The 243,793-nt window shown below is 38.7% G+C and overlaps 3 protein-coding genes and 1 non-coding gene across 19 annotated transcripts; 2 read left to right on the plus strand and 2 right to left on the minus strand.

Moving 5' to 3' along the window:
- The first annotated feature begins 129,447 nt into the window (after positions 1-129,447).
- On the plus strand, positions 129,448-167,221 carry COL1A2 (collagen type I alpha 2 chain). The gene is made up of 52 exons (XM_014875634.2): positions 129,448-129,643; positions 131,865-131,875; positions 132,507-132,524; positions 133,211-133,246; positions 134,882-134,965; positions 136,243-136,299; positions 138,406-138,450; positions 138,546-138,599; positions 138,887-138,940; positions 139,316-139,369; positions 139,890-139,943; positions 140,209-140,262; positions 141,933-141,977; positions 142,182-142,235; positions 142,342-142,386; positions 144,424-144,477; positions 145,845-145,943; positions 146,028-146,072; positions 146,181-146,279; positions 146,873-146,926; positions 147,026-147,133; positions 147,966-148,019; positions 148,122-148,220; positions 149,076-149,129; positions 149,505-149,603; positions 150,371-150,424; positions 151,056-151,109; positions 151,236-151,289; positions 151,389-151,442; positions 152,219-152,263; positions 154,307-154,405; positions 155,058-155,165; positions 155,970-156,023; positions 156,597-156,650; positions 157,202-157,255; positions 157,364-157,417; positions 157,518-157,625; positions 158,592-158,645; positions 158,739-158,792; positions 159,458-159,619; positions 160,343-160,450; positions 160,901-161,008; positions 161,877-161,930; positions 162,038-162,145; positions 162,401-162,454; positions 162,786-162,893; positions 163,537-163,590; positions 163,722-163,829; positions 164,232-164,478; positions 164,888-165,081; positions 165,985-166,227; positions 166,806-167,221. The coding sequence occupies exons 1-52, from the start codon at positions 129,574-129,576 to the stop codon at positions 166,950-166,952; spliced, it is 4,095 nt and encodes a 1,364-aa protein (XP_014731120.2). The 5' UTR covers positions 129,448-129,573; the 3' UTR covers positions 166,953-167,221.
- A 7,057-nt stretch (positions 167,222-174,278) lies between these two features.
- On the minus strand, positions 174,279-174,352 carry TRNAN-GUU (transfer RNA asparagine (anticodon GUU)). Its single transcript has one exon. It is a non-coding gene; the product is annotated as a tRNA-Asn (tRNA).
- A 5,545-nt stretch (positions 174,353-179,897) lies between these two features.
- CASD1 (CAS1 domain sialic acid O acetyltransferase 1) lies at positions 179,898-208,426 on the plus strand. Of its 2 annotated transcripts, none has more exons than XM_088161745.1 (18): positions 179,898-180,050; positions 185,143-185,239; positions 185,933-186,053; positions 187,610-187,654; positions 189,846-189,908; positions 191,067-191,111; positions 193,810-193,933; positions 195,632-195,846; positions 196,804-197,229; positions 197,637-197,726; positions 198,274-198,393; positions 199,272-199,428; positions 200,954-201,033; positions 201,925-202,026; positions 203,270-203,410; positions 203,947-204,024; positions 205,030-205,122; positions 206,125-208,426. In XM_088161745.1, exons 1-18 carry the CDS (start codon positions 179,918-179,920, stop codon positions 206,389-206,391), a joined length of 2,397 nt encoding a protein of 798 aa, XP_088017871.1. In that variant the 5' UTR covers positions 179,898-179,917; the 3' UTR covers positions 206,392-208,426. The 2 variants fall into 2 exon arrangements, with proteins under 2 accessions (XP_088017871.1, XP_088017874.1); XM_088161748.1 differs by lacking the exon at positions 179,898-180,050 and adding an exon at positions 180,811-180,850.
- Positions 208,427-209,328: 902 nt separating this feature from the next.
- Positions 209,329-242,081, minus strand: SGCE (sarcoglycan epsilon). Of its 15 annotated transcripts, none has more exons than XM_088161757.1 (13): positions 241,897-242,020; positions 233,725-233,829; positions 229,823-229,945; positions 227,098-227,255; positions 224,330-224,402; positions 223,312-223,513; positions 221,474-221,636; positions 218,052-218,263; positions 217,273-217,299; positions 216,383-216,571; positions 214,708-214,751; positions 213,847-213,881; positions 209,329-210,812 (listed from the first exon to the last, which is right to left on the minus strand). In XM_088161757.1, exons 1-13 carry the CDS (start codon positions 242,003-242,005, stop codon positions 210,780-210,782), a joined length of 1,473 nt encoding a protein of 490 aa, XP_088017883.1. In that variant the 5' UTR covers positions 242,006-242,020; the 3' UTR covers positions 209,329-210,779. The 15 variants fall into 15 exon arrangements, with proteins under 15 accessions (XP_088017883.1, XP_088017906.1, XP_088017903.1 ...); XM_088161755.1 differs by lacking the exon at positions 209,329-210,812 and adding an exon at positions 212,095-212,157 and having other exon boundaries at positions 223,312-223,510; XM_088161751.1 differs by lacking the exon at positions 209,329-210,812 and adding an exon at positions 212,095-212,157.
- Positions 242,082-243,793: the final 1,712 nt, after the last annotated feature.

Below are 243,793 nucleotides of genomic sequence, written 5' to 3' on the forward strand. Positions count from 1 at the left end.
TTCAGTCTGGAGAAGGGAAGGCTGCAGGGTGAACTTATTGCAGCTTTTTGGTTCTTAAAGGGGGCTTATAAGGAAGTGGGGAGAAACATTTCAGCAGGGCCTGTTGTGAAAGGACAAGGAGTAATGATTTTAAGCTAAAAATGAGTAGAGTTAGACTAGATATAAAAAAATACTTTTTTACGATAGGGGGTAATGAAACACTGGAATGAGTTTCCCAGAGAGGGGGTGGATGCCTCATCCTTGAAAACATTCAGTGTTGGATGAGGCTCTGATCAAACAGATGTAGTTGAAGGTGTCCCAGCACATTTCAAGGGTGTTGGACTAGATAATATTTAAAGGTACATTTCAAACTGAACTTTTTTATGGTTCTGTGAAATGACAGTGAACCACATCTATTTCTACAACAAAAATATGATTACAGATTTGTCATCTTCTCCAAAAATTCTCACAGCTGTAATTAATTTCACTTTTGAAGGAGCTGTCTGCAGTTCCCATTTGCGTTCTCAGAAGCCTTACTGCTTTCGTGATTTCAGCCCACCACATGCAAGCAGCTATCACCATGGTGCAGTGATTGTGCACCCAACTTGTTCCTGTGGAGCAGCAGAGAGTAACATGATAATTATCCTGAATCACAAAATAGCTGCCTTCCTATCTCTGTATTTAATGACATAGCATTAACTGTAGTCTCTTGTCACCCTTAAAAAGACAAATAGTAGAAGTACCTGTGTTTAATAGATAATATTGACACTTCCCACAGCTTCATTAGTACTGACAAATTGTCTATGTGGCATAACAGTGTAGAGGTACCTAATGTGGTTCTAAATGAGATGTCTTAAATACTACAAGAAACATGATGTTCAGTGCAATATTTGAGTAACATGCATAGCTAAGTTCACTTCAGTACTTGTAGTAGTCAAGCCGACAGCTTTTTTTAGGGGAGGCCATGCAGTTCAGTGCAACAGGCAGGTAAGCCTTTACTGCAGACAGAAAATGAATATTCAACAAGAATCAGTCACATATGAATGTGATGTTGTAACAACAGGCCTTTTTAGCAGACACTGTATAAAGAACTGAAAAATTCCTTAGGGAAACTGCTTAAAAAACTCCGGTATGATGTCCAACAATTAAAAGGTGCCTAAGATGGCATATGTCACATCAGTAGCATAAACCTGGTGAATTATCAGTGGTGGTGCTGCTCTGCCTGGTACAGACTTTGCCAAATGTGAACCTGGGTTCAAGGATATAGGATGGTTACAATAAGGCAGGCTGAATCCATAAGGAACTACAGTCACAAGTGTGGCCAGATCCTTCCCCAGGTGTCACATTGTATGAATTTGGAATAAAAATAAAGACTTTAAATTTAGTTTTTCATTTGTGGAATTACAATTCCTTTGTATTCCATAGCTTTCTGCTATTCCGTTTCTCCTATTTTTTTCCAATATTGATAGCTTCTGTGCTTAAAGCTAAAATGAATGAATATTAAACATTCGTTTCTCCTTGAATTTTGCCTTTTGTCACATCCCACTCGTGGAGCCACAGCACATTACAGTTTACATGAAGAAAAGAAATATCTTCCCATGCCACATCTGCTTGTCACTACCAGGTCACCTGTGGGTTCATTTCTCTGGTAATGTAGTTAGATGCTGTAAAACAGCTTTGTTAAAGAGCAGTAGTTTATTAATCTTTTCACATTTTGAAAAGTTTGCTGTTCTTTACTCTCTCTGCTAATCCAATCCCTCTCATTGAGTCAGTACCACCTGCAAATGTGTTTGTGTGCTGCCTTTATTTCATTCTCATTTATCACTGAACACCCACCATCCTCAGCATTCGGTTCAGCCAACACAAATCATGTCATATCCTTTGGCACTTATTGGGGTTTCTGTAGCAAAGTAATATTTTTGGAAGAATACAAAAGACTCAAATTATAAAGTATTTCTGTGGTATATCTGTGTTGATACAAGGCGAATGAAGACTCAGTCCAGAAAAGCCCAGTAGTCACTTAACCTGAAAAATACCTCTGCCTTCTCTCTATATTTAAAATAACTATTTTTAGCTATACTGATATGTAAACACAGAAAAAAAAAGGTCATTTTAAGCAAAGGAAAAGAATTGAATACCTCTTCCAAGATGCCTGATATGAATGACATTAAGTTTCAGAACAGCAGCACAAAAATTTGAAAAAGTATGTTGCAAAGGAGATAGCTTGAGAAATTTCTTGCCATCACAGTGCTATACTGCTTTAATAGTCTAATGAAAAGAGATCTCTCAGCAGCTTAGCTGCAGTCCCGAGAGAGGCCTGCTGTGATATGTAGCTGCCTTGTAAACCTCATGCTAAGTGAGCCAGGAAATGTCCTGGCCCTTAAATAATGATATGACAAGATACAGGGAATTAAACAGATACAAGGCAGCCAGGCTGAGATTTCTGCATTTTCACCTGGGATCTTGGAGCAAGAAGGGAAACTTTAAACGGAATGGCAAAAATGCTGGCTGAAGTTTAAGTGATTCATCTCAAAAACAACAGAAAACAGACTTTGGGTCTGTTTTTTTAAATTTAGGTAACAAAATTTCCAGACTGTACATATTCATCTAGTTATTCCAAAATGTTTCTACTAAGAGAGAAGCTGGGGACACAGTGAACATTATGAAAATACAATATGTATACTTTGAAATCAGGCTTATTCTAAGTGCTTGTTTTTCACACACATGGAGCTTTTCCCTTTCTGCCTAGACCTATAGATGGAAAGAGCCTATTTCAAAGTGGCAAATACTGTTCAAAAGACTGGTGAAAAATGTAGGATTCAGTCCTGGAATCAGATATTTGGCATCTGAATGAGGCTCTTCAGTTCTTTCATAGCCAGACTCATACAAAATCACTATACTGTAAATTTCTAAGGGACTGTAGTCTTAGCACATGAATCCTAATGAAACTGTCTTATTAGGGTAGACAAATCAATGTGTAGGGAGAACTTGAATTTATGTTTAAGAAAGAGCCCATTCTAATTATTCAGCTTCAGTGAAAATGTGCATTGACATTTAGAAGAGTAAGTGATTTTTAATCAACATCATATTTACCAATGGTGACAATAGCTTTTGGGATTATCTTCATTATGTTCAAGCTCATAACTTTTATGTGTAGACACAAGAGTCTCAGGTTTCTGTATTACACAGATATGGGTATGAAAAACTGTGCTGAAACTTTGAAATTCTTTTAGATTTCTAGTGCTGTAAATTAGACAATTCAGGAAAGAAAGAAATGAAAGCCTTAAGCCACTAAATTTTTGCACAGTATATGGTTTGGCCATTGATCAAAGCAGCAGAGGTAAAAGGAGGATCTGAAGAATGCTGGTGGGTGTGTAAATAACTGATGGCTACTTTTATGCGCTCTCTCTGAACATCATTAGCAATATAAAAAATACAAAATAATAATATAAATAATAATAAATAATATAAATAATAATATAAAATATTAAAAAATCCTTCTAGACTGAATAGCTGATGAGGTCTGGATGGAGCACATACAAAAACCAAAACCTTCAAACCTATAAACATGCATGCTGGAAACATGCATCCAAAATAAAATAGAAGCTTAAATGGCTTGTGGCATATATACAAACCAATATCTTGGTTATGTGATACAAGCACAGAATATATACATTCATTTCAGATACTGCATGGCTGGTTTTGACAGTGAATGTTTGAGAAAATCACAGCTCAATATCCATATATTTAATAGAAATTTCAATACCACAATAAATACCATAACTTTGTATTATTCATCTAGATCTAAACAGTGATTTAGAACTTCTTATAAAAACAAATACACACAAAAATGCTTACATAATCGACTGAAATCTCATAAGAACAGAGAAAGTTGTAGCTGTATTAATATTGTATATTCATTAAGTGGAAGAACAAAACTGACAGCCCTAGAGAGATATAAATTTGCAATTTATCACTCTTTCAGAATTAAATGTGAAAATTAAAGCAATTAAACTATAAGCCACTGTAGCAGTATGTTCTGCCTGGAATGAGGGTGAAAACACTCGAATAACACTCCATTTGCAAAGCTGTCAGTGGTGAATGGAGCAAGGGCTGCCTTGCTGCCTCTGGTGCTGAATTATGCTGTAACCAGCCTGATTCAATTCCAAAGTTCAGCACCCTGACAGTGAGGGGAAGATGTGGCAGAAGTGGTGAAGTACCTGATAAAGGAACCAAGAGTTGGTATTGATAATTGATAATTATGATTGATTATGATAATGATTGATATGGATAATTCATCTAGAAATGCTGAGCTAACACAGCAGGCCCAGAGAGACCCGACTGATGGTCAATCACTTTACACTATAAAAATGCCTTCTCACTTTTTAATGGTGGGGTTTTCTAATATGCCTCTTCTGGGAATATGTGTGGAGATTTTTCCTTTGAGTGGGGATGCTCCTCAAAGTTACTCCTTAAGGCTGAGTGAAAGAGATTTTCTGATGGTTGTGGCTATTGGTGAGCAGCATCAATCTCTACTTAATAATTGCGTTTTCTAGCTTTCATATAATTATATCAACATAACTTCAAAAATAGTGACTATGCTACTAGTTTTAGCCACTTATGCCGTGTAGCAAATAATTCTGGTTATGATATTTTCGTCTACCATAGTCATTACCATAATAAATAATTTATTTTTATATAAATATACCTAGTTTGTCATCCTTAATCCTGAAGGACAAAGTTTTATAAAGGAAAAATTACACCTATACAATCCTATATACTCCTCTAGACATAAAATGTTGAAAAAGTTTGAGTCTAATGCTGAATTCAGCCACACTTAGACTCCTGTCAGAGAAGGAGTTTGGAATGCAGCTCGGAGGGCTTCTCTAATAAACATTGTCTGAAGCTCCTATTCCTGCCCATGACAGCCACCCAGACCCATTTCAAGGCTAAAAGTTTATACCCTGTAGAAATAAAAACAAACTGGCTTGCTGAGAGTGCAAAAAAATTTTACTTCACAGTTTCTCAGTTTTTTTTGTCACATAGACTACAGCCTAAAGTTCTCTATAACATCTTTCTCCATGTGACTAGGTAGAGGCCTTTTCTTTGTCCATCCCTGTTAAATCTACACTAGCTCTACATAAGGCTAAATAACATTAAGAGAAGACTAAGACATTTCTTAAAGCTAGATATAAAGAGGCGTCATTTCCCTTTGTTCTTCCTTTCTTCCTCATACATCCTTATATCCCATCAGATTGCTCCCTATTGCCCCAGATGTTTGTCAAAGGAATTCAGTCAGCCTTTGCTTTGTTTTCCAGTCTGCCTTTGGCACTCATCCCTTACAGACTCCAGGCTCTGGAGGCTCCTCTTTTCCCTGAGAGTCTGTGTATCCAAAGCCATAAAGGGCAGGAGCAGCAAGGAGGGCTCAGTTTCACAACTGCTGTGCTCAGGTTGCTCAGGAAAATGAAGAGTCTGATCTGCTGTGGAAGTTGAAAGTAAGAAAAGATATGTACCAACCTAGTCATTTTTCAAGGCAAGTACATCAGCTTAAAAGTGAAAACAAAAATTGAAATAACAAAAAGAGGAAGGGAAATCTAGGGTGATATTCACTCTGATGTTTCTCTTCCATTTTCAATTTCTATTTAGTTGCACTGGCCAAACCTAAAACTGAAACACAAGTTACTTAGATAAAAGTTATTATAATCTCAGTCACCTAGAAATGAATTAAAATTTGCATTGGTACTAATAGATACTAATTCACATAAATGGAAAATTAACTTTGTGACCTTCTGTTTTTCTGGGTTTTTTTTCTTCTTCTTTATATCTCTGTAGAGGGCAAATAGAACATAAAAATATGGAAAAATGTTTATGAAATTCTTTACACTTTCATAGCTTGCTCCATTACACTTTGCTTGAAAAGAATATACGGTGCTCTTTTCTGGCCCAAGAAAATAAAACTGCCAATTATCATTTATTTCATCTTAGAAACTGTTTACCTGACCAATACAGCAATATGTAGCAAAATATAACCTACCCAACAACCAAACGACTTCTATATTTAGAAATAGAAAATTAACAAGTAAATTTTATATTGAAGGGATAAGGTAAGAGGTGACATCAATATAATCACAAGTTTTTAAAGGATTTTCCTAAAACTCAGGAGTTTTTCTGCCTACTTTTGTTCTGCATACTTCCCTGCCAATATAAATAGCAAAAGTAGACATAAAGGTCAGTCAATATACTGGGGAAGCATCAGTGATCTTTCCTTCTACAGTTTGCTATTGCTTGACAAATTGCAAGTGCTGAAAGAAAGAACATGAGCCATTATAAATAACATAGTGCATTCCAGGACATCATTTTCATAAACTTTTTGTGTCAGATTAATAGAAAGACTGAAAAACCCAGCCTATATTTCCTATTGGAATATTGTGTTTTAAGCAGCCTTTGGATTAAAATAACACAGAGGTGGTTTTGACTAAAACACATTATAATGAGATTTTTCTCCATATGACATATGTGGCATATGGAAGCCACATCTGTGAGTCTGAAGATCTACCCATCCTCCACTGAATTCTATTTAATAACTATTCCCATTTACATCAGTGGATTTTGTCTCTATTTATTCCTTGCAGACCTTGTTTCATTATCGTGAGCTTATATTTTTTCAATATTTACATTTTCTATGGTTCTTTTTCCATTCCACCTTCTGCTTTTGAAATTGTATGTACCATCACTTCCTTGGCTCTGCTAGAAACCCTTCTCTTGACACATCCTATTATCATGTTTGTTTTTTTCATAGATATCATATTTATGAATGTTGACTATCTTTCGATAAACTCATATAATTTGAGCTTTTTGTTTTTGCTGTTCTCAGCTAATAAGCTTCTCCCACTCAGAGCAAAAAATTTTTACTCTTCATGGCATTGCAGGCAACATTGTTATATTTATAATTTCTATTATTTTTGCACTCTGAGTCATCTATTTCTTGCAGAAAGATCTGCATTCACAGTATCTTGCACCTTCTGTCATCAGACAGTTTTGTTCCCTTATTTCTAATGGGGCCAGGGTCATTAATAAAAACAATAAATGTGCTGGGTCACTATAAGGTTCTGTCTCCTAAGGATGCTCTGGGAGAGCTCTTTTTTTTACCAGGCTTGGTTTTTTTCCTGCTATGCTTTCAGCCTTTATTCCTTGAGGAATGCCAACAGCTGCTTCCTCCAGCCCACCAGTTGCACTTGCCTTGTGAACGGAGCCAGCCAGAAGATCTCAGTCTTGGCTGGGCTGCTCTTGCAGAGCTAGGTATCACAGAGACAACACACAGACTCTCATTAGGCTCCCACATGTTTCACATTTTTAGTTCGAGTGAAAGAAACAGTGTTTGTTCCTAGCACACCTTTTTATTTGCCATTTCTTACTTTTGATATTATGTGATACAGGCGTTTTTTTCTTTCTGACAGTCACAAGCACTGGCTTCATATAAAGATTGACCTTTACTTCATTACTGACAATAAGCAAGCTCTGAATGTGTATTTGTTTAACTCATAGATATCCACAGGGACTTTGCACAAAAATAGACTGTGGCTCCGGAAATTACACAGGTAGAAATGAAAAATGTAACTCAAAGTGTTTTGATTTCCCTTGCTAATCACCAGAGGGAGGAACCCCTCTTATATCTTCTGGATAGAAAATCAAAGACAATTCTTCACTTTGTATGTGAGAAGGTCATAAAAGCTGATTAACCCAGCCTGAAAGCTCTAAAATATTCAGGAAAAAAATTAAGACTGAGTAGTAGACTTCACAAAGCACTTCAAAATGGAAAATATAATTATATTTTCATACATGCCAGTTTTGACAAAACTAATTTCTGGTTGAGAAAAAAGAAAAGCCCAGACCTCTGGAAATGTTCTGGGTTTTATCATTCCCGAATGGCATACCTTGATCTTTCTATTTGCAAACTGCTTTTAAAAGTGTTTTTAAAAACATGTCTATTGTAAAATACTGACTATTTATTTTGACAGCTTTTAGAGCTTATCTCAGTTTAGAGAAAATTGGTTTACAACCAAGTCCAATTTCTATTGTCACTGATAGGTCTTGTTTATCTATAAATACATACCAAATCTCTCTTGTGTGTGGGAGGAACTTATAAAGTTTGTTGGTTTTTTTACTCATACCATCAGATGCTTCTGCTGATCATTCCACCCAAAAGCCAATTTCTGAAGCACTTCTGAGGTCTGGACATCAAGGCTGCCTTAGGCAGTCATACAAGGCTGAGGCTGGAGTGAATTTTGGCTGCTACTGAGCTTTGGAGCCCATGATTTCCCACTGGTTTTTCATCTGCTGCCGGAGGAACCAGCTCTTCAAATCTCCTGCTATAGCTGTATCCACAAGCACTCCTAACCTACTCCCACAAGAAGCTGGAACGGGAGAATTGGAGACTTGAAGTAAGGACAGAAAGATCTGGATTTATGACAAAACTGAGGACATTTTAGCACACACTTGCTCTTGTAATGCAGTTATGTAAAGACAATGCCTGAACCGTGAATATAAACCAGCAATATATAAAAGCATAACTTCATCTGCTCCTCTGTATGAAGCTTCAGAGTTGTTGGTGGAAAGCACGAAATCACTGCCTGATGCCACTCTGACGAGTGAAAATTGTGTGCAGTCACACTTGGGGGAATTAAATTAAAAAATTGACTTGCCACAACCTTCTACACAGCTAGTAGAAAATAGGCTGTTAGCAGAAAGGACAAGCTGGAGATTATAAAGCCAGTCAAAAGGAAAAATGGTTTAAATGGAACTGAAATTGTAGAGGCATCAGAGTATCAGCATTCATAAAAAGCAAATGCACCTTTCTAAGACTGGTGCTTCCATAGGGAGACACTTTTATAATAAAGTCATGCTGAATTTAATGTTGGTCTATTTTACTGCAGTACTAGGAACACACATCCTTTTGCTTACTCTGAATTAAAACATATATTTTGTCTCAGTAATGCTTAAGAGGTCCAAATTATTTAACAAAGAGATGAAGATCTGAAACACAAATTGTTTTCTGTTATCAGAAAGGGAAATTAGGGACTTGCAGTCTTGCTTGCTTTAATTTTTCTTGAGGTCAAAACCTGTATCTAAAAATATACATTCATTGAAGCACAGTTTTGGAGTGAGGCATGAACTCCTTGTTGGATTTCAATAGCCTACAGCATGTAGGAAATCAGATTAGATAATCGAAAAGGCCTTTTGAGCTGAGGAAGTTTAAAACTGCCAGCACTGCTGTACAGTGCCACCTAATGACACAAAGTGGTTCTCATGAGATCCATTCTCAAGGCTGGCATAGCACTGGGAAGGTCTGCGAGACACAGCAATCAATGCTTTATGGATTCTACAGGTATCTCTAAAATGTTTATGTCCACTGAAATGTATAAAACCACGGATTTTTACTCAACTATTATTCAGAACTGCAAGAAAACCGTAAGTGCAAAAGGAAAGCTTCAGTATCTACTAAGAACACTCTAAGCTATCAGTGCTTTACTGACCTGCTGCGTACTTGCAAAGCTATATAAGATCTTTGGTAGCAAAGAAAACAGAAAATCCTCTTTAAGGCATAGAGCATGTTTTCGCTTATGGAAACAAAGGCTTAGAATATAATAGTAGCAAGGATACTGTGTTTGCAGGGGAAAAAAGGCAGATGTTTGGTCACATTTCTCTGGAATACTAAAATTAGCTGTATTCAGAGACAGATGCTCTCCATAAAAATGTGTCAGCCCTGTGGAATTCCCTTATTAACTTTGCTGGGAAATGTGTCTCATTGTCTAAGAGACTACCTCCAGGCTGTAGCAGGTAATCAGGATATTTTTCAGATATTTTTATTTGGTGTGGCTCGTCATCAATTATCAGTACTACCATCACCTAAGGAAACTGATTGACTTGAAAACTTTTTGGAGATAATTTAGTTCCCTACCTTGTTTCCTCTGAGTTCTATAATTTTGTTGACCACAAGAGAATACTTTTATATACAAATTAGTCTTCCTCCAAGGTGTATGCTGTACTGAAATCTGTGCTGAACTGTGAATACATCCCTTAGAAAAATGTCTGGGAGTCGTTTCAAGGTTTTTGCAGTGTTCAGTCGTTTAAACCTGTTTCTTCTTACAAAGACCATGTCTAAGGAGCAGCTACTGTGACTGCTCTTGCATTGACTGGCTTCTGACACTACACTATTCTTTTGTACTTTTCATTTTCTGATTCGTGTGTGCTTCTTGATATGGACTCCTTGCATGGCCAGGGTTGTGTCCTGGTGTTCTTGCTAGACTCAGGGAGACAGATCCTCCTGTACATGACAACCATTGACTCTTGAACTGGCTTCCAAAAACCAGGTGTATCTGCAGGATCCAGCAGCAGGATACAGCAGCAGCAGTTGCCCTGAGGTCAGAATTGCTCTGTTATTGTGCAGATTTGTACTGGGGCCACTTCCAGAGCAGCTCACTCAGCAGTGGTTGGTCTAATTCCAGCATGACCTGGGGGTCCCCTGTGTTTCAATCCATGCAGACAGTGATACCTGTGTAAGCATTTTGTAGTCATTAGATACCACCTTGTAAACCTTTGAGAGCAAAATCTCGTCGCCAGCTAATCATCTGATTAAACAGAACTGTTAGACTGTCAAGTTACAAGTACTTAGAGGATAAGCTGGAAATCAAGAGGTTAAATGTGTTTGTCAGAAACACAGTCAAAACAATTTCTTTCTTTACAGGGTAAATAACGCAGCTGGAATTGTGTCAGTAGCAGACTTTTATGCATTTGGACCTAAAAGGAGCTACTGGCAATGCAGCAAAGGGATCTGAATCGAACAATCATAAAAACAGATACACAGAGAACAGTTTGTAGCAGAGTTTGATGTTGAACTGGAAGGCTGCCTCAAGTGAGGCTCCACCAAATTCCCAACTGGAGTCACAACTGGTTGATGTTTTCATCAGCAGCTTGGATAATGAAATGAAAAACATGGTTTAAAGAGATTCATCTGGCATTAAGTTCTAAATAGGGCTTGGAGAACAGGCTCAAAATTCACATGACATGGCTCAAAAGCAGTTAAATGAAATTCAGTGAGGATATATGTGAAGTACTGTGCTGAAAAAAATAATACTAATGAAAATCAGCAACTGTTAGAACCAGTTCCATGGATCTATCCTGGTTCTCTGAAGTCAGAAAAAATTTGCCCAAGCAGATATACAGGTTGACTATATGTTGGCCACGTTGAAACAGGCTGATGCTTGAATTATTTGACACATATGTATATAACATCTTTTTCCCTCTAGAAGGAAACAACAATAAAATGCTTATTCTCTGTGAAGAATGTGGCCATGTTTTTTGACAGTTCAGTATTTTGTTAGATCAGTTTTGACAGAAACTTTGTGAAAATCACACAAGCCAACCACCTCATTTGGTGATTTTTTTTTCTTTTTGCTATAATTAGAATAGAATAAAATAATTAAGGTTGGAAAAGATCTCCTAGACCCTTGAGTTCAGCCTTTGATCAAACACCACCATGCCAACTAAACCATAGCACAAAGTAATTTCTTGAACTCTTCCAGGGATGGTGACCCCACCACTTCCCTGGAGAGCCCATTTCAATGCTTCAAAAGCCTTTCCATTAAGAAATTCTTCCTGCTGTCCAATCTGAACCTTCCCTTCATTCCCTTTAGGCCATATCCTCTTGCCCCATCAAGAATTGCCTAGGGAAAGAGACTGACCCCTCCAGCTCCCTAGATGTCCCCATTTGACTCATTCTCTAGACCCTTCACCAGCTTTACCAGTATCTGGACATGTCTGGCACATCAATGTCCTTCTTGAAGTGAGGGTCCAAAACTGGACACAGGACTCAAGATGCAGCCTGATCATAGTTGGCTGCAGGGGATGATCAGTTCTCTAGTCCTGCTGGCCACACTATTTTTGATACAGGACCAGGTGGCCTTCTTGGTCACCTGGGCTCACTGCTGACTTGTGTTCAGCCACTGTCAGCCAGCACCTCCAGGTCCTTTTCTGCTGGGCCTTCTTCCAGATGCTCTGGCCCCAGCCTGCAGTGCTCCATGGGGTTGTTGTGACCCAAGAGCATCTTGCCTTGTTGAACCTCATCCCATTGATCCAGATCCTTCTGCAGAGCCTCCCTACCCTCCAACAGATCAACACTCCCACCCAGCTTGGTGTCATCTGCAAACTGACCGAGGGTGCTCTCAATCCCTTTGTCCAGATTATCAATGAGGATATTCAGTAGGATAGGCCCCAGTACTGGGCCATGGGGAATCCCATTAGTGATCCACCACCAAATGCATGTAACTCCATTCACCACCAGCCTCTGGGTCTGGACTTCCAGACAGTTTTTAACCCAGAGTGTACCTGCCCAAGCCATGGGCTGCCAGTTTCTCCAGGAGAATGCTGTGTGAGACTGTATAGGAAGCTTTACTGAATTACAGGTAGGTTACATCCACAGGGAATTCTTATTCTCATTATCACACTGATAATTGCTGCAAAGAAAAGAAAAGGAAGAAAAATAATTTTTAAAAATTAATTATTCACAGTCTTCTTTCTGTGATTTTTTTCTATTGCCGTTCTTTGACTTTCTGGTCTCATGGAAAGTGATTATATGAATTCCAAAGTTCATTACTCAACAGATTTGATCATTAATAATTCTTAGCTTCTTAACTTTCTCAGTTATTTCTTGCAGTGGTTAGTGAGCCGAAATTGTTACTTCTTATATATCAAGTGTTGCCCGTGACCAGCATTTCCACAGGCACAGCTCCTACTGGGAGCACTAGGATTGCACAAGTTCAGCTATTTACAAGTAGAACTGAAGGTTTCAGAACCTGCATTGATTTCACCTTCTGAGGATCACAACGTGGATACTTCTGGCTGAACTAGAAAACACACGAAAATTTGGTTTATCTGACCTAATTTGGGTATGTACTCTGGGGTGAAGAGCACTGCATACTTTACTCCAGTGAGACCAGTTTGGTCTGTATTGATTTAAGGGATTTCAAGATGGTTAGTTCAGACGTAGATACTCAGAGCTGGGCAGAGATGAATCTTACCCAAGCAGACCTGGATTATCTGTGAAAGAATCAGAACTCAACTGGAATTATCAGGTTCAACCAGTAAAATGTTTAGTCATAAATGGAGAAAAATTTTAAAGACTTAGTATCATTAAATATGGTTCATCTTACACATAAACTTACATAACTATAAAGATATTATTACAGCCACTGCATCATTTTGGTAGGCAATATCTAAATTGATGGTTTCATACATTCTGTGCTGGGTGGAATTGTTAGGAAACGTTGGCCTTTATTGTCTTTATTGTGATTATATGCAATACATAAGTATAGTGCAACTTCAAAATTTTAACACTTGCTACAGTTCATTCACAGGGCTATTTGAAATAGTATGCCCTGAGGTAGTGATTAAGTTTAACATAACAATCATTGTACATGAAAGGTCCATTTATTTTCAAGCATTCTTTTTTCAACAATGAGTTCTCTTTTCCAGGTCTTCATTAAGATGATAGTCACTATACTGCAATGGCTCACAATAATTTCATACATTTTGTTAGACATGTTAATGACCTGCTAGAATGAAATTGAATGAAAGGGATAAGTAGCTGGAAATAGAAAGATTTAGATATAGAAGCCACTTTTTCTTAGTGGAAAGAACATTATTTCTGTGCTCAGGTAATTACTGTATTGCTCCTATAAGTAGCCCTTTCCTAAAATACATATCAAATGCAAATACTTGCCTCCCTGTTCTAATTGATGAGCTTTGGATGCATTGACGAAAAGTGCACGACCTTTCTAATGTTTACTCTAGCCAAAAAATCTCGAGACATCACCTTGATTTACAAACAGTGAAACTTCAAAAAGCCCTTTCTATGACTAAACCTTAAGATTTACAAGACACAGTAGCTCCCAAAGCTCCAATGCTCTCTGTATGGAAAGTGATATGAAGGAAATATTTAATCTGATTTCACAAAAACTTTTAAACCACAGTAGTTTTTAATGAACCCGGATTCAGTGATCCTATTAAGGAGGCCCACCATATTTTATATTAATCAGTCCTCAATTCGTTTGGTAAACTGTTATATATGATCTTGATTTTAATTCTGATGTAGCCAAATTATTCTGCTGTATAAGCTAAATAATAGTTCAGTTGATAAACTAAAATCTGGTGTGTTTTCCTTACCTTCCCCTCCTTCTATGCTTGCTTTTGAATAGAGAAAGCTTATACAACCTCTCTATATACTCATTTTGCTTTGAACAGCAGCCAGTCATCATAAAGATTGACACTGTTTCAAGAAACTGTCTGTGGGTATTAATTTGCAAATAATTTGTAAGACAAGTGGAAAGGCCAAATAAACTTAATTTTCTTTGGCATACTGTGTTTTTTTTCCACTGGCATATAAATGTTTCTAATCATCAGTTAAAATTGTTCATGCTTTTCATTCCTCTGTAATTACCATTTTCAAAATTAGATGTTAATAAATAAGATGCAGTAGAAGGTTATTGAAACTTTTTTGGTGCATCAGAGGACATAAACTCAAGCAGAGGGAAGTCTAGTGGGGCTGTGTCATTTTGTGGGGTAGAAGTGGCAAGTGTAATTTCTTTTAGCAACTTTTTAGGTAGAAGATCATTCTGAGAGGAATAAAAGCATTGTCCTTCACATAAACAAGCTATTGTTTGAATCAAACCATCCAACATAATTTCTATAAACACAATGCAATAGAGTGGCATCTAATTTAACCAACTAATACAACTAAATTGTGTTCATCTTGGAAATTGCATGGCTGCAGCGTAGCTTACTAATTCAAGTTTAATTACTTTAATTAATAAATTTAAATTTGGAAACATTCAAAGTGAGTGCTGAATCCTTTGAGAGTTCTGTCAGTTTACTTCATGAATCTTAATTATTCAAAGCTCTTTGAGACAAAACTTTAGTTATTTGCAATTGCCTTTTGCAAGTTCTGGGAGCTATGGAAATGTCCACTGTAATTACATTCACATCAGCTGAAGAGTGTGGAATAGAAGGGTATGACAGAGCTACCTTTGCCCTGGAAATGGGACTGAGCTCAGCAGACAGGATTTGTACTCTTGCTTGTAACTATTTGGAGCAGGGCCAGCTATTATCCCACTCCACTCTGGGGTCTGATCAGCATCATTACCAGCACCATGAAATAAATACTGAAATACTGAAACCAATTGCAAAGAGAGATTTTTAATGGGACAACAGGACGTCTAAAATAATATCAATAATATCAGTTCTGTTACATACTTACTAATCAGGCTTTACAAAGAAAAAATAATTAAAATTATCTTTCTAGGAGTCTTATCTTTTGTGTTTCCTTTGGGTAAAGACAGGATGCAACATCAAGTATCAAATATTTCTGCAATTTTTTTTCTCCCCCTAGAAGAAGGTATAAAATGTTCATTATATGTTTGGAAATATAGGAAATGGATTAGCTAAAAAGAAAAGAATTGTGTACATCTTCATATACACTAAATAGTTCTGGACACTGCACTCCTTCCAAAGTTCAAAAAGAGTGAAAAAACAGCTGTAGAATTTCTACAACTGCAAAGTGGACGGCGAGTGTAAACATCACTAGATAAGTTTGTCTGCACAGTTTGAGACTGTGAGGAAGACACCAGAAATGTTATTTCTGTTGTTTTTCTGACATAGACAGGGATGATTTTGCAGAAAGTATATTTCTTGGAGATTTTCCCTCAGCATAAAGAAAATAATGCAGTCTGATTAATCAATTATTTTTTAACTGTGAGTTGTCAGGCTTTTTTAGTCCAATATTATAAGTCTGTTTCATATCCTACTTCCTTTCTAATTGCAAATTAGGGAATGAGTTGTTGATTCAAAGTTTGTTGGTGTACAAAGTTTGTTCTTCACATAGCCATGTGCTTAGAGTACACATGGGTAAAATGGAACCTTATACAGCAACACATGGTCACAGCTGTCCTTGCTCACTTTATCATGAAAGCCACTTGCATTATACAGTTTAAATTACAGCAGTTAAAACAGTTTCTAACTTTCCTGCCACAGACCAGGAGAAGATGGCATCTATCTTATGATGTGAAGTGGCTGATATTCTTACTGTGATGTTATGATCTTCCTGCATGTTTAGACACTGTCTGCTCACCCTCAGGAGGTTGTGGTTATCAAAATGGAGAAAAGCCTGCAGTAATGCATCTCACCAGCAACAACCTCATAAACAATGCACAGAATAAACAGGCAGAAGCCTCACTGAAAAAGACCCCGCTCTGACATCAGATCACAAAGCAAAAACAATAGGGGAAAGGCACAGGTATAAAATGATACAGGTACCAGCATTGTAACCTGCCTAGACTTAAAAATTGTCCCCAAAAATTAAAATGGAGCCAATCTTAGCTATAAGAGCAATTGAAGTCTGCATTATTCCTGACTGCACACAATCTTGTTACCCATCTAGAAAAAACTATTAGGTTGTTTTACCGGTTTTGGACTTGCCTTTTGTCTGACTGGGCTCAGAAAATTTTAGAGAGATAGGAATCGTTGGACCAGACACCTGAATAGTGCCCCAAAAAGCTCAAGTGTCTGGAAAACAGCAGCAAAAGTGGATAAGTCAAAAATCAAATGACTTCTGCATTTCCATTCTGCACCATGGAAAGCACAACAGACACTAGCTAAAGGTGGCTGGTGTTTATTGCCATCTAGTGAAAGAGCTGGCCAGCACCACAACCCTTCCACTTGTGTTGCCAGGTGCATCATCAGGAACATAGAAGTCTGCCCAAACATCGACATTTCCAACGCTGAGTGTGCAGCACATCTCAAAAGCTTACTGACATCCATTCTGGCATTCATTCCTATGCCACTACAGCTTCGAAATGGATAAATATATTTTTGTCTGGCTAATGGGGAAAACCCTTACTTGCTGTGAGGTACCATTAACTTGAAGAGAAATCCTGATTCACTGAGCCATAACAGAAAAAAACACCTTGACTCAGTGGGAAATTCAAGCCTGGTGCTTTTCAGAACATTTTCTATGTGGATTGTATCTAATAATATGAAATATTTTCTGAATTTGGAGGGTTTTTGGAAGTTTTTTTAATTCAGATTTTTGTGATATTTAGCAATCAAGCAAATTTCGACCAAAAACACTGAAAAGGGGAGAATATTTAACAAAAAGAAATAAAGATAAGAAAACAAGACAATGAGGTCTACAGTCAAAGTCCAGATGTTTTTCTGCATATTATGCTTTCCTATACATTATTACTGTGATTCAAATTAATCTGCTACTAAAAAACAGAAAAACAAGGGCAATGATTAAATGTAGAGCATAAGGATTTGTTTAATTGACAAGAAAGGCTTTTCCCAGTAGAGTGATGGTGTAGTTAAACATGTATGTAGTTATAACTGCAGGTGTTTCCATGGCATTTCTTCCACTCCTATCTGCTCCTTCCCAATTCCAGACATTATGAGATTCTCATAGAAACACATATTTCTTTCTGAGAACCACATTATTTTCTTCTCTATGTCAGCAGAAAAATAAGAAAGATTTAGCTAAATTTCCATATAATGCACCAAACAAAAAGGATTATTAGTTTAGTCCTGTTCTTCTGTCTGGTCATTATAAATTCCAGGCAAGGATCTTATGCAAATATCTAAGGCATAAAAGATCTGGAATTAATAGACACTTGAAAGCATAGTGGAGACTTGGATTCGTCTTGATATCCTTTTTCTTTCCAAAATCGAGCAAAAATTTGATATTTCTATGTGAAATGAAAAATAATTCCCTTAACATCACGTCTTCTTTTATAGGGTCAGTAATTTCTGGGCTATGCAAGACAACAAAACGTGCATTTATTAGCCCTTTGAACTGTTTTCATATAACATGGGAAGGATCTAAACTCCAGGAGTTCAAAGGCATTAAGTTTGGAAACAAGAACATAAACCATTTAAGATGTATATCCTGAGCCAGAACACAGCTGAAGATCTCTGGCACTTGGATTACTGCTCCAAAAGCATCTCCCAGCCCCTTCTGCAGAGGAGTCACAAAGACAGGGCCAAACATGTTTTAACAAGGACAATCACCAGCTGGGATTCAAAGAGATGGAGTTAGGCCAAGCTGGAGTGGAATGGTTGTAATAGCAAATATAGAGTAGCCACCATGTAGAGCAGCCAGCTGCCTACCAAGGTCTGGCATGATAAAGGAACCCACTTCTATTGCCCTTGGCTCATATTATTATTGCCTATGGCCATAGTAGTGGTAGTCACTGCTTCTCTTCACTGACAGATGAAGATAACCCTGTGTGACTGGTCTCCTAATTGGAATAATAATTATCCAAAGGTAGGCAGGATAAATTTAGGACAAGTTATGTGCTTTTATTATTTCCTTCCATTTTCCCCCTTCGTTTTTTGCTTTTTCCTAGGTATTTTTTTATGAGTTGAAGGGAGAGATTTAAAGGTAAAAATAATGACGAGTCCTCGTAAAATGTTGAAGAACCCTCCTGTAAATAAAGGACAACCCAGATAAATACTCAAAAATTTTTGGTAGAATTTTAACACAGGACAACTAGAGCATCCAAAGGAGGGCAAAGGGGATAGCAAAGGGTCTGAAGGAGAAGCCCTATGAGGAGCAATTGAGGTCACTTGGTCTTTTCAGACTGGAGGAGACTGAAGGGAGACCTCATTCCAACAACTTCCTCCTGAAGGGGAGGCACAAACATTGATCTCTTTGCTCTGGTGACCAGGGACAGGATCACAGAGAACTTGTGTCACACCTGAGGTTGTGTCAGGGTGGTTTAGGTTGGATATTAGAAAAGATTCTTCACTCAGAGGGTGGCTGGGCACTGGAACAGACTGCCCAGGGAAGTGTTCACAGCGCCAAGCCTGACAGAGTTCCAGAAGCATTTGGACAACACTGCCAGGCACTTGGTGTGATTATTGTGGATGGTCCTGTGCAGGGACAGGAGGTGGCTCAGTGATCCCTGTGGGTCCCTTACAACTAATCTTATTCTGTGATCCTGTGATGCTGTAATTAAATTCAGAATCTTTGACAAAAAGATGGTGGAAGTGGTTTGGGGAGGAGATTATTTATCCAGTGTCTAAAAGATGAGAGGCCAGATGGGCCTCCAAGACAGTCTCCAAGTCTCCAAGACAGGAATGGAAAGCAGAGCATCACTGCAGGAAGTCAAAGAGGTAAATGAGAAATAGATGGTTTATTTGAAAACCAAAAAATAATTGCAAGATGTTGGTGTTTGGGGAAAAAAAAGGTGCTGGCCTTAAGTTTTGAGTAGGGAAAAATTCTTTGGGTAAGGACTACACTTCTGAAAATCTCTAAATGCTCTTCCTAGAAAAAGAAAGAAAAAGTTATCTGTAAGAAGCTTTCCATGTACGTATTGAAACAGATACTAGAAAACCTGACAGGTCTTAATTATAATGTTTATTAAAAAAGCTGAGGCCATAAAAGGTGTACGAGCAGTTTCCCATAGTTGCAGAAGGTGTCAGAGCCTCAAAGCAATTTTTTTTTTCTTTTTGAGTGAACTTCTACTCAAACTGCATTTTGATACAGAGCTTAAGGACTTCCTAACATTGCTGATGGCAGGAGTCAGGGGAAGCACCTAACCCTTCTAAACTAAATACAAAAGAAATATTTGCACAAGCTCTTCTTGAGGAGGTGTAATTGATCTCCAGACAGGTTTATTTTTTATAAAGCATAGGCACCTTTTACTGACAGGTATCATTCTCATTCATTAATGCAGCAGTTCAGATGAAGAACCTGAATAAGCTATCAGCTGCCATGGAAGAACTGTAAATAAGACCAAGGTCAGGAACTGTATTAATGAAAAATAAAGGACTTCTTTTGAGTGTGGCAGCAGTCCTTTTGAACCTACTTGCAATGTGACAGTTTGTGTACAAAATAACAGGCACTATGCTGAAAGCACAGTGATCACCACACCACTCTGGTTTTGAGGAATGTTGCAAAATTGTGGAGCAGAACAATACTACTAACAGGAAATTATTTTGTTTCTCTACCTGTGTGTACCAACCCATGTGTTGGAATGCACTGCTCTAGTATGTGTGTGGCTATTTATGGAACCTGTTTAAGTACTCATTTTGGTGATATTTAATTTTCCTGAAACTGAAGTAATCACACAGTAAATGAGGTGGACATATTGTTGCAAACAGATATCAGAGGACACAACTCTATGCTACTTCCTACTCAGCTGTTATAACTCATCACCGAAAGAAATTATTATGCTGCAGCTTGACCACCTCTTTCTTTTTTATGTCCTAGTGGCAGACTGGACTGTTATCAAATCTCTCCAGTTCAATCAAACTTCATCAGTTGCCATTTCTTGATCTTTAACATGAAATATTTTAGTAAATATTATCTTGCTTAAATTTATGTTTTATTACATGCTTTATGACTTGATCGGTCATTCTTGATTATAAAAATGTAGAATTTTTTGAAACAGTTGCATGAGGAAGAAAGACCTTGAGAAGCACTAATAGTATTAAAACATCCCAGTCCTTACCAAGTAATACTAAAATGGAAGAAAAAAGGCTGGAAAAGGACAATAAAATTCTCCCAAAAATATCTTGAATCTGAAGAAATAATATCAGAAAGGAAACTGACTGTAGTTATATCACTGAAAACACAGGGTCCTGAAAATCACATTTGACAAACTTCTTATGCCCCAATGCTTCCTATGCATATAAATCCATTTTTATGAGTCAATAATTAATGGTTAGATAGTAAAGGTTTTAATAATGCAAAAATCCAAGAAGAATAATTGCATTTTTTATTCATAGTGAAAGAGGAGTGTGAGTCATAGAAATAATCTCTGGATGTCTATAATCCAGCCTCCTACTTGAAGAGAAACTAATGAAAACTAGCTCAAGACAGCTGTGGGGTTTTGTACTTAATTTAATAATAATAATAATTTGTTCTGCCTCCCCTTAATTTTTCCAGTACCATAGCAGAAAATATCATGGCAAAGATAAGATGAGTTGAAGCTCTACAAGACACAATAGACATGAACTGCATGGAAATGGATTTGTTCATTTGGTCAAGTGCCTCAGACACATGTACAGCTCTCTCCAAAGAAGCAAATCTGTACCTATTTCAATGCAAAATATCCAAATAGAGCATTTGATTTGTAATGAATAATAATTAATTATCTTCCATCTTTCACTGATGTAGATCAAGAATAACCATGCTATAAAATTAATGTCATTAAATGTAGAATTGCTCAGAGTACATCTAATTGTATTCTTTTTTGAAGAGCACATATTTTGAGGTAGATGCTCTTCTGGACAAACTTCTGAGGCTAAGAAGAAAAGTACCAGCATTTATTTGATTAGTATTATCCAGTCTCTCATATTCTTATGGCTTAGTGAAGCTAGAACTACTGGCTTCACTATTCAAATTGTTTTAGACTTGTTTTTATGGAACCATGTCTGAATTTTTTTTCCTGAAAAAAGCTTTCTGGTTCTGCTACGAGCCCATTCAAAATCAGATCATATATCTGTGTCTTCCTCTGCATATCCTGGCATCTTATGTCGAGGAAAGAGCTTTTGCCTTGTTTTCCTGTTGCAAAATTCACATACAAATGTGCATTTCTTCTAAAATAGAACATCTTAACATCCCTGCTGCATCCCTGTGTCTTAGTCTCTATTTTAAACAAAACTTTGATTCATCATTAATTTAAATAATGGTGTGAAGACACATTATACTGATTGAATCTTATTGAATTCTACTCCTGCTATATATATATCATTAGAAAACTTCAGCTTCCCTAAACTCAATGATTTCATGCTTGTGCACTCTGGAAAACAACTTCCTTGAACAAATCGCCAAGAGTTTTTAAATTTATATCCAGTGCAGAGATGTACAGTCATTTTATTATTTTTCTTTCAAAATTGCTAAAATGCAAAGAAGTAAAATGTAGGCTGGCATAATCCTGAAATAAAAAACCCTCCTAGCTATATTGTAAAGAGAACTGTCAGCTTCATAAAGCATATGAAATAAATACTAGAAGATGGAAGTAAATATTTTTGAGTAACTGGATCAGGAAAAATATGGTCCCTTTCATTACCATAAAGAAAAGAGGTAATTCTCACATTAAGTTGATGTTAACCCACTCCCATGACAGTTTGTGTTTCTGCTGACTTTTATTAGACATTAAATGCCAACTATTTCTTAAATTCTGTCACATTTTAGAAGCTCTACTATCTTCACACTAATTTTACTCCCTCTTCAAATTAATAAGATTTCCAGGAAACTCTAGACTCAAGAGTGACACTTGGAGCAGAAGAGTCGAAAGTTAAGTATTAACTATTTGTCATGAATATTTAATCTAAGTGCTTTTTAAACAATTTTTAATGAGTGAATTCATTAAAGTGTAGTATGCATGGGGTGACATTTTACTGATCCAAGGCCACATTTAACTACTGCTTTCTTTTTTTATTTATTTCCTGATAATAAAAGGATGGAAAACCAGCATATTTCCTGTATTCTATAGCTTCCCAGGGTCAGTAGAAGGAAGCTCAGAATAATACATGTGCATGCTGCTTAGCAAAATTTTGACTTGTTTTCTTCTTTTTTACCACTTAGAACAAAACCACCACCAAGTTATTAATGCTATTTACAGGGGTACCTTTCAGGTTATGCTTCTGAAGACTGGTTATGCCTGAATATGAATATGCTGGAAGAACTAACGAAGAACTTATGCAAATAGTGGATAAGCGTCAATTAAAGCAGAATAAAAAAAGAAAAATAAAATTTTATTCAGTGTTCTCATGGTGTGGTAGCAAAAAACTTGATTATGTAAACTGTAAAGCAGTTTCAAAAATTCCTTAATTTTAAATGTTTTCTTAATTATCTCTTAGTTAGAAGGTGTATGCATGTTTTTTGGTCAGTTTTGTATTTTGAAATTCTGTCTCTTTTTTCCAATAGTCCAAAGTGGAAACATAAAAGAATTGAGACGATAGAGATGCTTTTAATGTCAACTTTCCTAAGAAAGTTTTTTATTCGAGGAAATGTGATTCAAAAGAAAGTGGGGTTTTGTGTTGCCCATTTGGGTTTGGGGGTTTTTGCTTTTGGATTTTTTCCATGGGCGAGGGAAATACTTTCAGCCAAGAAACAGTTATGAAACGATCTGATTAAATGAAATAATGTTTCTTGCAAGTCCATGACTTTTTCTTTGTAAATAAAAGTCAGGATAGGTCCATTTGCTGTGCAAATACTTCATTGGCTTTGAGTTAATGTTCTTGCTCAGAGGTATTTAGCAGGCATAGCTCTGCTGTGTGGGACACCTGGAGGATTGGAGTTTGCCCCTCAGGCCCTCTGTTACCAGCCATGATGGAAGGTGCAGATTATTGGAGGCACTGAACAGTAGGATTGTATTGCATGTCTGCACAGTCATGCTGGTTTGGTGTTCCAGTTTCTCTCACACCAAGGGATTCTAACAATTTTGCATCAGAGGATGGCTGTTAACTCTCCAAATTTCCTCATTAACCTGTATGAACCCTCTTCAGCCCTTTTGACTGAAGTCACTACAATGCAAAGATGATCTCACAATTTGCCATTTACTTCTACTGTGATCTACCAGTAAGCCATGAAGTAGAATATGCAAATATCTGCCTACACAGGATTTAGGCAACAGGGTTAACTCTCAGTCTGCATTTGTCAAATTGATTGAATACTCAAAAAAACCCATCTACACCTATTTATTGAAACCAAAATGCAAATTTACTTTCCCACTTAGAACTCTTTGTTCTTGTTTTCAAAAAGTGGATATCTATTTGCATAAATGTTTCCTAAAGGAGTCATGAATATTCATGTGTGCATATGCCTCTATCTTGAAAGTTCCTGGGAGGCTGAGGGAGGAGGAAAAATTATTCAACCTGAGACAAAATAAAATCGTGTTGGTCTGGTCATGAGTCAGAAACTCACCAGACACAAACAGCCAAAATGGTGGTGGGAGCTGAAGTTTCTTCTGTGTCATTCCTTATCTTCAGAAAAGTAAAGCTTATTTGTAATCCTAAACAAAGAAAACAGCAAATCTAAAGCAGTAACCTCCCACTTCCAACAATTTTCTTGCTCCTTTCTTTATTAGCGGTATAGAAAAGTACTGAAGACTCATAGCAGGCTTTTTTTTTTTAGCCATGCTTTCTCACACAGCTTTCAGCATGGCTTCTCCAGAAACCAAAGGAATATCCCTTTATATATATATATCTCCCCAAAATATATTTTGGGGAACATCCAAAGGGGATCCACCACCTGTGTCGGGTCTATTCACATGCTCAGGCCAGGACAGTCATGGGGAGTGAGCAAGTCTTACTCTAGAAAACATCTGTGTGATCAAACACATCTGAAACACATAACTTCTTGGATTGCTGCACAGCTGAGCTAATAATAGAATCCTACAATGGCCTGGGTCAGAAGGGACCCTTGAGACCATCCAGTTCCAATTCCCCTGCCATGGGCAGGGACATCTTCATCTAGGCCAAACTGCTCAGAGTCCCACCCAACCTAGCTTTGAACACTTCCAGGGATGGGGCACCCACAACTTCTCTGAGAAACACCTTTCAGTGCCTCACCACCCTACAGTAAAGAATTTATTCCTAATGTCTAATCTAAACCTACACTCTTTCAATTTGAACAAATTCTCCCTTGTCCAGTCACAAAATGCTCTTGAAATCTGTAAAGTAGTTGAGTTTCAGTCCACTCATCTAACTCAGTTTCCTTTGCCAGTTTATTTCCCACTGGCTTTGTGAGAATGTTAGAAAACATTTTAAAAGTTATAAATAAAAAAGGGCTGATTTACCAACAGAATACTTACATATTCCAAACTTTTCCCAGTAAACATATTAGAATTGGAAATAAGCAACTTCTGAAAGTGTCTATTTTCTTTCCTTGCTGTGAATTAAAACAAAAAAACAAAAAAATCAAAAACATAAAAAAGTAAATTTGCATTTCATCTTCTTTTTTAAAATGAAGCTATGTGCCATTACATGAACCTTCCCTAAATTCTCACAAGGAAAATTTAAAATCTATTTCTATAGAAAACATTTCTCTAGGGAGAGTTTTGTACACTTTGAAGTTTATTAATCATGCATACCATGGTGGGGAAAGGAAAAAGGGGATACAAGAATTTTACTTGTCTTAGCTGTGCTTGGCTTTCATATATTCACAAATTGAGCCTCAAACTGAAAAGAAAAGAAGGAAATTGATAATAAATTTTTTGTTTTACTTCTTCCCACACAAACAGCTTTAAAGGAAAGGTTTCTGTCAACAATACCTGTAAGTTAATATGTTCCTAAACTTCACTGATCATAAGAGTTAGTCTGCTACCAGCATTCACTCTTTGCATACAAGAGCCATCATATTTCAGAATATACAGCTTCACAGTCCCCTTCCATTGCTTTTGGTATTTTTTTCTTCTTAGTTTTCACCATGATTGACTTGGATACACATGATTTAGAACTTATCTTAATTTACCCTAAATCATTACTCTTTTCATTTTCCAGCCTGATCAAAAAGAACCCATTTTTTCTTTTTTTAGCATATTTGTCTTAATTGATAGCCAGAGTGCTGCTATAGTCCCATAGATTTTAAGAGAGAAGAAAGAGATTATCAAGAAGGACTGTAGGTAATGTTGGCATATCACCTTTCAGTTTATAAATAAAATTGGTTAATAACAACTCGGTTTCCTTCTTTTTATGTAAAAGGTAAAAGAGTACTTGTCTTGTTTCTCTGTATTTTGCACAGTGCATAGGAAATTTCTCTATGACTTCAAAGACTTCTGGAATCTGGAAATACTTGAGGAGAAGACAAAAGAACTAAGTAGGGTTTGGCTAGGTAGGAATGCTCTCTTGAACTGCACATCTGAGATGTCTGTGCCTTTCATTAGCCAATAAACTGGATAAAGCATTTACTAGGATTGAAAGAGGCACAACTAAGCATGAGGGACTGAACATCCTCTATCCCCTGGTATTTAGAACAGAGCAGTGTGGGGTCTTAAAGCTAACACTAAACTCTTACACAGCTTTTTGCTTTTGCTCAGCCTCATATCCCTTGCAAATGGGTTTTGGAGAAGTATCTCATTTTTATGTAGCATTTTGATCCCAGCTTGTGATTAGAGGTTTAGAAAATGCAGCTGCAGCAGAGAGAAGCTTGCTAAAATGGCCCAAATTCACTACAGATCAGCAGAATTTACAAACCTAGCAGAGAATTCCCCATTTCTTCTGTGGAATGCTGGAGGAGAAGCCCATGGCAGGATCCTGGGAGGCATATTTACAGACTATTTTTATAAGGCTGCTAAGTCTCACAGCTGTTTGTTGTTCTGTTTTGGTTTTTTTCACATGCATGTATATTTGTTCCTTTAAGTGTACACACCTGGGCTCCACGCAGGCTCGGGGCTCCCTGGGCTGACGGCCCCCGTGAGCCTCCCCACCACTGGTCCAGGGCTCTCCCCAGGTCACAGAACTGGGCTGCCTTGAGGACCTGAGCACAGGGGATATATTCAATGCCACAACAGCACATTGCCAAAAACTTCCTTACAACAAGCTCCCTCCAGGCTCCAAGGAACAATTTCATAACTAATATGAAAGAGGGCTGAAAAGTCTCAGGGCAGCAAGAGCCAGCCAGCAAAGGCAGAGCCAGACAGGTCCATGGCTCTCCCCTGTACAGAAAAACTTCATCGACATTGAAAATACATTTTAAAACTGAATTAAAGCTGATAAAAACACAACTCAGGGCACTACTTTTAGAGGTGTTCCACCCTGGTCACACTGAAGTTATAAGACCGTGGTGACAGTAACGCCTCTGTATGAATAACTCAAGAAGAGCTTCCTCACAGGAACGTTTGGTTAAGTATTTGCAATGTACCATGGTCCCTACCGTAGGGGACAGTTATGGCATTGATTTGTGTGAATTATCACTGAATGTAGTAAAAACCCCACCAAATTACTTGTCTTACAGATTCCTGTTGTGCCTTGGGGAGAGTGTAGGCAGTTACATACAAATTAAAGTGGGGCTCTCTATGCATCAAAGAAGATTTATAATTTCAGAGGCTTTAAAAGGTGCTCATGGGTTAAAAGTGTGTAGGTATGCAATGAAACCTGTTTGTGCAGCAGTACAGACTAATAGCCAGAAACCCGTCACTGTCTGAAGGGAGAGAACTCACATAAGGGACGTGGACTTATTTACATTTCCACAACCTTCATCCTGAATTTTTTCAGGATCCTACAAAACTTCTGTTGGCCCTTATCATTCCAAGGGACAGGATTTGTGCCCACACACACACAGAGGAAACAACAGTCTGTTTTCTTCATACTCCACAATCCTGCCAGAGCACCTGGTAAATGAAAAGCCAGTGAAAGAAATAGTGGTTCCTTGCTCTGGCTGAAAGGTACCCTGCTATCTCCTTCTGTTTCATGGCAGCATGTTTCCAGTAAAGATGTGCTGCCAGAATTGACTTAGGTATGTGATTCCTAGTGTCTTTCCTCTGCTAGTTCTTGCAGTGAAGGTGAACATTTAAAAATAACAGAATCTGAAGATGAGACCTTTACTGGAGATTTGCTTTATGGTTGGTAAAGAAAAGGTTGGAAAAAGAGTAAACACCTTAACTCCAGGTAGAGCACCAAACCGAGAAAAGAGATGCTAAGGATTTTGTCTCTGCTTTAGGTTATTTTTGAATTTTCTCCAGAGATTTTTAAAGCTGAAATCAGTGGGTTTGTAGGTTTTACAATTTTGTACATCTGAAAGTTCACAAGGACCATTTTGCCATCAGAAGTCAGGTCACTGATAATATCTAGGGAATAGTAGACTGATCAATGTGTTATTATAAAGATTGCAGTCCCCAAGTAAACAGGAACAATAAGCAAATGAAGCAGTCCATTATATGTGCTTACGTTGCAGCATTTGGAAAATTCTTCTCCCTTTCCAAGTAAAAAGTTAAGCAGAGATATGCATTCATTACCATACATGTAAACCACCCACTTCTTGCTCTCAGAGATATTTTGGAACTTAGTTAAATATTTTTGTCCTTGTTTTTGCAGGCTGCTCAAGTATAAACTACTGCTTTAAAAAATATCATTAATCAGCAACATAGATACCATAGACACAACGTGTGGTCTTGGATAACAGTTTTCAATTTTTTTGTCTTTGAACCTGGGCAAATACTTATCTCCTCACAAGAATGCTATTTGCCAAAAATTTACTTTTTTCTAGTTGTTGATGTGATGTTAGGCTTGTTTTCAGACATAATTACTCGATATGCTATTGCTATATGAAAAGTGTCTTTAAATCATTTGCATCCAGGCATAACACTTTAAAAGGGGGCAAAATTCTTTAGAAATTTAATTTTAAAATTTCAGCAACGGGGGAGAGCTTTCCCTTATAAAAATCTATAAGAGATGGTATATAAGATGTCTATAAGGGATGGTAGTGCTTTTGCTAAGAATGTTACTTTGGTTAGGAACAAAAGCTGTTGCATCTATATTGGGTAAAGATTAAATGGGAAAAGATGTGCACAAACCCAGGCTCCTAGTTGAACAACCAGTGCAAAACATACTAAAGGAAAAAAACAAGAGCAAAACCAAGCAGTACATATGTCGCAGTGATTTAAAACAAAGCTAAAAGGGCAGTAACATTGTTTCAACAGGAATTTATGAAGGTGGAAAGACTCCCCTGACAGGACAAGCATGAAAATACTGCCAGATGTTTTTGGCTGTAAGAGAGCAGATAGATGAGCAAAGGGAAGAACTTAGGGTGGAGCTACTCCTGGTTTGGTCAAGGCTCTTCTCAGTATAATCAGCAGCCTAATTTCATCATTCTTACTTTAAAACAGCCTTTCTAAGTCTTTTGACAGAAAAGTGATATCCTTCCATGTTGTTCTTCCCTCCATGGATTTAGTTCTTTTTCCTTGTAGGACAGATTTTAGGTCCATTAAAACCTGAAGAGCTTTTCCCTTGGGCACATCTCTTAGAGCAATTTTATAGATGTTTTTATTGATGCATATTACTTAGCACATTATAAATATAAAAAACATTGAGTAGTACTCCATTCAGTGCAGTGCTTTCCCCAATTACATATTCTTTGGATGCAATGAGATATTGATCAAAGCTGGACTGAGCAATCAGTTGTTGCTGTTATTTCTTTTGGTGATGGTTAACTTGACAAAATCTAGAAGATTTCATTTTCTTTAGACAGTTTTTTTACCATTTCATACTTAGACTCTAGCTTGATGTAGGATTTACAGGCAGTTTTGCTGTGTATTGAGTGAAACCAAAGTCTTTCTCATGGTATCTGCAGTGAACTGTTCATGGTTAAGAGTTAAGAATTTTTTTAAACTTAAAATCCTAGACTCAGATAGTAGCTTGTTAGACAACAATATCAAATGCTTGGTAATGGAAGAATTTCAACCACGAGGACTGTATCCTTTATGATACAATTGCTGATTCAGGAGACCCATGCACACTGCAGATCCATTATGTTCTCTTCATAATCCAAATGCAGAAAAGCATTTCCTAATGTAAATTCCTGAAACTTTTTGAGAAAAATAATTGGTACTGGAAATCTCGCATGAACTACCCCTATATCATAAAGATGAGGTAAAAAATTTGCACAGAAACTTCAAGAAAATTGTATCCCTGATATTTGTTACACAGTTGCTCATATTCAGTACTTGTCTGTGACCGAAATGTTTAAATTTAGACTTTACAGGTAATATATTAAAGAAGTTATTAGCATTGGTGTATTTTAATTGCCTAGAAATATTTGCCAAAGCAAATACAGTTATTTTGCATGTACTGTTGTGCTTGCTGCACAAAAGCAGCATCTCAGCATTGCTTCAACATTTCTTCAAAACTCTAATTAGAGTAATTTCCTGCAGGCTCCTCAGCATGCTGAGCTTTCCTTGTACCAAATTAGGCACAGAGGTTTTTAGGATGCATAAATTGGAAATCGATGGAAGCTCCTGACCTAATTACTTTCTAAGATATGGACCTGAGAGTTTTCGGGGGGGTTCATGACAGGATGTTCATTCTCCATTCTCTCTGGGTGGATGCCAGTTTTAGAGGCAACACTTCCTTCTACAAACTGTATTTGTTTCAGAGTGGCAATCATTTACCCTTTTTTCCCTCTTATCCGACTTTCCACCATTACCTTGTCTATCTCTCTCACCATTTTTCTAACATTTTTTGCTGTGCTATTAAAGTATTTCCAACCTCAAAACGTTATACCTCAATAGGCCAGAGATAAGCTTTGAAAAATGTGTAAAGCAAATACATTGAATTATTTATAAAGTATCACCTAGTTCTTATATATTTTTTACCTTGACATAAGTTATTTTCTATATGAAATACGTGTTTTGGGTGGGATACGTAATTCTCCTATTTAATGATTGTTGTTGTGTCATGAAAACTCTCCCAAGACTGTTTGATCTGCAGAGAACATTGAGCTAAGCCAACATCCACTTTCCTCCTACAGTCCAGGCAAACAGGCATTTGGGAAATGAAAGGTGAGTGGGGAGCACTGCAGGCACACTACACAGGGATTGCAGGAGTACCACCCATGTGGCAGCATGCCATGGCCTGTCCCAAATTCTGTATCAACTCGCCTTGGACCTTGACAGAAGCTCTTGCTAAAATCCTGGAGACAAAAGAGGAGTGGGGTAATAGTAGGGCACAGAGAAGAGATGGAGGCTGAGCAGGCTGCAAAGTCTTGATGCTTATATGAGAGAAAGAATGAGGGAATGCAAGGTTAGAACATTACAAACTGAAACCTTAACCTCCAATAAACACAAGTCATGATGTGTGCATCTCTTCTGCTATTCCTTGTACTCACTTCCCAAGTTCCAAGTGTCGTCCTCTTTGTCAAGCATTTCCCAGAAGTTTACCTAAACTGAGGTCCCTATATTCCTTTTTCTATCCTTCCTGTCCAAAAATTATGAAGCAAATACTAACAATGAGTCAATACCAAAACAGAGGAGGAAAGAGAGGAACAGATGAAAGGTTATCTCACGGCACTTGTTTTCTGTAAAAGATTTCTCTATCAAAAGTAAGTAGAGTTTTGTGAAGAGGGATTTAATTGTTCTCTAGAGAGCATTTAAAGACTTGGAGTGCTTTTACTCCAGGATTGCTCAATGAATCCAATAAATCCCAATTCATCATGCTAATAAAATGAACTATGTAAAATAAAGAGGCTTTTAAATATAACAAAACCATTATATCATATCATATTAATAAAGTCCTCAGGTTTATTTATCCTGAACAGTTTATCCAATTTTCCATCGATTGACTCTTAAAGCTCATTTGCCTTGAGAACCTTAAGAGTGGTTTCATGCTTACTGCCTGTGGCCTTGCACAGTACAAACTGGCATTTGCTGCTGTGGAGATAAAATAGTCCTGCTGCCTGACATACTGCCAGTTTGAACAGAGACTAAGAACTGTTTGGTCATGATTGATTCTCAGAAGCTGTTGAAGCATCTTATTTCAGCAATTCTAAACCAAATTAATAACGTAAAATTGAATAGTGCAGCAGAGATTGAAATAAATTGAAAACTGTTCCTAGAGTTTTGACCTCACATAAGATATTGATTACTCTCATTGTGTGCATTAAATCTCCTGTAGAAGATACCAAGTGCAATGTTTATAAAAATAATAAATTTATTCACTCTTTTTGCTTGGTGATCAATGAAATAAAATGCTTTGCTGAATTATTTTCCTTCATAGTGAATAAATACAAAAATATTTTCTTGGGAGAGCCAAGATGAAAGTGACACTTGTGAAAAGTTTCCTCATCTAAGTGGGCTTTCACTGTGTGTGTCTCTGTGTGTAACCACAATATGATAGTTCCTCTGGCTACATCCTGTTAACATTACTGAGAGCTTACTTGAAGAAAAATCAATGTATTTGTCTCTTGGTGTTTTGCCATGGACATGTAATCACTAATCAAGCAGAAACTACCTGCCTCCTTTCAGTGATGTGGTTGTCTGGTCTCTAGTCTAGGGGGCAAAGAAATACAAATCTTTGATAAATCATAACAATATTGAATGAAGCAATTTGTTAATATTTGAGTAGTTTACTTTTTTTTAATGTAGGCAAATGCCGTCTGAACGGACTGTTTCATCTGACTTTAAATTTACTATAACATTTCCAGTTCATATCCAAAACAGAATTTTCCATTAATTTGCATAAATACCTATTTTGCTTCTTTTAATGTAATTACAAATGAGCTTTATAATATTAAATTCCAGCAGAGCCATCTGAAATTATAAAATTCAAATTTATTCAGTCTCTTGGTAACAATAATGGTGAGGTGCTTGATTTGAATACGGTCAGTAGTGTAATTTATGTGTAAATAGATTTTACATTTTACAGTGCATTGAGTATAGTAAACAGAAAGGGTTCATAAAGAGCATAAAGAGAAGACCAAATGATTGTATTACTGTAAAGTCTTGTTCCAACTAGGAATAAGGTGAATTAGTTCTCCCCTATTCAGAATGATCATGTTTTCTTTCATATCTAGTATCTTCAAACCTTTCAAACACTTGTAGTATTAAGTAGACAGTTATTTAGGACTGTCTGGCACTCTTGAAGCAACAGGAAATCAGAAAGAGAAGAAGGAAGGAGCAGTGCACTCACTCACTGCTGCTGCATCCTCACCGAGTGCAGACTGGGCTGGTGAGGAGCTCCTCTGACAGCTGTGCTCAGTGCTAGCTGCTCAAGAGCAAGAGCAAGAAAAGAAAATCCACACCAAAGTTTTGAGACCTCCTGGGAGAACTGTCAAAAGTCAGTGTCACAGCCCACCCCACTCACTGATTTGGGAGGTGATGGGAATGAGAGAACTCCAGAGTAAAAAAGGATCTGAGGTCTCACTGTGCAGGACCTAATCTCAAGATACATCCCCACAGGTTAATGAGGACAAGGGATCGTTTATCTCTCCTTTTACACAGTCTATTTAGTGCACTGGAGGGCAGGAAATCTGCACAGCTACATTAGGGAAAAAATGTGGGGAAAAAAATCAGAAAGTCATTCATTTCTTGGGCAAATTTTTCCTTTCAGGATTTTCTTAGGGTTTGGTGATAAGTTTAGTCCTTACCATCATCAGGAAGCCCACTGGTTATTTGGTGTGGGTGCTATGGCTCCATGCTCAGGAGCTACAGAACACTGCTGGAAAGGAATGGATTGAAGGAGCAGGGAGAATACAGAGCCCTCCTGCCACTTGCCTGATGGGAAGAAAGAATGAAATCCAGGTAAGGAATACCCACCCTTTCCAGTTCTACCAGTTGACCTAAAAATGGAGGGATGACTGAGTGATTACAAACTTACTAATTTCTCAACCTGGTCTGTCCAGAAAATACTTTTACTAATGAATGCTTTAAAAAACTCCTCTTTACCTCATATATCCAGGCGATTTATTATGAGTTTTTGTTTAACTGCAGTCTTGGATATAAGTTGAACATAAAAATTCTGAAGCATATATAGATTTCAGAAGACTCCAGTAGAAGAAAACTTTTTCTAAATAATCAAGTGGTTCATTAGTGCTTCCAAGGGGACCTTTGTACGTAAAGATACAACAGAATCTAGATAAGATTTTTCCTTTTTACAATGAGTGCATTAGGAGGCCACCCTGCAGGAAAGATATGGAGTTCCCAAAGGCCTTGGCAGCACCATTGGAGAAGTGGGGTTGTGAGGCTGGCTGCTTCCTGCAATTTTCTTCCAGTTCCTTATACTAAATATGTTTTAAATATAAAGTTTATTTCCCCTCTTTGTTTAATTTGGGATTTTTTTGTTTGGTTGGGTTTTTTGTTCATTTTGTTTTGTTTTCTTCACACACAGCTTTTGTGCTTAGACAGCAAACACCGTGAGGTTATTTAAATGCAAAGTCACTGCCAGTTCTTGATCTTCTCTTGTAACAGTTCTTTTGATGCTGCATGTATATATTTAAACATTAGAAACTCAAGAAAAAAAACCACACACATGGCTGTAGAAATATGGTACAGAGAGGATGAAATGATGTCACTGAGGAATGGTATATTGAGGATACCTACAAACAATTTATAGGAAGTGAGACAAAAAAAAAGTTTACAAAAAATAACATATTTACAAGAGAATGTTTACAATAATATATCCCAGTTATTGTTCACCACTGGCATAATTATGAAGATGTGGTAGAGCAGACTCACATGCCAATTAGCATGTAAGATCAGTCTAGAGAAGATTCACACCTATCACAGCACCTCACAAACTGCTAGAAGTTCATGAGTGCTCTAAACTCAGCAAAATGATTGAGGTTAATAGTGGTCTGTGATCACTACACTGTGTGCATCTTTATTGCATTTTTAAAGTGGATATAAGGTACAAATTTAAAGTGAAAAAGGAATATGAATTTGGTATGGTGAAAAAAAGAAAGTATGACTGTAAAGGTAGATGGTTGTAAAAATCTCACTAAGTTACAATATCTGAACCAGATATTTAATAAGCTACTTCTTATTTACCTGGAGTTCATAACTGAAATCCTGCTGGTTTTTTGCATGCTAACAATATTCCATTCCATTGCAGAGAAAAGACAGAAGGCAAAAGACATTGCACTTCATTATTGTAATTGACTGCTCCTTCCCATTATCACCCTCCTTCATTTTCTAGATAGAAACAATGGATGAGTTACATAATGGAGAAATTTAGCAAGTATCAGATTAAAGATCAAATTAGCAATTATTTCCTGACATTTATAAAGCAGGCAACAGCTCCCAAGACATCTGAATTAGATCAATAGGGTACTATTAAATTGAATGAACAGTTTAGTACATACTTATTAGCAAATGCAGAATGGCTAACTGAATGGATGATTGTAGCTGTTAATGTACAGCCATTTCAGAATATAAAATATTTTTTAAATTATGTCTTAATGGGCCTTGGTAGAAACAGTGATTAACTTCATAAAAATTATAAATATGGACATGGCTAGTCTGCAGTTAAGTATTTGCAGTCAACTTGTCTACAGGCTTTTCTGCAAGCTTTGGTATCAGAGAATAATTTGTATGCTAATTTACAATTTCATTTGCTCCTTTGCCACTTCCTAATATCAAGGTAGTCTTCACTAATTCATAAAGAATTAAATTACTCTTATCCCGAAAAATTACTAATGTCTCAAATCCATCATGAAGAAGAGGCTGGCTAGCTCATCACCAAGAAAATTAGGGGGAATATGTAACAGATTAAGTAGTTGTGCAAACAGAAATATCAATATTTTTGATTTTTTGTCAAATTAATAATTTGATTTGACATTTTGAACTTTATACTTTATAATTTACCATGTAAGATGGTTCCCATGCGCAATATTTACTTCTACTGATCAGAACATATGCTAAATACATGAAATATTATTTGTTTTAAAAATGAAAGTTAATTTAAAAAAATTTACTGTAGATGAATATGTGCTGCACGTGTTTGCACACTGTAAAATCTAATACCATTTGTGCTTTTAAATCTAATCTAATGCTTGTTTACCAAGGGCAGATCAAAACTCAGAGCACTAATATCTACACCAAACTTTAATTCTTTCAGCCCAGGGAGGGATGAATGGTTTAACACATGAATATTTTTTCATTTAAAACTGAATTTTATTGCCTCACACACGACTTTCCTCTCTTTTTAATTTTTTTGCTATATTTTAGTGTATATATATATATATACATAATCAGACTCGCACAAATTGTTAAGAATCTTTTTTAGAAAGAGATTTTCTTTAAGCCTAGAAAAACAAGGCTGCTTCATTCTGCTCATTAATCATAGAATCATGGAATCATTTAGGTTGGGGAAAGACCTTTGAAAGATCATTGGGTTCAATTGTTAATCCAGCATGCTGAGTCAATCTGCCAATGCAGATAAAAGAATAGTGTTGGCACATCCATTTTATTCTCAGTCACTCAGTGGGACTTCTTTGTGCTCAACACCTCTGTAGCAGTGCCTCTTATGCACCAAAAATAATAGACACCAGGCAGTTTTAAAATGCAAAGCTATGTCCTATGGTATTATCCGGCCTCTAAAGGAAATATGCTTATTTTCCACTCTGATTTTTTGCTACCTGTTGGAGAAATGGGAGTGCCAGCTTTAAAACCTGGCAGCTTCTGATGTTTTGGGGCAAGGAGACAGCACTGTGCCCTTTGCCAAGCTGGGGATGTCTCTCTGCAGGGGTGAGTAATGTTCCTGTTACTGATGCAGCAGGGCTAGAGGAGCTCAGCCTGCCAGGATTCAGCAACAAACTGTCCTTGCAGAAATGTCAGTGAGAAAACCATGCGGGGAAGGGAAGCCACAGCAACTTCACCCACCCACATGCTAATGCCACCCCATGTGGTGTGTGCTTTTGTCACCCTACATGAAGAGGCTGCCCAGACACTTCCCCTCACCCCAGCCAATGTAGAACATCCATAGGGAGCTCCAGACAACTATTTCCATTTTCTCACATACCTGTTCTGCAGACTTGGTAAAACTATCCAGGAACATCTTAGAATCAGCTGGGATGCTCAGTTTGTGAAGATGCTACAAATGAGTGGATTGATAAATCTCTTTGTGCTGCATATGATTGCGTGTTATTAAGGGAAATACCTTCTTCTTTAATTCAGAATAAATAATCGTAGCTGGAATCTGTAATTAGTCTAATTCAAACAGGTGTTATGTGTAACAAAACTGTTGAAGTAAAAATATCAGACAGGACTGAAGGCTCCTGAGCTCTGAAGAGGTAAGAGACCATGATAGAGGAAGACAATCAAATATGGTTCAGGAAGAGCCTTACTTGACACTTGAGTAGGTTTTCAGCCTTTGAGGGTGCTGGTCAGTGACTGGGAGTGAATCATTTCCTTCTATCTTCGGTACTCTGAGGCAGATTTAGGCAAATTTCTGTGGTTTTCTTTTGATGACATATAATTTCCAAAAATGATGCAGAATTGAATTATTAAATTATATTTAGTACTATTGTAAGAGTTTCAGATGACTTATTTCTGACCAAATTGACTCCATGTATACTCAAATTTATTGACAGAATATTCACTGACTTTAGGAGCAGCAAAAATGGAGAGAGTTCTTTGTTTATATGTATAGGATGAAGGCAAAAATTGTGAAAACCCTTAAAATTACTTCTGCTGGTGGCTCTTCATGTGTGATATGCATGACATCACTAAAGAGCTCCCACATGCAATATTCAGTTTTAATTGCCATTCAGTGAAACTCATATATGGATCATGTAAGGATAATTTTAAAAGGCAGGAGGAATAGATCTTTAACTATTACTGCTCTTATATTAATGACTTAACAATTTTTTACTACCTGTGTTGTGGAGGCTGATGCTTTTGGAGAACATGGCTCATGACATTTAAAATAAAGTGCCAGCTCTCACAAATTCAAGGCAGGCACTGTGCTAATTACCAGTGTATTGCATAAACACTCGTGTTGCTTTCTGGGTGATGATATTTTATCAGATTTCTTTATATGGCATGTCAGTGAATATTATTTCTTCAGAGGACCCATGTGATATACATAACCCGATTTTTTTCTTTGCAATTAAAGCAAAATTATGCTCAGGGCATGGTTCATTGTCACTAGATGTGCAAAATTAAATCTTTCAAAATATTTTTCCCCTTTCATTCAATACAAGTCACCAAGCAACATATTACAATGAAGACTGGAAAAGAGGTCACAATAGTTAGAAAGTTATTTTAGAAAGTTTTTATACTTAGAAAGTACAACTTTAAAAGGCATGTCACTTCCATGTGTGACTAGTAATCCCACAGCAACATTCCTTCAGTTTAAATCTAATTGTATACTATAAAATCTCTATGTAATATAGCAATCAATATGCTATGTTCACACTGAGAGAAAACATAGGTATTTTTCTATAGAAAATAAGTAAATACCATCACCTTTGAAGTCAAGGATATTTTTATAAGTTCGTGAGTAACAGAAATGGGAATTCTGCTGGGGAGTCTTGTAAGAGTGTGCCAGGCTTTGCACCACTAATTAGTGATTTGTCTCAGTCTCGTCTGCTTCTGTTCACAGCCAGGATTATTAGAAAGGCAATTGAGGCTGATTCTCGTGTTCAGACTTGGATGTTTATTATATCTTATCAAAATTTACAGAAAGCATAGCAGCACTTCTAGCTCCCTGCTGGATATAGGAAAAATGGCTCTAAGCTGAGCCTGTTTCAAGGCCTTTTAAAGCTAAACAGGCCAATAAAAGTTTAACACCTTTATTATTTATACTTTTGATCCAATAATAGATTCCCACGACCCTTAGAGTGACTTTAGACTGACCAATCCAAAGGTTACTACCTAAGTTCAGTGAAGAAGAAGGAAGAGAAGAAGATGAACAAGAAGAAAAGACACCACCCAAAATTCTCCATCTTGTCCCCTAACTACCACTATACTGTAAAAACTTCAAATTTAAAACTCATCACCCAGTGAAAATACACACATCTAACCCACTACACATTTATGATTTCTAACACATTATTTGTATTTAAAAGTCTTCTCCAAGGTTTTAGGTCCAGTGCAGTGTTTTCCAGGGGGTCTGTGCCTGGAAGCACAGACAGCTCAGAAACTCTGGTTTCCTGAGATCCAACAAGTCTTACATCTCATAGAAAAAAGTAGCTGTAAAAATATGAATTCTAAATAAAATAAGTGAATATTTGATAACTAAAATGTGTCCTTGTTCTCTTTTCTTCATTTAATCATTTAATTTCAAACTTATTCTTAGGGTAATTCATGAATTCAAGGAAGTTAGATAAAATTCTGAAAAACTCAGAAATCTTCAAGAGCGAAAGATAAGGTTATACAAAAATGGGAAACTTGGAATATCTCGGGTTTTTTCAGACAAATTAGTTATCATGTTCTAAAGTATTGTTACTCTGGGTCAAGACTATTGGCTAGCTTCAATAATAACCATGCTAATTGCCTCCTGGCAACTATTTCAAATATGCCCAGTAGTGTTTTGACAAATCCTTTTCTTCTTTGGCACCTGGCTTTGTTCTTTGAGATTTTTTCCCTAATGTTACTCCTCTGACTTTGTGAGAATTGTGTGTTTTCCATAAAGACAGCATGAGCCAGTCCTTTATATCTAAATTTAATTTACTTACTGACAGTGTTTTATTACACCTGAGGTATGGAATAATCAGTAAAGTTTCATGCACCATCATACAGGGAAAAAAAACCGCTGAATACAGCAGGTAAGGCTTATCTTTTTGAAACATTCCTGTCAAAGTGTTCTAAATTATCTAGAGACCAATGTGCCACCGGTATCCACCAATCACAAAAGATAAAAATATCTTTATAGAGCCTTTGTCACGCATCCTTCCCTCTGAATCATACAGAGAGCAATGGGAACATTGCCCAGTGCCCAGAGCAACATTTTGCTTTTATGCTCTGATATTTACCACAGCGAATCCTTCTGGCATTTTCTTTCCTTACCAAAGAAGGTGCCAAATATTTTGCTAGGAAGAAGTCTTGTGTTCTTAAAACTTACAGAAAAAAGACTGACTTTTAGTCTTAGGCCAGCTTGTGCTGAGTCACATCAGAACTAAACCTTGCTTTGAGTTCTACAAGCAACCTGGGCATTGGTGATTTGGGATTTGGTCTGAGACACCCAGTGCTGGCTCATGACTGCCTGCAGGGTGTAGGGGTGTCACAGCAAAGCTGCCCAGGTGCCATGGAGTGTACAGGGTGCCCTGCACCCTATTCATGTGCTCAAATGTGCTCAGATCTTTGGGGAAAACAGTGTCTCTAAAGCATGACAGCAATGACACTTCAGGAATTACACTGCCAGTTGGTGCTGCAGCCATACAGTTCATGCATGATTGAATGACAAAGAGTCCACAGTGAAGGTGAACAAGAGGCTAACTGCTTTTCCATCATCTTTCTGATTGGGATAGTAACAGGAAGTGTATCTTTATAGTTGCCCACAAGATTACCAGATTCCCTAGGATTTCAACTACAACTTTCCTTATCCAGCACTAAAAAGCCAGTCATAAGATAGAACTGGGTGCTGAAAATTGCCTGATGTTTTTTCCATAATTCTGTTGTACATAATGATATCATTAATACCTACATTTAGTCTTTTCACAGTTATGCCCTGATACAGACATAAGAACACTGTTTTCATTGCTGTTTTACTGCAGTTAAGGGAAAAAGCACTTTCTGCTCTTCCTAATGCAAATTAAATGCCCATTCTGGACATTATGTCAACTACATATCAAGTGTTTGCTGGCAGAACTAAAAAAGATCAAACTGTGTAAGAAAACCAAATTTGATCCATCAGATTTAAGGGACGTAGTGAATATTCAGACAAGACTTGGGGAGCAAACAGTACCTGATCCTCCATCCAAGCATGCCTAAGACAAACAGATCCTATATCCAGGAGCAAAAATTCACCCTTGACAGTGGAGGCAAGAGAAATTGGTGTAACAGCTATTCATGGAGAACTTTGAGACAAGGGTTTGTAGGAAGAAGAAGAATTGGACAGTGATGGTGCCTGAAACAACAGAAAAGGAGACTAAAATTAGAAATACTGAAGACAACTGGATGCTGCAGGAGGCCTCATAAATTGGTAGACTCTGATGTAAGTGGTGCCTACAGTAAAGCCCTGTCTACCAGCAGGTGGAGATGAAGCTGGAGATCATGGAAGAGCTCAGCCAGACTCAGCTTTTGGAGTCATGGAAGAGAGGAAATGGTGCAAGCACAACTCAAAGTTTCTGATCCCCAAAAAAGTTTTCTGAACAGTAATATGAGAGCTGATCTCTAGAAATGTGTAATGATTTTAAAAATATGTTGATATCAATAGTTGAAAATCAGCATAAAATATATTTCATTGTGCAGCAGAAATAGTATTTGAAGAAATATTAAAGAAAAATAGCTTTTTTTATTTTATGAATTACATCACTTCTGTATAAAGTCTTACCTGGTTAAGACAACCCAGTGCCATGAAAACATATTAAAGACAGTCAGCCACGTTTAGAGAATTCAAATCTTTCTCTTAAAGTTCCAGTCCTTTTACCTTTATCCATTTTAGATGGTGCTTTTGGAGTAAGTAATTACAGATATTCTTGGAAATGCTTACAGAGTAAGATTCTCCCAAAGGTGAGTAAATGCACTTTTCAATTAAAATATAAGAGTATCTTGAGAATAAAACTCCTACTCTTTAGAAGGACATTAATTAAGTTTGCATTATCTTAACATGTTAAAAAAATGGCCTGGAAATGGTCACAGTAGTTTTTAGTAGTTTCCTGGGATCTGAGCATTGCAATTTTCCATTCAATGTTCAGTATTTTCATTTGGAAGAATACTATGAAATGTCTGCATGTGCCATCTGAAGGTCATGTCTTTCCACTGCTAATAACCTGTAGCATTTCTGCCATCTTCTTATTAGGAGACTTTATTATTACAAAGTAATGAATAAAGTTTCCAGGGAGGAGGCAGAAATATTTATATAATCCCATTTCCACTACAATAAATTGGCAATTTGTTGTCATATATGATCATTAATGAGGAAAATAAACAAATAAATATATAATCCCCCAAAAGAAATTGTCATGATTTAGCCTTGGTAATTACTGCAAAATAAGGAGACTCTCAGGAAAACAAAGAAAGTAATGCAGAAATTGTTTTGTGAAGACATGAAAGAGCTTATGTGACTGGATGAAGCATGTGGATTCAGGGAGACATTAAACAGGAGAATACACAGTGCAGAAAATGTTGCCATTTATTGATAAATAATTATGGTTTTGGCTGCTTGACAGAATACTGGAAGGAAATCTGCCAGAAACATTCAAAGCTGGAAGTGCTTATGTAACATAGACGTATATAAAGAAAAATATTACCTTCATCAATCTCTCAAATATGTGATAAACCTTTGGACACATTTCTGAATTATTTTCAGCACTGGTATCTTAGTTCAGACACCCAATCCAGAAAAAATCTAATTTCTTGTGATTTCATCTGACAAAGCTTCTTCATTTTCCCATACTGTGATGTCACAACTGGCACCTGCCACTGGAACAAGGATGTAACTTGCATTTTTTGGAAGATGGAGAGGTGCAGATTTAGCTGATTTCAGCACAAGTTACAAATGATCTGCAAGCCATTCTCAGGAAACATACTTCTGTCTGGCAAAATGGAGAAAACAGTAAACTTTATTCTATCTTTATCTATTTCGATTGTAAACTCTTCATACCAAGGGATGCCATTTGGTATTGACGTGCAGAAAAACCATCACTTCCCTAATGGCTTTCAGGTACTGTTATGGTTTAAGCCCAGCTGGCAACTCAGCCCCCCAGAGCTGCTTGCACTCTCCCCCAGGTCAGATGGGGTACAGAATCAGAATGGTGAAAGTGGGCAAACTCCTGGTTGGGGCAAAGACATTTTAATAGGTAAAGCAAAAGCTGGGCAGGCAAACAAAGCAAGAAAAAGAATTAATACACTACTTCCCATGATCAGGCAGAGGATCAGCTATGTCCATGACATCAGGGCTCCAGCATGCATAGCAGTGGCCTTTAGAACACAAATCCCATTACTCCAAACATTCCCCTCCTTCTTCCACAGCTTCATATGCAGAGAATGATGCCATTTGGTCCAGGATATCTCCTGGGTCAACTTGGGTCAATTGTCCTGGCTGTTCTCTCCCCCAGCTCCCCCTGCACCCCTGTCCCACTTGCTGGAGTGGCAGTGTGAGAAGCAGAGCAGACCTTGACAATGTGCAAGTGCTGCTCAGCAATAGCTAAAACATTGCTGGGTTATCAGCACAGTTTCCAGCACAAATAAAAAACAGCCACACACCAAGTGGTAGACAAAATTAACTGTATCCCTGCCAAAACCAGCCCAGGTACAAGGGCAGGACATAAGCTATCAGCCATAGGGCTGCCTTGCTTGTCATTGGCTCCTACTTAGCAGTGCTGCAGCTCCCACCCTCAATTTTTTTAGGAGTTTGCCACTTCCTAGCAGACTAGAAAGGACGAGTGAGGAAAGAGTCCATTTGTATCACCAGCCTGTGGCACAGATGATGCTGGGTTCTCTTCTAAAATAATGAATATTTATCTGTCAATTAAAGTCAACCAAAGGTCTGCAGTGTTGCACACATGGGCTGTTTCATTTCTCAGCTAAGCTGAACCCTGGCAAGACCACATCCCAGAGCAGCAGCCTGCACCATGTCTTGTGGTTTTCCTGCTTACTGAACAGAGAAATTGAGACAGAAAAGGCTTTAGCCCTGTTTTGAATTCAAAGAAAGAGAATTAGCAAAGGTTAGGAGAAGTGGTTGCCTGCAAAAGCCACAAGAGCATTCATCAAAACGAGGCATCATTCTTATTCTGTTCTTAATGCTCTAATGATTAATTTATGGATATAACTCTTATTTCCCAGGACTGCCCTCTCTCTCTCTCTCTCTCCCCATTAGAATTTAGTCTTGTGTCCAAAGAAATTATTTTTCTCTGGAAAAAAAATTGCCTCTATATAGGATAGGAAATACTATTGAGACTTCTTTTTTAAATAAAAATGTATGAACTCTAATAATACAACTTGCCACTATTTGGAACTCCATAGAATCAGCATTTTGGGGAAATTTTTTGATAAACATGGCATATACACGTTAAATCAAACTTTTTACTGGCCAAACCATTAACAGATTAGCTTGTGTGAAGTTGCAGTTTTTGTAGCGAACTGGCTGAAGTTTGAGCTGATTTGGCCACTTCAGAGAACAAAAGTTGAGTGAGGAACCCTATTCCTGACTGAGGTGGTGCAGAGAAAAGGCCTTGGGCCTTTTCAGGTGGGAAAATGTGGCCCCAGGAGAATATTTTTTTTTAAATCTACCAGTTGAGAGAATCTGTTACTTATAAAAGATAAGCCATTCCCTCCTCAGAAATACTGTGGCAGCTTCACAGATGAATTTTCTCAGAGGGGTGCTCCCAACCCTATCTTTGCTTTGGAAGAGGAGCCATCCATAACTTCCCATCAGTTCATTGTTACAAAGCTCTGATTTTAGAAGTCAAGGGCTGGCATTTCCAGTGTTCATTATGTGCACCTTACTGCTGTAAGTTTGTGGCACTGATGTTAACATTCCCTTTTTTTTTTCACTGATTCTTTCCTGCAAAAGCCACAGGACTTTAGATTGGGATGCTGTTCTTTGGGATTTCTGCCGAAGGACACTGTGTGGATCTGACAAGTCTTTCAGCCACCCAAACCAGAAGATTCAGAACGTTGGTAAGATTTCACTTACCCTTTCAAAACTGCTGACAATTTTTCATATTGCTCTTTCAATATTTTCAAAGGTTCAGAGTGGGCTTGGAGAAATCTTACAAGAATCTGTCTCATGAAAGTGCTGTATAAACGGAAGAAATTTTGATAAGCACATGAAAAAAATTGAAATGAGATAAAGTATGAATGGTCTTGGGTACAACAACACTAAGTCAAGAAGAAAGTAGTAATTGGGGCTAAAGAAGAGGAGAGTAAAATTCTTTCAGGCCAGAAAAGGGAAAAACTGAGCAAAAGTCAACTTTATAGTTGACCCAGCAGAGTGAGAAGAGTAAAATAGAAGGGATTAAACAGAGGGATTCAGCTGAGCTCCTCCCTGTGGGTGGAAATGGACAGGCTTACTGAAAACGTTGCATAAAACGTTTTTCTTTGGGAGAAAGGAGATAGCCTGAGAATAATCAAATACCTATTTCTAACAATTAACATTTATTTCCCAGCTCTCCAGCTGAACTGTGACTTGACCAGTTCCTCCACTAGGATACCATTCAAAATTTAGTGGATGAATTAAATTCTGTTCAGTTTCTGTATTTCTACTTGTCTCACTTATAGGCTGACTATAGGAAAGCTCTCATTTTTGAATACACTCTTTATTCTATTGCCATGTGATCTGAAAAGATAAAATGGCTCATCAGTCATCTCATAGTCAGTGACTCTAGCTAAGCAAATATTTAAAACATTATTGTTAATACAGGTTGTTCTTTAATTAATCTGAGTTTAACCACCAAATAGATCTAAATAACTATGACAAGCAAAATAAAACTAGAATTCTATGAAGGAAGGCAAATGAGAGTGATCAATTAATGCCTTGTCTTTTTTGAACTGCTCTATAGATAATGCTTATATAGGTTGAGATATGGACAAGTAAGATGCCATGAGATCACTGCATCACCTGAGGCCTTCTGAATCAGGCCATGTAAATGGGGTATTTTCACCCCAGCCTACCAGGAAACATGCCTAAAAGTAAGGTCTGGCTAATTATGGCTCTTTTCATCTAAGCACGTAATAACAGCACAGTGTGACATGAATAATGTGCAGCTTATTGTCAGAAGTGATGGTTTTTCTGTGTGATGTTAGTACTCATCTAAAATAAAAATAAAAGACAATACAAAAACAAAAAAGGAGGAGAACAATTGCAAAACAGTTGTTGAATACAAATACATTCTTAGTCACCTCAACAGTAAAATAGGTTTTAACATGTTCCCAGGTCTGAAAATTGAGTGTTTTTCAAGGGGGAGGGTTTACACCCAACAACCTGGATGGAAAGACTGATCTGTGTTTTGATCTGACCTCCATAACTTGATAAGGATGTTGTGTTATAGCAGAAGTGGCAGTAGCCTCATGGCTTTCTTTAGTGTTTTTCTAAAGAAATGTAGTTAATTTTCGTTGGTGGCTCCCTCCCCAGAAGTTTAGGTACACCTTGAGCCAATCAATATCTTTGCTGAGGGAAATGAAGGTTCCAGTTGCAGATAGCAAAGCAGAAAAATAAAAAGCATCGATATAGTGTAAGTCAGGATGTTACCAGTTGTGCATCTGGTCAAACACATAAACTACACTGGAAAACACATAGTAACAAACAAACATCCTCTGCTGAAAAAGTTTAATTTATTTTAAGAGTTTGGTCCTACTGTTCTACCATTCTACTCTTCCTTGTTGTGAGGTATAATAAAAAAGTTCTCCATCGTGGGAGCAATTTGACATTGGAAAAGGTTACCCAGAGAAGTTGTAAAATGTCCCTGTAAAATGTAAAATACTTGGATTGACAGGGCCCTGGATAACCTAATCTAAGGGCTCCAGGTAAACTTAAAATGAGCTTTTGGAACAGCAAGCAGAGGGTGTGGTAGGGTGTTGCCAATGAGGCTGGTTAAGGCCATTAAGGCCTTTTGGTGGCCTTAGGGCTCTGACACATTCTGTAATGTGTGACATTCCTAATAAAAATCTACCTTTTCAACTGTGAATAACATATCCTAAAGATGCTGTTCTTAAACTTGTCATTGGCTTTGCATTTAGATTGAAAACTAGAAAAAAATTACGCAGACATGTATGAAAACAAAGTTTTGTTTTGTTGTGGGTTTTTTTTGAGATTGAGTTATGACTATGTTCTCCAGCCAAGCCCCATGCAGTAGTGCCAGTGAATCCTTTATATAGCAAAAAGATTACCTAGATTCTGCCTTGACTCAGCCCTCATAACTTTATATGTTTAGTCATGATACTTAAACATAACACTTGCACCTCTATAATTGACAGAGAGAAAAATGCATTTTTAAAGTCCATCCAAGCTTTGGATGTCCCAAAGTAAGTTTTGAACACATCCAGGCCACGTGTTCTGTGTGGATTTCTTCATGTTTTGTGTATGACCCTTAGCTGTCTTTTTGTCAGGTATTAGCTTTCAAACACAGAAATTCAAGCAGTTGTATCAATCAATATATCTGATACAGAAGTCAGGGTGGAGACCAGCTGTGCCATCATTCTCCTGCTCTCCAGCTGATTTTTGAATTAGAGGGCCACAGGCTAAAGTAGTAATGTTCTTATTATGTCACCAGTAGCAGTAGGATTGCCACTAGAGAGCAATCTCTTCTTGGCATTTGTTAGCATTTTACGATTTGCAAACCTTAAGAGAACATCTGGTTACTAATTTACTTTTGTGTACTTCCATAGCCATGTAACAACTTCTAAAGTTGTGCTAACACAGTTGTGTTAGCTTGTTGAGTTGTGTAAACTTCTAAAGTGCGCTAGTGACGCTTGGGAATGAATATTGCCTGAGGGAAGATGAGTTTAGAATGGAATCATAGAAGAGTTTGGGTTGGAAGGGCCCTTTAGAGGTCACCGAGTTCAACCCCTCTGCAATGAGCAGGAGCATTTTAGGCTAGGCCAGGTTGCCCTGATCCCAAACAATCTGATTTGTTTCCAGTGTCTAGTAGAAGAGCAGGAAAAAGTCATACCAAAATCAGCCCTGAATGTGGCAGAAACCATCTTCAGGTAGAATAATCCTGACCATTCTTACATAAAGTACCTCCAAACAAGCTGGATTGACTCAGTGTCTGTTCCATGGTCAAATATGGCCAGGCAAAGGGCTTCAATTTAAGGCTTTTCAGCTTAAATGCAAGTTGCTTTAGAAGGTAAACCCTAACTTTTGTCCCCTGACTTACACACAGTGTGAATATTACTTACAATAACTCATGTGTGATTCTTAAGGTGGTCTTGTGCAAGGCCTGCAGCTGGACCTCAATGATCCTTGTGGGTCCCCTCCAGCTCAGGAGATTTCATGATTCTGTGATTCTACGATGATGAAAGAGGATGAGCGTCACTGTTTCTCAGTCTGATGGAATAAGTCTTGGCCCATGTCAGCAGATGCCAAGTACAAATATCTGGGACTGCTTTTCTGGAGACAGCCTGGGGTCTAAAGAAGATCATTTGTACAAAGATCAATGCATAAGACATCTTTGACATTTCAACTAAATCTTCAGATATCTAAATGTTAATAAATTTGTCTTGAGATAGTATTCTGAAACACATTATTCACAGTCAGTGTTGAGAAGTTTAGGAATAGAAAATTACTTGAAAGTGTCAATAAGTTGAAATAATATGCAATTCAAATTCTTTCTCAAGTCACTTAGCTTCCTTTTTGGTGTTTTGAAAACCCTCAAGCAACCTCTTGTATTCATGTGGGTGTGCATCTTGTGGGCTATAACTGCACTGATTTTTATTTGGAGTAAGCTGTTGCCTAGAAGCAATAGAGGAGGAATATTTGGTGGTTAAGCTTGAAGGTTCTTAGCTGGAGAAGACAGCCCACGTAATTCAGGGGCAAGAGGATTCCAGACCAGTCAGGTAGAAAGAGTTGAGACAAAATGCTATGTTCGTTTTATTTCATTCCAGAAAACAACACAAGCACATGTACACATTTAGTAAGCCTCAAACTTTGAAAATAATTGAAAATTTTGAACTGTGCCACAGAGGCCACCATAAAGCAGGAAAAACCCCTCAGCTTTAAGTGTAGGGAGGTATGATTTGTACCCAGCTATTGTTGCAACCAGTGGTTGTCCCTGCATCCAGTTCTGTACTGGCTGGTCAATGTGTTTTATTTCTAACTAAAGATTTATCACTGAGGTGGCAGCACGTCCCTAAGCAGCTTCTGCCCAGACTGCAAATGTCACATGCACACAGTAAAGGCCAGCTGCACTCTACAGCTCTCTCCAGATCTGCCCTACCACAAGGAGTCCTGGGGGATCTACTGTGATGTTTAGTCCAAAGGTGGTTGTCTGAAAGCAGGAAGTAATTAATTCCAGTTAGTATTAAATTCCAAAGTGATTGATGGTCTGTATTTGCTCTGTAGTCATAAATCATCACGTCGTGAAATAACGAAGCATTTCCAAACAAGCAGAAGCATTTCCAAACAAGCAGAGGATTTCTGAACAGTTATGAAGAAAAATTTAGAATCTTTGAGCCAAAATACTTTGAGGAAACAAAACCTGAGAAATATTTGGAGTGAGTTTCGCTCAATCTAAAGCTTATTTGTTTTCCATTTATCCTGAAACTTAAACTCAAATTTAAAAGTTAGTATATTTATTCTGAGTTTTATCATTGCCCAGTCAGTTTGGGTGACTAAAAGAAGAATTTATAAGGCCATCAGAGATAAAAAACTGACCCTAAAGAGAAGCCTTTTTCCCCCTTATACTAGCCTAATTATTTTTCTGTTTCAAATCTCCTCTCAGCCTAACCTTTACTTGAAAGCTGCTGTTCTTGTGAATCAGCACACTCTGCTGGTAGACCAAGAGAATGTGACTGACAAAAAAATTTCCCCAAATAATGCAGGCATACAAATAAAAGTTGTTTCTCCTGAAAAAAAGAAACAAATCACAATAATATGTAACCCACAACTCTCCAATAGAGCAGAGTTAATTCATTAATACAGTTTGATTCCTATCACTATACCAAGTAGGAGTTGGTTCACAGCCTTAACTTTGCATTGAAGGCAATAGCTGTTTCAGAAGGAATTATTTAGAGCACAGAATGTGCAGTGCTCCAGTGGGCCTAGGTCCAGTTATCATCATTTCATGCCTGAAATAAGAAAAAGGAGGATAGAACATATCTTCAGATCCTGTCCTTGAATGTAAGGGGTTGGGGACAAGAGAAAACTCCCTGAATCCATCTGTGACCATGGGGCTCTAGTTCTGCTTCTGATCTCTGCACAAGGAAGAAGCCTTTGGGAGCTGATGACCATTGCTGCTGTTTGTGCTCTATGTTCAACACGGGAGGAGATCTTGGTGCAGTGGAGCACCAACCATTGTCAACACCAGTCAGGAAGAGTTGAGTTTCCTGAATTTACATGATGAAATTGTGGATAAATATTTGTTATTATCATGATGATGTTTATTTTAAAAGTTGATAATAGTTGCACAAAGCATTATCTCTGAGATTGCCAGAGACTACTATAAAGTCTGCTTGTGTTTCCTGATTCATTTTGCTGTTTGATCAGGAAGCCCCTGAATCCAAATTCTTTTTGATTTTATTTGCTGCTAGATATTATATACTTATACCTCACTTTACTTCTGGAAAAGCTAATTCAGTGACATTAATCTATACTGTAAATAGTTTTGGAATAGGCAATAGAGAAAAAGGACAATAACTAGGAAGATGGGTTGTGCATGTGTTGGATATATTCAGAAATTATTTTCTTATACATGCTATTTTACATTTTGAAATTCATTTGCAATACTCTACTCCAAGAAAACTAAGCAATTCTATTTACTATGGATATAATAGAACAAAGACTCTTATTTGTATGTGTGTGTCCTAGCACACACCCTTTCCACTTACTTCCTCTCCTTCCCATTTTCTCCAGGCCCTTCATGACACTTCAGATTCCTCTTCTTGTTTTATTGCTGAGCTCAAAAAGTGGTGGTGCCCACTCCTGCCTGTCCCAAGTGGTGACTTGCTGCCTGACCAGGTAGTGCTCATAAGCCTGGTCACCTCATGTGGCTTTCAAGGTGTAAACAATACCTGTTTTCACAAAACCTTTAGAAACAAGATTATCCTGCTGCCACAGCTGGTTGAAAATGGCCAGCAAGTTCAAAAGATTTCACAAAAAAAAAAAAAAAAGGTACAGGAACTGATGGAAACACAAATTACTAAAACAACATCCATATTATGCAAGAGGAAATAACACAAATTCATGTCAGTAGACAAGGAATGCTTTCCTTCATTTCCATCATCAAAAGAAAGCAATATGCTTTTGATTAGAATTATTCTGTTAAGGTGTAAAAGAACTTTGGGCTATAAGAAGGAATTAGCAACTGATTTAAAAATGTAATAACTTTAATGTTGATTTTAAGTGCATGAACCAGTTTTCTAAGCAGCATCAACTTTCCATTATGCTTAGTGCACAGTCGCCATTGTAGCCATTAACATTTTCCTGCTCAATCACACTGTCTGTAACCAGCCACTAATAAGAATTAATGAGACAAATGTGCCTTGATTTAGTTTCAAGGAACCTGCAGGAGTTCTATCTCTTGGGAGAATTTCATTTATTCACCACCTGTATCCTAAATGTGTTTTCTCAATTTTGGATGACCCAGAAAATCTGCCAGTCTCTTTGCTCCATTATTCCTGTTCCTTGCATCAAACTTCGCATTCCTCAGGGGCTTTCCTGGTAAATCCTCCTTGTGTATGCAGCATATTTCTGAGAGGCAGACCCAGTCTCTTAAATCCAATGGACTCTGGAGGTCACATATGCTGTATGGGTCCTCTGGAGTGAATAATCTTCGATGTCTGCTGGAACCTGCCAAACGGCTTCAACTGCTTCCAGCAGCTGGTCCAGCCAGACAGTGAGGCGACAGTGAAGAGATGCAGAGCCAGAGGTAATTGCAGAAGTACATGTGGAGAATGAGGTATTCCAACAGAAAAGAAAGCAAGGTTACTTCAAAAGATGATTCTGCTCTCGTAATCTTTCAAATAAGGTATGGAGTCTCCATCGGTTTCATTAATTGTTAGCACCACTTTAGACTTTTTTGTTTGTTTGTTTGTTTGTTTGTTTATATAGATATCTTCTTTCATCTTACACATATCACTTTGGAGCCAAGAATAGAATGATACAACAATATTACAGATTTCTGTGCTGGTGAGAGCACCCCTTGCTTGACTGTGGCAATGATTTCTGCTGTAATTCAGCTGTTTAGGCTTCATTGTCCTAATCAGGACCAGAAAACTGTATCATCATGTTTGTAGTAAAGTGCAAAACTAACTGCAAAATGTCTGTATTGTTAACGTTACAAAGTTTTTCCACTAGATGAAATACTGAAACTGGAAATAATAAAACATTGGTTGGAAGATGGGTTACTCACCTCTACTGGGAAAAGCTGACTTTTGAGTGTTACAGCCCCCTGACTCTTCAATACAACAGAATAAATAACACTAATACTCAGAAGAGAAGAACGCAGGAAAAAACGTCATTTTCCCTGATGTACATGATAGCTCCTGGACGTGCTAATGGTATTTACAGATACATTCAGAGGCAGCTGTATTCCATGAGCTAGAAACAAATGGTCAAGGGTGTATTTAATAATTTTGTTATTTAACAAAAATTCATTATTACCATTTATCTTATATGCATAATTTACAAAGTGTCAACTATGTTTACATTTTTCTTAAGACAGAAGACATAAATAACAAAGGAAATATGGAAGCAGAAAATGAAGAAAACAAATTAGCAGTCAATGAATTGTAAAAGCCATAAGAAATACTAGAAAGTAACACAGAGATGTTAAGAAAGAAGCAACCTTGTGCTCTGATAGGGACCTCTCAGATAAAACTGATAAGATCAGGAAAGCACTTTTCCAGGACCTTTAGACAGAATTTTATTTTGTATCAAATCTTTTAGTGCTAGGAAGCAAACCATAAAACTATTCTCTGAAATTGTGAAGGGAAAGAATTTCTTCCATCCTACATCTCACTTTCGTCTTTTTTGGTGAGGACAGAAGGTAAATAAAGAGAAGCAAAATAGAATGGACTGTTGCTATTCACACTATGCTGTATAGCAAAAAAACCAAAAAAACCCAAAGGTGTCATAGAGCAATCACACCAATTCTCCAGTTAGAATTCTGCCAAATTTGTATTGATAAATGGAATTCTTATTTTTAGGTTTTTGTTGCCAAGTACTGAAATACCTCAGCAGCTGAACTAAATTTCTGCAGCAAGTGAATTAAATTTCAAATTTCGTGCTCTTAGAAGAAAGTTGAAGGCAGCTGTAAAAAAAGAAAGAAGCCTGAACTTTTATAATCCATATCAATTCATAAGTGAAGGACTTCTCTTTCCATTACAATAACTTCTAAGACTTTCATTTCAGCAACATTCTTATTTTGAAATTATTAAAATCTTCTTGCAAATATATTCTCCCTTGAAGTCAGTAATAATTTCAAACATGTGTAGCTTCATTGCTTGCATGTAAATATGAAAATATAGTAAAATACAGTGTGTACATAGCAAAGGGCAATAGCCTACGTTATGTAGGCTATGAAATGGATGTAGGAATCAAATGGATGTGATTCCTTCCTGAACAATAACCCTGAAAATAGCATCATTATAGATTTTAAAATATCCAGATGATAATTTATTGACAGCTATGCACCCTTGATGTTTGTCCTCAAAATTGCAAATCTGATCCCATCAGTCAGGGTTCATAGGAAGCTGTGGCATTTAATTTCATACATTCTCCTCTTACAGTACACCACTCCTCTTCACTTGCTAACCCCCTGTACTGCATCTTAAATTTAATTAACCACGAAGTCTTTTCTAAGGTAAGACTGAATCTTGCATCTGACAGGTTATACAGCCTCGAACATAAGCTCACATTTCCTCTCTGTGTATCTAGTGAATGATTAGCACATGCTGATGTTCATCAGCATGCTGTAAAGGGTCCCACACTGCCTTCTAATGCTAATATTCCTACATTATAATATGGTACTGTCTGTTTGCCTCTGGCTTTTAATTTCTTTAATAAAATGCTAATGTGTCATGTTTTAATATTGTGGTTGTATAATTGTCTCAGGATGTGAGTAGCAATTTCTTGACTAGGATTTTTTCATAGCAAAATGTACATTTACTGAAAACGAAATTGTTCCTGAGAATCCTGTAACCTAAAAAATTGGACAAAACATCAGAACGTAATACATTGAGTCTTTTTCAAGGGAAAATTCTCATTTTCCACTTAAAAAATGGCTTGTTTATACAGCACAGTTGATTTATACTTTAAAACCCACATTTTAAACCTATTGAAACAAGTTGCTTTAATACCAATGATTTGGCCTAAATATAGTTCTAGTTAAAAGACAAACATTTACCTCGGGGATGTCTTCAATATTTTAATTTTCTTGTTCTAGCTGATGGATGGTAAACCTCAAACACTGCTGAATTGGGAGCCCTCTTTCTCAGCCACCATGTGTCCTTATACTTCAAGTCTTCTTTGCTGTATTTAATGTCATCCTTTACCATTGCTGTGCAAAGCCTGGTGATATCTTTGGTGTGAGTGCCACCTCTGACTGTTGCCATCCTGTGCTTGGATTACAGAACACTCCTGAATTTTTGTCAACTTGACTTGATGTCTAACCACCACCACCACCCATCTTCATCTGACCTCAGCAGAGACCACAGAGATCTTTGGTTTTCCAGATGCTCTGAGTATTTTTATTTGTCTAGACAGTATCACTGAAAGGTGTAACTGAGTTCCTTTCTAAGTGAACCCCGTGTGAACATGTGCATGTGAGTCACAGACGTTAAAAGCTGTTTTTTTCTCCCTGGGTTGCAAGATGGAGCTGTAGTGTGTGTTCTTCACTTGTGTTTATCATGGAGCTGGTCTGTACTTCAGAGAGGTCCCAAACACAGAATCACAGGATCACAGGTTCAGGTTGGAAGGGACCACAGTGGCCCAACCTCTTGGCTCAAACAGGGTCATCCCAGCACACATTGCACAGGATTGTATTCAGATGGTGCTTTAACATCTCCAGTGAGGGAGACTCCACACCCTTTCTGGACAATCTGTTCCAGTGCTTGGTCACTCACAGAGTAAAGCAGTTCACCCTCATATTCAGGAGGACATTCCTGTGCATCAGTTTCTGCCCATTGCCTATTGCCCTATTGCTTGGCACCATCAAGAAGAGCCTGGTCCATCCTCTTGGCACCCTCCCTTCAGATACTGACAGACATGGATAAGGTCCTTTCTCACTCATCTCTTCCTGATACTTAACATTCCTTTCCTCATGAGAAAGATGCTCCAGTCTCTTAATCATCTTTGTAGCTCTTTGCTGGACATGCTCCACACTTCAGGCACAGCCTCACTAAGACTGAGTACAGGGGCAGGATCACCTCCTTCGTCTTGCTAATGCCCCCCAGGATCCAATTGGCCTTCTTGGCCACAAGGGCACTGCTGGCTCATGGACAGCTTGTTGTCCCAGGACACCCTGGTCCTTTTCCACAGAGCTCCTTTCCAGCAGGTCAGCCCCTAGCCTATGCTGGTGCCTTACACCGTCTGGAAAAGTTTCAGATGAGGAAGGTGAGAAGCATAACAAGAGTACTAGTTGAAACACTGAGTAATAGGCTCATAGGTCTGTCAGTGAAAAGTGCACTGATTTCAGTCTACCTCAGCAAATGCATAAAATCACTGATTGACATAACCCTTGCCCTTCCCCCAGACTTCACCATGTCCTCTACCTTATTTTGCCTTTCAGAGTCTGTCTGACTCTGTGTCCTAGTAGCCAAACCTCACTGTGACTGCTCATGTTGAACATCTAGGAGTAACCCCGAAAAACACAGAGGTAGGAATTGCAAGATTTTGTTACTAATTTAGATGCATTGATTCAAGAAAAAATAATCTGCTGGAGAATCAGAGCTGTTCTGACCCACAAGACCCACACTCTACAATGTCAGGTACCTAAGCCTTCCCAAACCTAGTACTTGTTCTATTATCTGCCATGGGTATATTAAATTTAACATTTCCAGTGTGAACTTCTTAAAGTATGACCCCTCATCCCCTGAGATAAAAATCTGTGTGCAAAATCTGCAGAAACTTAGAAGTCTGAAATTGCTTGCTGCGTCCTCAGGGCACATATGTGAATGCTAGTTGATTTGAAGAATAAAGTACAAAATTCCATTAGGATACAGCTGACTGATTCCATAGTCAAAATCTAGTGGTTTACAATGCGCTTATGTTTCTAAATCAGTGTCACTGTCAGCGAGGAATAACCATTTCAGCACTCACTATAATTTAAAGCTGTTAAGGACTTTACTTTGATGCTGTGGTTTCACTATGCCATTTTTAGGAAGCAGTGTATTTCTGATTGTTCCTTCTTCCCTTGATTGGGCAGGGCTATTTCTGCTGCACTGAGAAACCCTGGTATTTTTGCTGATGTTTGGAGCTAATGCTTAACAACACAGTTCTCACAAAAAATCATGAGAGCAAATCCCACAGCACCTGAGACCAGTCCCATCTTCACCATTGCATTGAAATTGCAAATAATTTTTCTATTTCTAGACTTGTTGCAAGCCTCTCAGTTTTCTGTGGGACTGGTGTGAGAAAATCCCATCAAGTTACCCAAAGGAGAACATAGTGGAATGCTGAACTGTAAATGGACCACCAGGAGACCCCTTTCCTTGAGACATCTCACCAGGAGACAAGTCACCTTGAGGATATGTCATGCTGTTGCCTTCTCAAGCATGAGTGGCTGATTAATAATTATTTGTGAAACTAAGCATCATCACCACCCTAGCTGTCAAGGCAATGCCTTCATCAGTAATGAGAGAAGTATTTATGGGAGCTCAAAGTTAGGCATGAAAAGATTCTTGCCTTGGTGTCCCTGCTCAGCCAGTATAGTCAATTGCTAGAAACTCCTCAGCATACCCAATACTTAACTTTAAGGGACAGTGCTAAAGACAAAAAGCCTCAAGAAAGATAAGCATACAAAGAAGTGCATTGGCTTTGTCAAAATAGAGCAAAACATGAAAGGAACAAAAAATAGCTTCAGTGTGAGTGTAAGGAACTGGCTTATTTAGGGTATCGCTGTGAAACTCAAACTCCAAGATGAAGGCAGGAGAGTAGTGTTTGAAGGGAGATTAATAAAATGAAATATGATTGCTCTAAGGCTTAGAAAGTGAATAATGCATTAGGTAATTAAATATAAAATTAATCTCATGAAACACATGAAACAAGGAAAAGCAGAAACCACTGAATAATATGAAAGTTAATAACAAAGTTCTCTGAAGTAGTTACATGAAGGGGTCAGAGAAGGTGATAAATAGTCATGGGAGCTTCCTTCCCATTTCACAGGAGCAATTCAGATTTTTCTAAAACAGTGCCCATCAGTGATGTTGGTGAGATGAACTAACAACTAATCCGTGACAAGGACAGCTGTGGTGTGGATGAGCTGGTGGTACACTGAGCTGCCTGGGCAGCAGCCAGCACGGGAGCTGCAGAGAGAGGTCACCACTGAACAAAGCCCCAGGATCCACACTGGACAAGGAACTTTCCTTCTTCTGGCACTGGGCATGGAGGCAGTTCACCTCCTGCTCAGGGGCACTTGCATGGCCAGAAAAAAGCTCTTCCTGCTTTATTTGAAGGTCCTCATTCCTGGACCCTAACTGCCTCATCAGTCACATCTGGTCACCTCTCTCTGTGAGCCCCTTCCTGAACCACACTTTCACATGATGCTGTTTAAATAGAAGGAAAACATGGATGGGATGTCAGAAAGCCAAACAGGAGTATAAGCACACACAGCAGAGGGGAAAAATGCCTGGAGGAGGCAGGAGGTGACCAGGGTGAACCTCTTTCTATCTACAATTCCAAGGTACCTAGGCAATTAGTTGACTAAAATGCCTGCCCAGAGGCTCCCACTGCACTGGTACTGTCACTCTAAAAACCAACAGAGTACTCCCAAAGTACTGCCAACTGGAAATAAAATAATAACCTCCGAAGTTCTAAAGCAATGTGTTTATGTGAGTCAGAACAACAGGTTACATTATTTGTGGTCATGATTTAATGATCATTTTTAAGCATGGCAGTGACTAGACTTTAACACCTATTTTATGAATACCGATGTTATTAACAACTGTTCATAACACCTATTTGCTCTTCATGCTCCATTAACAGTATGAATATCTCTCTTTATAGCAAACACATTAACAAAGGATCCAGCAGCTTCTAGCCCTTCTGGTTCAAATTTCCCCGACTTTCTTATACAAAAGTGTAAACTATTGATTAGGGACGGTAACAATGCCATAACAGAGTGCAGAGGGCCACAGTCTTTTGTATTCCTGACTTCACTATCACAAAGTAGTCCTGCAGGCAACTTTCAGTCTTAGGACACGTATCTGTTATATGAAAAGTACTACATTTTGTGTACAACTTATCATTGCAGATGCTGACAATGCCAGTGCACAGCTTGATTTGCTGCTTCCTTCATTACCTGTTTTGTTGCTAGGATACTTTTGCACAAGAGCCAATACACCATTCAGTTTATCCTTCAGTGCAGTTATATGGAAGAGAACCTAGGCTGATCATTACTTAAACAATGTCTCCTGTTTGGGGGTTTTTACATGGCACTGCTAGAAGCAGGAGATGTGTGCTTACAGTAACATTGGTTAGGTGTATGAACAGATGTCCCACAGTGGAAGAGGAAGAAAGGCAGGATTCACACTCAGTTTGGATTTTTTTGCACAGCAGTCTCATTCATCTGGAGAGTGAAAATGCATCTGCATTGTTCTTGGCCTCTTCATTTGGGCAGCACTATACATTTCCATTATTTGGACTACAGTTTGAGGCGTAGCTCCAGCCAGAGTGACCCCTCCAGTGTGTGACAGTGCCCCTGCTTTGAAGAGCTTATAGTTTGACACTGTTGACATTTATTGGAAAATCATGCCTTTCTTGCCTTTTACTGACCTACTGAACAGAACTGTCTGGTGATTAGGGAATACAATAAACCATTGCTAACAAGGAGGCTGCCACAATCCGTAGACTTGAGTGATCTGGATACTAACCCTCAGCTGCAGTGTAATTTCCCAGTGGCATTGCTCCTGTGCTTTCCAGCCTGAGCCACCTAAGCTAGCAGGAATACAGTCATGCTGAAGAGCCAGATACCCAAGACTCATGAGGGGGTAACAATTAGGAAGACCTCAGTTCCTCTGTGGTCACTGAGAAAGGCAATAGCTTTATTGGAGAATTCACACAAACTCATAAATACAGTTAAACAATCTGTACCTTACTATACCTCAAATATTGTCAGTGATTTTGTTCTATTCCTTCACATTTCCTGTGAAGCTAATTTAAATACTCGGTGTATGACTTGTGCTGTGAACCAATTTTCAAAAATAGCTTTCAAAAAAAGACAGATTTTCCCCCTGGGCCACATATGCAGGGATGGCCCAGAAGGCAATAAAAGCAACCTGGTGGCACAAAGTTTTACTAAGTACTGCACTCCAGGAAAGTCAAGGAGGAGGGATAATAAAAACAAGCTTTTACTGATCCAGAGATGTGCACAGGTCCTGAAGATTTTACTCTCCCAACATTTGGGTGAGCCAGATGAATTCAAAGAGGCAGGATGGTGTGATGATTTGGGGAAGGCTTCCTAACACCACCACACCTTCCTTTTCCAGCACAAATCTTCAGACAGGTCACTAGATGTGGTGAGTACTGAAGCTGCCAATCTCAGCTGTGTGGAACTGCTTATTTTGGACCAAACTTAGAGACCAGGATGTTTTCTGTCCCCATCTATCCTTTGCTATGCCAGTTCCACGTCTTCCATTTCATAGAGTTGTCTGCCATTTCATTGGAAGTCCTTAACCATGCAGCTCAGAATATCCAAGTTTTGCAGCATCTATCCTGAGGTGCTCACCTATCCACAGAGACTCTTTAATATGCTGAGGTTCATTGCAGATGCTGGTTATGGATAGATGTATCCTTTACTTTTTCTCTCTCACTTTTTAATTTCACACCATCATAACCATAACATCAATGTTCATCGTACATAAATTACATAAACTTTGAAATAGCATCATCAGCAATGTTTCTTTAATGTTCAGTGTTTCACTCCATATACCTAAAATTCTTCTGAAACAGATGTTGTTGGTTATTTTTAATGTTTTATGTCTGTGTTTAAATATTCATGTTGTACTGATTTTTGCATTTGTCAGAATTTGTATGTGTCTTCCTCTCGGGGAATGTAATATTCCGTTATCTTAATACATAAAAAGATATTACCATTATAGCAACATCTCTATAGCAACATAACTTTGCTTCATGCTTTGTAAACCAGTAGTGTTTACTACAAAACCTTGCAAAGTAAGATAATGCAAAGAAAAGGAGAAATAAAACACAAGCATTAACACAACAACCAAATGCTGAAATCCAGTATTCCAGAGCTACTAATAAGGCAAGAATATGAACACTAACCTGAAGATATTGGTTCCATTCCATATCAGCTTTTCAAAACAGCTTTTTATTATGAGTTGAATTTAGAACAAAATCAAAACAGAATTTTGATGAAAAATATATTCTGTCATTAAAAATTGAGATTTTTGTGGATATGAAAACCTGACATTACAGACCAGCTTGTGAAAGCACTTCAAGTGTTTTGCACTGACTAACCATTCCAGCTAGGTCCAGTGAAGGCTGGGCAGCAAGGGAGAATGTGCTGTACAATATATACATATACACATATACAGAGTAACATATACACATATGCAATAACAGAAGTGTTGATTGGAGAGGGGTTTTAGTTCAAATTTTGACCTGAAGCAGGACTATAGCTAACACAGGGTAAAATCACTTCTGTCAATCTTCTCACCACCATTCTTTTATGCAGCCCATACCAGAACACAAGTACTCCATCAAGGGTCTCACACCCCATTATCTCTGCAGCAAATTAACACTGTCAAGGAAAACACTTACCATTGTAGACAGTTTCAGAGGACTTCCTTTTAATGGTTCAATAAGTACATCACAGTTTTATGTTCCTCTGTGCTTTGTTTCCCTTCTCTTTGATTTTCTTCTTAGTGGCAAATTGCATTTTCAATGTTACATTTTAATAAGCTGCTTTTTACAAATGAATAACTTCAGGTTCCTCTGTGTTAGAGAAAAAGACAAAACCACAGAGATATGTGTTTGAGGTGATTCATTTCTTGAAGAAGTTTTTTCACCTGCTTAGACTGTTCACATTTTAGCTTTAAAAAAAAGGTGACTAGCTTAATGTGGATGTCAATAACAGCAATGAAGAGCATTTTAATGTTCCTTTTCTGAAAGAAACAAAATTTAGCCTATAAACACAGGCAAATTTTAAATTCTGGCTTTACAAATCTAAAGAAGCACTTTGGATGGTTAGTCAGAGAACAGAATGCAGGGGGCTGGGGCATAACTTTTCCTTAAGTTCCATGTGTTAAACATCTGAGACATGAGTGGCAACTCTACAGCCTCATAAATTGTCATCTGGATAACAAATGCTTCCAGTCCTGACCTCTGACATTACTCTGTCAGGATTCTTTATCAGGTTATCCAGGATCTGGGTTCAGTAAAACCCTTGGTCCCACAGTTGAGTGTGACAACACAGCTGTGTTGGGATGAAAGGCCATAGGTGATCTCAGATACAGTTTGAAGGGGAGCATCAGTCTTCTTTGAGCAGCAAGACTGAAAAGACAAGATAAAGCAGCAAGACCCATATCTGTTCTTTAGCTGTAGATAGGGAAATTTCTTTACATAAACCTCAAAATTGCCTTAAATCAATGTCAACACAGTAATTAATTTCCTTCACATATGAAATATATTGTTAAATATCTCACCATTATTTTCTAGTTGCTTATTAGAAGGTAAAAATTATGATTCCTGCTTTGAATCCTTCAGTTTAGCAAACCCTATTAATTTTCTCAGTTGCACACATAATTAGTGCAGCTTGGTTTCATCTTGTCCTACAGGAAGATCAAACAAATTACATTGGCATTGTAACTCTTTCAGAATGCTCTATATATACCTTACTGGAAATAAAATCAGTGTATGACTTTTGTGACTTTCCCAGTGTACGAGTAACTTCAAATCAGTGTGGTCTGGAATATTAAATACACTATGCACAGGAGACCAGGCATTATGATAACTGAACAAAGAACATTCAACACATTACATTTCTAACAAAAAACTAAATAACGGCAACTTCCAGCACAAAAAGACCTAACATATTAATTTCACTTAAATACGTCAGGAAAGGAAAATAACAACTGAGAGAGGTGTTTTACAAGGCCACTTTCCAGGGTTAGCTAGAGCACTGGTGAGGCACATGCATTGCATGGGGTCTCTTCTAGATGGAATTACTGTCCCCTGGAAAGAAAGACAGCATGTCCCCACTTCTGCTGTGATTCTTGTTAAGTATTCCTAAGGTCTTATTAAATATTCACATTTGAATATGATTGTGAGAACTGTCTTCACCTCAGATACTTCAATGTCCCTCATATTTAGTAGGGAGATCTGCAGGTGGAAACGAGCTGTGCTCCAATCACAAGTACGAAAGTCTTCAAATTATTTATTTTACTCAGAGTATCACACGAGACAAGCCCTCACATCAGAACCTCCAGAAAGAAGATTGTTTGCTTAATTAGGACCTATGTGAATGCTACAAACTGAAGGATGCAATTAACTTGTCTAACTTCTCTCTACCTGCATAATTTGTTTCTTTTATATTAAAATGTCTTATGCATTCCAGCGAGTGGCAGACAAAAGTAGAATCACAGATTTGCTTAGAATGGAAAGGACCTCTAAGATCATCAAGCAAACCTAACACTGCCAAGTCCATTAATAATCCATGTCCCTAGGTGCCACATCTACACATCTTTGAAACACTTCCAGGGATGGTGATTCCACTATTTCCCTGAGCAGCTTTTTCTGGAGCCTAACAACCCTTTCCATGAAGAAATTTTTCCTAACATCCAATCTAAATCTCCCCTCATGCAACTTGAGAATATTTCCTTTTGTACTATCACTTGTTACTTGGGACAAGAGAATCACCACTACCTTGCAAGAATCTCCTGTTCTCCACACTAGTTTCTCCAGGAGAAAGCTGTGGGAGGTGGTGTCAAAGCTTTTACTGAAGTCCAAGTAGACACATTCACTCTCATCCACTTAGGTGGCCACCTTAGCATAGAATAACAGGTTGGTCTAGCAGGACCTGGTTTTCACAAGCCATGCTGGCTGGGCCTGATCCCCTGGCTGTCCTGTATGTGCCATGTGAAGGCACTCAAGGTGATCTGCTCCATGACCTTTCCCAGAGATGAAGTCAGGCCTGCAGTTTCCTGGATCCTCCTTCTTACCTCTCTTGTAGATGGGGGTCATGGGACCTCCCCAGTTAGCAAGGATTGCTGGCAAATGATGGAAAGTGGCTCAGGGAGCACTTTTGCCAGTGCCATCAGCATCCTTGGGTGCATCCCATCCAGCTCCATAGATTTCTGTGTGAGTCTGTGTGTTGCAGCACATCTCTGACTATTTCCTCTTGGATTATGAGAGCTCCATTCTTCTACCCATGCCTGTCTTTCAGCTCAGGAAGAGTTCCAGCTAAAATTCTCTGTTCAGCTGGGCTGGACTTCTTCCCTGATGACTCAACTTTCAACACATGGGGTCAGTCTGCTCTCGTGCTTTTAGGATTTCCTTCTTGAAGAGTTTCCAGCCTTCTAAGGACTCTGCCAATCTGTCTCCCTAGCAGGCCACGGTCTTCCAAAATCCATTTCACTTCCTCTCTTCCAGAGGGGTAAGGGCTTGCAATTCTCATTGAAATCGAGAGCTCAACATGTCACAAAATCAAGCCAGTGATATCTCTGTTTCTTACAGAACTTGTCTGAGATTCATGGGAGAAAAAAAATCTGTGGCAAGAGTAGAGAAAACTCTCATCAATGAAAGTGCCCATTATCCAATTAAAATATGTATGTTGGTGGTATTTATGATATAAATAATGTTCACTGTAAAAAAACCCACACAAATATTTCAAAGAGCAGCTATGCATCATTAAACAGAATTAATGTGTTGGTATTGCTATCATGCAACATGAAGGCACCATTTGACTGCACATCTTTATGCTGTGAAATTTCTTGGGCCATAGGTCCAAATTTTCAAGATGGCTTGAGAAAAATTTAACATTTTAGTTATGAATAGAATTTATTCTGTTACGTTTTACAACAAGTGTTGTAAGATATAACTTGTGATGGGAGTTAAGAAAAGCTAGTGAAAGACAAAAACTTCAGAAGTGTTGGAGTGCAGCAGCACAACCTAGAGTCTGATAAGGTCCTGGTGCTATTGCATTGAGAAGGCTGAAAAAATCAGCAAAATAGGTTAAAAATTCAAAAAACAAAATATAAATTTTAACTTCAAAAAATGTGCGTTTCTTTTTAATATTTACTTCATAGGAGAGAGATTTTTGTCATTTAATATCACAGGTGTCAATTAATGATTATATCTGTGATTAGTTTTTTTATTGATTGTTATAGAGGTATGACATGGCAGCTATTCTGAAGTGAATTTCCAATGATATACCCAAGAAATAAAAGTAAAACCCACCAGGAAAACAGATGGAGTTTGAAATTCACCGTGGGTGTGGGATCCTGTGGTTCACTGAAATAGGTCTCAGATGGTCAGGTTTGTATAAAAAACCAAAACATACACATGCCCATGGAGAAGATAGCTCATCACCCAGAGGTACATTTCACTATGTCATGGGCAAAATGATCAACTGGAGGACATCAGGAGATATAAAAATGTGCCCTAGAATATTTTCACTCAGCTTATTCACTTCAGGATCTTCTGGGGAAATAGTATCTTCTGCAAAGAAGGAACCAAAGCAAAACTTCCTTCACCCAAGACAAGCCCTTTTGAAATGAAAAAACTTTTTGGCTCATGATTATAGAAAAATGCAGCCAATGGTGGCAGAAGAAGAATAATTTTTTCAGACACCCATGGCTAAATTTGTGGTGTCTGTGGATTTCGTTGCTTAGTACAAAACTGGTGGACTTTGTTCTTGAGATGTTTCCCAAAGCATCCTGGGCTAAAGCTGGTTTTCAGAGGACTGAATGACAAAGACAGCAGGGGAAGGGGAAGGAAGGGAAGGTTCTTGAGGCAAAATGTGAGCTTATGTAGGGAGGATCAATGCTTCCATGAAAGCATGCTTAAAATGTTCCCACATCCAAGGGCAAGCTCAGACCAAGCTGTAGGATAAAGATTAAGCACAGACCAATACACATCTGATTAAGCAATCACAGGGACAACTTTAAGATCTATAAGAAGTGGGAAAGATTGTGAACACCTGGAGTATATGCAGCTTAAATAAATTGAATCCATTATGAGTTGTACAAGAACCAAAAGATCCTAATCTGCTGACTGGAGTACCTAGAATTTTTCTTAGTGCAGTCATTTTATCTTGTCTCACGAAGTTTAAATTACCATCCTAATCCACTTGGCTACTTTTTGATGGAGCCAGTCTTTACTCTGAGGCATTCTGAAGTGTAAGTGACTCTACTTTTAGTTCTCCATGGTTCAAACAGAGCATTATGGGCAAGGTAAAGTCCTGATAAAAATTAATCTCAGCCTTAGGAAAGCAGTTAAACATAAAGCTCTCATAAAACTGTATGTGAGTTACATCCAGTCACTTTGGAGTTAAATTTCCCAAGTGATCCAGATTTGAGCTTTGTAAAAATAAGTGGAATCGTTCTGCTGACTGCATTGTATTCCCCAAAATCCTGTAAGATTTGCTTATATGCAAAACTATCTTAACCATGTATCTTAAATATCTGAGGTGTTTTAAATAGGTGCTTTGCACCTGCAAGCTAATCTAATTTAAAATTTAAGAAATAGCTATAAACAACTTCTGAATCACTAAGATAGTGACAACGAGCAACGAATTCTGAACAACCTTGTAGTTAATAATTTTGAAATTGCTTTGTTCCTCACAGCATCATTTTTAAATCCTGGGAAGAGTGCTGCCAGACAAGTGTGCCATCTTTCCATTCAAGCTATGTGAAGATGGGTCCCAACCAAAGTTCCATCATTATATATTTGCCTTTAGAAAGTCAAGTGATATCATTCAAGCAGAAATGTGAGAGAAATGTTCATAAAATATGAAAGTTAACAATACCATGGTATTATTTTGCCACTGTGGTGTTTTATATGAGTTAATTTAGTTCAACAATTAAAAGGCATATGAATTTATGAAAAATATCCTATGCTTAATGTGGCGTGAGATACACCAGACTGCAAATTCTACAGCAGGTTAACTCAGCTCTGAAAAGGAGTGAAATTCTATTGGCATAAACAACAGACTACACATAACACATTGAAAACCAAGAAGTATAAGCCATCTCCATTCCATTTCTGTGAGTACTGTGTTGAATTTTTTTTTAATTTATCACTTTCATTTATATAAGAACAGCAATAGAGTTTATTTTGTATGTTATACTTCTTGAAACAGAGTGCAAATAAAACATTTCCAAGCTGCATAACTGATATGGGGTGGGTATATAATTGTCTTGATGCTCCTGGACTCAAGATCTTCTGTTTCCATTACTCAGAACTTCAGAGTTCTTATTAAAATAAGGATTAGGGCCTAATCTCAGTCTGAAAAGGTTGTCTTGTTCTCTTTTCTTTTCTTCTCTTCTCTTCTCTTCTCTTCTCTTCTCTTCTCTTCTCTTCTCTTCTCTTCTCTTCTCTTCTCTTCTCTTCTCTTCTCTTCTCTTCTCTTCTCTTTAAAATACTTCTGCGCCTTCTTTGAAGTACTTTGATTCAGGTGTCCTGGGCCACCATGCACTGATTTCTGTGTCTGGTTGGTGGCTTGGTTTCATAAATGTGCCCTAACCATCTAATATTTTCCAATGGCACTGTTGCACTACAGGATGTGTAAAGGCATAAAAGAGTGACTACTCAATAGAGCCTTCAGTCTCCAGTGTCTCAGTTCAGACATAAAAAACCATCTAAAAGTAATTTCAAAGTTGTCAGAGCCCAGCCATTTCATGCCATAACCATTACAGAAATGTCCTTCTTGCCCCCTGCTGCTGCCAGGACCGTCTATTCCCAAAAACGTCTACCTGGTGTGTTCATGGCCCATTGGAATTAGTCAAGGGCAGAGAAGTCAGATTGTATCACTAACAATTGCAATGTGATTTTTGTTTCTCAGAGGTCACCACTGAGACAAGCCTAGTTGTTTTCATGTGACAGGAAAACACTTTTTGTTTGTCAAGTATGGGCTTTTGTTGGAGACATAATGTATGATGTGGGATTTGTCACTACTGTCCATGGGTAAAGCTGCAATAAACTAATAAAGGCCATGCACTTTGATCTAATCCAAAACTATGGGATGTGCAAACATCTTCCAAGGGTGGCAATCCATCCCCCTCTAGGTGATTTCAGTGCTTCTTCAAAAACCCCAGAATTTAAAAGTCATTACTACATCCAACTCATGTTCCCACCAAACATCCCAGTCACCCAATGGCTTGGTACTGTGTCTGTCATTATAAAGGACACTGGCCTAATCTTTAATTTCAACGCTTGAAAATACTTTAAAGACTAAAATTCTCCCTCAAAAGGCAGTGGAGTATGACAGGAAGAACTTAGTAGCTTGACTTTTGTGGAATTTTTTAGTAGAGCTTTATTGCCAGTGATGTCTTTTCTTATTATAATTCTCCTCATTACTATTTTCACACCTCTCCAAAATCAAGCTTTCAGCTGTGAATGTGTTGTGGGTGGCTGTTTAAATAATGTATTTTTTCAAAAAGTTTGATAATAAATCTTGAATCTCTATTTTCCAGGTACCAGAGAAGGACCCCCAAAAGACAGAAGAAATCCAAAAGAAAATGTGTATCTTAAAAGGATCAGCAAGAAAATCATTCAACCACCAACTCACTAATAAAACAAATCCTTTTATTATTATTCATGAAGGAGCAAAACTCCTGCTGTAAATCTGCAGACCTTCCTCTGCATCTCTTAGCATGGATCGAGAGGATATACATGCTATTTACAGGAATTAAGAATGGAAGGATCAAGTTTCACTTCATTTTTATCCCTTACTTATAATTTAAATGATTGCACATCTCAAATAGACTTGCACAGGCCTTAAATAATGTGCAAACTATCCATGCAAATAATTTGTCCAGTAAGTGCAAGTGTATTTCCAAATGAGGAATAAATTTCTTTTTGAATAACAGTTACATTGAGAGTCTTGTTAAATAGGGGAAGTGCATAAACATGGTTAAAGTGCCAACACGAGTCAGAAATATAGAGAATTAGGATACCAAACCATGACTTGGAATAGAGACTGAGTGAAAATCTAACCTGGGATTAAGATCCATATTTTGTAACAAGTCTTCAGCCTATGTCAGCCATTCCTGCTTTCCTGCAGGTTTAGTCATTTGTGCCTGAACTTGCTCACGGCCATGGCTTGGCAGAGAATCGGTGAGATGACTTCTGGGAACAAATACTATTCCACAAGGGAATAACTTGTTCAGAAATCAGACACAGGACAAAAAGGAAGCAATCTTTGCCCTTTAAGTCAAGGATAGATACAAATGCTTTGATTTAGTTGTTAGTGTGTTCTGCTGAAAGTTTCTCAATGATGATTTAATAAAGAGAAAAATAGAGACTTCATGATGCTGATGAACACATAAAGAAGATAATATGCACAAAGGTGTTTTTTGTAAACTCTTAGAGAAGCATCTCTCATGTTACATGTTGACATTAGTGGATATCACTCAGATACAAACTAGACATGCAGTACAGACTTTCCATCCAGCTCATGAAGGGTAGCTCATGATCAATAGGTGAGAGAGCAAATAAAAAGGATGGTTTGTCTGGTACAATTCTGATAAAAAGCAGAAAATTCCTCTCTCAAAGTAGAAGGTAACCGAGGTGAGAATGACCATTACATGACAAAGTTCATGATCATTAGGGCAGAAGGAATGAAAGAAAAGACTAAATTACAGATTTCAGAAAAGCAAACACCATTAAACTCCAAGGATTGATTTATAACACCTTCTCTCAGTGCTAAAAGAAAAATTTAGACGAGAACAAGAATAATAAGTAATTATTACTAAAGGCAGGTGTTAATTTCCCAGTTGTGGAGAGGCATAGGAAGTATAGTATAAAATCATTCTGACAAAAAACTTAACAGTCATGGAGTTCAGTTATAAGGCAAAAACAAAAAGAAAGGCTGAGCTACAAGGCATTGATACAGAATTATAGCACAACTACTTGGAAAGGCAAGGAATAGAATGAGCTGCAATTAACACAAACCATGCCAAAAAAAAAGTTAAAGGGAAGAATAAGATAACGATTTTCACTAAGATACTCTTCATTAAAAAGAGCACTATCAAGTGAGGTACCATAATTTATATGTGGTAGGAAAGAACTACCTCATCTTTAAGTATATAATATACTTGATTCATCTGGTTCTGATGACTTCATTGCACGATACTTAAAAATGGTTGGATAATTCTCTGCACTGCTAACAATTATTTTTAGTTATTCAAGGAGAAATGTGGTATTCATCAGCATAAAACTTAAAGCTTATCTTAAAAAATTTAAAAAGAAAGGGCCAGAGAATCAAAAATCCTGGTATCAAAACTTCAGTTAACCTGAAAAAAAATGCCAGTGGTGATCCAACAAACTGTTTGTAAATCTCTAGGGGAAAAACAAAAAAACAACAACAACAAAAAATCTCCCCAAAACTAACCAAAATCCAAACAAAGAAGCAAACCAGGAAAAAAAATTGCACTCAGCATTAATTAATCCACCATCAGACTAGGTAAGAATAACCTAGATTACACTTATTGGAGGGTGAGTGGGAAGTCATCCCCTGAAAGTGACTGTGAGTGATTAACTGTAAGAAGGGAAGGCTTCATTGGGTGAAGTCCTGCAGAGGTCTCAGCTGCATTCAGCTGCATTCTCAGCTGCATTATTCATTTAATATCATCACTAGTGCTCAGGATCTGAAGACATGACTGTTTTGAGAATTGCACCAGTCATTATGAAGATTTGAGTTAATCATATCCTTGAAATTTGGAGATAAAACTCTGGCAAGTCATGGTGCAGGGACAGCAAAGTACTTCATTTGATCCAGAAAAATTAATTGGACGAGAAATAAATTTTTGTCTGTTACACAGAAAAAGAGAAGGGAGATTTTTTAGAAGTGGAAAGCCGAATAAAAATTTTAAATATTGAGGAAATACAAAGATGACCCTAAAATGAAACATATAATTTGAGCCAGCAAAGAACTAAAGTCATTACCTCTGCTCTGCTCAGAGCTGGTTAGGTCTCCTTTGAAGAGCTGAGTTCAGTCTGAGGCACTGTAGTTCAAGAAAGATGTGGACCAACTGGACAAAATTCACAGGAGCATAGTGAAAGAGTAAAGGAAAGATTTGGTCTCAAAATCCATAGTGACAGGACATTGAGCAAGAAAGATTGAGTTTTTTAACTCAAAATTAACTCAAAACTTTTAACTTTTTAACTCAAAATTTTAACTCAAAAAATTAATCCTGTACTAATTCTATCGAAACCCTGGAAGAAATTCCTTGAAGAAGTAGGGAAATCTTGCTTTTATATCTTCTTCTCTCATCATTCATGTGTTTTTTTCTCAAACACTTGCCAAGAGTGACATAGATACAGCTGAAGTACCAGACAACCCTTTGAGATGCCTCCAAGCCCTTTGTTTCCATGTTTCTAGGTTCTCATCCCTGGACACTTTCCTATAATGCACCTGTTAGAAAGCTGAAAATGTTGTATTATTTTCACTACTTTCTTCCTCTTTCTCACTGTGTGAGTGTGGTCAGCTTAAAAAAAAAAATCCACCGCTGAAATATTTCAAGCTGTATTTCATATGAATTCTTTTCTTTAGCACTACAGACACCATGTGGTGCTGCTGATAACTACACAAACTCTCATAGCACTTTGCTGCTAGGAATACATTTTGGCAACATTAAAACTGGTGAAGCTGTGCAGGTATACTTTATGCACATCTCTGCATGTCAGGAAAGGGAATTCTTCCAGCAACCATGTAAGACTGGAAAGAGATTCAAAGGTAGGAATCATCATGATTCCCAGGAGAGTTAAGTACTGTTTGGGGTTACTCTGAGTTTCATTAGTTACCTGGCCAGAGGCTCAGTCAGTCCTTTCTTTTACAAGATGCACTTCTCTCTGACATTTAAGCTCTAAAACCAACAGAGTTTCAAATACATCATTTCCTTAAATGTTTTGCAAAGAACAAAGTCACAGAGGAAAACTATGTATATTTACAATAAAAGAGTATTCTATAGTTTTCATTAATGCAAGTCCTTATAACTCTATCATTATAACTTGATGTTGGATAACATCTAGATCTTCGACTTAAAATCTGGAAGAACTCCCTTGATTTGTGTTAAATAATTCACGTGTGGAGATAAACAAGAAAATATTCCAGTCTGTGATATCTGCTGTAATAACTTCCTTATTTAAATCCCTGTGATTTTCACTAGTCCATTACCTGTGAGATTGATGCTTTGTACTTTACTTTTCTAATATTCATCATATACAGAGGAAAACCATATTCTCATTTATCACAATTTTATATTATTAAAAGGGAAAAAAATACAAAATGCATAAGAAAAACAGGTAAACAAACATTAATAGAGGCCTTTATGTGTATGATAGCTTTTTCTTCTTGAAGATAGACAGATTGGCTGCCTTTGAAGGTACATTAAGGTACCAGCAGTCACAGCTACAAAACATTGTGTTTGTTTTTAGAAAACAGTCTTAGAATACAAACATCCCAACAGCAGCTATGCTAATAGGAAAGTTGTGCATTTTGAGGCACAGCAGTTTGGACTTCAGTTCCATTGAAGCCTGAAGAAAGAGGAAAAAAACCTCTGCTGGGAAATACTGGTCCAGTTGTTTCAAATCTGCCTTCGGAAGTCTGCTGCCTTGGAAAGTAAAGGAACAGCAGTTCTGAAGGACAAATTTCTTTGTATTTATTATCTAGTCAATCAGAGAGCCTCATCTCATCTGTGGTTACAGTCATCACAGGCTGAAGAGGGCTGCTGCCATGGCCTTCAGGGGCACAGCACAAGCATGTCCTCATTGCTCAAAAGGCAAGATTGCAGCAAAACTACACAGGCAGCAGGAGCTGTATCCAGCCTCCTTTTAGCAGAGCTTCCCTCCTCAAGACACATCCGTGCTCCTTTCTTCCTCCTTCAACACAGGCTGCAGAGATTTTCCTAAAGTGTCATAGAGGTCTGACATGAATTGAACTGTCTGAACTTCATGGTCCAGAAATGCCCCTTGTGCCTTGTTAATAAAGAATTCAAGTTATTTGGTCTGGCAGAACATGGCTACTAAAGGGCAAACAGCTCTTTTGAAATAAATTCAAGCAAATTAGAGAGCCCTGGGCATCTAACCCAGAACACCACAAGCCTGTTTTCAGCTTTCACAACTGAGCCACATGAGTTCTGCTGCCAGCAGACAAAGGAGAAGAAAGTGAGAAACCATAGAACTTTTTAGGTTGAAAAAGACCTCTAAGGTCATTGAGTCCAACAGCTTAACCCAGCACTGCCGAGTCCACCATTAGTCCATGTCCCCAGGTGCCACCTCCTCACGTCTTTTAAACACCTCCTGCAATGGTAACTCAGCCACCTCCTTGGGTGGCCTGTTCCAGGGCCTGACAACTCTTTTTGAATAAATATTTCCTAAGATACAATTTAAAACCCTCTTGGTGCAACCTAAGGCCATTTATTTTTGTCCTATCATTTGTTACTTGAGAGAAGAGACAGACTGCCACCTAATACAACCCACTTTTAGGAAATTGTAGAGAGTTCTGGGCAAATAACAGGTTTACATTGAACAAAAGTGGGATCTAGACACCAACACAGTGTGCCAGAGCACTTGAACATCTGCAGTGGGCTTTCCCTCACATCCATTGTAGACCTATTTTCCTTAAACTATGACTTTGTGCAACAGCTTTTTCCATGTGACTGAGTCTACCCCCAATAACTTCTGAACAGGTAACTAATTTCTGCAAGATCTGAAGGAATTGCTGCTATGTCAGACAGGCAGCTCCTGAAAACACCAGATAAAGCACCTGGAGGAAGAAGACTTAAATCAGTGCCTTCATGGAGGTATTTACCCCAGGAGAGCCAGTAAACACAGACTACCCTGCATGCTTTAAAGACTACTTTGCTTCTTGCCTGATAAAGGCTGAGGAGGCAGAGTTGTGGTGTTGGAAGAGGGAGGGCATGGACACAGATCAAGTGAACAGAACCCAGTCACACCTATTCATTATAATGTGATGGATGCACACTAACTCAAAACTAACAGTAGATGGCCTATCAGTACAGTTTTGCTAAGTACAGCAAAATCAAAGGTCATAAATTAAGAAATAAAGCAACTTTAAGAAGAAAGTTAAGTTGAACCAAAATACTTCACCAGAGAAATAAGTTTTAACTAATTAAATATTACTCTCCAAATAAGTTTATTTTTCATTCTAAAGAAAAGTAATTTAGAATAGGTTTGGATGGAAGAGAAAGATCATTTAAGGTCTTTAGTTCCAAACTCTCTGATATGGGCTGGGACACCTTCCACTAGACCAGGTTACTCAGAGCCCCATCCAACCTGGCCTGGAGCACTTCCAGAGATGGGACATCCACAGCTCTGGGCAGACACTTCCAGTGCCTCACCAGCCTCACAGTAGAGAATATTTTCTTAATATCTAATCTAAACCTACTCTCCTTCAGCCTAATGCCATTTCCCCTTGTCCTATCACCATGTGCCTTTCTGTACACTTCCTCTTCAGCTCTCCTGTGGAACCTTTTAGGTACTGGAAGGCTGCTTGCAGAGTGTCCCCAGAACTTTCTCTCCTCCAGGCTGAAAAGCCCCAGCTCTCAGCCTGTCTGACAGGCTCTCCAGCCCTTCTCTGGACATGCTCCAACAGACACATTCTTTTTTTGTGTTGAGAGTCCCAGAGCTGGATACAGCTCTGCAGTGGGGTCTCACCAGAGCAGAGTAGAAAGACAGAATCCTTTCCTTTGACCTGCTGGCCATTCCTCTCTTGATCAGCCCAGGATGCAGTTGGCTTTCTGGGCTGCAAGCACACACTGACAAGTCATAATTGAGTTTTTTGTCCACAGACATCCCCAGGTCTTTCTCCTCAGGGATCCAATCTCGCTCCAGTCTCCTCCAGCCTGTGTTTTGTTTGGCATTGCCTCTCTGCAGGTGCAGGACCTTGCACTTGGCTGTGTTGAACTTCATGAGACTTGCAAAGGCCCACCTCTGGAGCCCATGGAAGTCCTCTGGATGGCATCCCTTCCCTGCAGGGTGTCAGCCAAACCCCACAGCTGGGTGTGGTCAGTGAACACACTGAGGGTGCTCTCAGTCCCACTGTCCACGTCCATGTTGTCAACAAAGATGTTGAACAGTGCCAGTCCCAACAGCAGGGTGGTTGTTGTTGTGCCGGTCCCAACATGGAGATGTTGTTTTTTAACAACAACTTCGCATTTTACTGAAGTTCCTTTAATTTTCCCCCCTTTTTTCTCTGCCCTGAAAAAAAAAGAAGCTAATTTCCCAGGCTTTTTTAATAAAGAACTCTCAAATTTTCCTGTTAGCCCACACATAATTAAGAAGGTTTCATTCATTTTTGTGCTGTAATTAAAGATCATAATTTGTGGTTTGCTAAATGCATATAGTGGAGAAAATGTTTACAGTAAGAATATATCACACCTTAATTTGTTTACTGTTGAGTTTAATACAACATATTTCCTGCCCTGCTCATAATTATGGAACACAAACATTTTGACTAGGAATGAAAACTGTGTCTTAATCTCAATTAATTAGAGCATGTTTCCCAATTCATGAGCATGTGCTGGTATGGTGAAGGCTCAGAAAAGCTCAATTTCACAAAGCTAAAGAATGGACTTTGAATATTCTGGCAAGATTTTAACACTTTAGAAAAATATTAAAGTATTCCTTACACTGTTCCATATCACACAAGATAAATGTTATGCCTTGCTGTCCTATTCCAATGCAGACTCTTTTACAGCATTTCACAGATTTCTTTTCACTTTAGTCTCTTCTATTACCTGTGGGGTTTCAGGACATGTCCAGGCTTCCATTCTGTCAGAGAATCAACATGAACAGGGCTTACATCTAGTCCACAAAGATGAGGCGCAAGTATAGGCGTATAAGATAAAAAATATTGCATAAAATTTTTCTTAATTTGAACAAATATTTCGATTGATATGAAATAAAATACTTATTTAGGTTTTGGATATCTTTTTCTCAGATATTCTGCCAGTTCTTTCTTCCTTTTTTTGGCAGGCTGAACCTTTTTGCGAAACAAAATACTTTCACAAACATTTTCGATTGTGCAAAGCCTTCTTCTTTCAGTGAAAAAAATCACCTAAATTAATTGCTGTGCAGAAATCCGACTTGTGGAGAGTGTGTTCCTTTTTTCCCTCTCCCTCTTCCTCCCTCCATTGCCTCTAGATGTTATTTTAAGGAATTTCTTATCTGCAAAGTGAAATAGAGTGAGTGCCTCTATTTCCTTAAGGCACTCTGCCTCTTATTTCTCTTTTCAAGTGGGATGAAATAGCCCTGGGATTCTGGCAAGATATCATAAATCACTAAAGCCTTCTGTCCAATTTACCTTTTCAGTTCTGGACATGATCAAGTATCCAAACGTGGAAAGAGACACTTCTGCCGTTCTGCTTGGGATCAAGACACAGATGATGATTATACTCTTAGAACAGGTATTATTCCCAAACTTGCTGTCCTCTGCAAAAGTCTGACACTCTGAAGGGCCGAATTTCTCTCTGCAAAATAAGAGTGGGAGAGGGAAGGCAGTACCTGTGGTGGAGGGGAAGGGCAGCAGGATATGCTTAACCCTGGCTGGTGTGGGTGGGAATGAGGTTTGTAGCAAGCACAACCTTGACACCCTCAGCCCTTCCTCACAGCTTCAGTCCCACCCTCATTCTCTCTTTCAGGAGCCCAGCTAGAGCCCAGCCTGCAGTCATGATATGCTCCCCTCATCTCTACTCCAGCATGTTGGAAACCCTCTCTCTCCTCCATTCCTCAGCTGACCCAGGAGCATCCTGATTTTCTATTTAGCCACTCCTAAATCTCATGGCAGCCCCAAGTCTCTACACTGGTGTCCAGATCAGCTTTTCTGTCACTACATGTTCTGATCCTCATGGCCAAGAATCTCAGCTGCTGCTCTCCAAGCACTGTATGCAAAGTGGAGCTTGGGCTGTGGTGCCTTATGGTGAATGCACCACATATTAAAGCTTTGGACCTTCTAAAGCCAGATTATTTTTTCCTTTCCACCCTCAACATGTTTTCTACTTTGCTAAAATAAAAACGTCTGAAAAATAGGGATAGATTCTCTGTGAATATGTTGAAAAACACAGCTTTCATTTTATTTAGAGCAGAACACCTTAAAAGACCACTCAAAAGTACTTTTCTTATTTTCTCAATTAGAACAGCTAAACACTGGTTGTGCTGACCTATAGTATTCAAGTGGTACTAGATTTCTTTCTCTGAAATATTAGATATTTAATCCAGCAGGCTGCAGAATGTTAACAGCCGTGTTAAGCAGACACAAGGCATTGCTACTGTGGTGGTGCAGGCTGAGAACACTAGATGGTCCCTGTGATCCAGTTTTACATTTCAGAGCCTCCACAGTTTTCTCAGCAAGTACAATCATGCCATATCCTTGCAGCCAAGGGGAAAAAAAAAACAACGTTGGCCATCGGAAGTTACCACCCAGAACCACATCAAGAGCTGCAGAAGTAACCATGATGGTTTTCTCAGCCTTTATAACTGGGGAGCGACGTGGCACTCTCAGCCTCCCAAACGCAGCAGCACAGTCCTTCGGAAAGTTCCTCAAAAACAATTGGCCAGAGGTTTTCCCTGAATTTGGATACACCCTATAATACAGAGTAGCAGTTAGACTGAAAAAGACTAGATGAAAAAAGAGAATATAAAAATACAATAGAGAGGTTTTGAAAGTAATGGTATGTGGGTTTTTTTTCCCCACTCTCACATGAATAAGTTTGAGGCTGTGAAGAACAAGGTAAGGATTTAATTTAAAAAGCAGCAGTTGCCTATCTTGTGTTCAGAATTAAAGCCATGGAATGAATAAAAAAATCAGTTGAGCCTAATTGATTGTACAAATGATCTTTTGTCCATGCTTTCAAGTCAGATTTATTTGCAGAGATTCCACTCAAGGTTTAAAACACTTTTTTCCTGCTATCACTGTTTTCGGCCATGTGAGAAGTCCTAAAATACTGTTATTTTCAAAGCTATAGTCCTTGTAAAAATCAGATACGATTTCCATTCAAAGTCATTCTTGATCTCAATTGCACTATATGTTCAGGCATTTTAAGTGTCTTTCAAGGGTTAATGAGGAATAGGGATCCTAAGTCAACCCTTACTGAAATTTTCCAGATACACCAAAGCAAGTTCTGTTAAATGGGTCAACCTCAAATTTAACAGAAAAAGTCAGGCAGGAGGAGCCTGGAAAGAGGTGAAAAAGCCTGCTGCCTTGCTACTGTGAAAACAAAGGAGGCAGGCTGATGTTATTGATGAAAAAAAGGATTGGTTGTGAAAGCAAGTATCCCCCCACCTTAGCTTGCTAGGGAGTGAGAGGAGTCAGAAAATGTAAGGAATTATTTCTATCTGTGTGTGGTGTGAGTATCAAAACTCAGGGAGGATGGTGAATACTGTTGTCAGTTCCTGTAGCCTGTCCCTCTCCTATTTTCCTACCTCCCTGTCAGCCACATTCCTCCTGCTTGAAACCAACCCTGCACACCATAGACACGCTGCTGCTCCTCTTCCTGAAAGGGAGGAGGGCTGGGCACCAGCTCCAAGAGCCGTCTCCAAAATTTTGGATTTCCTCTGGCGCAGGCTGTGGCCAGCGTGGATGGATTTGACGTGAGCACCACAGGCAGGGAAAAGTCTCGCCTGGAAAGAGCTGCACCCTTCTGCCACAACATCCATAGCCTCACTGACAGTCACCACAGGGATCCCAGATGGAGCACCCACACCTCACCCTAAGGTGATGGGTACCTTGAACTGTACAAGTACCAAGAATGACTGAGATTTCCTCAAAAACAACAGGAACATCCCTTTGAACTTGGGAGAGGAGAAATTGCCTTGGTCAGCATTATGCCTGTGAGTGTGGAGAACTGGAAAATATAGGCTATATCCTGCCATCCCTTTTATGATCCATCTTCACAAATAGCTCAGTCAAAGAGTATAACCTACATCTGGGAGATCTTCTCCAGTTAGCAATTTTGGTCATATTATAGGCAGCATTTTTTGTGTTACAACCCTAAAATTGTGACCTGTTTCTTCCTTGGCCCATGTCACTCTTCCTCTGATTATTTCCTCTCCCACCTGAAAGCCTCTTCTGCATAAGACCTCTCCCTACAGCTGCTCATGCCTCCTGCCAGCTTTTTGTTCTTTTTTGTTAATGAGTTGTCTGTGACACCTTCCTTCCCTGAATTATGCCTCCATCATCTTACCCTGCTAAGGGTAATTCTTGACCCTCCAGGTGTGTTGATTTTTGTTGGGTTCTCCCACCTGCCTTGCCCTAGTTTTGATTGCCCTGGCACTGTACATCTGTGGTTTCTCATCACCATCCAGTGAGCACATCCAGCTAGGAGGCACAGCACTCTGCAATATCCTGCTTGAGAATGCTTTGGTTGGTCTGTAGTTTGTCTGCATTGTTTGTTGGGTAGGAGCTTAGGAAGGCCAGGGAGAAGACACATAAACTGCATATCTGAGGTCCAGTTCAAGAATTTCAGGTGGGGCATAGGATAATGAATCATAGTAGAAGCTCAGGTAGTACATGGCATTTCAGAAAGAACACAAGAGCTGAACCACCATTAATACTTATTATGGTTTCCAGGTCTTCACAAATTCACATCGAGTCTTAATCCTCTAAATCTACATTTGGTTCATAAGTGCATTTAGAACACAAACGCTACCACACAAATACACTTTCCCATACATGGTGCCTAAGAAAACACAGATGCTTTTATGTGTATCTATAGATAATTTTTCTCTGACAGGGAAATGGCTAGAGTATCATTAATAACAAAAAAAAAAGCATTTCTAGGCTAAATTTTAGAGGTTTTGCTCACACACAGTGGAGTATGTATAGTCTCAAGCACCTTTCCAGAGGTGTTCCCTCTTTGTCTCTCATGTACATACAAACATACATCATACACTCACAGATACACACGTGCAGACACACTTGCCATGTCCTGGTTTTAAAGGCATGTTCTTTCTGCCACCTCTCTTCATTTTGTCTGGAAATGAATGTGTGGATGTTCAACAGGAACCTTTTGAATGCTGAAATGCCTCATGGCTGTAATACTGTAACACTTGCAGAATGTTTTCCAGAGGACCTAGACAGGAGCCAGTCCACTAAACTATTCTGTTGGTCCTACCGGATGACCTGTTTCAAGATTACATGGTATTAAAACAAGTGTGTGGTATTGAGAAATAAATTTAAAAATTAATCTAAGAATCAGTTGGCAGGTCCATGTTGAAAATCAGAAAGTTTCAAGATACTTTAAAATAAATACAAATAAAATACTACTTTCTGATACGTGGCAAAGACCCAAAACTTATTTAAATAATAATATTTCTATTTTCCAGCAGTATGTCAGAAATTTCAAAATGCTTTATTTTGCATCCCCATTTTGGATTTATAGATTAAGAAAATTTAGGCACAGAAAATGTTGGTGTTCTTTTCTTGAATCTAGATGTCATCCTGTTTTTCCACTGTGACTTGCCTCAAGGCTCATAGCAATAAAAAAGTACAGGTCTTCAAAACTGTATTTGCAGAATGTAACTCTGACATCTGCAGGCTGGATCATTTCACCAGTGTTACCCCTCTGTGGGCCAATTTGGTAATTCATGTTCTTCAACCCTTGCAGGTAAAACTCGAATGGAAGTGAGCAGAATCTTCTTCTAAGGAAGAAGAGCTGTGGTCCTGAAAAATAAATAAATTTACAGTATTTCTTTGACTTCCCAAAGTTCAGAAAAATTGTTATAAAAATAAATGTAAAGAATTGAAGCAGGGCTATTACTAGAAAAGCAATAACAAGAGTCTGGGGATGTAGGTTCACTCTCAGAGTGCTATTGAAGCACAAAGAAAAGTAAAAAGTACTAGGGATAGTTTGGGGTTAATGAAAGCCATCAGGCTTTACAGGAAAGGAGATGGAAATGTCTGAATCTCCAACCAGTATTCATTCTGGCACAGTTAGGGGAACTGATTTGCTGGTATCCAATCATATCTGAGTTGATGCTCCCCTTACCACTGGTTAAGCTCATTAACTGGATGCTGTGTGAGGCCTTAGCAGAGTTTTACAGTCAGAGAGAAAGATGAAGACTCCTACAGAGATACTCTGGCTGACTTCCCAGGAGCAGCTCTGTAATGTAACTGGTCTTCCCCAATACTGGCCTCTGCATTTTTCCAGCATTTTCTCTTCCCTTCCCTTCTTTTCCACCACCTACTCTTCTCAGTTTGAGTTCTGTTATCTCTATTATGTGCTCTCTCACTCTCTTGCTTTCCTCAAGCATTTATTTAATTATAACCTTTATTTATCTGCTGCCCAGGGAATTTCATGCAGTTCTCCCTCCCCTCTCCTCATAAGAAGCTAGTGTGGGTAGGAACTTTGCAAGGACTGGATCCATTTAGTGTGGGTGTCCCACTTCCCTAGTGGAAAAGGCATCAGTAGTTTTGAAAGGGAATGCTCCCTGAGGTAGGTTACCCCAGCTGCAAAGAGAAGTGACCTGGAATAAGGATGGAGGAGCCGCTGCAGGAGGAATGTGGAGCAAGAAGTTCACATAATTCCACCAGCCATATTGGTTAGGAATATTTTAAGAAAATTAGATGGCCCTTAATCCTGAGGTACCTCCAGTTTGAGGAACAAATACTAATTATTTTAGAACAAAATTGGTGGTCCCTGAAGAAGGTACCTTGTTGGTTTTACTTTCTCATAACAGACAAAACAGCCATAACGACAAGGCTGAGTTCTCCTTATTTTCATTGCTGCAGAGATATCCAAGAGAGACAAAGAATCTAATGTTTTAAAGCATCTTTCTTTCCCTCTACCTGCTTTTGCCTTTTCTCAGAATTTCTGAGAAACTTCTGCTGTTATTTGGTAATCACGTTTTTTTTTCACAGATTCTGGTGCCATTCACCAGAGTTGTGCTGAGAGGCCCCTGATAGCATACTATCAATTCTCTCTGTGTTACTTGCCAAACCCTTACATTGTTCTTCCTTCTTGGCACCTTCTTAAATATTTCACCAAACATCCTTGAAGACAATAACCCCCATTGTGGCAAACGTTCAGCAGGCTGGAGAGCTCACACCACCCCACCAGATTTATGCCCCAATGCCCCACTGTCATCCACAGTCCACTCCCACTCATACTCTGCTTTTCCAAGTACAAGCCCCCTGGGACTCCTATGCACATTACATGCATTTCTAAACTCAGCATGCAGCACATATATTTTTTTTTGGTGATAAGACTAAGACAAAAGAACAGACAGTAACAATTAAAAGTGCTCTTAGTGCACCACAACATCTACATAAAAACTTCCACTGTGATTTGTGTATGTATTTATAATTAATCCCAGGCTGATTTCCAATCTCTCACCTTGGGTAAAGTGAACTATATCAAGCTATGTATCAAATAATCAGCAGGGTTTTTCAGCACTGGATATGATCTGAGTTTTCCAAAAATATTTTCTAAGAGATTAGGGGCTAAAGAGGAAAATGTGAAAAATGGTGCTAAGAAAATGTTCCTGCCATACAGTCAAACTGAAATTAACTGAGGCTGAAGATGTGGGAAATCACTGGAGCTTCAGTGTGATTTGCATTCATTTGAATCTTTATTCCTTAAATTCTCTTTCTTTCCCTGTTAAATGCAGAGCTGCAAGGAGAATTGCTAAATCTGAGACTGCTTTTTGAGAAGGAAGAAGAGCTCTGACAGAGGACGTGTCTTTCCATGTCCCTTGCCCTGGCTCTGCTCCACAGTGTCCACGTAGCCAGTGGCTGCACACCAAAAAAAGAAAGGGGAGGTGGGGAGAAGGAAGGATGGACTGAGGGAGGAGCCCAACCAGGCAGTTACTTAGATGCATAATTTTTCTTCACCCCATTCTAAGGACAGCAAAAACAATTCAGGAAAAGCTGCATGAAGCAGGACTAATTCCTCTCGGTCATCCTCACTTCTCTCCAGTCACGGTTCTAGCAGTGGGCCAGACACCAGCACCAGCGTGACCACAGGCTCTGCTGAGCAATCCCAGCCCCTGGGAGCAAGGCAGCCTGGAAGAAGGGGAGGAGGAGGGGTATAGATAGGTGGGAAAATAGTCCCAAATTATTTTTCCAGAGCTCTGGCTTTCCACCCCCCCCCCCCCCCCCCCCTTCTTTCTTTCTTCTTTTTGGTTTTGTCTTTTTTTTTTTCTTCTTTGTGCCTTGGAGTAATGGTGCTGGCCATACAGCTCCTGCTTCTGGATTAGCTTCTCATTCTCATTGTCTGGGATGGTGACTGACTGCAAAGAGCCCCATGATTTTTATTTTAGTAAAAGGGACAAAAGAATTACTGCATGTTGCTGTTGTGACAAACTACTTCCATAGACACACAGCCAGCCCTCTCCTGCTACATGAAACTAAAATGTTTGAAGAAACAGAGCACACACAGCTGTAGTAAAGGAGAAGCTACACAAGGAAAAATCTGGAGGAATTCCTTTCGCCCCCTGCTTCCTCAGCCATGTACTCACTTGCAAGTGACTACAGGCTTGCAGCAGAGAGGTGTTTTCATTGGGAAAGGTCCCAGCAGGCTGATTGGGTGGGCCCTTGCCCTTTGAATAAATGCCAAATCCAGCAGTCTAGGAAGAAGGAAACTTTTTTTTAAAAAATTCTGCTTCGGGCCTAAATCAGCAAAAATTGGAAGAGACACCCTGGAGGTAGAATTGTCGGGGTTCAGGTGGGAAGGCAGGTGTAACCAAGATTTCTCTCCACTCCCCTACTCATCTGAAAGCTCTTCTTACCCATTAAAGTCAGAATTGTTTTGCAAAGGTTTCTTTTGCGTTCAGCAGCACTTTTCCCAGTAGAACCTGTACAATGCAGAGTTCTCTAGAGCTCAGCAGCAGTGCAGGTGGCACCTGCTCCCTCTGCAGCCCTCCTGCCACTGCAGCTCACCCCAAAGCAGCCCTCAGACCTCTCTGCTCTGTGCCTCTTGTAGGGAATGTGAAAAGAAAATATGACTGCATAAGTAAGCAGCAGTTAGGGAGTCTTGGAAGGAGAACACTGACCACATATTCAAAATGTGGTAAATTAAAACAATTGGCAGCAAAATTATCTGTAACTAAATGATCTAATCTGATTCTAGATTAGTCTTATAGCACAGGAAATGTTCTGGACACAAATTGACCTGTTTCTGGTGCAGTCATTATTTCAACTTGGAATAGTTTATTTAGGCTGCATGGCCTTCCTGCTTCTTGCCTTGTCAATTGATTTTGGATGGACAAGAAACCACTTCATGATTCTTCAAGGCTCAAGTGTTTGCTATAGAGGATGCAGTTGTTTTTTTCTTTTTCTAACATCTTTAAAATACAGTCACCTATGGAAAAGAGGCTGTTCCATACTCATAATCAGTAGGGACTGGCACAAAGCAGATATGCACCCACATAATTATAGGTAGGGACACACATGTATTTATAGGACCATGCAAATACCTAGGACATGCTCTCACAAAAATTGTGTTTCTCGGTTGTTTGCTCTTAGCACTTTAGACAAAGGTCATTTTAACTGACAGAACATAGTTGTTGGAATATGGGCCAAAACAACAGGAATAACTGTCATAAAAATCTTCAAGTTAACTTCAAGGGTGGCATGTAAGCCATATATCCTCATAACCAGGGTCAAAGGTCTCAGTGCTTGATCCTTCCTGTTATTACCCTTGTTTTGTGGCATTGGACTAAGAAGTAGCCATTTCTTAGAAGAAGACAGGCAGAGGAGCAGGAAGCAGAGTTATCATTGTCTTTTACACTTTTCCAGATTCCCACTAATTTTAGTTTCTTTCTACCAGAGAAGCTGTAGGAGAATACACTCCTCTTAAAGTCTGTTTCAACTTGATTCAACTGCTTTAATTCCATTTCTTTTTCTTTCCATCTATTGTTATTGTTCACACAAATCCTCACATAAAGGTCACATAAAACCTTCAATCCTTAAATTATATTTAAATTATTTGAATATATATTCTCCAAATGGAGAAATAGAAAATGGAAAGACTGATGAGTTGAGCTTTTTTTTAAAAGGCTGATAAAATGAGTTGGTCTGCCCTCATTATTATTTGTGACTAATTAACTGATTTTTTTTTAATCATTAAAGGAAACTGATCTTGCTCCAGAAGTTGTGCAGCAGAGGATTTTTTATAAATCCTTGGTGTGGACTTAGTGGGTTCATATGAGGTACATACCATTTTGGCTGCTGAGGAATTAAAAAGCAGTAACTCCTTAGGGCTTCTGGTAAACCAGCCACAAGAGACTGTTATGATACAGGGAGTGCATAAAAATCAGTGGTCCCACCTTGTTGCATGAGTGAAGCAAAGTGTGTAGGAATGTGGATGGAGTGAATGAAACCAGCCCCTTACCCAAAGGAAAGCTTGGACAAGAGGAGCTCCCCACTGCTGCCTTCCCTGGGGAATCTAATTGCCACGCCTGGCACTGCGGTCCAGTGAGATCCCAGCAGCCTGGCCAGAGCCTATTTGGAATTCCCACTCTATCATTTAAAAGAGCTGTATTTGGCATGCAGAGGCTGAGGCCTGAACTCCTCTGGTGGATCCTAAATAGCTGTTGTTACTGACAGCCACGTCACGTCTCCTACCTCAGCCTGAATTTTTCAGTTTCAGAAAATTCCCTGTCATCTTCATCCCACAGATCATTGCCTTGCTTCAGCAAAGCACTTAGGAAATATTTTCCTTGTAGGTCTGTTTGCATTAGACAAAAGTCATATCTTTAAATTAGATGTTAGCTGGATTGTGCAGTTGGTTTTTCTTTAAAGGCACAGTAACTTCTGTTCTAAACAGCCTATAGTCTAAACCAGGCTAGCATGGAAGGCAGGCAAAAAGTTCTGCAGCTGCTTTCAGAAGAACTGATATGCACAATGAATGTATATACATCAGGAGATGAATGATCCTCCCAGACTAAAATTAAAGTGCTTTTAAAGCTGTGAAATTTGAAGCTATTGCATGGATTTTCAAAGTGGTCCTTTGCAAAAGGTTAAATTTTCAGTATAGCACACTCAGTTATTCTGGCAGCATTGCACTTTCTATACTTCTGCCAATAGCTGAATTTAATTACTGTTGCATTTATGGAAACACTTACCAAACTAGAAGAGCTATGCATGAATTCCATCGGTTTCATATAAAGTGAAGCAAATGCAGAGATGTTGGCCTATGGAGAGAATATGGAGAACTTTAAAACAGAGCTTTGCATTACTGCCTCTAAGTTTCATTTCTTCCTCTCTCTGGTTCAAACGAATTTTAGCGTGCATGAAAAAAAAATGCAAGGAAATTGGAGAAAAGCAAAAAACTGGGGAAAATAAACTTCTGTCTCTTGCAGTAGAGTCAAGCAGTCTCTCCCATGTTGGAGGTGGAATCAAATGGGGAGAAAAGGGTGCTGAAGTTTTCAAAAGCAGCAAGGGTGAACTGTACCCCCCTCTTACAGTGTCTCTAGCAGTAGTTTTGTGCAAGAAGTACTAAGAGCAGGCATCTTGCTCATTCATCTTTAATCCAAATACCAGCTGCATCATCTCATTTTTCCTCTCATTCAGAAGGTGAAATGGCTTGTGCAGAGCTCCACGGTCACAGTCCTACAACCTAAGACTGAGGCTCCGAAAAACTCCTTTCTGTTAAGGTCATATTTTGGTAGATTCCTTTTTCTTCTCTGCTCATCTGGTATCCATAGGCTGTCCTACAGCTGAGTGTCTGACTTTTTAATGGTCTCCAGGTTTACCCTGCACTTGACACATTCAGTGATGCAGTTACCACCAGGGAAGGGGACCAGGCAAATAAAAGCACTTTCATTTCATTTCATTTCATTTCATTTCATTTCATTTCATTTCATTTCATTTCATTTCAGTTGTTAGTGCTCTAAAGAATAGTTACTTGCTAAAGAAAAACCTAATCAAGTTGCACTTCTCTGTGGATTTAGGGTAGGACAGTTTGTACTTCCTTGACATTTAAAATGTCAGGGGAACTAAGGTAGACTGACAACACAATTAAAAATATGATTTTCATTGCTGGCTTGAGTTATACATATCATAGATTGATTATTCTAGGTACTGATCCAATAAACATGGGAAAAGTAATTTCTTAACATTGATTTTTAGCTGGATTTAAATCAACCTTCTAAGCTAGGACTTTATTCTAGAGTGCAACTGTGAAGCAGTAGATTTTTATTTCTTTTTCGCAATGCTACCATTACTTCATTCTGTAAGAACTTAAAGCTTGTGACTGAAGCAGTAGAATAAAATCACTGAGGGTTAATATCAGTAGATGTGAAAGTGCTTCATGGCAGCAAGAGCTTAACAAAGAATTCAAGAGAGTTTTTTGGCACCATTAGGAAAAGTAGTGACTGAAAATTATTTTATTTTAAATCTGAGAGCCATTACAAACAAAACAAAACAAAACAAAACAAAAAACAAAATAAAGAGAGAAACAAAAAAACCAAAAAGCCCCAAACAAAAAAGGAGGAAAGTAATAGAGAAAAGGATGTACAGGATTGAACTGCAAGTGATGATACTGCTATGGGAACATAATAACGAAATATTTTGACTGAATGATTTAGATATTAAAATATCTCTAATGTAATTCGAGTGATTGTTTAGAACATTTCAGATGATGCATAGGTGACAAGCTGGCAAGCAAGTTCTCATTTTTCAGCTCCCAGATAAGAATAAAAATTATTTCCACCTTATAATATTGAACAAAATTCTTCTGTTGTCAGAAAGGCTGCAGGTAACTCTATAGATGTTAATTTCAATCAGGCTGAATTTTAATGTGTGAAAACTTTACAAACTGTCATTATAAAAAATAATGTGGCCTCAGGTTATTATTGTCACTTTAAACAGTCTGCTGGTAACTATTGGGATGGAAAGAATTCCAAACATCCTTGATAATTTTTTCTTCTTGGTTTTTCCAGTGTTTCTACTTCCAAATTTCAAGTGAGGCTGACAGCTTTGCGATTCCTTAGACCTAAAAGTATTGTTATGAGCCATCTATGAAGTAAGGTTTATAGAAGAGTCAATATCTTTTATTAGCATATCCATGGTAAATATAGGTTGGGAAACGTTAATTTAATCAATTAGATAATTTGAGGTAAAAATAATAAGTGCTGCCTATGGAGAAAGAGGATGTTACCATGAGATGAAATATGAGTCTTTTACCTATGTATATGGAGCACTGAGAGGAAAAGGTAATTGTGTATGAATTAACAGTTAGATGTATGTGAAGGACAAGAAAAATTATAATGTGCTGTAAAATCAATATCTCTACTGGTGTTCTTGAATATGACAGACAAAACCCTCACAGACTGCATTTCCCAGTCTTCTGTTTCAAAGATATTTTTGTGAACCTTCCCTTCAGCCCCTCTCAATGATCAGAATTGATAGGTCAAAAATAGATCACCTGTGTTTTGAAAACACTCGCCCACTGGCTGGTGTACATTCCTATACCTGCTTTTCTCATTTCATACTCTTTATGTACACCACGACAGTGCTCTCTAAGGACATTTAGGGAACCAGAGAAAGTACACAATTCTCTAGGGAATTGCATTTGTTTCATCTTTGGGTTTGCCATCAAAGGCATTTTATGTGTGCCATGTTTGCATTGTTACTGTCACAGAGCCACAGATCCCCTCTCCTTTGCAGCACTCAGGCATGGTAGATGCACAGCCACAATTCCACTGCTCTTTACTGCAGTCTGACAAAGGAAGGCAGCAAACCCACACAGCAGGGTGCTCACAACCAAACTCAAAACTCGTGAATCCTGTTAGATCAGCAAGATCCAACAGTGTCCATATTTCTTTTTAAAGTGAATTAATGAGGCCATTTTGCCAGCAACAGAGAATTCCCAGCCACGTGCCAAAACTAATGTTCTTAAAATGTGTCCCACAAGGCCAGCACACCCACCTGCCCGGGGGATAGGAGAAGGTGGGATCTACACAGATCTATATCCTCAGTCTAAATGCCTTGGAGCACTTGCAAAGAACAAAGATCACTTCTACTATCACAGATCTGAAACAGAATATCTATTGCAATGGGTGCCTTCAGGAAACAGTCCCTAAACAAAATTTCTTTCTTGACACTTCTGTTGAATTATAAACCTAGTCTTAAATATAGTTTGTCCTAATTTGGCCAATACTGAAAATCAGTTGGACTTTGGAAATAGAATAATATTTACTTCTACTGTACAAAAGAAAAAGGCCTAGAACCACCTCAGCTGATGTGGCAAACTGTTGGTGTGCCTCTCTTTCTGTCCCTGTCTCTACAATTTTTGCTTAAGGAGCCTTCCTCTCTATATTCCTTCTCTGATGTTCTGGGATAAACACTTAGATTTATTTAATTTTTTACCAGCTATGACATTCACTGTACAGCTTTGCCAATGTGTAGACAATTCTGAAGCCACTGCAGATGCAGTCCTGTCATAGTTCACACTCTTATTCTGACTGATGTACTGACAACATGCTGCAGTGAAATGTCAAAATACCAGCCCCAGATGACTGTTTGGATCTTCTATTATAGCTGGAGGCTTAGTTCAGACACAAATTCCTTTGTTGTTGACACTCACCTTTAGAGAAACACACTCTACACTGGGAATTCAAAATCAGAAAACGTGCTGCATTTTATATAGGGAAACAGAGTATAGGAAGGGATCATTAGGTTCAAAGAGCCCAGTTGCCAAACATAAATTACAGTGTAGCAGATTTCTAATTCAGGAAGGTCTGCAGAACAATCACCCCACATGACCCTTCTAAGGAAAGTATTTCCTATTGAATTTTCAGGTTTTTTTGACTGCTGAAAATATCTTTCCCTATGTGAAAAGCAATATAGGTGATAAGTATATATGTGATAGTCTAAAAAAATAAATAAATTTAATTCCTTGTCTTCTTTTCTTTGATGAAAATCACTTCTTATTTACCTTGTGAGGCTTTCAAATGGCAGTTCTATCTGCAGTTTAATTCAGTTATGCCAGCTAAAGTACTGAAAGAAGACATTTTCTGAGACTTCTTTATTTGCAGCCTAGGTGGATCCATCTTCAGCAGTTTCTTCTTGTTATGTCTCATGGAGTTGCACAAAAGCTGCAGCTCTCTGCAAGTCTCTCTGTAATAACATGTTGCAGGTAATTATTGGTTTCTTGGAATGCACTACCCTCTACTTCAAGCCATAATTAAAGGAATCAAACTTTGGAGCAGTCTCTGGAAATCTGAAAATAGGAGTTTAATTTACAGATGTTAGGGTGGAATGGGAAATGAGTGAGCCAAAATCAGCATACTACAGTGCTTACTTGCAATACTCTCAACAGGGCATCCCCTTCCTTTTGGCCACCAAGATTTATCCAAGGGATCTTGTATATATATGGGCTGGTGAGAACAACAACAGATCCTCTCCAGAAAGAGCAGAGTGCATTTATTATCAAGACAGAAAGATATTTCTTGAAATTACATGAAGGTCCATTGTCAAAGGGACAATATTGCCATAGGGAAAACAGATTGTTACAGACAAAGCCTCTTCTTCACCTGTTCATCAGTGCTGCCCACACACTGCTTGCTGAAATCCACATTTTAAACGAGGATCTGGGGTTATGTTGTGTTTTAAACAAGTGGACACCTTCAGGGATGTGAAAGGGTTAAGTATAAGGCTTCTCTTGTGCTTTCTGTATCTATGCCACCGTTATGTTAAATGGCTGTTTTCAAAAAACTCTCAAAACTTTGTTAACAGACTCCTGGCTAAATCCAAGTTATAGTTCATCACGTGTACTTTTAACCCTTTTCCCAAAGTTCTTCAGATATGGTCTATGCTTATCCAAGTGCTAGGTTATATTCTATTCCAATAAAATATTGGCAACAGTTGTGTGGGATGATCTGTACAGATCTGGGAAGCTTTACTATAAGATTAGGTGTCATGACAAGATAGGCCCAGAAAATTAACAGTGCAAATAACCTGGATTGTATTAATTTCTTGGGGTTTTGTTGATTTGTTGGATTTTTTTAAGTTTTAGTATCACTGTGAAATTTTTACGAATTCTCAGCAAATAAAAGCATAACCTTCTTAACTAAAAATGGAGAGAAGTACTTATCTAGATCATTATTTACAAGTAATTTTCTGCCTTTCTTCTTTCACCTCTCTCTCACTGCTTATTAGCTCATTTCTTCTTTTGTGCCACCATCTCTCATTTGTATAGTTGGAGGACATTTTACCAGTTTTTCAGGATCTAACTGTCTGTTTCTTCCACTCCACTTCTCCCAATACTTTAAAGTCATCTTTGAGGTCTAAATTAGAAACCCTGTGACATCATGATTTGCCCAGACCTCTCTCTTGCACTTTCAAATAAAGTACTTTAAATTAAAGATTCTTCACTTTCAAATAAAGCACTTTAAGTTAAAGGTTCTTCTTCTTTTTTTCCCTCCAGTTCATCCATGATATGGAAGATCAAGTATTCATTTTTGTCCCTTCTGTTTTCCTTCCCCTTCTTTACAGGATAAAGGTTACTTTTTTGCATGACTATTTTTATCCATAAAATCTCTTATTAAGATCTAGGATGAAATATCCTCTCCTGTGCATCAATCATCTTCTCATACTCTTAGAATCTCTCCCAATTCCTTTCTGTAAAAATATTTTTGCTTAGAAATTTGTGGTTATATTTGTAATAGAAACATGCACAGAAGACAAAAGTTATATCACTTGGTCTCAACATCTTGATTTTCTTTTCCCTTATTTCCTTATTTCCTTATTTCCTGTATCCTGTGACAGGAGGGAAGATTAAGGACTGATCACTGGCTGATTCCCTAATCTGCCATTTCCTTCTGAAAAGGGATGATTTAACAGAGGAAAAGAAGAATTTGGGGTGATGGATTCCAATATCCAAGTCTTTATTTTGACCTGGGGCAAGAATCTGGGTCTTTGTTTCCCACATTACAGCTAAATGTCCAGCTCCACAGAATTATTTCAGATTGCACATCTATTTCTGCATCACTTTTTCTGTTTCTCCCTCTTATTTTTGGTCTGTACACTTTCAAGAGCATGATTCTTCAGGATTCCCCTGATTCTTCAGGATTGGAAAAGCAGTCTCCACATCCACTGTGCCTCTTTCCTGACATGAAAATCTCACCTCTGTGAAGAAGTGGGTAATCTAGAATAATTAATTTCTGAACTACTGATAGAACTGCTGGTTATATTGGCAAATGGCCATTGTTTCTTGTGGTTTCCATGTCTGCTCCCAAGGAATTGGATAACTCTGCTCAAATGGAGGCAAATGTGTAATCATTTGCTTACTTGATCACTGACACCTAATTCCAAAGGTCAGGATGATACCATCAAGGCAATACACATGGAGCTGTTTTAAAGCTGTTTTCTATTTCCTCAGAACATATTCCATTTCCTTTGGGAAAGGTCAAAGCACAGAGAATGGGGGAATAAATGAGCTCTATGCTAATAAACTTCCTGGAGCTATCATTTACATTAATTACATGTTTTCTCTGCCTCCTTTGGGTATGCTAGCAGAAAGACATTAATTTCACAGGGAATTTCACCTCTATAAGTAATAACATGATTGCTATATGAGAAGGACTAGAAATGTAAGTTGGAATAAATAAAATTTATAGTTACAGAGCAGCAAAATGGGAGATGTTCATGGTTTTCTCCTAACATCTGATATCCCCACACCCACCTCAGGCTGTAGTTCACTTACTTCAAAGTCTGGAAAACCTATCCATTGTAATTTAAGTGCTGCTAATGATTGCTGCTCTTAGAGATTTTACCAAATAACTGAAAACAGGTATTCCTAATATTTTTCTTTGGAAAACTACTCTGATCTGAATAATGATCATTAATGTCTGTTTACCTGTGATTCTCTTTGTCTTGGGAGGCTTACCTCCTTCACCCATTCCCATGCTCTACTCACCTAAGTAAGTTACTGATTTCGGTGGAGCTGGTCGTGGGAGAGAGTCCAACACTGCTTTGCAGGAAGACATCCGGAGTTGGCCCCATGTGGCCAGAGTTAATTCTCTTCCCTTTGTTTTCAGGCTTCTCCCACTGCTTTACCTCTCACATCTCTTCCCGTTTGGATTCTTTCACTTGCTTTTTGAGCTTTGTTGGAAAATTAAGAGAAATTTTACAGAAACAGGCTCTTACAAGCTCTTTTCCCAGTGCTATTGCAAGCACCAGGAAATACTGTTTATTTTTCTACTGCATTTGCACCTGGTTTCAAGCAAAACCTCTTCAGTCCCAGATGGTCAATTTTTAACACTGCTCATAGCAGGAAGCAATAGTTTGAGGGCTGACCCCTTGGTACCATCACAGTTTCTGCATAAAATTGAGAACTGCCAATCAGAAAGAAAACACTAGGAGAAGAAAATGAGACATAAGCAGCTCCATAGTTCAAATAAGAAAAGAAGTTGGGGAATGTAAAGTGGAGAGCACTGATCTTAGGCTAGATATATACATTTACATATGGAGATGTCAAGTCCAAAATAATACATAGGTTAATTCCTGTTAGCAACATTTTACTGACTTGTGTTAAGGCAGTAGGAGGCTGAAAGTTGTTCCTCTAACAGAAATGCTAGACAAAATCCCCATATAAGATTTTCCCATGCTTCCTGAGGAGACACAGGGTGAAAAGCAAATTGGTCACCTGTGTTCAGGCAACACCTCTGTGGTGCTCCAGGAACAGGGCAAAGCACAGGCTGGTGGCTTGGCTGGTGGCCACAGCTTCCTGTCCTTCTTCACTCTATGGGGATCCTGCCAGGTGAAATGGCAAGAATGGACATCTTCATATGATTTCCTATTTTCTAATATACAGTTTTAAAGTGTTGTAGGGTACATGAAAATTAATTACTCCATCAGAAGTATAAAACTATGCTATGGACTAACAGAAAAATTTGACTGTATTTTTGTTCATTTTTAATGTTCTGTAATCATTTCAAGCAGCATATGCCTTAGTGCCTACAGCATCTCATAGCTGTAATATTTATATATCCACATGTGCAATACTTCAGTTCGTGTAATCCTCATCCAGGTGTTAAAAAAGGACCTCAAAATACCTCTGTGCTCTGCTAGACACTTGTCTGACCACAGACACTTGCAGAAGGAGGGGCTGAATGTCTGACCAAGTCCACAGGACACTCCAGTGGCAGAACACAGCCATTACTGACACCGGTTAATGTATGGTCAGCTCCAGTTTTTCACTGTTTTTCATCTTTTAGATACAAGAGCATGGAAAACAATATCGTCTCTCTTTTTACAGGCAGAGTGGAGCACCATAAGCTTGCCACCACGGCCCCTCCATCAGGTGAACATTGTACAAACACAATGTACAAACAAATGTACAATGTACAAACGTGTATGAAAATACTAAATGAGAGATCTTTTCTTCATGGTCTTTTCAGGTACCAGTAACAGTGTCTAGTAATTCAGCTACTGTCTCTCTGTGATGATGAAATGGGATCAGTTGATGTTCCTGTATGATGTCACTTATCTTGAAAATTGGTTGAGAAATGTGGGTTTTCATGTTTTTGACTGCAGCTGATTCTAACCTTACAGTAGATTAAGTTCCCTGCTAGTTAAAGATGCAAAGAAAAAAAAAAAAAAAAGGACTTTAGGTAGAATAGTAAAGGATGAAGTCTTCAGTTTTTTCATCACCAGATATGGTAAGCAGAAGGAGGTCCTATGAGGGGTTTGCAGCTAGTTAGGAAAGGAGGACCCTGGCATTATTTAACTGGCTATAATCACTGCATTCAAGGCATAAATTGGCAGAAGCTATTGGGAGGAGACTGCAACAGCCTGGCCCACAGTGCTGATGTCTGCAGGAGGAAAATGGCTATCCACAGGCAAACATCTGTCAGCAGAAGAAGTTCAACAGAAGATACATCTTCATTCATAATTTGATTATTCTAATTCTCCACAAGGATTTGGGTTTAATGCCAGATTATAGCCCTGTATTTTATAATGCCAGTATAATATTCTAGCAGTTGTTTTTAATGTAAGAAAGAAGTTCGAATGTTCCACTGAAAACTGTGACAGGAAAAGTAGGCAGAGCAAAAGCAAAGCTATTTGAACTCTCCTAAATAGTGCAGAGAACTGTGTTCAGAGGCATTACAGAAGAGTTTATTGGAATTGCCTTCAGGAGGGAAATGGGGGAAAAGTTTTCTTGGTTGCATATTCATAACTCTTAAAAAGTGTTGGAGTGTGATTGGCTCTAAAGTTGTGCTCTGTTTGATTGGCTTAGAAACTGTAACGGGAGAAAAAAAAAGTAGAAATTCCATCCTGGTTTAATCACTGCCCACTCTGAGCTTCCCTAATGACTTCCAGATGCATTCTTTTTATGCTATTGTTTTGGCACTGTTTCTAGACAACTTTTGGGTCTGTTAACAAAAAAAGAAAAAAAAAAAAGGAAAAACTCTGCCCTCCCATCTCTTCTAACAGAAAACAGATTTCACTCTGGTTATATAAATGTGTGATGAGCTGAAGAATTAAAATGCCTGTTGCTTTCTCTCTTCAATCTACAGGAAAATTTCTGATATAAGGTGAAAGAAAAATATTCCTTGTAGGGAAAGAGTTGAAAGCAGATTCTATAGAATCTATTGGTATTTATGTAAATACCATGAAGTTGAATAAACTAAAAAACATTAACTCTACAAGCCTAAATCTCCCCACCACAAAATAATTTCTATGCTTCTGTCTGTCTCTGCTCTGTTGAGCTGTCTGAAGCAAATCATCTTGCCTCTTAATACCTCGGTTTCCCTCATGTGAAATGGAGACAAGGTGTTTAGCCATAGTACCAAAAATTTCTATGGTCTGCAGATGGAAATGGCATTGTAAGGTAGGGTCAAAACATCACACACACAGGGGATGACACAAGAGTCATTATGCATTTGCTAAGCTGGAGACCAAAAGAGCAGTCCCCTCTCCAGTGGTGTGTTTGATGCCCATGCAAGGCTGCCAAGTATTTGTGAAGTACACTGTTCCTCTTGGAACGAAATAACATATTAGTGCTAAGAACTTCTGTCTTTGAAAGCCAGCAAACCACTGCCTCCTTCTTAGGCACCTTACCAGCCCTACTTTTTCAGAGGATAAAACTCAGGTTGCATTATTCTCTATCTTTTAAGAGAATTTACCTAACACTGTTGTCCACATCAAAATATCCACTCCTATAAGTGCTGTGTCTTCCAGCCCTCCCATCCATGACAAGGGAAGAAGAGGTATTGCTACATCTTGTGAAGAAGACAGCCTTTTATCAGTCCTGGACTGCCTCAGGAAGTCTGGAGTTTAGATGCTGGCAGCTTCTGCACCAGCAGAAATTCATTGGCTACCAAAAACCCCATGGAGTTCCTGCAATGAGCAGGGACACCTTCAGCCTAGATCAGGTTGCTCAGAGCCACATCCCACCTGACCTTGAATGTTCCCAGGGATGGGGCATCCACCATTCCTCTGAGCAACGTGTTCCAGTGCTCCTTCACTCTCATCATAGAAAGTTTCTTCCTTCTATCCAATCTGAATATACCCTCTTTTACTTTACAACTGTTACTTCTTCCATCACTGCAGGCCCTGCTGAAAAGTCTGTCTCCATCTTTCAAACCTCCTTTAAGTACTGGAAGGCCACAATAATGTCATTCCAGAGCCTTGCCTTGTCCAGGATGGACAATCCCAACTCTCTCATCCTTTCCTTATAGGAGAGGCTCCTTCCCTCTGATCATGTTGGCCTCCTCTGGATTTGTTCCAGCAGGTCCATGTCCTTCCTGTGCTGGGACCCCAGAGCTGGGTGCTGTGTTCCAGGTGGGATCTCTCTCACCAGAGCAGAGCAGAGGGGCAAAACCTCCCTGCCCTGCTGGCCACGCTGCTTTTGGTGCAGCCCAGGACACGTTTGGCTCTCTGGGCTGTGAGTGCACAGCTGGGTCATGTCCAGCCTCTCATCCACCAGCACCCCCAGGTCCTTCGGGGCAGGGCTGCTCCACATCCCTTCATCCCCCAGCCTGTGTGGGTACTGTGCAGCACCTTGCACTTTGCCTTGCTGAACTTCATGAAGTTCACATTGGCCCACTCCACTCCTCAGAGATACTTCAAGCAGTAGCAGACTAGACGGTCTCCAAGCAGCAAGCACTTCTTGAGAATCAACCTTCTCGATTATAAATTCTTGTGTAACATTATTTTTTGTGAAAGTAAAACCGGCTGCTCCTGATAAGCTGGGAGAAGGGGAGTATTTGGGAAAGCTGTCTCTAGAAAACTTTCAAAGTGTTGGCCAGAATTAGACTGAGTTGAGGAATTTTGCAACCCAATTTTTGCTTAATTTTAAGACTTGCAGTAGAAGGTGGATCTGTCTGTTTTGAGGTACTGAGAAAGAGCCTATTTCAGTATTCAGCACATTAGCCAAGTGCAAGTCAAAGACCAGTAACTCTCAGCAGGACAACAAAATCAATGGTAACAAAAGCAATTTTGATTCATCCCTTCTTTTTCATCAGTTAATGGGTTTATATTAGACAGAGGAGATCTATGAGAGTTCTTTATTAAACAAAATATTTACTAATAAAAGCAACATTAAAATGACTTGTATTTCTCTGCCATGAGAATATCTAAAATGGTGCAGAGAACATTACAAATTTTAATCAGCAAGAAGAGAAGAACATTGCCTCCCACTGCAACTGATAGCACCAATCTGGATTTAAAATGAAATCTAGGAGATAGGCACAGATCTCTCCTGAGGAACTGGTTTAATAATTCCTTAGTCCTAGTAAAATATAGTCTTTATTATATTTAAATTATAAGACTTTGAACCTATATTTTACTGTCTCTTACAATATCTCAACATCTATGAAACAAAAACGTTCCTTTTGCCCACAGAAATATGAGGATACACCTTAGGATTCACAATGAAGACAAAGTGTGTCTATAGCAGAACACCAGACATGCCCAGAAGATTCTGTACACAGAGGTGAGCTGTCAGGTACGGGTTCTGGGCCAGGAAACCTTTTTTGAGAGCACTGTGTCACATACAAGAATGATCTGGGGGCTGGAATAGGCTCAGTACCTCACGACTGTTTGGCAGACTATGAGCTGGCATGGGGCAAAAGCAGCCCAGGAATCATTCTGACAACACAGACCATTTATAGTGCCCAAGGAGACCCCCTGTTTAATTTTACCATTACCATTAATTAATAGGGTTCCCCTTTCCTAAAACTGTAAAAATTAAGTGCAGTGACTTAATGTAGAGGGAGAGTAATTTATTTATGCAGATTTATTTTTTGCAGATGCTCTTGCAAAATTTTTCTTAAATCTTCACTCCCTATTCATTTACCCTTTCGTTGGGAAGGGCCTAATGAGAAATCTCATTCCAGAGACAAGAAAGTAACAGCCCCAGGATATAAGTTATCTTTTCACTCATAGCTGACCTGATACAGCATTGGCAACTCTGCTGGTTCAAGCAGGAAATTGAATTAACTGACTTCCAGAGATCCTAATCAACATACCTGACTCTGTCAAGTGGTACTTGCTACTGCTGGAAAGAGTTTTTCAAAATTTTTCATGTAAACTTTTTTTTAAATAAGTTTTTTCAAATCAGAAAATTTCCCTGATGATTAATCAGTTTTACTGTAATACTGGATATTTTTAAACATTTCAGTTATGGTTTTGCTCGCAAATTTTAAAAATTACTGTTGATCAACTCCTTCCCCCATGTATCATACTGTATGCTGAAAGGTTTTTGTAAAAAAGAGCAATTTTTAAAAAATAATATTAAAATCCTTTATTTTTAAGTGAAATAGGTGTTTTTAGTAAAAATGTCCATCACCAAAACTATCAGAAACAAAAAGCAGTAAGAAAAACTTTTCAAGCCATGTAAAATGGCATTTACTAAACTTCCAAAAAGCAGAAAGCTCTTCAGCATTCTTTATTAAAAAAAAAAAAAAGTAGTTATAAAACTTATTTTACAATTTTTTTTCTCATTTTTCATTGGTGATCTCGTATTTTCTAAAATCTTAATAATTTAAGGCACTTCTATACATAAACGTTAGATTCTCCTTAGTTTACATGGTCTTGAGCCCTGGTGCACCTCCTCCTCAAGATCCAGGGGGCAGTTTAACAAAGGCTATTCCTAGATTTTGCCCAGGCTTTGTGTTCAGCCTGGATATGGTCTGTCATTTGTATCTTCCTGACACGTCATGAAGTGAAACAGGCCAGCTTCTCCTAGCAGAGATTCCCCACAAGATTCTTTTTATCTTGCTGTGCACAGACTGTTTGAAGCCCTGCCTCTGTCCTCCATGTGTTCTACAGTTTATTTTTTCACTCTTTTGTTGCAGATACGTGAATCGGCTCAGATTAAATTAAAAAAATAATTCAGCATACGGGGTTTATGCTGTGGCAAGGAGGATGGAAACTTTTTTTTAGGCATAAAGGCGGAGAGCAGGGAAGTTTAGACATTTGCCATTCATTAAAACTCTCTCCGAGTGCTGCTGAGGAGAATGGAGCTCAGGCTCCGTGAGCTTTCCAAGCAGAAACACAAGCACCCCTATGCTTAGCTGCAAACTGCTTTTGCCTTTTTCTGCAAATTGTTATTTACTTCATGAGCTCAGTGAGAAACTGCATCCTGTTCAAGGTAGGGAACTGAGATCTGTCCTCCTCTTTTATGTAATTTCCTTGTGATTTTTCAGAAATACTGATACGTCTCTAGCATTTTTTTACAACCAAGTATCTTCACATTTAAAAATTGGAAGCTTCAGAGGTGATAGGGCAACTTCTAACCCACAATAGTAAAGCACAGGCAGAGAGGAGAGGAGAGGAGAGGAGAGGAGAGGAGAGGAGAGGAGAGGAGAGGAGAGGAGAGGAGAGGAGAGGAGAGGAGAGGAGAGGAGAGGAGAGGAGAGGAGAGGAGAGGAGAGGAGAGGAGAGGAGAGGAGAGGAGAGGAGAGGAGAGGAGAGGAGAGGAGAGGAGAGGAGAGGAGAGGAGAGGAGAGGAGAGGAGAGGAGAGGAGAGGAGAGGAGAGGAGAGGAGAGGAGAGGAGAGGAGAGGAGAGGAGAGGAGAGGAGAGGAGAGGAGAGGAGAGGAGAGGAGAGGAGAGGAGAGGAGAGGAGAGGAGAGGAGAGGAGAGGAGAGGAGAGAGGAAAGGGCAAAATTCACCTTTTGCATGATGAGAAGGAAAATGTTAAATTATCTGGTGTTCCAAACAAACCCATAGGATGCAGAAATACCAAGGGAAAGAATGTTGACAAAATTTATGCTTGTGGGTTAAAGATGCAAATGCTCTAACAAGAAAACTTACAGGTCAAAAAGCAAAGGATTCCCTTCCCCCCTGCTCTGCTTGAATATTTCTTCCAGGGATTTGAGAACTGCAGGATGACGTGGAAAGGGGTAATAAAACCCTTCGAGTCTCCGGGTGTTCCACAGCCTGGCCTCACTCGCAGCAGCCCTAGACACTTTAAAATTAAAAGTCCCACAGAGTGAGTCATCCTGCCTCCCAGCTCCTCTCCTTTCAGAAGGACCAGGCAAAAAAGGCTGAAAATTTCCCCTGCAAACGTCTCGATCTTGCAAGCTTTATTCAAATCATAGCAGCACTTTTTTAATGTTACTGAGGAACTGCAGTAAACAAAACTCAGATCCTGAGATCTATCAATTCTCAGTCTCAGTATATCAGGCTGTGCCACTATAAAAATTTTCTGTGAAGAGAAAAACAAGAAGAGAAAGTCTTTGTTTTTCTTCCTGACTTTTCAGTTTTCGATGTTTTTTTTTCGTTTTGTTTTGTTGGGGTTTTTTTGGGGGGGAGCGGGGGGGGGGGGTTGGTTCTTGTGCTCTGTGTCTCTTAATTTGGAATTGTTGACTCTCTTCTTGTCCTGACGGTCACAGGGGACATACAACATGCATACCATATAATTGGGAAGCAGTTCAGGAAGCTGCCACGTCTGTAGGGCTCCGGCACACAAAAGGAGGCGGAGGTAGCAGGAATACCTTCTACTTGACGAAGTTGGAAATTCTGGTGCCACATCAGCAGGAGCACAGCCCAGCACAGTGCTCTTCAGTCGCTGCAGAACTGAAATGCACCACAGAAGTGATTCAAGGCACAAAACTGCCCAAATGCCTGCTAATATCTGCCCTTCTGCCCCTCGCATCTCAGTCGGCAGGGGTTGGTACACACTTTAAAACCTCCGTTTGCAACAAAGTGCCTAATTCTGTTTAGTATACTAGGGACTTCCTACCTCTGTATCCAAAAGCCTCGTCGGTCTGCTTCTCCGTGAATCAGGGAAGAACTGAGGCACAGAGAGACTGAGGGTATACAAAGACCATGCAGTACAATTTCACATCCATGTACCTGACCTGACTCGGGAGTCAAAGCCTAACAGACAGAGAGACCCAATTGCTCCTGCCCTAAGGAACCCCGGGTCCCGGTGGCTTCTGGTTCTAGAATTAATTCAGGAATGTCTGTATGATGCTGTCACTGCCATGAAGACATAAGTGTCATTCTTAGCTTTGGTTCCATTGTGCTCACATTCTCAGTAGCCAGAATACAGGAAACTCAAGCTTTTTTGTTCTAGAAGCTGGGAGAGGGACTTTGAGCCACATGAATGAGACACTTGGGTTTGGGCCCATTGGGTAGTTTTTTGATGGAGTGGGTTCCTTTATAAACACTGAAGTATATTTGCAATTCTATAAACTATGAGGAGGTGATCCACGAAAAATCCATGACTGTATTAGCAAGACCAAAGAATGACCACCTATATGGACACTCCCTGTAGGGATAACAGCACAAGCATGAGCATCCCATTTGTCTGCTCAGCCCCTAAAAGTTGCAAAGTATGAATTAAAGAAAACTTTTGATTCTTGCGCCTTTTTACACCTATTGAACCACATATCTGAAATAAGAGTGTATGTTCACAGAGTCATGGCTCTACATATCTCAGACATGATGTGTTTGAGGACAGAAGAGCCTGCTGAAGTGTCTACTCTAAAAACCATCCTTGGAGCTATCAGAGCTGGCATCACATGCTGATTATTAAGATTTATTATCATGTGTACTTGATCTGGGATGTTAAAACACGCAGAAAAAATTAAGGACGTGTAACGACTTAACAGAGATGATAAAAAAGCTTATACTGGGTGCAAAAAGGAGAAACAAATAGCAGAATTCAGAGAAAAATGTAAGATATAAATGAAGTTTTCCCCAAAAAGTATGTTTTATCTAGACAAAAGCAAGTTGATTTAGATGTTTAAAAGTGGAAATTAATGTTTTCAAGTACCATTTTTCAAATATTTTGGAAAAGTTTGAAGGAAACCATAAATACAACTACACAGATGAGTGTTGGATCATCTAGAATATAAATACAATTATGGACTTTTCTCAGTTGGTGACTGATGTTCAGTTATCTCTTTTGCCTCTTCCAAGTGCACTTTTGAATCATGTAAACATAATCTCCTCACATGGGGGGAACAGAGGCGATTTCCCCTTTTCCAGAATGGATATGACTGAAAAATTTATACATATTTACCATACAAATTCTGTGATTGTGTGAATTGTGGAATGAAACGTGTGCACAAATCCAACTGATGTTTAGTCACTCTGTATTATATACTTACTATATACACATGCATGTTTATGTGCTGAATGCTGATATGAGCTTAGTGCACTGATACCTATTTCATGGCAAAAATCAAAGTGGCATGAGTGTCAAGGCAAGACAGCTCCTTTATATTAATACCCCACCTCTGACAGCCCTGCTGGACTTAGATGCCAGGGTAGAGGAAGTATTTACTTTTCTGGAACGACATCTGGCTCGTTAATGAACTCCACAGGTGGCTATGCTGGTGGTTTCTAGTCCCTTATGTGGTTAGGCTCTGTGTGGACAGCTTAAAAAGCCCATCATGTCAATGACTGGCTCTTTCAGCCTGAACTATTTTCGTTGGACTTAGTGATACTGTGGGATCTGTGCAACCTCAGCAAAGCCTCTCCTGAAGTAGGTGCTTAAAAACACCTACAGTTCAGACCGGAAAAAGAGATGGTAAGTTTGTTTACATAAAGTTTAGCACAGGCAAGCTACCACCTGTGCCTTTCTGAAACTGTTTATCCAATTTATAAGATTTTTGTTCTTAATAAAGAAATAAAACATATTTTATGCATAAATTAAGAGAGTGTTTTAACGCTATAAAGTCAAGCACCCTAATTCAAAAGATTGGAAGAATTTAAAGTGTGTAGAAAATATTCAGAGTCAAATAAACTGGTATTCTTTTCTCTTCAGAAATGTTTTTGGACATCTAATACAGCTCTGGACAAATTGTTTTAGACTAGCTGTAATTTTCTGTAGGAAACTGAAATTTTGATTCATTAATGCAATACTGTCTCACACCATTTTTAGTGTTCCACTCATAATAGTCCATTGTTAGCAATGTATTTCTTCACACTTCCTGATTTTCCCCACTGGAGATTTAAAAACATTTGGATGTAAAAAGAAACAAAATAATTAAAAATCTTAGCTTCTTACTTCTTTCCAACTTTATAAACAGTAAGGAAGATAGAATGCATTAATAATGCCACTTAGATAGCAGAGATCAAAGAAGCAGGGGTTTGCTCCATTTCTGGTTCAATTTAAGTCAGTCAAATTGGTCCAAAAGTTCAGCAAGGAAGCCTTTTGGTCTCCTTTCTGCTGATGCCAAGGGAAGTTACTGTGCAGCCCTACAAGGTGTTAATAGAGCAGGGTCAAACTGGAGTAGCTGTATTCACCTGTAGGCAGGGGAAACAACTGGCTTCAGTAGGAACCAGGATTTCAACCCAGAAGCTTTACCACAGGTGTGTAATGAAGTCCACAAAGTCCTCCAACTCCCCAAATTAATCCAGATGAAAATGTCACATTATCTCTGAAGTGATCTTTCAAGGACAAGGTTAAAGTGTACAACGAGTTCCACAGAAACTATTTGTACTCAGTTGTTTCTTTCTACTTCCCTACAAAATCACTGTGGATTCCTAAATTCAGCAGAACTTCTACTCAACCAATACATTAATTTATCTGCATATTTTGAACTTATTACATAGTTTATATGGAAATTGCCTGCCTGAAATTACATCAACTAGATTGAAGGCTATATGTTCCATTAAGGATAAGAATTACAAGTGCTTCTGATGGTCTGAAGAACATCTTGCAGCATGACACAAAGACAAATGCAATGATTACCTGTGCCTGCAATGAATGTCATGGAAATCAGTATAATACATGTTTAACCTATGGTAAGGGGAACATTACTGTACTCTTCTGATCTGTTATATGAAATCCTGGAAGTTCCTTGGGTGCAGGGATGATCTTTTGGAATGTTCCTTTCTTTTTCTGAGCACATTACCTTCCTTCTTCACTGGGACAGTGGTGTACCCAGACATTTGGATGCTCAGTGCTGAATCAGAAAAACTAGACTCAAGCCATGTCCCAGTACCAGCTGAAGGCAATCCTCATCTCTTCTGGGGCTGGGGTTCCTTCTGCTGGGCTGTGACACATGGAAGAAATAAGTGAAGTCTTTGAGTCTCAAGATGATGGAGAAAACCCGACTTAAAATGGTTGGAAGTGAGGAGGATCACTAGCCTCTGGATGCAGTGATGTATCACAGGATGTTTCTTCACAGCTGGGAATCTTCCCTGTCCTTTTCTCTCCCTGTCCAACAGGACTGCAAGCCCACCCTCACTTGGGTATGTAAAGGATTTATGTTGCTGCAGTAGGAAAGAAAATGAAGGGCGGGTATCTACATTTGGAATTACGGCTCTGATTAACAACTTAATTAACAAAATTAACAACCTTCAAAAAACAAACCATGAGCACAGAAACCCTCTCTTCTGAAAGGTGAGTTTCCCTTCTGAGAGATGAAAAAACAGAGGAAGTGTTTAAATCTCCCATCTTGCAAGTGTTTGCTTTAAACACCAACCTATTGGATGAAGGATATCTGTTCCTTGTGTGCACCACAGTCTGGCAGTACATGAGATGTTCACAACATTTATTTCTTTGTTTACTTGACAAACATAAGATGTAATTGTTTACATTTCCATTAATTCTAATTAATATGAACAATATTCTGTACAGGTTTCCCAAGCAGCCTTCTTTACCTGGATTTTCCTTACACTTTAATTCATGGTATGTGACTTTAATACAATTTATTAACCTAATTTTTTCAGTATGTTACATAGTATTATTAAATGCTATAATTAAAATTTCTACACCATATACACAGAATTTTAAGCCAGACATTATCCAAACAAAACTATTTTACTGTCCTTCTGGCAAAATCAAACCATTTTTCTTTGAAAGGAAAAAAAAAGTATTTTCAGCTTAACAGTAATGATGAATTCAAATATTAAAATTTCTCTGTCTTTTCATCCATATTTATACATCTGCTCCTGCTAATGGCCCTGCTGGTGCCAGGGTCACTAGTGTAGCTGAAGCTGCAGAAATGGAACTCACTCTGATTTGCCAAAGAAACAAGCCCCAGACTGGAGACCAGAGGACTCAGAGCCCTTGGACAGGGGCAGAGTGATGGCTCTTGCTCTGCTTTCTCGCAGACACAGTTTGTCCAAGGAGCTCAGAACCTGGCTAGCACTGATACCATAGTTCAGCCCTAAATTGCCAGGCTAAAATATTTTCCAGCTTGCTCTTTCTCTCTGTAGTTCAAACTAGTAATAACAACAATAAATGCAGCTTAAATACTTCCTTTATCTAAGGTAGAGAAGATAACAGCATCATGAGAACCTGGAAAAAAAAAAGTAACTTTTTAAAAAAAACAACGAAAAACAGTCTGAGAAAGCAAGCTAAACAAAGAAGGCTGATGAATGGTCATTCTTTCCATAGGGTTTTGTTTATATATTGAAGCATATCTCTCAGGCTGTGGCATCCAGTTGGCTACAGTTTGTAGGTTAATGAGAAAGGCCTTGCAGGAATTCCAGCTCTAACATGTGACTGCTGCTTTTATGGCTATGAAATAGAGGAGGGGGTCCCACGTTTATACTGACTTTTCTCAGCTGGAGGCTCTACAGTGCCATTAATCCATAAAGTGAAGCCACTTATGACTGGGGAACCAAGTATACTGCTAAGCATCATGAACTTTTATTTCTGTATGGAAGGGGACTTGCCTGGAGTGAACCCTCACCACTGCAGAGGATTCCCCATTTCAGAATCTTTAGCTTTGCTCTGAAAGTGGGGCTCCTGAGGGCTGGGAAGGGTTCAGTTGGTACAGCTGTACATTGCTATCCTCTCTGAATTGCACACCTCAGAGCTCATCATTTCAATTCTAGTAGCACACAAACACTTTGCAGGCACACTTTTGTCATCCAGACACACTGATGTCTTCACTGGTCAGCTGCAGGTTGGTATGGAAAATGAACTCACTCAAACAGCATTCTCTAACTTATTTTTCATATTGGTTTTAGAACATCTGATGACCAGGCAGAATTCCTGCTGAGAAAAAAAATAAGTAATATTTTCACAGTCAAAAAAGAAATATTTCTTGCATTTCTGATTTTATCCAATTATTTCAAAACAGTCTAGTAATTATCAGGATGATAAATAGGTGTCATAACATTCTTCTGAAGTACTTGGCTTCTTTAGGACTTTCTGTACTTCTCACTGCAGAAGAAAACTGAAGTTGAAAGCAAAAAAAGAGATGTATGTGTAATGTGAGGATACAGGTTTCATAAAAAAATTAAATACAGTGCACTTAACTAATGAGCATACAGTTTCACAACACTGAATTTCAGCAGAACTCAAAGGATGGTTTCTTTACAATGCAGAGTATCATGGGAGTCTTTAGTTTGTTTGTGTTCATTTCTAGACATCATCTGAGATGTGGTACCTCAGTAAAGGCATTCCTTTTTTCCCTAAGTAGCTTATGACCATTCTTTCTACTCACAGATACCTCCTTGCTTCCTTAGCTAACTAAAGTAAAATAATTTGAGACATTACAATATAGCAATTCTCCTGGAACTACTCGCAAGCCTCCCACTCAGGCTTGCTTTACATTTTTATATTCCACAATCAAATACAAATTAGAAATGTTTTAAAGCTTGTCTAATAACAGTTTCCACAAGGATAGGAGTGGATGACTACAAAACAGCAGACAGAGTTAGGTGCTGGCAAAGGGGTCCATCAAGAGCTGGAAATTCAGCATACATGGAATCAGGTCCAGGGTCTTTCTGGGAAGTCCTGTCACAAGCAGTAGGAGACAGGTCAGAGACAAGGCTGCATTGTGGATCAAAGGTTTTTGCAAGACACAAGTGACCTACAGGGCTCAAGTGCATCCAGGAGGCAGGGGCAGAAGCAGGGCTGAAGAGAGAACACCTACATCATAATTCAGGTAAGGGCTCATGGCCCAAGGCTGTGCTGAGAGAGGGCTCCTGAAACCACGGGTGAGGGAGGAGGCACCAGGGTGAGCTTGGTGAGATTGCCAGTCCTGACAAATGCCTTCTTCAGGCTTCTCCTCACTTCACCTGCATGGCCAATTCTCTGATACTATTTTCACCATTTTTAAGAATTAGGCCCTCCTACTATGGAAGAGCATTAGGACCTTTTTGTTGGGACCATACCAAGTCTGTCTCGTTAGCAATTGCTTTGAACAGTCCAATAAGAAAGAGAATACAGAATTATCTCAGCCTTCCCACAACATACACTGTATATGTCACCTATATATGTCAGTAGATTCTTCGGGAAATTTTTCAGAAATTTGGAGTAATTTCCTTTTTCTTGTGCTATATACATAGCGAGATGAATGCTCTTTTCTGATGCAAAACCATTCTGCAAACCACCAGTGACACCATTGTACTTCCACAAGCACAGGGAGCCAAAACAACTTCTTCACATTCCTATGATCCACACAGAGATGGGACATACGTGGCACGTTGGGCACTGTGCTGGTGCCCTGCCCAGGAAGCAAATTTCAACATAAAAGATTGGTCAGTAACTTCAGAGGATGAATGTCTTGATTGCAAGCTTAGTCCATCTGACAGCCCCTGCAGAACTGTTCTGTAAAGGCGAAGAGAAATGGAACCATGAACAAGTGGGCAGCTATGCTGCTTAAGATTTTTGTATTAAAGCTGCAGAAGCCACTGTGCACTGTGAGGACTCAGCAGGAAATGCAGCCATGGAAATTCTCAGCAGTGGGGAAACTGGGCTCTCTCTTCACCTTCATTTCAGACTGAACAAATATCACAGGGAAAAAAACTGCAAGGACTTCTGAATCTTCCTGAACATTCTACTTACTCCTGAAGTTCAAGAAGTAAATGCCACTACGCCTATTCTTATTAAAGAAAGGTTGTTTATTTGGGAAAAAAATCACAGGAAATCTGATAGAATGATCACAGAGTTAAGACAAGATAATGTACAGTCATCTAGTCTTGATTCATAAGTGAACAACAGAAGCAAACCTTCCATTAAAAACGGAATCTGAAAAAAATCATTATTTTAGCTTTGGAATAGCCTGGTTTCACAAAGCAGTGCATCACCAGAAATCTGTTTATTCCTATTGTGTTTTTGTTTGATGTTAAGACAAAGATCCTGGGGTAGGAGGCTGGTAAAGAAAATACATTCCCTTGCTACAAACTGTTAGCAGACAGGGCTTTGCTTTGCTCACTTTAAGTATTTTGCTTAGTTTGGCTCATAACTCTGTTTTTTCTGGAAACCTCTCATTTTTCTTTTGGTCTGCCTTCCAAAACCACAGTGAGCTGAAAAAGAATTCTTCCTCTGGTGCTTCTCTGCTCCAAGGAATGCTCACTTTATACATTCTTATATACCTGTATCCCGCACTTTCAGGACCGTATTTATACAAATTAAAATATGTATCCCGCCACATTTTTATTTTTTTGAAAAGAAAAGGGCAGAAGTTTCAGCCAGTATACGGGGGATGATCCAGCTGGCTTCACCAGTGGAAATGATTACTGCAGAAACATTTGCAATCACTTAGCTTTGCTCTCCCATGATCCTTAGCAGAAAAGGCTGAAAACAATTCAAAATAAATGTAGTGCAATCTAAACAGGGAAGGCAGAAATGAAAGATAATTTGCAGCAAACGAAGGAGAAGCTTTTCTCACCATTCAGGGTCCATTAGCTACAAGATTTTACAGTTATTTCAGCAATCCTGTTACAAACGCCTGGAAAATTAACACGTACGGAGCCTTTATATATTCTGCAGCTCAGCTCCAGTCACCCACATCTGTTTCTGGTTTAAATTATACCTCACTCTGGCATGGATTCAAAGAGCAGCAGTGGAAGTGAGTCTGGGTCTGAGACTTGACTGGAGTAAATGGATGCAGCTCCACTGAGAGAATTGCAGCTAAATCCATGTAGCTAATAATGTGCTACATTTCTGGAGACCTGTATTTCTAGAATTTTCTTCCCTTTCCCTTCCTCTGTGTCCAATCAACTCTTCCACACAGGAAAAAATGGGGTCCCCACCTTAGGATTCAGTTCTATAACTGTATGTGAACTTCTTTGCAATGCCAAAAAAGAGTGCTTAAATTCAATTCGGAAAAGAGTTCATGTTCCTATCAGCTTGGTAAGTTTTGCATTCAAAAGGATCATTTATGTATATTTATAAGTACAGAAGCTGGGAATACCATGTGTGGTCTGTGTGTGTGCTTGCACATCCATGCATATATGTTCATTGTATGTTTGTCTGTGTGAAAAGCCTTTCATACAAAAATAACTCAGTAAGCAGAAAATTCCTTACCAAATAATTTCCTGTACCAGAAAATGCTACATTTTTCCATTAAAGTAGGTAGTTTCTCATGCTGCAGTATGTATAAACTAACAAATGGAGAAAATCATATCTTAGATTGCTTCAGCATTTTACCTCACAAAGCTGATTCTGTAGATTCAGCAATTCCTCATACATTTTGCATGCAAGAATGATGAAATGACATTAAGGATGCACTAAGGTGTCATCATATAGTTTTGTCCTGGAAATCCTAGTTTCACATAAGCTCCTAAATAAGCACAATGGGGTATTCAACTTCTGGAAGAGAGGCAAAATTTGGGTCATATTCTGGTGTCCTACATTTCCTACTATTTGTGTGTAGTAGCACCTACACTAGCAGGTATAAGGAGCAAGGTCTCTTGCCTGGGCATGTGGGCAAGAGGCACAACAGAGCTCCTCTCCAGGTGCCTAAACTGAAACTAAGTCCTTCTTTTATGATTTGGGACAAAAAGCACTGGGTGAAGAAAAAGCATCCTGCAACTCAGCCCAGCAGCAGCTGCTCTTACACAGCAGTGGTGTAGCCTTTGGGAGAAGCTACAGCCAGGAATACAAATGAAATAACTGTAGGTCACAGAAGCTGCACACTCAGTCAAGAAATCCATAGTCATCCAGGAATATGACCCAGATTTCACTGTTTCTAACTATAGGAAAATCCTTTCTCTTCTTATATTTGTTACCTAAATGACTAGTCAAAGCAGATTGGAAACTATTCAGGAAAATAGAGCTTCCATTTTTACATTCACCATCAACTAAGCAAACAGTGAAAATCAGACCTATGGCAACCTTCTTAGGGAACTCTTCAGTAAGTTTCATTTTAAGTCCAACACAGCTTAATGGGTTTCATGATATGTCAGTTCTATTTCATTCAGGATCTTAATTTTTGTTTTTTCCTTCATTCGTGACTGGGTTTCTATATTCCTAGGAAGAATTCAAAAAGACTGAAAATTAGAACACCTAACAAGAGAAATTTTCATTCATCCTAGAAATAATGATAGATTGAAGCTATGTTTGGAGAAAATGGAAAGGAAAAGTTCTTAATAATATCATCTTTCTTTAAAGAGAAGACCTTAGTACAGTTTAGCTTTGATTAATTTTAAAACAAAGGAAGTAGCAAAGGGATAGGAAGGTGACACATCGAGTAGAAAATTTCATATATATAAAATGAAGGTGGAAAGTTTGTAAGTAGGGATTCCAGTAAGAAATCCCAGACTACAATGTAATAATTTTAGTCTGATTTTTGGAAATGCAAATTAAGTAATATGAAATAAAGATGAACATTTAAATGGTGAGCTGGTTGAAGCTGAGAACTAACATCTTGAAAGGCACAGTTTTGTAGCACAATGTTTTTGTGATTCCTTTGTGGGGCAAATTGGCTCACTAAACTACCCAAAAACAAGTACAGAAATAAAAATTAGTGGTTTTCATCTGGTTTAGGGAACACGGCTTTTTCACCAAAAGTTAGATGAGAGCTCAGCCTGGAAAAAAGGTACACAGTCAGGACCACATGGGAATGGAATCACATTTTTTGGCAGTTGTTGAGATGTCAGATCAGTTCAGACCATCAGATGCAACTGTACCATAAGTAGGAGCAGCATCAGGTCCTTCAAATAGTTTTTTCTCAAAATCCACTAAACCTACCATGCTTCATACTGTCAGTACACAGATACAGACACCACATTAAAAGGAAACATCACATAAAAAGGAGAATATATAAGTGTTACGGAAATAGTAAAGAACTCATTTCTTAGCCCTTTATTCAAACTGTTTCATCCGTCCTCATAACAGAGAAATTCTGTAAAGTCTATCTCACTAAAAGCAGTAAACCCCATACAATTTAGCCAGGTAGAACACATGGGCACCTACAGGTGAAAGTAGCAACATGCTGCATCAATTGTTTCTAGTATCATCTGTATATCAAACAAGACACTTTGGGGGAAAAAAAATCACAAAAAAAATCCTTCTCTACTTTTTTTTTAACTTAAGTGAATAAACTTTAGATCCATGTTGGTTCCATAACTACAGATTTTTAATTTGTCAGTCTGTAAAGACTTTCTGTAGTGCATTTTTAAGTTTTCTCAGAATCTTAGAGGTGTGTGGAAGCAGCTAAGTACAGAGTGAACACATAACAATGAGACATTAATGAAACAAATTTTAAATATTTACTAGAATCAGAGACTGGGTTTTTTAGTTTAATTGGATGGGGGTTTAGGGTTTTTTAGGGTTTTTTTTAGTTTTTTTTAATTCAGTCTTGCCAGTCAAAAGAATTTGCAGAGAAAAAATTTTTTGTCCTCCCTTTAAAAAAAACCTACATCTATAAGTATTTTACCATTATATGAAACACCGGCTTCTGCACATTTATGACACATCTAGTTCTATATGTGTTGATATAAAAGCTTTTAACAAACTATGGAATATAGAGAAACAATAAATTTCTGACAAATTGTTTGTGTTTAATTTGTCTTTCATAGATTAAAATATGGCTTTTCTTCAGTGCATGTCTGACACATTATAAAATATAGGTTGGCCCTTCTGAGGTATCACCACTGCCCAGGAACAGGCAGAAATAGATAGGGTTAATCTGCACATCTAGCTGCAACTCCCGTGTCAGAAAAGAACAAGTCAACTACTCAGTCCCAAGGAGACAGCCATAGGAGGTTAAATCCAGGATGTGATTTCAGTGCATTAATCCTGCTACCACATGGGAAGGAAAAAAAATCAGGCAAACTTTTTCCAACTTTTGCCTTATTAGCCCGAGTAGGAAACCCCCACTTATCATGCTATGAACTGTGAATCTTCCCCAGAACCCAACTCTCCCCAGGCCCTGGGGGAACTTGGCTTCCCAAGTCAAGCATACAGAGCTTGCCATGTGCTTTCGAGGTACTGCAGGCACAGAACCAGAGCCCTTGCAGGGGAGAGGCAGAGACTGCTTTGTGCTTAATTTAATGCAACAGTCCCCTGCCTGCTCAATGGGAGCTGTGTGGCTACTGCAAATATTTCATGTTCAAACTACGGAGGGGGAGGGCAAATGTGGCTTTTCTCCTTTTTTTGAGACCTCATAATTTTAAGCATAGATTGTGAGAGCTGAGCTGCTTGTGGAGCCCAAGAGAAGAAACGTAATGATGAAGGAATCCTCCTGCAGCAGGAGCAGCACTGCCACATGGCTAAGTGGCTGGAGCAAATCCTGCCACTGCCCTCCAGGCCCCTCCCTAAGACACAAGTAAACGTGGCTCAGCAGTAAGCTCTCCAAACCAGGGCTCCAGTTCACAGATGGAGGGATTTCCAGGAAACTGCCTAGGATTGGTAGGCTTTCTTGCAGAAGTACTTCCTTGCTTTCTTCCTCCCTCTTCTTCTTCATTCTTGCAAGCCCCTTTCTGAGCAATTGGCTGCCAAGGCACTCCAAGACTATGTTGATGGAACCAGAACAATCTTTTCTAATTTTATTTCTTTTTAGCATCTGTACCACTAGGTTCGTGGGCCTGACAGGTATTTCTGATCATGCCTTTCTTTAGAAATTAAAGCATTCTTCATTTTTCATCTTCATTCTTTCATTTTTTCATTTTTCATTTTTCATTTTCGGTTATAACTAACTAGTTATCATACATTTACTCCAGACTAATAAGCAGGCAAGAGGAAACAGCATTATTGGATATACAATGCTATTTAAAGGGGATCCTCATTCAAGCATTTTTCCAAAGTAATTTCCAACAATTCCCATCTTCATTTAACAGGTCTGGTACACACAAAGCAATTACTCTGAATCAAATGCCACTGAAGGAGAAAATGGGATATCATGTTTAAATAAGAGAGAACTTCTAGATGCCATAGCCAGAGACTACAGTTGAACCAGTCCTTCCCTGCTGCTTTTCATATATATGTCAGACTAAGAGATATATTTAGTTCTTTAATGTGTGTGTTCAAAAAACTATGAGTCCTGTGGATTTTGCTGAATGATGAAAGGTTATTATGCTGACCAAAGGGTGTGCCGTTCTCTGAGCTTTCAACTTTAGGGGCTGGGTTGATATGCTGCAAGTTAACACAAGATTCACTGCTTGTGAAATGCTGCACAGCATTGATGAGAGTTAGAGAAGCAGAAAAACCAAAAGGTTTTATTGTCATAAGTGGGTTCTAACAAAGCAGGTAACATCTCTGTGTTATTATAAGCCCCCTTCTTTTCAGGTAAGCCCAGCATACTGCTGAGAGTTTCTGCTCAGACTTCCTCTGAGATTAATAGCCTTTTATTTATGAAGGGCTGCATTTAAAAAGTGGTTTAAATACAATTAATTTGCAGTCAGTGATCTCAGTCAGTGACTATATCTTAATTTTTCATAACACCAACAGGTTTTTAGTAGCTTCTTCTCTCTCCCTCCTCTCTTCAATTTCACCCTCCCTCACTATTTCATAATAGGGGGAATACTCAGCATGAACTTTGCCTGGATACTGAAATCGAGGAGTTGCAAGCAGTTTTAGTAAGAGAAAGAAGGAGGGGGAAATGGCTGCAGCTATAAAGAGCATTTGGAGGGCTGGAAAGATCCTGTACTTCCCAACAGCTGCACTGCATCAAGGCAAACCACAAAATAGTTTTGCAGCAGCTCCCTAAAGCAAAAGTCAGACAAGGCTGGTTTGGGTGTTGGGTTTTTTTTCATGGTAGAGGACAGAAGGGAGAAAGGGACAGAAAAAAAACCCCTACCCTGTGCAAATATGCGTATGTATGCATCTGTAAATACACAGGTGACTGGCAGTAGTGCTCAGCATCATATGTTACCCATTTGCTGTGATTTACATGCTGAGTTTCTAGGGTAGAATTCATGGAGTAATCACTTGCAGTATTAATCTACTAAAAGAGACAGCAGTAGATGTAAAGGAATATATAAGGAAGCAGATAATTTTGATTCTCCAACTAGTGACACTGAAGAAACTACATTTACATTACTAGTTATTCCAGGATAAAACTCGTATAAATGTCAGAATATGTCTTCTCTTTCTCTGACTCTCCACAAAAGTATAGACCCTGCTGTAGTGAGAAAAAGATGTGTTGATTGTCTGTCATAATTGCCTGAAGTTATTCAAATACTTCTAATGAGAGGGTTAAGGAAACTAACTCGTCCCAGGACATGAAAAACTTGAGCTGAAATCATAAGAATGTCTGAGCTGAAATCCTGTCTCCCTCCCTGCCCCCACTCTTCAGGCTGCACCATTCTTAAATAAACTATTTGGTTGGAAAACATTCCTTGCATGTATTCTGACTCATGATTTCTCTGCTGCTTTGGAACCTTTAAGTGCCAGGCAACTGGACAAAAGTTTCACTCTGCCTAATCTGCTGGGGAAAAAAAGGCAACTCCTCAGTTCCTTGAGCACAGGGAGCCCAGTCCAAAGTAAGTCACCACTTTGGGTGCTGGCTGTTGCATGACATGTGAGGAGGAAGCATGGGCTCTTTCCTAGATTTCCTAATTGCACTCTTAGACGGACATGGGATGATTCATAGCTGGCTATGAAGAATTCTTGCTTTCCAGCTTTTTCATTTTTTTTAAGATTTTGGGACCAATCCATCAAAAAGTAGCTTTCAACCAGATCTGAGAGAAAGGCTGACCACTCCATACAGACAGCAACAGAAAATTTTTGATATAGCAGGGAGTTTTCTTAACATTGAAATCAAAGGCAAAACATAATTTCATTTATGTGTTTACTTACTAAACCATTACATGCAGTACAGATTTAGGTCCTCTCTCTCATAAGAGAGCAACTAACTTCCACAGGTACATAGTTCTAGATGGACACAGGTACATATCCATACAAACAGATTAGTTAAGATATGTTTACATATTACCAGTTTATGTCACTGACTATATGCATGAACTCTCATCCTGTAAACTGTAAACTAGTACAACTTATCATATCCCTTAAGGGAGTAGAGATAAAGTAATCTCATTTTCCCACATTTGTCACAGAATATTTGTCATGCTCAGACATTGATCTCAACTCAGCTGGTGACAGATCATTTGTTAGACCACCTGTAGGCAGCAATTCACGTCTTTGTGCTTATACTGTATATTAAGACTTGTGAAGACAGATAGGGCTCTGTGTTTCTTTTGTCACTTACAGTGACTACAGATATTTTATTCCAAGGGGTGCTATATGCTTCATCTGCCATCAAAGGTCACGCAGTGTGGTAAAAAAAATTTTAATATCTCATAACAGTGAAATACAAGAGCTTATAGAAAAGGAAGTGAAGAATGCTCTGTATGAGCTGGAGAAAGCCAATTCACTTTACATCCAGGACCTGCAGCTGTCAATTATCAGCTGTGCAGACCTAGTTGTGTTAAGCAGCTCATAGAGAACAACCCAAAAACAAAGTGCAAAGTGAGACCCAGTACGCTGCAGTGTTTGCATCCACTCCCCATCTCTGCCTGCTGCTGCAGCTCCACTCATGACCTGCTGCAGTATTTCCCACATAGCAAAGTGCTCCTTCTTCTCGCAGCTGCAACTCCCAGCCCATCAGAAGAGAGGAGATATTTGGTGCCAGATGAACAGCAGCTATTTCACAAAGCTCCTCACCTTCCCCCTCTCTCTTTTCCATGCTATCTGAGTGGGCCTAGCTGTTTTCCCACCACACAGAACCCAGTTAATTACACTCCCACGTGCAGTGCAGGAAGTGTATGAGAACTCAGGTCAGCTAATTATGGGACAAGTCCTGGAACACCTATTTATTTATTTATTTATTTATTTATTTATTTATTTATTATGGGGCAAATCCAGAAGTTATGGACACTTCTGAAGTGCTTCTCTTTTTGAAAGGAGGTAACACCAGCAGGACCAGACCTCAAGAAAGATTATATCACACATGCATACATACATATACACAGGCACACTTAAAAGGCAGAGGGGCTGCCTTAAGTCATGTCCTGACCTTGGCCATACCCCTTCTTGGTCCCTCTCGGCATCATTTTCCTCCACTTTGTTTTCTACCCCTGCACTGAAATGCCAGGTATGTTTACATTATACCTACCCAAGAGACTTCTGTAAATCTCTGATCAGCCTGGTCATATAGCAAAACAGTTATTAAGTGGTTCTCTGTAAACACACATGTTCGAATTAGAGCTTGAAGACAGGGGCTTCCTATTTGCTCTGGCTCTTTTACAGCCTTACTTGATGAGCAAAGCCTCTGCAAGTGACAATACAATCCTTTTCCGGCTAACTCATTAAGAAGTATATGTAAGAAATACAAAAAATAGCTGGAGCACAACCACCTTGCTGTATCAAAACTAATGTCTCAGGCCTTCAAAACCATAATCAGCCACAAATTTCTTTAGAACTAATAAAGAGCAAGACATCATCAAGACAACATCTAAATAGCACTTCAATGGCCAGACAAGCTCTGCAGATAGCTTTGTAGCAGGAAGATGGCTGAAAAGCTGAATTATATCCACTATTGAATTCAGCAAGAATTCCTTTTCCCAGCCTTGTTGTTATACCAACTCAGTCATAAAGAAGGCCTAACATTCTACTGGGTAGAAGACTAAATATTCAAGGATCCCATACAACTGTGTTGAGCAATTTAACTGGAGTGTACAGGTGATGACTGAAAGATAGCACTTGAAATATTAATTACTTGAAGAGATGTAATGCCCAGGGCTGAGTGAACAGACAACACCAAAGGTTCTGACTGTCATTAGGGCTCAGCCACAAGGTCTGCTGTGCCAAAACATTAGCATTTCTGTGTCACATGAAATTAAGGCTGGGCTGACTAAAAGAAGAATATTTTGCCCCTTTGTTGTATCTTCAAAGCCTGCACCAGCATGAAACTGTTAGCATACATCACTCCTCTGCAAAGCATGTAAATGAAGGCTCTTGTATGTATAATGCAGGGGCAGAAACAAGGAAGGACCCATGAGGTAAACTCTCAGAGGTTAGCTGCCAAATCAGTGGCTTCAGGTGATAATAAATGCCTGTCTTATGACGAATTTCAGCATGCTGCCTTTTCATATAACTTGTATGCAAACACTCCTTTTGTTGGAAATCAAGAAATTAGCTGGGAGCTAAATGACCCCTCCAAAATAATGAGATTCTAAGGTCTGTTAAACTGGCAAATAGTGTCTCTAAATGACCTGAGTCTGTTGACTGTATTAATAGCCTGGAAATTGAGTATTGGTGTATGCAGCATGTTTATCATGTAATTCATTAGTTAGATTTCTAAGTAAAATTTGATTTAACCAGTAGCCTGGAGCATAGTTGGTAGAGAAGCAAAATAAGTTAAAAATCAAGAGAAGAAAACTATGAGACTTATATTGCAGCAAGTGAATGGAAAGGTATTCTTCACTTTTATCTGCCTTATTTTTGCAAGGATGTTGAGAATGTCATTTTTAGCCGTGTGATTCTTGCACCAGTGAAATTTTCTGGTGTGCTGCAATAGATTCCACCAGGTGTGAATGTAATCATTCTTTGTTTCTGAGTCTGGAATAAGCGAGCCCCTTCTCCTGCTCTGACCTTAGCTTAGGAGCAGTTATTACTTTGGAGAAGTAAGAACTGAGAGCCTGAACTTTGTGTTAAAACTAGAACCGTTTGATTTTTAATGAACAACCTTGCAACTGTGAAATGCAGATCTGTATAAAAACAAATGACCTGGAATTCACTGATATGAAGTTTTCTTTGAAGTCATTGATACAGAACTCCTCAGAGCCTGAAATGCTTGACATCAAAGCATATATTTTCTCTTATTTTTGAGATACTGTTCCAACCTTAGGTTAAAAGAACAGAGAGCAAACTTAATTTTTAGAGACTGAAGTACAACAGCATAGGAGTGAATTTCCAACATTTTCTTCCTTACCAAATGAAACTCCTGCAAACTGTATTAAGTGTAATAACACTTCCCATTCCCTCTGTATTTTGAATTAGAGTGGGAAAATCTAGCTGCTTAAATTATCACATCACCTCTTCCATGTTAGTTACTTAGTAATATTTCCTTGTAGAACCCTGAAGCATTACCCTCAAACCAGTTGGAGAACTCTTGTTGGATGAAGTCAATCCAATGCATCAAGGCTGCAGAGACAGAGGCTTAAAGGAAAGATAATACTCAAACTTTTGTAGCCCTGATTCAATTCCACCAGCAGATCATATATCTGATATGTGATGGTCTTGTTACCTAGGTGTTACATAAATACTTTCTATAATTTAGCACCTCCGTAATAGTAGATGCAAAATATTGTTGTTCTGTGTATGATCAGCAAACACTAATCAAAACCTACTTCCTAGAATAAAATTAACATTCTTCTTTTCGCTAAATAAATTGGAGGTTTTTTCTAATTGTGAGTTGCCTCAAGAAAGGAACCTTAACATCATTCTTTAGGTTACCTAACTATTTTAAGTCAAATTTATGAATCCAGAGGAGGTCTCATAAGCCAAGCTCACCCTGAGAAAATTAATTCTTTATCATCAGGCAGAATTGTTCCATTTTCATAGAGCTTTCCTGTTGATTTAAAACAGAAGAAAGCCACTGCTTCCCTATAGTTGTTTAAGGGAATCCTATGAGTTTCATGACAAAACTCACTGATTAAACACAGTCTTCTGGGTTAATTCTGCACAAATATCAAGAATGTTATTCCTCTTGTCCCAAACTCATGCTTGTGCCTTAGAAAAGGGACTGCAACCCTGTGTATTTCTCTTCGTTTGAGCTCTTCCCTGCAATAGGGACAGCAGTTCCAGCAATTTGGAAAGAGCTGAGAAACATGAGAATCTGGAAACAAAGCAATAGGAATTCAGCTGGGCAACCCCAGTCAAAAATCATCTGGAATGTGGCAACACTGAGATGTAGGCTAATTATGGATTTAGAAGTAGCTAAAGAAAATTAAATTAACTCTGAGCAAGAAAAAAAGAGAAATCCTATTCAAATTAAGATTCACATTCTCTGCTGCAGTTTCCTTTTCCTTTAGTTGCCACTCAGACTCCTCTGATGACCAAGTATCTGTATAGTGAGGTTGGAGTTTGCATGGATGAACAAACAAATCTTGTCCTGAGCTGATGATGCAGAACATACATGAGGCTTGAACTTTGAATCATGCACCTACCTACGTTGTTAAATGCATTAATTTTTTCAAGCAATAGAGTATAGAATACTAGAATTTGCAAGGGTGAGTAAACTGACCTGTCTGTATGCACACAAAGATTGCAAATGTCTTTGGGACTTGGACGCAGCTGATGCTGCTAATGCAGAGCAAGAGTTTGAGCACCAATGAGAGCACCAAGTCTCTCAACATTTAAAATTAAGAGAGAAAAGACTAGTAATTACTATAGAAAATAATAAACTAAGGCTCATGTAAACCTTTCACATTCTGTGTTTGAATGCAAATAGCTTCAAGCAATAATTCCTAAGAGCATTTATAGACCAATTCTGGAAGACACAAACACAGTTAGCTGTAATGCCAGGAGTACACAACAGCTTTCAGAAAAGCTGAAATCTGCCTCATTTGAATGCCTTTCCGTTTAATGACAGAGATACAGAGGGAGGCACATTTCACTTGCAACAAAAAATATTCACTTCATTTCATGAAAATAGTGTTATTTAATGGCTCAGAGAGAGTTTGGCTCCAGGTGACTGCATAATGCACAATCTAAGTCTGTTAGGGTCATATGCTAAAAAGGGATGTCGTTATGTGCTCTCATAGAAGGTGATCTTCACATTTACAGTTTAGCCAAATGAAAGGCAAACACTCTTGTGTTTCAGGGGAGTGTAGGAGGCATAACCACTTATTTTTCTCTATAGCAGTTTTATAACAGAGGCACCCTCCTCTGTGGTTTGAGACCTTTCAGAGAAGCCTTCCAAAAGCCAAAGATCTTTTAAATAGCATTCACTTAATTAGCCAGTCTGGGTTTTTTCAAAGCACTTTAACCCTTTGTTGATTTGCTCCTTTTCCATTCAATTAGACCTTCTTGGTACAAATAATTTAAGAAAATATTTTTGTTTTCAGTCTGGATAATCTATGAGGTTATGGTAGCCTGTAGTCCCAGTTCTGTGATCACTGCAGGGGAAACTGAGCAGCTGCTGAATCAAACCTCCTGAGGCTATGCAGGCTGCTTAAGCTGCAGCCCTAAATTATCCTGAAAGGGCATTAACACCCTGGACTATCCACACAGCTCATGCCCTTGAGCTTCACAACACAGCATTCCCTTTAAATACACACCAGCTGTGGTCAGCTCAGAGCAGAGCAGTCTGCTCCCTCACCATGTAACCCCACTCTGCACCACTACCTGTCCTGGAGGGCAATACAGCCTATTTCCACTACAGACAACGCTAAATTCCTGAGACAAAACCTGTTGTCTTCCTGTGACCAATCCACTGAGACTGGATTCCACCACACTGTTTCAGGAGTGGGGCCTTCATCCACACAGAAATTTCACGTAGACATCCTAGTCCTTAACCACTCTTTCTGTAATTTCTAAAATGATAAAGAATGGAATAACTTTAAAATATGGTATCATTTGTAAGACAGCAGACATTTGTATATGCACTTTGTACGTACTTGCACTGAGAGCTCTTCTGTCCAGATCTTATCCATACACCCTACTGAGCATCTTGTCACAGGTAAAAAAGCAGTTTACAAATTAAAATATTCTCTACCATATCTGTTTAGCATAATCAGACTAAGCACAGACAGTTCAACTATTCTCATGTACAGCGTGCTCAGTAATATAGATTCTGTAGACATGACCCTACCTTTCTTAGTGTCCCATGAATATACGTGTCAAGATTTTTCCATTCAATTTTTCAGTAGCAGTCTAATAATCTACTTTTCCCAAGAAAGATCCAGGAGAAAAAATTAATTCTGCAAACTATATAGGAACCAAAAATTGTTTTAAATGCACAGGCTCAGTACTGATATTTTTTTTTAAATGTAACAGATTCTATTAACTTATCTGGTTTTATTCTGTGATTCTGTGATTCTTGGGGTTGTCCTTTGCAAGGAACTGGACTTCAATGATCCTTGTGGGGCACTTCCAGCTCAGGACATTCCATGATTCTGTGGCTCTATGTTTAAAGAACCCAGCTTTCTTTCAATACTGGGGGTGTTTTATTCATCAATGCTTTTGAGCCTACCAGGTCATATCAAAGTATGTCTAATGCAGTGCTTGTCTCTGATGGTGACCAATACACAACATTTAAAAACAATAAATATAAGAGGTATAAAAATTATAATATTTTATTTAAATAGTCTCACGGTCTTTAGCTTCTTATGGTGCAGGAACAAGCCTCAACTCTCACTTGTGAGTTTGCACTTTTTGGAGTTTCAAGGAGTCCAATGATTTACTAATATTTCAAGTATCCTATTAAAGTTTGACATGTGAAAATATCATGCTGTGAAAATAAGTGGAGTATGGCACTACAACAAGGGTGCTTATCATCTCACAAGACGATGGAGGAGTACACCAAGGCAAGGATGAGCAATCTTTTTCAAAGAGAGGAAAATATTGTGGAAGAGAGAATGGGGAGGTGCCTCTCTTTACCTATTAGTGGTATTTACTAACAAGCAAAGTTAATAGTAAGATGGTATTTTGTGATGAAGACTGCCAAAAATAATCCAAAAAATAGGTTTATGTCTGAAGCCCAACAGACTTCAGTAAGGAGACACTTGCGTCCTCTCTACTTGCCTGCCCACTGCATTCCCCCATGACCTTGTGGCCCACTTCAGCAGAACTGATGGATGAATCCACAAAGACATAAAGTTTCTGCAAGTTTCATTAAATTGGCAGGTTAGCTAGAAGGAAAAGACTAAAATCAGCAACTTCAAGAAGAAAAGGCTTCAGTGTGAGTCCAAAACGGTCTGGTTTGGTTTACCAGCTGGCTAATCATGACAAATATGCAGGCGTGCTTGGGGTCAGCACTGGTGTGAGCTGCTTTTTGCCCAGCTGATAGCTGCAGAAAAGGAAGCTGAGCCGAATGAGAGGGTAATCTAGGAAAAGGGAGAATCTGAAGCTTTTAAGATGTTTGCCACATCCATTCTTCTGAAGGTGTGTGAGACAGTGTCACACAGCATCCCACACTCAGAATACTCTGAGCTGGAAGGGACCACAAGGACCATGGAGTCCAGCTCTCGAGTGAAGAACCTGTGACCTTGGCTTGGCTATGAGCACCACGCTCTGACCAACCTGTTGCAAGGTCTGTGGGCTCCACCCCTCATGCAATCACCCTGGGCTTTCTACAAAACCACATGCTGTTACAACAAACAATGGCCATTGAACTGTATTAAGTGCTTTTAACGAAGCACAAACAGCTTTAAAAATGTTTGTAGGGAGAAACAACACTGTACTGCGTGCCATTCATTGATTCTACCACTTAAAAATGGGAATGTTGTGGTGTACAATTTTGGGGAACAGCAACATGATATACTATGATATATGCAACAATATGAACATGAATATGATATTATAATATATATATATATATATATATATATATATATATATATATATATATATATAAAAGCCAAGCCTTATATGAGTGATTTCAGCTGTGGGGATTTCACATTTGCCTCTGTGTGACATAAAACTAAGTTCTTGTACTCAGATGTAATAACATTTTCCCTAGTCTGCAGTAGTAGACTCGTTTATCTTTTCAGTGAACAGGAAGCAGAAAATTGTGAGAAGGACAATCCAAAACTAATCAACATATAAGATTTCCTGTGCATTCTCCTTCCAGAATGAGGGATTTTAACTTCACATGAAGCAGAACAGGGATCTGTCCACAGCTGCTGTAGGAGATATTCAGGATGACAATTGGTGAAAAGTTTTAGTCATGGAAAAACCTGGACTGACAAGGCAATGTTGTTGCTGAATACAACTTAAATCTGTATGCTGCTTCATTTTTCAAAGTAGGATTTAGATGCACTTGAAAATTACCCCTACTGCCTGTGGGAATTTAGTTGCTTCAGAAGCTAATTTCAGTGATCTGCACTGTCTGAAACAAGCCTTTACTTGCATTGCTCCTTATTTTTGACAGTCAGTGTGCATACCAAGTGGCATCCATATAATGAAGGATCAGGTTGAAGGTGCTTTCTTTTCTGAGACAGATTTCTTGACATTAAATTATGGGTTATATGCTCTTTGTTACAGCTGAAAATTACCACTTGATATGGAAAACCACAATTTATTATTATGCTAATTGAAACTCAGGACATGAAGATAACAAAAAAACTGATTCTTTTCCCACCTGCTGTAAACTATTAGAGTTGAGACTTCTTTTGATGGTTTTGGCCTGTTTTTTTTTTTAATCCTAATTGTGCAGCAAACTTTTTCAGTGGTTAATTTCAAGGCAGGATACCAATAATTTGGCAGTTTCTTCTAATATTGCCTGTCTGATTTTGATTGCAGTAGTAATTGTATCAACCAATTATTAGATCTTTGCATGATACCACCCACAACATTACATACAAAGATATCTTCACACAGACTGAATACAACCCATGATCATCTTTGCTTGCTTTCAATTATTCCACTGATCTTTACCTTTTACATTTTGCAGTGCATTCTTGACTCATGAACTTCTGAGTTCTTATTGTTCTCAAGACTGTTGAGAATGTAAAGTACTGGATCTATACTGATCCTCCACAAGTGATTTTCATTGCATTTTTGTTTTATCTCATATAGAAAATTCTGAAAGTTTCCAGGAGCCGAGGCTCTGTAGATGCCAATTCCATAAAGATGCAATGCAACCTTTTAATACTGTGATTTGATCCCCATTTCAGCAATATTCTAAATAACAGTGGTACAAGCTTGGTATACCAGACCTCATGTCCACATCACAAACTTATTTACAGTCTGTCTACACAGATCCATTAATGTGTGTTTATACAGAGAAATTATTCTCACCAACACAATGTTAATTTGCTCTAGTAGTATTTACTGAGATGGATGAGCATCTCGAAGGACCACCTGGCTTTATTTCCTCTCACCTTCTGTTTTAGTTGAGAATTTTGATTTCCTTGAGTCATAATTGTAAGGCTGACAAATAGAACAGGGGAAAGAATAATTAGATGGTTAAAGCTGAAGTCTAACAAAAAAAAAAAAGTAAAACATTCTGTGATATGGGTTAAATACTTGTGAGATATACAACTATAGTGAATATTGGCCTGGCTCTGCTATTACTGAAGTCAGTGAGAGTTTCCATTGTATTGTCATAGTGAGAACAGAATCAGAGCGGGTGTGGAAGGAAGATTATAATAGACATGCAGGCTTATGGCTTTAGTAAATAAATTAGAGGTGAAGTCCAAATGACCTTTAAAAATAAAGTTTTCAAATTAGCTTTCAGATGTTAAGTAAACTAGCATATCAATAGTTTCATTATTTTATTGGATGACTTTCAGTGTCACAGAGCAATAGATTGAGTTGATAATGACATGAAAAGAGGTCAATGTGTCCTGAATTTATTTAAACATGATAAATTGTTTTGGCTCCAGTAACAACCAATTGACCCTTCTCTCAATAGGTGAACTAGGTCTTTGTTTTGACTTCCTCAACCCCTAAATGTATAACTTTTGAGAAAAAAAAATAAGAAAAGGAAATAAAAAAAGAAAGAGGAAAAAATTATATATACTTGGAATAATTTAAACATCACCCAGAAAGCTCATTGACTGCTGCTGTAGAGGTTTCAAGAAGAATCTCAGTTTTAGTAAAGCAGCCTTGAGTCATTCTCTTGTTTGCTTTTATTGAAGTATAATTGAGGAATTTTTCAATTCAATTTGTCTACTGATCCTTCTAACAGCATTCCCAAAGGGCTGCCTATCAGTTGCTCCTTTTAGGGAATTCTTGACCATTAATCCTGCAGAGGAAAATGGATGATGACTTATTTCAGACACAAGACAGCCACTGGGGAACAGAAACTAAATGAAGCAGCAGCCACAGCTGTTCACATAGAACCTGTTTGCTTCCCATTAAAAGTCAGTTTGCTGGACTACTCCTTAAAAGCTACTATAAATTATTCTAACAGAACTGTCATAAAATATCAAAGAAGTATTAGAAGTCAATACCTATCAGCTATTTGCACGAAGTGCAATGTTCCTGCTTCCTTAACATTTACTGGCACCTCAAGGACTCCCTCTAAATTATGATCCCTGGAGCAGACAAGCCATGACTCTGAGTACCTGTGCCATGCTTTACATCTATGTGTACCTCTCGTGCTATATAGGAGCAGCAGACAGGCCACAGGAGCCTTAGAACACCCAGCCCTTCAACACTGGGTACCGAGGACTGCTGGAAGTTCCTTGTAGTATCTTGTCTCTTTGCAGGATTTTTCTGTAAGAGAATAGCACTTTTTCTTCTTTTTTTCTTTTTTATCTTTTTCTTTTTTTCTGTTCTATTTTTTTTCTGGTTTTGGGTTTTTTTTTTTAAATAAGCAGTCAAGAAGAAAGCAGCAAGCATCACACAATGAGTTGCAGTGAGGGAGATATATGGTACCACTTCCATATTTTCTCTACTGACAATGGACTAATCTCCTTGTTAATGCAAAAATACTGACTAACCAAGCTAAGGTGTGAAGTCCAGAATCATAAACAATTCCATTAAAGATAGCTGTAAGGAAGCTGATATGGTTACACAGCAAACATCAACCAAAAATTATCCAAGGATCAGCTTAGTAATGCATGAAATCATAGAGACCCTCATATATCCATATCAAGGATATATAATCTACAAAAGTAAGATTGAAGCCAGGTCATGTCATTGAACCAGCGCCAGTACTTGTCCCACTGGCAAACTACTTCTCTTAGGCACCTTTGCTGCTCACAGCTGCTGAACGGTGGGGCATGCATCCATCATCTGAACAAATGTGTGAAAGTTTGTGTTGGAACAGATGAAAAGAGATGAATAACTTATTTGTACCAACCACAAACACTGTTGCTCTCCCATTCATAGCTGGAGGAGAATTTGGATCTGAGAGCACACCAAAGGCAGTTATCCACTCTGGGGTGTGAGGTTTGGGGACAGCCTAAAAAGATGCAGATCTTTCTCCAAATTCTAGCATTCTTCTGTGTTTTCTTGTAGTATAGTGCTGGCTAGACAGTATTAAATTGTTTGGCTGGATAATTGTTTGGTCCCTCTACCCCACACTGGTGAGATCCCACCTTGACTACTGTATCCAGCTCTGGCGTCCCCAGCACAGGAAGGACATCAGCCTGCTGGAGTGAGTCCAGAGCAGGACCACCAAGTTTATTAGGGGTATGGATAACCTTTGCCATAAAGAAAGATGAAGAGATTTGGGTTTGTTCAGCCTGTCAAAGAGAAGACTTTGGGCTGACCAAATTGCAGCTTTTCAATACCTGAAGGGAGCCTACAAGAAAGATGGAGAGAGAGTATTTACGAGGGCATGTAGTAACAGGACAAGGGAAAATGGTTCCAAACTGAGAGAGAGTAGGTTTGTATTACATGCTGAGACAAAATTCTTCACTGTGAGGCTGGTGGGGCACTGGTACAGGTCCGGAGAAGTTGTGTATGCCCCGCCTTGGGAAGTGTTCAGGATCAGGGTGGCCATCCAATCTGGTCTAGTGAAAGGCATTTCCACAGCAAGGGGCTTGGAACTGGATGGTCTTTAAGGTCCCTTCCCACCCAAACCATTCTATGATTCTATGATAATGGCCCAGTGGTTGGATGATAAGTTTGCGTCTCAGTGTACATATTAAAAAGTTACAGTTTTCATAATTCTTGATCTGTATTCTGACGATTTTTCAAAATAATGAGAAATAAATCTGTGTTGACATCACCTGGAGACTCCTCTCTTTTAAAGCCTGCCCTAAGAGCAAATCTTGCAGAGGATATTTTTTTGTTATCATGAAAGTTTCAATTTAAATTGTGCCATAGGCATTACTGGCTGTAGTGACAAATAGTTCCTTTAAACAGGTATGATCCAAAGGGAAAAAGAATTCTTAGATGTTTATTTGTTTAATCTGGCTGATCAAATGAATTCTGGTATGCTAATGGCTCCAAAAGCTTTCATGTTACTTCTGTTACTTCAGAAATACTTGTACTAGTAATGATATTTGCACACTAGTAACCGTTTGCCGTAATTGTATTTTATAGAAAAGGTATTTCTGAATTCACACTATAGAACCAAATACAGAACTACTTTTTTAAAGAATTTTTTTTTCTTTCCCCCAAGTTTCTAAGATTATTTTTGCATGCTTAGGTAGAGAAGATAAGCACTGTAGCCTGTCTTCACAACAGAAACTGTGATAGTGCCTGTATGACAGATACCCTGCAGGAGGATCAGCTTAACAGGCCTTTGTCACCCTAAAATCATTTGGTGTGGCTTGAATAACTGCTGATGTTAGAGGGAGAAGAGATTCCTCTCTTTCCTTCACCTTTCCTTGAAATACGAAGACAATGGATGATGGAAAGTGAAGAAAATGGCCAAGGGCTCTGTACGTTCTGAAGGTCAGGTATGCATGTGAGACTGTTGTGGCAAACCTGTCAGCCCTAGAGAACTTCAGTTATGGATTTTTCAGCGTGGTGTATTGCTGAAAATAGACTGACATGGGAAAAGAGCCATATCAATGCATTATTCTTCTGCATCTCTTTTTTTTTTTTATCCACATGCAGCAATCCTGAAATGGCTGGAGCATACCAAGAATTCACCTCCTTTGAAGCCTGAAGAGTCTCACACCATCTCAACTGCTTTTGTGTGCTGCTGAGCTTCTGGCTCCAGGTCTCCCTCAGCCACCTGCCCTATAGGAGACATGGTGATTGAAAATCCACATCTCTGCAGGGGTTTTCTGTTCTTTCGGTGGGAGCTTGTCCTTCCTGTCTGAAACTTCATGGGTAGGATGGATGGGAATTGTGATTTAGTTTGATTTGGTCAGGATACATGTGCCTGCATCCTTGCACCTTCCACATATTTCATTAATAGAAAAGGGCTATCATTTATTGAAAATGAATGTAAAACAGGTTTATACACATGCAGTTAGAGCAGGTTTGTCTTAGAAGTCTCTAGTTACTATTATAATCAGTCTATAACTATTCTGCTAATGTATCAGAGTCAAAATAAATTAAAACTGGCTACAGAGTCAGTGATTGATTTCAAGGAACAAGTCTGAAAAAAAGCAACTGTTCACTGAAAGTGGTATCAAGGAATACTTGGACTTGAGCCACAGTGCTTCGGGTCTATAATAATGATAATTTATTTGTTATTTTAACTTGTTTGAAGCTCACTGGGCTACTTTACTTTTATGCTGGTATAAACTTTCAAGTAGTTATCTTCACTGTCCAGGTTAATTTAAAATCCTTCTTGCTCTAAACTGAAACCATTCACAAGAAAGATAATCTGAAAGAATACTCATGTACCATTTATGCCGTATACTTTTATTACAATGTTTCATCACATCATTTGTTGTGCTACCATTTTTGTGGTCAGACACACTTCGATGGATCACCTTTTCCTAATGCTGTGGATTTTCCTACCCAAACTGCAGCCTTTTCCATTCCGACACTTTTGATAGCGAGGAACTGTCCTGTCGGCAGAGGCAGCTTCAGGCAGGCTGTCCAGCCGGGAAGGGCTGGACACGCGTGGATGCGTGGCACAAGGATGCTGCTCTGGTGCTGGCAGTGTCCCCGAGACACAGCCCCTGTGGGGTCCCCGCTCGGGTGCACATCCATCACCCATCTTTCCCACGCTTTCCGTACTCGTGCCCCCGACGGCAGCTGATAAATAGGGGCTGGATACAGTCCCGGCACATCCCCTAAGACAGGCTGAGGGTGAGACGACCCTCGCGGCTGCGGGGCGGTCCGGAGGCGGTGCCGAGCGGCTGCCGGGACCCCCCCGCTCCCTCCGCCGCGGCTCTCCCGGAGGCTGTCGCGGCTCGCTGCTGTGCCTGGGCAGGATCCACCCGCGGCTGGGGGAGAGAAGGGGAGCGAGGACAGGCGCTCTCCTCGCCTTTTCCGCCCCTGAGAGGTCCCCCTCCCCACCCTGAGGCGGGGCTCCGATTTGCCTTCGCCGTCACCTCTGCTCGGGACTCCCTTCGGCGAGCGGAGGGGGCCTGGGAGGGGGCGGCTGCCCGCCTTGGAAGAGCCCCCGGGCGGGGAGGCGGGCTGGCCAAGGCGGCTGCGCTTGGCCCGGCCGGGGGCACCACGTCAGCTCCCCGCAGCCGGGGGGCCGCGATGGGCGACCCCAAGTGACTGCAGCCCCGACCCCGGTCCCGGGGCAGAGGAGCGATGGGCGGCCGGCCCTCGGGGGCACAGAGCGGGCAACTCCTCTCACACCCACCTCGGCCCCCTCCCCCGCGATGGGAGAAGCCGTCTGCCGGGCAGACGTGGCAAACAAGCCCGCCAGCTTTCCCTCGGCTGGGTGGGCGGGTGGCGGTCGCGAAGGGGAGCTGCCGGAGCTCCCATCCTCCTCCCTGCGCCCGGACAGTCCCGTTCAGCCGGCCGGGAGGCGGGCAGCGCTCGGGGCGGCGGCTGCGGGGCTCCCCGGGCTCCCCTCGCACACACACACCGCCCGAGCGGCCGCCAAGCCGGGAGGGGAGAGTGCCAGGGCTCTGCCCGCGCCTTGGACGGATGGAGATGCTTCCCTGGGGAGAGCGATCCGTCGGGATGCGAACGGGCTCCGCCGCGGCTGCGGGCGGGCTGAGGGGCTGTGCGTGGGGAAACGCCAGGGACAGGGACCGGAGTGACCGTGACAGAGGGGTCGTGCTAGAGGGTCCGGAGATGGGCAGAGCCTCGCCTTTGGTTGCAGTGGGACTGAGGAGAGAGGTTGAGCTGGGATCCAGTCCCCTCGCGGCTCCCCCGGCCGCTTCCCCGCGGGGCGGGAGGCGCCGCAGGCCCTGGACAGCTCCCGCTTTGAACGCCGTCGGGGCGCTGCCAGCCGGCTGCCCCGCCAGGCTCCCGGCCGCGCTCTCTGAACAGCGGGGCGAGAGGGGCGTGGGACGGCTGAGGGAAAAAAAAAAAAAAAAAAAAGAAAGAAAGAAAACGGCAAAAAAAAAAAACCGAGACGACGAGTCAGATTTTCCTTCCGAAAGCCTCAGTGTCCACGTCCTCAAAGCATGGAACCAATTTAGCGTCGCCGCCCCCCGGCGCTGCCGCTGCCAAGGCTGCGGGGAGGGCTGGGGACACGGGGCACGTGACGGGCTGGGCGGCGCCGGGACCCTCCTGCGGTATAAGTAGGGCGGACCGGGGCTGGCTTAGTTTAGCGTCCCGGGCAGCAGGTTTCTGCTAAGGTTGGAGTTACTCCTCGAGACTGTATGCCTGCGTCCCACAGGCGATAGCTAACCAACCGACTCGGCACCACAAGGAGTCTGCATGTCTTGCAACTAGACATGCTCAGCTTTGTGGATACACGGATTTGGTTGCTGCTCGCAGTAACTTCATACCTAGCAACAGGCCAACGTAAGTGTTTTCCGCTTGTTTGTGGCAGGGGTGGTGGCAGGGGTGGCTGTCCGGCTCTGCGCTCTCTGCTTTGTCCCGACGCCCTCCCCATGCACGGCAGTCTGCGGGGAGTTGCCTCTTCCCAAGCGATAGAGACCGGCTCATAAACTGCCACCTCCGTCCCAGATCAGACTCTATAGATTCTTTCTTTCCCTAAGAAAAAGATGGCAAGTGGCCAAACGAGATCCCTCTTTACGAGAAAGAAAAGAAAAAAAAAAGGAAAGAAAAATTTAAAAAACGGAACACCTCCCCCCCAGACGGGCTCGTAGATAGAGGAGGACACAAAGGCTCACCTCCAGCGCAGATGCTGTGAGGAGATACAGATGCAGGCTGGGAGGAGAGTGTTTGAGGCGAGCTGATGACCCCAGGCTGCACTTTTGTGAGGCGTGAGGCGCGCTTTCCGAAGCAGGGAGCCTGCGGGCAGCGGGAGAGCGGCTCCTCCATCCCTCCCTCCCTCCATCCCTCCATCCATCGCTTCCCTGGCTGCGGGGGCTCCGCGCGCAGGGCGCCCCCTGCGGGCCGCTCGGAGCCGGCGCGGCCCCGGGGAATCCGGGGAGGGGAGGAGGAGGAGGAGGAGGAGGAGGTGTGGGGCAGGGGGAGGCAGGCAGGGAAGGAGCAGTGCCCCGCTCTAGTGCGAAAAAGGAGCGCAGCTCCCCGAGGGAGTAGTGTCCTCTCATCGCGGTTAGCGAAGCGCACACACGCACACCCCGCACACTGAGATGAGAGGGAAAACACGCCCCGCCACTCGGCCAGGGGTGAAGTGGAGCCTTCCTGCAGCGCAGCGCCCTGTGAAGGGCCCCCCGAGCCCCTGGCCACCGTGGCTTTGACCCAAGGTTTGGCCGCGTTCCAGGGCGGAGGAGGAGGGAGCAGCCGTGCGCTGCCCGCTCCTGGCGTTGGGACCCCCGGGATGATGATGCCTCCCCCGGGATGATGATGGCCTTTTGGGACAATGCCCCCCCCAGGATGATGATGCCTCCCTCCCTGGGACAATGCCCCCCCGCCCCAGCCGGGATGATGGCCCCCCGAGATGATGATGCCCCATGGGATGATGATGCCCCCCGGGAAGGTGTCCCGAGTCGCCCTCGCTGGGGCGGGGGGCAGCGGCGGGGCAGTTCTGGACGGGCATTCTGGAGACATCCCTCCAACCCCGGTGATGGGAACAAAGGAGACGGAGCGGTTCGAGCGGGGATCCGCGAGCCGAGCACCCCGCGCTTCCCGCAGGGAGTTTGGGAAGGCGCCGTTGTCGCCGTCACCTGCGGGCAGTAATGGCTTTAGTTTGGTGCTGGGATAGCACAGGCTGGCTGTGTGCGCACTGCCGCGAATTCCGGTGCTTCAGCATTTCTGCCCTTTTTCTGGACTGCACGAATAATCCGAATTTAGTGTGATCATACACTGCCAAAGTGACACGTTGTGGAAAAAACATCCAACAACCTGTTAGTTAGTGGTAATGTTAAATTGGTGGCATTCAAGTGTGATGTGAGACTTTTACTGTGGTGAGTTTAAGTCAAAATAGATTTTTAATTCCTTGAAATTAAGAAACTCAGAAAATTTGTTTCTCCAGCTAATGAAAAAAGTACATACTCACACATAGCAGTGCATAACATACAGAGATAGTTATTTGCAATGTGGTGTTTAAAAGCTTCAAACTGTTCTCTGTTACACGGCTTTACAGGAAAATGTGGAAATAGAGATGTTTGGAGAGAACATTTCCCCATAAAAAAAGTGGGATTGGGCCATTTATATGAAAATTTCAGATTACTCCTACAATTTAGTATCTTCATACGTGTCACTCTGCCTGGGTTAATTAATATCTTGCATGAACATATATGTGGAAATACATAGGTGTGGTGGGTGTTCAATAGAGGTATGTTGAAACATTTATACCATCTGCCTCTTTGTATCAGCCATATTACTTGTCTTATTTTAATTAGCAAGTCCATTCTGAATTTGAAATACATGGCAATTTCACCCGTGAGTCTTTCCAGTCTAAGATAATAATCCTAACAGTAAGAAATTGCATTAGGAAAATGTTTATTGCATTAAGGAAATCAACAAAATTGCATTTCGAATTAAAAGCAGCAAATTTAATTTTGAATTGAAAGCAAGTTTAAAATTTGAAACTTGTAAAACATTTGAATCCCTGCTCTAATTATCTCTTTTTTTTCTTTCCCTCTCTTTGCAGATGTGAGTGAGGTCAGTACAATGTTTTTATCTAATATGTAACACTCCAATTAACAGGCTAGGCTTCTCTCCTTGTGGCAGTAATATTTTCTAACATCCATTCCCAAGAAGTGGTGATTAAATGCAGAAGGCACTGCCTGGAAAGGTACCCACCCCAATTCCACAAGTGGGACGGCCTTTTTAAGAGACTGCCTTCATAGGTGTAGAGACCATGAGGAGAAAGTAACGGAGCAGTGCTCTTTGGACATTGTACCTGGCAGTGTGGATTGGAGATGGCTCTGCTTTAAAGCCAGTTCTACAGTCTAAATTTCATTGCACAGTAGGATTATGAAAGAGCTCAGGTGTGACTTTTATTTTAATACATTCTAATATTTTAGGCGGTAATTGCTATAATATTGTCAGTCTTCAACACAACATTTTAATATAGCTACATGCATCTTTGCTATATTTAACCTCCTAGCCTTCAAAGTAATTTTAAATTATAGGGCATAGTTAATTGGACTGATAAAAAATAAATATATTGGACTGAGAAAAAGTATAGTTATATAAGAAAATGCATCTAAGTTTGTGCATTATTTTAGTTTAAAATACTGGCAAAAATTGTAACTCTTTTTTAAATTCTCTTCTTTATTTTTTTTTCCAGGCACCTGCAGGGCGCAAGGTAAGCATTTCTATTTTTCTTGTGTGGAAATGAAGATGATATCAGGTAGTCTTCAGCAGATTAATATTTTGTTGAATATTGGATGAAAGGAAAATTGACTATACTGCTTATTTTCAGTGTTCTCTGAAGAGAGCAGTAGCACTGAGATGAGTAGGTAGAAAAAAAAAGGAGGGAATGATGAATGCAGCATTTTAACACCAGGATAAATTCAAATATCGAATTAAAGGTGCTTTACCTGTGGGCAAAACTAAGCCTACCAAACCTAAATGGCATCAAGGTATCATTCCTATTTAAACAGAGTTCCTTTGTAAAGATTTACGTGGATTGAATAATACAGCAATATCCACACAGGTCTAAAGGGCTAAATCGATTCTATATTATTTCTGAAAGTCACCACTGTTAAATTAGAGCTAGTTATTCAGTAGAAAAAAACCCCAGTTTTGCACGTAATTCTGTGGTCTGTGCAGTGACACTTTTAATTCACCCAGCAGTGGCAGTGGCTAATCTATTTCCAGTAGATTATCGTGGACAAAAATATACTGTCTGGAGAAAATAGCTGTTAGACTTGTATGTGCAGCCTTCTTTTCCTTTTTAATGCACACTAATTATTCTTAATGTATCTGTTTCCCTGTATTTTCCTGGAAAATTTCCACAGTAACTCATTGAGTGTTATTTTCTTCTGGCAGGGCCCTAGAGGAGACAAAGGGCCACAGGGAGAAAGGGTAAGGAATTAGATTGACGTTTACTTGTGATGTTTGAACAGTAGTTGTTGGAAAACCACTAGGAAAAAACTGAGTTTAAGCATTGCTGTGAGATTTAATTATTGTACCCGTAGAAGCTTGCATGTACAATTTCATTATAAAAAGAAATCAAATTACCTATTTACCAAATTCAGCCTAATTATAGTCATTGTGCCTGAGCAGATGTGGTTGAGATCGTAGGCCAGCCTAGCTCTTCAAGTGATGATTTGAAAAATGTTTTTCCAGCTGCTCACAGTGGACATAACACATAGAAACGCAGAGGGAAAATTGGCATGTAAACATGTAATCTTTGAATAATACGGTGTATAGTAAGCCCTCTACATAAAGCCTGAATAGGCTAAGCCTGTTTTGAAGATAATTTATTATCTGTGCCTCCAAAAATGTTTTGGAAAAGCTCTTTTCTTGGCAGCTGGGCATTTCTTATCTACCTTCTGCTAGTCAAAGGGGATGTTATACTGCAGAAGGCTCTACTGTAAAAGTAACCATAAATAAGGACAGTTGAATGATTTAATTGTAAATTTCATTCATATTGCTGGTGTCTGCTTTTCTGGTTTGCTTCTGCATCGCTGCTGCTTTTTGTAAAGTGGTATTCTGAACTTCACGTACTTATCTGGGTTGTGTATAGTTATGTGTCTTTTTTCTATCATCTGAAAATGAAAATGCCATAGTACTGATGAGGGAGCTCTTGAAGATTTCTGAGATCATAGTGTGCTGAAAAATGTAATGGAAACTATTAGGAAGACTATATCGGTGTGGTCAGCTGGATATTCACTTTAGGCTGCCACTAACTAAATCTGTTTAATGAAATGAGATGCTTTCTTTGTTCTGAAGGCAACAAGCCTAATTCTGTTCCTTTAGAAATCCATTTATTATGGATTTCATTAAGTACTGAACTGAGTCAAAAACCTCAACAAATTAAACACCTTACATCAATTGTCATGATGCCAAAACTTGACCAGCTTTGTGTACTGAGGATGAAAGAATGTAAGGACAATTGTTACTGGACTGAACAGGGGTAGTTTCAACCTGTTGTAAAAGAAGTTCTGACAGTGGTAGCAGATGGACAGTATCAAAAATCTGAAGAAGAGCGCTGCTAAATTTTAATTGGATTTGCAATTATACCAGCAAATTGTCTATACTGTTTAAAAACTGGTGTTGGGCTTACTCTGGATCCATGTTAACTCATATCAGTAGGGCTGAACTTCTCTAATCCTCAGCTGGTCAAATTTTAGGCTCTCACTAACAGGATCTGCCAGGCTGTGTGGGTCCACATGGGTCACTTGGGGTTCGTAGGTTCAAAGTTTGTCACTTAAGATGAAACTTCTCAATTTGGATATTACACCTTGGTAGCATAAATCCAATGTTGCCCCCATAAATCTTCTCAAATACAAGGCTCCAGTACATATCTGATACAAGCAAAGTAACATAAAATCAGACTATGTTTATTTTCTCAAGCATTTATTTATATTATTTATTTAAATATATAGCACTATTATGGGGTGTGCTTTGGGTGCCTGGTTGTTAGTGAAGTTACCACATCAGAGGTTTCTTCAGCCACTTCCAATTTTCACCATATAATTCTCTTTTTAACTCCAGGGTCCACCAGGTCCACCAGGCAGAGATGGTGAAGATGGTCTACCAGGTCCTCCAGGGCCCCCTGGTCCTCCAGGTCTTGGCGGAGTAAGGCATCCAAACTTTCTATTACCAGAACTCATAAACTGTACTTTGGGACCAAGATGAAATTTCTATCTGCTGGAAAACATTATTATTGAATTGGAGAGTGGAAGAAATATTCTCTTGTGAGCTATAAGAAATCGATGGTCCCGGTTCCAGTGAAACCCTCCTTGGGGTGTATATATTCAATGGAAAATTTAGATTCTGTATTCAACAGGGATGTAGGAAGAAGAGCAAATCAAGCCTGTTATTTAGCATTAAACTTACACAGTGGTAAAAGGTTAGGCATCAACTAATTGAAACCAGTGCTGTTAAGTAAACGGGGAAAAGAAACTTCTATGGTTGGATTAGAGACAGCAACTGTATTGGAATAGGCAAAGAAGACGACTCCTTAAGATAAAAATCAATTAGAAGTTCTATAAAATTTTGAGTATTGTCCTTTAGAAATTTTTCTTTTTATCTCTATTCATACTACAGAACTGTAAACGGGCTGTTGTGTGCACATTTTGTGCGCCAGTGTCCATCATGTATTCTCTGCTGAATTCTGAATTTAACTCTTTGCTTGACATTAGCTTGAATAGGAAGCATGAAGACACAGACACTGTTGTATTGATCAAGTTTATTAAATTCTTCTGCATGGAAGAATACTCTTTTGACTTCAGTGTGAATAGGGATACTTTATTTTGCTCGTTGTAAATATCAAACTGCTTTCATTAATTTATTTTAATATGTTAATGAGACGAGCAAGAAAAGGTTTGATTGTGTTGTGGAGAATCTTTTTCTATTTTGCTAAAATATCAAAAATCCGTTGCAGTGTTTCTGAGGCTGCATACTTCTCAGATGTTTCTTAAACTGAAGGGCCCACCACATGTACCACCTCAGGGCTGGTACATTAATTTTACTTATGCATATTTTTTCATTGCTTTGCTCAACTTCCGTCATTGGAAATGAGGCAGAATAATTTGACAGTTTCAAGAAAGTTTTCAATTTTAAATGGGCACTGAATTTGCATTCCTAATTTTCAGTTCACACTATTGAATCACTGCTGCAGAGATATTTAGGTTTGAAAGGCCTTCCTGGTAAAATCAAGTCTTTTTGGAAACAAGTGAATAGAAATGTATTTATAATAGGGCTATATTTACTGAGTTGCATGTATGCTGCTTTAACAAACCTCATAGCAAGTATAATAAATCCAATTATATTTAGATACAGAATGTTGATTAAAAATAGTTTTTAAAGTAAAGTTTTTCGTATTTTGATGTCAAACTTTTTATTATCTACAGAACTTCGCTGCCCAATATGATCCATCTAAAGCAGCAGATTTTGGCCCAGGACCTATGGTAGGTATATGATATAGCACTTGATAACTCACATGAATAATGTGTTTAGGATTTTCCTTTAACTCTAATTCAGCTCCATTAATGAAAAAAATAGTGTTAAAATTAGTGGTTTGATCATATATTGACTCAGACTGGAAAGTGATCCTTTAATATAGGATGATAAGTGTTTTAAATAGTCTGAGGACTTGAAATACAGTCTTAGATATGTATATTTATCTTTAATATAGCACTGCTGGGACTCGTGCTTTAACTCTGTTTGTTGACTACACTTCCATGAGTCAATGAATCTCATAGTCTGATATTGGATAACACATGTACTTTAATACAGCATTACTTTACCCATATTGAGACAGGAGGTTGTGTTTTAGGAATGAGATTAATTGTAAAGCTGCTCTCTAAAGCAGATACAGACCTAGCAAGTAACTCAGCATCTTGGCTCCAGTTGGTGATGATTTTTCCTCCATGGCTGTGCAACTCTGTTGATACCCTTGGATTGCACAGGTTTTTTTAGGAAATTGGCTGCTGCATTTGGTTCTCAACATCTGAATGTTAGTACTTGGTACTGTAGGGCTGTTCTGAGGAGGACTCTTTATAGATCACTGTATGTATACTAAGTACAAATGGAATTTAAGGGATCTGTTGCCACTCCATATGAATTTCTAACCCTTCCTTACGTTAGCATATATTTTCAGTGTACATAGATAGCAGAATATGGGTTAAATTCACCACATACACTGACGTCACAGTGCATCTGATGTGTGAGCAGCAGGATGAAGGAGGACCAGGATAATTCTGGGTCAAGTGCTTGTCTCCACTTCCAAAAACTCTCTAAATTTAAATGGACTTTGGAAAATATTTTGCTATGCATTTAGCTACAAAATATAGGAATATAGTAGTTTTAATCAAGTTCTTCCCTCAGTGTCTGATGATTCATCAGAAAACATAGATAAGAATTTCTTTGAGGTGTCACCATTTCTGTGTTCCAATTTTTGTTCGTTAGGTTCATTTGAGAGAAACAGCAGTAGTATTGTGAGGAAGTTTTAAGTTTCACAAATAATATATAAAAGATCAGGAAGAGAAAAGTAATTGTAAAATATAATTTGTGAAGAAATTCACAGCGTTTATGCAGCACATATGATTCAGACTGTCTAGAAATCATTATTTTCCTTGAATTACTGCATATTTTCATATCCACAACGTTGCTTTAACTTTCATGAGTAAATGCCTGGAATTAATGGGCATTTATTCCACTTAATAAAAGGTTTTCAGTCTTATGGAAAAGCTACATAAAGCACTGAAAAGTTGACATATGATTTTAATCTTGTAATGAGAAAATCTAAAGGACTTTCCGAGAAAGCTTTAAAACCAATTTAAGACATAATTATTTCTGTTGAACCGTCTCCTAAGTCATTTGTTTGGACTATAGAAGTCGAAGTTAAAATTTCAGTTCGCAATTGTTTGCTTACTTAATAAACCTTAAGATAACTGTTAAGAGAGAGCACCAGTCTATGGAGATTTTTTTTTTAGAAGTGATTTTCTCACCCTGTGTTTTCCAGATATATGTAAATTGTAAATAATGTCAAGGAGAATATATTAGTGACTTAGTTTGTAAATGATATGAAGAGAATTTAATCAACACCAGAAAACAATGAAATATTTGAAGAGAAGTAGATAATTAATGGAAATAGATGTGTACATAATATGTATAAGAGCCTTTCAATAGTGCATTATGGTTCTCATTTTTAAACTCTGGACATTTCTGCACAGGAAGGGTAGAGGGAAGAATTAAAAAAAGAATGAACCAGTTTGCTTGCTAGCAAGCCAGAATAGATTAAGAAGATGAATCATAAGGTTCACAGCCATAGGAGTACATTTCTAATCATCCCACTGGATTCTGTGCTGGTTCCTTGCCATTAGAAGATGTTTGCACTTGGACTGCCTCTGCAAATTCATGCAGAGCTCTTAGCTTCCTCTAATTTCATTTGAACATTGCACAATGAAAACTGTGATGCTAACCAATATTTTAGGAACTCTGGAAATTGGTGCTATAGATGAGTTTGTATAATTGCGAATTTTTAAAAAGATCTTGTGATTTTTCTTCCCTAGGGTTTAATGGGACCCAGAGGCCCACCTGGAGCATCTGGACCCCCTGTGAGTACAGTCTTCTCTCTCCTACCAACATTGACGTCCTGTAAAATTACAAATTATCTTATTTGGAAACTAATAGTATCTCCCTCATTTTCTAGGGTCCTCCTGGTTTCCAAGGCCTTCCTGGTGAGCCTGGTGAACCTGGTCAAACAGTAAGTACAGATCACACACAGACACATTAGGAACAGCAAACAAAGTAGGCTTGTAGTGCTTAGGCCCATTTCTCCTGTCCATATGCAGTTCTCTGAATGTTTGAATACTCCTGCTTGATCCTGTTATAGAAACAGAGCTGAACTCTCAGATTCAAGCTCTCTCCAATTGGAATCATAAAGTGCAAAGTCAATTAAGCTCCACCTACGCCCCACCTCAGGTCAGAAAACAGTGGGAAGATGTATATGAAGACTGATGCTTTAAGTAATTCTGAATTTATTTTTAACAGGGTCCCCAGGGTCCTCGTGGTCCCCCTGGTCCTCCAGGAAAGGCTGGTGAAGACGTAAGTGATTATTAAATATTTCTCATTTCTTTTGGGGTGGTGATTCAACTCTAACAACCAGATTTTGGTTAAGCTAAGCATTCTATTTGCCATATTTTTTACATTGTTAAATAAACAAACCTCTGAAATAATTATTTTATGGTACAAGAGATGCAGTATACTGGAAATGCACAGAAAATCAGGTAGCATCTAAACCACTCTGAATACATTAACTTTTTGAATACAGGGAGAAGAAAACTTAAAAGTTAAGAATCTCCCTGTATTTATGGAAAAAGAGAAGCCTTGCCAATGTATTTTCTTTTTTTCTTAATGATTTGTGTTGTTGTTTTATAAAATAAGCTTGTCTTCTTAGTACATCTTTATTGCATTTTTTAGGGTCACCCTGGCAAACCTGGAAGACCTGGTGAGAGGGGTGTTGCTGGCCCTCAGGTGTGTAGTGATCCACTGGATACAATACAAACCAGTTCACTAATCAATGAAACCTAACAACCTTTCTGAATGTCACCACATTAACAGTATAGTAATATTCCTTATATGAATTACTACAATTTCAGCCCTTACCTGCAGGGATATCATGTAGTTATGCTTTTATTTTGTTTCCCTACCCTATTCCCACTAAAGCTAGTAATGAGTAACAGAAGTGGCATAGTGAGGAGTTACATAGGAGAAGGTAAGCAGGCACTTTGGCATAGAAAGTTAAAAAAGCTGTACTGTGACATGGTAATGCATGAAATTTCTGAGATTCAGAACTGGAAAAAATCAGGTTGATTACTGTTAGTTTTGAAACAAGTCTGGTCCTGAGAGGTTAGGATCTAGATTCTATTCCTTACTCGAATTATAATGACCCAAATCTACTTACTAATTTTACTGAAAGACTTATTCATCATTTCTTCTTTTTACTGCACTGTATAATATGAGAGACAATCTTTCATGTACTGTGTGTTTTTAGGGTGCTCGTGGTTTCCCTGGAACTCCTGGTCTGCCTGGCTTTAAGGGAATTAGGGTGAGTACATATATACTTTTCCCTGAATATTTAAGACTAACATCACTGCAGCATACTGAAAACCCTTGGAAATCTTCTGAAAGTGAAGAGTGCATGAACCTCTTCAAAGCTTTTAATATCGCCTGATATGAAAGACTAATTATTTCTGAAAAATCAGATTATATTAGGAATTAATTTTGTGTGGGAGGAAGCATAAGACTAGGAATTTGCATATAGCCATTTAAGAGAAAATATGTATCAGTATTTATTTTTCTACTCAATATAGGGACACAACGGTCTGGATGGTCAAAAGGGACAACCTGGTACTCCCGGCAACAAGGTAAAGACAAAATTTGCAAATGTAGGATGCTTTTACAGCTCTTCCTAGCAAAAGACATGTGAAGGCCCATCCCATCAGTCTTCCATGTTGCCATTAAACATTGCCCAGCTGCAGTAATCTAGAAGTCAGTGGAACCATGTAGAACAAATACATGCACCTTGTCATGAGAAAACACTCCTGGGGCTTGAGCCCTCAATCAAGTTGTAAGCAAGTTAGTGCTTTCAGTGAATAAAGGCTGCAGAATTGGGCTCTTAATGATTGACTATTCAGCAGCAGACTGATTTTGCTATCTCTGCTCTTCTCTGGATTGTATTTCTACATTTGGATAGGATTTTTTAAAGCATGCTAAAATGAAAACATCTCATGTTTCTACAAAACTTTATTTTGTGAGACACATGGTCAGTGTGTCTTGCTAAAACTTTGGAAACATGCAGTGCTTTTCTGAGTTAAGACTATTTGATCCTCACAGTCTTTTTTATTTTTATCATCTTCATATTAGCGCACATTTGAACACTAGCTTTAAAAAATCCTTAAAAATATATTCTGAAATATAGTCTAGAAACATCTTTGGTAAACTCTTTCTTTTAGTTATTTCTTCTCCCATTCCACTTCAGTGCCTAATATGAGTTTTCTTGAAAAATTCACTGTTGCATCTAACTGATTCACAAGAGATTTATATTCAGACTTGTAATATAACAATGAAAAACTCAAATACTAATTCTTCATCTTGCTTGTTTCTAAGAGCTTAGCACTACACGTTTATAGGGTTTTTAATTGTAACATAGCATTCTTCAATATCACTGCAAGTTGTTAACCTTCAGAAAAAGTTTAAATGGCCAAGTCTGTCCAGTCACTGGAGATTTAAAGCAGATAAAGCACATAAGTGAAAGATAGAACAGTTACTAGTAAGAGTGCTAGAAAACACCACCATATTAAATCAAGGTTGTTCATGACATAACAGTGCTGAAAGCACCAATGAAGGCAAAAATTTGCTCTCTTTGCAGCATTTAAGACTAGGTGCATTCAGGTATATTCAGGATACAAGTGCTCTCAGACAAACCTTATCACTGTAGACCAGCCTAGACGTGTTGTGAAGGCTGTTGAGAATACAGTACTGAAGACACAAGAGCCATGTATTAATGGCTGTTATTCAAATACTCAGTATTATTGGCCTTAAGTTAAAAATATCTGAGGCAGATCCTTATTTTAAACCATTTGAGAGGACTTTGTCAACTTATACTAAGGCAAAGGAAAGTATCCTTCTGCTTCTGCTCTAGCTGAAAAAACAGCTGCTGATTGATCTGGATTAGTACTTGACTATCCAGATCCAATCCCTTAAGTGTGTATTACAGAGTAAATGTCAGCATAAAGAAAGGGGGTAAAGAAAGCTGAGCAAGTGACACAACTTTCTCTGGCCCTCCCCTTCTAAAAGGATTCCATCTGGTTGTGTTCCAGTATGTGCAGGGACAATTGCAGTCTCTGCACCTTCAGAACCTGATGTGCTATTATTGTATAGTGTGATGCAGAAACATGGACATTGCTATGCTATGAAATGCTACAAAAGACACAGACAGTGGGATCCAATAGCTGAAAATCTCTCTGATAGTGTTAGACTATCTGTCCAAAGCATTCTTTAAGTAACTCAAGCCTCCAAACTTTCTTCTTCATAGGGAGAGCCTGGTGCCCCTGGTGAAAATGGTACCCCTGGACAACCTGTAAGTATTCACTGCTGCTGTGGGAAATTATAATCTGATAGATTTAGTTCAGCCTGCATTTTCTTTAAAGTTTGTCATTACTGACATTCCAGATACCCAGATACTGTAATGTAATAGTAATATGACTTCGAAGAGGAAAAAAATCTTTATATATCTATGTTCAATGAAAATATATAAATGAGTTAATTTAATTTTTCTTTCAAGGGTGCTCGTGGTCTCCCTGGTGAGAGAGGAAGAGTAGGTGCCCCTGGACCAGCTGTAAGTGGCTTCCCATCTGTCTGTAATCATGAATCAGCCACTTACTGTGGCTTCCTCTGATATTTAGTTCTCTTTTCAAACTATTTATCATGTTCTTTCCTCACAGGGTGCTCGTGGAAGTGATGGCAGTGCTGGCCCCACTGGACCTGCTGTAAGTTTCAGACTTGCTTTTTGACAGCCTGGTTCCATTAGGCTTTGTGTTTCTCTTCCTGTTTTTAGGGGATTTCTTGGGCTTTTAAGAAGTTGATTGTGATGTTTTTAACATAGTTCTTTGTTGCTTATCGGACCATCACAGAGAGAATTAGTGAAACATAAACCCTTTGCAGACAATATCATGAGAGCCTCAGGATTTATATTAAACACATCCATATCAAAGGAACCAAATATTCTCTTGTTTGTACTGGTGATTTCATGAGAAGGTTTTCCAGCACATCTCACTGGGAAATACCCAGTGCAGAGAATTCTCATTTCTAACAGAATAGTTCTCATCCAAAAGCTAAAGAGACTTTCTGCTTTTTAACAGATATATACCATACACATGTTACAGATGGCTATAATTATATACATCCTGTAAATTATATATGCACAACAGGACATAGCTTTGCACCTGCAGCATTGTCCTATCAGCCTACTAAGCCTAACCTTTTAAATTCACCACTGAAACCTGAGTTGTGAGCTAGTGTGAGAGGCCAGCAAGATCCAACTCTCCTGATCTGACTGGTAAATGGTAACTATTCTAATAAGAGCTAATCCAATACAGATTTGTCTGTTTAAAATGAGTTAGCATTGCCATAATTTACCCCTGACTTCAGTAAATCTCATTTATCTCAGCCATATAAATATGAGTACAAGGATGTAGTTTTGAAACTGTAAAACAAATCTGGAATACACCAGAACAACAGTAATAAGAGTTAATAGGATTTTTTTTCTTCCTACCTTCAAAAATTGAGTCTACGATGATGCTGTACTTGGTTCTGTTTTGCCAAAGTTGATTTTAATACCCCTTGTCACTTCAAACACCTGTTGTGCTTTATCAGAGTAGAATGTGAGCATGGCTGTGAATTTCTCTGAAGATTCTCCCATGTGGATTATTTAAAAAATATGTGATTGGGCAGTTAAATTGCAGACAAATAAAAATCTTACAGCTAAGATCTGATGTAGTAGAACCAAATCCTTTTAGCTGAAGACAGTTTGCATGAAGGCAGTTGAGTTGCTATAGGAAAAATGTTCTGAAGCTGGCGATTGCATAGGCTGGTATTCACAATGGGCACAGTGCTGCATTATGTCCCAGTGTCTGTCCCAAGCTGAAGTTATTTTTCACATACTTAGGTTATGATACCTTAAATATTCTGCAACGCAGTTATTAACACTCATTTTTAAAAGCTAAAACAGAAATAATGCTTTATGCTTCTTTCAACTTGAAATTAAAAAATTTAAAAAGTCATTGCAATGAAAATTCTGGAAGTTTATTCTTTCAAACATATCCTAAAGGGCATTCAGTCTTTTTTTTTTTTTGCTTATGCAAAACTAGTGACAATTCCAGTAACCTCCTTTATAATACAGTAGATTATAGAATGTCTGAAGCCAATTCCTCTGTCATACTAGCTGACATGTTCTATTGCCTTGTGAGGCAGTTTTGTTATAAATATTTTTAATTGAAAGATATTAGCTCACAAAAAAATAGATATTGATTCCCAATATCAATTATGGAGCTGGATTTTTAATTGATGATTGAAGAAAAACAATCCCTTTTTATTTGTAAGCACTAAAATTAAGGCTATGAGTCCATCAATGTATCTTCTCTTGTAATGTGGTATGTTGGAACTTTGTCCCAATGTAATTATAAATCTCACAGCAACAGTTAAACGTAGTAGAATCAGTCATCTTGCCTTGCAGATGCCTGCCTCTGCTCATCCTCTGTTCTTTCTCAGGTGTTTGGCCTCAAGGCAAGGTTTTACCAATTCTTGCTTAATTTGCACTGCAAACGTTGTTTGAGCATTGACCTGCCTCTTAACTGTTTGTAGTGAGCCAAATCTGTCAGTTTGGAACTGCAAAAGGCAACTAATATGCTGGGGTGGTAATGTGTGGAATAAATAAATGCACATTTTTTGGATCAGTTTACTTCAACAAGCAAGATGTTGCTGTTGTCTCTGAGCACCTTTACACAACTTTCCCTTTCACTTCCCAGGGCCCTATTGGTGCTGCTGGTCCTCCAGGCTTCCCAGGTGCTCCTGGTGCTAAGGTATGAACTTCTGCTTTGACTGGTACATTTGATAGTGAGGATGAAATGTATTAACCAGAGTTTCTAGGCAGCAAAAAAAAAACCCTACCCTCTATGAATTAAGAGTGCTTTCTTGTTAGTTATTCTAGAGATTCATCCTCGTCCTGATCTGTATTTGGAGAACAACAGATATGGATGCTAATTTAAAATACAGGTTTAAGGCAGTTTCAGGAAGACACATAACCCTTTTGCTGCTCCCTATGTGGTGCACTTATATACACTTTCCAAGGGTGACATGAATCATAATAAATAACATCACTTTATAGACATAGTGGAGGACAAAGAAGCTGCATTTGAGTATTGGGCTACTTCCAGTCTAAGTCACCAAAATTACAATGCAGAAATTGCATTAAAACTTTTCAGGTTTAGGGCAGTACCATTTTGCTCTTGTGGACTATAATGTAAATTTTTCACTTCATTGCTCAAATCTTACCATATTTTACCTAGGTAAGTGCCTCAATATTTTGAATGTCCAAGAAAGGATAGGTAATTTGAGGAAAGAGTATTGCATTTACAAATTTTAATTTAATTTACAAATTTTGCTGATCATTTGCCACAAAATCCGTGTCATTCTGTGTGTCAGAAAAAATATAATCACTTCTAGAAGAAAAAAAGGTAGTTCTTTTCTAGACTCTTTAATTTTAACTGCAGCAAAGATGAGAAAAAACCTGAGATCTGATTCTGGTTATCCTTTTCAAAAGGCAAGACCTTTGAAAACCATTAAGTCTTCCGTAATGCAGATATAAGCATGGTTATAGCATGTAGTTTCAAGAGAAGACTGTCTACATATCCAGGGTGAACTTTGACTGAACTTCTGAAGTGAACTTGTCATTATATTCAAGTTCTTGTAGTCAACTTAGGGAATACAACCGTCTGAAAATAAAAGCAAGAACCCTTTTTTGTCATTTACTCCATTGTGAACACTATCACATGGCACTCTGAGGCATAATTTTGCATCTATGCAAATGGCATCTGAAAGTACAAGATAATGGCCATTTAGGTCTTATGTACTATGGCATCTCAGGCAAATTCTGGAGGCACATGGATGCAAATGAGACTGGAATTCTAATTCTGTTTTTTTTTGGTCAAACTTCTGGGTAAGCATCTGTTTTTCCTGTCTTAGCCATTAACTTAAATGTAGCCTAACTACACATCCCACCTTAATTGCCTTTAAAATCCATTAAAAGCTCTCAGCTGCTTGGTTTCCTGTTCTCTGAAGTGGGAATACACAATTATGATTATCTTTGTGCCAGGCTGATACAGGATTGTTCCCCTATTGCCATAAGGTTTTGTGCACTGATAGAGGGTTCTGTCCTTCTCTCCAACAGGGTGAAATCGGACCTGCTGGTAATGTTGGTCCTACTGGTCCTGCTGGCCCAAGAGGAGAGATTGGACTTCCTGGTTCTAGTGGTCCTGTTGGCCCTCCAGTGAGTAACTTGCCAGACTTTATCTATTATCAGATGTGTGCACTTTTGATTCTGAATTAACCAGTATTGTTATCTTTTTAACAGGGCAACCCTGGTGCTAATGGTCTTCCAGGGGCTAAAGGGGCAGCTGTAAGTACAACTACACTGACATGTTTGCTCTAAAAAAAACCCCAATTCAGTTCATGCTGCAGAAAAGACAATGGGTTCACAATACCTTTTTCCCCCTCTGTTGAATAGGGTCTTCCTGGTGTTGCTGGTGCTCCTGGTCTGCCTGGTCCCCGTGGTATTCTTGGTCCTCCTGGCCCTGCTGGCCCTAGTGGTGCCAGAGGACTTGTTGTAAGTGACCTATATTGCATGTATTTGAAAACCAGACATACTGTCCACAGTTGTAAAAGATCTCCTCTGGATATGTTTTTGTTATAGTGCAGACGCTTTTTCTTGATGCACTATAATTGAACATTAAATTGAACATTAATTTCTGTGTCTCGTTACTGGCTGTAGGTGCTGAGACTGAAAATGTTCGCTTTGCACTCCCTATGAGTGCAAGGAGTAGTTGGACTCAATGATCCCTGTGGGTCCCTCCCAATGCAGAATGTTATGTGACTGTGAAGCTCTGTCCATGTTGATAGCATTGAGAGAGATGTGGCATCAGTCTCAAACTAAGCCCTCACAGGTTATCCTCAGTAGAGGAACCAGCCCTAAATGTGTCCTTGTTCAATACTGTCATTTCTAAGCATCTTTAACATGTTTGGTTTTGTGCCTTTTAAGTCCAAAATATATTCGTGCTCGTTGACGATTTTCACAATAGAGGGAGACATGCCATTAGATGATAAAAGAATTTTTTTGTTTCATGAGTAAGCTCTCTAGGTAGAAGAGAGATTTTTTGAATGATGCCTAATTCTGTCATCTCTTTTTGTTTTGGGCTCTAGGGTGAACCAGGCCCTGCTGGTGCCAAGGGAGAAAGTGGTATGAAGGGTGAGCCTGTAAGTATGGCAAAATGTGAAGGCTTTTTCAATCAAAAGCCTGATAATATCTGCAACAAGGCATCTGATACCTTCTTTTTCCCTGTTTGTCCAAAATAGGGTGCTGCTGGACCTGCTGGCCCTCCTGGCCCCAGTGGTGAGGAAGGCAAGAGAGGCAGCCCTGGTGAACCTGGCTCTGCTGGTCCCCCAGGCCCTGCTGGTCTGAGAGTAGGTTTTCTTTTCATGTTCCAGATGTAGAATCAAAAACGAAAGTGGAAATCAATCTAGAGTCTCACAGGCAAATTAAAAAATTATGAGTAATTAAATCTGCATTAGTGCTGCTAAACAGCGATAATTTTCAATTCTGAGCCTTTTAATTAGTTGGGACCAAACCCATTTTTGTTTTGCATTAATTCTTATGTACTATCTTATCCCTCAAGTATTTAGAGATTGCTTTGATTTACCCACTGTGTAATATTTAGTGAATTATCTTTTGATTACTCTTAAAAGTTTGTGATGGGATTTAGCTGCTTAAAACAGATAATGGGTTCACACATAATGGGGGAAAAGCTTTCAATTCAGTGTCTTCAAGGATGCCTAGTGAACTTTTCACTGGGTGAGAAAGCCACCCCATGGACTTCAGGAGCCATGTAGCTTCATGAAGGAAAAGAATTCACAGGAAAATTAGAAAAAAGTTAGTGCTTCCACCAGTTTTGGGGGTTTTTTTGGCAGAGATAAAGAACTTAGAGTCAGTAGCTCTCTACGAGGAATGTGGAATTGTGTGGGGCAGGTTGTGGGATCCTAGCTCCTGGCTAGAGCCACTATCAGTTACAATGAGCACTGAGAATGATACAAACAGATTAGAATTTAAAGAAATCTACAGGAAGTGAGAGAGATTTCTTTCACAATACCTGTTTACACTGAGGTGTGTGCTTAAAGCTGCACTTACCTCAAATTCAGCAGACCTGCTTGGAAGGCTGAAATCTAGTAGGCACTATGCACCTCACAGGAACAGATTTATTTCTTTCCCTTTCTTGATTTGTTTTGTGTTGACTTGCAGGGTGTACCTGGATCTCGTGGGCTCCCTGGAGCTGATGGCAGAGCTGGTGTCATGGTAAGACTTTTGTCTGGGTCACTATTTCTGAACCATCTTTTATATACAGATGTGTGATGCTTTTTGCTACCTCTGCCTAATTGTGTTTATTTGTTTTGGTAGGGACCTGCTGGTAACCGTGGTGCTAGTGGTCCTGTTGGTGCCAAGGGTCCTAGTGGTGATGCTGGCCGTCCTGGTGAGCCTGGTCTTATGGGTCCAAGAGTAAGTTCGAACTCTGTGGATTAAGTTTGAACTAGACCATAGAAAGAAAATTACTTACAATTAATGGACAAAATTATTTGGAAATCCAACTGCAAAAATTCAGCATGTGTTAAAAACAGTTAGGGCATTTCCACCAATCAACTGAAAAAAACCCATTAGGAACGATTAAGAAGCATCAAAATGTTTATTGAAATTAATTAGTTTTGTTAGGGTTGAATTTGATCACCTTGGGATGGATGTCCTCTTGTGCAGGATACTACATTGACTTCTGTAAGGGGTTTCCACCTGTGATTATTTACAGAATGTGATCATTATGATCACAATTGAGGTGTGTGTGTGTTCTCTTAATGAAGTCAAAGGAAAGTAGACCCTACTGAAATGATGTGAAATGGCTGATCTCAATTATTTTTTTTTTATTTCGCAAATTATTTCACTGAAAACAGCCATTCACTTTAAGTGGTGTTGGCTGCAGCCAGATTATATTCATCTTATCACATTTATACTCCTTTCACTTCCTACCCTACCCTGTGAAGTGAAAGTTTGCAATGCACATAAGAGTATTAGGCATCTGCAAACATTGAAACACACTATCCTCCAAAGCAGAGCCTAAAGTAGTTTCTCTGAATGAAACAGGTTCTTCCCTATACTGATTTTCAACCATCATGGGAGGACACACCACCAAATTAACAGTCAGTGTGCTTCAGGTGGCAATGTGATAGCACCTCAGTCCTGTTTAAACAGTGTACATTGATACTTGGCACCTCTGTGTGTGCATGCATGCGTGTAGAAAAAATGGAGGTTATGTGTTGAGTTAGTAGGTTTCCTTCTCAAAACATGAAACTTTTCCTTTCTCAGGGTCTCCCAGGTCAGCCTGGAAGCCCGGGCCCTGCTGGCAAGGAAGGTCCTGTTGTAAGTGCCTTTCTTTTTATTCTATTCCCCCATTGCACGGGAAAGAATGAAGTATAATTGTATAAAGCAAACATCTCAGTACTGAGCTCTAACACAGCTGTGTAAAACCAGCAAGATTTTCTATTGTATTACTCAGAAGATCCGTGTGAAGCTTTCCACACATTTCTGTGGGTCTCAGATCAGGCCTGTGTCCTGGAAGGGGAAGAATAAATACAATTCTACAAAAAGGAGAAAAAGGGAGGGATGCATGAGCATGCAATGTATCAACAATGGTGAAAAGTTAAATGACATTTGTTCCCTGTCAGTACATATTTCTCCTAAAGCTGCTCTAATTAAATTACCTCAGCCTTTTAATAGTGTGATTTCTTTTCCTAGGGTTTCCCTGGAGCAGATGGTAGAGTTGGGCCAATTGGTCCAGCTGGTAATAGAGGTGAGCCTGGCAACATTGGATTCCCTGGACCAAAAGGTCCCACTGTAAGTACAGTACAGGAACTTTCTATTACTATGAAAGTATTTCCAGACTAATCTGTAGGGTCCCAACTCTATCATTAATCCAACACATCTCCCTGTATCCTCCTGTGCTGCTCATTGGATGGCCTCTGCTTACATTCAAGAATTCTGTTTCAGATTATTTTCCAGTTATCTAAAATATGATTAAAGAAATGAAAAAGCAGTTTAATTAGCTTAGGTATATTTTTATATTGAAGTGATTAGAATAATATATATCTATTTTATGATTTCAGCATGTCCATTTTATAATTCTGTATATTCACATCTGTAAAAGTTCTGTCATTTTTGGCCATTCAACCAGTTCCAAAGTACTGTTATTTATGGAACACTATCCAAAGCTCACTCAACTTAGAAGAAAAGCTACAAGTGACTTCAGTGGAATTCTTTATGTGTCTCACAGAGGTCACAGCTAGCAATCATGTCCTGAGCTTTTGTGTTGCTGTATATACACACACATCCAAACATATATTGTATTGCATAGGATACTATGTGGAGTGCTATAAATTACGATCTCAACACATAAAGGCATCAAGTTTAGAAAAGAGAAGACATATATTTTAACCTAAGTGATCCAAAAAGACAGATGGAGCTTGTGTGTGTTTTAGTTGTGGTTAAAGAAATATTACAGTAAATCTTCTGGCAGTGAGAGTATAAGTCTCTGCTTAGTAGTTTAAACTGAATCTAATAATGAAGTGTTGGTTAACTTTTATATCTTTTTCTTTCAACTTCAGGGTGAACCTGGCAAACCTGGTGAAAAAGGCAATGTTGGTCTTGCTGGCCCACGGGTATGTGGATATATTTTCTTTATCACCTTCCAGAGAGCAAAAAAAGTAGATTTTCCAAACCTCTGTAATAGGATAGCATTGGCTTGTACAAGTATGAATAGCTGATGAAATTAAAAAGAGCCCTTGGGAATGCATTCTTTTTAGCCTCATGTCAGTGGGGACTATTACTTAATGGATAAATGAAAATTCCCCTTCTTGGGTATTGGTTGGGTAATTAATCATGGGGTGTTATCCTATGAAGAGGAAAAAATGTTCTTAGTTCTTAGAGCACAGTGTATGGTTTCTAATTCATCCTGTAAATTTCCTACTTTTTACTAATAGTTGAAACTTAGTAATTCTTCCCTTTAAGGGACTCCAAAAACAGTCTGCTGTGGGAAAAATGCTATCAATAAGGTTTCTATATTCTGTAATTCAAAAATAAGTTTTCTTTAGTATGAATGTGCTGCAATAACTAAAACAGTAATAAGAATTTAAGATTTTAAGCATTTTTAGTACCTCTGGCTGTGAAGCTCTTGCAAATAAATGGTTAAGTTTAAAATACATAGACTTTTGGTTTCAGCATATAATCATTGAGATATTACTCATATCAAATCAAAACTTTGATAATAGCTTTCTACTTGAACCTATATAGGGTGCTCCTGGTCCAGAGGGAAACAATGGTGCTCAAGGTCCTCCTGGAGTCACTGTAAGTAACAGCCTCCACACAAATCCAATTTGTGATTTACTTTTCATTAATGGGACTTCCCATTTTAGAATCCACTTCCCTGTATTTCTTCTTCCAAGTTAATCACTTGTTTTTCATTCCATCCAGGGAAACCAAGGTGGAAAGGGTGAAACAGGTCCTGCTGGTCCTCCTGGCTTCCAGGTAAGTAACTGTGTGCTCTCTTCAATCTTATCTATGGCTCCCAAAGAGTGAAGAGCTTCTGCCTCAATTATATTTGTATTCTTGTTTCTTTGCACTCAGGGTCTGCCAGGTCCCTCAGGTCCTGCTGGAGAGGCTGGTAAACCAGGCGAGAGGGTGAGTGGCAGACACAGCATTCCATGGATGGGGCAGGCATTGCATGAGGGCTGTGTTTGCAGTGGCACACGTGGTGGAGCAAGAGCCTGTTGAATCTATTTGCCAAAACAAAGCAATCAGAGTAACATGCATACTTTAATAGCCCCTTTTGCATCATACTTCATTTTTCAAAGTTTTGGCATGAGACAGAGCAAAGATAGTCCTTTGCTTTTTGGGCCTTAAGTAGCAATAAAATATGCTTCTTCCCCCAGAAGAGACAGTACATGAAATATATTTTACTTCATTTCTTTCAAAAATTTTAAGGTCCAATCTAACCTGCACTACTCCAGTTATGGTTTTGCATCTCACCTGGTTTTAGGGAATGTACAGTGGCATTTAACTGAGGTGGTTCAGTTGTAATTCATGCTCTAGCTGCTGCACAGTTAGTGTGAGATGTAGTCTGCAAATTGTGCATCCTTCTTGTCATAATCACCTTTAACATTTATAGTTACATTTGTGTCCCTGTAAAAGAGTTTACACTGCATATACCTGAAAAAAGAGCTTGCAATTTAATAACTAACTCTTCAGATGAAAAAATATAATCTAGTGGGTACCTTGAGATAGTGTACAGCTGGAAGAAAAGGGCTTGTTTCCATGTATGTAATAGACTGTCTGAAAATTTGTCCAAAACTTTTCAATATGCTGCTGCAATTTGAGAATTTCTATTTGTTGCTAAGAAACAAAGTACAATTTAAGCAAGTAAAATAAACTTTAACACTATATCTACTCTCTCCTAGGGTCTTCATGGTGAATTTGGTGTCCCTGGTCCTGCTGGCCCAAGAGTGAGTAACTCATTTGAAATCTGATACAGACTGTCTTAATAATGTGTTCAATAATAATAGTAACTATACACATTTCCATGTTCCTCAAGGCAGAAAGCTCTTCTCTGTCACAGAATAGCATATTTCAGCAGACCCCCAGAAATGAAGGATAATATTCTGTGCTCTTTGCAGGTGTCAGTGTATTTGAGTTAGCATTAACACAGTTGCCAGTGTTAGTAAACTTCTGTATAAGAAATATGAATATTACCCAAAGAATGATATCCTGTATTAACCTTACAATGAGACTGTGGATGATAAAGGGCTGATGCTGCAGTGTTACACTGAGGCCTGATGAATATGAGAGTTTTCATCTGCAGTGCCTGTGCACAGACCTTCTTAGCCTGACCATTTTAGTTTTACTATCCCTTGCTAAGCACTGTCTTTGAATAAATAGTGGGCTGAATTCAGAAACTGGAATAGTCATTAGAAGGTATTGCCTCCCACTTCCCTTTAATTCCAAACTGTCAATAAACATCCTCAAAGAGCTTTGTGTGCATGCCTTTCTGCATGGCAGGAAGATCCCATTTATGTAGAGCAAGGAGTCATTTATAAAGGGATCAATTAATTATTTGCTTTAAAATCCACCTCTGAAGAGATTGATATTTAACCTACTTCTCTTGCTTCTTTTCTTCTGACTTCCAATTGTATCCAGTGACAAATATTCCCATTCACTCTTATTTCAGTGAGTTTAAACAGCACTTTTGCTCCCTGTGTTTTAGTGCCCTGAGTCTGTATCAAAAACCATGTCTGCTCTAAACTCTCATTTTGCCAATGCATCCAAGCCAAGTTCCCTTTATCATAGTACTAGCAGTTATTTGCCTCTGCACTAGCTTGCCCTAAGCATCACATATCCAGCCCTCAGTGTATTTCATCCAGTATTCCAAATTAGGTCTTACTGATGCTTTATACATAAAACTAACACTTCCTAAATATACCCCACTGCCTGTGCCAGATCACATTTTCCTTTCACATGTCTATGTCATATTGTTGGCTATCACCTTTTCCTTTCAGTTATTTCCACCATTGAAACCTCCATTTACAGCAGAATTCACAGTTTTGGTGCCTAAATAAATGGCCTGGTACTTGCACTCTTGAATTTTATCTCTGCTCTGACAGCCATCTAGCAGGTTATTCACTTCTTCCTGTGTAGTCTGCCAATCCTCTTCCTGTTGTCAAATGCTTTCACCTTAGTGATATCTGCATATTTCTTCTCTTTCTGCCTCTCTGTAATTAACAAAACATATGAAAAAAATTAATTTATTAACATCCCTACAAAATAAATTAATCTGTTGCATCATTGGTGCTTTCTACTGGTCTGCTATTACCCCTTAAGTCAATTCTTTGACCACATTATTGTACTCATACAAATTCCAAATTCTCCAGCATAACTAAAAACTCCATTATACCTTATCAGATTATTCACTGATGTCCATCTTGATCACACAGAGGTAATTTGAGATATCTTTAGTAAAACTAGAGTTTCTATCTTTGATAGATGTATTGTGCATTTAAATCGAGTTCTGGCTACTTCCATGTGTCCAGATTTATGACTCAGAATTTATCCTTATACCTGTTATAATGTACAGGTCACATTAATAGGCTTTAGGTGTTACCTTTATCCTCCTGTTACCAGGCATTTTCCACTGTAAAAAGAACTGTTTGCCAATTACTATCCCCTTAATTTCACTAGAATCCATTATTTATCCTAAAACAGAATCTCTGTTTGACAGGAGAATGTCAGACACTGCTAACAGTAGCCAAAATCCATGTTCAAGAAGTATTAATACTTTAGTTGTCAGCTGTTGTCATGATGCAAGACTTTATTACTTCGTTTTGGTATTTTTGTGTCAAAAGCTAGAGCCAGTTCTTATGACCAATTTAGTTGCACAATTCTAATTAAAGGTTTGTTCAGATAAAAATGCATCACACTGTCGTTGCTCCTAGCCAGTGCTTTCAGGTGCAGAGCAATTCCAGGAAGCACTCAGATCAGGCTGTCTCCTGTAGGGTGAGCGTGGTCCCCCTGGCGAGAGCGGTGCTGTTGGTCCTGCTGGTCCCATTGGAAGCCGTGGTCCCTCTGGCCCACCAGGCCCCGATGGTAACAAGGTATGCCTTTTCCAGCTGCCATTGCCTTGCTGTGGAACTCCTGATGAACACAATCCAAACCCTCTCTCCAAGCGGTAAAGTTCCATTCCCAGCTAGTCCACACTAATATTAAATGGGTTTATGTTTAGTACTATAGATGATGGGAGGGGAAGTCAGTTTGAATACAGGTTGTCAACTGGATATGCTGTTATTCTGTTTGGAGATAGGATCTGAGATTCTGACCACAATTCATGCTGACTTCTGTTTATACCCACACCTACTTGTACACAGGAAGCTCTTGTGTCTAGTAAGCAATATTTTCCCCCAAATATTCGGGCAAAAGTAAGTGATCATCTAGCAAATGATGATGTTGGCTTGATGCTAAGTGAATCTGGGTCTTAGTTTTCTGGATTTCCTTGGCTAGTCTTTCTACAGAAGTTTAGTTTGGAAAATGGACCTAAAACCTCAGGAGCCCACAGAACAGAGAGAGTATTCACATCTAGCATCTTCAGTAGCTGGAAAAGTAAAACACGTACAATAGCTCAAGACAAAAATGTTACTACTCACACTGTCTACACCCTAGTAGAATGGTGGGCAGAATAGTAATGATGATTTTGTTCCAAATTGTGTGAGTGACTTCACCCTGACTTCCATGATGTGCTGTTGCTGCTAGGGTGAGCCTGGTAATGTTGGTGCTGCTGGTGCTCCTGGTCCTGCTGGCCCTGGTGGAATCCCAGGAGAGAGAGGTGCTGCTGGTGTCCCAGGAGGCAAGGGTGAAAAGGTAAGATGGACAACTGGCTTGTTACTGCATGCACAAGTTTGAGATGCCTAAATGTCATTAACTTGGAAAAACCTGCAGGTTACCCCAATGTGACTTTTATTTACTGTGAAACTGTATTACTCAATATTCAGCAAGAAGTTTTGTTGGTCTAACAGACTGACTATCTTTTCTAAGGTGCTATCCTAAAACTTTTTTTAAAACTCTATATTGACATACAGATTAATGCAGAGTACTAGGCTGTATTAAAAAAAAAAGAGAGAACAGAGTGCTGATCTGATTTCTTGACTTCAGTGATGGCCTGAAAATAACTTTTTGTTACATGAAACATGTGACATTTTATGTGTCCACCCATATGACATCATTGTTTTTAATAGCTGTTGTCTTGCTTCATATAGAAAGTATAACATGAATACCCAGAAGAATTTTTACAGGTGGATATCTCTTGACCAAAAGAAAAAAGATTTTGAGAGGGATTTATATTCATCATTTATAATATACATGGACATGGTTTTCAATTTCTAATTCCATTCAAAATTCTTGGGACCTGGGAAAAGCCAAGGTTTCCCATGACAGAAGCAGGTTTATTCTGAAAAGCATGCCAGTCCCCTTTCCAAATATTCACTTTGCTGAGTAGCTACTGACTTACAATAAGAACAAAATAATAATCAATGCTCATTTATCCAGAAAACCTAGCATGATAAGCTTTTTGTGTGATGTCTAAGTAATGCACAGATACTCAACAAACTATTTTATACAAACGATTGTGTTCACTACCAATACAATTTTTCCCAATGTGTGTTCCAGGGTGCCCCAGGTCTGAGAGGTGATACGGGTGCAACAGGAAGAGATGGTGCCCGTGTGAGTATATTCTGGTTCTACTTGACTTTACCTTGCTACACCTCAGAACTTAAATAACTGAGAAGGATGTTCAGAACTTGCTTCTGAACACTGTATTGAGTTACTGCTTGTATCTGCTCGTTTTTTATACAAATCAATGTAATTTTGTTGCCCCTTGTCCAAGAATGATTGAATTCAGGGGGAGAGAGAGAAAAAAGTGATCACTTCTCGTGCATCCAAGCAGAGAAATTACATGAACAGAGCATTGCACAGACATTGCACAGCTGTTCAGTGTGACAGTGTCCTCTTTAATTTCATGGGCTCAGCCCAGACAGCTAATTTTAAAGGCAGCCTGCAAAATTACACAAAACTATCCTTTATTTGAGATTTCAGGTGCCTTTCTTAGAATTCGTGCTTTCAGAAGGAGAATAACAAAATAATTTTTTTTTATAAAATCATGTATCCTTTATATTGAGAGCATCTGAAAGAAAGTTAGTTACACACCTTTCTCCAGGAGGAAAGTGAAAGCTTATTTAAAGTAGTTGGTCCTACTTACATTTTGTTTGAAGCAGTGTCCTGTTTCTTGGCCTATAGGGTCTCCCTGGTGCTATTGGTGCTCCTGGCCCTGCTGGTGGTGCTGGTGATCGGGTAAGTCTACTCTGAATGAAAAAATGCCTTTTTAATACAGTTCACTCACACATTAATATTAAAGATAAGTTCCATAGAAAATAATTCCATCTTTCTAGTTTGCACCAATTCTTTAAGTTTTTCAGATTCAGGAAGCAAGGGCTGTTGGGACTATTCAGTGAAGCTTGCTATAGGACCCCAAACCTTTTTCTAAAAGGGCAGGGAAGAGGATGCACATCTGCATGACAGTAGGTTATATCTGGAGAGGATTCTGATTCAGCCTTAGGCTGAATTTTTCCCAGCGGAGGTTAAACTCCACAATCCTACTCACACTGTGAGAGGAGGTTTTGATACAATGATGAATTGTAGCTTAGAATGATACTTTATGCTGTCTGAGAATCATTAGAAATTATTAATACAGCGTGAATCAAAACCAGAAGCATTTTCAGTAACATCCTCTGCACGGGAGACCCAAGGAGACTCAATATATGTATCTGTAGAACAGTAAAATTCCTGTTCTGGCTGCAGTGAGGCCATTTCCCAGTGTCAGTATGTTTTGCACTGTCTTTTAGGGTGAAGGAGGTCCTGCTGGTCCTGCTGGTCCTGCTGGTGCCCGTGGTATCCCTGTAAGTAGCAATTTCTACAATTATTCCTGTGTCAAAGACATGATGTTCAGAAAACTGCTCTTTTAAAGACCATTCCAACCAGTTGTCTTTTCTTTGTTCCCTTTCTAGGGTGAACGTGGTGAGCCTGGTCCTGTAGGTCCCAGTGGATTTGCTGGACCCCCTGTGAGTTTTATTTGCACTTTTCTCATATTGATGCCATAACCTTCCTCTATTTCCTCTGCAAGGTTTCAGTTCCTCATTTTGTCTTTTTTTCTGCCCATAGGGTGCAGCTGGTCAGCCTGGTGCTAAGGGAGAACGTGGCCCCAAAGGACCCAAGGGTGAAACTGGACCAACAGGTGCTATTGGCCCAATTGGTGCTTCTGGACCACCAGTAAGTGAATTGTCTTTGTGAAATGCATAGTTCTCAACTGTGCCATGCAAGCAATACATTAGCCTGAAAGCCTTGAATTCTGAAAAGGTAATGAAAGAAAGAAACAAAACTTCAAGCTGGGCTGTGAGAAAAGTTACCATGCTGGTTTTCACATATTATGTAAATTTTACCAATCTATTTGTGTGGGCTCAGATCGTGAGTCTGGAACTGAAATGAAGATAAAATAATAACTAATTTTTAACTTGCTCTGAAGATCAGCAAAATCACTCTATCTTGGAGCATTCAGGGGGTGATTGTGGGCAAGTTCTGAGCTGAGGGCATTGACACTTTTCTCTCAAAGTTGGGATGTGCTGTCACAGTCTGATTTTCAGACTTAGTCATCCAGAAGCATGTGTGCAAATTTGTCCATGCATCCATTTGCACACAAGCTTTTCATGTGCTGACACCTTTATAGCCCAAAGTTATATCCTGCTTCACATGCACGTTATTGGGGAGCTGGTTGAAATGATGCATAAAGTCAGACCCAGTACTTCAAATACAACAGTGTTGCAGGACAATATGGCTTGGGTTACTTATTGTATGATTTTAATAGACCAATACCAGGCTCTTGCACTATGTGGCTATATTAGTTACACAGTGCAAACAGAAGACTTGATGATTTTGCCCTGCTTTCACATTTTGACTTCCAGATTTGTTTAGATGCACGTAACATTTGCAAGGAAATTAATGTGAATCATAAATGCCTTATGCAACTTTTCTCAGGCTTTATGATACCAATTTAAAATATCAGTGAGAATTTAATACCCTATTATCAAGATAGGCAGCATGGTTTTGGGACCAGTCCTCCTCCTGCTGGTGTAAAAATCACCCTTAGCTTTCACAATAGTGAGACTGATCCCTTATTCTAAATAGGTAGCATTAATTGTCTTTGCTTGATCCATCTCTTTTTCAATCCTTCCTACTTAGGGTCCCGCTGGTGCTGCTGGTCCCGCTGGCCCTCGTGGTGATGCTGGTCCTCCTGTAAGTCTTCAGGCTTTTAGTACTGACATTGTTGCTTTTCATGAAGTTAATGTTTCCTTTAAACCTAATCTTCGTTTACAAATTTGTTTTTAGGGCATGACTGGTTTCCCTGGTGCTGCTGGACGAGTTGGTCCTCCTGGCCCTGCTGTAAGTAACTAATGAAGAATTCTAATGGGAGATAAGTCAGAAGTTGCTTTGCTTAGGGATAATCCTAACTTTTGTTTCATTGATATGAATGGTAATTGCACTGGAATAACCTCCGATCATTATAGAATTGGATGAGGAAAAAAATCTAATTGTTCAAACTCCCAGAATACAACCTATGCATTTAATTTGTGAGTTTTATAATCCATCAAGCATCCCTATGCCTCTTGAAGTACTCAACAATTTCAAAAAAATTGTGTTTATTTGCCTTTGTTCAAATCAATGGCATTGCAATTACTCATGATGGAGTGGAATACAAAGGTCGTGTCCAATCTGCAGAAGAATGTTAAGGTTATTGTTTGTCTACACTTTCTAAACTACCTGCAGTTCTAGTCCCTGTCTTGAGCAGGGCAAACTCACTATGTTTTGGAATGTGAATCTTTTTTATTTTTCAGCAAGAAATTCTCATTCTAGATTGACATTTTTTAGTTTTTTTCTACTGCTTCCAGCTCTTCACTGGTAACAAAGCAACAGGAGTTGCTGCTTTGGAGCAGCTGATGACCTGTTTATTGCAAGGGATTATTTTTTCACATATACTTACAATGAAATTTATCTATGCTATTCCCAGGTCTATATTGTAATGGTATCATATTCATACTCAATCCTAGGGCATCACTGGTCCCCCTGGTCCTCCTGGCCCAGCTGGCAAAGATGGTCCTCGAGGTCTACGTGGTGATGTTGGACCAGTTGGCCGCACTGGTGAACAAGGTATTGCTGGCCCACCTGGTTTTGCTGGTGAGAAAGGTCCATCTGGAGAGGCTGGTGCTGCTGTAAGTTACTATCACATCTCATTAAATATGTTTCTCTTCATATAAATGTTATGGCTTCTGAGATACTTTTGGTGTTTGGGAAGGGCTTTTCTACTTTATCCACAAATTTAGCAAAGCCTTTAAGTGCAAGTTCCACTGAGACACAAGAAATTGTTTATAGCCATGCTTGACAAACACACCATAAAAAGTGAACCTGATCCCTGGGTAAGGGTTTTCTTTTTCTTTTTCTCTTGCGGTGACTTGTATATTTCTCCAATTACAGAAGAAATTGATGGAAGAAATAAATCTAAGAAAAGAAAGCACATCTTCTGCTCTGAAATTGATCCTCATGGACAGAATAAAAAGGAACCTGTGATTGTGCATTTAGAACAATCTCTATTCATAGCTGCATCAGAAACTCTGATTTGTGGGGATCACAAAGTTAAAGTTGTCAGCCCACAGGTTGACTTAGAATTATGCAAATAAATTAATTACTTTTGAGTGTCTTTAAGTTTTCACATGCAGAATTACTGACTTTTTAAAAAAGTCATACATATTTGTCTTACTGAAGTAAGTGCTTGTATGAAATACCACAATTGTTACTCAACAAAAAATTATATAGAAATTTCTTCTGTGCTCTGCATAAATTGCAGCCCAGAATGAAATTTTCAGTACCATTGTCTGATGTGTATGTTACATTTATTTTTGTCTATTAATATAAATATTATTCTCTTCTTGTCATAGGGTCCTCCTGGTACCCCAGGTCCTCAGGGTATTCTTGGTGCTCCTGGTATCCTTGGTCTGCCTGGCTCTCGGGGAGAACGTGGTCTTCCAGGCATCTCTGGAGCAACAGTGAGTATATGATTAGTTAACTGATTTAAACAGATAACATGTAATAAAAAAGGAAAAACCCACACACACGAGGTCCTGTCTTGTGGGAAACTATGGAGATACAGATGATGCTGTTTCCATTGCTGTTGGAAACAGAGGATATGGACCTACCAATGGAAGGTAGGCCAGTATGGACTTAGGCCAATGCAACAAATTATGGCTTGTTGCAAACCAGAATTATCTGCAAGCCAATTTCTGAATGTCAGAAATGTCAAGAGGTCTCTAATAGTAACATTTTAGAATGAAGAAAACGTATGATATGGATAGGTACGTTTCTTGTGTCCTGATTCTTTTATCTTTCCTGAACTTATTGCACAGAAATGTTGCTCTTAGATAAATGCTAAAAGTCCTGTAAGACTGGTTTGTGTTGTATTATAATGTCACATTTTGTCACAACTGTTCCTGTATTAGGGTGAACCTGGTCCCCTGGGTGTTTCTGGTCCTCCTGGTGCCCGTGGTCCCTCTGGTCCTGTGGGTTCTCCTGGTCCAAATGGTGCTCCTGGTGAAGCTGGACGTGATGTAAGCTGTCTTTTATCCTCTTCAGGTTGCTTTTCCTTTATTCTGATCCAAATACAAACACTCAGAAAAAGTGGATGGAACCAGAGGCTGTTCTGCTAGCAAACTTTATGATGTCTTCAGAGAAAATTGTATCAGGATTTTTATAGACATGGATTCCTATGTCTGAAATACATCCTGAAGTCACTCTCAGAATCTTTTCACTTCTTACTTAAATGCCAAGAAAAATGGAGTGGGGAACATACATATCTTTCGTGAAAGTATAAAAATTGCAGCCTTATCAGGGAAGCTTATTTGATAACCTGAATACATTGTTAATACAAATCTTGCCGAGACTTTGCAGGATTTCAAAGAGAACAGAGAAAAGATCTCGAACTTCATTTCATTGGAATTTTCTGAAGGAAAACGGGTTTTTTGGGCACAGCCTACGTGCTGAAGTGAAATTAATATTTAACCTTGTGATGTACTGCAACAAAATAATTTAGTTGTGGCTATTGTTTAGGTTCTTTTGTCTCCACTGGCATTTTTCATCTAAAAAGAAAATCTCAGTTTTAAAAGAGTGCAAGCTGGTGAAGACCACTATTGTCTTAGTCTTTTCATTCAGAGAAATATTGCAAAACCCAGTAATTTTTTTCTTTACTGAACTTTTAAAACCTAAAATATTTGAAGACCATTTTAGTTTTCTGAGAACGTTAGTATATTTAAGGCATTTGAGAATGGCATATATAAGGAAGAAGTTTTTTCTCTTTTAGATTTATACTATCCTATCTCAATATCTTCTTCTCTTACTACAAGCAATTAGACTGAGACAGTTCTGTGTGAGATAAAAGGTGATGGAATTTAGCAGTATTTTTTCATGGTATTTTAACAGGGCAACCCTGGAAATGATGGTCCTCCAGGCCGTGATGGTGCTCCTGGTTTCAAGGTAACTTGTTTCTTTTTCTTTTATTTCATTGTCATGGAAGAAATATTCCAATATGTGTAAGTCAGTAATAACACAAAGTGTTTCCTGTTGCATTCCTTTGTTCCCAGGGTGAGCGTGGTGCTCCTGGTAATCCTGGTCCCAGTGGTGCTCTGGGTGCTCCTGGTCCTCATGGCCAAGTTGGTCCTTCTGGAAAGCCTGGAAACCGTGGTGATCCTGTAAGTCAATGAGATGATGATATACCTTAACTTTCTGGATTAAATTAAGGTCTTAGTCCTCTTAGACTAAGACTTGTCTATCATATATCCATGTATATGTATATGTATACATATATACATATACATATATACAAAGTACATCCCACCTCAACAATGTATAGATGATTACTTCACTTTTTCCAGAGATGTGTTGAGCATGGAACCTTCATTAGAACAATATCCAGCAGTGACATGTATTCTCTGTTCTTGTTTCAGGGCCCTGCTGGTGCTGTCGGTCCTGCTGGTGCTTTTGGTCCAAGAGGTCTTGCTGTAAGTCTGATTTTTAAATACATTCCCACATTGATGCAAGAAGAGAAAACTTTATCAATAAGGATTCATAACTGTGATCAAGGGGCCTGAAAAGTAATTCTTAAGGACCTGAAAATATTCAGTAACTTAGAATCTTAGTTAGCATTCTCTTTTGTGGGATCAATCCTGAAGCTTTTGGGATTAGCCCTCTTCCTGAGTGTGTTAAGGGGATGTCCATTATATACATTGGCATATGGCTTAATGTAGAATACTTACACTTAATTCTTGTTTTGACAGGAGTATGTTCTTGAAGCCCTCTAATTTATTCTTTGACATCTGTATCCCTTCCTAGGGCCCACAAGGTCCACGTGGTGAGAAAGGTCTACCTGGTGATAAGGGGCCTAGAGGTCTGCCTGGCTTGAAGGGACACAATGGACTGCAGGGTCTTCCTGGTCTTGCTGTAAGTAAATGATTTTCAGGGTTTTGATTATAAGGTCACACTAGCAAGTAATTACATATGTACAATACAGCATGTTAATACCACTTACTTCACTCTGCAGCATCTTTCAAATGAAAAATCATAAATAGTTTCTATAACGTTCTTAATGTTTTTTGTACAAAATGGCAAATTCTGGTATTGGCATTTGAACTGTGATTACCGTTAGTTTCCCTGAAGCTCAGTTGAATTTGGCTAAAAGAATTTTAAAATCTTCTGCCTTTTGTTTTAGTATTATTTCTTATTTTGGCCAGAAATTGAAAAACTTTTATCTCAGAAAAGCCAAAGTAATTTGTGGATTTTCTTCCCTTTTAATTTGGATATCAATTTTAGGAGTTCTGACTTTTATTTTAAAGCCTTCTCTGAAGATCAGAAGAAACAATATAAAGAATTTTATAGGTTATCCTCTTAAATATATCCTGATGACCTCTCTCCTCTCTTCCCAAAACAAGTATTTTATACCCTAACTCCACTAATAAATGTCATTAGCCCTGGATTCCCATTCTCTGAGCCCAAATATACATTACATACAGTTTCCTCTTGAATCAAGCAGACACAAACATGTTCCATTGCTCTTTTTTTGATGACTGTGTATCTTTCCCAATAGGGCCAACATGGTGATCAAGGTCCTCCTGGTAACACCGGCCCTGCTGGCCCCAGGGTATGTGAATTTCAGAATATATTCAAATAACTCCCATCCTCTTTGTGCAATATGTATGTACACTCCCATCCATGTGAATCCCTATTTGTGGCATTTTTACTGTCATTTAAACTGTTCAAATTTCCTTTTAGGGTCCACCTGGTCCTTCTGGTCCTCCTGGTAAAGATGGTCGCAATGGTCTCCCTGGACCTATTGGCCCTGCTGGTGTGCGTGGCTCTCATGGTAGCCAAGGTCCTGCTGTGAGTATAACCTTTTTTTAATTATTATTTAATACATTTATGTTATACAATAATCCTAGTAATTACATCACTTCAGAAGCCTAGCAGTTTAATAATGCATATTGTTTTATTTCTTAAAAAATATATTTAATGTTAGGGAAATGTTTGATAGACCTAAACTATAAGGTTTTATTCACTCCTTATGGCCAGAGAGCCAATGCACAAAGGAGATGTGGTAGTCTGTGCATCCTCCACTGATTCAACTCATAGCAGTCACCACAGGGCTAGTCCACGTGTGCTGCTTCCAATTAGAGCTGAGGGTGCCAGGAGTTAACCAGGACTATGCATGTGTGGAAGCATTTCATTAAAAGCATCATATCTCTAACAGAGTGCTTTTTGTCTTTTGCTTTTGAAAAACTTCAGGGTCCTCCTGGTCCTCCTGGTCCCCCTGGACCCCCTGGTCCCAATGGTGGTGGATATGAAGTTGGCTTTGATGCAGAATACTACCGGGCTGATCAGCCTTCTCTCAGACCCAAGGATTATGAAGTTGATGCCACTCTGAAAACACTGAACAACCAAATTGAGACCCTGCTGACCCCAGAAGGCTCCAAAAAGAACCCAGCTCGCACCTGTCGTGACCTCAGACTTAGCCACCCAGAATGGAGCAGCGGTATGTTAGTGCCAGATGTTTGCCCTTTGTGGCTCAGGGAGCACTTCCAGGGCATTAGCAATGAAAGGTATCCTTGGCCACTTGGCAAAAAAACTAAATAACCAATGAAGAAGTTCTTTCTGCCTCCACTGAAAATAGATACACTTATATCCTGAAAAGCTCTTTATAGATATTGTTGCACATTATTGCAATAGTTTTCCAAACTAATACAAAAATATTTAACCCTTGCTTTTAAATACAGTTTCTTTTACATAAAGATGCAAAATATCTGTATCCCACTTATCACCTTAATATTGCATCTAGCTGTGATATTTCTGGCCTGAGTTCCTATATCAGACAAGTGAATATGAACTACATGCCAAGTTTATGCTGAGTGAACCATTGTTTACATTTCTTCCCCCAACGACAGGCTTCTACTGGATTGATCCCAACCAAGGCTGCACTGCAGATGCCATTAGAGCATACTGTGATTTTACCAATGGTGAGACTTGCATCTATGCCAACCCTGACAATATTCCTGCTAAGAACTGGTATATCAACAAGAATCCCAGGGACAAGAAGCAGCACATATGGTTTGGTGAAACTATCAATGGTGGCAGCCAGGTAAGTGATGTACGGTAGGGTGATTGTTTCCTATGGCGCTGTCTGAAGAGTTCCCAATTTACTGACTCTCAGGAACTAAGCAGATAAATTAAGTTCTTAGGGGACAAATATGAAAAAGCCAACTATCTTTTATCTCAAGGGCATAGAACTCTGATTCTGGTATCAGTTTGTTAAGAGTACTTAGTATTGTTCGAATTTTTCTTGATGTCTGCAAATGATCAATTCAGACTGATTAGTGGTTACTGCTAAGGGAAGCCTGGACTAGAATATGGTACATATAAAGACAGTCCAGAAAATGTCTGAAAAAATACGAAAGCATTAACCTTTTAAATTGATGTTTGTTACATAAAATACATGCAACACTATTCCTGGAAAGATATTTATATTACACATCACACATTCTGAGTGCATGCCACCGTAACATTCAGAATTGTTGGTGTAAGTAAAAACAAGAACTGCTGCTTGCATGTTAGAAACTGTCCCAGCAAATTGCAAATACATCACTTTTGTACAGCTAAGGAGATTTAATTACATAATTCTTAAATGAAATTGAGTTGAACCAGACTGGCCGCCCTTTTGGGTTACTTAATCCCAGTTTATATCCTGGGCATGATTTTTTATGTTTTGAATATCCCTTTGGTCAGCCCAGGTCACCTGTCCCAGCTATGCTCCCACCCAGTTTCTTTTACCTACTTCCTCACTGGTAGAGCATGAGACACCAAAAAAAAAAAAAAAGTCCATTCTTATTCCAAATTCAAAACACAGCAGTGTATCAGCAGCTGAGAAGAAATTAACTCTACCCTAGCTGAAACCAGGACACTAGAGCAGCTACCATGCATTTTCATTACAAACATGCTTCTTTCCCCAGCAGTGCCACTGACTGGGTTCCTCTCTGTCTTTCAGTTTGAATACAATAGTGAAGGAGTGACCTCAAAGGATATGGCCACCCAACTGGCCTTCATGCGTCTGCTGGCCAACCATGCCTCCCAGAACATCACCTACCACTGCAAGAACAGCATTGCCTACATGGATGCAGAAACTGGCAACCTTAAAAAGGCTGTTGTGCTGCAGGGATCCAACGACGTTGAGCTACGAGCTGAAGGCAACAGCAGATTCACTTTCAGTGTTCTTGAGGATGGCTGCTCTGTAAGTAACGCAGGAACCGTGGGCATGGTGGTGCCCAGGCCTAAGCATGTGATTAGGGATGGAGTTGTGCTTTAATTCAGATTATTGGTCAAAGCAGAAAAAAATTTGTCTGGTGAAGATACATAGCCTACAAACCCAACCATGGCAGGTCCTTAACAAGTGGGAAGGAAGAGGTTACAAACAAATCCTACCTTGTATTGTACATGTGGCCAAAAAAAAAGTTTTCGGAGGGATCAGATCCAAATTCTATGTAAAGAGAAGATTAATAAGAAAACAGTGCACAAGCTATAGGAGGAGCAGGGTCTTTAAGTCCTAAAACAATCAGGCAGGATTCTCTTAGGATCTACCATCACTGTGAATAATATGGTAGCTTGCATACAGCATCATATAGGACTAGAGAAGATTCAAGTAAATAGATCTCTGTATTGGAGGTCTAAATTGTTGGATGTGGGTATCTGATTTGCAAACAATAGAAGCAAAATTAATAGGAAATTATTTCTGAAATTATTCATTTAGGTGAAACAATTATTAATATTGTGAACAATGCAATAACGATTGCAATCAATCTTCTCTTACAGAGAAAGAACAACGAATGGGGCAAAACAATCATTGAATACAGAACAAATAAGCCATCCCGCTTGCCCATCCTTGACATTGCACCTTTGGATATTGGTGGTGCTGACCAAGAATTCGGTTTGGACATTGGCCCAGTCTGTTTTAAATGAATGAACTAAAATTAACTTAAAGCCTCTCCCAAATTATTCTCTTGTCATTTCTTTTAATAATGAAAGCTGACTCCTTCCATTTCTTCTGTTCATCTACTTGCTTAAACTCTGGGCGAAAGAGAAGGAGAAGAATTGATTGGAGCATTGTGCAATGAAATTTAACACAGCCCCAAATGGACTTGGAAGTCTTTCAAGATTTAACACCTTGTTTTGGGAAATGTCAACCTTTGTAAGAAAAAAAAAGCAAAATAAAAAGTCATGAAAGTTTGCACCACTTGTGGCCTTTGAATATCTTCCACAGAGGAAGTTTAAATCCATGACTTCCAAAGGTTTAAACTACCTCATACACTAAATCAAGAGTGATCCACGTCTTGTGTAGGAACTTCTCCATATGATCTGAGGTATTTCCAGTTCCACTCAAAATACAGTGGTGCTAATTGCATAATTACAGAGTATCTTTCCAGTACTTGAACTTTGATGGTGCTAGCAGCATTTAAAGTATTGCTTCTCTGTTTCTTTGAAGTCTGTCCTAAAACTTAGGATGTCCTGTCTCACCCACAGCTTAAGCATGTGGATAATTTTTCTTCCTCTTTCTCTTCTTCCTCCAAAATCAGGTCTTCCTGCTTTCAAATTCCATTTCCATCTTCTACTATGGGTGAAAAAAAAAATCATCATTTCTCTAAAAAAGAAAGAAAATGTATTTTGTATATGTGAGATGTTTAAATAAATTGTGAAAAAAAAATGAAATAAAGCATGTTCAGTGTTCCAAAAGAAACTTTTTAATTAATTACTTGGAGATTCTCACACCCAGATTTTACAATACTGTTAGCACATTGCTATAAAACATTGTGTTAATGCCTTAAAAGCTTCCTTACAACTCTCTTAAGGGTGTGATTGTCTACTTGACTCTTTATTTCAACACTAACTTTTGAGAAGTTCTCAGGAAAATCACTCAGTAACTCTGTGCCTCATAATATAAGAAGTTCAGAAGCAGAAATAATTCCTTCCTTTTTTCCAAATACTAAGTAGGATTAATGGCTGCAAGAAGGATCATCATCTCACTTAAAGGTAGAAGGAAAGTGAAACTTCTGTATCTCACTTGAGGACAGAAAGCTCCTAGCTGTTGATAGAGCTGTGCTGGATGATGCTGTGCTGTAATCAGCAGAACTGTGCCTGTGCACTTTAGAAAGGATGTGCAGAAGTGCCAAGAATCTCAAATTTAGTTGTTTTGTCAGGAAGATCAGTGTTTGTTAGGCCCTTTCAGTTTCTTCAGTTGTGTATGGGACACAGAACCTTATACTTTTGCTAACCTTAATAGTTTACTGTCACACAAACCACCATGAGAAGCAAAGACTTCTCTGAGAAGACTTCTTGGAAGACTGCTGAAAAGTCTAAATGAACTGCAATTCCAACAGCCATGTTTTTGTGATTGGGAAAGTGCTTGAGAGAACCCACAGAGGACCATGAAGACAACAGCAAAGGCACATAAGGCAAGAGGTGAGATGGTTAGCCAGAACCCCAAAGAGAGGCATGAATAAAATATCCAGAATAAAGTCCCTGTAACCTGAAGAAAGCACCACTCCAAAGATTAGCAGCTGAGAGTCTGAAGGTAGTTCCAAACGGTGCAAGGGAGAATAAGCACTAAAATCTGTTTCTAAAGACTTTTCTTTTTGTTCTCACTTGCAATGAACTGATTAAGGAAAATAGGGAAAATATCAAAACATGATATTAAGTGCAGCTGCTATGTGCCTGCAGCTGTGTGCTGAATTAGTAAAATGGGAATTTCCATGATGAAACATAGCTCATTTTTTCTTCACTGAGTAGAACATACTGTAGTTAAATACCTGCATTTACTCATTGGACCATGATGATTCTTAAAATATTATTTTAGGCATTGTTTTACCATTTCAAAATAAGTTAGTTGTTGTAAAAACAGTAATTCAATATTTGAAAACAGCAAAGACTTTCCTTGTATGGATTAACTACAAGACAGGAAGTTCCTACAAGGACTGAAAAGCTAAAATTTCATCCCTCAGGTTATGCAATTCACTAGAAAGTATGCAAAGGTTATTGCTAGGATAGGGAGGTGGACCTTTGTTGCCTGGGGAGAAAAAAAGCCCCAAACTACAGTTAAAGGAACGCTTGAGTTTAGAAAGGAAACTACACCTAGCAAAAACTGTCTCCTTTTGTCATCTTCTGATTTCTTATTTGCTCTCTGTGATCTATTTTCCATGACATGTCCTCCTAGGCAGAGACCACTTTCTTTCTATCAGCTCACTGATAACATCCAAATTATGTTTTTTCAGATCTTTGCACTGAAAGCAGCCTCATTTTGAAATTAAACCTGGAAAAATACATAGCGTTTTACCTCACAAATTCCAGCCTCATTAGCACTGGAAAGATATTCAATCTGCCTTGCAGGTTTTCGTCTTATCAGAACTTATTACATGATCAAGTATTTAGCTTATGTTATATATAGTACTATGTCTTTCAAAGATCATAGCTGAAAGTAAAAGATAAATGGCAGACAGGGCAGAGAGCTTTAATATTGTCTAGTTCTGGTAATATAAGATGTTGAATAAACTTCTTGTAAAGTAATCTTAATTATTTTTGGGAATGCTCTGCCTCCCTATAAGCATTATCTTTGGAGAATTTCATTATCAGCAGCAATACATCTAGAGCATTAGCATAAATTAGCTAAAACAATAGATTACAATTTACATTTGTAACAAGAATGAATCTTGGAAGGAAAGGAAAGCTGTTGCAGTAACTAAGTGAAAGGCAAAGTTTGCAGCAAGCCCTGGCTGTACTGCCCCGGAACAGAAGAATCTTCTTCTTGCTGGAGAAGTTCTGTAAAGCTGGGTAGAGAGACAACTGTGAGTGCTCAGTTGTGATACAATTGTGCAAACCAAAGTACTCAGCATTCCGACCATTTTCCTCCCTGGAATCTGCAGGAGTGGTGACCCTCACCTGTGTGATCAATAAATATGTTCTGTCTATCAGCTTCTCTTACACCATCTCCCCAGCAGATGGACGAGATTAATCTAAGCTGACTTCTAATGTCTCCAGTACAAATATTCCTTTTTGTATCCATGCAGAGTTTCCTGTTGCAGCAAGCTCAGCTGGCAGCACATTGGGCTCTCTGTAGCATGTGCTTCTGCATTAATATGGCCTAAGTAAGTGAAAACTAAAGGCAATGAGAACACCATCAATGGGACCAGCATGGAGCAAAAAGAAACTCAAACCATGTAGCACGGTTCTAGAAGGAGAAGTTGTAACCACACAGCCCCATAAGGAGAAACACAAGCCACTGTCAATTATCTTCAGGATCTGAGTTCGTCAGTCTAAAACACAAATACTGTGCTACAGACAAATATCCTTTAATAGAGGTGAGTGACAAAGCATTAACAGACAATATATCTACACTTCCACCAGTCAGGTTTAAGTAGAAGCTTTTGATGTGGCTTTTGATTACTTTCTTGGAGTGGTTTCAGACAGGATCTCCTAGAATCTGCCTTCCTACCACTTTCTTGATGCAGTTTTACAGTATTAGAATCATATATCCAGTTCCAATGAGATACTAGCAAGCTTAAATAAAGCTATTAGACATGCAAACAGAAGTAATCCTTGATTCATTTAGCTTTACTCGTGCCTCATCCTGAGCTTATTAGAAATTCACTATTTTTCTATAGGTCTCCCCTATTATTCTCAGATGCATAATGAATGCAATCTTCAGTTCATAAACAAAGAAATTATGTCTGTATTCTAAGGCTGGAATACATTTGTCCTTTCCTGGAAAACATGTGGTTGGATATCACATGAGCAAAATTTCCTACACATGAATCCATGCTTGTGTAGACACTCCAACTGCTCAGGAAATTATGATTCTCATTAAGGCAAATATAACTATCAAAACAAAGAAATACATTATTTGATTATTATTTTGAACATAAGCATTTTAAATACATATAATGAATTCCAATAATTATTATCAGTATCCTACTGCATTCAAGCTTGAAAATTGGACATTCGGGTGAAATGAAACTTTTCCCAAATGCCAGTTCTGAAGATACAATGAAACAGCAGAGCAGTTCTCTTCTCCAGGATTTTTATAGGCGTTGTGCACCACCTGCTGACTCACACGCTAATTACCAGCCCCTGAAGTCTGTTTGTCTAGGGCTTTTATTCCCGAATTCACTGTCATTCACAGAATCACAAAATATTCTGAGCTGGGAGAGATCTGCAAGGATTCTAGTCCAACTCTTAAGTAAATGGCCCATAGAGGTATCAAACCCACAACCGTAGTGTTATTGGCACCATGCTCTAAGCAACTGAGCTAATCTCAGGGTTGCTGCTGTCAAAATCTTCTGTGCCAATACTATCCTATAGGCCATTCCTTCAAGACATCAGCATCAGAACTCACCCTAAATATGCACCAACATATGAGAAGAACACTCATCCAAACAGGAAAGCTCTTGGCAGCAAACTGCAGGCTCACTCAGGGAACAAAAAGATAATAATAATAATGACAACAATAATAATATTATAATAACAATAATAACATGAACTCTCTTAGTTGTCAGGTTCTGTCAATCTGAAATTATCTTCTGTATGTAGTAGTGTAAAGGACAGATTTTTTTCTTCATGAAATCCTTAGTCCATAACGATTGTAAGTTTTTCTGGGCAATTTTATCCAAAGGGATTTGCCACTTCTTTTTGGTTAAGGTATTTAGCATCTCAAGGTATAAGTCTCTGCTCCAAATATATCCCAGTATATTCTCTACAACAATGTGACAAGAGGAGTCACTCAAACACAGCCTGACTTAATTTAGGAAAAATGTTTTTCATTACTGTTTCTAGTTAATAATGAGCTACCTTCTAATTTATTTTCATCTTTCAGCATTTAACAGGAAATAAGACTAACTAATTCCTCAGTTTGAAAGAACATCCATTGCTATTGTGGCTGTCTGTACCTGCCTCTATATCACATCTGCTTTACCAGAGTCATCTAAAATCTCAATTCCTACAGAAGCTGCCCATAGCCAAAATTATTGGTTCCCCGGATTCTGTGATGAGATCCAAAGGACTTCTGCTTATTCTTCTCAGGAACAGCAAAGAGAGCAAACCACACCCACGAAGAGCCTCACAGTAGACAAAGAGTAGAATTACATTTTTACTTCATTTCTCTCATCTACTTTAATTCTCATATAGATACAAGAGATAGGTACAATAGATACAGACAGATACAATATGTCTTTTTAATTTTTCAGTTCCATATGTGATTCTGGAGTACAGTTTCAAATACTTTATTTCATAGAGTTTCTGTAACTTTTTAAACTATTCTTTTAGTTAGAAGTCTCCAATTTTCTGGAGAGATTAAGAGTTAAGGTTAAGAATTAACCATGTGCAAGATGAGCTGGTGGTTTATGCCAACAGATGACAGTGTCCTTGTCTGGCTCCAGGTGAGAGGAACCATCATTTCATCTCCCTCCTCCAGTGCTGGGATGCCCTCAGCTGCTTTGGGAGTATGAGAACTTCGACTCTCCTGGAGATTCAGGAACTATATTCCTACCCCCATACCCCCATACCTCCCTCCTGCAAGTTAGCCATTAAATATTTATTTTGACAAGCGCATCTAAGAGTAAGAATGCTGCTTCTAACACCTTGCTCATGTTTAAGGCAGTGTTTCTCTGGCCCTATATACAATATTACCTTATAGATCTCTTTGTTGTAATAAGACTTGGGTATCCATTTCAGGTGTGATACCCTGCTAATAAAATTATAGGCCAAGGATTGACCTGTGGATTATCCGAGTTCCTCTCACACCTTCTTTCTTGGTCCGTAGCAATGTTCCTACACTCTACTGCTCTGCTGCAGAAGCTTAGCCTAAAAATCCATTCTCTCTATTAACTCTACATAAATACTGTGGAAATCTCATACACAACAGCTCAGTAGCTGTTTTATGTGGGCTTTGTCTGGACAACTCATTTACCTGTTTTCCACTCACATGAAAATACACTGCCAGACACACTATGGAGACTACTTGCATTGATTTCTACTGACTCCTTCATCTGTTTTCTTTGTATGGTTACAAAGTTTAATAGATTTTTTGGTTAAACTCACAGCCTTTTAGAACTTGAAACTCTGAAATTTAGGACAGCATGCCTTCTAAAAAATTATAAATTTTAAATTCGTTATCTGATATGATCTGGATCTAGAATGTTGAAAATCAACTGGGATTTTTATTCCATTTCCAAATTGCTTTGCATGTACCATGAAGACAGGTCTGTGGAAAGACAGCTCTGTGAGAGAAGGGCAGGCTCATAAAATAGAATCATTGAATTTTAAAGGGTGAGGGTGAAGGCTATCTAGTCTTGACCACCCCTGGCAGGGCTCCTCCCACTACACCAGATTGCTCAAGGCCTTGTCCAACATGGCTTTGAACATGGCCAGAGTTGGGATATCCACAATCTTCCTGAGCAGCGTGTTTCAGCATCTAACTACCCTCACAGTAAAAAATTTCCTCCTAATATCTAACCTAAATTCTCCCTCTTTCAATTTATGCTTATTTCTCCTTGTTCTATCACTACAGCTCTTGAAAAAGAGTCCACAAGAAAGCTGCTGCAGGATAATGGGCTCCAGTGGTTTCACCACATATGGATTTGTTCTGGTTTTGGGCTTTAGAGAAATCTGTACACTGTTAGTTAAACCTTTCCATTCAACTATTTTTAAAGCATAAGAAAAAACAACACAGCAAAGAATTAGATCTACCTGCCAGTCATCTGATCAATTATTAAAGTGTATATGCATAGGAGAGTAAAAGCTAGAAGCAAAAAACAATAGCTCTCCTGCAAATTCTAGCTCCCCAGTTACACAAAATTCCTGGAAATGGCACAACCGTTCTGTTACCTACTAATTCCTAAAAGACTAATCTTTGCTAAACCTGAGATGCACAGTAGTCTGTGTTGATATTTTGTATATATATGTTTATATTTCAACATCATAAAATAATACAGATCCTTTAGAGCTCACAAGCAACACAACAGAGCACCATACAGACAAGCAAATATGACAGAATAGGGAACGTTGCAATATTCAGCTAAAATGAAACCATTTATATGCAGTTTCATTTTTAAGTAATGATACCTGGAAATATTTTAATCTGTTAATCCATTGCCGATACTTCAGCAAACTAGGTTTTCAGTGAACCTGAGGCTAAACAGAGAATTCAAAATTTCTAAAATTTCATAGAACGGCTAGGTTTGGAAGGGACCTTAGGGTCATTTGGTTCCAACCCCCTGCCATGGCAGAGGAAAAGGAAGAACACGTCCCTGGGTGGGCTCGAACCACCAACCTTTCGGTTAACAGCCGAACGCGCTTACCGATTGCGCCACAGAGACTCCCTTGGCATTGGAATCTTCATAAGAAAAAATAATTTTCCAACCCAAAATAAATTTATGTTTCTAAAAACATTGATTTCAACTAGCAGGGATATAGTGCAGAGATGCTAAAAGAGAACACGGTCATCACATGGCAACTGTATTGCTGGCAGCCAGAAGGAATGTGTGCTGCACAATATCAGAATCCTGCACAAACACAGCAAAGCTTGCACTGTCCCTGTGTAGGCTCCCAAAGGCTGCCCTGTAAATATAAAAAATTCTGAATTTTAAGAAGGCACAACAGGGAGCACAAAGAAGAATCAGAAAAAGAACAATATGAAACAAAGTGTTCGTGAAAAAAGAGTAACTCAATTTGACAAGGAACTAACAGTGAGTGCCATTTTTTCTCAAACAGGAGTCAAGAAAAGAGGGGGGGAAATAGAAAAGACTTACACCTGCATACCAAAAAACTCATCTAAATCAAAAATTCTTAACCCACTACTTTGATGGATACAAAGCTTTGAGGATAAAAATGCAAGCAGTTGAAAGAAAAATTGTATTAGTGAGCTGAGCTGGGTCCCAGTCCCTTTCTCAGGACTGTGTCGCTGCACAGCAATATCACACCCCATGATGCAGAAAGGTGCAGCCCCTTGACTATCCTTTATGAAAGGGGACAGATTATTTAAATACTTGCAATCTGCCCATTTCCCTTCTCTGTCTTCATCTGGTCTATCTTTGTTGCAGACCCACAGAAGTCTGAAATGAAAATACTATTAAGGCCCATGATATAGAACAGCAGATGTATTTGTCTTAGTGATAAAGCTAAATATGGCTTTTGAACATGTGATTTCATAATTACTTAATATCAGTCTGATTTTAGTACAAACTATTGAGAAACTGTTTTTATGACTGTTACAAAATTAGAAATCTGTAAAAGCAGTAATTTCTGATAGAATTTCCAAGATCTTACAGGTTTGAGGGTATATTTGTTTCAGCATTTGGCTACAAATTTAGTACTCATGCTACACTGCTTGATTGAACAAGTCCACTGAGGAAAAGTCTTCTTACACTTCGTACTCCCTCTTCATTAATGCAATCAAATATTTGCAATAGGTGGTTACCATGCATACACATGCCACATGGAAACTTGATTCTTAGAGGAAAATTGATTATCATTATAAGGCTGAAAACACAGCAATTAAAATGTCTGATGCCACCATTTGGGAGGTACTCAAAAGCTGCCCGGGCAAAAGCTGTACTTGAAAATACTACACCGCCCAGGAATCCTTTGGAAATATAGCTTTATTTCTGGAATTAAAATTTGAACAGAGCAATCTGGCAGTGCTGCAACATTTAAATTAAGAAGTGATATGGTTTGGGGTATGGCAGGACCTACCAATTAATTAGTCAACACTAAACCTGTAAGTTAATGTAGGGAATATTCTACTTATTATATTAAACAAACCCAGTGTGTTCCTTATGAACATATGATCATTTTCCTTAGGAAATTTCAAGATTAGAGGTAAGTGATAATTTTTTTCCTAGCTCTGGGGCTTATATTCCTTGCTATAAATACTTGTGAAAAATTATTTACACTCTTATAAACCTACACAAACTCAAAGGGGAAAATATCACATGAGAATGCTCTACTATTCCTCTGACTGAGAATATTAAATATCAGCTCTCTGTGACATCTGACTTTATACTACAGTAGCCACTTTATCTTACATACTCCCAGTCTTTGTGATTACATTGTGCCTTTGCCTGAGGACAGTAGCTCCAACTTGAGATGCTACACATGCCTGTAATGCTGAAAACAGGAGGACGGACCTCTCCTGTGAACTCAGTTTATCAGCAAACTCATATGTGCATGCCAGGTTTGACCCATGGCACAAAATTCTCCTTCCATTTATGCTGAGCTTGCCAAGCAAAGTCAAGAAGCATTCAAAGAAGAATTACCTCATCTGAATTATACCTGTATAAATGACATCTGTCCAATATAAATTTATTTTTGAAATTGAACAGAAAGCCACCATTCTTCATGGTAAGTTATTCACCTTATTCTAACTTACAAGTAAATTAGCACTTTACTTGCTCTCTCAGTTCTACAGAGGGAGGGTGATTAGTTTAAAATAGATTGGTTCTCTATGAGTGAGTGGAATTAGGTGGGATGAACTCTTTCATTCCTGACTGTTATTAGATTGACTCATAGAGGAAATAGAGCAGCCAAAAACCACAGTAATGACAGCATCAGTCATTAGTGACCATATAAAACCTCTTATGAAAGTAATTAATCCAGTTAACCCAAGGCTATACTGTAGAAAAAACAAATGTGAAATTCTTCCAGAGGCATTTTACCTTTAATATTCATAGACATTATCCCACATGCACAGCAGTGTCACATCTCCTCTGCCTCTCAAAGGAAACACTTTTCTCTGGGTCTTCTCCCTGTGGCTGCTCTAAGTGTTCCCTTTCCACTGACGGCCCTTGATGCTTTCAGCAGAACAAGCAGAAAGCCAACAGGAAGCTGTAGCATTTGCAAAACAAAAGCTGAGGTTTGACTGATCAGAAGAGCTAGCAGACCTTTGGTTTACTTCCAGCACACTAAGTTGATCAGCAGACATAAAGAAGGTACATGATTTACAAAGCTGCTTCTGGCTAATAATAGTTCATGTCTGGAGTTGGCTTTATAGGGTACTTAGCAATCCCTAATTAGCTTTTTCTATCAGGCCTTTTATACATAGTGGTTTTGGTGTGAATTGCTTAGGTATATGTCACGATGCCAAATTCAATTAGCTTGTGAAAAACAAGAAGGAACCTGTTAGAAGTGAGACCACATGCATGCAAACCACTTCCTAACTCACAGCACTTCAGCCAAAAGCTTCTGACTGAATGAAGGGGATATCAATTATCAAACACCTAAGCATGTCTCCAAAGAAGCAAGGAAGCAAAAGCAGATGTCTTGCTCACATCCATATAAATATTTAATATACACAGGGGGATTATCTTAATTAAGATAGTCAACATGCAACAGTATCAGCATGTATTTGTACAGTCCTAAAATAGCACAGTTGAAATCCACACGTGGAGTTTTCAGGCATTACTGTAGATCAGTGTTAAATCTTAATGGCAAGTAAGGAATGCCCAGGGACTTGCAGCAGCAGGCAGCAGTTCTGAAAGAGCCCTCCAAAGGCTGCAGGACAGAATTACTATTTCTAAGGGCTATAATTTTCTGAGATATTTATAAACAGAAGTATAGTTGTTTTGATAGCATTTTAGTTCTTGCTGGTCTCTTAGAGAAAGAAGATGATTTAGTTAAAGATTCCTGAAATTCGCCAAAGAGAATCTTGTTGTGGAGACTTGAATTCGTTTTTTTTTTATTTCGAGAATAAAATAATAAATTATTGCTTAAGCATTGTAACCACCCTAACTAAGAAGCTGAATCAACACCCCAGGAGCTCTGGCAGAACCCTATGCTTTCTGCACCTACACTGCTTAAAGAAAGTAACACCAGTAAATTGGGTAAGTTTTGAGGAGTTGCACTCGTGGTCATAAATGCACTTTGCAGACCTTCCACATAGCCCTCAAACTTAACATAATTACATTGCAGGATGAGACAGGCTGAAGTAAATATGCTTTGGTTGGATAAAAAGTCTCGTGAAACACTTGTTCATGAACAAATGTTATATAAACAGTGAAGAAGAGTATCTGTGGTCGTCAATGACTGCAGGAAAGATATAGTTCATAAGACTTTAAAGAATCATTAATGAGCAACAATGCAAAAAGCTACAAAATATTCCAGCTAGAGAATATGTTTAAAAGTGTTTAAGTTGCTTTAAAAAGTGTAAAGTGACTATGAAATGAAGACAAAAAACTAAAGCATTAACAGGAATATTTTAACAAACAATAAGGTTTGTTCATAGTAAGAAGGCTTTGAAAATTCTTGGCTTTTTTAATGAGGCAGGTGAAAAAAATATTGTATCGAGAACTTTTCATTTATGGAGTAAAAGAATGCCTACTACAACTAGAACTGAGAGGTTGACTTGTTTGGATTTTTGTTGTTGTCATTGTTTTAGTTTGGTTTGTTGGTGTTTTTCTGGAAAAACACAGCCAAGTACCTATTAGTCTGTATACTTGGTACCATTTTTCTCTCTCTTTCCCTGAGAGAATAAACCTGAACACTTTAAAATAGTGAAGTGCTTTTATTGTTTTAAAAGAATACTGAAAAAGTGAATGAATCAACAGATAGACTTGAATAGAAAAGAAGTATAGCCTATATGTTGGCAGATATATATGTTGGTGCTGGTGACTGGTACATCAGTAGCAGGTGTCTTCACTGGGTGTTATCCAACCAAGCAGGTAGCTCACTTACTACAAAGACACTTTATCAGCTTATGTCAGTCCTAAAGAAAACTATATCTTAAAAAGCATTTCAACACCACACATATACTATCCACCCTAATATTTGCAAAAAGCCAATACCATAATATGTATTTATAACAGTTTTAAATTTGTTTATGCGGTATATGTATGGTTACTTTATTTTGTGGAAATGTCTCTCCCATGACAGCCTGCCCTGCTTCGGGGCCTGCCGGGTTTGGTGGCAGCTTCCCAGCCCCACCACTGATGAGGGATTGGATTCTGAGCCCAGATTTCCTGCCCAGCTCAGATAACTGCTTGTGGAGGAGCATAATTTCCCTTTTGTAAATCTTATCAAAGTTTGATTTCAGCAATCATTTAATGCATCCCTCAAATCCAGTTAAATATGTAGAGGTCAGCCTCTTCTCCCTGGCAAATAGCCATAGGATGAGAGGAAACAGTCTTAAGATGCACCACAGTAGATTTAGGTTGAACAGTGGGAAGAATTTTTTCAGAAAAAAGAGGGCTGCCCGGGAGATGGTGGAGTCACCATCTCTGGAGGTGTTTAAGGAAAGACTGCATGTCTTTCCTTAAACTTAATGACATGGTCCAGTTGTCGTGGTGGTGTTCGGTCACAGGTTGGACTCGATGATCCCAGGGGTCTTTTCCAACCTAATTGATTCTGTGATTCTGTGAGTGTGTCAGCTTGCTTGTACAGTTACCCGGGTTCAGAGGGAGTGAGCGTCTTCCCAGCCTGGAATGACCATTTCCTTGTCAACAGAAGAGTGACAAGTGTTAAAAGCCTCATTATTTGGAAGGAAGCCCTCACTGTCCCGTGCCCGTCACGGACCGTACGCGGCACAGACCCTCGCCCAGCTCCTCGTTCACGGAGCACAGTCCCCAGGCGGTTTCCGCCTCGCCGCCGCCCGCTCAGCTGCGGGGCTCCGTGGGATCCCGCTGAATCCACCGGGAGCCACCGCAGCCCCACGGCGCCGCGGGGCGGGGAGGCGAACGCTGGGGCCGCCCGCTGGCGGCTGAGGGGAAGCGGCGGCACCACGAGAGGGGCGCCGGCTCCGCCCCGCGGGCCGCGGGGTGTGAGGCTGCTCTCGACCGCGGCGGCGGGGACGGCGGCAGCGGCGGGGTCCGCGTTGGCCGCCGGCGGGGACCCAGTGCTGCCCCGCCGCGCCCGCCCGCCCCATCGCACGCTGTTGTCATGGAGGAGCCAAGATGGCGGCGCTGGCCTACACCGGGGGCAAGCGGGAGATCAACTACTACTTCAGCGTGAGGAGCGCCAAGGCGCTGGCGCTGGGCGCCGTCCTGCTCCTCACCGCCTGCCACGCCGCCTCCCGCCGCTACCGAGGTGAGGGGGCGGCCGCCGGCGCTCCGCGGGGGGCCGCGGCTGCCGGGCAGGGGAGGCGGAGCCCCGGTGCACCCCGGCGGAGCTCGGGAACCGCGGCCGCGCAGGGAGGGCGGCGGGTCCCTCCGCCCGGGGCAGCCGCGGCGGGCCGGGTCGCTGGCTGCCGAGGGATGCGACCCTGGGGCACAGCGGCAGCGGGGACCCGACCCGCGGGGCCCTGCGGGCCCGGCCTGGGGGTCGCCGCAGGCCCCGGCGGTCGGGCGAGGCCCCGCGGAGTGAGGGGAGCGAGCGAGGCTGGCGGGGCTGCGGCGTTTGCGCTGAGAGCGCTCCGCAGCTCCGGGGGCCCGGCCTGTGGCAGGTGAAGCTGCGGTGGGAGAGAATGACTTCTTCCCTGTCACTTTTTTCCGTACGGCATGATTAATGGCTAATTACCTGACAATTAGTGGTTAAAGTCTTAATTGGTACGAGATTTGGTATATATTGTTTCACTCTTTGAACCACCGCCTCAAACATAACGAAACCAAGCCGCTTTGGTGGATGAAGCGACGTAAAGAGCTGCTTGGTTTCACGTGTTGTTGGCGGCTGTGGACAAGCTGTGGGGACGGAGCGAGCTTGGCTGTGGCTGTGGCCGTGGCCGGCTGCGCACGGGCACACCTCGGTTACGGGGCGCTGCGAGCTCTGCTCGCTCCTCCTCGCTACGGCTGTTCTGGCCCTGGAGCAGAGAATCTTGGCGTGATCCGTAAATGCAAATGGAGCTGCTGAAGGAAATATTTACTTGTTTCTGTGTCACGCTAAAAGATGTGGTATGTTTTTGTGGGTAAATGAAAACGTTGATCTGTGGGGAGATGACCGCGGCTCTGTTGTAGCGCAGCTGGTTTCGTGTTCTAACACTTGGCTGCCAGCATTCATGGGAGACGAGGCTGAGGCAGCTCATTGTGGAAATGGGAAAAGGGGTAGGGATCTTTATGTTTGCAGTTCCCTAGATTCACCCTCTAGCTGGCATGTCAGTAAGTCTGATAAACGGACTAGTATTAAATTGGAAGACTTGTAAGCATTTACTGAATTCTAGCATAGCTCAAGCATGAGGTAATTGAACTTGCCTGTTGTGCAGTGTTCCTTAAGGCAGAAGAGTCACAAAACTAGACAGGAGGAGGGTGGCAAATTTTTAAAGAGAGATTGCAAGACTGAGAAAATGGGGACTGACATATAAAGCAGGTTACAAGGAAAATAAAATATGCATAATTTCAGTGTATTCTGGGAGAATTAATGAGGGGGGGGTGAGTCTTAGATTACAAAATGGTGAGAATCTGCTGGCCTTTATGTAAATTGATATAGTGAGTATGAATTATTACAAACCTTTCAAGTTTTCTCACCTCAGGCTTTTAGTTTCTTGAAGCAATTAAAGGGCAAGGGAAAGGTTTTCCCATAAGTATTAAAAGGTAGGAGGTTTAAAAGGTATGGAGTCATAGTGAAAATAGACTTACTAATTTGGGCTTCTGTGAACATAAAATGTTCAAAAGAGAAGTTTAGAAAAGGAAGGTGTAAAAATTTTTAGGATAGATAAAAGCAGAGGTGCTTTTATATAAGAGATCATTCTGCAAACCTGCAGCAGTATCAAACAGTTGAAATTCAGGAAATGCTGCAATACTTTTGACAAGTAATGAAAAAACCAGAAGTTTTGACTGATAGTACACAGCTGAAGCTCACTGGCACCTCACTTATTCTCAGTGGTGTTGGTCACCCACTCCTAGTAGTGGTATAATGGATCTTGGAAAGTGTGTTCAAAAGGGCAACACAAATGGCAGAAGAATAAAACAGTTTCTCTATGAGAAATAATGAACTAGAATAAACTTCTGTGGCCTGGACAGAAACCTAGTAACTTCTAAAGGATCTCAAATGTTAGGAATTATTGAATAGGTAAATTGATTGCTACTGTGCCATAACACATAAAGTACCAACTAAAAAATGAAATTAGGTAGTACATTTTCAATGATCACAAGAAAGCACTGTGTTTTATGCATAAGATATTTTACACCGAGATTTTTATATCAGAAAGGGTTATATATATCCCAAAGAAGGTTATCCTGTTTTCCAGGGCATGTATGAGGTAGGGCTGCAAATAGGTTTGAAGTTGCCCGGCCATGTCACATAAAGGATTGCAGTGTTTGTTGTGCTTTTATACTTTCCCTTTTGTCTCTTTGTCACTACATGTAAAGGTTTTAGCTAATTTTGGCCACAGCCATGCCAGTACATATTATAGGTATGGGCAGCCCAGTGTACTTCCCAGTCAAACATGCCTGTATAAAATTTACTTGTATGAAAAAAATGCTCAACTGGGGTTCTGGAAGGTCAGATTTATGTTTAGGAAGACTGTTGTATTTAGGGGTCACCTACATATTTTTGCAAAAGAATGTGAATAAAGAGAAAGTACAGACTGTCTTTAATTTGTGAAGAGTTTAGTGAGTTGAATGTTTACATACTATCCAGTGAAGTTAGTGTTTTGTGTTCTTCAGATGTTGTATTTCAAAGGTATAATCCTAAACCTTTTTGGAAATAAGAATTTATTTAAATTTTGCATTCTTAAAATCAACAGTAGTAGACTGTTTAAAACTATATTTTTTACTTTGAATAATAGAGAATAATTGAATTGCCGGCTCTTTGAGAGTATGCATTTTAGAGAAAGCTTTGTGAAACTTAGTCTGCTCTGGTGCTGAATGAGGACTTTGAGATTTCACTATTTCAATGGAATAACCATGATTTTGAGGAATGATAAATTAGAATAATGAGCATAATAAAATTCAGAAAAACTATACACTTTGTATAACTATAACAGTGTGTATCTAAGCAAGCATAAAAGTTAATGTGTTGGAAGGATAATTTACATAAAGAAAGTTTAAAAAGAATGGTCTATGTTTTGTGTGTACAGTGGCACTCGCAATTCTTAGGTTTTGGATTGGATTTTTTGTTGTTTTTTTGCCTTTTTCTTTTAAGATCTTATTGATGGTTAAGAAGAAGTTATGGTGTATTTAAATAAGCATAGTTCTTTGGCTGCTATTTCATCTACTAAAGCCAGAGCTGAGCTTTTCTGGAGGCACTGTCTGGTCTTTAACCTCTACTTTACTTTCTTGGCTGCTGTTTCACTTTTGTTTTATTCCCTTGCCTCATCTTCTCCCCTTATTTTCTACTGTTATGTTTAAAGGAAGATATCAAATGTCAGTAATGGCCTGAATGAGTTTCGGGAACTTTGTAATATTGCTCAGGGCAATAGTAAGATAATCAGTACCTAGCTGGGAAAGAAGGCATTGGACATGAAATATTGTCTCTATGTTTAAAATTTATTCAGTGTGTGATGTTTGGAATGTTACTTCAGTGAACATATTGTAGGATGAGGGATTCATCTATTTATGGGCAATTATTGTGGTGGGAGTGCCGTGGAGTAGAGAGGTACCGAGCTTGAGTCATGACCTCAATTTAAGAACATCCTCCAGTCTTGAAAATTTGATTGAGAAAGAAGTGATAGCGGTCCACAAATCATGACAGACGTAAGTCCAAACTACCTTGTCCCATGGAAGAACGAGAGATTTTCTACTAGATTTACCCAAGTAAATCTAGTAGAAACCGTATTTCAAATAAAGGCAGATGATTCTTCAAGCATCAGCTTTGGATATAGAAAACTCTAGAAGGTTTCTGTGGGTGCTAAGAACTTGAAGACTGCATGTCCATTTCATTACGTCCTTGAAATGAACATAGTTGGGAGAATATTAGGCAAGAACATAATGTTTATTTGTCCTCTTATTCATCTCTGAGCATCTGCATTTGGCCCCTGTTGAATGCAGAATACCAGGCTAGACTGGCCATTGGTCTGATCATGAATAACTGTCCTGATTTTCTTACACATCTTTCTCGGCAAGTTAGTGGATTTCAGAAGGAGTCTGATATTCTTTTACAAAGTTCACTCTTACATCACTTTGATACATCTCCTAGTTGTCCTCATCTGCAAAGTGGAGGACTTCTTATCAGTATTAGCTCTAAGCCACCTCATTTTCTAGCTCATGTTGCTTTTGATTAGTTTTTTATTATTCCTGACAGTTTCATTTTTTTATGCAGCTTACCTGAAATGATAGTTTACATGAGTTTGCAACTTCGAGAATCAGGGAAATTGTGTTGCCTGAAAACCAAAGAATGACTTTAACTTAATGGAGTGAAGGTTTCACAGAAAGTGTTAGGTATGGGCAGTGGTACATTGTTTCTGCACAAGCTAGAACAAGTCCCTACCATTTCATTCACAACCATTTCCCTGTTTGTCAGTGCTCGGAAATGCCAAGTATGACAAAAATGTTGGAGGGCAACTTCTTTTGCAGTGAATGGTGTTCAGTTATAAAGCAGCAGAATCTGACATGGAGTTGGGAAGATAACAGTCACTGATTTCATAACTGAGATGTTTGAAATTTAACATGACCTGAAACTTCAGCACCTGTAAAGTGATTAATCTTAATTAGCATAAAACTTATTGACTGGAAAAGATAAGTGAGGTTCAGAATGATCAGCAAATCGATGTGTAAATGTTTGGGTTTGATTGGGGTTTTTTTTGTATTAACCCATATCACCTGTTCTAAGGTGACCACATGACTGTGTGTCATAAACGGAGATACAGCAGACTGGCTTGCAAACCTTGTGATGAATTTTGTGTTCTATACAAGATGCTGTGCATGGTGATTCTGTGTAGAAGATTATTTTATTCAACAGTTGTATTCTTTAATTTATATTAGTGTATTCTGGATAGTAGATAACAGAGTGGGTTGGTGTCTCTTAAAGGAAATGCCATTCTAAGTCACAACATCTTTCTGGCAGCAGAAGTGAGATCACTAACATTGGATAGGGGTGGAATTTTCAGAACAGTATTGTATAATAAATGAGAAGGCAACTTGCAGAAACTTGTACAAGATGTATTTACAGTCAGTTAAATCTGTTTATTGCTGTTGATTATTTCAATTTCTGGTTTTCAGATGTTGTCAAATTATTTTTTATAATAGCAACAGGGCTCTGTTTTACATTTCATGTATCTGAATTCTAATCTTAATACAACATTTCAAAGGTGGTGATACATGTGAGTACCTTCTGTCCAGTGGGAGATTTCTTGGAGAGAAAGTATGGCAACCTCACAGTTGTATGATGCATAAGTATAAAAATAGGTAAGGAAACTCATGTATTTTGTTCATTTCGAAAGAATAGTCATTGTTGTTCAACTGCAGCTATAGTAATTGCAGTGTCAGCTATTGTTCACTTTTTATCTGATTCTCTAGGCTTTCAAAAATATACAGCATTTATCAGAAAGAAGTCTTTTCCAAGTACTTTATCTGTGTGTCTACAGTGTTTACCATAGTTGTATTTCTGTATAAAAATACAAATAGATGTTGGTGATGGAGATACTGGCACAAGTTATGGAGAGCCACATGAGGCTGCATATGTCATTCTCAGATTGCTGACCTTACGTGTCAAATTGCAAGTAAAAATATCCCAAATAAAATTACCAATCACTTTTTTCATTTCACTTCAATAGTAAGAGAACTCTTTTTTTTTTTTTTTTTTTTTTTTTTTTTAGAGCTATGCTGTATATTACTATTTTGAAACCACTGTATTTGTAGCACACATAATAGGAAAAACTACTTAGTTGTTTGCCTAATCCCATTAGCAGTAGAGTTCATTTTCAGTTCTCTGCAAATTGCAATAAACTCTTTATTAATTCAGCATGTTTAAAAAAATTATCATGTCTTAGAGCAGGATATTATGTTTAGAATTATCTATATAGCTCTGTAGATTTTCAGAATACTTCTTTCTAAGATACATATTTTCTGTAACATTACTGTTGCTGTTTTGTTTTACAGTGAAGCAAAAAATTGCCTCATAGACAAGCATGTTGTGTTTATAGGAGATTCTAGAATTCGACAGCTGTTCTATTCATTCATAAAACTGATAAATCCTCAAGTCAAAGAAGAGGGAATTAAGGTGAGAGAGCTTGTTTTGGTGATTGATTTTTTTTTTTTCTTGGTTCCCAATTTGCCTCATAACTCTTCTCTAAGCTTCAAAAAAGCAAATTATACTTTTTTTTTCTGGCCTAGCCATATGAAAGGAGAGGCACAGAAAGGTCTTTTGAAGAAGAACAAGATTAGACCAAAATAATTGTTTGAGTACAGATGAGATAATTGTGAATCTGAGAAGAGAACTAGGAAGCTCAAGAGAAAGCTTGCAGCAGCCTGGGAATAAATTAATGAAGCTGACTTGTCCCATAGCAATTTACACTTCGTATTTGGTTTCTTGATGAGAAAATGATTGCTCCTTTGTGTGTTTTTAAATAGTAGTAATTCATGCCTTCTAATTTGTCATTTAAAGTGTCAGTTAAATTGCTGATCTAATCTGTTCGTAAAAATCCTTGGGGCAATGACAAATTTCCAGGTCTTACTTGAAGCTGAAACTAAAAACAGCTTCAGGTCTTACCTTCTTTTCAATCAGTGATGAAGAACTGTCTGAATTTTATAAGGTGAAGTATGTAAACTGCAGCCAGGTGGAAGGAGGCAGAAAGGATTTAGGTGTATTGTTTGGTGAATGGAATCGGAATGCTGATTCCTTTACTGTATGGTACTCCTTGGGCACATGTCTTCATAGATGTGTGTACGTGTGTGATGGAAAAGACATCTTCTACTTTCAACAGTATATCAGCTTTGTTTAGTATTTAGTAATTCTGTTACTTAGAAGTGCAGGCTGGCAGCATGTCCAGCATGCAGTCACTTCCACCTGTCAAAACAAGATGTTTGATTGCCCAAGAACTCTGGTTTTCCTAGTCAATGAGTTAGGTCACTCTGGCTGCCCAAAAGTAATGGTGAGATTATCAGATAGCGTGCTGTAATAGATTTTGAGTTGAGAGGTTTTTTTGTCAAGTGTTATTGCAATCAAGATCTCAGTTTGAAGAAGAGAAGTACATTTGTTCTTATGGACCAGGACCGAAATTAATACTGTATTTAATAATTTTAGAGGAGTATTGTATATGCATATCTGATTCCTTCCTTTCTGGGTTTCTTACAGTTTTCACTCAGAAAATTTAATAATGCATTCTAGATTGTTTTTGTGCCTGAGATTATTTTCTTTTTTAATTAAAACTATGTTGGTTGTTTTGTGTAAAGGAGATGGGCAGATGAAAAGAATGGCTAGAAAAAGGCAGTGTAAGAAAAGAAAGAGGAAAAGTCATAAGTTTTTCTTATGCTGGGAGACTAAATTTAGGAAAATATTTGATACCTTTGTAACTGAGTGAACAGAAAGCATTTCAGACTTTGTTGGCTAGATTGCTTCCAGGAAAAAAGCCCTGTTTATTTTAGTAGCTTGTTTTATCAATAAAGCAATATAAATATTTTTTGTGAGTACACTGACAAGTTTATACAAGAACAATCCTTTCCACTGAAGATAAATATTGGGTGAGAGTAAGTAAGCATAGGTATGTAAATATTTTGTTTTCATTCTGAAAGTTTTTCTTACTTTGTTTTTATTGTTTTGGGGGGTTTTTTTGACAGCATGGAAATATCCCATTTGAAGATAAATCTGCTTCAATTAAAGTGGTAAGTTTTTATCTAGTGTTAAATTGAAAACCATAATCATGTTATTATTTCATGTAGCGTAATTGAAAATGCTGTCAGAGCTGAAAAGTTAAAAGAAGCTTAAGACCATCAACATTCTTTATAAATATCTCAGAGATGTTTAACAGTGTATCTTAACATACTATATTTTAAGAGAATTTGGCATGGGGTACTTGTATTGTGGTTTAGTTTTGGGCATAAGTTCTGAAACTGTGTATAATTTTTGTCAGATCTTACAATTTGGCCTTTCCAAGCATACCTTTTTCCAGGAAGTTTACTCTTTTCATGCTGTAAAAATATGTATCTGAGTCTTCCTTGAATTGGTAACTGTAATTGACACTGAGTTTTCTATGCTATCCCAACAAGAGATGGAGAAATAACCACAATGTTGATTATAATGTGGACATTTAAAAGAAGAAAACAAAGTACTTGAGGCTAGTTTTTTCTGAAGGACTCTGTTCTCCTCTGCCCTGGCAATGGAAATGCTGTCCTCAATAGCTTTCTTTGCTTCCCATGACAGCTGTCAGCAGTGCTGGGATTGTGCTAGTCATGTATTTATTTATGCCCTGAAGAAAACTCATTCTCTATTCACCAAAACAAACCAAAGAAGCAGTGTGTTTGCTGAGTTGTCTGAATGTGGGTTTTCAGTATTTGTTTGTGTACATGGTTAAGATTTAGGGTACAGAATAACATTTTAGGGTGTAAGCCCATGGCAATTTAAGCATGTGCTGACCTACGCTGTTGGCTTTCACAGTGCCTGTGTTTGTGCTGTAACTAGCACTGGTAAGATGTAGAGTGGGTTTTTTCAGGAGTCAGTTCACCCAAAATTTAGTTTGTAGGATTCCTTTTCAATCAGGTCTGATGTAGCTCATCATGTGCTTATCTGAATGCTGCAAAAGATGAGACAGAAAACAAGGCAGGATGAAGGGACTATGATTTGCAGTGTGATTTTCATTGGGCAAGACTGACAGGATCACATCTTCAAAACTCCTTAACCACCAAGATTTGAGATGGCAGGTCTGGGCTTTTGGGAGATGTCTGGTAGTTAATATGTTCCCAGTCTGTTGCTTCCTTGTTTTGATGCAGTGTTGCTCTTTGACATTATTGGCATGGTAGCTGAATTTTCATATTCAGACTGGCTCTGACCCAATAATCCAAATGTGGAAAATACTTGGCCATCAAAAGAGAAAATGACTGGGAACAAGTGGAGAGTTTAATTTTGCCCTTTCTAGTCATCATAGTGACTCTTCTGTTCTTCAGCCACTGCAGAGGACTGCGTGACTGCTCACAGGTTCCACAGCCAAAGAATGAATTGACAGTACTCAAGTGAACTACCAAAATGTAGCAACCCAGGGGAGTGGAAGATAGAGATTTCCTCTCTACTGATAGTGTTTCAGCATTCTGTTACAAAGTTTCCTCACAATAGTTTCTGCGTGTGTAGTCCCTGCCATTTCCCTTCAGCTTGTATTTTTAGACTATTCAATAGTGCTGTCCTAAGGAGTAACTAAATGCTAGAAAGTCATGGCTTTCCCTGGGTGACGTAAAAGCACTAGTCTAGACTGTCCTTCTAGATGAAAGCTGAGCACTGCTCCTGGCATCTAAAAGAATGCTGGCAGGTAATGTGTTTCATAGCCATGACACTATTAGATTTAAACAGCTGATAATTTGTGAAGTTGAAAGGTAAATTGTTAGGTTTTGGTTTTGTTTGAAAATTATGATTTTATGCTGTCAGTTATTTTAAGCTTTGGAACAAAGAAAACCTGCTGGTAAAAATGTGGAAAACTGAGCCAAAAGCAAGTTCTCCTAAGTTATAGGTGTGACCTTGGATTTATCCCTGCTTGCATTAGAAACCCAAGGACATCCCATTTGGCAGACATTAAAAAATTATCTTCTTGGTGAAATTCCAACACCTAAAGTACAAATAAAAATTTATTTCTCATGAGGTAAAAGTTTTGTGGGTTTCTCCTCCCTTTTTTTTTTTTCTTTGATTTCTGTTTTCCATGCTGGAGTAAGATGTCAGGCTTTTCATGCTAACTATAAGGAAATCATACTGAGCCAAATTTTTTTCTTTACAGTTGAATTGAGGGAAATTAGTTTGGTTTTTTGCATTTTTTGGTTTTAAGCTACTGATTGTCTTTTAAGCTTGCAGAGTAACTGTGCTTTTATTTTACAGGATTTTCTGTGGTATCCAGAAGTTAATGGCTCTATGAGGCAACGTATCAAATCTTGGACTGAGGTTTGTTTTAAGAGATCTAAAATTTGACTTCAGTGTAGTGAAAAGGAGATGTTTACTGGTGCATATGTTCCTGGGTATCTCCTGATCTTCCAAGGATGGCATCATTTGGAAAACCCCTAAGCAAACTAGAAAAACCTAGGAGCAGGCTAATTAATCCTATTAAGAACTAAAAGAATTACAGTCTGGTTTGGCATTTTACTTCCTCTGTGGCTGCAATGACTCCAGTTTAATGTGGCCAGATATTTTGATCTTTATGGGTTCATTCCAACTTGAGATATACTATGATTCTATTATTTTGTATATATGTTAATTTGAGTGTTTCAGAGTGTAGGGCGAAGGTAATTTGCAAAGTCAAGAATTCTTTGATTTTATTTGTTTTCAATATCTTCCTCAATTAGCATACCAATTATCTTATGTGCTTCATGTTATGATGCAGGTTGTCATGTTATTCTATATGTAACTCTGACAACAAGTAATACATTTACAGATTGACAACTAATTTTTTCTTGTTTCTTCCTTTGTTGACCTTTCAATAGCCTGGAGTTATTTAGTAGTAGCTCACAGTCATTATTTTGCTGTCCTGTTGTTCATGTTTGCACAACACCTTCCATCAGGGTAGCTGAAGTTATCATTTGGTTTTCTTTTCCTGTGGTTTCTACAAAAATTGAGAGCTACTGGTTTTCCTTGCTGTGCCAGGATAAAAATGGTACTGAGGTGCTCAGGACTTTTTGTTTCCTTGTGCCCTTGTCCTTGTCCTACATGGAACTGTCAGACTTCTGAGGTGACAATGGTCAGTGCAGTAGATCTAACAGATGTTTGACAATGCTGAGACTAAGATAAAAAGTTCAGTAATGTGATCTACAGTTTACTTGACCTTAGGAGAAGACGTTCAAATAGCTTTTAAAGAGAACTTCTGCTGCTAAATTGATTAGGATTGTAGGTGCTTATTTATACTTCATGCTTTTGTAGATTCTATTACATGAAAATTCGGGTATCTCGAATATACCAGGAGTATGTTCTCTGTAATATATCTGCAATCTTTTGTAGCCATTAGCTGATGGGCAAGTGAGTCATAGTTAATTAAGATATGAGTCTTTAATAATAAGTATAATTTAAAAATATTTTAAGACTAATTTCTTTTTTTTTGTTGTTTCTTAGGGTTCTGTGGCAAAACCTCATATAATTGTAGTAGGAGCTGCCACGGTAAGTTATACATATGTAAGAGATTTTAGTAAAGAAGGAAGTTCTTGTAGGATAGCTAATGTTCTCAAGTTGGTTACATGATCAAGTAGTTAAACACAGTTTATAGTAAAATATCTATTCTCAGCAAATTTGCTGTTACAAAAAGTAGTTTTAAAATACGAGGTGTGCTTTATTATAGCTATGTGATGTACAGTACTTGCTTTTTGTCAGCAATAGTGTTTAATAAGCAATAATTTTCTTTAACCTAGCTAATAGAGTGGATTTAGTTAAAAGCAAATTATTAAAGTACTTGCATACTAACTGAGGTGTATTTTTAATACACCTTTTTCAGCCCCAAAATTCTACTTTTGAGCATGGCCCAGTCTGGGTAGTCTCTTTCACCACACATACATCTTTTTTACGTGTATATATATGTGTGTGTGTATATGTGTGTGTATATATATATATATATATATATGTGTATATATATATATATGTAACGATTGTAATTGTACGTGGATAATTCAACAACTAAAGAGGTTGGAGTTCTGGAAGATTCTACCACTATGCGTTGCAGCATCACAGAAAACGGGGCTGACAAGGACCATAAAAGGTGTCCTTAACCCATCAGTTTGCCATCAGGCAGGACATTTCTACCTGTGTTGCACTTGGCAAGATTCAACCAATTCTTTGAAACTTCCAGAATGGAATTCAACAGGCCCCCTTAATTAGTCTGTTCTTGTAACAAAGTCGAGTCAAACAAATGCTCATCTCATTATTTCCACATTTAATGTCCCTTACTTCCAAATATTTGGGAGTTGGAATTTGGAAAGAATTAGCTAGTATATTTTCATACCAGCTAAAATGTAAAGAGGGGAAAATGTGTCACATTTAAAACAAAATCCTTCAAAAGCAGTTTGGTTTAGAGACAGTTGAGGCACTCCACCAATCTGGAAACTTCTGGGCATGCCCATCAAAGTATGAATTTGCTCATGTGTGTATGTAGACCTCTACACATTTACTGAGGCATCAAAAATTCTCCTTTTCCTTTAGGTGAGCCTTTAGGTTTCCTTCCTCTCTAGGATCCACATAAATATTTGAGCTTTAGGAATTGTTATAAGCCTAGAACATCGTTTCTCAGTCTGAAACTGTAGCATTCATTACTAGGATGATATTTCATACAGAAAATACCATTATATATGGATAATGTTCTGTCAGGCAGAAGGCCAGGTTGCAAAACTACAGGACACTAAGCTAAATAATTCCCTTTACTCGTATGTGTACCTTAGCCATAGATTGTTGCCTTTTGTGGACAGCAGGAGATAGAAGCTAACAATATGCAGGGAGGCTCTGCTCTTTTTAACACTAGTATATTTATACAAAACATTTAATATGATATCTGTAGTTGGACAAAGATAAACATTCCCTATTTTAGGAGACTTCTGAAAAAATAAAAGCTTCAAAAATCAGATACATCAGCAACCTCACCATAGCTGACACTGGTGTGGTAACCTGCCACTAGATTAAACTGGGATGTGTTCTTGGACTTTGCTGCACTTTGAAATTTACCTATATCTTTAACTTAGCTCTTGGGTTGGTCATGCTTCTTTGGCCTGGACATGTCTGTCTTAAGATGACACCTGCATAACAGTTTATAAATAGAAGTAAAGTCTTATAAGCTGGAGGAACTCCAGCTCATACAAAAGTCAGTTGCTTACTTATTTTGGGAAAAGGAGTTTCTCTGAGAATGTCACTACCGTGCTCTGCTTCTTAATTCCTGGCTTCCTGTTGTATGGAATGTGCTGCTTTAACTTCCTGTTAAATACTGTTGGTGTTTCAAAAGTAAGTATTTAGCTGCTGGGAGAAACTGCTTCTTTTTTTCCAGTGAGTTCTCAGAGCAGCTGTAAGTTACTTGGTTTCATGAAGTATTACTTTACATTGAATAATATTTTCAGGAAGTGCATTAATCAGTGTACTTGTCTTATGATGAAATTTTAATGTAGCTATTTGGAGATAAATAGAGTTTGCTACATTTAGGATAATTGTTTTGGTTTTGCTTTTTTTAGTTTTTACTAAATGAGTAGATACAGTAATACCTAAAAAAAATGCTGCATGCATTTTTCATATAGTGTGGGAAATACTTTTCAAAAGTTAGGAGGAATTCTTGTGTGGCTACAGCATTCTCCCATGGATTTCATATAGAAGATTAAACCAGAAGTTAGAGGGGGTCTTGTTTGGTTTTGGGTTTTTTTTTCCCTTTGTGGATATCTGCAAAACAGATGGAAATATTGGAACTTAAAACTGCCATCAAATTTTGTTTGCATGCATCTCTTGCTGTGGTCAGTTTTTTTAGAGTGGAATTGACTGAACTGGCCAAGACTTTTCAATAATAAGACTAGCTTTTCTACCTCATTGTTGGATAAAGCCAGGAGACTTTGAATGAAAACATCTTGTGTCATTTAATTTATGAAAAGTCAAAAGTCAAATATACACATAAGTTGAGTGTTAAATACTCTGTATTTAGATGATGTGATTGAATGTAATTATCTGTCTGGACAGCTGCTTGGTGCAAAAGAATATTTTAGCACTTTTGAATAGAAAACTCAAGAAATCTATCTGTATAGAAATAATGAAAAATAGCTACAAATGGAGCAAGGGAATCAATTAATTAAGGGTCCTCAGACATACAGGTACTGAATTTATTTCTTTATTTCTCCAGTGGTCTATCAAGATTCACAATGGCAGCAACGAAGCCCTTGCACAATATAAAATCAATATCACTTCAATTGCACCTCTTTTGGAAAAATTAGCAATAAGTAGTGATGTTTACTGGGTCTTACAAGGTAAAGTAATGAACAGTAGGTAACAATTTATAACCTCACTGTCCACTGTCTGTTGAATCATTATGTTGTAGGATATGGAAAACTTAATCCATACTGCTTACTTGCAGATTGAAAAAGGTGTTGGTTGAACTTTGGTCTCTCCTTTCTTGCAATCTTAACTAAGATGATACCTAAATAGCTGCTACTACTGATAGAGATTTCAAAGCTTTACCAGGAAAAGCTTTTGCCTTATGAACTCCGAATTCTTTGTTAGCTTATTCTCAGCCTCAACATGCCAGGTCTGTTCTCCCTGTGCTGTGCTGCATACATTCCTCCTGGGAGTCAAGAGCACAGGTGCATGCAACAGCAGTATTCCTGTGTTTTCCTTCAGTTGAATTTTCGTATTATATTAACAATAGAAGAGGTCGAACAAGTGCATCCTCTGTGTATGTCTAGAATGAATAGACACACTCTTGAGAATATGGAGGCTTTAAGTCTCTAGAATGAAACTTGTTTCTCTACACTGTAATGAGACATGATGGCTCAAAATGAGTTAGTGAGATTTTTATTATGGCACCAAGCTTACATTGTTTTACTTTTCTTCAATAAAACAAAAATATTTCACTGAAACTGAACAATGAGTTCATAGGTAAAATGTTCTCTTTGTTTCTCTGCTACAGGATGCAGCATTTTAGATTGTGATCACCTTAATTAAAAACAGGCAGATTTTGTGCCCTGTTAGCAATATACCCAGCTGTACCCTTACAATCACATCAAGTTCCTATGATGGTTCTAGAGATAAATCTGAATCAACAAATCAATCTCCCATTCCTTTCAAAACCATGTTTATTTATACCAGAAGCAGTTAGCAGCCAGACTTGCCCCACCACGTTATTGCTAAGGATCTAGTCCATTTACGTAATCTCTGAGCTCTTTAATGGCCCAAGTGGGAGGAGAAGCAGTGTGTACAGAGTTGTCAAAACATTGATTATCCAAACATAGGCATGAGGTACCTAAAGTAAAGCAATCTGCATCTCACAGAGTGTGTCACAGCAGGAGGTTTTTTACGGGAATTTAAAGACCTCCAGCTGATCTTTTTATCTAGAACCCCACATCACTTTCTTTTAAGCTTTACATAATTTCTGAATCCTGTAGGCAATTAAGTTGACTTTTTTCCTGTAAAACTGACATTCTGCCATAAGTTAAACTGGAATCAGCATGAACAAGTAGAATATGTTTATGGCCTATGACTTATGAGAAATGAGGAGCTGGTTTTTTTCCACAGAAAAAAAGAGGGGTTTAGAATTTTTTTTTTTTTCACATGTCTGTTCTGCTACCTGTCTTCTGCCCTTTTTCCTTGGGAGTCTTTTCTCAGGAGATTCCATTGCTGAGAGAAAGCTTAAGTAGCACTGCACTCTAGCATTATGTGCTATGTGTATTATTATTATTCCTGGATTCAGAGAAATTAAACAAGCATTCTTATCTGGCCAGAGCTTTCTAGTCTGCAACTACGTATGCATTAATAGAGAATGGCGATAAGAACATTTCATGATAAACAGCTCTGGTAACTGTAGCATTTATTCCTTGCTGTACATTTTTTCTGTTTACAATTAAACAATTGTGACCTCTTAAATTAAAGTAGCCTGTGCAACTTGAACTAAGGAAGCTCTTTGATAAGTGGAAGATTAATGTGTTCATTCTTTGTCCCTTCAAATTCAGATCCTGTTTATGAAGATATGCTGAGTGAAAGTCGGAAAATGATCACTAATGAGAAAATAGATGCTTATAATGAAGCAGCTGTTCGTATTCTGAACAGCAGCTCCCGAAATTCCAAAGCTAAAGTTAAAGTGTTCAGTGTATCAAAATTGATAGCACAAGAAACTATCATGAAGTCTGTGGATGGCCTGCATCTCCCTGAATCAAGCAGAGATACAGTAAGTGTTTTTATCACTGGTCAACATTAAAGTGTTAATAGTAAAAGAAGATCTGAAGGGAATGTTCTGAAACTGTAACAGTATGAATGTAATGAGGACCACATTCATCAGGGAATTTTGTTCTGAAAATTGCAGTGGGTAGGAGTGCAGTCAGTTTTATAAGCATTTTAAAAGAACATAATAGCAAACACATTAGTGGATAACTATTTTAAAATAGCTGTTAACCCACTGGATCTTTTAGATCTTGAGTGCAAACTTCATGCTTTCATGTTTATGAATGAGTTAAGGTGGTAATGACTTGTAAGCAGTTCTAAGAAGTAAGTCTTAAATTTTCCCGTATGTGTCCAGAAAATTTGGTTTTGTAAGGAGCATGAAGAAGATAACAAATGCACACTATAGACCTACCTGGTTGCATGGAGTGCCTGACTATTTCTTCTCTTTTACTAACCAATATGTATATGCATGCAGTGAGCCCCTCGGAGCTTTTCAGCTGGCCCTTCTTGTGAAAGAGCTCTCTCATAATGTTACTTTTTTTGGTGGGTTTAAATTGATTTTAAGTACTGGATGAACCGAATGTCATCTTACCACATGTTTCAGACTCACTGTCATGTATTAGAGACTTACATTACTGTGCCTCTTTAGAACCCAAGTTTGTGAGCTGTTTTTTATTTATAGACCTTCTACAGCCAGTTGAAAGAACCCTTCTGTTCTAAGATTAGAGGTTTTTGCTTAAAATGTCAAGAAGAAGCTCAAGTATTTTTTATTTGGAAGAAGTGTTTTGACTGGACTGTTGGATGCAACTGGGTATATGATGGGACTGGAAGATTTTGTTTTCATAATGATAAGAGAGAATTGCATGTCTTATGTCAGCGCATGATGCAGAAGATAATTTCTTTTGATGGAAATGTTAACTTTTTCATTAGAAATTAATTACCAAAACTGCTTATTTTTTTACAGAATGCAATGATTCTTATGAATGTCTACTGCAATAAAATAATGAAGCCCATTGATGGCTCCTGCTGCCAGCCTCAGCCTCCACTCACTCTGATACAGAAGATAGCTTTCTGTTTTTTTACTTTGTCCATTATTGGATATTTAATTATCAGCTTAATTCATCGGAATAATTATCGGAAGAACAAATCATGCACTGATTTGGAAAGTGGAGAGGAGAAGAAACCTGCCATCAGCACACCTAACGTTTCTACTTTAGAGATGCTCTTACACTGCTTTTGCAAACTTGGTCTAATCATGACCTATTTTTATCTGTGTGACAGAGCAAATCTTTTCATGAAGGAAAATAAATTTTACACCCATTCATCTTTCTTCATACCAATCGTCTATATCTTGGTTTTGGGGGTATTTTATACTGAAAATACCAAAGAGGTAATGATCGCCTTGACATCCCGCTTAAAATATTGTTTCCCAATTTGCATGTAAAATAACCAATTTCGAAGTATTCAAGGTTAATTTTTCAAAGTCAGTATAACTTACCTGCAAAAAAATGCCTTCTCAAGCAGTATAATGTTTGCATTGAATTAGATACAAAGGCTTTCTGAAGCCATATGGATGTCACCACTTTAGTGATTCTCACTCTTTCAAACTGGAATTGATCAGAGCTCAGCTAAAAGAGAATTTAAGTAACGTTAAATCTGTGCCCACTAGACAAGACTTTTACAGCTGAGACCCCTTTACCCATAAAGTGGTTTATTGTTTTGAACTTTTTCTCCTCATTTTGTAGATGTTCCTTGTTCTTTTTGGAATAGCAACATTCTTGTTTTGTTTTGCATTAGACTAAAGTGTTAAATAGAGAACAGACTGATGAATGGAAGGGCTGGATGCAACTTGTTATTTTGATTTATCATATCTCTGGAGCAAGCACTGTAAGTGATTTGATTTTCTTTTACTTTTAGGGGGAATGCAATCTGTGTATGTTATTTCAAAAGAAAGATAGTATAAATAGGCATTAGAACTGAATAGGATGAATAAATAATGCTATTGTTTCTGTGGTTTTAAACATGGTGTTAGTAGAATTAGTTTTTCTAATTGTAGATTTGATTAATAAAAACATTTTATGTGTTACTTGACCAGTGAAAAAAGTGTTTCCTCTGTATAGAATATTATATGAATTTCTTTTTAATTGCTAGCAGCTAGAAACTGCTGAAGGTGAACTTTCAAAGAGGCCTTCTCAAGTCTTTCATAACTAGTAATAGAATATGGCAAGTGTAGAGCAATAAATAGAAAAAATTGATTTTAACATCAGAGGTTAGGACACCAAAAGAGCTTAGTAAGAAACAGGGCAATGTACCACAGTGTTTCTTAGTTAAATCTGATTTACTGCAATGCAGAAGTAGCATAAAATTGGGGGAGAAAAGGAAAGCCAAAAACATTTACTGGACATTTATAAAAGGTACTTATTTTTCTCAACAGTTTTTGCCTGTGTACATGCACATTCGAGTTCTGGTTGCTGCGTATCTGTTTCAAACAGGTTATGGGCACTTCTCATATTTTTGGATAAAAGGGGACTTTGGTGTATACAGAGTGTGTCAGGTAAGAATACCTGCCTGCTATTTTTACCAAAAAAATTTGTCAGATAGCAAAGTATCCATAATATATCCATACTCTAAATAATGTGATCACTTTACCAAGGTTTAGACAATAAAAATGGCTGTTGTGTCTATGTAATCTGATCTGTTTAATTGGTAGTGTTTATCTAATACAAACTTAAATGTAGAATAAATAAATGAAAAACTTAAATGGAGAATCCATTGCTGTTTTATTATTATATTACAGTATATAGCAATATGTAAATAATGAGCTGGGTGGGCTTCCAAAGACAGTGTATTGGAACCTACATTTATTAATAAAGAAAAATAATTTTCACACCATAACAATACTGGAGAACTTACGTCATTTTGTGACTTCCCTCCTAGGTTTTGCGGCAGTGCTTTAATTTTATTTTTGTTACACATCTTTTATTGCTGTTAAATCTTACCTTGTCCTGTAACTCAGGTCACTGTGCTTATTAAAAGTATTTTTGCAGCCTGGTAATGGCATTACCCTGGCTTTAACTGAGCTAGCCCAGGTAGCTATGGGGGTGAAAGAAAGACATTAACAACATCCAGTAACGGGAGTACTTGGTCTCCAGCCTGGGAAATAGATCGAGTTAACCTTATTTTCATTGCAATCTCTACCCAGGCAGGTTATGGTAGGGCAGGTCCAGAAGCACATAATCAGCCTGCAGTCTTACATTGCTCTGCTGCTGTCCTTGTGCTACTTTATCCGTGTTTCAATTGAAATGTAATCAGTATGTGAAATGTAAAATACATTGATATTTTGTATAGTGCTAAAGGAACATGTCCTCATCTTTCACAACTTTGCCTCACAGTTTACATATCCTCTGTCTTCTCTCCTCTGACACCCCCCAGGTTTTATTTCGTCTCAATTTCTTGGTTGTAGTACTGTGCATAGTGATGGATCGACCTTACCAGTTCTACTATTTTGTGCCATTAGTCACTGTCTGGTTTATGATTATTTATGCCACCTTAGCTGTATGGCCTCAGATTGTCCAGAAGAAAGCAAATGGTAAGATTTCTTTTTTTTTTCTTTCTGCTATAAAACATTTGCATGTTACTACAACGATAGTCATACAGAAATGGCATTATTAGTAGATCTCAGTCTCTTTGTTATTCAAAATATGCTAAACAGCTGCTCACAGAAATACAGTTTGTCATGGGTGAGTTAGGTCAATTTCAAAAATGTAACAGCTGATGACTAAACTCTGCCTCTGGTTACAGTCAGATTAGAATACTTTTGAATAGGTTTTAATCATCAGAAATGTGTTTTACCAAGAATTTGTACTGAATGGAAATGAAAACCATAGTTTGCACTGTCTGTGCTGGCTGAGGCTGTGCCTGTTGTGTGCTAAGGGTGCAGTGTGAACAGGGAGTGTTTAGACTTTCTCGTTCTGTGTTGCCAAGGTGTCTGTCCGTCTTAAGCACCAATTCTGCCCTTGCTGGCCAAATAAGAATGTGGAACTTGCTATCCTAATACCTTAGATTAAGTGAGCCATCAGAACTATGTCTTGTGGTACAAATATTTTAAATAAAAATTGAAATTAAATTCCAGTTTATGGGTTGCTGTTCATTAAAAAGCATGTGGTAAATGCTTATTATTTAATTTGCCTAAATTAGAATTAAAACCCTAATAGCCTTAAATCCTCATTCCCTATTGATGGAGGAAGATTCCCATTTTACAGCCTGAAGATATGACAATGAAACTTACCAAATATATACCAGGAATAGATGCTGCAAAAATACACCTAAAGAGTAGTTTTGCAAGCTATCTCAAAGACAAATATCTTCAATTTAATTTTTTTTTTTGACGAAGACACTTCTCTTCCAGAAACGGAGAAATGAGTCTTGTGTACTTTGGAGCAATAGTGTACTGTGAAACTAGGAAATCTTTCAATGATAACTTTCAGTTGTTTATGACCCTGTTTACAGCTGCCAATTTACATGGCAGGAGGGGGGAGATGATCTCTCTTGCAATGTTGAGGCTTGGGTAGAGCTTAATATCAGTCGACAGCTTTGAGGAGTAGTCTCAGGCTTGTTTCACCAAGATACTTGTCCTTGATGACCTACAGTTGAACTTTGGAGTAAAACTGGTATCTTAGAATTTAATAATATTTACACTACTTGTTTCACGAGACAAAGGGCAGACATTTTTATGTATATATTTATTTACATTCACCTGGAATAAGGACTACCTGTGCACAGTGTTTAGGAAAGCAGAGGTTTTAAAACAGGGTTTCTGTTTGAACATCTAAATTCTCTTCTTTATGTATTTTGTTCCTGTCTGAGACATGAGGCTTAGTTTAGGCTTAATATACCTTCTTAATTGCTGTGAATGTTTATTATAATGGCATAAAGTAAAATTTAAATGTAGATAGTTATAAAATATTGCTGGTAATATTTGAATATTTATTTATTAATGGATCTATTACAAAGTATAGCTACACTAAATAATTGGCAGTTATTATTTAATGTGTCCTAGGGTTTGCTACTGAAAAATTAATGACAGTATAATGATTAATGTATTTCTTCCTCAGGGAACTGCCTATGGCACTTTGGTTTACTGCTGAAACTGATTTGCTTACTGACATGTATATATTTTCTGTCATATTCTCAGGTTTGTAAATCCTGACTATATTTATCCTTAATGACCTAAGAGTGCATTATTACCTACTATTACCTACCTATGTCTCTACTTTTTGATGTGCTCATAACTTGTGTATTTGCCTCCTGTATCATAAATACAGAAGGGAAAAAAAGGGAACATTTTGATTTCTTCTCATATTTTAATTGGGGTGGGTGCTGGAAAAACCCACAACTGTGTGTCTTACTCATTGGTTTGTTATGTTTGACATATTTTCAATGTACTACTTGAATGTAGTAAATACAAAGACCTATGCTTTGGGTTTGGGGTGAGGTTTTTTTATATGCTTAGAGTTACAGGGTTTTCCAGCATATGGGAATGCATATGGTGATATGATGATAATGAAGTTGTGTGTCTCTTAGAGACCTAGTGTTGGCTTTGATACCACATCAAAAGATTGGTTTTCAGAATAAATCTGTGACTCCTTGCATGCTGTAAGAACAGCTGACACAAGGCAGGGCAGAGTTTGTCACTCCAGCCAGGATCTACAGGGGGGTTGTGTGGTTTTAATCCCTCACTGTTTTTCGGCCTGTTGAACTGTAGTCTTGGAGTGCATGTTCCTTATATGGAGTGCATATTCCTTATCACAGCCTGTCAGTGGAGCTCTCCCTTTGAGGAGCAGTACAATATAGAAGGCGTGCAAACACCTTCAGGTGCGGAAAAACTCTCTCATGTGAAGATTTTTTCTTTTCTTTTTTCTTTATTTTTTTGTGGGGGAAAGGCTTCTAAGGAATCCTGTTATTTTTCTAGTGCCATGTAGCTAGTGAAAAAAGGGTAGAATAATATTAAGCATGTTATTGATTTACATTTAGTAAATACAGTTGACATCAGTGTTAATGCTTTTTCCATGTTTGTCTTTTACAGGGTGCCTTTGAGAAGATATTTTCATTTTGGCCATTGTCCAAGTGTTTTGAATTGAATGGGAATGTCTATGAATGGTGGTTTAGGTGGAAGCTGGATCGCTATGTATGTAACATTCACATACATTTTTACTTGTCTTTTAAATGTATGTTTAAATTTGTGGGAAGAGAGAGGGTTGTTTTCCTTCACTCCAGAGAAAATAGGAATTTTCCCCAGTGTTTAATAAAAGACTAAGCTGCACCTACTGTAGTTCTGAAAGTGTCTATCAAAGCCTTGCTTAAAAGATGGAGGTTGAATTATTTGCTTCTGGATTTAAAAAATGAAGTATAAAGTATCCTAGATCTGTCTTTTCTCAAAAATATTACTGTGAAAATTTAAGACCTGTAGCACTTCAGGCTGTTGAAATACAAGGAAAATTACTGTGGTAGCTTTCTTAATAATACTCTTTAGAAGTCGTATCAATTAAGGATATATTTCTTTTAGGGTAGCATTTACAACCTTAAAATCAGGATCTTGGTCCCCAAACCAGACTACTCTTGTACATATTTTCAAATTGTTTCCCACTGGAAAAATGCCAGTTATTGACCCTGCAATGTTGGGGAATAGAACAGGGAGACATTGATCTTTTTTCCTTTCCTTCTTGGCCAAGGTAAGTGAAGTTTCTAAGATGGAAGCCTTTGTGTGCTGAGTTTACCCTTAATGGGCTCGTCACACTGGGTCGCAGAGCGTTGTCACTGCCCAGCAGCAGCACACCCTGTCTGCCAACCCACCCTCACTGCTGGGCTGCTGTGAGCACTGTGGGCTGGGTGGTGCTGCTGAAGAGCAGAGCTCAAAATAAATGCCAAGGACAAGCACTGAGTGGGGCTGAAACGGCCTCATTGCCAGCTGATGAGAGCTCCGAATAAGATTGTAAAAGTGTTGAAGAATTGTGTCTGTAAGAGAGGGACGCTCTTGTGCTGCTTCTTGGATGTTTTCACCTGCCAGTTTGGGAGAAAGCCAGAGACTTGTGGTTTTTCCCCAGAGAAATCTTTTCTCAGTGGTCACACAGATAGCAGAGGGGATAGTAGGTACTTGAAAGCTTCTTGAAATGTAATTGTCTTGTCTTTAATGCTCTCTGAAGCATTAGTAAAGGTTCTTTATTTGTAGGGTTTTAGTTGAGTTAAAAATGCAGTTTATGACTATCTTGTGTAGAAAGTCTGGTTTTGTTTGCTTCAGTAAATCTGGGAAAGGACCTTTTGAAACATAGCTTTAGAACTGCTTTATCTGGTAGCATTTCTATTAAGTGTTTATACCTGAATGACTTGTAAAAGCCATGAAATATTAATTGCATTCTGTTTGTCTTTTACAGGTGGTTTTTCATGGGATGCTGTTTGCTTTTATTTATCTGGCATTGCAGAAACATCAGATGATATCAGAGGGAAAAGGAGATCCTCTTTTCTCCAACAGAGTTTCAAATGTTTTATTATTTATTTCAATTGTGTCCTTTTTGGTAAGTATCTTTTTATAGCCTAGTATAATCAGGTTTGTAAATATCTGAAAAATAAGTTTTCTGAAGTCCGTTTTAGTCAATATTATCTAATACAAATGTTGAAAAATCAAATCTTTATTTGGAGATATTTCAACTGGGTTTTTCTGTACAGCCCTACCTATATAGTCAATAAATATTTTTCTATTCAGTCAGATGTAGATGAAAACATCATTACTCTTTCAGTTCATTGCAAAGCTTATAAGAAAATTGGATCGTAAAAATAACATGGTACATAACACAGCTCTTATCTCCACACTTGATTGCTTGTTTATTTTTGATGAAAAAAGTTGTATTAATTATTCATCAGATAAGTTTTTGTCAGTTGCGAAAAAGAATTTGAAAGAAACACAAACCTTAAGTCATGTAGTTTTTTTCTCTTAGTGTCCCACATCTTAGTGAATTAACTAATACTAAAGCAATTCAAAATATCATACTCTTGTTTCATTTTAAAATGTAATATATAATTGCTACACAGACTAATTTTTATTATCTTTTAGACCTACTCTATTTGGGCTAGTAGCTGTAAAAACAAGACAGAGTGCAATGAGCTACATCCCTCTGTTTCTGTGGTGCAGGTAATTATTAGTCCTTTTGAGTACAGTGATAGAATCTAGTCTGTTCTTATTTGAGCTTTTTAAAAAAATGTTTTTAAATTTGTTTGTGCTTTTGCATGGAATGCCAGATACTGAGCTTCATTCCTGTGTCTGAAAGTGAAAAAGAGTTTAACAACATTAGTCAGTTTTTCATTGCCTTTAGGCACTGAAATTGAACACTGTGATTGTGGTTTTGATTTATCTGGGTGTCCTTGGTGTTGGTTTCAATGCGCCATTTAAGTCCAAACCCACCTTTTGACTATCTGCATAGCACTGGAAAAGAAAAAGGCTGTGGGAGAGGAGAAAGGTGTAGAAAAACAGGATTGCTTGGGAGGTATTAGTGTAGGAAGCAACCTATGGGACCCTGAAGTCACTTTCAGGCAGAGAAGAGGTGGGCCACAGAGCCATGCACGTGGTTTCCTGAAATTTAAATGTTCCTCTTGCTGGGTCCCCTCTTCCACTATACCCCAACTGTCTCATTTTGTGCCCTGTTTCTTTTCTCCTTAATTTGTCCTGCTCTCTTGAGGGGCAGGAAGAGGGACTTAATTTTTTCATGTTATTTTGTCCATCTTGACACCCTCTCTTTAAAAATTGAGGGTTAACTCAGATTTGTAGCCACCTTCATTTTAGGCTAGCATGGTGTAACATGTTTTGTGACCATGCCTAGTAAGCATGTAGTAATACCTGTCAGCATCAAGGCCATGATTCTAATGGAGTTGCAAATGTGACCTGCTATGCTGTAAGAATGTGTGTACAGTATTTTTAGTTTCAATACCTACTTTAAGTATAAATTGCATGGATTTTTATTTTTGTTTGGTTTATATTTTTATGAGCTTTTAAAGAAATTTTAATGCATGATGGACTTCACTTAGTGCAGTGAAAATGGATACAACTTTTCTGTGTTTGTTTGGCTTGTCATCCACAGTCACTTTCTCTGTTTTACCTTTTTTTTTTTTCTTTTTTTCTTTTTTTTTTATAAATCCAAAGATTTTAGCTTTCATCCTCATCAGGAACATTCCCGGATATGTCCGATCTGTGTATAGCTCATTCTTTGCCTGGTTCGGCAAAATTTCTTTAGAGGTAAGTGTCATGACCAGAAGTACAGTGAATTAAAATTAGAAATGTAAGGTGGTGTTATGGTCTATATTGGGCTACAACACATACAGAAAACATTTATTGATTTACTAAATACCACTCTGTCATGTTTGACCTCTCTTAGCATTATAGCTTTTGTTGCACTTAAAAATCATGGCTGAAATAGCAGTCTCACAGTACCAAGCTTAAATCTTGTGCTGTTTTAGGGAATGGGATGATTTAAGGTTGTGAGAGTGGGGATTAAATGTTGGAGTATGGTGTGAGGTGTATGCAGTTGGAAGATAAAAAATTTAGGCCAGTTGAAGAATTTGCATGAATTATACTTACTAGTGTAAGTACACGTATAAACGTGTGTTTGCCCTAGAAAGCTTTTTGTGACTAACAAAGAAATGTACCAGTAAACCCCTTCTTAATGCAAATGTTACCTGGTTCCATTGAGTGTGTATTTTGAAACAGTAGGAATTATCTCGCTTCCTATTTTATTTGCTGTTCAGTGATATTAAATGTGACATTTTCTTGTATTACTAAAATATATTTCTAGGAGAAACTCATTGCAATATAGGGTATACGGAGTACAGAATTTTGTGGGTTTTTTTAAAGCATCACATTTCACTGTTCCACTTCCTGATGGGCTTTAGGTGCTCATCAGCTCCTGGGAGCTGTGGATTCATCAGCAGGTGAAGCATTTTCTTTTATTTGCAAGCATGTAATTTCAGAGAGACACTAACTGAGGGAGGCAGATTTTTCCCTGCTCTGATGGAATGTATCCAATGCTCCCCTGAGCTATATTTGGTTGAGCCAAGCAAACCCATTTCACTGTGTGATTCAACAAGCTCGTGGTTTTCTTCTGTAGCAAAGACATGTGGAAAACAGCTTCTAACTTAAGCAGAAGTGTCTCAATTTATGCAATAGTAATAATATGGTTTTTGGTAAGTAAAAATATTTACATATCTAAGTATTGTTAAACACTTTTTTTTTTTCTTTTAGCTTTTCATTTGCCAATACCATATTTGGCTGGCAGCAGACACAAAGGGGATCTTGGTGCTCATTCCTGGATATCCGATGTTTAATGTTCTTGTCAGCACTTTCATATTTGTGTGCGTGGCACATGAGATTTCTCAGATCACTAATGATCTAGCACAGATTGTGGTTCCTAAAGATAACTCAACTCTGCTGAAGAGGTTGCTATGCATAGCTGGATTTTTTTCTGGACTACACTTCTTCTCTGCAATGCAAGACCAGTCAAGGCATTAACTTAGAAACTTTCTTCAGGTTTACTTTGTGTCTGCCTGAACAAAAATTCTCAACTGGAGGTACAACATGACATATAAATTAAGCGTGTGGAAAATGTATATAGTGGAAATGTACATATTTTGTGTGGAAATATCCTTCTCAAATAATCTGAGAAACAAGAGTGCACTGTACAGAATTGCATGTGAAAATGAGTCTTTTCTACTGGATGTTTGTTTCTGTTTACATATCTGTTGAAATGAGACACGAAGTAGTGCAGTGGTCGAGCAGTACCACAGGCACATGACAGGATTCAGCCGGCGCTGGGCGAGCCCACGGCCAGGGGCTGCTCCGGAGCACGCCCAGCACAGCCGGGAGCCTCGGGAGCCTCCGGGAGCCTCGGGAGCCTCCGGAACCACCGCCCGCAGCTGAGGCAGCGACACCAGGGCGCGGCTCTGAACAAAGCGGTAACTTGCTGGTTAGAAATTAGTGTTTGGGGTGGAAATAGTAATACATGTCACGTGAAACCCTTTATGTGTGGAAGTTAAAAGTGATCATCAATTCAGTGATTGAAGATTATATACAAGTTTACATAATATTTTATGAGGGTTTTTTAGAAATTTAAGATGTGTTCAGCAAATAGGGTGAATTCTGAGACAAAATTTTTTTATAAAGAGAATTTGGGCTTTCTTCCTAAAATTATTTGCTTTTTCATAAATTTTTCACTAATTCATTGAACTGTGTGTAGTTCTATGTACAATCCCAGTGAACAAACAAGTTGATAATTTTCAGAGACTCAGTTCAAGATGGGAGGTTTTTGGAAGACCCTCCAATCTTTTTCAGTCAGATGGAGTCACATCACATCCACTCCATGAGATCTTAGGGGAATGGTGATCTTTGACCTTCTCCCTGTGTTTGTAGGTGACTTTGAATAAGGTCTCATTAGGGAACTGGTGCCATTTTCTATGCTGTAATAGCATTTTCATTTAAGAGAATGCAAGTCAGTCTGCTGGTATCATGACGAGGAGGAATTGAGTGGTCAACTTTCTTGCATGCAAGTGGTTGAGTCTCAGAATTACGAGTGAAATGAGATTGGAGCTGTTTGAAAAAAAACATTTTTTTCCATCCTTTTTAGCAGTGCCCAATCTTTCTTATTAATTTTTTCCTTTAGCAAAAACTTTAATTGAAATAAATAGTCCTTCAGTGTGGCAGTGACAAGCTGTTGGTTATGATCAGTGAAGTTAGGGACATCTCTTGGTTGGTTGTGGGTTTGGTTCAAGTAATAGTTTGACCTCTAGTTGCTTTTTCATTTTATTCTTCTGATTATTTGTTAGCAGGCAAAAACATGAGCACAATATTATTTTCCAAGCATATGTGCAATTATGTATAATAAACAACATAAATCCTAATTTGTACCATACATACTATCACATATATGTTTTTGTTCTTATCCCAGATAAAACATTGAATTCAATCTTGCAGCCATGAATGAATGCAAAACAAATTTATGAAAATAATTACTTCAATTTTTAATTTTTTGTGTGTGGCAGAGAAAAGTTTCTTTTAAAGAATAACTAGTCATGCATCATAAAAAACAAAAAAGAAATCATTCACTTCCCCCAAGTTAAGCAGTTTTGCTAAGCCTGCCAGCTGTTTTCAAGATACTGGAACGATACTCAGCTGTTTGTTCTGTGTGCATATTGCTTCCAGTGCTTGGGAATTTAACCTCGTTGATCAATACATTTGATGACTGAAGGAAAGGGTGTAGGTGGACACTGTAGGGGGGGATAGCAAGCATAACCTTCATCTATGCCAGTATTATGAGCAACAGAGAACTGTGAGCTTGAGGGATAATTTTTGTTTTGTTCTTCACAACATAACTATTGTAGATATAACTCTATTTATCTGTTGTACAGACTTGGTTAAAAGATTTATTTTTAATGTTTGAAATAATGCACTTGTTTACTATTACTGTATGTGGGATAAATATATTTTCTTTTCAGGTTATGTAAAAATATGAAGTAATTTAAACATTAAATAAATGTGCTGTGGATGCTTATTTTTGTAATGGGAGCAGCATCATTTAAGTAAAAACTCTCTACTGCTTGTCTGTAGTTGCACTGCAGTTCACTATCACAAACTAAGGCAGGTGCAATGCTGGAAGATTGCTCTGCAGTAAATTGCACTGTCCCTGCTCTGAAATTACAGCTCCAGTAGCCAAAGCCAGCCCGGAGCTCGGGGGCCTTCAGCAGAACTCTGCAGCAGAGGCACTGGATACTTTCCCTGCCAGGAACTCTGCAGCAGAGCTCTGCAGGAAAGCAGAGGAACTGACTTGGCTTTCCTTTGGTCTGGCAACATCAAGCCCATCTTTAAGACTTGCTTTAGTTAAGGAATTTAGGTTCTACTTGAGCTACTTCAATCCTATTCTCAATAGAAGGAAAGCAAAGGAAGCACCAATCTCTTTAATCCTGTGACCAATGACAAGACACAGGGAAATGGCCTAAAGTTGTGTCAGGAGGTTCAGGCTGGATATCAGGAAAAGGTTCTTTACCCAGAGTGGCTGAACAGTCTCCCCAGGGAAGTGGTCACAGTGCCAAGGCTACCAGAGTCCAACAGGCATTTAGGCAATGCTCTCAGGCATTTGGTGTGACCCTTGGGGATGGTCCTGTGCAGGCCTGGCACTTGGACTCGATGATCTTGATGAGTCCCTTCCCACCTCAGCATGTGATCCCCAAAGCTCCTGATTTGTAATCAGGGAGATACAGGTGCCCACATTAAGTGTTGCAAATCCTCTCCCTCCTCTCCAGTTAGGACATCTATTTAGGCATCATCCCCAGTTAAACAAACCCTGCAACATTAGCTCCACTCCAGGTCTCAGATCCAACCATGCAGTATTGGGGCTGGAACATTAAAACCTGTTGTTCAGGCACCCTTTTGTAAAATAATCAGACAAAAACTTCATTACTTTGTGTTTTCCATTTTATTAGATGATACATTTCATGTATGTACAAAGAGACCTGTAGGGCTTTCTATTTAATTTGGTTGCAACTTAATACAATATCAATTCATATTGCCATAATATAATGTTAAAAGAGACTGTGAATTTACTGTCTTAATTATTACTAATTCTTTAACCATTAGGTATCTTTAACCAGCTTTATAAATCTATGCTTTCAGAGAAATTGTTTTAATAAGTAAAAATAAATAATTTTTTATTAAACTTACCTCAGATAAATGACGATTTCAATCATAAAATAGTTCAGGTATTCTTAATACCTGAGTGACCTACATCATTAGATTCTTTCCAAAATAGGTGGAGCCTCCACTGCTACAAACTGATTCTTTATGCATGTATGTAACAGTTTATTTCCTTAAATATATTGGCACTGTTACATTAATACAAATAAGGTGGGAGCAGCTCAACTGGTAGATCCATTGATTGTCATGTCATCCTGGAGTTATCAGAAATTACTGTGATCCACACCCAGAACTATTTACAAAGTTTAATCTAACGTTGCATTAAAAATCATTATTTAAAATCCATTCCATTCATTTTGGTTTCAAAACACTGACAGCTGATACATTTGAAAATAGTAGTACAAACTAATAGAAGCCAAATGCTGATTGTACTTGAATTTTTATACACCTTGGGTAAGAGATGAAAATGTTTAATTTACTATAAACTTCAGTGTGCAGTTTTGTTTCACTTTTCACTGATAACCATCCAAGCTGCTGGAAAGAAGGGGGGTGTCTCTGAGGAAGCTGATTGACTGGTGAAGTCTCTTCCCTGGTATCTTTTGGATGAGGTAGGAAGGCATGATGGAGTAGGAATGGCTCTTTATTTCACCTGTTTCAGGAACTGCCTTTTATATCTCAACTTTGAATGCCTGGAGCTTGAGCTACCTCTCCTGGTCTAACAACCACCCTCAGGATTTGCTGCCACGTCCTGTGGGCTGTGCTGAGCATGCAGAGCAGCTTTGTAAACTGATACTGAAGGTTGACAATATTCAACTAGGTACCACGTACTGAGCACTGCTTATATACTTTGCTGCCACAGTTATAGCTGGTGCTCAAATTAGTCTAAAAAAGCAGATCAGGACTTGTTCTGTCTGCAGAGATCCTGCATTCAGGTCCGAGCCTACAAACACATCATTGATGCTTAAAAATTAATGTCAATTAAGGTTCTGTGTTTTGACAGAACTGGGTCATAACTGTAAAAAGAGAAAAACAAAGACAAACCAAAAACCACAAAACCAAGAACAACTACTTTGGTCTTCTTACAAAATGACCTCATTTGACAGATTCCTTTTATCCTCAGTCTTAAATTCCAAAATTACTCAAATTTCTCTTAGCAGAGACTTCAGGAACCTCAGCTAAGGAAATGCAATTTTAAAGCAGACGCAGTTTTCTGCTTACAATGCAATGTCCTGATGAACATACAGCTTCTGAAAGAGAAAATATTACAGAAAAAAAGACAAAGTGTAAGTGTCAGCTTAAAACAATACCATGCTTTGAGGTAAAACCCCAAGAACTCTTGGTGTCAGCTGTTACAGCTGCAGACCCTGAAGTCTTGTGTGATGTCCTTAAATTAGAAGATTTAAAGAAGCATCAGAAATTAATTTAAAATCTGGTGAAAAGTGTCAGTATATGAATTATAGTTGTCTATTGAAAAATAAGGAAACCCCAGTTCAGACCCTTTTAGCAAAGGATCTGAGCTTAATATATTATTAAGCTTTCAGCTGCATGGACAAATGCCTCTCAAAGAAACCACCTCCCAGCAAAGTATGCCTTTTAGGTCCTTTCTAAAATGTGAAAATATACTCCCTGATTTACCGGATACGTAATTCTCCCACAACAGTTTGCACTCCAAAAAGAAAAAAAAATATGGGGGATATAAAAAATAAACAACATTCAGCCTGTTTATTGGAAATATCACCCAAAAGAACTTTAAGTGTTTTTAAAGAATTAGTCCAGGTATACTGTACCAAATTAAAACCTTGCTTATTTGCAGACATTAATTTTTGCCTACTGTAGTTTAAAAGTTTCTTCTAACATAACCAGATGAATGAATGGACAGATTTTAAATGATTTATTGCTTACAAGTTTTGAAATAGTGTAAATAACTGGTAAAAGAACAGAAATCCAATTTTTATCATGAATAGTCTTAGTTATTTTCTCTGGGGAGTTATTTCTTTATTTTTCAAAAATAACTTTGCTCATTATATTTGGTAATCTCTAAAAAAATTAATACCTAATATATGTGCAATACTATTTATGAGTTTCATCATGTTGCACAAGTTTTCATGCTTTTCCTGTGCAAATGTTAGGCAATTATGTCATCCCATTAACAGTCTGAAATCCTTTGAATCTCTGAAGTTTTGATTTCCCTGTTAAAACTTTCAGGAGAGATCACAAGACAGAATAAAGCTTGATATTTATTAATACATATATATATATATATATATGCACATACATACATATATATATATATATGTATATATATATATACACATTAAAGATTACTTTCTGAATGTAACAAATATAAAAAGTTATCAGTGTTTACAAATTGTCAAAAATGTCCAAAGTACAAAAGGATACAGTACATCAGTTATATGGAAGTGATTGTACTCCTGGCACTGAAAGCATCATAATACTGTGGGCATGCACAATATACACCAGAAAAACTCATGCATCAACCAGAACAAATAAGGAAGTGAGACAATTTGCTGCCTTCTTTGATTACAAATTCATTGCTTCTGTTAGTTTTCTTTCCTCAGGAATACCATTTACCTGCAAATAGATGAGAATTTATATAATCCATCAGTGGCACATGATGCTTCAACAGTACTGAACTGTAGAGTATGAGCACAGCATATAAATAGTATTTATTATTCCTTTATCAACAACCCCATTGGAGAAATGCTACAAGTACAACCTAGATCAAAAGATGACATATACATGACAAAACATTCTTCTGGGAAGGGAGAGGGCTGGGAAAAGATTGTTTAACTTGGAATTTATCTTTCTATTTGGGATCTAACAGACTTGATAGGGAGGCTGAGGCACAAAACAGAAAAGGTGGTACATTGTGTACATGCAATATTTAGTCTTTTACATTATAGGAATACCCTATAAGCTTTTTCATCTAAGCACCTTAAACAGTCCTCGTGAATTCTGCCTACTGACAGAGAGACAATTATAAAACCTAATGTATCTGCTCATATTGGAGACCAGTAGCAATTTTCACCAGTGTAATCAACATTAGACGTGAGTGGTCACCTCTCACACAATTCTTTCCCAGTTAACTTTTAACTTTGTGAAATAGTCAAGCATTATGTTAGCTACTAAGTCTGCCTTTTTATATAAGGTTAAAATAAAACTATTCCTTACTGGGGATTCAGATAGTTCTCAAAATGGCCAACAGTTATTATACATGGTCTGCTCTTCAAATTATTAAGTATGGTCTACTGAAGATTTAAAATAGAAATTTCTTATTCACAGCTGTGACTGATAGTATGTTAAATTCCCTGAGTATATTACTGGGAGTTTTCTATAGGAAATGAAATTTAACAATTGATGTCTCATTCTATAGGTTTTTTGGCCTTAGGTGTTATATTTCTGTGAATTTCTTACTTGAACAGATCAATAAAATCGATTGCTAAGTTTGTAGTCATGCTGCTAAAAAATTCTTGGTAGTGCTTGAATTTTGTTTTAAATCATAACTTTCTAAAAATCTAACATTCTGGCAACGGGAGTTACGAAGTTTTGCAGCTTTTCCTTTCAAAAAAGCTGCAAAAGGCACATGCCATCATGTCATGGAAGTGCTTGTGGGGTCACCTGTACATCTGAGCGACAAAGCAAGGTGTCATTATAAACCAAGGGGACAGGAGGAGCCGCCCTCTGTCCCAAATACATTCCACCCCCCACCTTGCATTTCTGAGAGCTTATCACAGGCAGCATTTATGATGAATATGAAAGAACAGTTGTATTCTACAACAATAAGGTATTGCAGAAAATACAGACACATGAGAATTTTTAAGATCTAACTTTAGGACAGTTTTTCAATGCGACTCAAAAGTGACAAACCCATGCTAGCTTGTATTTCATACCTTTGCAAAAATGCCTCACTGCTGTCACTGTACAGTGTTACCTGGTGATTTTGCATCCTATTTGCTGCAAGACAGACTGGAATTCTTGAAATGAAACAGTCATAGAAGAAGAGCAGCACTGTGTAACACTTTTATTCTGCCTTCTAAACAGTGTGAGTGAGAAGAGCTGTGCTAAATATCAACCCAAACCAGCGCTGGAGGCTCTGGATCACAGCTTTGACTGCCAGGGTCATCTGCCATTTCCAGCATATGTACAATGAAGAACACAAATGGCAAAGCTACCAGAACTGCTGTCAGACTTTTTATACCTGTGTTTTTAATTTCCACATAACAAAACCTACATGGAGAGAAACATCTATTATATACTTGCCTCAAATCTTTGAAATGTTGTCATACGAAATTCTCCTTTAATCCCCGAAAGCAGTAATGAAGAAGAAGGATTTTCAGTGAAAAGAAAGAGTTGCTTATGTAACTCCTAAGTTAAAACAAACCTTCTGCTTGGAGCTACAGTTCCCATATTATGTTCAAAACATACATATCTCTCTAGAGTTTTGATTAAATACCTCTTTGAATATTTAAAAATTAACACTTGGACTCTACTTTTTTCCTGTGTGGTCCTTACCCCCTCTTACATGGCTATGGCTGTAAGTTTTTCTCAAACCTGAGATACTAAGTGGAGAGGGCAGTCCACAGTCTGATGTGTCTGATGGGGCATTCCTGACTTCAGTCAGTACATAAGGATTTGTGAGAATGATACGAAAGTGAAGACTAGGACACAGGAAAACTGAAGCACGGATGTGCCTCACCACAGATTCCCCAGTATCAACACTTCATGTCTAGTAACTGCAATAAAGAGCTCCTTCTTTAAAGCTTAGCTAATATTGGTGGGAATTAAAAATTTAGATTTCCTATCAAGTGTAAGAATCCAAACCATGTAACTGCATTTGGGAATCTAGATGTAGCTTCATGTAACAGAAATTATTTATATGAGGTTTCTAAGTTAGCTGAACCAAATTCCAGCCTCTCATGCAGAGTCCTAACACAGCATTTCTTCCTTGTTTAATGAATCCCATGCCAAAATTTTCACTGATGTATCAAAAAAAATTCTGGATGACAATTCTGTAATACTTTATTTAAAAATTATTTCCACTGTCCACAGACTGTATACATTTTGGCCAGTGTTTTCTCCACACTGGTCACTTAATAATTACAGTATTTTCTGAGTACTGACCTGCACTCTGCTGCTGTGGAATCTGAGTCTGATGTGGCAGGTTCCTATAAAAAACCATTTTAATATCTTTAATGCTTCCATACAAAGTCTGAAGTGTATTATGATGAATGCTCAGTATTTACACTTCATGTTTTTTGCTAATGAAGCAATAATCTATTTTCATTATGCAAATATAAATGTCCAAAGGTTAGCCAAGACCATGAAATAAAGACAATTAGTATGAAAGTAGTTCTTATTATTTCACTTGTCAGCTACGTTCAGAGACTCAGACTTGGTGAAATGCCAGAGGCACCAAGAGTCACTGGGTTTCTGAAGTTAAGCAAAGTTTGGTTTCTGTAAGTGAATATTCCACATTCCATGATTACAGCAAAGGTGACAGCACTTGCAATGTAGTCATTGGCTGTGGAAAGAATGAATGGGCAGCCACTCCTACGTGTCAGACCAGTTCACTTATCAAGGCAAAGTCGCATTTTTGTGCCCTGCTTAAGTGTCTGTTTTAACAGCTACCAGATAGAGGTGTTTTTACAGAAAGGAATTAAGGGTTACAATGTAGGTGAAGCAGATAAATACCCTATGTACCACTCAAGAAAGCCTTTGGTACAGGATTTGGCACCCCAGTCATAAAAACTGCTATTCTGAATAGGGAAGAATCTGTAAAAGATGGGGGCAGAGCACTTTGCAGCACTTGTACAAGGAATAATTTATACAGCTTTATGTCCTTTCTGGAGAATTTAGCTTTTGGGAGAGGGGGAAGAAAACACTCCTGCAGCACAGATCTACATTGTAAAGAGAATTTAGGACAAGCATGTGTAAATTAGGGCTGAGTTAGAGCTGGCACAGGACCAGTACCATCAGGGCCATGCAGGCCTGCCAGCAGAGGAGGTACCATCTGGAGCCGGTGTTACAGCACAGCACTGGAAAATGCCAGCCACTTCTGAGATCACTGCCTCAGATCTGCTCAGCCCCAGGCACCTCAACCAAACCTTTCCTGAAATTACTCTTTGCTACAGCTCTATGGACTTGTCTGAATTAGAACATGTCCAAAGCATTGGGTCTGCCTCACTAGTTTCACTAAGTTACTGAATTCTAAGGAATAGGAATTAATTATTTTTCTGATTTCTGTCTTGGAAAGAGAGTGGCACCAATGGAAACAGGAAAGAGCTATGAGTGGTTTTCTTGGCAAGTCTGAATTTATTATCTATGTAATGGAGTATCTTCTTTTGTTCAATGTCAAAGTTTCAAACACAAACCATGTGTGACAGGTACATGATTAACCACCGACAAAGTCTGGATTTTCTGGTCAAAAACTACCACCAACCTGGTGGTAGTTTTATACTAGAACCCCAAAGATATGGGTCAAGAAACAGGTTGTCTAAAATAGAACAGTTTTAATTGACTCCTCTGTCAAAAGTAGTTTTTCTCTAAAACATGCAGAAATCTAACTGTTCCATACCAAGCCTCTTGCAAGCCTGCAGACTGAAAGCCAGTCATTTAATCTTATAACAGAAGGCCTCTCTTCCTGCTGGAAATGCAACCATCAGAGCAATCTTGAACTAGAGTCAGAACTACCGAATCCTCCCATAACGAACACATGTCAGAGGACAACCCTGGCAGCTCCAGTTAGGTCAGGCAGCACAGGGAGCATTAGGAGCCAGAAGTGAGTGTGAACACTTACTGCTGTGTCTGCATCAGAGGCATGCTGGTGTTGTCGTAGGTGTCCGTGTGCAGGGGCGGGACGATCTCGCCCGTCACCGGGTGAAACACGGGCAGCGTGGAAAGCGGCCACGCCATCTCTCTGTTCTTGGACATGTCACGGAGCTCTTTGGTTGATTTCTGTATAGCACTGTGGTGCACCAACTGGATGCTGTGTCAGAAAGAAATAAAATAGTGAATACATACTTTAAGTGCTCTATCAAAACAGAGGGAATTTTGCAATTATTATTATTATTAAAGTACAAGGACTTTGATGCATGCTACAGACTACAGTGCAACAGTTACAACTTTCACATAGTTAAATTAATAAATATTTGATTTATTTAATTTTTAAGGCAGTAATGATTCTATTAGATTTTTCTGTCTGAATAAGTATTTTTCATAGGATTCAAGACTGTGCGGTTTGTGGCTGATGTTCCATTTATTTGCTGCAGTTAAAGTTTTGGTTAACTCCTGATTCTTGTGGTAGATTCATAAAAGCTTGTAAATCGGTTTTAAAACACTTCATATTATAGGTACTGGATACGTTCCAGGATATTTCTTTTCCTGTTCACTGCCTTTAAGAGACAGGTTTGAGAGTCTAATAACCAGGAGTATTAATTGCATATTAACATATTTATTCTAACAGCACTATTTTATTTTGAATTGACAGTCTTTAATTTCAAACCCTTTTTATTCTGGTCTTCTATCCTTGCCAAGACTCTGATTTAAAAGCAGCTTTCACATTTATGAATTAAACCATGAATTAGAGAGAATGAAAGAAGATTATGACACATATGTATGAAGCATGAAGAGCTACTGAGAATGAAAATTAAATGGTAAAAGAAAAATAACAGGAAAGAAGACACTTACTCTGGTGTTTGCATGTTTCTCTTTTCCCTAAAAACAAAACAAAATTTATGAATTAAATAATAGCATTGATAGTTGGAACATTAATCTATCTGATGATGGAAACAGTACGTGATGTAGAAATGCTGACAAGGTTATTGCTAAACGCAACTTGGCAGCATTTACAACGGGGTTTATGATGAGGCCTTGATGAACGCACGTAGAGAGAGGTGATAGTGGTGACAGACACACACAGACACACACACAGGGAGATGAAAAATGCAGGTTAAAGAACAAGCTTCTGGCTAAAATAAATTCTATGACAAAATGAAATTGTAGTTTGTGTAAGAAATGGCAGAAATCACGTTACTTGCTGCTTTCTTTTTCTGTGTTTCTCTTTGATAATGTGTCTAAATTCAGTTAATCTCCTCGACCAGGTTTATGTTATGAAAGTTAGCATTTTAGAAATTACTTAATATTCTCCTGAACCAATGATCCTTTATTAGTATTTTATTTCCTGGTGGCATTTTGGAGAGCTGTGCACATGTGGAGATTTTGGGGAGTTTTATGCATACGTTGAGTATTCTAACCCTTTCTAGAACAACTAAAGGCCCTACATCCACTTGCTTGGAAATTAGTGCATGTGCTTAGGTGTATAATACTTCAGTATTACAAGCAGGTACCTTTTGGCCTGTTTTAAATGTTTATAATGAACTGAATGGAGATATTCTAACAAATAACCTTCTATGCATTATAGTCTTAGAAAAATCAAGAGTTACTTATTAGCATGTTAAAGTACTCACACTCCTTCCCGTCGGCAGCACATAATATAGGCAAGTATTAGAAAAAGCACCAGTGCTATTGCCGAGGGCACTGCCAGTGTAATTAGGAAATCCGAGTAATAGTCTCTGCTTTTCAGTGTATCAGAAGGTGGCTTGTATTCTCCACCATCAGGTAATATTCCCTCTCCACGAACCACTTCCTGAAAGGTGGAAACTTGTTTTGTATTGTCAACCTGATACCCAGGAAAAAAAAAAAGAAGAAGAAAAGACAATTAAACAACCAAGTAACAGAATATAAAAGCAAGCAGGTATTTAACTAACCATAACATATAAAAATATCTGTATAATACATTTTACATATTCTATACAATTTAATCCAACCACTTTTTAAAAAATAATAGAAGTTTACATTTTATGAAGCTTCTGACCAGTGTGATAAGTAATGTTATAATATTACTACTCTCTTTTGTGCCTACTAGAGATACCATGTCTTTTACAAATTAATTTTAGGCATATCTCACACAAACAGTATTTGAGTACAAATTCAGAAACATCTTTAGTGCAAACTAATTAACTAATTCTGATTTCTTTTTGATTTATTAATCAATTTCTTACTAATCTTCCTAAATAACAATACTGTCTTCTCTTGTATAAAGGTGGCAAAAATGAAGAGTCACATACCTATAATTTCTTCCTCCTCCTTCTCCTTCATATCATGCTTTACATCCAGTGCTCAAAAAATCAAGAGCCATCAACTGAGCTGCTCATTGTCTCCCTCACACAAATTCAATTAGCCTCCAAAAGCTGCGTTCCTGGTCATAATTTCTGTGTGTGTGTCTGTACCCAATGATCCTAGAAATACAAACCTGTTTTGCTGCTAGAGTTCCTATTGCTTTTGACTGCCATTCTCAGAGGACTTAATTTTCTGAATCCATTTGTTTTACTATCTTCAATTAGATGTTACTGTCAAACTTTATCAGTGCAAGCTTTAAGATCATTAATACAAATAAAATATATTTGCTTATATGCTTGACCTTTTGTCTGATTTTTCATTGAGAAATCTTGCAAATGATGGTCATTTCTTTATAACTTACACTTCAAGTCATAAAATGCTGTATTACAGCTTAGGCAATGGGTGAAGAGATTTCTATGAAATTCCAGAAATCCTGCTGAGCCTCAAATATATGCGCACACACACACACACACACACACACACATATATATATATATATATATATATGTAAGTGCTTGTTCAACAAAAATTAATTGATGTATTCTCTGCTCATGAATTCCAGAGTATCTTTTATGTTCAGGACACTGAGTTCCACCTGGCTGCTTAGCTGAATCTCAAACCCTAACAATGCACAAAAAACGTGTACTTATTGATGTGACTGACAGACGCCCATACACAGTGTGAGAGCAATTTGTCAGAGAGCTGCTTCAAGTGGAGCATTTATTACATTTCCCATCCTTGCTGAATGTGGGACCCCCAATCTTAAATCCACTCTTTGATTGGGTGCTAACTGCCAGCACCACCTCATAAACAGTGTGAGGATAAGGATATGATGGCTCTATTTTCTATCACTCGTTTAAATTGTGGATATGGGAAACAGTGCTCAGCTCCCTCCCACCCCACAGATCTGGGGTGAATTCCTGTCTCTCAGCTTGCCTTGTGAAAAGCAGGCTGTGATTAGATAGAGGGAGGCTTGGCTCCCTTTTCCCTTTCATGCAGCAGGTTACAGCAAAAATGCTGCTGGCAACAGTAAACAGTAAGACAGTTTAAATTCGGTTACTGTGGCACAGCGCCAGAAGTGCTGAATTCCAGAAGGTTGTGTATAGCTGCTGCAGAAAATAACACTTCTCTGAAAGCCTGTTCCTGTTACACATTCCAGGGTGATCTCTGCTTTTCTCAAACCAGCATGACAATGCTGCTTCATTATTAGTTTATGAGCCACTGCCACTATCAGGCATTTTTTTCTGAAGAAGTACCCCTAACCAGCTTCTTTTCCTTCTGCATGGTGGCGCTGCTGACTATTCTCGCATTAGTGCACTATCCCTCTCCTGGTTCTTTTAAAATTCACCCTGTTTTCCAAGACTGTTTCTCCAGTTTCTCAAGACCTTTCGAATTCCATCATATCTTTCAATGCACCTGCAGATCCTTTCACTTTCATGGGGAACTAACTCCAAATTTAATTTAATAAGCACATTCCATAATCCAGCTATTAATAAGGAACAGACAGGAATTATTATTAATTCTGCTGTGATTATGGCTACCCGCTCTCCACTAGTTCCTAGCTTCATCTAGGTCAAGTTCCTGAGCTTGCCTGTGAGACAGTATCAAAAAAACCTTATCAAGAAGGAATGACATTTGCTGCTCCAACTTGATTCTACTTCTTCCTTGTAGAAGGAAATGGAAGATTTGACATAGTTTGTTCTTGCCAAAGACCAGCTGCCTTCTGCTATTTTTCAGATGCTAGTAAGTATTGCTGTGTACACTTGAGCCTTATACAATTTCTCAACAGAAAATCAATAACAAGCAAATTATCTAGGTATTCTTTTGAAACAAGTATTTTCCAACCTTCTAGAACCTTTCCTAATTTATAGTGTATAAGTAGAAAGACTGGAAGTTATCCAATCAATTTTGTGTATGAATACCTTTCTTTATACTCAATAAGTTTTTTCCATCCAGTGTATAATATCTCCCTTTCAGCTTCCTCCTGGGTGATGTCTAAAGCAGCTCAACAACCATCTAAGTTTATTTTATATACCTTCACCATCATTGTTCAGATTTATCTGCAACATTCTCTTTAAACACTGTATTATTTCTTGATTTTCCTTACCAGAACTAAAAAAAAAACTTTAAAAAGCCTCTCTGGGAATTATTCTCCTTTCATGGCAAATACTCTAGTGTTTGGTTATCATTTTTCTTGCATTTGACTGAGAAGAATGTTCCTATTTATTATTTAATTAGTCAACCTTACTTTCATTCCTTTTTCTATATATTTTTTAACATAAAATATGTTTTAGACAATTTTCAGAAACCGTTTTTTAATAGCATAGTATTAACTGGTCAGTGTAGAATCAGTATCTGACAAAACATAGATGTGTGCACACACTTTTTAGGGAAGTGTAACCAGCAGTATCAGCATTCTGAATTAATGAACTACACCTCTCATTAGTTTTAGTTTTTCAAGGCCTGGAGTTCTCTGGCCATTTATAGAATTCACTGCTAGTAAAAACAAATACAGTGGTTTCACTGGGGCTCAAGTCTAACAGAATTTAGCCTACACAGCAAAATCTTTTCACAATCTTAAGTGTCTGCTAGGTGGAAAAAAGTAACAGTCACAGTACAGTGGAATGGGCAAGGTTGTCTAACCAGACTGGCAAAACTCTTACCTGTACTTCTACAAACATCACTTTTAGGCAATAATAAAGTAACTTACCAGAGAGATTTTACACCAGTCAATATGGAATTGAGTACGAAATTTTTTATCACAGGTTATTACAGGCTCCATTTCTTGACTGCACCTCAGCTGATTTTGTGGGTTTTCCACTTCTCGTAAACATGAAGAGAAAGGAACATCTGCACCAACCATCACATACACACTGCAGAAAGAGAAGAGTGACAAACCAGCAGGATGTCTCACAAATCCTCAAAGGACAAGGATGTACTCTTCCAAACATTATTGCTGTACACAGTAACATTCAGCTGTTATTTAAAGAGTGAAATTACTTTTTAAAATAATTTTCCTTCATAGTATACTTCTATCTCTTTAAGCATACAAGTAACAGATTGAAATCAAAAGGACTTTCTTAGCTACTTATTACAACATACTCTGGTTTGCTTATTATTGTAAATGTTTCATTACCATCAGTGGTGCCAATTTCTATGAAGTTAAAGAGCTCCAAGTGTGGCTTTCTCGTGTAAGTAAATCAGTACTATTTTTGAAAACTGTATTAAAATGACATCATTTTGTTTTAAGGAAACCTCTAATCTTACTCATCATAGATTTTTTAGAGTCTCTTCCCATGTTTTCAAAATAAATTCACAATGACTGGTTATTGCTAAACCTAACAGAGACATGAACATGCTAACCCTCAGCTTCTTCTGAAAGATTCCACACTGTAGCTATGCATGGCCAACAAAATTTGCTTCAGAACACCAAAAGCTGAAGGTAAACCTAATACTCGATTTAGTGTTACCATACATAAAAGAAGAGTTGCTACACTGATAGTATTATTCATTGTCATATTTAGGTATATGGAACACTGCTGTAAAATACAGTTTGCTGCACCGAGTTATAATGTACCAGTGGATTCTGAAACAGAAATTAGGTCCCAGTTGCAACATGTTACAGTAGGCATTATCTAACAAATATTTGAAGTGTAGTCATTTGTATTAAGTGACTGCTATTACTCTGGCTACTATAGGAGTCACTTTCCTTCTTTAAATGTGCTCAAAAACTCCAGAGACACAAAAGGGCCCTGAAAAAGCCAGTATTTTCTGCACACTTCTCATATTTTGAACCTTCATCCCTTTCTTACATACTTAAATATTTGACTCCAAAATATCTAAAATTATCTAAAAAAACTAGGAATCTTCACTTTCACCAGGGAAAAGCACTGTCAGAACCATATTTGAAAAAGCTCAATCCTTAGTGGTTTCCAGTTAAATACTGTTCAGAACAGTATTTATGGTTACAAATCACAACTGGAAATAGTCCATTCCAACAGTTTACACTCAGTAACCTGAGCTCCTCAGATACCTTATGATTTTCAGAAGAAAGTCACCAGTGCTCTTCAATCACATAACTAACTCAGTATGAGTACAGCTAAAAATTACACTGGTACATGCTAACTGCTCTCAGACACTGAAGTGTCTCTGGAATTTCTGCTCTATTATATCTTGCTTCAGAATTTTGAGTTTAATGAATTGGGAATGGTTAAAAACTTGAAAAACATGCCAAATGACTGCTCAGAAGTAAAACTGATTACAAAAGAAGCATATTTACTACCAACTTGTTTGCAATTAATGGAATTTATTAGTATTCATTGGATTCTAACATCAATATATAGGAACTGTACCCTGTTGTAGTGGTATCTAACACAACAAACCTGTATTATAACTGGGGCTCAGAACATGGGTAAATTTTTCATATTTAATTCCAAAACATGGAACAGCAATTGTAAAGTTTCTACAATACTTGAAAAAATATTAGGCTACTCAGTAACAACAACAACAAAAAAGTGGAGCAAAAACATCATTCTGACACATGCTTACCCCTCTTTCATGTCATTAATTGGAAGTGGAACTCTCCCTCCTCTGTCAAGGGCTGAAGTGATGTTTATAGCATTCAAGCGTTCTGGCTGCCATACATTTTTCACTGCTCCAAGGAAGTCACCAAGAACTTCACTTGCTAACATTTCTTCTACATTCATATTCCTTATGAAGAATTCCGCTTGATATGGTAAAGGAAAATCTACTTGTGATGAAAAAGAGTGTTGCATTAAATAAAGGCTCCATAAATCCAAAAATAAATCTTCACAATATCTGGAATAGTGATTAATATAATACTACTTTAAGACTGATACACCTTTCCAAAAATCTTGTGTTTGAATTAGCTCATTTTGAAAGTACTGTGATTATGTTTAATTCAATAGAGAGCACCATTAACTGCTACTTGAGCTGAAAACCTTCAGTTATTTATAAAACAACAGGGAGATGAGAAGCAGACTGGAGGAAAAGAGTCTTGGTTGGTAAAACTTCATTAAACAGATATAATTACATTCATGCTAATTTGGAGGTCAAAACCAATATGCAGCAGCAATAGAGTCCAACTCCAGAATGTAAATGTCATAAAGACAACTAATTTTAAGGTCCAAATGTCCCTATATGCCATAACCTGTTGTTTTCTGATTCTGCCTACACAATTGTTCGTTGCATAAGGCACACATAAACTAAGAAAACTAAACAACATGCAGAAGGAGACTGAAATCCTTCATGTAAGGTCCCTTTGAAAAGACAAGGGATATTTTGAATTAGAAGCAGTTTCATGAAAAACAAACATGCAAATATTTTACTGTGAATGAAGAAGAACAGTCCTGAACGACAGAAATAATCTGGACTAAAAAGCCAAAATTAATTAAAGCAGGAAATTTCTCTTACTTCTCCCCTGTGCTCCTGTGTTTGGTTTGAACACCAGACAACTATTTTACAGTATTTATCTTCAAAAGTAGGAGCCCATAAGAGGGATTTGCTGATTCAGTTAAAAATATAACCAGCTACATTCTGTACATACCTTCTGCTGACATTATATTAATGATCAAATTGTGTCTTGCTGTTTCAAAGGTACGCCTGTTATATGCAGTGATCTAGAGTGAAAAAGATAAGGTTACAAAACAATGCAAAAATGAAAATTATATAGATGAAACGTCAGTGAAAGTTAAATTATTAACTTAGAAATACTTATCCGGTTTAAGTACTTTGTCTCCTTATTTTGAAACCGATGAACACTCATTCACTAATATAAAATTTGAAAGTAAGGTCAATTTAATTACTGCAGTACTATCTTAAAGTCAGGATATTGGAATTTTCTTGACCAGTCTATAGCTAAATACAATTAATGAAGGGATATATGTGAAAATAATATATTTTGGTCCTGATAGAAGTGTTCTGCCATACATGTGTATTCTTTCTCTTCTTAAGAAGATAAAGTTATCTTTAAGAAGATAAGGACAGATTAGTTTCTCCACTTCCCCACATAGGCTCTAACCTCCCTCCATCAATACTGTAAGATCTAAATTAATTGATAGCTCCTAGGAAATAAACTACATTTTGAGGTTTCTTAAAGGAAAAAGTGTTGGGATGCCAGGAATTCTCATCTTTGAGACTGCTATTTGGTTTTAGCTCTGGCCCCAGTGAAATCTCACTCCATGAATGGATTCAAAAAATGCTCCAACACAAGCAGTTTTTAAGAAAATCCTGGAATCTGTAAATGTAGGGGAAGTAAAAACTAGGAGGTAGATGCAACATTTGTGACTCTTATCTTTTGAGACATACACCTTCATGAATAAAATATGCAAGGATACTAATCTAAAAGTTAAAATATCTAGGATACCTGAAATGCATGCAAGTGGTTACTTCTCAGTGGTGACTGTACTCCAAGGTTTACAACGATTAAGTGCTCATTCGTAAGAAATACAGAATGAGGCTGATTATCAGTATAATTATGTATTATCTTCTCTACCTTTTTTATCCCTGCAAGGTGATAGATCTTTCATGAAACAAACTAGAAAACACTAAATTTCTTTCTGATTTTAAACTTCAGTTGCTCTCATTTCAAGAACAAAGGAGAGGCATGGGAATGACAATAGTAACAGAATTATGTTGCTTCTCAGCAAACAGAGCCACAAACCACTGTGACACTGACTATTAAATAAATAAAAGTAATAGCTGTTGCACTTCTTTTAAAGGACTTGAATGAAAAGGAAAAATGTTGTGGAGTATTCACTGCAGGTTTGTTTAAGTGGGGAGGGAAAAGTTTACTCAACACAATCAGATCTCGTTTAATGTTACAATTTCATTATAAATTTGACAAAATAAATTTAGTCCTAATTCTGTTAATTTTTCAAAGGGTTGCTTCAGCAGCAGTCGAACCACTAGTACCCAGAAAGTCCAAGCCCCTGGTCGTAGCAAGCTCTGTACAGGAGCTGCTGTGAGCCTGCACTCCAGCAGTGGGAGCTGCCAGCATAGCCCAAGCACCACACCAAGCAATGGCAGAGGTTGCCTCTGTCCTGAATATTCATTCAATCACAAACTGTCTTTGCACTGCTTTCAAAGGAGCTTAGGCTCAACAATGTTACCTGCTCTACTGCAGTGCTATGCATAATGCTAGGCTCTCCTAATCATGAGGTCTCCTCCAGTTAAGTGACCTCCCCATGACATCCCCTCAGGAATTTCAACATGATGGAAGTTATATTCAGGCCAGGAATATGCAATCACTTCTCTTAGAGGGCACTAGGAAGAGGATCAAATGCCATCTACCCTCCTCATATACCACAAAATTAATTCAAAAGCCACATCTAAGACTGGAACTGCAAGGAATTAATTTGTATGCTAGGCAAGCTGTATTTCAAATATGGCTTGGGGTCATACTTAGAATGGAGGTCTTGATATAGATCCTAGAATCTCAAAGCACGTGCCATTTAAAAACTGCCAATTTCAAATAATGGCTTACTCTACATAAAAATAAGCAAAGTCTGCAAGAACTTCTGCACATGATCAATTTCCAGATGTTATTAGTCCTGCTGAAATCACAACAGAATCATGTATACAAAATTAAGCATGGATGAAACTATCTGCAGTATAACTTAACATTCAGAGCTATCATTCTTGAGAAAGAAAAACTACATCAAATGCAATTTAGAAAAAAAAAACCCTCATCAAGGGTTTAAGACAAATATACTGCTGAAGCAGCAAAATGGCTGGAGCAAGTTAATGTGCAGATTTCTTAACACTGAATGACACAGTGTCTGATTCAGTCTGCTGTCTGTGAAATACATAGTCGAAAATATTGTCCCTTTTCCCTTTTGAATTGCTGCTCAATGAATAGCTAGTGCTTTTAGACATTTGAATAGCTAACTCTCAAAAATACAGCTTTGTCATAGTTACACTGGTAAGAATTACATTCAAAAAACTGCTAACTAAAATAAAACCTATCAATAAACATGAGTAATGAACAAGGGGATATTTGATGAAAAATAATTGAAAAAAACCCCAAACCAATCAAACCAAAAAAGCCAAACAAACAAGCAAAAATACCTTCCAACTGAACACTTTTATCTAGTGGGGAAAAGTCTGACCCATATTTAGGTTGAATGTTACAAAGTTACAATTCGGTTATTCTTCAAGTACAGTTGTTTACAAAGGTTTTTTGCTCTGTGTTTTCAATAAAACTTTAATATGAATAGAAACTAACTATTCAAAAACAAGGGGGAACTTGTTGACAGTTCTGAACCTTACACTCTCAACCAAAAGACATATTTTTAAACTTTTGAAAGCAAATACCTCAATGATGGTTGGCTTGCCCACATTTTCTACAGTTGGTGAGCCATACAGCACTCCATCACTGTATGGTGTCCTTTGGATATAGCGTAGCCATCCAGGTCTGTCAGGGTAACCCATTAAATTGGTATTGAACGTTATAGGATCATTACTTATTTCACCTAGATAAGAGAAATTATATTAGAATATTTACAAGAAAATGCTAAATGCTTTTAGTTTTTCAACTAAGAAGTCTTACTGTGCTTTCATTTGTTTTCTGAACCTTTCCAAGAAGAAAAAGAAAATTAAAATTTGCTAACCTTTACCATATCAGAAATAAGTGAACTATTACTTAGCACTTATAGGTATTAAGAAATTCATACCTAGAAAGTGTAACCAGCTGCAGACATAATGTGCAGGTACTTCCTAGAGTCTTGGCTGAGTGCTCATGTTCAGTAACTAGTGAGTCTGATTTTTAGAGCTCAGTTCCACCTCAAATTGAAGCATTTAACCTCCTTACAGACAAAAGCACAAAGGTTTCAATCCTTTAATTCCCCCTCCCAACTTATTTTGTTTTTTTTTATGATGGATCCAGATACTCAATGTACTGTAAAGGGGATGTAATCAATAATGCCTGAAAGCTTCTGTTAGCATTAGGATATACATACAGGTCTTTGGCACCAACAGCTTGGCAGTCATTTTAATTTAGAGAACAAATTAATTCAAAAAAGGATCAGACATTCCTGTGAACTGGAACCACTGATGGCTACTAAATACAGTAGTCCAGCTGAAATCTGTAAAAGTCCCTCAAGTCAAACCAGTACATCAGTTTCTTGTGGTTCTTATTGATAGTCTGGTAAATGTCTGGATTTTACTTCAGTTTACACTACCAAATCCTCAGCACCAAGGCAGCGTCCAGCTGAGGCACAGACTCAAGTCAAATCCAATCTAAACCTGCACAGACACCTCTGCCCTGCACTCCAACTCGGCTTTGAGAGGGCAACACTTGTCCATTGTAGGACAAGTGATAAAAGAAGATAACAGCCAGACTGGCACAGAAAGCAGAAACCGAGCTCAGTGAAGAATGAACAGCTCTCATCTCCTCCAGAGAGGGACAAAGAGACTGAGATGTGTTGCCCAAGGGTAACTACTCTTCAGGTACACATTTACACAGCTGGTTCAGTAAAATTAACCAGAATCAGACCAAACCACGACTTGGGTGTAACACAGCTTCCCTCACAACTCTCTCAGGATGTCCCTGCAATCTAATCTATTGCAGTCAGAATCACAGAACACAGAATTTTCTGAGTTGGAAGGGACCCATAAAGATCAGGGAGTCCAACTCTTAAGTGAATGGCACATGCAGAGCTTGAAATCACAACCTGGCATTACTAGTACCCTTCTCTAAACAAATTTCCAGCACCACAAATGCTTTAGGGAAAATTCTGAAAGCCACCTGTGAGACATTCTGGTTTGCCCTTCCTTCATCAAGGTAGGCTATGGTCCAGCTCAGCAGACAAAAATAAAAGTACCATAACAACACCTGATCTCACAGTGAATTTCTGACATAATCACAATTGCCTGTGGGAACAGTAATTTCAACTTGATCTGAAACCAGATTCCTATTACCTTGGAATTATATGAATGTCAAGAGGCTGCAGCTGTAAGACAATCCATCATAAGTAAAATTTCTAAGCTCCTTCCACCTATATGCCAAAACTGAGAGAAAACTGGAACAGAGGCAAACTTCACTCTGCCAGTCACCATGACATAAATGAAGACTCAGGTATCCATGTCAGGAAAAACACACATTTTACAAAGAGAAGAAATTTTAAAAACATTTGGGTTTACTCACATTTACTCAGAATTTAACCAATGCTAACAGAAGCTTATTTTTTCATTGAAGTGAGTCTTAGTAATAGCACTCTCAAAAAATTTAAAAATTTAATTAATGAAACAGGCTTTGATTATGCATGAACTGTACATAGGTTTTTCCTATTCTTATACAAAAATAGTAATATTTATATAAACTGGATACATTTATTAATTTTCATTGTTGATATGCACGTGTGGCTGAATGCTCTCTTCCCACCCCTACCAGATTGCTTACACATATTCTAACCTGTGGTGACCAGTTTTAGCTTTAGTGTATGGCAAAACCACACTTAGGAATTCACAGCTCCTTCTCTAAAGCCAATATGCTTGCTAACATTAAACTGTTCCTGAACACACAAAGAAGGCTGAAGCCAAAGGACTATTTTTCAAAATGAAAGAAAACAGCATTATGAAGTCTCATATTTGATTAATCTTCTATTTTGTCTTATATTTACTATATGCTTTCAAATTGCTCCTTCATAGAGCCTAATACATTCTATGTCTGAAACAGTGACCAGATAAATAGCATTTTTAACAGACATAATTAATATACTCTACAATTTCATATTTAATGCAAAAGTGAAGGAACACTTCTTAATATCAGGTATATATAATGTGTTACTATTAAACACATTTTTTCACAATATACAATTATATGCATCTTTTCATGAATGATCACAAACTAGAATATTTTAGAAGTGTAAGACTACACATTTTACTTCCTTTTACTTCATTTGAAGATATTTCAATAGAAACTAAAACCTGTCTTATTTATCTTTTATGTCGAACTACAAGGTATGCTAAATAGACTTCAATTTTTTATAAAATTTTCTCTGTATTTGTATGTAATATGGAAGATCTTAGCATCTCATACCAGGCTTTGGGTAAGGAGGAAATTCCCCCTTAAAGTACTCTCTCTCCAAAACATGAACAAACAGAACTCCAGCAGAAGGGTATACATTCCGATCAGAGTGCACCTTAGACAGAATTGTGTACACTGAAAAGCAGAAGGAGAGATGAGACAGAAAAAGGCAAAAATGAGACATGCTCTAGGTAACTTCATGCATTTCAACAGCAATGCAGCCATCTGGGAGAAGGAAAGCAACAAATATTAGACACCTGTTAATAAGATTTTTAAAAGGTTACATAGATTTAAGAATAGAACACAGAGCAAACCCTCTCTTTGCCCAACAGGATCGTTTCCAAGACTGCAATAAACAAAACTGCCTATGTTAAGATTTCAAAAGTTGTATAAGCTCTTTATTTTAATTTTAAAAAATGAGGAAGGCTATTGTAATTTGATAGTTGCTTTATTTGTAATATTACATTAATAAAAGGACACTAAATGAATTATACAATTATGTTTTCCTGATATTTTACATAAAGAAAGCAACAGAGAAATACAGAAGAACCTTACCAATCGACAGTTCTCATTCCCCACTGAACAGAAATGGCAGATTTTTCAGTTCTTGTGCAGAAAAGGACATAGCAAAAGGACTTCAGCTGATTTTTGTGAGTTCTTAAAGCTAGACTTTCTCAGACCACCAGGTTAAAATACATCTCAAACTTTGGTTAGAGAACTCTTTACTGAAGATGTTGGGCTTGTATTGAAAGGTAAATCAAAAGGACAAGGCTATTTATAAGCCAGTCAAGTGAAACTTCTTCCAAACAAAAAAAAGTGAAGCCATGTTTAACAGGACTGAGGATCAAAAACCAAAAGAAAACTTAATTCAGAACAATCGGCATATGTAAAAGCAATAAGGTGTTTTTATTTAGTAAAAAATTCGATGACAAGGGCATAGGTTTTTTAGGCATAACACATTTGATGCAGAACTACATACATATTTTAATAAATCAGAAGAATGAAGAAATCATTACAATAAATTAGATGGATAAGAAGTCCCTTTATCAACATGTTTCAAATGTAAGTATAAACAGAGCATACTGATTTAATAGGTGTTTCTCATGGTGTCTTAGTAAGATTGATTGTAGCTTGTATTACTAATTTTATTACTACTGAATTTTAATTTAATGCCCTGATAGAATTGATCATTGCTAATAGATTTTGTCAGTGAGATGAAGATTACAAAAGTAGTAGATAAAGATGGTAAGCCACAGATAACCACACACAGCTACCAGCCTTGCTTGCCAAACTGGAAAAAACTTCATGAGGAATCACATCTCCAAAAACAAATTACAGGCCATACAGCATGGAGGTGCTGGGAAGACAGACTCCAAAAGCTTCAGAGTAATTGTAGCAAATTTATAGGAACAAACTTGTAGGTCCCAGAGGGGCTAATTTCAACACTTGGATCAATAATCAAGGACACATTTGAAATGTGGATAAAATGCTCATAATTTTTTAATGCTGGTGTAATTTTTTAATCTTAGAGTAATTTCTCCAGCCTTATAATTATACCAACTTTATTACTTGAGATGTGCTTATAAAGGCACCACTAATTAGGCATTAATCACAGGCATTCCAGCCCTCAAACCACGTACTCCAAGTGGAATCTCTCTCACCTAATTTTAGATGCCAACAGAAACAACATCCACCACTAAGTTAGTCAGGCTCCTTTTATAGTCAGTGGAGAAGAAACAGACGCTTCTAGGGGTTGACTGATTTGATTTCTCCTGTAAAATGAGTTGAATCATGTCCTAGATTCCAGGCTACACTGACTAGCTCTCCATGGACTGCAGAGGCATCAGAGAGGAGATGCAGACATCTGTAATGTAGACTTCCACATTTAGTTACACACTCCCTGCTCTTCAAACCTAATGTTGCAGAATGTATAGCTCTGGATATGCTACTGATCACATTCCACAGCATTTGCTTTTTCCCATATTTGAAAACCACTTTTAATTCAATACTGAACACAGCACTTTTCCAATAATTTTATCTTAGTGACAAAATTAAAATGATCCTCAAATTTGAATCATTACAATTCTGTGTGTTTAATCACAGTTACTGTAATTTTCATTATGTAGATTGTGTACAGTGAGATCGTTGATTTATTTACTTCAAATTAGTAAATTATTATTAAAAAAACCTGTGCACTCAATTCTGTGAATGAGCTGTAAATAGCACAAGAAAGTTAACTAATTTCCTTTAAAATATTTTCAAGAAAAGTTGAAAAAGTAACATTAATAGAACAGAAGAGCTGACAAAAATGTGGTGGCTGGCTGAAAGTGCATCAAATAGAGAAAAGTTCTTTTTTCCATTTCTCATGCTTTTCCTCTACAATGAAAATCCATTTCAAACAGGAAGAGTGAAAAAGTAATGCGTATTTTTTCTCCATAAGCAACTCTTTCAGAAAGAAACAAGCATAATAGAATCAACAGTTACTGAAAAACCCCATATAACACTTACTTTGTCTGCTATAGGAAACCTATTTTCACCAGTAAATGCCTACTCATTCCTAGCAATGAGACATTCCCTGCTGCTGAAATAAGTATGCCAGTAAGAATTTGATGAAGATACAAAACACTGATCTCGGTGGAAGTCTAGAAATATCTCAGAAGAAACAAAATCAGAAACCTGCTTTATTTTGTAATGACAAACATGTCATAATGACACAAGTATAGTGATTAAGAACTCAAAAGCTCTTGCCCTCCTTTTCCCCCAAGAAATTTCTTGAAAACCAGAAGGAAAATGAATCTTCAGTCCACTACAGCTATCACTAGTGTAATAATGAAACAAGTGAAATAATGAAACAAGTGAAATGCTACTTTCTTCACAAGCTTTTAAAACCCATGATTATTTTCGTGAGAGTGAGACTGGAGATGAATGTGTAATTATCATCTTGGGTGATCTAGGGACGAAACTGAATATACTTAACAAATAGATACTAATCTAATACAGCAGACTGCCAGCTGTGAATCGTCTGGGCAAATTCCCTGTGGTAGATAAAAGTCTCAGGGACTGTGAAAAGCTTCTGCAAAACTAATCATAGGAAATTAAAAATCTTCATTACTTAGGATCACATCAGATCCCTGCTAAAATGAGCTATAACGACAGCACTGCTTTCGTCTTTTTTGTTTCCAGATTGTTTGGAGGACTTTCTATAGATCCCAAGATCTCCTTATAGGTCTTGAACACAGGCCAGCCAGATTTTATCAGCCTGCATCCCAGAGCCTGTTACCAGAAACAGAAAACCCCCATCTCCAGAAATTTCAGAAGTTTCACCATGTTGGTTGCAGCCTGTATGTTGATGATCCTCAGGAAATAATTCACCTGGAAGTTTTTTCTTCTAGAAATTTCAATTGGTTCTGTCCCCATTGATATTCAGCAGATGGAGCACAATCCCAGAAATAACTTGATCTGGAGGCCAGTCCTGATTGTCTGCCTAGATGAGCAATCAGTGCAAAGCTTCTTTACAGTATTTGATGTGAACTTGCATAAAAGACAGTAAAATAGACTTTTTAAATTCATGTGTGAGAAGACTTTTTAAAAATTGTTACGGAGAAGTTATTGTATTAAGCAAACAGCAGAGGTATCTTCAAGCAACCAGCCACAATAAGAAAATGTGTAGTATTAGGTATAAACAGCCATTATTTCAAGCAAAGCTACAGGAACAGGAAAAGTCAGGGAAGACTTACAAGAACACACAAGTCTGTGAATATTTGAAGATTGAAGAAATGCGAAGTTTTCCAAGTTACTTACCTTAAAATAGCACCCTACTCCTAAAACAAGAACATGACTGGAAAAGCAAGAGTAATATTAAAAGCAGGTTTGCTTGAACCAACAGGGTATTTAAATTTACAACCTAAACTCACCATTCTTCTGAACAGCCTTTATTCTGCTGATAACATAACTGTGGGCTCGCTTAGTCGTCCAGTTAACAGTTCCATTATTGCCATCAGCAGAGCTTAGCAAAAAAGCTTTTCAGAATAAAACAAATGCAAAAAAAATTAGTCAGATCAACAGACTTCCACAAACAATCTGATCAGATGGGATCAGACACCTTCTACACCATGTTTTGGTTCTAAAATTTAGGAACCACAGGTCAAAAAACAGAGGTACTTGGTTTGAATACATAAATATATAATAATCCTTCTGACAATCACCTTTTCGACACCCAGTTTTCCAAATATGCTAAGTTCACACCAAATGCTTAAACCTCTGCAGACACTTCTGCTCACATAATTGTACTGATAATAAAGATGAAGAAGAGCATTCTCTAATAAATATATTTGCACTGGCAAAACCTCACATACAGGCAGAAATATATAAAGTACAAAGTAGGAAAAGTAATATAAGCTTTGCTTTTATAATGATGCTTATAGAAAGACACATGGGGCTGATTGCCTTGCAGGCATAACCAGTAATCAATTTTGAAAAAAGAACTCATTAAAAATGGCTGCCTACATCCCACACAACTGGAGCACAGCCGGAAATCAGCTGGATACATGCAGTTGAAGGTGGAAGTTTTGAAGGCAGTGAGGAGCAAATGATTCCTAGAGACAGAAAGCAGCTGTGGAGCTGACAAAGACTTCATCTCACCAGCAGCAGAGGTGCCTGAGAATGCTCCCTCCTCACTTCTCACTTTTTGTTCCAGTTCTTCTGTGATGAATACTAGCTAGTACAGTTACATGCTAGCTGAAAGTGGAGGGAAGGAACTGCAGTCAGATGCAAGGAAAGTGGCTATAATGAGTAGGTATTTTAATTATGAAATAGTTTGGGAGTGAGAACTCATGTCAAACCCTGGATCAAAGATGTTTTTGGATTAGCATCTTAATGTCCTTGTAAAAACAGCAATACCAGAAACATCAAGGAGCAGTACTTGTGTACAGATGCACCAGTTTGCATGAAGAAGTGAACACTTATTGAAAACATGCACAGTACATGAAAGAAGCCTAAATATCTGTGGAAACTTCTGACCTGTTACACCAAGCAGCTATTAAATTAGTGACAAGACATTCTCCCAACAGAATTCAGGAGGCCAAACAGATCTGGCTTAAGTAGTAATAATAATACACCACACTCAATCTATGCAAGTAAGACATATTTATTATTGATAATTTATGGAAAACATCTAAAACTGAATTGGGGATGAAGTGTAATTAAAAATTGAATTTTAACACACTTTTAATTTTATTTATTTATTCAATGTAATAATTTGAATAATGCAATAAATACCATACTAACACAATAACATTTCTAACAACTTTTCCCTGCTGAACTGATCTGCATATATTGCAAGTCTTAATTTAATAACGTCCTAGGGACTATGAAATTTAGTACTGCATAGGACTTTGTGTGAATTTTAGTAATTCTTGGAAAACTCAAGAAATTCCTAAAAAGGTCAAGTAAAGTTGTTCCATTATTCCAACAGGACAAACTGGGCAATCAGAGGCTTGTCAGCTACAAACCAGGACTAATACCAAACAAAACAATTAATACAATATTAGATTACTAAATTATTAAATGGAGAATAGTATTAGAGTTATCACAGTTCTTGTCAAAATCCTTATCACAATCATTATTAAGGATTTAATGTATCTTTTCAGACACTTTTGGTGAGACCACGAGTTTTTCCTGATGAAGACAGCAATAATGACATTACCCTTAGATATACAGCTTATCACCTAACACTTTGAAAAAGTAGATACTAAACAATTTTAGCATACTTAAATGCAGTTTAAAAAAAGACAAGAAAAAAAAAAAGACAAGTTCCACAATGTGTTTTTCAATATAAATGAACAGTGTCATTGATTTTGGTTCTAAGTTGTGCTAGGCTTGGCTCTGTGAATTGAAGAAGTTACCTCTCTACCTTACCATGCTATGCTGCATTTCCCAGGAGAACTGGAAAAGCAACCAGTATGCCTGTTTTCAGATCCTAGAGTTTGTAGTGTTATGTTTTCATATATATCACCATTGATTTGAGTTCAAATTAGAGATGTGAAAAGCAAGAGAACAGGGCTGCTAAAAAAGTTAATTTGTTATATGAGCTTCCTACTAGGTCTCACAGGTTTTAGTATTAGCCTTATGTAACTGGGGTGGAGGGAAGAGAGGCAGAATAAGAGACAGGGATGGGGAGAGAGACAAAGAATAACTTGGATGTACCAAATATACTGATAGAATTTGCAGGTAAAAATAAAGGCTAGGAGATTGACAAATAATAGATGACAGAACAGTCTGCATTGTCTGGTAAAACGGTGATCAGTGATGTGCAGTTCAACAGAATAAAATGTAACTGCACGCCTGGAACAAAGACAGCAGCATGCCAAACACACACTGTGAACACAATTCAGAGATGCTCTGCTCGGGTAACAACCTAGAGATATAAGTCAGGCTGAACAGAGCTTTCACCAGAACACTGGCTAGAACAGCTGACACATAAACAGCAACATCAAGGAGGAACAGGCAGACTTTATTTTCGTACTTGACACAGATATGATCACTGTTCAAATGCTCTGTCTAGCAGAGCCTTCAAGAAGCAACTGACAACACAAGGAAGGCTCTGAGAAGATCTGAATATGATTAAAGGATGACAAAAGACACCTTATACTACAGAATACAGGGATTCAAACTATGCATTTTATCAAAGAGACAGTTTAGAATTAATTTAATCAGCCTTGTACTCACGATGAAAAATATATTAATAGTGTCAGGCTCTTCAGTCTGTTACACATGTTGCCACAGTTGCTGGAGAACCCACCACTGCCTTCAATAGCAGGAACAATTCACAGCTCTGTGCCTGAGACTTGAACATGCCCAGGTGAAGCGTATCAGTTTTTTCTTCTTTCTCTGATTATGTTTTCTTTAAATTTTTCTTTAATTATAATTGTGTTGGTTATAAATAAAAATCACATTTATATTAACTTAGACTTCTTCTTCCCTTTTAAAGTAAATTTGCATAGTATTTTACAACTGAATATTTAAGAGAGGATACCCACAACAATTTCTGACCACATAACAATCAGAAAAGGACCACATATCATGGATCAACTTCATCTTCCCCATTCCTTTACTCTGACCTCTACACAGTATCCTGCACCTCTACCTAGCCTCTTATTCCTTCTTTGAAGTAGAATATCAAGCCCATCTCTCCCACTCTTAATGCAGCAAACAGCTCCAGCTCTCAAACCCTGCCACTACCCCTCTCTCCTACACCTCCACCTTCCCCTGGCACCTGACATAAACACATGCTTGTTACTTCGATGCCACAGACCAGGGCCTCGGGCCATGCTTACACTGCGCCTTACTCTCCTATGGCACAACCCTGCTCCAAAAAGCTACCCTTGCACTCCTCTACTGCATATCCCATCTGGCTCAGCCCTCCTTCCTGCATTCTGAGCTGAAAGTGCAGATCCATACACAGAACATTTTTCTGAAGGACTACTGAGAACCACACAGCAGAACAGTTAGAAACTGACAATAAAAGTTGAAGTGAAACACCTATGAAGAGAACCATCTGCAAGGTGCTTTCTGCCACAGCTGAAATCAGAGCTTGTAGCCAGGCAGTTACTGAGGATCCACTGGTGTCAACACTGGATACTTGCCCAGTTGGTCACATTACCCATTAAAGGAGGCAGAAGTTGCAGCATCCAACTTCTCTCTCCTCTTCCAGCTTCCATGCAGTGTCCTCTTGCCTACTTTGTAGCACATAGCAGAAATTCACTATGAATTAAAGGGGATTCTCTCAGTGGAAATTCACACTGAGACTAAGATATTTTCTAAACCTCTTCAACAACAGCTACTATGTAAGAAACAGGAATTAATTTGTATTAGTTCTCCATTACAGATTGCTCAGATCCATTTTTTCTAACTCTTTAAAAGCCCAAATCAACCCCAGAAATGTTTTCAGCTCTATTGTTTTTCACCTTTGTTCAGTAGGCAATGGTTTTCTATATATTCCTGTGCACTGATTACTGTAACATCTGAACATTTATCCTAAATAATTCAAGAAAAGTAAGCAAATAAAGCATTTGTCAGTCTCACTGTTAAACTTCAGAATTTGCATTCATGGGAATGCTACAAATTAACTACTGGGAGAACAAAACCCTCATGATTTATTAACAGTAGCATTTACCCACCACCATTCTTCTTCCTACTGCAGGCCTGACAAGAGGACCACATTAGGTTAGCATTTCCACGAAGGTCAGGCCCATGGTGTAACCAAGAGTTATGACCAGGCCATCTGGTGGCCTCCTATTCCAGGATGTCGCCTACACTTCTATCACCTTTTGATATGAACTATCGGGGTACGCCTGCAATTGCATTCCAAATTTCTGAGGTGGTAATTGTTCTGAAAGACTAAGGAATTCAGAAAAGTCATTGATTTCAATATGCTATGATTTCTGCCTGCTCAGTAGGCTGTTCTTCCTAATTTCTCATTTTCATAGCTTAGACTGTCACTAAAATAACCGACATTTAAAAGACATTTTGGCTGTTTGTGTTGCAACTGTAACAACATTTAGATACAGATTCAAATTCCTATAGAGGTAATCAAAACTAACAACTCTCTCCCTTCCTCTAGAAGTCTACACTTACAGTGACTGCTGTAAAATTATCACTCTCTATTCAGGAAGAATCCAAAAGCTCTTTAGATACTGAAAAAAACAGATACTCTTGTCTAGGTTTTAAATAATTTTTTCTTAGTTTGATTGGAAAGAATCTTTCTTCTAAAAAAGGGTTTTACTTCAGTGACTGCAATTCCTGAAGTACTTTATTAATAAAGTTCTAACCAAATCTAAAAACATTGAGGAGCAAAAATAAGCCTCTTTACACACTGAACAGTTATATCTTCTGTCATAAAGCTGATTTCTTATTGTCTGGCTTTAGGACCTCTTAGATGTCTCCATGTACTGCCTATAAATAATGTATTTCTGTAATGAAAAGCATATTAATGGAACAGCTACCTTTCCCCTCCTGTAATTACTTATTCAAGTAAGTACCTATTGACAGCAGATTGTATGTATTGACCTGGCTCAGATTAGTAGTATAGGCAGCATCTTCATAGGCAGACAGATATCCAGAGGCTCTCTGAAGGAAATCTGCTTCTCTGCCCTTATGATTGCACCCACAACAGGAAAAAGCCAGGTGTGCTGTGGTGTTAGTCTGAAAACATTGTACCCTCTGTGAAATGTTCAGCCTCCTTGCACAGGGTGCGGCTGAGCACAGGAGTGCTGCCAACAGCACTTCTGCTGTCAACAGCAGGACAAGTACAGGGATCTGGTTCAGCCTCCTGGATCCCTGCCCCAGCCAGTGATTTCACAGCTGTTTTAAATGGGCATGTCTGGAGCCCTGAACAAAGGGGGCATTCCCAGCATATTCTTCATCACCTAGCACACACCAGTGGAAATGATCCCATACCAGTCCTGGGCAGTACATACATTTCAGTGAACTATTTTTGTGGGTTTTGAGCCAGATGACCCAATCCACAGTATCACTGTACAAATTATTCATCAACAAGGGAGGCAGCACATAATCCCTAGCTGTGCAAGGGCTGGAGAATGCTTTCTGGCAGCAGAGCAGCCTTATGACAAATTAATGTGACCACATAACCACAGCTTGCAACGTGAGAACTAATGAGCTTCTTCCCCATTTTGACCCATTTATAAGGAAAGGAGAATACAACTCCATTGCTCTACAACTCCTTGTTCCTGAGATGAAACAGGGGTTCCAGGGACAACATGGGCACTGCCAACTAACTCTAAGTGCAGAAATACAGGGCAAAAACACTGGTTACAGTCACCTGAACAACGTTTCAATAACCACTCTCTCTGCAGATACACAATATGGGAGCAATTCACTGCACTGCCAAACTAATATGACAGACAGCTCTACTAGTGTAATTTAGCAAACTTCTAGGAAGTCTGTTACTATAAAGCTAGAGTCAAAGAACACCTAACCAGTTTCTAGTAGAAATGCTTAATCCTATATGAAACTTCTCACAGCGAATTCCCATGTTTTCCTAGCAGTGGAGCATCATCAACTTACATTTGAGAGTCAATACCTTCAATCTGAGTACTATACTAGACCCTTAGAAGCAACTGAAACCACTCTTTCAACATTTAATTTCTTAATTCTTGTGAAATCCCTGGATGTTGAAATAATGATTTGCCTCAAGGAGGATAGGGAGAACTGAGAGGCAGACGACCCTTCTGACTTCTAACAGCAGCTATCCTCCTCCAGAAACCCTTTTTCATAAATTTTTAAGAAATGCAAAAGGCATAAGTCAACTTTCTTCTGCAGATAAGTGCTACAACACAAATGAGAAAAACTAATCCCTATTAGCTAAGGAAAACTAAAAGAAATCTATTTACAAGTTCTGTGCTGCTTGTCATGTGCCATTTTGTCTGTAAGGTGTCTCTTGCCTTGTTAAGTAATGAGGTACTGCAGAGTTTATTTAAGATCAGGATTCAAAAGGATGGATTTCCATGCTGGGCAATGGGTCATCTTGGAGCCAGCAGATGAGGTTGGAAGTTCTTTACTTAGGGAGAATAGAGGGGAGTTCAGGTGAGTTCCTGGGACAGCTTCATTCAGATCAGGAACATACTACAAATCTCTACCTTGCCGTGGAATAGGATAAATTTTATATAGATATCTCTTAAAAGAATGTATCTGAACTAAAGTCTATGCCTCCTTTTTTGCATCAGTTTCAAACCACGTATTCTTTGGTTTTACCTAATGAAATCTTACTGAGTCCAACATTAGAAAGGTCTAAGTGGAAAAGTTATCATGAAAAACCTTAAGACTTCTTCCCTTACCCTGTAGCCTGGAAAGGAGTTGTGGATTAAGCTCACAACTCAGTTTCTAGAAGGTCGTTTAGTTGACCTTTTAAAAATACATTATTTCAGTTGATACAGAAAGCTTATTCTAAACTGCCCTAGCTCTTGCTTGGCTGCTATTCCACAATCGGTCATGGAGGGGAAGGTGGAAGAGGTAGGAAAAATTTCCACATAAGGGGAAAGCAGCATCTTGCATCTAACAAATGAACTTTTATCCTCACATTGAACAACGTCACACTTAGGTTCTTACCACATCTTTAATATATCCAGTGCCTCATGTCAATTCTGCAGCCAATAAACTATGACAAGTATGGTGATAAGTAAAAGAAGCACTAGGGGGGTACCTAGATACTATTTAAGAGGATATAGAGCAGACTGCTTGCAGATAACACACCACTGACTGCTCAGAACTCAAAATAACCCAAACAGTTTTCTTGCTCTTAAATTACTCTTGGTGTAACAAGTCTCACAAAGGCAGTCCTGTGGCTGGGCTTCCATTAAGTGTTAGTTGTTTGATGTATTTCACTGTGAAGAAACTTGTGGGTGAAAAACCTGCCTACCGCATGAAAGCTATTATTTAGCTTTTAGGAACCAGGATCAAGACTTTTTCTAAATTCCTAATTCCGGCCCAGTTGGACTAAATGGTCAAGATGGGAAATAAGGGAGAAGAGGGGCAACACAAAAGCCACCCCCGTTCTCACAACAGCCCATCCCTGGCGTCAGGCACCAGGTCGAGGGAGCTGAGGAGCGCAGCGGGCCCGGCCCAGTCCCCAGGAGCGGAGCCTCCCGCGCCATCCAGCGGCTCTGAGCCAGGCCTGGCTGCCGGGCCCTCCCGGCAGTCCCGCTCCGGCCTCACCCGCCGCCCCCGGGCCCCTCAGAGCGGGCCCCGCCGCGCCCGCCGTGCCGGGAGGGGCTGTGGCGGTCCCGGGGCGGAGGCTCCCAAGCCGCCATCCCTGCGCCGCCTGTGGAGCGTCCTCCGGGAGCCGCCGGAGCCGCGGAGATGCTGGGACAGCCCTCCCCACACTGACGGGGGGCACGGAGCAGCGGGAACGGGGCGCGCAGAGAGCCGCAGCCGAAGGGCGAGGCGAGGCGGGGCGGCGGCTCCGCCGGGAGGGGACGCGAAGCCCGAGCAGAGGGGGCAGCGCGGCGCAGACCGGCCGCTACCGGCGGGGCCCGCCACCGCTCGCCGCGGGGAGACGCGCCGTGACCGACCTGTCAGCAGGAGCGTGGTGAGGGCGCTGTGCGGCCACGGCCCCGCCGCGCAGCACCGCATCGCTCCCCGCTCCTCCGCCTGCTGCTGCCGACACCACCGCCGCCGCATCCTCTATGCCGCCAAGTACCGCTACTCCCGCCGCCGCTGCCGCCGCCTCACCCCGCGGCGGCCGCAGCATCCTCCCCTTCCCGCCCCGCTCCTCCCCGCCCCGCCCCGGCGGCCGTCTCCAGGCAGCACAGCCGGGAAATGCCGGGCATGCCGGGAGGAGCTTCTCGCCGCCATGGCAGGGTGGGCACGGGTTTCGGTGCGGGCCCCGCAGGGAGCGGGCTCCGCGGGACACGGTTCCTCTCAGGGCGGGAGCAGAGCTGCTGTGGCCCCCGGCGGGGGCTGCCCTGCCCTGTCCTGCGGTGCAGATGTAGCGGGGCGAAGCCGTGGTGCCCCGGGTGGAGAGGTCGAGGCAATGGCTGAGGTGCCTCGCCCAGCCCTGCCCAGCCCAGCCCAGCCTAGCCCTGCCCTGCCCAGCCCAGCCTAGTCCCGCGCCCTGCCTTGGAGACCCGTCAGGGCAGGGCGGCCTCGCACACCTCACAGGCCTGCCTGGTGCACGCCAGTGTGCCGTGCTCTTGAAAACATCGTGGCGAAAGCCCTCGCAACAGCAGCTTTTTGAACATCTTAACCCATCAGACTGAAGGGGAATCAGCAGAGGGTCAGAAAGATGATTACGAGTCTGGAGCATCTCTCTTATGAGGAGATTGTAGGAACTGGGCCTCTTCAGTCTGGAGAAGACTGAGAGGGGATCTCATCACTGCATATAAATGTCTTAAAGGCGGGTGCCGAGAGAATAGTGCCAGGCTCTGGTGCCCAGCGACAGGATGAGGAACAATGGCCAGAAATTAAAACACAAGAAGTTTTACCTCAACACAAGCAAGAACTTTACACTGAGGGCACAGAGCACTGGAACAGGCTGCACAGGGAGGCAGGCTATGGACTTTCTGCAGATGTTCAAAACCCACCTGGACACACTCCTGTCTCTAGGTGACTTTGCCTTGGCAGGGGGTTGGACTGGATGATCTCCAGATCTTCCAAAATTAACAATTCTGTAATTCCGGGACACCAGCAGTAGGGCAGGACAGGACACCTTGCAGGCTTGCTTGGTGTGTGCAGATGTGGTGTTCTCTTGGAAGACATCACAGCAAAAGCCCTTGCAACTGCAGTTTTCTGAACAACTTACTGTATTTTAAGCCTATATCCTTACTCCACACCAAGCTGTTTTTCAGCAGCTGTTCCTGCAGCTGGTGGAGTTGTGAGTGGGCTATCTGGAGGAGTTGGTCAGGGTCCCAGCTCCAGGCTCACCTGTGCAGAGAGGTTCGCATCCAATTTCCTGTGTTTTCAGGTCTGACCATTCATTCCATGCTGTCTCACTTCCACTGTCTGCATTATGCTTTTTGGAGTCATTATTGATTTTTGACTATCATTTAATGTCTGTGCAATAGCCCAAAAGCTATGGCAGTCTTTGCTGAGCTGTGAAAGCAAATCTCCCTGTGGAGGATGGAAGAATATTGTCAAATGTACTTCTTGGCAATGGTGATGTATTTTGAGAGTAGGTGTATGTATATGTCATATATAACTGCTTAAGACACAGTGCTATGTAAATACTGCATTTTCTTTCGGGGAACTACTCTCTCTCAACTTTCTGAATGGTTTAGAGTAGTCCCTGTATTGGAACTACATATTCCTATACATACTATACACAATTAAAGCCCCATCTCAACAAATAGATCAGTTTTTATTTTATTTTCTCATTCTAGTGGACTGTCATGTCAAGACAATTGCAGTGTCTTCCATTATCCATGGAAATAACCTTCCTTCATTTTGCACAGAGAATTTTGATTTCTCATG

Source organism: Sturnus vulgaris, chromosome 1, assembly GCF_052056855.1.
Source record: "Sturnus vulgaris isolate bStuVul1 chromosome 1, bStuVul1.hap1, whole genome shotgun sequence".
In the NCBI taxonomy this organism is placed as follows: Eukaryota; Metazoa; Chordata; class Aves; order Passeriformes; family Sturnidae; genus Sturnus; species Sturnus vulgaris.

What these genes read in the sequence shown, in the direction of transcription:
- SGCE (XM_088161751.1), bottom strand. Translation starts at nt 242,005, where the DNA reads ATGCGGCGGCGGTGGTGTCGGCAGCAGCAGGCGGAGGAGCGGGGAGCG. An exon ending in GCAAGCCAACCATCATTGAG is followed by an intron (nt 224,403 to 227,097) that starts GTATTTGCTTTC and finishes TTTTCACTCTAG; the next exon opens with ATCACTGCATATAACAGGCG. An exon ending in CAACATTTCAAAGATTTGAG is followed by an intron (nt 212,158 to 213,846) that starts GCAAGTATATAA and finishes ATCTATTTGCAG; the next exon opens with GTAAATGGTATTCCTGAGGA.
- CASD1 (XM_088161745.1), top strand. Translation starts at nt 179,918, where the DNA reads ATGGCGGCGCTGGCCTACACCGGGGGCAAGCGGGAGATCAACTACTAC. An exon ending in ATTTTCTGTCATATTCTCAG is followed by an intron (nt 201,034 to 201,924) that starts GTTTGTAAATCC and finishes TGTCTTTTACAG; the next exon opens with GGTGCCTTTGAGAAGATATT. An exon ending in GGTGGAAGCTGGATCGCTAT is followed by an intron (nt 202,027 to 203,269) that starts GTATGTAACATT and finishes TGTCTTTTACAG; the next exon opens with GTGGTTTTTCATGGGATGCT.
- COL1A2 (XM_014875634.2), top strand. Translation starts at nt 129,574, where the DNA reads ATGCTCAGCTTTGTGGATACACGGATTTGGTTGCTGCTCGCAGTAACT. An exon ending in GTGGATTTGCTGGACCCCCT is followed by an intron (nt 157,418 to 157,517) that starts GTGAGTTTTATT and finishes TTCTGCCCATAG; the next exon opens with GGTGCAGCTGGTCAGCCTGG. An exon ending in CAGGCATCTCTGGAGCAACA is followed by an intron (nt 160,451 to 160,900) that starts GTGAGTATATGA and finishes TTCCTGTATTAG; the next exon opens with GGTGAACCTGGTCCCCTGGG.